This window comes from Lethenteron reissneri, chromosome 27 (assembly GCF_015708825.2).
Source record: "Lethenteron reissneri isolate LAM-NWPU_2019-01 chromosome 27, ASM1570882v1, whole genome shotgun sequence".
Lineage (NCBI taxonomy): Eukaryota > Metazoa > Chordata > Hyperoartia > Petromyzontiformes > Petromyzontidae > Lethenteron > Lethenteron reissneri.
The window spans coordinates 6,925,607-7,213,964 of record NC_083805.1 but is presented as its reverse complement, the minus strand read 5'-3'; the positions used below and the strand labels follow the sequence as shown (position 1 = coordinate 7,213,964).

At 41.1% G+C, this 288,358-nt stretch overlaps 1 protein-coding gene across 1 annotated transcript; it reads right to left on the bottom strand.

Annotated features, from left to right (window-relative positions):
• Positions 1–89,120: 89,120 nt before the first annotated feature.
• On the bottom strand, positions 89,121–238,655 carry LOC133348461 (transmembrane protein 132E-like). Its single transcript, XM_061561276.1, has 9 exons — positions 238,151–238,655; positions 207,690–208,575; positions 174,134–174,289; positions 136,017–136,209; positions 123,928–124,071; positions 121,343–121,548; positions 116,632–116,896; positions 114,253–114,444; positions 89,121–92,647 (listed from the first exon to the last, which is right to left on the bottom strand). Exons 1-9 carry the CDS (start codon positions 238,251–238,253, stop codon positions 91,568–91,570), a joined length of 3,225 nt encoding a protein of 1,074 aa, XP_061417260.1. The 5' UTR covers positions 238,254–238,655; the 3' UTR covers positions 89,121–91,567.
• Between the last annotated feature and the right edge of the window lie 49,703 nt (positions 238,656–288,358).

The following is a 288,358-nucleotide window of genomic DNA, read 5'->3' as shown; positions in this document are numbered from 1 at the left end:
CACATTGAAACGGGCGATGCGGCACCGGTCAGGCAAAATCCCTTCCGACTGAGTCCTGCTGAGAAGGAACATGTTCAGTCGGCAGTTAACGATATGCTAGAAGCCGACATTATTTCGCCTTCCTCCAGTCCTTGGGGAGCGCCTATTGTGCTCGTTAAAAAGCAGGACGGGTCCCTGCGATTTTGCGTCGATTTCCGTCGCCTGAATAAGATCTCTGTGGCCGACGCGTATCCGCTCCCCAGGATGGACAAGTCTCTCGACGCATTGTCTGGTGCGCGATACTTTTCGACTCTTGATTTATTATCCGGATTCTGGCAGTTGCCACTCGACGAAGAGTCTAAGCCTAAGACCGCATTTCGGACTCCAGGGGGCCTGTTTCAGTTTAACCGGTTACCCATGGGACTTCACTCCTCTCCGGCGACGTTTCAGCGTCTTATGGAATTGGTTTTGTCGGGCTTGCAGTGGGATACGTGCCTCATTTACCTTGACGATGTCATTGTTTTCGGTAAAACGTTTGAAGAACACCTCCAGCGATTGAGGGGGGTGTTCTTGCGAATGCGATCGGCTAAATTAAAGTTTAAACCGGCCAAATGCCACCTTTTTCGTAAATCCGTGAGGTACTTGGGTCACATTGTCGACTCTTCGGGGATTTCTACCGATCCTGCGAAGACGGACTGTGTCAGTTCGTGGCCAACGCCCACGTCAGTGTCAGACGTACGCAGTTTCATCGGTTTTGCTTCGTATTATCGCCGATTCGTTGAGCACTTTGCCACCATTGCAAAACCCTTGCACGCTCTAACGGCGAAAGGAGTGAAGTTCCGATGGGGACCGGAGGAGGAGGCTGCATTCTGCTCCCTCCGGGACGCCTTGGTTAGGGCCCCACCCTTGCGCTATCCGGACTTCGCGAGTCCCTTCTTGCTAGACACGGACGCTAGCAACACGGGCATTGGGGGAGTGCTGTCCCAAGTCGTTGGAGGGGTCGAACGGGTGGTCGCCTATGGTAGCAGGGTGTTGTCGCCGGCTGAGCAGCACTACTGCGTCACCCGTCGCGAACTGCTTGCCATTGTTTTTTTTGTACAACAATTCAGGCCATATCTCTATGGCCGTCATTTCACGGTCCGCATGGACCACGCGGCGCTCCAGTATTCATTGCGGGTCGCCCAGCCCTCGGGCCAATTGTCGCGGTGGTTGGAAGTCCTCCAGGACTATCAGTTCACGACTACGTACCGTAAAGGCTTGCGACACACAAATGCCGATGCCCTGTCGCGGTTGTTGCCTTGTCACAAATGTGCGTGCTTATCGGGATCGGCGCGCTGTAAACCGCCGGTTACGGAAGGTAGGGAGGCGTTGGTTGCGGCCGCGAGCACACCAATTGGGGATGGTCCCGCTACCCCTGGGGGTCAGGACTCGCTGCTCTCAATGTCATTGATTGAGTGGGGCCGTCTCCAAATGGCGGACAGCTCCCTGCTGGCATTGCGCCGCAAGACGGGGGGTTCCGAAGGTAACCACGACCGAACTGGCTCCTACGAGCTTAAGCAAGGCCTATTGATGAGATGGGACAGTTTGTCCCGGCGGCATGCGATTGTGGTGCCTGCTGCTGTGAGGGGGAAGGTTGTCTTGGCCGCACACGAACGCCTCTTGCATTTGGGAGTTAACAAAACGCTTGCCCTGCTTCAGCGTGACTATTATTGGCCGGGAATGGGGGGTGACGTGGTGAATATTCTGAAGGGTTGTGTTGAGTGCGCCAGACGGAAACCACCGCCTGTGCCAGCTAATCCACCGCTGCAATCCATCCAGGTCTCGCGCACTAACGAGCTCGTTGCACTCGATATTCTGGGGCCTTTTCCGGTCACGCCTAGGGGTAATAAGTACCTGTTGGTGGGGGTCGAATATTTTACCCGGTGGCCTATGGCGTGGCCACTCGCCAACCAGTCGGCGGCGGCTGTGACGGACGCCTTTGTCCAGGGCTACGTCCTGGACAAGGGGGCTCCCGAACGCTTGCTGACTGACCAAGGGAAACATTTTTCGAGTAAATTACTGCAAGAGGTGTGCGACCTGTTGGGTACCAAGAAGGTGCGTACCTCCCCGTACCACCCGCAGACGGACGGGATGGTGGAGAGGCTTAACAGGACATTGACTTCTATGTTGTGCCAGCAGGTGTGTGAGGCGCATGTTGATTGGGACCTGCAGGTCCCTGGGGTCCTCGCCGCGTATAGAATGGCCCCCCATGCAGCTACGGGATTTTCCCCGTTTTATCTGATGTACGGTCGGGAAGCCGACCCGCCCATGGAAACGCAGCTGGGTCTGTCCGCACCACGAGCAAATTCGAAATTGGCAGAGCATATTAAATTTAATATTCATAAGCTGACAGAGGCAAGGGAGGCCGCACGGCTTAATTCACGGGCTCGCCAAATTGCAAACGAGCGGTTGCGGGCACGGAAGGTGTCCGTGCACAATTGGGAACCAGGTGACAGGGCCTGGCTGCATTGCCCGCAGGCACCTTTGGCTACGTCGCCTAAATTGTTGAAGCCGTGGCGGGGACCCGTGGAGGTCGTGCGGGTTGCACGCCCCCAGTGCGTTCAGATAAGATGGGGAAAACGCCGTTGGTACGTCCACCCCTCCCGACTGAAACCGTTCTCGCCTCCGTATGGCCTCCCCTTGTGTCATGAGGGCCGAGCATGTGACGTGACCAGCGACCCTGAGGGGGAATTGTCTTTGCCTGCTCCTCACATGTCTCCGCCTGATCCGCTCCCAGGTGTCTCGGAACTGACAGCTGCCGACCACCGGCGGCCGGATCTTGAGCGGCCGGAGCCACCGGACGGTCGCCAACGTCCCGTCCCATACGACGGACCGGCCAGACGGACTCGCGCTAGGTCGCACTACTTTGTGTGACCTGCCACGTGAGGAGTCGAGGCAGCCGGAGCGCCTCGGCACTGCGTTTAGTCACAGAGACACTTGGCGCGTTCGGTTTCCGGTGTTCGCTTTTATTGTGTTGTTCGTCGGGCTGTATATTGCTTCATATTTAAGTGTTGTGTTGTGTTGTTGTTGTTGCGTTACGGGGCACACTGAGAGGTGGAGTTTCTTTGTTACTGCATTGACGTTAGGTTGTGTTGTTGGTTAACAGCCGGGCCGGCTGCAAGCTATGTGGGAGGGGGTGATGTAGAGGTGATACGCGCTGGGATTAGAGATCGTATGCCAGCGCGTAATGATTGGCTGTGTAGGTGGTGACGTGCGCTGACGGTGGAGGATCAGGGGTCAGCGCGGGGTCGTGGGTTACGGGGTACTGATTGGCTGTGGACCGGTGACGCGCTGAGAGGGAGTGATCGGGTGGCAGCGCGGTGTGATTGGTGGAGGAGTGTTAACACGCGCTGGGGAAAACGGATCGTAGAGAGAGTGCGTCGTGATTGGTTCATTAAGGAGCGATGCTCACATTGAAGTACGCATCAGCTCCGCCTCTCGTGAGCAGGGGCTATAAAAGGGGATGCACACAGGCGTGAGGGCAGTGTGTAACCAGCGAAGAATGAAGACGGGGATGAAGACCTAGGGCCCTGCGGTACCTAGTCCCGCTGTCCTAACGGGACCGGGACTCTGTGTAACCCAGAGGCGAGTGTAGTGTGTGTAGCCAGAGGCATAAGGTCTACACGAGCCGAATGCAGTGTGTGTAGCCAGGGACATAGGGTCTACACGAGTCGAGTGTATTGTGTAGCCAGAGGCGTAGGGTCTACACGAGTGAAGGGTATCGTGTGTAGCCAGAGGCCTAGAGTTTACACGAGAGTAGTGGAGTGTGAAGTCGGAAGAAAGGAGACTACACGTTGTATTTTGACACGTAAAGATTTAATAAAAAGTGTGTTCCCGTCAAGAAGTTCCTGCCGTCAATTCCCATACTTCACTATTAATAGCCTCCTACTTACACATTATGCCTTTTGTGTATGAATTGACACCTTTTAAGAGACAGACGATCCTATAGGCTGAGTGGAAATCCCAACTCTTATTCGTGATGCCTTCTTTTCTGAAGGAAAATAACCAGTCCCAAGAAGCTAAGGCTACAACCGAGGGGGCTTTGCTCAGATTGACCTCAAGTTGACACCCTTTTGCCAGAATGTAATAATTAATTAAATATATCTTTGATCTTAAGGATTTTGAAACTGTACCATGTCCCACTGGCAAGATTCCTGTGTGATATGGCCATTAAAACTATTTATGAATTTTACTGTCTGCCTTGAAGATGATTAGTTGGCAGTAGAGTATGTAAATCATTTTAAACATTGTTTAATGACCTGCTGTATGAACAATAGTCTGAGCGCAAATTGCATTTGGTCTCCATTTGTAAACCTTGCATTCCCCACAAACTACAACGCTTTGGTACTCTGATATAATACTAGATCCCCTCCTGCATCATTTGTCCCTATAAAAAAACATTTAATCAATATTATTGTGTTTACATTTGGAGTAGTTGCTATGGGTACCCTGCATTATCAATTTCAACAGCATTGACTTTGTACTCTGTTTGCTATTCTCGTACATTGAACATGTTTAGATTTTAGCTCATGTATAATATTACTATAATACATATATATGTCTAGATATTCATTGTGAACAGTTTGAACAGTTTTTTTTAAATAACGGCCATGTTTAAATACAAATAATATATAATAAAAACGAGATGTTCCTGTGGGCGTAGAGGTCACCTCCTACGACCTCTCGACAGTTGAAACGATGGTGGAAGTCTCTCAAATCTCCCGCTTACTGTCCACCCAGCGTTACGTGAACGGATTCACCACTCTACCCCGTCACAGGGCACGGTATCGGTGGCGTAAGTGTGCGAGTACTCTTACCATTCCCAAATTGTTTGGCCGGTGTGTGTAAGAGAGCAGGCCATTGTTAATTGTGTACCATTGTTAATTCTCTGTAAAACGCCTTGTTTATTATAACGCCTTGGTTAAAGCGCTATATTAACATTCCTTTAAGATGAGGCCAAAAATTACCCTGGAGAGGGCCCACTCTCGAGCTCCATCTAGTGGAGGCCCTTCTGCCAGCAGAAGTGCGAGCGAGCATTTTCAGTATCAGACAATCTTAACATTTTTTAAAATAACAAATTCCATTTTAATTCTGATCAATTCAGATTGTAGATTGTCCGATGGTTTGGGGCTTTGCAGTTTTTAATTATAATACGATGCGATCATTTGACCCCTTTCTCACGCATGCTTGTGATTATATAAGAATCAAGCCAAATGCCCAGGTAACAGAAGCAACAGCTTCAATGTTAAAAGCCCACAAGGGGCTCTAGGTAAATTGTGCATGGTTTAGGTACGCGTTAGAGTTCTAGATGTAAGAAAGTAAAACGTTTCGTTTGGTTCGGCATTAGGTTGTAATTTTACGAATATGTGTTCACGTTAGATTTTATACAGAATCAATTGTTATTTAACTTCTGCCACAATAATAATAAGAAAATGTGAGCCAATATTATAATCGTATATGCCTTCGTAAGAGCATCGTCAGTCTTATGCAGAGTCGAGGCATGTATGGATGTTGAAGAGCAGGATATTTTCAGTGTAGTAATTTAGATAAGCAGATGGAGCATATATATTTAACTGTGAAAACCTTGCTTTTTTATTACAAATGCAGAACAAACACCTGACAGTTGTAAGGTGCTCAACACAGACAGCATTGCCTGCCTGCCTGCCCGTGATTGAACTGTTTAATTTTTGTACAAAATCCCCTTGAAATATAACACACTTCATACATTGACGTTCTAATATATCAACCGCACATTATCCACAAACCACTTGTTTTACGTTTCACTGGAAAATTGCTTTCCTACAAATTATTATTGTATTACCATCCAAATCAACCGTGTTTCATCCGCTGCTCGGTGAATACCTCCCAACCGCGTCACCGTTCCACGATGCCAAGGTCCACGTTGCTGCTGCACGTCAGCTGATCTCATCGCTACGGTGGTTGTCTCGAGGTTTTCTACCCGATTTAACTGCAGCAGCAATGTAAGGAGTCACTGGCTGAGAGAGGTCCTGTAAGTATGGCAGGTGATCCACCAAGCCAAATAAGGCGGCCGTAGGAACTCAGGATTTGGAATATTGTCGCATTGAAACAATCGATCAGCAGTGCCCATGTGGTGGAGCCCAGTGTGGGTACCACCACCTCTTCCAAGACGTCTAGCTATAGAGGACCTCTAGAGCTTATTCTAGTGGATGCCCTTCCATCAGCAGTGGCGTGAGAATGAAATTAAATTTCAAGGCTGCATCTTTACTGTGAAACAGTGCACCACATCTCCGCACCTTCGGTTAGCAAGGTTGGCTATGTACAGTGCGAAAGAAGTTCAACACACATACATACTTCCCAACTGGCCTCCGTATTGGTTAATTGCACAGTAAAGTGTTGCAGCTGTGTCTGTTACTACTTCCAGTTGATTGTGTCTCTGTATTTCAAATAATCAATCGGGAAATTTCACCTGCAAAAATTGAGGGCTTCACTTTTGCAAACGGAGACTTGGTCTTTCATTTTACCACGTAGGATTTATCCATGGAGTTTACGCTCGGAAAACCTGTGCTTTAGTTGACAGACAATATTTTGATAACCCATGTGTGCTTAATTGCCATAACTTTGGCGATAAAAATGGTCTCCCATTGTTTTGGTGCTGGCTCAGAAGAGCATGACTACCAGACACTCGTTTATTTCTGGGACGCAGTCAACATTACTTTAGAAAATTTCACTCAAGGCCTGTGTGTTCAACATAACGAGCATCAGTCTCGGAAGATTTTCGTTACGATACCGATAATGCCTTTCAAAGGAAAGAGCATATTTTTACACGAGTTGTGGAAGTTGGAAGCTGCCCAAATCACACAAACGTCTTCTCAACACTTCGTACATATTGAAATTCCATACACAATTTTTTCAACATAGCATACAACTGGAGGAGTTTCTCCCAATGGATTCCCCATGCCAGCATGGATTTCATGCATGGACGTAGCAATTACTTAATTATACTGTATTTTAATATAACTCTCAGCTCAGATTTCTCCATTATTCAGTCAGCACACAATAGCCATACGAAATGATCTCAAACACTTCTATGGAATTAAAAAATCCGTATTCAAGTAAAGTATATATGCATACCCTAACATTTGCAATTTGTCATAGCACACGTTCTCTCTCCGGAAACCTTTCCCTTTAATCGCTTCTTGGAGTTTGCACGTCTTCGTCAATTTTAAAGCAGCGTATACATAATTTGTCAGCATTGTCATTCACGAATTCAGAATTTAATTTTCTTTTTATTGTAATAGTAAGATTTTACGTCAATAATGAAATGTCATTAGAAACGCAGACTGCAATTGGACGTATATCCGAATAAAAAGATACTCAGTGATGATCTCGCACAAATTACCAAGTAGATGACTACTCTAACAACTCAGATCACAGCTTAATGTTTCCATTATTCTATCCAATGAGCAAAATACACACATGCACTTCAATAAGGCCACGATTCAATAGGTTGGGTCAAAGGTTTACTTTAATTGGACTGCTGGATCATTGACTTAACCCCCATTTAATGAAGACAATTATGTTCATGTTCACTGTGATTTAGGAAAAACTACAAGTCCCTGATTCACTACACCTGAATGTATACGCATATTTTGAAAAATAAATTGCGTTTGCCATTCGCAAAACTCTTATTGCTCAGCTGTTTGGTGACACGTTGAAAAATTGCTTGATATATTTTGGCAGTGAGGCCTGTATGCTGATTTTTAGAATCTGACACTGCATCTTTCAAATATTCTCTTGCATAAATCAGACTGGGTCTTGACCTAATGGAGTTGAAAAAAAAACGTTGTCTCAGTGATGCACATACCTTCTAGAATCCATGATAAATTCTGATTCAGCCTTCAGGCACATGTCTACGCATCATTGATTTTTTTTAGCAAAGCACACCCTAAGCATGTTGTCACTGACACATATCTATATTTTGTGGACAGGTGAATGCAAAGTCAAATGTGAGAAAAAACATACACATTATAGTTGACCATTTTAAAAGCTTGCCCTGTACGAAGATACTTATCTTGGAACTTCCTCATTGATAAATGCTAGAAATATACTTGCTAATCGGTGGTTTATAAAGAAAAATAGCCAAAATGTAATCGTACTGAATTTTAGAAATCAAATGTACTAACTTAAAAAGAATAAAGTGAAGAGCAATGCTCAATCGTCTACTTTTCTAAACCTACAACACGGTATTACCCTGGACTTTATTATTATGCAGCTCCTTTCCCTGTACATATCATGGCCACGATTCTTTAATTTGGCAATGCTAAATATTGTGTTCAGAATAAAACCTGTTATTTTACAACTGTAAACGATATTAAACAAATATAACCCATTCTAGATTTGAAGTTTTCGTGACTGCAGGGATCCATACTCTTTGGTTCTTTCGGTAAAGTCACGTAGGTGAAAAATATTTTATACCTACGTGACTTTACCGAAAGAACAAAAGAGTAAATATAACCCATCTTTACATGGAAAAATAAATATGTGAACAAATGGTTGTGCTGTGGTATACCACTGCATTAAAAATTATGAATAACATCGAGAAAGTTGCATAATGAAATCATGTTTCTCTATATATTTTCTCCAGACACTGTATCGGCAACACCAAATGATGAGTGCAAATTCTCGAATAACTAAATATATTACGGTCAGCATAACTGACAGTTTTAATCATTGTCAATTGTTCTCAACTATGATATGTGACTAACTTCTTACACTTCCAAGTTAGTGGGTGTTGGGATTTATAGTATTTCCAAGGTTGTTGAAACCTCCCTTTTAAAATTTATATTACTTTGTCTTTTCACGTGAACCTGCCGTATATCCAGAATTCTAAGTAAGCATATCATTATGAATTCCAACAGCTGATTTAATGAATTTGAAAGCAAACACTGTCATATCGTGCCTTGCTGTATTAAAAGATTTGTGATCCGGAAAAAAACCCCACTTCTATCTTGTTGATAGGTTACCGAGGCTTTGTGTCTCAGGCTGTCCAACGTGACTTTAAAGTTTAAATAAAGTGATGAGTAAAAACATGCACGAGTGACACCCCAATAACATGACTGGAGTGTGATACTTTACGAAAGTGATTTGAATTTATTTTTCCTCATTACTGAGGCTTTAGCACATGTCAGACGGCTAGTAATGTACAACCATCTTTGGCGTGTTTTCCATTTGTATCGCACCAAAAAGATATCGTTGACTGTTTAACGAACTTGTGATACTGACTTATTGTTTCTGCTCGTATGCATTGTTTTTCTCGAGCCCCACTTTGCAAACGTTTACTCGGGCGGATTAAGCACGATGAAATAGAGGTGGACAAAAGCAATTTGTAATTCTTTTTTGAAACTGATCTTAATATTTAAAAGCAACGTAACCAATCTGCCAGAAGAAGAACGGCTTTAATCAGGGCACATTACCCACTGTGGCACGTGGATCGGAAATATGGACAGTGACAAAGAAAATTGAACAAAAGCTGAGAATTACAGAGAAGTGCGCACTTGGAATTGCACTGAGAGACAGGAAGATGAATGCACGGATCAGAAAACGTGAGAGACATCGCATTGACTGGCAATTAAAGTAAGTGCGGTTTAGGCAGGACATGTTATTCGAAAGGACTACGGCCAGTGGTCAAGACTAATGATGGAGTGGTAGCTGGATGTCCGCCGCAGAGATGGAGCAAAATCAGCTCGCGTGTACGAATTAGTGTTACATAGCAAAGACCTTGAGAGATGGTGGCAGCTTAGATATAACTTGATTCAGCAGTGGGTAGATCATGGCTGATGATGCTTCAAACTCGTGCCATACAGCACATTATGCACAGCTTAGGTATTTACATAGCAACATTAATTGGCTGCATATCTACACATTTCCAAGTTGGTGGGTATCAGGATTTACCGTCATTCCAAGGTTGTAAAACCCTTGCAGTTGGCCAGACATCTCTATACAGGGCTACAGAGCTTTCCTGTGCTTTCCCACGCTATTTATTCTAACGAAAACGGTGTGCTTTACAAACTACCGTATTGACATTAGTCATGTGTTTCCATGAAATACTGTAACTTTCATGTCGTAGATACATACCTATGCACGGCAGAGGTACATATCTGCAACGTGAGAGTTAGTTGCATTTTTTTGGTTGTGTCTTCCTTGGAGAAAATAGTAGTGGATTCGATGTACACTTTACAAGTTCCAGCAGGCTTGCGCCGGTTGACCCAGCGGTCACAACGTGGCGGTTTACGCTCTAACCTTTAATAGGCGGTCTGTGCCCAACATGCACGCCTTAACACTTACTGTTACGTTATAGAAAATAAAGTGCGCGTGCAATGTCAAGGTCTCTTCTGATGTTTTGGGCATGACGGGCACAGTTGTGGACATTCCAATATGGGTTCCCTTGCCGAGAACACACAATTCCTTCACCTTAACAATTTCACAGCCATGCTTCCACTCGCTTCTCTCTCTCTTGTCTCTCGCTCGCTCGCTGGCTTGCGGCAAGAACATTATCCATCTCGCCATTTTTGCCAGTAACATCCACTTGGTATGCAGCAGTATTCTGCTTTTTAAATCCTTTATATTAAGTTCGCTTGCTTGCTTGCGTGCTTGCTTGCGTGCTTGCTTGCTTGCTTACGACCGTGCAAACCTTTCGGTCGTTTTTTAACCCACTTCCCGTGATCCAATCGAGCTGACATTTTGCACACAGACTCGTTGTGCGAGACAATTAATGTTCGTGAAAAAAAAATCCAAAATTTTACACTGTTTAGGGAAAACAAATTAAATATTTAATTACCAATTGTTTAATACTGCAGACAATCATCTGACCCATAGGTGGCAGCCATCTCAAGCCAGAGGACGAGAGGACTCTAGCCGCCACGCATATAAAGGATTTAGAGTGAAAAACTTTGTTTTTACGGGTTATACTTATTTTGTGCTCGTTTTTGAGAAATGAAATGCCTCCAGTACTGCTTGGTATTTCTCCTGCTACATTCGTTGAGGGACTACAGCGCTATGCCGTCGCGATTGAAGAGCGTTGTGAAAACGGTCACTGATTGTGGGAAAGTGCCTCACTCGTAGTATTCCATTCATAGACGACAATGCCCATCGTACCCTCTGTTCCAATGTTATTTAAAAGTAAACATTTTCAGTGGATTGAATTATTTACCGTGGCTGCAGCAGGTTTTTGCGTAAGATAAGTCTCAATATTTGTGCCTTCAATATAGTCTGTCAAACCTTTTTGTTGTTGTTGCAAAACTACCCTTTCAATAGTGGACTTATTTTATACAGTGTTTATTTAAATGTTAACAACCACCAATATATATTGTACTTTTGGTCGTTTATTATACAATGTAAAGACTGGTCTCGAATAATTTGAAAAAATTGTCAAGTATTAAGGGTGGACAATTTCACACTGCATTATTATGAAGCCGTCTGTGAAATAAAAAAAAGTACAACTTGCAATGCGTCTGATCTCATGACATCTCGGAGGCTAAGCAGGCATTGAGCCTGGATATCGCTTGGAGCGGTGGACTACCATTAACTGTCATTGGCATCTGCAGGGCTATGCTACATAGTAGAGAGCAGTGCAGAAATATATTTTGTTGTACTGTTCGTCTATCCCCCACTCCTGCCAACGTATATGCGCTCCACCTTCAACAACCCACACGTATCAGTGTGGTGCAGTATGGACCAAAAAAACCTCCATGATTTGCATGGCGTGGGGAGGCCCTCATCCAGCAGTGGAATATCAAAGCGACGTACATGTTCATCTTATGAAGCTATGCATCTATACATCGGGACCGTATCGCAAATATATGTAAACAAATGTTACAAACTGCAGGACGTGTTGCTTGAAGCGATGATGGCAGAGGAGCTAATGCTGAAATCAGCTTGTGTACAAGTGCTCAGAGGATTATTAGAACCGTTACATCACAAGAGCACAAGAAACGGCAACGGCTTGGGAGGCCTTCATCCAGCAGTGGATTGACCCTTGATGATGATGGTGACAATGACTAAAACAGATATTGGCTATCCCCAGGTAGTAATGGCTAGGCCCTGTCAAATTGTCACAGCTGTTCATGGCTCCCCTTGTAATTGCTCCACAAATCAGTGAGCTCCCAGTTGGTCAAATTAAAGATATTAAAATTAATTATGGACGGGTAATACACTATTTTTATGCAACGAGACCATGGTAGAATGGCACTAGGGTATTGTGTACAATTAAGTTGAAATGAGGGGAGGAGGGGTATGGGAGCTTCATGAAGAATAATGAAAACTACGGTGCTTGAAGCATCCAATGTTTGTACGGCTGTAATCCTCTTCATCAGCCTTGGCCATTTTCTATTTACTGGTGGATGAAAGTAATCTTAGTTTGATACCGTCGTGAAATTTAAATGCGAAACCTATTTGCAAGAGTAAAACATTGCAATGCGAGAATATGGTAATAAAAAACAATAACATAGCTTTATAGTACGTAATTTTAAGTACTGTTTAATGAGCGAGCATTTATCATTGCTTTGATTGCTTGCTGGGGGAGAATTTGCATGGGTAGAAGTTGAACATGCCACTTATCATGTTGCAGGATGTTTATGTTGTGGGATGTTTATGTTGTAGTTTTGAAGGCACCTTAAAAATATACAATTTATGAGATATATTTAATGAAATGAAATAGAAATGTGCAGCACTTTGTCAATCTGCATTTGGATGAAGGCCTCATGCCCTTTCGGTTGGGTCGGTCAGAGGGGTTTTTTGAACATACTTCAACATGGTGCTCACTGCGTGATGAGCCAAGCCTTTCTGGTATCACTCACAACTGCTGAACTGTCATTTTAGGTAAAAAGAAAACAAGATAACTAATACATTGTGTACGTTAATTAGTATATAATGTATCGTAAAAAAAATACTAAATTTGTTTTATTTTACCAGTTAATACCCATTTAGCTATATAGCTCTTTGTCAGAAGCGACCTGGCCACAAATGATAGCTCAACGAAGTGGCGAGGACCCGGAGAAAAATCCACGTGGCCACGGGGAGAGAGACACGCAAACTCCAAATGTACAGGCGAAGGTTCGGGATCGAGCCCACGAACTCCTGAATACCAGGCAAGGTAGTTAACATCTCGCCACCGCGGCGAGAAGTGCACCACTTTTCTTTTTCACAATACATATGCAAAGTGTATGAATGATATGAATGTACACGTGTGATTATAAGAGAATTGAGCAAGGTGGTTAATGTACTGTACGTCTAATAATAATAATATTGCATCATTCACACAAATTCCAACTCAAACGCACTACACCACTCATGTCAACGTCAACATGGGATGAGAGCAGAAGTCGCAACCGGGTACCCGATACCCGTACCCTACCCGATACCCGGCTACCCGTACCCGGCCGGGTATGGGTACGGGTAGCCGTTTGCGACCCTGGTGTGGCCGGGTACGGGTACGGGTAGGTCGTGAGTCACTGGTGAGTAATGTCACTCATTTCGGGTAGGGTACAGGTAGGGAACGGGAACCCGTACCCGGCTGGGTACGGGTACCCATTTGCGACCCTGGTGCGGCCGGGTACGGGTACGGGTAAGGAATCAAAACCCGTTTGCGACCTCTGGATGAGAGACACCGCAGGGCTCAAGACACGAACGCAACCAGGCTCGATGACAGTCAGCACTTTGAACTCCCAACCGTCAGAAGACGTCCAGGGAGTGACCACCAGAGGCGTCCAATTGCACACCAACCCTGGATGATCGCCGCAGCTCCTGACACCAGCCAAGGGTAACCCTCGCAAGAAGGCTCCTCTCCCAGGAAGGTATTCTGGCAACGGCAGGTCTATGGCATTGCAAGCCTAGGACAGACTACAAAATACATTTTTTTGCACGTTTGGGAATATCTGACCAACATCTAAAAAAATAACGGACATGCAGGAGCTTAGCACCCCCAAAAAGAATATATATATAAATAATCGCAAAGTATTATTATCCTTACCATCTTGAACAGCAAGGAGGATACAAAAAAGGAATCATATCTTTAAAATTATACATTGCAGTAATGCAATGGTTTCTGCTGCTTTCCATTTACACCGGTTTCCCCGCAGATCTCGAACAATTTAAAATCCTTCCCTCCGCACTTGTCTTAAGCAAAGCGTTGACCTTGCCCAGGGCCCAGGTAAGAGACGCATATTGTGTATAGCCTGCTGCTGAGTAATTGCTCTTTGCCTCAACAGTGATAAATGATAAATGTGTGCAGTGCTGTCGAACGTCGAGGCCGTTTTGATCATACGTTTCTGAGACCCAAAAATGTCATGTTTGTACAAATATGCCAAAAAATTACAACGAATATGAAATATATGAATACATTTCAAGATATTGTTCGTTGAGATTGCATTTATCGAGTACGGATTAAAATTAATTGTGTATATTAAAAGCCGAGGATTCTATTCTTATTGGAGGATGCTTATGTTTCTGAACAATATTTTGATGCTTGTACAAAGATAAAAACTATCGCAAACACGTATGCATGTATTGCTCTAGCAATGCAGCGCGATTGTTTAAGTTGTAGGTATTAAAAGATGAGGTTGTTGGTTCAATAAAAACAATAAAAAATGAAGCTGAGGTTTTAATTGTTAGAGGATGCTTGTACAACTTAATGTTTCCACACAGCATGCAAACATTGAACTTCTAGGAAGCACAAAGCAATCAACAAATTTAGTGAAGTTTCCATTCACGTGCAGAATATTTGCTTTACGAAAATGCTTCAGTGTCTCTTTGGCTGTAGAATTTTCTCATATTGTTGAGAACTTTTAAGAAATGACATTGCTCTCTCGGGTACCATGTATGCAGTAGAAAGGACATCACACAAGGTGGGGCTGATGTTCTGAGCAGTGTAAATAACCCCTGACATGTATCTGTTGACCTTGCCGTTGTAATTGTGTTAATCTGCATTAGGACGGTATACATTGAATAGTAAACACTATACTTTACCCATTAGATCACACAACAATAACAAAGGGGCTGGGAGTAATACAAGTCTGCTGTGTGAATTAATTAACATATGACCTTCATGTTTTGTGACAATAGACTGATGCAGCTGTGGACTGTGTATTGAGCATAAACTGCAAGGCCCTGTAATGTATTATTGTACAGAACTCTATCTTGGATGATAATAATAATAAAAAATGAAAACTTCGAATGTATGAGTAAAACAGTTGTAAATTCACTCTCCACAATGAGGAAAATTAACAAAGTGGTGTCATGTAGTGTTACCATGTTTTGTTAATTTAAAGATTATCTGCTTACATAAATGTGGTCGTTCACGTAGCTGATAATATATTGGTGCACTTTAGAATTTACTCACAATTTATATAGCTCTAATGATTGCCCTAACCAGTTGTACTTGTTATTAAGGATAACAAATCGTGTGATTTTCATGCAGCACGAAATAAAAAAGCGCTCCAACTGCAATATATTTAAAGTAAATAAAACGAACTACTCTAACTGAATTTTTTTATGAGTGTAGACTTCGCACATTGTAGTGATCGAACATAATATATATATTTTAAATATCTATCGTGGGGCACACGTGGGCAAATGAGTCAATCATAAGCATAACTGTGCGATATTCACGAAGTTAATAAATAGTGTTGGAACATTGCAGCCGTTTGTACTTAAAACACGGTGGCAGCAGAAAGCATATTGGTTGATAAGCAAGCTGAAAAACTATAAAGAGGAATCTTGCACTTGCAGATGTGTGAAAACATGCATGGCCAGCTTCGCAGTCTGGCATCAGAGTCCATTGGCTCAGCCAGTGCAATTAAACGGGCTTGAATTGCTGTCAGCAGATGATGTCGTGCTAGTGACTTGCATATAAATTACCAGCATCTCCATTATACATTGGCCTTCCACACAGGGCCGCACTGCGAATGTAAACCTTTTCCTTATGCATTGCGGGATTATGTAGCAGCCTTTGGAATCAAACTATGCAACTTTTATGTCCACTAGATACATTTTTTAATGCATATACCTACGGTTAACACTATTGTTTATTTTATATAACAATGATAATATGCAACGAATGCATAATGTAGACAAAATCTGACTAGTGGTAATGTTTTAATGTCATGGTGTGTAATAATACATTCATTATAGCATTGTGACATCTATTGGATATTCATTTTTATATGTAATTTATTATATCAATAACAATGTGTAATCATTTTCAAGGCATGCATTATATATAGAAATTTAATTAGTGGTAATGCATGAATGTTGCGGTCTTAATTTCAGAATACTAAATATATTCTTGGTTCTTTCGGTAAAGTCACGTAGAAGGGAAACAATAAGATCATAAAAATATAAAACAATAAAATTCTCACAACGTTTCGACTGCAACACAAGCAATCGTCATCAGGTGTGAAATCCACAGCAAGAAGATTTGTAAAATACAATTTTTTGAATTTTTTTCTTATTTTCTTGAAATGTTTTCTTATTTTCTTGAAAAAATGTCTTACAAACAAGAAAAGCTGTCTCGGGTGTGGACCAATCAACTTCAAGGACAGTGCACATTATCAGAGTTATGTCTTTTGTTTGTATTATGACTGCAGGTATTGCGGTCTATGCAAACATGACTACTTGTAAAAAGGTTTCAGTTTTGTTGCCAGATAGAAGGGTAAAAAACGAATTATCATATTTTTACTGGTAAATGAGGTTCCCATAGTGTAGATGCTTGCCCCGAGCTCTCATACTCTGATGGTAAATTGTCTTTGAGTTGTGCGCCTTTTGGCGTCATCTGGTCCAACCCATGTGAGACTAGGCTCTAAGGAAAGCTGTCTCGGGTGTGGACCAATCAACTTCAAGGACAGTGCCCATTATCAGAGTTATGTCTTTTGTTTGTATTATGACTGCAGGTGTTGCGGTCTATGCAAACATGACTCCTTGTAAAAAGGTGTCAGTTTTGTTGCCAGATAGAAGGGTAAAAAACAATTATCATATTTTTACTGGCAAATGAGGTTCCCATAGTGTACACCAACTCTGTCCTCTCGTGGCTAGCAGACCCCCACATTGGCATTTAGCTCCTGAACATATTGCCATTCCCAAGAATAGAATAAAATTCCGGAATATTTTCAATTGCACTTTTAACGATATCAGTTTGTCATATTTTTGCCCGTAATGAAAGCTATTTCAATCTCTAACCTTTTTACGATGTGTTCTGTAGAACGATACCCCCCTCTTGCAAAGATCTACTTTTATTATTAATACACTAGCTGTACTACCCGGCTTCGCCCGGGACTTGTATCCACCACGGCCGGCCGCCTTTGTCTCCCCAGTGGCGATGTTAATACGCCACACCAGTTACTCGTTTGAGGCTGAGTCGACCTATGGGAGGTTCAAATAATCTTGACCGGTGGTGGCCATGAGCGGGAATCGAACTCGGTTCGCCGGGTTGGTAGTGCAGCGTAGCGTTAACCACTACACCCACCGCTCCTCACACACACAGACGCACAGACACACACACAGACACACACACAGACACACGCAGACACACACAGACAGACACAGACAGACACACAGACAGCACGCTAACCACTACACTACCGCTCCCCACACACCACACACGCACACACACAGACACACACACAGACACACACACACACAGGCAGCACGCTAAGCACTACACTACCGTTCCCCCTACACAACACACGCGCACACACACAGACACACACACAGACACACACACACAGACACACAGACAGACACACACACACAGACACACACACACAGACACACACACACAGACACAGGCAGCACGCTAAGCACTACACTACCGTTCCCCCTACACAACACACGCGCACACACACAGACACACACACAGACACACACACAGACACACAGACAGACACACACACACAGACACACACACACAGACACACAGACACAGGCAGCACGCTAAGCACTATACTACCATTCCCCCTACACAACACACGCGCACACACACAGACACACACACAGACACACACACACAGACACACAGACAGACACACACACACAGACACACACACACAGACACACAGACACAGGCAGCACGCTAAGCACTACACTACCGTTCCCCCTACACAACACACGCGCGCGCGTCCATAGGTACACATACACGCGCTTGCTGCAGACACACACATACACACACATACATACACGCACATACACACAAACACATACACACACATACACACACATGCATACACACAGACATACACATACATACAAACACACACATACATACACACAAACACATACACAATACACACACACATACATACAGACACATACATACACACATACATACAGACACACAGACATACACATAAACACATACACACATAGTCATGACCCGGCTTTGCCCGGGACTTGTATCCACCACGCCCGGCCGCCTTTGTCTCCCCAGTGGCGATGTTAATACGCCACACCAGTTACTCGTTTTGAGGCTGAGTCCCTCCCTCGCCACTCTCCCTCCCTCGCCACTCTGTAGAGGACGTGAAATTTGTATGAATTTACCTCAGAGTGGCGTGTTGGGTGTCGAGGCCTAGCACCGTGCAGAGCCTCCCGCCTTGCCTGATTTTCCCACCCGGCGAACGCTGGGTACGGGTGCCGGTCCCCCCCCCCCCCCCCGCGCTATTAAAAATGGCGTCCACCCCGCGGCGAAAAGTTGCTACTCGTTGCCAGGGGCAACCGCCGTCCAATGAAAGCGGCGAAGGCGTCGTTAGCTGTTGCCAGGGGCAACCGCCGTCCAATGAAAGTGCGTATGGTCCGAAATCCACACACACATACACAGACAGACAGACATGCACGATTTTATATATATAGATGTTAAGTACAGCTTTTCCACTGGCACATCCGAGCCACGCCACCTTGGTGCCATTTTGTAAGGGTGATTTGACGACTGGCTTCTTGCCGAGTCGTCGATTTTTTTGGCGTGACAGTTAAAAATGCTGTTTGTATATACATACTAGCGGGAAGTACCCGGCATTGCCCGGGTCTTAAAAATATTTCAAAACTACTCTAAAAATATAACAGCAGTGCTTACTGACTGTGGTGGTACCTGCTGTGATTACAGCAGTGCATACTGTGGTGGTACCTGCTATGATTACAGCAGTGCATACTGTGGTGGTACCTGCTATGATTACAGCAGTGCATACCGACTGTGGTGGTACCTGCTATCACTACAGTAGTACATGCTGACACTATAGCAGTATGGATGGACTTTATAACACAAAGTACTCACCTGACAGAGTGGCGTGGTGAGGCCTAGTCCCGTGCAGAGCCTCCGGCCTCGCCTAGATTGTCCAGCCGGCCGAGGTGGCACCTTGGCAGGCTGGGGCTGTGCTGCTACCCCTGACCCCTCCCCCCCCAGCCATGATCTCCCCGGCCGCTCTGCAATAATATCTACGGCCTATAGTGGTAGCATCTAATCGACTGTATAGTAGTAACTGCACGCATCGGGGTGGGGGGGACATCACACATTGAAGAATTAACCTGAGCGTTTAGTGTATTTCTATAGCGGTTTTAACGCGAAAGAAAATGTCCCCCTCACTCCCACTGAAGGCGTGCGACTTGGGATGGGCCATCCCCTGGTATGGTCGTGCACGTGTCATAAATAAATCAATAAAAGTGAAGCACACAAAATCGCTAATTAAACTAATTAAAAGTTGACAGATGTGAAAAAGGAATAGTGCTTGCTCACCGCGGGGCTTACAGCGTGGTACCTGGCTATTTTTTTTGCTTAAACCCTACCGTTGGAGAGCCAAGCGCGTGACCACATACAAACCCCGCCACAAACCCACACACAATTTTAGAATTTTATATATATAGATAGTTTTGTTATTATCTCAATCCGTGTTTGAATTAAATGTAAAATTCTATGGTCCTAAATGTTGATGTTTCGGTTGTAAAATGTATTGTAATGTTAGTTAATTGTGATTATTTGGGAGTTAATGGCATTGTTACATTCGTAACTTACTGCACATACACGCATGCTTTTAGTTTATTGATTTCAGACGAACTTTCAGACACATCAATACTCGTGATATAACTTTAATTTGTTTTGCTACCGAGGGTATCATTACAAGTAGAGTCGACTGTAAAACACTTATTTTTTTTTACTGTTCACGAGTAAATTCCTTCTGCAATAAAAATCATTGCACTATGAATCCCTAAATATGTTACAAATCACCCCCAACAGCCGATACGATGCAAGCACTATTTGTATGCAAAGAGCATCTAAATGAGTCCACATATTTAGAAGCTGTACACAGATGGGTACATGCAAAATTAGAACCTTTAACGAAGAGTTCTTTTTGGTTTTTAGGGTAGGAATGGGGATAGAACCCTATAGGACAGTGAGAGACCCACAATCTCCACCACAATCATCCTCTTCAAAATATTTATTATATATCATCATCAACTTTATCTTCCACTGTATTCGTCAATCAGCATAAACTATCACAGTCATCCTCGCAGCGACTTTTGGCTTGCCATCGAACAGACGGTTACTGCATCACGCACTTTCACATGTGCTTCTGTGGTCATCTGGAACGTTCTTACTTCCTTGATTAGAAAGCCACTGGAGCTACGCACTTTTAAATCTAGTTTGTGTTTATTTTGCTGTCCTTCCCCCGCACCTCCAATGAGCACGTTTGGCTACGTACAGTACGAAATAAGTTCAACATACAGTCCATAAATCCTTATGATCATCTTCAACAACTCTTGCACTATCAATCATCAGTTTACTACACTTTTTTTTTATTTGACCAGGTAAGACCCACTGAGCTATATATCTCTTTTTCAGAAACGACCTGGTCACAAATAATAGCCCAATAAAGTGGCTTATCAAGTGGAAATCTATACTCTAAACGCATATTTAAAAATGTGGAAGGAAAAATTGGAGGACCCAGAGAAAGATCCACACTGCAAACGTACATCGATGGGAGGGTTATACTCTCTACCATACATCGAAAAGAAGGGAGAGTAGCCGGTGGACGTGCGCGGGGTCATCCTGTAAGCGGAAAGAACCGCAGGGATATGCAAATCCCAATCGACCTGTGACTCGCTGACCAAGTGACTCAACATGGCGGTCAGATTTTGATTTAAAGCTTTCGTGGCTGCAGGGATTCATATTCTTGGTTCTTTCGGTAAAGTCACGTGACTTTATCGAAAGAACCAAGAATATGACGGTCAGAGCCCGGTGTAAGTGCTCGACCATGCCATCAGTTTGCGGGTGGTACGGGGACGTGTGTGCCTTCTTTGTACCCAGCAGGTCACAAATTTCACGCAGTAGCGTGGAAATTTTTTTTTTACCTTGGTCTGTCAATAGGCACTCCAGGACATAGCCATTCAGGAACGCGTCGGTGATAGCAACAGCCGACTGATTTGGGAGTGGCCAAGCCATAGGCCAGCGTGAGAAATACTCGACGCCCACGAGTAATTATTTGTTTCCACACGCTGAAACGGGAAACCGCCCGAGAATATCGAGGGCAACAATTTCATTCACCGTGACACCTGGATGGATTGCAGCGGAGGACAACAGGATCTCGCTGGCGGCTTGTGCTTGGCACATTGCACGCAGCCTTTAAGTAGATCCTCAACATTGGAGGCCATGGCCGGCCAATACAAAACCAATTTGAGTGTGGCCAGCGTCGTCTGCACTCCGAGGTGCAACAGCCGTTTATGCACAGCCCACACGACCTCGCCCCGCAGGGCGGTAGGGACAACAATAGCATAACGGCGCAATCCTCCATCTCAATACATGAGCAATCCTCCCCGCAGCACAAACGAGTTCACATCCCATGGTGTCTCACCATCGGCGGTCACCCTGACACGCCGGCACAGCTTAAGGAGGGACGAATCCTCTGCCTGTCGACGTCCCCATATCTCATAATCAAGACCCAAGGTAGCATCATGCGCGATGGGGACGTCACTCGTCCCCTCAACGGCGTTCATGGCAGATGCAACGAGAGGGGAGGGAGAGGTCGAGCTGCATGGCCGACAGCGACCCGAACCGGAAAAACATGCGCACTCCCCGGGTGCTGGCAATTACGAGAGGGCATCGGCATTCAAATGGCGAGTACCCTTACGACATGTGACATTGAACGAAAAATCCTGTAGAATTTCAAGCCAGCGCGACAATTGGCCCGAGGGCTGGTCCACACGCAACGCATACTGGAGCGCCGCATCATCGAGGGCGCCTTCAGCGCATCCGCCTCCGACCACCCCACCACGTCGGCATTCGTGAGGAATCTTTTCTTAAACGCCACCCAATCTCCGCTGGCGGCAACAAATTCTTTAAAGCTTGGCGGGCTCCGCGCTCCTCGCTGGCGGCAAAATGAAGCCCACGAGCGCATCTTGACGAGGATGGAGGACGCCGCTTGGAGGAGGTCAGCGAGACGGCCATGTGCATCCCTGACGAGCTCCTCAACAGAAGGCGAGGCGCCCCATGCTCCGGCTGCGCCCTGCTCCGCAGGCAGCGTCTCCGCTCTGTCCTCGGCGGCCGTGGGCGGAGTCAGCTCGTCGTCGTCTTTGTCGTCTGACGCTCGCACACGAACTCTGTGACGTGTAGACGTCTTCCGTCTACCGCTAGCTATAGCCTAGCAAGTTGGCCACTTCCGACACCAGTTGTAGTGAGTCCAACTGAGTCGCATATGCTATCTTGGGAGCAACACTATTTATTCACGTAACAATACGTAACATAACACAACCTACGCTCGGGTCTCGAATGCCCATCTAACCACGCTATGGCAGAACTTGACACGGTTCGCTATCCCGGTCCGGACCACAAGCTGAGTCCCGGACCACGTGGCTAGAAGCTTCTTCTCCCCAATGTGGATCTTCGAACACCAACACTTGAAGAATCCCGAGCTCCTCACGGATCTCTCATTATATGCCCCCGGGCTAAGGCTGGCTCCGCCTTTAGCCCCGCCTACCTTCCAGGCTTCTCGAGCTCCCTCTCAAATGTTCCCGAGAGTTCTTCGGGACCACGTGACCACCCCTCGACCCCCATCCACCGGTGGCCCCCCTCCAGTGACAACAGGTCAGCGAGAGTATCATGCCCCAGGGTAATCCTGGCTGGCTGACGCTCGCTCTCGCTCCCTCACTGGGAGCCGGCACCGTACACTGCTCGCGGTGCCTCCGCACTAACCAGCGCTCACCCAACCACCGCTAGTGTTTGTACTGCAGCCCGCAACCCGGGCTGCCTGCAATGACAACATTACCGGCCGTGACTTCGCAAGTCCCGGCACCACACAGTGACAAGCAGGGGCGGTTTCTTCATTAGGGCGATTGGGCGACGCACCACCAATGTCATTCAACCACAGAGTCACGCTAGCCGTCACTGTGCCTCTGGATATAGTCCAATCAGCGTCATGTCACGTTCTGTGGAGTACCGCCTCTTTTTGGGCGATTTCACTCCGGCTGAGAATCGTCCCGAGTGGCCCTATAGACTTACATTCAAAGATGTTTTTTTTCGAACGGCGGGCGCTCCAATGCATTCTCTATGGCTTCCGGGAGGGCTCGCACTAACGTGCTTACGTCATCATACGTAAGCACGTTTTATCCAACAATATAATTTGTCGCCACCAAGTGGAATCTTTAATAAAATAAACTTGAGTGGATTGTATTAATAGTGAGTATAGAAACAAACAAGATGTATTGTAAGAGTCACTTTATTTTTCATTAATATTAAAGAAGTGAAGTTGCCTTCACATGCTTAAGCTGTTAATTTATCCATTGCATGGGTGGACCTTATCCTTATCAATCATCCAGACATTTGCCCCCCCTGAGAGATTTTGCAGGAGCCGCCACTGGTGACAAGTACAGTCACTACATATTTATCACGATCTAACCCCAAAAAATCCCTGTATTAGGGAGAGGGAGTACTTACAACTCTACACACAATCTGATGAGGTTTGGTTAATTTATGATGATTGTAGTGACATCATGGTATTTAAAGGGCTGATAACAAATGATGGATGTGTCAATGAATTATGACAATGTTTGGAGGATTCATTCACACTGCTGCAAACCAGCAGCATTGCGGCGGCACAGGCTGTCGTGCTTGAAGCACCACCTGCTTGTCCAAATGCAATCTAAAAAAACATCTGGAAGTAAAAAACATTCACATATTCTACATATACAAACAATTAACGTGTGTGTTTATTTAAATGGCTACGGATTTAAAATGTTATTTTAAATATCAAGCTTGAGGAGTCCCCGCTTCCTAAGTGCTTCTAAAATAATGGCTCAAAGTGTCTCATTTTCATCGCTGGCAATGACATTTAGCAGAGATCTGGTATAATCAATGATATCCGTCCGTCAAACCTGACAATTAAATTTGCAGCTTTACATTTCTTACTGACAGACTTGACTCGGTTTCATTTACATTTCCTACAATGGCTGTAAAGGCTGATGCTAGAGAGATGGAACCTACAACAGTTGTGTCGTGAGCGGCTTCCGAGACACGTCGTGTAGAATTCTTCTTATTTATTATGAACACACTGGGCGATACATTTATGTAACGCAGCTACACATAGCCGACCCTATCACACAACGCCATCGTTGGCGTCCAACTTCGCAGCTGTCCGACAAGCCCAGTGACGGCGACGATGGGAGCCTTGCAGAGGTTCGGCCACGTGGTCGGACGTTGAAGAGAGATGACGGCGAGTGGCGACGCAGCCGGGACCCAGGACCCGCAACAGCACCGCACCTCTGGTTCAGTCCCCCCCTTATATACGCTCCAGCACGACCAAGCCCCGCCTCCGGCCACGCCCCCTTCAAGAACCTTCAAGCAGGTTCCTGTTGTTCATACTCTTAGTTTTTTTTTCCGGTAAAGTCACGTAGGTAAAAAAATTAATAATAAAAGATATATAATAAAAATAATAGAAGAAATGGAGCTTCAACTGACTCTGCCTTTCACCTTTACCTCAGATACGCCACCCTCATAATTATGCATTATGCAATATACGCATTGCCCCTTCAGGCCGATAGGTGGCACCCTGTCATTACAGTTGTATACACTTGTAGTCCACTCTTAGGAAGCCACTGGAGCTATACACTTTTACATATAAATAGTTTTTTTTGTGTTTAGTTTGTTGTCCTTTCCCCACACCTCCGATTGGCGTGGTTGGCTATGTACGGTGCGAAAGAAGTTCAATATACACACGTTACACACGTACGATCTGCAGACGAGTCATGGCCAGCTCCCTGCTTCGTGCGTTCGCGATTATTTCGGAGCCTCTGAAGCCGTTCAAGATCACAGTTCCATGAGCAAACTCGGAACCGGTCACTGCCAGTTTTCCCTTCTCTTGCCGTATTTTCTCACCTCTCAGTGTTGATGTCAAAGGTGCTTATGTCACGTTTGTAGACGTCTTGAAATGGAAGTTTTGGGTGACCTACGGTTCTCTTGGCATTGGCTTCCTCACCGCAGAGCATGTCTATAAGTATGTGTCCGTCTTGCATTATGTGCGCATATGCAAGCCAACGAAGCTTGCTGTGATTGCTTGTCACAAGTGTGAACATTTAAGGTGTATGCGAATGTCAAGGTTTTGCACACAATGTATCATTGCAATGTCAGAATTTACGATGTGCAAACTCGAGCTGGAGTATTTTCCTGAAAGTGGATTTGCTTCAATGAGAGTTATTCAAGTTTTGCATAATTTAACTGGGAGAAGTAAGATCTTATCCAAGTTGGGAGCACATGAAGGTCGAAGGTGAGAGTGGAGAGTGAGGTTGAGTTCATCGAGTCGATGGCGATGTAGAATGAGCTGCGTGGCTTTCGTGCTGATTTTACCCAAGGGGCAAAGCCTTTGGAGCACCAAAGCACGGGGAATTTCTGAGAGGAAGGACAGTCCTTGTTTTTCAATGTAGAAGGAGAGGTTTCAGAAGTAAGAGTGGAGCCAGGAAAAAAGTATCCGGCAAACGCCCACGTGGCTATCGATATGCTTAAGGCAGATAAATAATGGACAAAGGTGCCAAAAGCAGCAGGAAAGGTCTCCGAGAACTAGTTCTGAGGAGAGACGTTAATTTGTCACACGTAGAAGGGCAGCTTCTGAAGAATGCCCTTGGCAGAAACAATATTGTACTGCATTGTGAAGATCATGGAGGGAGCGGAATTTGGGAGAGTTAGGGGAGGATAACTCTTTTAAGAACTTTCAGATAAAAGTAGATTTGAGATAAGATGGAATTTGCACAGATGTTGGGACCAAAGATTCAAGGTCAGTTCTTGTACCATTGATATTTATCTAAGTGGACGTTTAGACTTTCTAGCTATTATCTTGGATATTTCCATGAGAAAGCAATTGTGAGGAGTCTTCTATTAAAGTCAGTGACACCAGAATATTGACACTATCCCTCCTTTGGGCGCTCTGAAAAATTGATTGGCTGCAATCACACCATGTAACGTGCTGAGCCTTCTTGAATGGGAGCCTCAAATCCCACAGGGAAACAAAATATTAAAGCAATGTTGGCAATATTAGTTGACCTATTTTACTGATTTGTGTCAGCTATTTCAAATACACAGGCTTATTACGTGAAAACTACTCCGGGGAGAATAAAAAGAAAAAAAAACGTTCAGAAGGAATATATTTAGGGAGCGCAAACAATATGGCAATCAGTTGTGGGGGAACTGCGTAACCTGAGAGGGCTTTCTGGGTCGACATTAGTAAAAAAAAATCATCATCATAATGTAGAGCCCTTTGTCAAAACCACTGCTGGATGATGGCATTGTCAGGCCGTGTCGGTGCTAGTGGTTGTGTGATCACATACTTCACGACTTTGGTCAGAGGGGGTTTGTTGAAAGAGGTGGGGGGAGAGGCGGGGGAGGGGTAGATATCCAGGACTATATTGGGCAGCACTCGCCATGAATTGTTAGTCGCGGTCCGTGAATCAAACCAATGCCGTTGGGTTTGTAGCGCATCGCGCGATCCTCCCTTCAATTAAAAAAATAAATTAAGCAGTCAGGTTTTTGTAAAAGTAAAAACATGCATCGAACCCTATGTTGTTATTAAATCCTGTTTGCCAAAATGTAATAACGAAGAAAGGAATGCTAAATATACGCAGAGATAATTCTGGCAGTGGAAAGGTCATGCGAAGCAAGATAAGAACATATAACAGTGAGATATTTAATTGAGCAATTAAATACATTCTTGTAAATGTAATGGTGAATTTTTTTCCTATAAAATCTATGAAAATGTGTTTTTGTTGTTGCAAACAATAATGATTATTGTGCATGCTAAAAGGGTTTTGAGGTAAAGAGTTGAGGTTTGGAAGTGCAGGTCAATTAATCAGTATCGCAAAACAAATTTTGTGCTCACAAATCTTCAAATATGTTAAGTATTTGTCAGACGAGCTTCACAGAAGCCAACTGTGCCTTACACATGCTTTAGTCTAAGTAAAAATATGTCTTCCATTTATTATTTTTAAAATGCCTTCAGAATGTATTAAATTATGGGTTAAAAAGCCAGTATTAGTGCTGCACGTCCAAGGCTGAGACTGCATTTAAATGACCAAGAAGGACATGACCCGGTTCAATATCTGGGAATGATCTACGGGAATGCATGTTCACCAATTGCCTTGCTTTCACCTTCTACTAGATTTTCCATGGCTAACTAAATAAATGATTGCACGAGAAAATAACTGTGAAAAAATCACGACTTGACAAATGTGTGACAATGCATAAACAATATTAAACGCAGTCCAAACCTGGCAAGTGGAAATAAAAATGCAATAATGAAAGAAGACTGAATTGTTGAATTTATATGCTACGAAATATGTTTTTTTTCTATTTTAACATGCTTCAGGCCTATCTGGCTTGAAGGGCACTTTAATCACTTGCCTTTCATTCCGTATACATTGGAAACTAAACTGAACTAACCCCCTCCCTCTCTCTGCTTCCGCCCCCCTCTGTCTATTTAAGGCCACCCCACAGAGACGATCACCCCTCTCTGTTACCTGTGTTGCTCTCTCTATGTATCTTGGTGATATCTGTCTACTAATATGTCTGTCTATAGTTTTCTGGTTAGATTTTATGTCGCTATTTCATTATACCTGATGATGATTGCTTGTTTTGCAATCGAAACGTCGTAATATGCTATTATTTATTATTTTATCTTTAGACGTGACTTAACCGAAAGAACCAAATAATAATTCCTGCAGTCACGAAAGTCCTAAAATTAAGAACTAAACCAGTGTTCATTTATGCCAGTTAAAATAACTGCATTTTATCTTCGAATAAAGTTGTCTCTACATTTTGGAAATATCTTGCCACAAGCAACTACTTTATTGTAATTCCCTTTACAGCAAATTGTCCCGTGTCGACTGTGCAAAGTTGTACAAAAGAACATGATGGATATTGATCGTAACTTCACAACGTTGTCAGCACGTTGCCGTCCCCACACTGATCTCTTTAAGACTTCGCCAAGCTTGTCAGTCCAGAGAAATTAACCCTATAGATAGTAGATAGCGTTGAATAGCGAATAAACACTTAAGATGTATATCGTAATCGTAGTTAAATGGAATGGTTTTCAAATGTGCTGTTGGGCATATTTTTTTCATGAAGATCGGTGTCGTTTTAGTGTTTAACCCTCCACGCCTGTATAATGTAGGTGCTAATAATAATGATAGACGTAGCATATAGAATGAGTGGTGGTGAATTTGAAAGGTGATGTTATTTTTCACTTAACATTCAATTTTTGTTTCAGTGTATATACAACGATTAATACAATTAATATAGTAAAGTGTTCAAATTGCTAATTCGTTCATATAACATTGATATTAATCCTTGTGCTAAAGACAATTCTGCATAAGAGGTCCAATGATTTATTCCCAAACCCCTCCTCCCCCTCCCAGTTATTCAATGCATTATCGTGATTCAGGGTCATGATAGATTCAAGTATCATTTATTTAGTTATTTGCCTTCTGTTAATTGTCTCTTATGTTTTTTCTTCCAGTTTTTCCTCTTTCGTTCAGGGTTGTTCATCCCATCGGCTTAATATTACATCAGCAAGTAATTCTCATAATTTGCTTACATTGAAAAAAACACATTCCTACATATGTGATTCAATGCATCTGTCGTGAGCTTCAACAATTAATATTAATTGGTGAAATCTTAACTTTGGAGCTTTCGCGACTGCAGGAATTATTCTTTGGTTCTTTCGGTAAAGTCACGTATAAAAAAAGGAATTAATTGGTGAATCAGTACAACGCCACAACCTCTACTTACACAGTGTCATTGTTCAAAGCAGAACCTTTGCCTGTCAGGTTCTAGTTGCCTGTCACTCTTGCAGAATTAATAAAAAAAATTAGTACCGCACGTAAATTTGCAATGCTGGAAGGTCAAATATTGCTGAATAAAGACATCTGAACGGTTAAAAATTAACGTAAACTTTATTTTAGATGCGGAAGCAGGAAGTTAAAAAAAGTATTGAACGCTCTGTTATTTTTTTTGTCCGCGCTGTATTTCAGCTTGATATAAAGGTAAGAGAATGCCCCCTTGTCCCTCTTGCAAAAACGTAGCTTGATTAACAAGTGATGCTAATTGTACCGCTAGATGCTTCGGACAAATTGATTTAACTACGCATTAAATATTAAAATTACGCCACGGACTTCGGGCTGTCGGATAATTCAAGTGTGGCTGTGCAGAATTGCATTTCAAATCCCACGCAGCGTCTTCACGCTCGAACAAGCATGGGGCTCAGTGCTCATCTCCATTGGTGATTCTGAGCCAGTGGCGGAAATTCCACAATCTTATATTCGGGTCCAATCTCTCCATATGAGAGCCACTCTTGATTATCCAGTGCGGTACTTTTTAATGGCCTTAACGAGATGATGGGCTACGTCAAAATTGGAGTCACGTTCAAATGATGAGATTTGTGTTTCAGTATGCCTATACCAAATACCCAACTCCGATGGACCGGCCACTGCATCCGCATACCTGAGAACTGCCTTCACTGCCAGATCCTTTTCTCCCAGATCTCCAATGGGCTGCGGGCGAGGGGAAGACACAGGAAGCAGTTCAAGGATACCCTCAAGTCCTCCCTGAAGCGTGGAAATATCAGCCTTCAATATCAGCAGGAGCAGCAGGCTGCCGACCGCCCAGGATGGCGCGGCTGCCATTCCCCAGGCCGCGACCCACTTCGAGACCGAACGTTTCGATGCCGAAGCGGATCGCCGCCAAAAAAGAAAGGCAAAAAGGAAGCCAACTTGGCACTGCGGACCCCACTTCCACCTGGGATCGCGTGCCCTCAATTCCAAAATATCTGCGAATCCAGAATTGGACTCCTCACCAGCCACCTCAAGAGCCACCACTAAACCTGATGGACGTCATCCTTGAAGCCCCGAGGGACTGCCGACGATACTGCCTGGGTGGATATAATCGACTTGTGAATTAGCAGTAACAGTACTGCCGCAATATAAACCCAGCAGAGTCAGATATGTCTAAAATTCGTCTAGATCTTCATTGTCCCCATACTTAGAGTATACAAGCCCTGCACTGGTGACACCCTCACGATTATTTAACTAACCATAACATGATAATTGGTTTTTTACCCTTCTATCTGGCAACAAAACTGACACCTTTTTACAAGGAGTCATGTTTGCATAGACCACAATACCTGCAGTCATAATGCAAACAAAAAACACAACTCTGATAATGTGCACTGTCCTTGAAGTTGATTGGTCCACACCCGAGACAGCTTTCCTTAGAGCCTAGTCTCACATGGGTTGGACCAGATGACGCCAAAAGGCGCACAACTCAAAGACAATGCACCATCAGAGTATGAGAGCTCGGGGTAACCATAACATGCTTTAGAGTTTCATGAATATTGTCCCACATAAAACGTGCACACAAAAACATTCGTAAACAGAAAAAAAAATTACAAAAATTTCCAATTTATTGCCATGTACAATATGATATGGAAATGATAACGCTAACGCAACAGGATTTTTGATCGACTTCAAATGGCACTGTGCTTAAATCAAAGTGGCAAGATTTAAATGTATTGTGCCCAGCTCAATTTTCAATTAACTGAAACAATATTTGCAACTACTGTACTGTATTGAGTAGTTTGCTTGGCTTGAAAAGAGTGTGTGCATGAGAGGCCAATAACATTGAGTGAGTTATGGATTCATATTATTCTAGCATACATAAATATATGATTGCAATTCAGTACTGGCATATCCATAGAAGTGGAAATTATGCAATATCTTTACGTGTGAGTAATTGTTAAAGCACACCAAAAGGTTAGTTTGATTCATTGCAGGTTATACTTTCTAGACAAAGATTTTTTATCAGAGGTTTTTTGGTTTATACCTGTGTGATGTATTTTTCATCACGTCCCTAATGCCATTAAGTAATGCTATCCTTGCATTGATTTGTTTTCATATTTTTTAAAATCAAAACACTATGAAACCGTTTGAAAAATGCGATAATCTCTATTTCTAATTAAATCAATCAAATGTCTTCACGGCACAGACTTGAATTGAAAAAAAGACCATAAATAGGCTTGCCTCCTCAGGGTTAATTACTTTAAACGTTTTTGTCATAGCATATATTGCACTTAATTGCACCGTATAAATGCACTAATTTGCTACGTGGGACGTAAACGCATGTGTGCTACAATTCCTTTAAAAATACAGGTATGCATTGAGCGGGTTGTAGAAGCTGCAGGAGGACTGGTGAGTATTGGCATACTGTGCGATTTATGTTATGGCATGTAGCGTTGTGGCAAATAGTTGAGTTTATTTTGTCTGTAGATAGAAATGTAGTCAATATTTTATTTATACGTAGGAATAAATACGACATTGCAATCAATATCATTTCCAAATTGCTCTTATACGTATATCTGGAACGTTTATTTTAACCCATGAAGCATCATTAGGTTTTAAATAGCGATAATAACAAATGCATATTATTACATTAAGGTTTTCATTGCATCACCATTATTGCATCTTTGTAAATTGTCAGTAATGTATTTATTCACGCAGCATTCCTGTGCATATCATTGGCAATATACGATCATTAAAATCTGCACCGCTTAGTTGACGAAACTCTTTGGAAGAGCATTGCAGCACTGGCTGTGTGTGAAACAAAAGGATTTCATCTCGACATCAGGGTCCTTACACCTGAGCCTTTGTGTCCTGTCCCGAGAGTGATGAACAAGCTGCTTGATCGAAACCCCTCGCGGAGAGAGGCAGCGAGCGAGGGAGAGAGCCCCAGCGGTGAGACTGAGTCCAGCAGCAGCGAGTCCCAGCTTGTCTTTATTTATGCCTGTGAAGACGACGACAGTTGTGATTGTGAATCTACAGTACTATATTATCGTGACTTCTACCATGTGTGTGTGTGTGTGCGTGTTCATACTTTAATACAGTGTTACGTTAAGTCAACCTTTTAAAACGAGAAAACGATTAATCATAAATGTTTGTTAAAGTATCTATCAATGCTGCCTTGCTTGAACTAAGAACCAATTAAAGCTCAGTTGTTCCACGAACTACGCATATTACTCTCACGACTCCTGTCACCACGGTGACTTAGCCCGGTTGAATGACAAAACATTTCTATACCCATAGCAGTGCAGCGCCGACAATTGTGACGATGTCTATTCACGACCGCATGTGGTGACCATTTCTAAATCAATAGACACCCCCTTGCTAACTGGAGCACATGCTGCCGAGATGACTAAAGAAGCCGTTAAGAGCCCTGAGTGAGGGAGTGACGAGGTTATATGAAGGTGCTAGGTGTGTAAAAGGCAGGTTGACAACGGGAATGAGTCACCATTAAGCCATTATACATTTAGCCTTTGTAGAAAACACTGAACGCTAGTTTAACACGTAGTGGGATTTCGTGACCAATATTATCCACAGTAGAGGTTTTTTTGGGTGTTATAAATGCGTTATTAAACATGGCAATTCGTTACTAGTCCAGCACACCGGGTTTAACCACACATTTATATTTACACGATCTAACCCAACAAACCTCTATTATGGACTGAATGCCATGTGTTACCTTGCGAAATCTTATAGTGGTCCAAGTGGTGACATTTCTCATCTCTGCCATGTTGTTGAGCTGTATGGACAGTAAAAATGAGCTTCACCTTTATTATCAATATAATATAATACATTTTAGTAAAATGGTAATGTAAATGGTTATGAAATTGTATATACGTGTAGATGCAGCAGATGCTATTTTCACGCGTAATAATTAGCACCACATTAAAAAAAAAGTTCTATTCGAGGTGATAAAGAATAGTTTTGTCACATTATCATCATTTGCTTTGGTAAACTACACATTTAAAAATAGAAATAAATACATTCATACTCAGTTACAATTTTCTAAACCATTTGGTGAACTGTGCATCTCAGCTTTGGTCGCACGTGGACATTGTGGGTGAAAACAATTACTGTGGTTAAATGTTTTTTTCTCTCTCTCTGTCATTTAAGAGATGGTAAAGAGTAAACACGCACATTTGAGTTGGTGATCTCTAAATGCATGCCGTCCATTTCCGTCCAAAGATCACCGATCGACTTACGTTGGCAAGTGCGATCGCTTACCACGTGACAATTGTTTTCTTTCTGGTATACAGCTTTGAGTGTCCACAGTGGCGATTACATGCATGAAGGAAACACAAGATATATTGGAAAAAATTGGCTGCTTTGTCAAAAAATGGCCAATGTCTGCAGCAGCAGCAGTAGCGAATATCGCGCAGTTTGACCTGAGCACACTTGCAGAGATGACGGCGAGATGGGGATCATAAAAGAAACAACGCCCGAGCCCAGATCATTACGTTTGCAGACCAGACTGCAGGCTGCGGCCTGCCAGTGGCCCCTTTTAAGATCCATGTAGATGGTACCCTTAGGAGCATGTGGCACCTTGGGGATTGGTACCAGTCACTGGTCACTCACTGGTCTGTGTGGTTTATATTGTTTCATGTTCGGCATTATCCCACTGTGAAGTGGGGAAGCCTGAAGCCATCTGTAATCATAAGCATTATTAATGACCTTGCATATTGAGAATGTGCATGCTTGATGGATTTGAACAAAGCTCTGCTCCACGCATACTCTGCAAATGCGGTTGTTGATCCTGGTGTATTTTTGCGCTACGATGACCACGTCGGTTTCGAAGCTGGCATCATGTGAAACACCACTTTGTGTATCCTGTCCCAGTTTACAGGGCGGTCCAGATGTCTCGTGACCTCTCCCCCACAATTTAATTGACCGCCCCCCCCCCCCCAATTTTATTTACCCCCTAACATTGTTTTCTTCTGCGTATTATATTCATTAACTGTTTATCTTAATGTAATAAAAGACTCCGTCAGTCACTGCTGGTCTCCGCTTGTCTTTTATTCAGGTTCTTCTCCGCACCCCACTGGCCTCTTCCACGGACCAGCGCCGTCACGCGCACGCCCCACGCACACGCTTCCTCCTCAGCTCCTCCACTTGTCCTCACACCCCGCTGGTCCTCTCGCGTGCCACGCACGCTCCTCTCGCGTGCCCCGCACGCTCCTCCGTCAGCTCCTTCTCGCGCGCGCCCCGCACGCGCTCTCCCGTTAGTCGCTCCGCTTCTCCCCGCTCCGCACACCGCTGGCCGACGGTGTGCCGAAGCCCCATCAGCCACGTGGCTGATGGCGCGGCGGCCACCCAACGTGGTCCCGCTTTTTCACTCCAACAACTGACCCCGATCTCTTCCGGGCTCCCCTCTATATCGTCTCTCCCACGTGACCCTGACTCCTCCCCTTCCGGATCGTTAGATCCGGCCTTCCCATACTGCCCTGCTGGCTCCACCTCCATTCACTTCGCTTCCCATTGGAGCCGAGGTGAACGGCGGCCCCTCCCACACGCTCTCCATACCGGGCCGTGTGATTGGGCCAGAGCCCAGCAGCAACCCCATTTACGCTCGCAGTACATTAAAACAACCTTATCTTAAAACATGTTAAGTATTAGAGAATTGAATTGGGGGGGGGGGGGGGGGGTCACAAGAAATCTGGACCATGCTGTATTCTGAGGTCAACGTCCTCCTTTCAGGCACCAATAAAGTGTTTAAAGCCCTGAGTCAGCGGTGGAAGTTACACATTTTCAGATCCATAAGATGATCACTTATTTTATGTTTGTTTATCCCGGAAGGGTTAAGGGCTCATTTGACATTCAGCTGGTACATGCACAGAAGGTGGTTGCACTGTATATAGCTCTCAGATGTGTTTTCGCGTTGTGCCGTGCGTTGTTGTGCGTGATGTTCGACGTTTTGCGCCACGTACTTGGAGCCGAATCAAATTCAGTTACTTAACAAGCTCCCAAGCATGTAAAACATTGGGCAGAAAAAAAGACACGTGGTACAACTAGAAAAAATATGGGATAGATTGAGGGACATTTAATTGGGCTCCATTGGCCGATGAGTCATGGTATTGTCAACTTGGCTACTTCATCGCACAGGTGTGATGATGTCACCGGGATGACAGCATCAACTACATTCCTAACCACAGCCCATCTGGGCACTGGCAGTGTTTGAGATAGTGTTCCGAAGTCACGTGCTCACTGAGACATGTCTCATTAAGACTCGTTGCGATTGTTTGAGTAGTGAGAGTGGAAGCCGCTATACTAATTGCTCTGCAATGCCAAGAGTCGCCACAAAAAATTACCACATTCTCTGTAGGCTGGTTTCTGCTGATTTCAAACGTTACTCGGTAACCCTGTCTCCATCCACGCTGTACTGTACTAATCATGGAATGATTTCAAAGCGAGTGAGGGTGTGTGACGATCTTCAAAAGTTGGTGTAAATTTTGTGACATTTCCTGCATGTTAATTCCGGTTGAATTGAATTGAGATCCGTCACAGCGTGCTAGATTTACGATCTCATAGATGCAAAAAAAACTATAGACAGAGGTTTGGGTTCATGTGAAAGCAGAGTTCAATATCAAATGGAGACGATACGTGAAAGGGACGGGACCTCCTTCACCATATAGCCAATAGGAAACAGAGTGATATCCATTGCTGGATAAAGGCCTAGCCATGCCCTCTCTGCCATGGGGGTTGTTTGACCACAATTCACCATGCTGGCCAGTGCAGGTTGGTACCTAAACTGTTTCACATATCACTTTCCATTGATGTTAGCCATGCCAACTTAGCTGGCCAGGTTCGCAATGTGACACTCCTAATTGAAGTGTTTAATGTATATAGGTGGGTAACAATAGCCTAGTTAATATAATGTGATGGTTAATTCACATTTAATTATGAAATATTCATCAATACATTGATAATGATGTATTGATGATAATAATGTAATCACATTAATACGTAAATCTTGACTTAAAGCTTTCGTGACTGCAGGAATTCATACTCTTTGGGTCTTTCGGTAAAGTCACGTAGATAGAAAAAAAAATCACGACGTTTCGATCGCAACACAAGCAATTGTCCTCAGGTGAAAAAATATAGCAAGAGAGCTGCTGAAGCAGCAGGGCGTTATATAGGCCTGAGATGAGTGCAGCCCAAGGGTAAGTGGGCGGGGTTAGAGAAGGAAGATGGAGGGCACCCCAAAGCTGTTGGGCTGGCCATTGTATTGTGAGAGATTAGCTTGTCAATGTAGCCACTGCCACATCGAGGAATGCAACTCAGAGAGTCGGAAATAACTGCTAACATCGGCAGGTAGGATGGAAACATCACAGCCAGTTATGACTTAAACTGGTTAATAACGTCCTTCCAATGATTGCTCAGTTTGTACCCATCTTCTCGGTTGAAATTTTGTCTGTGTTTATGTATCTGGATGACTTAATGAACGAATCTTTGTTGATAACCAGTAGATTTGCAAAGTACCTTCGTCTTGGAGAAATCGATTTCTTGTGTGCCCACAGTGGTAAAACAATGATCAGCCACGGCCGAGGTATTGGTCCTACTGTGTTTCAGATCTGCCTTATGTTCACGAACACAGTCCGAGACATGTCGCTTAGTTTCCCCAATGTAACTATTTCCACAGCCACAGATTAGTTTGTAGACACCGGGGTATTGCATTTCAGGGATCACATCCTTCACAGATGGGATAAGATCACGAATTTTATGTACTGTGTTGAATCGAACCTGGATCTTGTGTTTGCTCATGATTTTGGAAATATTTTTGGTAACCCCTGCTATGTATGGCAAGGTGATGGTTTTGATTGGGTCCTCAGATGGTTCTCTCCCAGCGGTTGCGGTGATAGCTTTACGGATTGTGTGGTCCGAATATCCATTCATCTTGAGGGCTGAGTGTACGTGCTCCAGTTCACTGGCTAGGTGGTGATGGTCGGAAATGCAAAAGAGTCCTATGGTGTAGAGTTTTCATGAGGGAATTCTTCTGGACTGGATGGTGGTGGGAGTCAGGTTTTAGATAGGCATCCATGTGGGTGGCTTTTCTGTAGACAGTGTCCCAATGAGCCATCTGGCATCCCAACAGCTTTGGGGCGCCATCGATCTTCCTTCTCTAACCCCGCCCACTTACCCTGGGCTGCACTCATCTCAGGCCTATATATAACACCTTGCTTCAGCAGCTCTCTTGCTATATCTTTTTTTACCTGAGGATGATTGCTTGTGTTGCGATCGAAACGTGATTTTTTTTTTATCTACGTGACTTTACCGAAAGACCCAAAGAGTATTAACATGTATTTCATTAAACTTTTAATAATGTAAGTGCGTAGAGCCATAAAGTCCATTCAAGCTTATTAAATGAAATGTTTTATCCTGAGTGATCCACTTATTGAAACCCCACTGACCTCGAATGACTCGCTTAAGTTCTAAAATAGAAAACTCCATATTCAAACAAACCTATGTAACAGGTGACGGATTGGGCAATGTGCCAGGAGCAAGGACCCTTGGCCGAAACGTTCTATGAACAAGGACCCGAAATATATATATATAAAAATATATACAAACTATATATATTTCACATGGTCATGTCCACTGAGCTATATAGCTCTTTTTCAGAAGTGACTGGCCACAAACGATCGCTGAACGAAGCGGTATTATTAATGTAGTGTGATTTATGAATGAATTGAGGTTTTTTTTTGTTGTGTGCACCACTACCAACGCAGCAGTATCATCACCAAATAGTTCTGTTTGGAATGACAGCTTAGGCCATCACTGAAAGGTTGTAGGCAAATCGTGCATGCTATGTTGGGATACGGTGTCTCAGAAAGAGTGCTACACGTTTTAATCAGTATATCGAGACTGGTGGGAGACACGTAGCGGCTTTTAAGTGAAATATCGTTTCTCTATAAATATACATATGAAATCAGTGTGTAACAATCTGTAATTGGATTACCCTGGGTTGATTTTACTCGAAAAATGTTGCCGTATTATGTGGTGTAATGTGTACATTGTTTAGCCCTCAAGTGGAACTGGAGAGGATGTGGGGGAGGTGTGTTGCTAAGGTTACAAGGTGTGCGGCTTTCACACAAAAAATAAACATGGAAATTCAAAGCCATCATTCGCCCTTTGTTCCAATGTTGTTTGATCATGTGAACATTCAATTTTGGATCTGGATTTCTTTAACATCAACCTTTAGAGTCACGTGGCTACAGGGATCCAATAAAAGAGAGATTTACTTTGAAAAACTGGATTTTCTCTTTCCTCCGTGTGAGCAACCACAATCGGTACTGGGAGCTGTACATATATATATAAAAGTGTAATTTCTCTTTGATCCGCGTATAAAGCTGAGCGGATCATAGCGCGCATGTGTTAAAGTTCACGGATTGACATTGGAGTGGAGCGATGGTGCAGTGGTTAAAGCGCCGCACTATGGACCTGAGTTCGATTTCCATCTTTAGCTGACATCAGTGGTGAGTTGACTATCCAACCTGCACATGACCAGCTTGGCGAAGTATGGTCAAACAAACCCCCATGACTGGCATGGCACGGAGAGGCTTTCGTCCACATACTGGACTTCTTAAAGGCTACCATTTTCTTTATACTTTGTTATAGATATTAAATAAGAGATATTTTATGATTGTTTCCATCAACACATTATTTATGCATGCTGTGTTGAATAACTGGTTGATTCCTCACAGAAATAGTGGATTCATACTTCTTGAGGCACATGCACAAACACATTAATTATTGCCATATACCGAATACCCTGAACAGATGCACAGATTTTTTTTTTACTTTTCAGAAAATTCCCAGGCTGATTTTAAACCGAAACTAAAGGAAACTTAGTTATTTAAACGATATTGTATTACATTTTTCAGCAATAACATTTTGCGTAAGCAGAATTTCTGCTATTGATGTCGTGGTGGCAGCGTTATTCCACATACTATATTGCCAGATGCTGCTTTAGGCTTGGTCTCACACTCTTGTCGCATCTGGAATATAGTGCTGGTGTGGCATTTGTAATAATCATGACGTGTACTTTATAGAGACACGATTTAATATTATTAAAGTGTTTAAATTAGCATGACCTTGACATAGAATTCCTTTTTTTTACTTGAGATACAATGTTTCTGCATCTTCTTGGTTCTTTCGGTAAAAAAATGTTTCTGCAATCAAACTTTTTCTTTATGACATAACATTAACATATCACTACGTGAAATGTACACATTAAATTATTTTGTGAAGTGACATACCGGTATCTCTTAGTCGTTACATAAAGTACACTTATCATACTAAACATGTCTCAGTTTATGTGTTGTGTGAAGTTTTCAGATTCGCGTGCAGATTCATGGGATTAGGGATCTATTTAAAGATTCACGTGTGTTAGTAAGCCAGACTTCTAATGAGGTAGAACAATCTACATGTCATAAATTATATGTATTTTTCTTTTAAGGCGGTCTTGTTGATGAGTGTGAGTTTGTTTTGTTAACTGTGCATGCGCACCACCGCCAACACCACATCATCAAATTATTTATTTGAGTTATTAGTCATGGTCTGCCTCCGTATCCTTTTGCCTTGTTGTTTTGGTGAACTGGTTATAGAGTGGACAATTTCTGAAATGTGTGTACACTGCACTGTCAAAGCATATGTGTTGTGTGGGCCATTGTAATAATTGCTATTGGTCAATGTGAATTAAATAACACGCCGAAGGGATCTGAGCGGTGATGAGTGCCTTGCACAATGAGCCTAGCAACGTCCGTGTGATTCTCGGCACGGGTGACTTCAGTGGCTAGCGATGTCTAAAAGCATTTTGGGCACCCCCCGCCTTCCCCAATATGCACTGACTGGGCATGGTGAAGTACAGTAAAGCAACCTCCATGCAATGACACAGTGTTAGGAGGTCTTCATTCAGTGGTAAATTGACACAGGACTATTAATGGGGCGCCTCGGTGGCGAGATGTTAACTACCTCGCCTGGTATACAGGAGGTTGTGGGTTCGATCCCGGTTGTATATTTGGAGTTTGTGGTTTATCTCTCCCCATGGTCGTGTATATTTTTCTCCGGGTCCTTCGATTTTCCTAGCACATTTAGAAACATGTGTTTAGAGTATTTGGCTGCAATACATTTCCACGTGATAGCAATTTGTTTGGGTTATTATTTGTGGCCAGGTCGCTTCTGAAAAAGAGCTATTTAGCTCAGTGGGGTTTTCCTGGTAAAATAAAAAAATAGTTCATACTTTGTTTGTATAAATAGTATTATTTTGGATAGCCCTTTAAGATGAGTTTTCTTCATTAAAGTATTTTCTACTACAGCCCACAGAGACTACAAACTGCGCTACATAGATACACTATATGCCAGGGGTCGGCAACCTACGGCTCCGGAGCCGCATGCGGCTCTTTACGGGCTGCTTCTTGACGATATGTACGTATGTACAGTATGTACTCAGATGCATTGCGGCTCTTGAAATACTGAATTTTGTACCGAATTGGAAAGAAATGGCTCTTCTTGTTATTTTGGTTGCCGACCCCTGCTATATGCAAATAACCACGTATTTCCGTGATAGAGTAAGGTGTTCAAAATATAAATTTCTTCAAAGAATAAGTCGTGCATTCAACTGTGTACATTTTTCCTTTTCCCAAGGTCCACAAAATAATGAATGGACGTTTTACATTTGCATCGAAAATAATCCATTGGACACAGTGCCTGCTCGGTGTGTTTGCGATTGAGCGATCGTACTTTGTTGCATAGGAATGCAACTAATGAGAGTGTTTCTACGTATTTCAAAAACATCAATTTCTATTGAGTGTTCGTAGGAATGTCATCGCTGCCAGAGCAGTGACGTATCAGGAGTGCATAAAGAACGTGAAGGACAATTTCTCATGTGGATGATAATTTCTGCCCTTCGTAGCTGTCGATTGTAACAAAATATGTTTAAGGAGCATAAATACTAAATAATTTACAGGCATTTTAAAAAAATTCAACTTGATCATTAACATTCTGATCAGATGATGATGGAAATATCCACATCCAAATGTGGCCAACTAGGAGGAAATTATACTCTGGTTCTTTCGGTAAAGTCACGTAGGTATAAAATAAATCACGACGTTTCTGGCGCAAGCATCCGTCATCAGGTGGGAAAGCATGGTCTGCTGCTTCAGCAGAACCAAAGAGTATGGATTCCTGCTGTCACGAAAGCTTCAAATCAAGATAGAAGGAAATTGCAAATTATATCTTACAGCTGATCTTCAAAGTGAGATAATACATGTTTTTAAGTGTTATCTTTCGCAAAATATATTTTCAAGTCTTCCTTTAAAGAAAGTAAATGATCACGTGATAAATAAGTTGGGGATATGTAACTTTTTGTTTATTTATTTATTAGAAGCGATGCTGGTCACGTTGAAAATGCGCTCATTGGTGTAGTTAAGTACATTAAAAAATGCAGCAATTCATATTTTGTACGTATGCTATAGTTTGGAGATGTGGTGACGCAGTGCGTATTACTCTGTGCTATGAACTTTGTGACCTATGTTTGATTTACAGCCGTGCCTAACTTCAGTGCAGAGTGATATATTAACCAATTCTGGGTCCCTATTCACCAACCACCGCTGACCAACAATGTGAAGTATGGTAAAACAACTCCTATAACTGATATTGTTTTCACACAATCCTATATAGACACGATGAGGGGATAATGACAATGGCATGAATACGATTATGGCAATGGTGAGGTGAGCAGGGTTTTCTGCTTGAGCAACGGTAGTTAATGGTAGAGCAACATGACTGATTCACATATCCATATTGTGCATATCTCTGAGCCTGCACTGCACTTCCACCCTGCAAAGCACAGCAAGAGTTGATATTTAATATGATCTCTTCCATTCATCAGCATCATCATCGTCGTCGTCATCATCATCAACTATGGTCAATCCACTGCTGAATGAACATCTTCCCAAGCTGCTGCCACCCCACACAATCTTACAAGGTAGTCATTAATCTAGCAGCTGTATATAAGCTGACATCATCGCTCCATCTCCTCTGTCAATGTCCTCTCAGACGCATTTTATTCCCTGGCCGCCACTCCGTCATTATCCTTGACCATCGACCGTCATCACGTACGCATGCCAAACGGCGCTCATACGTTGCGTATAATCCTCAGCGACAAAAAACCCCTGATCTGGCATTGTGGTAAATTCAAGTGAGGTCTGTTGATCACCAATGCAATACACTGTACTGTTGGACAGATGCAAACCTTTTCCATTCCTCGTGCCACGCAGTAGATGCATTTCCCAGTGTGGCGTTGGATACATATTCGCATAGCAGACTTTGAGGCTCACTATGTTGAGCTGGCAGCTTGTTTCATGGCTAGTGTATTTATATACCTTATATAAAATAGTAATTGGATTTTTTGCGAGGGAGCTTAATGAATGAATGCTAGCCTGCTGTCATCGTGACATTTATTATGCATTCGTTGTGAAGGGATAGTCCTCCCCATCATCCATTTCAATTTTTTGTATGGTCGCGATATATGATTGTACTTATATATTATTTGGCAAAACAACAGCATCACCCTTTGATGGATTTAAAGCACGTATCCACCTGTTTGCTATTTACATTGTTGATATATAGTGGTGGTTTATATCCATTGTGGACATCAGAGTGGCTAAATTGGAAGAATCAATGGATTTCATGCATGTGTAGTTGTAATGGATGGTGGTTACACTGTGGTTTAAATACAAAAAACAACAATGTATTTAATAACACGTCTTTGCAAAGTTGAAATATTAATAATATTGGTAAATATTGTGAATTTTTACCCCAATGTACTTTTTAAGTTGTAACTTAGCTCAGTGTAAGTACTAATTTATTTACAAAATGCAGCTTCTTAATTTGATAGTGAGGTGTGGAGGAGTTTTGTTTAATTCAATCATTAATCTAGAAGGCTACATGGGTTATCAATTTTGCCAACCTTGCTGGACTGGGAAAATAACATTCATGCAAATATGTTTTAAACAATTTGTACAGCTGTAATAAACAACTTCCACGACCAGTTGAGACTCGCGTCCTTTCTTTATTAGTTATGACTGCTTGCCTCCGCAACTCTCTTTAGATGGTCACCCTCTCTCTCTCTCTTTTGACGCATGCACGCGCTCTCTGCTCCTCCATTCCTGCGCGGCTTCCCTTGCTCTCGCTTCCCCGCGCACCACTGGTCGACGGGAGAGCTTCGGCCCTCGAGGCTGCCACGTGGTCGGTGGCGTGACAAGATGGCGGAGATGCAGTCCGGACCCAGGCTTCCACGCCGAACCCCGAGTCCTCCTCTTGCCTCTCCTTATATCCTCCTCGGCGGAGTGAATCCCCACCTCTAACCATGCCCCTTCTCAGAACCTTCTCGATGGTTCCCGCATATATCCATGAGCTCCGCCCATGAACTTTGTCCCAGATCGAACCCGTAGCCCTGATTGGCTATGCCCGATGTGGCAATGTCTATGAAGCAGAGGTCGCAAACGGGTTTTGATTCCTTACCCGTACCCGTACCCGGCCGCACCAGGGTCGCAAACGGGTACCCGGCTACCCGTACCCGGCTGGGTACGGGTAGCCGGGTATCGGGTAGGGTACGGGTATCGGGTACCCGAATGCGACCTCTGCTATGAAGCCCTCCGTCACCCGTCGGTGTGCTGCTCTCTCATTACACATCAAATGTACAGAGTGATTTATTTCATTGCAACTATTATTTGGACCTTTTGGCTAAATGTGAAATATATTCATTATAAATAAGAAAACATCAATGGTTTTCAACGGGATAATAATGCCATCATTAGGTGAACATCAGGGCCTTATTTACATTGGGCACAGGCACAATTAACAAAATATGTGTGTTCACACAAAATATACGATATAAATATGAAGGTAATACTTATGAAAACTTTTTTTTCAGAATTTGTAGTTTGCTTGATGTAATTTAAATTAAAAATAGTGTTGTCCATCCTGCCCTGTGTGATAAAGTGTGCTTTTGCAGCTGGGAGCAACAACATTAAAACATTATGAACATTTACTCTTCTGTAATTTAATTAAATTTAGCATTTTGTGGTAATAAAGATATTTCTAATTGCATTAATACAGTTAAGTCAGTGGTATATCGGTTTACACAAAAATTTGTAGATATCAATGTTTCAAAATCCATTAAAAAAATAATTGGTGACTGGGAATGTGGAAAATACCTTCTCTTAAATTGCATTGATCTGTATTTCTCATTATGCCAAATAAAGAAGTGTTCACAATAGATATCCTACTGATAAAGTATATACACTATGGGGACCTCATTTGCCAGTAAAAATATGATAATTGGTTCTTTACCCTTCTATCTGGCAACAAAACTGACACCTTTTTGCAAGGAGTCATGTTTGCATAGACCGCAATACCTGCAGTCATAAATACAAACAAAAGACATAACTCTGATAATGTGCACTGTCCCTGAAGTTGATTGGTCCACACCCGAGACAGCTTTCCTTCGAGCCTAGTCGCATATGGGTTGGACCAGATGACGCCAAAAGGCACACAACTCAAGGACAATGCACCATCAGAGTATGAGAGCTCGGGGCAAGCATCTACACTATGGGGACCTCATTTGCCAGTAAAAATATGATAATTGGTTCTTTACCCTTCTATCTGGCAACAAAACTGACACCTTTTTGCAAGGAGTCATGTTTGCATAGACCGCAATACCTGCAGTCATAAATACAAACAAAAGACATAACTCTGATAATGTGCACTGTCCCTGAAGTTGATTGGTCCACACCCGAGACAGCTTTCCTTCGAGCCTAGTCTCATATGGGTTGGACCAGATGACGCCAAAAGGCGCACAACTCAAGGACAATGCACCATCAGAGTATGAGAGCTCGGGGCAAGCATCTACACTATGGGGACCTCATTTGCCAGTAAAAATATGATAATTGGTTCTTTACCCTTCTATCTGGCAACAAAACTGACACCTTTTTGCAAGGAGTCATGTTTGCATAGACCGCAATACCTGCAGTCATAAATACAAACAAAAGACATAACTCTGATAATGTGCACTGTCCCTGAAGTTGATTGGTCCACACCCGAGACAGCTTTCCTTCGAGCCTAGTCTCATATGGGTTGGACCAGATGACGCCAAAAGGCGCACAACTCAAGGACAATGCACCATCAGAGTATGAGAGCTCGGGGCAAGCATCTACACTATGGGGACCTCATTTGCCAGTAAAAATATGATAATTGGTTCTTTACCCTTCTATCTGGCAACAAAACTGACACCTTTTTGCAAGGAGTCATGTTTGCATAGACCGCAATACCTGCAGTCATAAATACAAACAAAAGACATAACTCTGATAATGTGCACTGTCCCTGAAGTTGATTGGTCCACACCCGAGACAGTGCACATTATCAGAGTTATGTCTTTTGTTTGTATTTATGACTGCAGGTTTTGCGGTCTATGCAAACATGACTCCTTGCAAAAAGGTGTCAGTTTTGTTGCCAGATAGAAGGGTAAAGAACCAATTATCATATTTTTACTGGCAAATGAGGTCCCCATAGTGTAGATGCTTGCCCCGAGCTCTCATACTCTGATGGTGCATTGTCCTTGAGTTGTGCGCCTTTTGGCGTCATCTGGTCCAACCCATATGAGACTAGGCTCGAAGGAAAGCTGTCTCGGGTGTGGACCAATCAACTTCAGGGACAGTGCACATTATCAGAGTTATGTCTTTTGTTTGTATTTATGACTGCAGGTATTGCGGTCTATGCAAACATGACTCCTTGCAAAAAGGTGTCAGTTTTGTTGCCAGATAGAAGGGTAAAGAACCAATTATCATATTTTTACTGGCAAATGAGGTCCCCATAGTGTAGATGCTTGCCCCGAGCTCTCATACTCTGATGGTGCATTGTCCTTGAGTTGTGCGCCTTTTGGCGTCATCTGGTCCAACCCATATGAGACTAGGCTCGAAGGAAAGCTGTCTCGGGTGTGGACCAATCAACTTCAGGGACAGTGCACATTATCAGAGTTATGTCTTTTGTTTGTATTTATGACTGCAGGTATTGCGGTCTATGCAAACATGACTCCTTGCAAAAAGGTGTCAGTTTTGTTGCCAGATAGAAGGGTAAAGAACCAATTATCATATTTTTACTGGCAAATGAGGTCCCCATAGTGTAGATGCTTGCCCCGAGCTCTCATACTCTGATGGTGCATTGTCCTTGAGTTGTGCGCCTTTTGGCGTCATCTGGTCCAACCCATATGAGACTAGGCTCGAAGGAAAGCTGTCTCGGGTGTGGACCAATCAACTTCAGGGACAGTGCACATTATCAGAGTTATGTCTTTTGTTTGTATTTATGACTGCAGGTATTGCGGTCTATGCAAACATGACTCCTTGCAAAAAGGTGTCAGTTTTGTTGCCAGATAGAAGGGTAAAGAACCAATTATCATATTTTTACTGGCAAATGAGGTCCCCATAGTGTAGATGCTTGCCCCGAGCTCTCATACTCTGATGGTGCATTGTCCTTGAGTTGTGCGCCTTTTGGCGTCATCTGGTCCAACCCATATGAGACTAGGCTCGAAGGAAAGCTGTCTCGGGTGTGGACCAATCAACTTCAGGGACAGTGCACATTATCAGAGTTATGTCTTTTGTTTGTATTTATGACTGCAGGTATTGCGGTCTATGCAAACATGACTCCTTGCAAAAAGGTGTCAGTTTTGTTGCCAGATAGAAGGGTAAAGAACCAATTATCATATTTTTACTGGCAAATGAGGTCCCCATAGTGTAGATGCTTGCCCCGAGCTCTCATACTCTGATGGTGCATTGTCCTTGAGTTGTGCGCCTTTTGGCGTCATCTGGTCCAACCCATATGAGACTAGGCTCGAAGGAAAGCTGTCTCGGGTGTGGACCAATCAACTTCAGGGACAGTGCACATTATCAGAGTTATGTCTTTTGTTTGTATTTATGACTGCAGGTATTGCGGTCTATGCAAACATGACTCCTTGCAAAAAGGTGTCAGTTTTGTTGCCAGATAGAAGGGTAAAGAACCAATTATCATATTTTTACTGGCAAATGAGGTCCCCATAGTGTAGATGCTTGCCCCGAGCTCTCATACTCTGATGGTGCATTGTCCTTGAGTTGTGCGCCTTTTGGCGTCATCTGGTCCAACCCATATGAGACTAGGCTCGAAGGAAAGCTGTCTCGGGTGTGGACCAATCAACTTCAGGGACAGTGCACATTATCAGAGTTATGTCTTTTGTTTGTATTTATGACTGCAGGTATTGCGGTCTATGCAAACATGACTCCTTGCAAAAAGGTGTCAGTTTTGTTGCCAGATAGAAGGGTAAAGAACCAATTATCATATTTTTACTGGCAAATGAGGTCCCCCATAGTGTAGATGCTTGCCCCGAGCTCTCATACTCTGATGGTGCATTGTCCTTGAGTTGTGCGCCTTTTGGCGTCATCTGGTCCAACCCATATGAGACTAGGCTCGAAGGAAAGCTGTCTCGGGTGTGGACCAATCAACTTCAGGGACAGTGCACATTATCAGAGTTATGTCTTTTGTTTGTATTTATGACTGCAGGTATTGCGGTCTATGCAAACATGACTCCTTGCAAAAAGGTGTCAGTTTTGTTGCCAGATAGAAGGGTAAAGAACCAATTATCAAAGTATATACACCTTTGTTTTCTATTAAAATAAGATGATGAGTACATGAATACATAACCTCATCTTCGAATGTGATGAAGTCAAAATGTGCCCTTAAAAAATAGTGCTCACGAAATAGGCCCAAAAAGAACGATAAAAACTCGTTCTGCAATAAATTAATAACGGCTTCAAGTGCTGTGTTTTATATATAAATTGTCCTGGTCAATTATTTTATTTCGTCGTTTGTACAATAAAAATGCATCCTGCAAAAATCCTATTGCACAGCTGTCTGCATTTAGCATATAACTGAATCTCAGCCCAAACCTTTGTTGGAGAAACTAGAAAAATGGTAATAGGTTTTCCATTGCAATTTGTTTTCTGCTCAGGAATAGCTGTTATTATAGATGAAGGATTTAAATTGGAAAATTGGAGATGTTTAATTTTCATGCACTCAGTGATAAAATATAATTTGTAAAATTGAAAGTCAAAACATACAGTGTAGCCCTCGAGATTGGTGGTTGTACCACCATGCTGTTTTATAACGTTTTTATATTTTAAAGAGTAGCCAATGGCAATGTTTAAGATAAAACTACCAAGCGATAACGTAGAAATGCATTCTTTCAATAAATAAATCCATGTCGAGACCAATTTACATTCATATAACCTTGAGGCATTTAGTCGAGACGGTGAACTGTTGCGTGTAGACTTATGAAAGGTAACGACTTATTGTTGCCATTATAGATGAGGCATATATTCGTAGTTTGTGGATTCTTTCACCGCGGTAATCACTTGGCTGTTTCTCCGGGTACCACCGGTGTTGCCTCCACATTTATAAACATGCGTTTGTATAATTTGGCTGCGAATATAAATGCCCACGTGATGATATACGCCACTTCTATGATAAGCAATCGTGTGTGCAGGGTCACCTTTGAAAAAGAGCTAATAGCTCTATGGGGTTTACCTGGAAAATGGATTAGTTTAGTTTAGCTGTAAATGGTGCTGGGTTATGAATAGAGAGCACAGCAGCGAAGGCCCAATACTGAAATTTATAGTTTCGTAAGTTCTTATCACTGTCACAATGAGCCTTCGCTCACCAATCCCATTGGCGAACACATGGTATATTGGTATATGCCACGAGTGTGTGTGTGTATATGGCCTACGGTGCCAGTTACGGTCAGTGGTTCTGTCCGTACGGTAGCTGCGGCAGTAGAGCATGCAATATGCACCTGTATTCCCCTTAAATAATATTTAGTTGTATTTCATATACATTCAACATTTAACTTGAATGGGTAATGCAGTATATAACTCACTGGGATCAATTATTTTAATTAAAATCACTGTACAATATACGCTATTCCTAAATTGGGGCACTGCGTATTGCTTGACTTATTTTCCAATCAAATGAAAAGAAATAGTGCGGCTGTCATATAAATCGCGTACTTCAACGTTTTGATGTGACGTCACTGTTTCCCAAAGCTCTTGTGAATATTTACAACTGCTCTCCTGCATTGGTTGATTGTGATTTTTTTTTAACACACACACACATGACAAGACTATTCAACCATGGGCGATGCACAGTGCCTTGCAAAGATCACGTCTGGCCATGAGGCACAAATCATAATTCACGTGATCTCCATCCTCTCGTGAAACGGCGATGAACAAATGAAACATCTTTCGGTAAAGTCACGTAGAATGGAAATAATAAAATAATTAACATAAAACATAAATAATTCTCACGACGTTTCGGCCACAACGCAAGCAGCCGTTCTCAGGTGGAGAACAGGTCTGTCGAGAAGGCAGAGTCTGAATGACACACCCCAGGCTTGGAGCGACTATTTAAGCTGGGATGGAGGAGGGAAGAGCGCCTTGACAAAATAATTTGCATATCAAGAGGAATTTAGCATATTTATGGGAAATGCGGATATGCGATTAGTACTACTTGTGAAATGCGTAGGAGGTTTGACTTTACCGAAAGAACCAAGAAGATGAATCCCTGCAGTCACGAAAGCTTTAAATCGGGTGTACATCCCGGTGCGGTGTCGATGTTGCCGTTTACTCACGGGAGGCACGTTCTTAGGGAGGACGGGTTTCCGGTAAAGGTGTGTTCATTTGCTAATTTTATTCGGGCATTTCGAAGCTAAATAGCGCTGCATTTTTATAAAGCCAACAATACTCGGCGATGCTCAAAGTGATGCCATTTAGCTGCATGCCACACCATATGAAATAATGTACCACGTGACTGACCATAACTTTGACCATAACCTTACACATTTCCCCCCCCATCCTTTACTCGTTTTATTTATTTGTTTAAGCTTGTCTGCCAGCAACATAGCTTGCTGTTTAGAAAGGACACGCCATTTAAGAAAAAAAGACCTGTTCTTTGTGATAGATAATTACATTCAATATTATCTCAATGGGCTATACTTTCATTGACAGAGCACTCATTATACATGAAGTGTTATGTTAAGTAGAAACATTGCATTTATGCACATCTATAAACGTGAGCAAAATAAGTGGGAATTAGATGTGAAAGCTTCTCCAACTTACCATTTGCATGTAAAGTATTCATACTCGTGACTGTAACAATTCAACTGGCTCAACGTGAATAAAAAAATATAAGCGCCGCGCATATGCACAGGAAATAAACGTATACATAAATAAAAAAATTCTGCAATCAACGAAATGTGTCCATATATGCTATACTTGTACAATCACTACTGTAATGCGTATTGAAAAACAACAACTTGTAAACACCTCCCCAGAAATAAATGTAGCTGAACTCGTCGACGTAGGATACGAAGACAGCTGAACGTTGGTATGCACGCAGAGTATCGACTCTTGTAATAAAGAGTGAACATGTTTCTGTGGCCTTGAGGCACACAAAACCTGAGTACTGTGTGCTCATTGGCTTGGCCGGTGCACTTTGCAGTATCATAAAGCGGCGTTGGAACAAATCTGGTCCATTCCTTTCACTGGCAGAGTTATTGATTAATGTTTGGTATATATCTCACTTTGGGTGCTCAGTGTTATCCGATCAATAATACTTTGTAGCAGTTTTATTCCATTACTATTGATTGAAAACCTGGTCAAACTTCCTGAATGTGGCTTGTCATGCCCGTCAAATTAGTAACCTTTGACATTTATAATGCTCGGTCGAGAAACTTTAGAATGTTCCGTGAAAACATATTTGGGTTTCGGCAGTGTTCTACTTTTTGAAATAATCTCAAACGTAATGAAACGACATAACCGATCAGTGTGGACCTATGGCCGTTTAACTGCAGTGTATCTATTTCAGGGAGAAGTTGTCCACAAAATAATAATCGTGGTCGGTGTCATTTGCTCCATGAAATGTGTTATCAGGAAATTCTGCTGTCGTTGGTATTCAATTAATGTAAGAAGTAGTATCACGAGGAGTGGAATAACAATTAGAAGGCTATTTTCGCTATTTAGCTATGGCTGCACGCATCGACTGCTCACGAAATACATTAGAAATGTTTTAAAACGCGATGTTTATCGAATGTATTCATGAGCATAAAAGCACCGAGGTGAAAAGAAAATATAGAGAACAGTAAATACTGTATCCATAATGGTACATGTACAGTTATGTACCATTCCACTGCTGGATGAGTGCCTCCCCATGCTGTGCAGATCGAACGGGGCAAGGCACTCTCAGAGACAACGACAAGGCAATTGTCTGTGTACTCATCTTCTTGGTTCTTTCGGTAAAGTCACGTAGAAGGGAAATAATAAAATAATAAAAACGACGTTTCGGCCACAACGCAAGCAGCCGTCCTCAGGTGAAGAACAGGTCTGTCGGGAAGACAGCGTCTGAATGAAACACCCCAGGCTTGGAGCGTATATTTAAGCTGGGTTGGAGGGGGAGAGCGCCTTGACAAAATAATTTGCATATCAAGAGGAATTTAGCATATTTATGGGAAATTCAGATATGGGATTAGTACTACTTGTGAAATGCGTAGGAGGTGGGCGGGGGGTTTCAAAGTCATATTATGCCCGTGCATTATGCAGGATTAGCAGCATCAAAGGGAGGGGATAGGGGTAGCATTAATAATGTCTGTGTACTGTTCCCCTTTTGGCGTTCTTTGGTCTGGCACTGACGAGACTAGGCCACAAGGAAGGCTGTCTCTGGTGTAGGCCAATCAGTTTCAAAGACAATGCATATGTTATCAGAGCACCATTGGAACCTCATTTGCCAGTAAAAAATATGATAATTGTTTCTTTACCCTTCTATCTGGCAACAAAACTGACACCTTTTTACAAGGAGTCATGTTTGCATAGACCACAATACCTGCAGTCATAATGCAAACAAAAAACATAACTCTGGTAATGTATGCAATGTCCTTGAAGTTGATTGGTCCACACCCGAGACAGCTTTCCTTAGAGCCTAGTCTCACATGGGTTGGACCAGATGACGCCAACCCATGTGAGACTAGGCTCTAAGGAAAGCTGTCTCGGGTGTGGACCAATCAACTTCAAGGACAGTTTCCATTTGGTGATTGAACATCTTAACACCTGTTTTATTTCCAGAAAGGGTCAAACCTATTTATATTTTCATACATTGATATTGGCGAAAAAGGTCCCATGATAGGAGTCACTCTCTACATGAGGTCAGGGTGGGGGGGGGGGGCAGTCACTATGGTGTGTCTGGATAACCCCAAAATATGTATTTGTGGCTCTAGTCAAGTTTATTTGTTCAACCAGTTGAGAACTAAAGGAGACCAGGATAGTTTAATTTTTACGAAATACCTGGGTCATTAAAATGTCCAAATGCAAAGCAAATGAAAAAAGAAAAAGTACAGCAATGATATAAATAGAAATCAGAGAAAAAAACAACTGATGACTCAGAGGCACCCACACAATTTTGGACCTAACCCACCGGGAAGCATGTGCTAGTTAGGGGCTTCCCTTGACATCCAAGGTGTGGCTGTACCTCGGCCATAAGTTGTTCGCTGTTGACGTTTGTCAGGGATGATCATTTGTTTATTGACAACCCTAAATGTAAGAGAGGTTGAGTGGATCTCCTGACTGGAAATTGAACTTAAAACTTCCCAACGTTGATGAATAATGCAATTCAAGTAACCCAAGCTAGAGCTCCACTGAATTAGATACACCTTGGTGACCAGAAAAAAACAAAATTTCTGTTTTGTTCAAAGTTATATTAAACTGGATGTACTGCATATGGAGTTACAAAATATCACGATCGAGGAAAGGTTTCTTGTATACTGTAAGTTTCTGCCATGGTATAATGGGTAGCACACTTGACTTTCCGTCCAAAGGTCGCTCGTTCGATCTCCCAACGTTGCAGTTGAAACAAGTTTCTTTAATCCACCGTGCAGTATAAATACATGCATGTATGTTGAACTTATGCCGCACCGTATGTAGCCAACCATGCTAATCGGAGGTAGGATAGAGTTGTGGGTGCTCCCCACCTCCTCAAAGATGTCTATCGAGCATGCAAGAGTAGGCCAATATACTCTCGAGAGGGGCTTTCTAGAGCTCCCTCTAAGCGAGGCTCTTCCATGAACGTGTGCAAGTAATTGCACGGCTGCATCCGCGACCTGTAATTGTAATTGAGCAATTATATTCTTCTCTTCTCTAATTCAAGAGCTTTCGTCCATAGTGCAGAACATTTTTTGCAAATATACTACACATTCCCTACTTTTGTCTCACAAGATAGTTACATTAATTGCAAGTAAAGCATTCAAAATATACAGCTAGATATAAGGCAGTCATTATGCATATGTGATATGGCGCTGAGAGCTGAACTTCGGGACAGAGATAATTGCTATCCATCTAACCTTGTCAATCCATGTCTGAACCACTGCCATTCAATTCTCACCCTCGCGGGATGGGTAATGTTTAAATGACCACACTCATCAAAGCACTGATGTAAACTTGATTGTGAATTGCTGGTTGTTGAGGTGTGAATGTGTTGAGTAGAGTGATTGCATGTCAGTCACTCGGTTTAATTGGAAATCATGTAGCTTGAAAAAGGACCATTTTCCAACACTGTTGGTTGATTAAAAAAATCCCTGCTTGTTGCAGATGGTTTTAAAAATACTTGCACCATATGTAAAAAACTAACTTCACAAATACCACATTTTGTAAGTGTGGATCATTATTAATAGAAGGGAGACACGGTGGTGTAATGGTTAGTATTTGTGTTACACATTGTTACGAAGGTGAATCACATTCAACATTATGCACACAGTACATATGATATATTTGTGAAAAAAATCCCATCAGGAAAGATAGCTCAAGACAATGGTCGACAATTTATCTATTGCGAAGAGTCTTAACGCACACAGATAAATGTAGTTATCTGGAGACTGATACAAATTGGATAACAACCAAGATACAAGGTAACTTGTGATGTAAAACTCTTATGCAGTTATTAAAAAATATATATGACATACATTGACTATATTGTCGAGGTAACAGCCTTTCTGAGAATACAAGGTAAAGGTGCAGCCCAACAAGTGCCTGCTCACACCTACTGCTGGGGGAAGGGCCTCCACTAAAGCAGCCTCTAGATAATATTGGACTGAACACGCACTTTAAGTTGAATGTATTTGATTTGTTACACGGGTCATCCTTTATCTGTTGACAAACTAACTGTGGTGCACACATTTATACTGATTGGTAGACAGAGGTGGGCGGGTTTGAGAAACTTTCACCATTGCTCCGGTTACTGCACCGGGAGATCAAATTGAACTCGTGACCTCTGGTATTGCAAGTCCAGTGTGCTTACCATTGCACCACGGCAGCATGCCCTGTATGCCACGTGAGCTCAATAATGCGAGCCAAACTGACACCAGCGGTGGTCATCAAGGTGAACCAGGTGTTGAGCTCTGGTGGTCTTCTTTGGCACTGGAAAATAATGAATTGCTTCACACAGTTTACACAACCGCTTTACGCGGCCAACTACATTGACGTTTTGACTACAGAGAAGGCAGTTTTCAGCTAGCTTAAAAATTGCATTGCACTTTTTTTATGGGTAGATTTATACGGATATAAGGCAGTTAGAGTTGTGGCAGCACACGTCTCTTTTCACAATTTGTAAGGCCTCTGTGAGGCTCCTGCAATACTGAAGTTCCCAGTTGCTGAAAAGAGCATGAGGGCAGTGTATCTGTACCAAGACACCGCACAAGAGTATGAATGAACTGAGCTACGTAGAATTTACGTATGTTGAAAAAGTAAATGTGTATGGACCCCCAAGAGATCAAGATGATTCGGTGACTTAAATAAATCAGGGTGCAGCAAATATCAACTATAAATAAAAATATTTATTTTCACAAAAATACCGAATAAATCTCTCATATATTTTCTACAACTCTCTCAATTCACCACGTATCCATTTTGTCCACACTTCATCTCGCCCGCCAGTGTATATCTATTAAGTAATTTCACTGTTTTATAAATCAGAAGGGTGCACCTCCAAAAATAATATTTTCTTAGAGGTCCCAAAGGATAAGGAGCACCAATGCATGATCATATGATGGTGGTGAAAATAAATAATCAAAACAATGGACGTTAGTGATGATGGTCGCCTCACCGCTTTCATTGAATTTTTATTGGAACCTTTACTACCATTGATGATGGAGGTGGCCAGGGTAACGAAAGCCAATCACTCCTGCCGAGACTGGGAGAGGCCTTGGAGTGAAATCTGGGAGGTCAGTGATCGTGTGTACGATGTACAGTGTTCAAATAGAGGGATACCGTAAATGCATAATACGAAGTTGATTGACAGTGCAACAGTTGTTGAAGATGATCATGATGATGTATGTATCTTGAACTTATTTTGCACCGAACGTAGCCAACAGTGCTGATCGTAGGTGCGGGGGAAGGACAACAAACTAAACAAAAAAGCAGTTTTTAAGCACTCAGTTTTCAATCTAGATTTAAAAGGGCCTAGCTCCAGTGGCTTCTTAACATTGGAAAGAAGAGCGCTCCAGACGGCCGCAGAAGCGCATGTGAAAGCACGTGATGCAATGATCGTCTTTGTTCGATGGCTAGCCAAATGCTGCTGCGAGGATGACCGGAGTTCGCGTGATGGTTTACGCTCTTTGACAAGAGTACATAATCAGTGCGAATGCACTAACTATACACTAAATGCATTTGTAGTGAGTCACTAATAGTAAGAGGCAACACACGTTTATTCTACACCTTTGGACACTGTTCACGCAAGGAATAATTATAAACGGGTCAGAACTGCCGGCACACTAACCTACGACGCCAGAGACAAAGACGTAGGACCTTGGGTTCGACTCCACCGACAGACAGCCCCTATTCAGCCTCGGGACTTCCCTTTTATGCCCCCTGGCGTGGCCTGGCTCCGCCCTCGGCCACGCCCGCTTCTGGAACCTACCAGAAGGTTCTGGTCCACCTATCACGTGTCCCCTCCCTCGCTCCGCCCTTGGCTACGCCCCCTTCTGTAACCCACCAGAAGGTTCTGGGCTGTACCTCACGTGTCCCCTCGGTCACCTTTGCCCCACATCCTTTACCCCGGCCTATCAAGTGCTCCACCAGCTGGCCGGGGTGCCACGTCCTCATATGCCCCCTTCTGCCAGCAGCCAGCGCCACGCACCCTAGTGACCCACTCCGTGGCATTGCGTGCTCTGCTGGCAGAACGGCTGCCACACCTGGCTGTGCCGGCAGGTTGGCCGTTACGCCCACATTCCCTCTCTCTGTCAGTAACCCGCGCTACGCGCCGTCGTGACCCATTCTATGTCACTACACATTTATTGCAGATAACTTGTGTCTTCACAAACTACAAAGTTGGTGTGTAATGGAGCATGCAATATTGTTCTAATGATCCATGTTTTAAGCATATAAAGACAATTATGTTTTAGCTCATTGGCCTATTGGCTTTCCGGAGCATTATTATCCACAGCACCATTTGTTTAACGGAACAAACTCTCGACTGGTGTTGACCTGATCAGCAGAGACAAATGTATTGCATTAATAAGTGTTCAACTCGAATAATGTATAAGCTGAAATGTTTTACTGTATAGTGCTTCATTGAAGACGGTATAGTTTACTGAACTGAAAAATAACTTCAGAGGTAGACTCAATTTACTCAGAGGTAATTTAATTTGTCATCCCTCTGAGTTTGCTGTTCAGAATTTTCAATGTGTCAAGAAACTTATGAGAATAGAAGACCATGGGTCGTGCATTTACCAAACTCGCCTAAGACAATTGCATGCCACAATATCAAACTTGCTTTGGTGAAATGCTTTATATATAGAGGTGTTTATTTATTGGTATGTGTAGTGACATCACGGATGTCACTGTGTAATGCCGGTTCTAGCGATGCACGGCGTGCGATGCATTGTCATCGCGGACACCCCGTAGGTGGGTGTAGTACCAGCCCTAGAGGGGGCTCAGTGAGCGCTGGGATAACGCAGTGGCACCACGCGTGGCGTGTAGTGCCGACTCCTACCGGAGGGAGAGTGGGACAGAGGTGGGACAAAGTCATTGTTATGCAAGTCCAAGTCGAGTCTGAAGTCAGCAAATTCATGACTCGAGTCTGACTCGAGTCCAAGTCACATGACTCGAGTCCACATCTCAGAGGTGGGACAAAGTCATTGTTATGCAAGTCCAAGTCGAGTCTGAAGTCATCAAATTCATGACTCGAGTCTGACTCGAGTCCAAGTCACATGACTCGAGTCCACACCTCTGGAGTGGGAGTGTCAGCCATGGGATGAGGTTACCCTAGGCAATGGCCCTCTTGTTGACCCTGGAAGGCACGTGACTAGTAAGATCTACACAAGGGCCCCTGGGTGGGGGCTTGTGGGTGGTCACGTGTCAGGGTGAGATCCTACGGGAAGGGTCGAGAGACAACCCGAGGGTTCTCGAAGGTGGTCGTGGCCAAGGGCGGGGCCAGCCACGACCCAGCAGCATATAAACCGGGTCCGTACAGGGGACCGGGGTTCAGCGTTGCTGCCGTCATCTGAAAGTCTATGATCTACGTTCTATGTCCAAGAAGAAGTCACCAACACATGGACAAGGACTCCACCTCTGGTCCTGACCGTTATCGCTACTCCCAGTAGTTAGCCTGGTGGTCCACCACCATAGGTTATGTGTTTAAGGGGCAGTAACCCCTTTTGTGTTATGTATTGGTATTAATAGATATGTGTTGCTTCCAAGAAGTACGTCTGCGACTCAGTTGAATCCACTACATATGTAATTTTTCAAGTTCACAATTTGTTGTTTTTGTTTGTTTGTGAGTGGTGATGTTTACACACATCTCACCGGGTACTCATTTGAGGCTGAGTCTACCTAGAGGATGCCCAGGACTGGTTTATAAAATCGTCACTGGTGTTGAAGGTGAGCGGGAATCGAACTTGGTAGCGCAGTGCACTAACCACCACACTGCCGTCTCCCTACAATATCAACACACACGTACGTAAAGGGAGGCCTAGGACTGGTTAAGATAATTGTCACTGGGTTCGTAGTGCAGTGCTCTAACCACTACGCCACCGCTCCACCATAGCACTATTTTCACTCCACCATATTATTCAGTATCCAAGTTTTACACGTGTTGCAATGTATGGAGGATGTATTGCATTATGTGAGTGTTTTTTCTTCTTCTATTTGCAGTGCAGTGTATTTGCCCATCTGTGAACTGGGAGGGTGGTAGATTAGGTCTGTAATTCTGGTATTAATAAATAAAAGCTACTACATTCCATTTTCATTTTTCCACCTCCCCCACTTCCACCCTTCTGCATGCGAATTGTTGATGATGATGAAGCGTACAATGAGTTAGTGATGTATTTTATTTAGGCCTCTGTCTTTACCGTACACCTCTTCTTCGTAGATTTTCCACACATGGGGCTGAAGGCTATATTTTGGATGTGGTTCCTTGGATGAACCAAACAATTTTGGATTTTTCCTTTGCTTGGTTTTATTCCGGTTGAAAGCTAACATTCAGTGACAACCTCTTTTTTCCTTACACTAATGGCTCATTGAAAATTGTCCAAGACTGTCAAATACTCTGAATGTAAGAGATGCATTGGTAGTGGCTGTTTAAAGACATTCACTTTCGGCACAATTTAACGTGGGATTGTAGTTTCGCGAATGTAATATCACGGAGGTCTGTGGCTGATACAATTATTGTTAAGAAACATTTATCTTTGTACAGGTTTGCAATATTTGTTATTGGTTGCAAAAAACTTAAACTTGCACATAATGTACAATTTTCTTTCGGGGTATCATATTCTTTTTGTGTGTGTTGTATTTATTTAAGGAGGCTATTTGCTATTCAGAAGATCCGATTATGTAAATATATTTACACATTGTATGTGCTACATGGTATATGAAATAAACAGAATAAAAACGCCTTAATCATATTTCCAAGTGAATTCAAATCGTCAGTGACTTCTTTCATTACAGGTTTACCAGAATTCCATTATTCTGTGCAAGAGCAGTGATAATTAATCAAAATTCATGTATAACTTAAAAAACCCTACATAGTATTTATATAAAATATTTATGTAGAGAGTAATGTGATACAATTATATGCCAATCACATGGTCATCATAACCTTGTATTTTGATTTTATAATTGCTCATCTTTACAGTCATTCTAATTAAGATAATTATGGAATACACATCGAATTCAGGACCTATTTGTTGTCATAGAGAGCTTCACTTGTGTATGTAAAACAGCTATACCACCATATTATATAGTTCATTTTAAGGCAGTGTTGTTGACTAATGTGAAGGTTTCGTGACTGCAGGGATTCATGTTCTTGGTTCTTTCGGTAAAGTCACGTAGAAGGGAAATAATAAAAGAATAAAAATATAAAACAATACAAATTCTCACGACGTTTCATCAGGTGATGATTGCTTGTGTTGCAGTCGAAACGTCGTGATAGCAAATAGCCTCCGAAAGAACCAAGAATATAATGTGACGGTGTTTTATATGTTTAATTGTGCTTGTGCGCCACTACGAATGCAGCAGCTTTACAAAATGATTCGTTTAATTCTAAAGACAACAGTTGCAAAACCTTCCCTCTTGAAGGTGATCAGTTTTCAATGGACCCAAAGGCTCCTAAGGCTGATTATATATTTCATTTTAAGGCAGTGTTGTTGACAAATGTGTTTATTATGTTTTTTTATTTGTCGCATTGAGATGTACGTATTTGTGACCATTTCCCCCAGAAGTCCCACGCTACACCGCATATACCTCCACATTAAATTGTCACATGGGATCCTGTCTGCGTGCGTTGAATATCATGGCCCTGTACTCTTGTGGCAAGGAATTGAAGCAGAAGGGCTTTTCATTTCCATACAAAGTCACGCGATACTCTTTCACTGGAAATACTGCGGAGCGTGTAATTCATAGCCAAACTGACCTCTCACAATTACGCTCGTGGGAAGGAACATTTGTGCCGTAATTAGCACATGGTGATTTAATCCCGTTGATTTGAGTTCAATTCCCCGCCACGACTAATATCAGTAGCGAGTGATAAGTGAAGCAGTCTTTGGAGCACCTTCTGACACGAACCCAAATTGAAGAATGCGGAAAAGTATTGTCACTCAAACCCCGATATTTGATACAGTGTGGAGGGGGGGGGGGGACTTCATCCAGCGGTGGATTGATAAAGGACAGCAAAATGACATTATTATTCGAGTCACATTTAGTTGCATACACTGACCTATATTGCTAAGAGTGCACATGAATGTTCTTATCTTTAACATGAGGTATCAAAATAATAGATAAAAAACGACATTTCATAAGGTTGGAACGGTTATTGTTAGTGTACCATCATGTCATGTTAAGTCGTGTAGTTTTTTATACATTGAGCTGGAAGCATCTATTTTTCAACAACAATTTTTTTAATATACAGTGAGGGAAAAAAGTATTTGATCCCCTGCTGATTTTGTACGTTTGCCCACTGACAAAAAAATTATCAGTCTATAATTTTTATGGTAGGTTTATTTGAACAGTGAGAGACAGAATAACAACAACAAAATCCAGAAAAACGCATGTCAAAAATGTTATAAATTGATTTGCATTTTAATGGGGGAAATAGGTATTTGACCCCTCTGCTAAACATGACTTAGTACTTGGTGGCAAAACCCTTGTTGGCAATCACAGAGGTCAGACGTTTCTTGTAGTTGGCCACCAGGTTTGCACACTTCTTAGGAGGGATTTTGTCCCACTCCTCTTTGCAGATCTTCTCCAAGTCATTAAGGTTTCGAGGCTGACGTTTGGCTAATCGAATCTTCAGCTCCCTCCACATATTTTCTATGGGATTAAGGTCTAGAGACTGGCTAGGCCACTCCAGGACCTTAATTTTCTTCTTCTTGAGCCACTCCTTTGTTGCCTTGGCCGTGTGTTTTGAGTCATTGTCATGCTGGAATACCCATCCACGACCCATTTTCAATGCCCTGGCTGAGGGAAGGAGGTTCTCACCCAAGATTTGACGGTACATGGCCCTGTCCATCGTCCCTTTGATGCGGTGAAGTTGTCCTGTCCCCTTAGCAGAAAAACACCCCCAAAGCATAATGTTTCCATCTCCATGTTTGACGGTGGGGATGGTGTTCTTGGGGTCATAGGCAGCATTCCTCCTCCTCCAAACACGGCGAGTTGAGTCGATGCTAAATAGCTCCATTTTGGTCTCATCTGACCACAACACTTTCACCCAGTTGTCCTCTGAATCATTCAGATGTTCATTGGCAAACTTCAGACAGGCATGTATATGTGCTTTCTTGAGCAGGGGGACCTTGCGGGCGCTGCAGGATTTCAGTCCTTCACGGCGTAGTGTGTGACCAACTGTTTTATTGGTGACTATGGTCCCAGCTGCCTTGAGATCATTGACAAGATCCTCCCGTGTAGTTCTGGGCTGATTCCTGACCGTTTTCATGATCATTGCAACTCCACGAGGTGAGATCTTGCATGGAGCCCCGGGCTGAGGGAGATTGAAAGTTCTTTTGTGTTTCTTCCATTTGCGAATAATCGCACCAACTGTTGTCACCTTCTCACCAAGCTGCTTGGCGATGGTCTTGTAGCCCATTCCAGCCTTGTGTAGGTCTACAATCTTGTCCTTGACATCCTTGGAGAGCTTTTTGGTCTTGGCCATAGTGGAGAGTTTGGAATCTGATTGATTGATTGCTTCTGTGAACGGGTGTCTTTTATACAGGTAACAAGCCGAGATTAGGAGCACTCCCTTTAAGAATGTGCTCCTAATCTCAGCTCGTTACCTGTATAAAATACACCTGGGAGCCATAAATCTTTTCTGATTGAAAGGGGGTTAAATACTTATTTCCCTCATTAAAATGCAAATCAATTTATAACATTTTTGACATGCGTTTTTCTGGATTGTGTTGTTGTTATTCTGTCTCTCACTGTTCAAATAAACCTACCATAAAAATTATAGACTGATAATGTCTTTGTCAGTGGGCAAACGTACAAAATCAGCAGGGGATCAAATACTTTTTTCCCTCACTGTATATAAAATAGTAAATCCAAAAATATTACATTCGTAAATAACTTTCTCAGTATTAGTCGCTCTGCTTTTAAAACCACAGCTGCCTTCAAAGACTTGTGATTCTCATCAAATCACAAGTAAGCTGTGCTTGTACGGTTAGCATATGGTTCACCGAGACTATGCAAGGCGTACTATGACAGTTAATGAAGAAAACTAATTCTCACACATTTACTCGCATGCCCTGTCGCTGGCAAATTGTGCTTGAAACAATTTTCCAGATCTGAAAAACGATGCGCACCAGCTGGTGTACCATGTCAAACATTTGAATTTTATTTCATGTTTAATCTCACAAAATAAAAAAAACTATTTACATTTGTTTTATTTTCCAGGTAAGGACTACTGAGCTATATAGATAATTTTCAGAAGCGACCTGGCTACAAATAATAGCTCAACGAAGTGGCTTATCACGTGGAAATGTATTGCAGCCATATACTCTAAACGCGTGTTTCTAAATGTGGAGGAAAAAACCAGAGGACCCGTAGAAAAATTCACGTGACCATGGGAATAACATGCAAACTCCCAATATATAGCAGGCGTCAGGGTCGGTACCGAACCCACGATCTCCTGCATACCAGGCGAGGTAATTAATATCTCGCCACTGTGGCACCCCGTAAAAAATGGAAACGTTTATGCAAAATATATGGTAATATATATGTAATATACAGTAACAGTGCAGTATACAATCACTTGCAGTCTGCTTGCATGATCATCCTATTGCTGTGGAATAAATGACATTTATGGCCAGAAAGTGTTGCATCCAAGGCTGTTAAACTTGTTCGCCAAATAATAAATTGACGTCTTAGTTTGGCTGGCCTCAGGACTTAAATTGGCATAAAATAGCAATTTCCTTCCTGCATTAACATGCATTTAAAAATTGGGTTTAATTTGCTTAATGAAATTTGTTTCATTTGAAGAGTACACAAGCCTTTGGAAACTGGCCATGGCCACAATTGTTTTGCCCATTGTAAATTTCAGCAACTGAGATCCTCCAGAAAGTTAATTGCTAATCTTATTGAGAGTCTTCAGTTGGATTGTGTGTTTATGGTTTTTTTAATTGGGGAACTGTACTTGTTCATTCTGGAACACATTTTTAATAACAGTTAAGTCACACATACAAATGAATGAAGCTGCAACATTATTCACAAAATTTGATTGCTCATTTGTATGCCACGATTATTAAAATGTTTATAACCCTTTGTCAATCGACTGCTGTATGAGGGCCTCCTCGGATATTGGGGTTAATTTCCCAAATCTCACAGTGCTGGTCAGTGTAGACTGTGAAATGAGTGGGTGAGCTAGGATTAGTTCTGAGATCACTTGCCACTTATGCTCGCCGTGGCTGATATTTTAACTAAGGTCGCTGGGTTTATGGAATTGTGTGTGCGAACCATTTTGCCACGTCTCTCACCTTCTATACTAATAATGAGAGATATATATTATTGTTTTCATCATCATAAGTTGTAGCATTTATGTTTTGAACAAAGAGGTTTGATGAACATAAACAAGAGAATATGCTACATTGTTGGAGAATGGTTTGGTTTTTTAGTTTCATGCCTTTTTTGAGAATGGACATAATTGCATACTTAGGTCTACACCATCTTCTTTTAATTTACTCTTGATTGGATAGAACATTTTCAGTCATTTGTACGTCTTTGTAATTTGCATAATACCAATAGCTCCATCCATTATTTTTCATCCAGATACTTTCTTTTTATTTCATGCTTTTAGGCGAAATGTTAAATGATATTCACAGTGAAAAGTAAAAGAAAATAAATGGCCATTGAAAATGTGTATTTGAATTGCAATTATCGGATGCTTTGATGTTGAAACATTCAAATAAGCTCAAGCATTGCATCAGGTTTTTTCATGTTTATTGGTTAATTTAACTACACACAGTAGTGTGCATTACATGTGCAAACCCTGAGCCTTATCCAGACCACCAAGTCAAAAAAACTGAATGTGGTATTTTTTTTATTTTTCGACTGCCAACTCACAAGAGTTGAAAAAATGTGTCCATCCTAGCATACCGTTGTGTGTCGTTAAACCTATTTGTATCCAGCCTGCAATTACTCGTTCTGTTCTGGTGAGTTTTGTCATCATATACAAATATATTTACAGTGAGAATAATAAAAATAATAATAATGCATAGTCTGGAGTCAATCGACTGTTTGGTCATGAGGGTTGTTTGACCATACTTCACCACGCTGGTCAGTGTAGGTTGGTGAAAGGGAGGGGGGGGTCAGGACTAGTTCAGATATTTCTTGCCAATGATTTTCGTAATAATTTGGCAGCAATCCAAACTATAGCGTTCATATAATTAAAACGGTTGAATATTATTTGTATTAAAATAAATGTATGATTGTTATATTTGAATATCCTATATATGAGAGATATATAAAACAATTACAATTTCTATGAAAAAACAAGCTCAGAGATACTTGTTATGTTCTGTACAAAAAGGTATTTTAAATTTATGAAAAGTAACCATCGGCAGTCAGAATAATTTTCTAAGAATTTGTCATCATAAAAATACAGCGTAGTATTACTGAGCAATGAAAACACTGTAAGTCACCTTTATTCTGAGGGCCCAGGGTACGATATTAATTGATTCCATTACATTACATTTTCAGATGTAGTGCCAGATGTCACCAAGGTGCTTTAACAACTGGGTTCCAAGTGGTTCTTTGCCGGAGGCTTTGTACTAAATTAATGTTGTGATGTCAAGTCCTGCAGTGAACTGGCCACCTGCTCAGTCATGGGTAACTGCTCCAAATAATTGAGTTTAAGGCTTGAATCATTAAGAGTCTGGTTCCCCATGATCACGATGCAACTCCTGACTGTGTCGTGAATTTTGACTTTGGGAATCCAGATTGGAATTTGTACGGCCTGTGCACACCGCCGTGAATTATTTGTGCAAATTTTATGGCTTTAGCTCTGCAATCAGCACGAGAGAAGCAAAAAAAAATTGTTTATGTGGCTTGTAATACACTGACGTGGTCACAATACTGAATACATTCCACGTATAGATTGAGCTTGGTCTTATATGGAATGTTTGAAGCATCTTTTGGAGGCTGCAGTTTTAAAGATAATTTGTATTTAAATGCAGTGGATTCCACCATACAATGCTGGTTATATTTTGTATTCATCTGTTCCTTGAGGACGTCAGCTCAGGAGATATATATTTGTGTGAGCTATGTGTTGTATATATTCCTGTGTATACAAAATTATTTTACAGTAAAAGGTATCTGTGTCACATAGGGGGCTAATATACGATGAAATCGTTGTATCAATGCATACCGTACATACAGTGAGGGAAAAAAGTATTTGATCCCCTGCTGATTTTGTACGTTTACCCACTGACAAAGAAATGATCAGTCTATAATTTTAATGGTAGGTTTATTTGAACAGTGAGAGACAGAATAACAACAAAAACATACAGAAAAACGCATGTCAAAAATGTTATAAATTGATTTGCATTTTAATGAGGGAAATAAGTATTTGACCCCCTCTCAAATCAGAAAGATTTCTGGCTCCCAGGTGTCTTTAATACATGTAACGAGCTGAGATTGTGAGCACACTCTAAAAGGGAGTGCTCCTAATCTCAGCTTGTGACCTGTATAAAAGACACCTGTTCACAGAAACAATCAATCAATCAGATTCCAAACTCTCCACCATGGCCAAAACCAAATAGCTCTCCAAGGATGTCAGGGACAAGTTTGTAGACCTCCACAAGGCTGAAATGGGCTACAAGACCATCGCCAAGCAGCTTGGTGAGAAGGTGACAAGAGTTGGTGCGATTATTCGCAAATGGAAGAAACACAAAAGAACTGTCAATCTCCCTCGGCCTGGGGCTCCATGCAAAATCTCACCTCGTGGAGTTGCAATGATCATGAAAACGGTGAGGAATCAGCCCAGAACTACACGGGAGGATCTTGTCAATGATCTCAAGGCAGCTGGGACCATAGTCACCAAGAAAGCAGTTGGTAACACACTACGCCGTAAAGGACTGAAATCCTGCAGCGCCCGCAAGGTCCCCCTGCTCAAGAAAACACATATACATGCCCGTCTGAAGATTGCCAATGAACATCTGAATGATTCAGAGGACAACTGGGTGAAAGTGTTGTGGTCAGATGAGACCAAAATGGAGCTCTTTGGCATAAACTCAACTCGCCGTGTTTGGAGGAGGAGGAATGCTGCCTATGACCCCAAGAACACCATCCCCACCGTCAAACATGGAGGTGAAAACATTATGCTTTGGGGGTGTTTTTTCTGCTAAGGGGATAGGACAACTTCACCGCATCAAAGGGACGATGGACGGGGCCATGTACCGTCAAATCTTGGGTGAGAACCTCCTTCCCTCAGCCAGGGCATTGAAAATGGGTCGTGGATGGACATTCCAGCATGAGAATGACCCAAAACACACGGCCAAGGCAACAAAGGAGTGGCTCAAGAAGAAGCACATTAAGGTCCTGGAGTGGCCTAGCCAGTCTCCAGACCTTAATCCCATAGAAAATCTGTGGAGCTGAAGGTTCGAGTTGCCAAACGTCAGCCTCGAAATCTTAATGACTTGCAGAAGATCTGCAAAGAGGAGTGGGACAAAATCCCTCCTGAGATGTGTGCAAACCTGGTGACCAACTACAAGAAACGTCTGACCTCTGTGATTGCCAACAAGGGTTTTGCCACCAAGTACTAAGTCATGTTTTGCAGAGGGGTCAAATACTTATTTCCCTCGTTAAAATGCAAATCAATTTATAACATTTTTGACATGCGTTTTTCTTGATTTTGTTGTTGTTATTCTGTCTCTCACTGTTCAAATAAACCTACCATTAAAATTATACACTGATCATTTCTTTGTCAGTGGGCAAACGTACAAAATCAGCAGGGGATCAAATACTTTTTTCCCTCACTGTACATCATAATAATATACATTATGTATGTTTACTGTGAATAACCCAACCAAAAGATATCCATTGCAATTTTTTATGAATACATTACCCCCCCTCCCCCTCTGGTCCTCGCACCTGATTGGCTCACAGGTGATGACATCACATTCACCCCTCTATTTAAGAGCGAAACAGGAGGCTTTCTCGACACTCCTGGCTGTTGCCTGATGAGGCTGGTTGTAATTACTGGCGAAACATCGTGCTCGAATCGTAAATGTTCTGGGTTTACACTCCAACACACACCGGGTGTGCCGAAGTCGTCACTAATTGGCACGTATTGTTTACAAACCTTGCTAATCGGCAGTGTTGGGTGGTGGTGGGTTTCACGACACATTTATATTTCCGTGATATAACTCAAAGACATGAGTAATTTTTATCGTCTTAGCCTAGTTACTCATCCCCAATAATTGAACACAAAAATGCATCTCATGAAATAAATGTTTTGCTTACTTTTTTTGTTACTGAAATGAGCCAAACATTAGTATTTTATTCGTATATAAACAGCATGCCTCTCATATGGATAAAAAGGCCGTTTGAAATGACTGACGAACTCATTCTCTGACATTCCTTGGGTTGTTATTTTGACGTTTGCTAGCCTCAAGAGTTTCTGATGTAAATGTATTGATATGATTAGCACAATTGGAATGTAAATGGGAAAACAGACAAACAACAAATACGGGTGAACAATTTAATTTAACACGTAGGCTTTCGCGACCAATGTTATTCATAATCAACGCTTTTGGGTTTAGATCGCGTTTATGTATAAATGTGTCGTAACCCTCCACCACCCGACACGGCCAATCAGTAAAAATGTGTGGTGGAGGGTTACGACACATTATAAATAAACGCGATCTAAACCCAAAAACGTTGATTATGAAGAACAATTTAATGTTGAATGCAAATTATAATTAGGTTCATGTTGCATCATAACCTAACAACATTTCTTTCCAGAATTGAAAGAAATAACTTTTTCAATTAACCATAGTTACGTATGGATAGTTATGTATTGCTAAACATTTGAGATGAGGATTTGCTTTAATTTACCGCTTGAATGCTACAGAATCTCTTAGCGGCTGTACAAGATACATAACAAGTGTCAACTTTCACAGTGGGGGATGGAAGAGAACATCAACATCATCATGATCGATGGGTAGATAGACCGTTGGTGTCCACTGAACGTTTCGCCAGTTGTTTGCACTTTCCTCTGTCTTGTGCCAATATGATCAAGCAGTGTAGTATTCCGACTGCTTTGACATCACGAGAACAAGATTTTATGACCTGGGGTTGCGAATCGCCGTGAAATAAGTAATTATAGCAAATTTATTTATTTATTATACCGTCCACCTGAGTTCCGCCAACACATTAAAATGCAAGATCATTTCGATTTAAAGCTTTCGTGACTGCAGGGATTCTTCTTCTTGGTTCTTTCGGTAAAGTCACGTAGAATTGAAATAATAAAATAATAAAAATAAAACATCATAAAATAATTATCACGACGTTTCGGCCACAACGCAAGCAGCCGTCATCAGGTGAAGAACAGGTCTGTCGAGAAGACAGCGTCTGAAAATTTCAGACAGCGTCTGAAAATTTCAGACAGAGTCTGAAAATTTCAGACAGTCTGAAAATTTCAGACTCTGTCTTCTCTGTCTTCTCGACAGACCTGTTCTCCACCTGAGGACGGCTGCTTGCGTTGTGGCCGAAACGTCGTGAGAATGATTTTATGATGTTTTATTTGTATTATTTTATTATTTCCATTCTACGTGACTTTACCGAAAGAACCAAGAAGATGCAAGATCATCTCCACGAAAGTAGTGGGGACAATTTAATAAAGGGATGTGCTGCTCACACTGTGCCAACAAGGTGGCATAACATATGCAAATGAACATGTTTCTTAATATATCCATACTTGGTAAATGAACACTGCATATGCCCATGGATATACATAGGTGGCATTTTTATTTATATACGCTATGCCACTAACTTTAGAAAAGTACATACTGTATTCTTACAAAATGATTGTCCATATACATATACATATTCAGGTAACGATGATTATTGTGGTCTATTCTACTTATGGATACAGGTGCTTGTACATCCACAAGTACGCTCTGTAGATAGGAATTTTCAATCCTACTGATCTTTGTGCATGCAATAAAATTCTATAATTAACATGTCGGTGTTGCATATTCTGTACGGTTATTTGCACAGCCTCAGATTAAAATGCAGATTGTAGAATATGCTTACAATGGGATTTATTATGACTCAAGATGTGGTTTTCCATACTCATAATGCAAAATAATCCAAATTGATTTTCATTTCAGACAAGGAATGGGACAATCTTACATTTATACAATGCAAAATGTTTGAATTGTTGCACACAATTATTTGATCATTCAATTTCTGACTATATTTGTATTTTTTAGTGTTTATTTACAGTGTTACAGTTTTTCTTTATTATTCAAATTTCTACAAAAGTATTTATAATACACATTTCTAGGAACAGAAAAGCTATGTTATTTTCTCCCTTCTCTGTGTACACGTCTTCGCCTTCTTCCACGCGTTTGTCCCACTCATGTGGGGCCCAGTCCTTGCCAACCTTCTGCATGCTGCCCTGTCCTGCGCCACAATGTCCGATCGTAATGCATGTGCTGTATTCTAAATTATTTTAAAAGACAACTGTGCTTGCCGAGTGGAGATTTAAATAATGTGTTTACTTAAATAGTGCCATATTCAGGTATAACACCAATGCTTGTACTGCTGAGTCTAAGGTTTCAAGTTACAGATAGCGTTGGGTGCAGTATCTCCCTCGACTTGAAAAAATACTGTCATTGGTAAGCCTACGTTTAACTCTGTTGCATCCCTAAAATGTTCTTCAAAATCCTATGTTAAAACGACTTCGTTGTGCTTGTTCTGCAGCAAAATTTTTTTTATAATCGGATTTAAATGAGCCCATGTCTTTCATCATCATTACAGCACATGCTGAGAGGGCCTAAGATACGATCCTACACCCCTCCCCTCCTGCCCGGACGACCCCTCCCAGCGAGCTCGATTATACTCAGCACGGCAATCTAGCCCAAGGAAATGGATCTGCTCGGCCTACGAGTAAAACATTGCACTATAACTATTATAATTATTCGTGCACCCATTCTTCCGATTATCTGAAATTATTTGCACGTTTTCCCCCATCCTGCATTGCGGGACAGCTCTTAATCCACAATCGTTTTGCAGATAAAAGGAATCGTGGCCGTGAATTAATCTTATTTGCAGTAATTTTCACGGTTAAGTGGAATAGATTCACGGATAACATCTTGGATTAAAGCATGTTATGTTTGTTCCCCACATGACCGTCGATAAGACTAGTTGTATTGTATGTGCTATTGTCGATAAACAAGGTGACCTACGACAATTAGAGCAAATTACCAAAATATGTGTTATTTAAAGTAATAAATACAGATATCCAGTTATCCTATGCAATGTGTAAGGGTTAGGCCTTGCGGCCAACCCTGTGTCTATGTGTGGGGATAGCCTGCCAGAAGTCTTAACGATTCACAGGCAGGTCAAGTTAAAATGAGCAGAGCCACTGACAACCGACTTGGTCGGAGACGCCACCACACCAGTCTGATTGGAAGGCATCGGAGCATTCAAATCAAATTGGTGAAAAGGGAAGAGGCGGGAGGATTAAAATTATTAATGAGGGACAGTTGATAACCGTTGAAAATGGGGATTGGAATAAATAGGAGAACCTGCTAGAAAGGGGGGTACAAGATATAAAAGGGGCCCGAGAGAGAGAGCTCGGGGCACATTCTGGAGTGAAGCCTCTTTAAGTATGGTCTCTATGTGTTTTCACATTATCTGCGAATAAACCATACATTTGAGCTACACTTACCTCGTCCGAAGTTATTTTCAAATGTACCATTGCCATCCTGTGTAACAATCTTGATTTGAAGCTTATGGATCCTGTGTAACATTTAAAAAAAATGTTGCCTTCACGATTTGATATTGACCCATGTGCTCTGACTCAGCCAATCATAGTACTACTGCACGTGCAACCAAATAACATGTTTAGGACAAGGCCGCATGCTGCAGGGCTAACATGCAATTTTATTTTACCTATTTTGCAAGCTCTGATAAATGGAGAAAAGACAGAATTGTTATAGCAATACCTTTACCGGAAAGTTTCACTTGTTTAACTTCAGCTTAATAGCTTTCTATTGAAACATTTTGTCAGGTTTAATTAGGATAAACATTACATGTAAGACAAATTAACTTAGCTACAAAACATTTTGTGAGAACATTGGTTCATCCTAACATAGTTCCTTTATTTAATTAACTTCGCATAATGTCTGAGAGTTCTTAATTATGATAATTATCAGCAGCGGAAGTGTGGGTGGACTGTTTAGAGTACTGTGCCATGAACCTGGAGATCAACGTTCGATTACGAATGGCCTCATTGGTGAGTGATATCTCAACTGGTTCCGAGCCCGCTTTGCCAAATCCGCAATTGATCGGTGTGGTGAAATATGGTCAAAGAAACCCCATGACTGAAAGGCGTATAGAGGCTGGTGTGGAGAGGGATGGTCTTGTGTTTTCTGTTATATAAATACAATTTTCATTCAATGCATGGGTTCCATTTTTCTGACCGACAGAAATATTTTGCTGTTACAATGTCAATACACACAAACAAAATTCTGAGCTGCATGTAGATAACATGCTCCGATGGTCAACACTAATTATGACACTAAGATGAATTGACAAGCATGTCTACAGTTTTGAGTTGTGTGCTTGTTGACTCTAATCTGTCAGAATACAAATATATCCATAGCTTGCAAGCATAGTATGATGTAGATTTCAGTTGCCCATTTGTACAATGTTGTTCCAACATAATCAGGCCCATTTTTGTCAATCCACTGCTGGACGAGGACCTCCACAAACCATGTGAGACATGGGGTTACTTGAGTGTACCATTGGAACCTCATATTATCAGAGTTATGTTTTTTGTTGCATTATGGCTGCAGGTATTGTGGTCTATGTAAACATGACTCCTTGAAAAAAAGGTGTCAGTTTTGTTGCCAGATAGAAGGGTAATAAACCAATTATCATACTTGAGTGTACTTCATCACTGCTCGTCAGCACGAGTTGGTAAAGGCGGGGAACATAGATGTTGGGGCATAGTAGAGTGCAACCATGGATTTTGCTGCAATGTTGACAAAGTAGCTCCATAGCACCTGTCTTGTTCACAGATATCACATATTCAAGCACGATCCAGGAGTAACCCTGATTTGCTTCCAAGACCCGATGAAATGCAACAATATGCCAGGGGTTGTCAAATGGCAGCTAGGGAGCTGTGTGCGACGCCCAGGCAGTTCGAGTGCAGCTCAATGCAACTTTCACTCAAACAGGAAAAATGTGCAGAAGAAGCAGAAGCAGCCCCGTTACAATTGCTGCTGTAAGCAGAGCCAGACACGAGTACTCATGGGGCACTCCTACATATTTGGTTTAGCACGTAGGCTTTCGTGACCAATATCATCCATAATACAAGTTAGACCACTTCTATAGTGTATAATGTGACCTCAAGAAAAAAAATATGAAGAAAACACAATAAAGAAATATTTATATTAGTATGTGGAGTCTCACATTCATTGTGTAGTGAGAGGATCAGTGTTTGGATATGTAATATTATTAAGATGAATAAGAACTCTTGTACTCTGACTAATGCTTCTCATAGCTTCCAATTGGAGTTTAAGGGTGAGTTAATTGAACGGCTTTTTGCAAGAGAACGTAGGGAGAGCAGAATCTTAATACGGTTGATGCTCACAGTGTGAACTCAGGACCTTGTTTTGTTTAAAAGTTTTCAATTGTGTAATACGGTTGATGTTCAATAATTTGAAAAAGTTATGCATTCAAATTGGGAATTTCCATGCACTTTTTTTTAGCTGTGCAAAGAAACACTTTGTACTGCAGAATATTAAATGATTTGATCCCAACTGAAAAAAAAACATAATCTACATTTGGAATGGAAAGAAGCCAAAGCCATCGCCATTCTGAAGCCCAGGAAGGCATAAGACTTTCTCTCCAGCTACAGGCCAAGATCCATCTTGTCCTTCACTTCCAAGCTGACGGAACGTGCCATGCTTGCCCAGACTTTTCCCCCATTATCGACTCCCAACTGCCTCCCGAATGAGCTGGATTTCCAACTGGCCATAGCTGCTGCGAACAGATCGATGTACTTCACCACCCTCATAGGAGCTGGTTTTCAGCGTCAAGAGAAAACCGGCACGGCAACGATTGACCTCTCTGCTGCCGATGACACTGTTTGGTATCGTGGCCTGCTGCTGAAGTTATCCCAATATCATCAGATGTCGTTTTCCTGTAAAGATAATCGGTACGATACTCAGCAACACGCTTCACTGGTAAACACAGCCGCAAGATAATTATCAACAATTGTCTCCCTCAAGGCTCGGAACTAGCACTGTCACAATTGAACATATATAAGTAACCTGCCACAAGTGCTTTCCGTCTGAATAATCGTGCAGCAGATGCCACCCTTAATATGTCCTTCTGGAGTAGTGCAGCTTGGTATGATCCCACTCTAATATATCTACGGGTCATCATGGGTAGGAACCTGAACTTCAAGGCCCGCATTAAACAGAAACAACCGTGTGTGCATCAGCTGATGTGCTGCGAACTGCCACCCTATCTCTGATCTACGCAGTGGAAAAGTAGTCTGATCCAGTCTGGTGCAGTAACTATAAAAAAAACTGCTAGATACACAATTAAATAACCTAATGTTTCTTTAGAACTGTTTTTTTAGAACTGCTTTCTTTAGAACTTTTTTGTGTGTGTTTAGTTTGTTGTCCTCCCCCCCCCACACCTCCAATTAGCACGTTTGGTTACATACAGTGATAAAAGAAGTTCAACATATAGTACATACATAACCAGAACACCGATACCGACGCCATACCCCCGGCTTCCTGTTCTGGTGAACATTCTGCCACCAAATATCAAGAGACATGCAAACTGCAAGGGAGCTTACACATTTTATTGCCAACAACAACCTACCCATCAACCAAGACCTCGACAATGAAAACTCGTTGCTGACCCGATCACCCTTCTAGGATCGTGCTGTCACCATCCTAGAATCTCATCCAGATCCAAAAGAATGCTGGCGACACAGAGTGGAACAACTCAAACATCCAGAAAAAGCACCTCATTAGAGACCAAAACATCGCACCTCCTGACTTTGACATGTCTCAAAGACACCGATGTCACCATACAACCGCATAAGGAGCTCAACAAGCCGATGAGCACATTTCCTTCATAAATAGAAAATTCTATACAAGTCACGCAGGCGACTGTGGACATGGAACACAAACTATGGACCGTATAGTCAACCACTGTAGTCTGGTCTTATTCAATGAAGGAGGAATGGCAAACCTACTATCAAACTCTCTCCTGTCGACCCTCTTGGGCTCAGCAGACCTCAACATTGTTATTTAGCTCCTGAATCTATTGCTATACGCAAGACGAGAATAGAATTCTACACTTGAATTCGAATCCATTGTTTGAATTGGTGACCATGGCATGTGGTTCTCCCATAGTGAATATTCCGCCGTACTTTTTATGCTTCACTCCATATATTGTCGATCTTAAGGCAAATGTGAAATAATTAAATAGTTGTTAATCGGAATCTTTATTTATCCTGGAGGAATCCGATAAGCAACGAAGCTCTTTTATCACAAATGTTCAGTAGGGGTGGGTCAGGTTACAACAACAACGACGACCAATGAAAAAAAACCGATATGAGTGCAAAGTATAATACGAATAGGTTTTACCATTTCTGGCGATAAAACATGAGGTGTTAAGATGTTCAAACACCAAATAGAAACTTTTTGCAAGGAATCAAGTCTGCAGTCACCACACGTACTGGTGGGGAACATGTAAACAAACATCCTCTGATAATATATGCATTCTCTTTGCAACTGGTTGGCCTACAACAGAGACAGGCTTCGTTCTTAATTTGCATACTTTGATACTGGCGATAAGGTCCCATGATATATTTCACTATAAATTAATAAAGTATGTAAGTACAAATTGCAAAAGTGCATCGATTCCTGCGAATTTTTAAACACTAAACGCAAGCTTGGGTAAGGCAGCTAAATAACAAGAAAAACCCCAGACCACATCAACTGAAGTGCTGTAAGATCATGACAAAGAAAACAACAGATTTCAGTCAACTACAAGGGCGTAACAGGCTTTGCTCGTTGTCTATTTAAACGTCAAACTTGGTTATGCACCACACAATGTTTTTTTATATTAAGTTTTTTTCTAATGCAAAGGTGCATATTAGTTTTGCTACCTTTTTTTAAATGATCGATTCTGAGGAAACATTGATAAGTTAGACTAAATCGTTATATAATTAACGAAGAATCAAAATAAAACTGTTGGGTTACGTTACCCAGCAGCAGACATTCAATTTAAATACATGTATTTATGGTCGGGGGAAAGGAATGGCACAGTTTTTCACACATTGTACTCCAAACCTGTGGTCAATTCTCAGCCACGATGAACATCGGTGATGAGTCATGTCTGAACCATGTCCGTTTCCTTCCCTTCATCAACCCGCACTGACTAGTATGGTGACGTTTGGTCGAACCAACTCCATGACTGACTTGGCATGAGGAGGCCTCCGTCACACGGTGAATTTACAAACGGCTGTACATGATTACTTAATTACGAACGCATTCAATTATAATATATTGAGGGAATTGTATATTTATGACACCAATGTTCGCTGATTATCATTGCAATATGTTGTGAGCTTTCCATTGTTTTCTTACATTATGCTTTGCAATTTCTAATTACAAGCATATTATTATTTAAGAGTATATGCATACACTACATCATCAGGCATTGTGTCTGTATCCACTGCTGGATGAAAGTGACAACACTCAAGATTTTGCAATGCCACCATGTATCTCACATCTGTTCGTGAGCTGTTCTTATTGCTCCATCTCCAAAGTGGCTGTATTCTCAGGCACGTTCTCTCATTATGCTATGAGACATCTCTTTTACCAGTGGCAAAATATAGTAATAGGTTTTTACCCTTTCGACTGGTACAAAAACTGACACCTTTATACAAGGCATCATGTTTGCAATAACCACAACACAAGCAGTCAAAATGCAAACAAAAAGAAACAACTCTGATAATGATAATGATTGGACCTATCAACTTCAAGGACAGTGCATATCATTATCATTATCAGAGTTGTTTCTTTTTGTTTGCATTTTGACTGCTTGTGTTGTGGTTATTGCAAACATGATGCCTTGTATAAAGGTGTTAGTTTTTGGACCAGTCGAAAGGGTAAAAACCTACTACTACGTTCTCTCATTCCTTTTCTTCTAACGTACGGCTGATGTAGATGCAGAGAAACAACTACAATTTCGCATTCAGGTGGTCAAGCCAGATAACCGGGTCAGGAGCAGTTGAGTGTATCGCCGTGATGTCTCCTTTACAATTTGTGGATCGGGCGTTGCGTCGTTATATGTTGTACGGTCTGTTCTGGATGACCGCAGTCGCACACTGGAAGGTTTTTTATTTTCCCTTTTTGCGCATCAGGTATCCGCATCTGGTTTGTGTAGTGGACGCAATTTAGGATGGACCATGAGCTTCGTGGAAGAACAAACCCAGGGATATTCTGTGTTGCATCTTTCACGACAAAGTGTTCTCTCATTCAGGCTGCCATTGTGTCACTTGTCATCCATTGGCCGTCATCCCTTCAAAGGATGCATTCTACCCAAGGCCACTAAACTTTTATTCATAATCAATGTCTCAGATTTTTCTTCTAAAAAACACCTATTCTATGGTACAATATTTCATTTTATATATGGAGCATACAAACCAGTGTCAGGTACAGCAGAAGCTGCATTACAACTACACCCCTTGGAGCAAGGTCAGATGTACTCACACCCGAACTAGGGTGCCTGTGTCAGAAGTGTTCCTTTGCCTTCCCCTATACCACTGCAATGTAAGCATGTGTTGCTTATGACACATGTGCTTATATACAGTTTGCTCATATCCAGACTGTATGATAAATCCATCTTATTTTATTACAGAAATATTTACACAGATAGAGTATGTATAACGCCCACACTCTTGTTTGAAAATTCTTTAATGCAGAAATTGTAAAAGCTTTCAGATGCACAAACTAACAAAGCGATATATGTGAAAACAATAAGTGTTCCAAATCAGCAATGCAAAGCGGTTAAGATGGGCTGTGCATTTTTGATTTATGATAATTCATTTCAGTGTGGTTTTTATGTTTTGGCCTTATATTTATTGCTTGATTTAACGGACAATTAAAGGTCCAATTAAAAAGTTACACAAGACCACCTCTATTTAACTCATATTGAAACATGCACACAGGGGTAGATGCAGCCTGGAGGTTTGCAAACAGATTTGGGGCAATTGCAATATTTGCCTTTAAAAATACTACTTTGCTGAGAAAAAAGAAATCATCATTTCAAAGATATATTTTCTCATGGGTATCGTAGGGATGATACCATAGTGCATTTAAATTTAAATGTTTAGCCTTTCCAGTTTGACTGGGTTTATTTTACTTTGAATATGTCCTCTGGGTACCATTGCATACTAGAGTATTCTATAGGGCAAAATGTACGTTTACTACAATGAATATTACATTTTGGCTCATCTTAATTCCAGGTGAAGACTTACAATATGCACTATTAACACGAGGGAAAGTAAAGTTTAACATTGGCAATTTTAGTTTAACATTGGTCAAAGAAAGTTATACTGAATTGACATTGGCCAATCTCATTAATTCTTCTTTCAAAACGAAGCGATGTCACGATGTTTTTTCTTCCTTTTTTGCATAACATTAGCTATCTGGTCATCCTATATTTGTTGCAAACGTTATTTATTTTTAAGATGTTATATTTCTTTCATATCGGTAATTCCATAAGCCGCTGAGTAATATGGTAGAAGAGTAACAACGTATTGATGCATTGACAAATAGTAACCATTTTGCTCAGGTTACATGTGTAGAGGTATTATTATGCACTCCTCATGCTGTCAGCCGTTAGTATCCCACACGTGTCAATAGGGGGCGGTAGTGTGACTGAGCCTAGTGTCAGGGGACGATGGCCCAAGAGGCCGGCTGTAACCCCGATAGGAAAACGGATCCTGGAACGCAGACCCCTGGAGGGGGGCTGGGTGATGACGTCACCCTCCCAAAACCTGGTGGAAGGTTCTGGAAGGAAGGCGTGGCCAGGGGAGGAGCAAGCCACGGACTTGTATAAAAGCCGGACCTCTGAACGGTCCAGGCAGTCGTCGTCCACCCGAAGATCAAGAGCCTCCTGAAGAGAAGAGCCCGATGAGCAGAGCCGTACCCCTGGCAAGGGTTGGTTCTAAGCTATACCAATGAAGACTGAAGAAAAGAGCCCACGGGCAGAGCCGTACCCCTGGCAAGGGTCGGCTCTAAGCTATACCAGTGAAGACTGAAGAGAAGAGCCCACGGGCAGAGTCATACCCCTGGCTAGGGTCGGCTCTAGCTTATAGACCAGTGAAGACCCAAGCTTCACTCAAGAAGGATTAGAATAGCCAGTGAGAGGCATATCGGGTGTAAGGGGCCGTAACCCCTTTGTGTTAGGGATTATTTGTTAATAAAAATACGTGTTGCCTCAGAAGCGACTCTCCTCTAGTTATTGACCCACTCCACATGCATCAAACCTTGTGTGTAAGAATATATTATTTTGAAAAACACATTTTTAAATGATATTTTATCAAATGGCACCCTGCAGCTACTAGAGGTGCTACAATGCACGACAATGATAAAACAATTTCCAGTATTGGAATTAATATCTCAATTCCAATCACAACTCTCAGTCACGACAATGCATCAAATCAGGAGGGGAGTTAATAAATTTAGGCCTGGTAAATATGTTGTGGCTAGCCTGTCAAAAGCATGATTATAATTCCCCTCTGTCACACAATTAAATGTGTAGTGACATCGCAAACGTCACCGTGTGGTCCCTGCCCTAGAAGAGGGACACGGCGTGCCATGTACTTACATCGCGTACATCACGTATGTGGTGACATCGTGGATGTCACTGGGTAATGCCGGCTCTAGCGAGGCATGGCGTGCGATGTATTTACATCGCGGACACCCCGTACATGTGGGTGTAGTACCAGCCCTAGAGGGGCTCGGTGAGCGCTGATAGAGAGCGCCGAGTGGCACCACGCTCGGCGTGCAGTGCTGTCCCCTATAGGAGGGGGTGTGAGAGTGCCGGTCATGAATGGGGTTAATGTAGACCATGGCACTCTGGTTGACCCGAGAAGGCACATGACAGGTAAAGTCTACACAGGGGCCCCAAGTGGGGTTCAGGGGTGGTCACATGTCAGGGAAAGATCCTGCTCGAGGATTCCGAGAAGGTGGTCGTGGCCAAGGGCGGACCCAGCCACGACCAGTGAGGATATAAGCTGGGTCCCCAGAGGGACCGGGGTTCGGCGTTGCTGTTGTTATCCTGAAGATCTATGTTCTACATCCTGAAGAGCCACCAACACGTGGTCCAGTCCGTTGTAGCTACTCCCAGTGTAATTAGTGTAGTTAGCCTGGTGGTCCACCACCCTAGGTTGTTATCTGGTAAAGGGGCAGTTACCCCTTTGTTTTGGTTTTAATAAATGTGTTGCCTCCAAAGAGTACGTCTACGACTCAGTTGAATCCACTACAAATGCATTACGTAACATTTTAAACTGTATGTCTATGTGATTGAAAAGTAATCTGTCTGAGACCTTTCAGCCATTTACTGGTAAGACCACCTCATCTGTACTTAACTCAGCTCACCTGGTATCATCAATTAAAGACATCTCACTGTCCCCAGGTGATTTACTTGTCAATTTAGATGTAGTTTCTTTGTTCACTAAAGTTCCTGTGCTTGATATCATTGCAATCATTGAAGATTTGGTCCAACAAGGATTGAATGCTGATGTACCGGCCCTGGTGAGATACTGCCTCACCAATATACATTTCACCTAGAATGGAACATTCTACAAACAAACTGAAGGCACTGCAATGGGTTCTCCATTATATCCGGTTGTAGCCAATATTTTCATGGAAAAATTGAGACTCACGCCATTCAGGCATCCACTCTACACCCGTTCTTGTGCAATAGGTATGTGGATGACACGTTTGTCATCTGGCCACATGGCCGACCGGCTCTAAACCAATTCCTCAACCACATCAATTCCATAACCCAGCCATCAAATTTACCATGGAGGTAGAAAAGGATGACATGCTACCTTTCTTGGATGTCCGAATCAAAAAGAGACCAGATGGCTCAATGAGCCATTCTATCTACAGGAAAGTAACCCATACTGACACCTACCTACATCCTGATTCCCACCACCATCCATCCCAGAATAATTCCCTCATCAAAACGCTACACCATAGAGCTCGTTGCATCTCCGACCATGAACACCTAACCAGTGAACTCAAAAACGTATACCAAGCTCTCAAGGTGAATGGATATTCTGACTACACAATCCGCAAAGCCATCACCCCAACCATGAGGAAGGAGCCATCTGAAGATCCAATCAAAACCATCACCTTACCTTACATAGCAGGGGTAACCAAAAATATTACCAAAATCATGAACAAACACAAGATCCATGTCCGATTTAGCACAGTACATAAAATTCGTGATCTGATCCCATCTGTGAAGGACAAGATTCCTGACATGCAATACTACGGCGTCTACAAACTAAGCTGTATCTGCAGCAGCAGTTACATTGGGGAAACTAAGCGACATGTCGCGGACCGTGTTCGTGAACATAAGGCAGATTTGAAACACGGTAGGGCCAATACTTCTGCCGTGGCTGATCATTATTTTAATGCGGCTGGCTCACACGAAATAGATTTCGTTTGCAAGCCTACTGGCTATCAACAAAGATTCATTAATGAAGCCATCCATATATACAGACACAGTTTCAACCGAGAGGAAGGTTATAGACTCTGCCATCATTGGAAATATGTCTTGTCAATCAACCTCCACCGTCAGCAGTGTGGTGCGTGGAGCGGGGTGCAGTGATTTCTTGGCGGCATTTTGCTGCATTGGCATTGCTGCTGCATTGGCATTACTGCTGCATTGGCATTGCTGCCCCACCTATGCTGCTGGTGCTGCTGATACACTTGGGCTACGCCCATCTCCAAACCTTTATGAACAGTTTGCCTTCAGAAGCTAACCCCTTTTCCTGATGACGACCGTTTGTGTTGCGATCGAAACGTCGTACAATTTGTATTCACTTTATTTGTATTATTATTTCTTGTATCTACGTGACTTTACCGAAATAAGCAAATAATACGAATTCCTGCAGTCACGAAAGTTTTAAGTCAAAATTTAATCTACCTGTGTCTAAGATAATTATTTTCCATTCTAATTGTAGCATATAAAGAAGTGGTTCTTAACTTTTACTGCAGCCTGCATCCCTTTGGTTCGCAATAGTAATAAATACATTGGTTTGATGAAACAAAATAGTTGTACTGACGTGCCCGTGTTTAATTGGTGTTTTGATGATTTACCCTCTCAAAAAATCTGGCCATGTTTCGCACACCCAGAAAGGGCATCACGCACCCCCAGAGGGTGCGTGCACTCCAGGTTAAGAACCACTGCTCTTGAGTGTAATTATCTCCAGCAGCTCAGCAGACAGCTTTAAGAGTTTTTGAGAGAATTACAAAATCGCTGTCTCGTGACGCATCCCCATGCCATTTATGTACGTACGTTCACCTCGGGATTTATGGTTTTTCAATTATTCTTTTTTTATTACCAATTGTAAGATCAATGTCTGTTCAAAAGCCAAGCCGTGTGACATATATGTGAATCCACTACTGATAGAACACCCATACTCCTCAGCGTGTCACATCCCTGGAATCAGACACAGCTCAGCTTCCCGTGGGGGTCAATTCTTTGAGCTTCTCGTATGTCAAATGGAGAGCTTTAGTTGCTGCGCAGCAGTTTGGACATTTTTACTTTGGTGCAAACACTATAAAAAAGTTTTTTTTCCCATTTATAGTTTGTATGTGTGTGCAGTATTAGATGACAGTTAAATCATTAGTACAATTCGTTTCTTCCTGGGACATTCGAACCACATTTTTTGAGGAACTGCATCTCTTCCTTGTGATTACTCCTCCAAAACCACTCGGCCAACATAGATTTAGTTACTTTTAAGACTACCCTAACTGTTGATAGGTCGAACGGTATATATTTAGGCAGGTGTAATATTTGTGGGTTTTTTTTCTCTCATCATTGTTATGCCATGAATTAGCATGTAACATGCGCTATATAAGTAGCATTGTTGTTTAGGAGGTTAATGCTGATGGTGCTCATGGGGGGGGGGGGGGGTGAGTACTTGCCAGGCGTTTGAAGGCACAGTTGAGACACTACAAGACCACGAGGCACACTGTGTGGAAAATAACATGAAAGTCGCATGTATCTGTGCTCTTTTTATAGGTAGAGGTGGGAACTCTCAATAGCAGAGTACATCTGCTTTCTTCTTGGTTCTTTCGGTAAAGTCACGTAGAAGGGAAGTAATATAATAATAAAAATAAAACATAATAAAATAATTCTCACGACGTTTCGGCCACAACGCAAGCAGCCGTCCTCAGGTGAAGACCAGGTCTGTCATTCAGACGCTGTCTCCCCGACAGACCTGGTCTTCACCTGAGGACGGCTGCTTGCGTTGTGGCCGAAACGTCGTGAGAATTATTTTATTATGTTTTATTTTTATTATTTTATTACTTCCCTTCTACGTGACTTTACCGAAAGAACCAAGAAGATGAATCCCTGCAGTCACGAAAGCTTTAAATCGAAATTTACATCCGCTTTATCTTTAACCTAAGTGCTGTATATTTTGGAGTGTATGTGCGTGCCAGACGGGTATCATCAGCTCGGCGCAGTTGTGTCTATTAGGAGAAATTGAACATAGACAAAGGTGCAGCCCTGTATGGCTCAACAGCGCCACTGCTGCCGGAAGGGCCTCAACTAGAGAGGCGGTTCTCGGAGAGAGCTCTCTTTCTAACGGGTATTTTGTCTACTCTTCCATACTGGTCAGACGTCTTGGAAGAGGTGGTAGTATCCACACTTTACAACCACCACACTCGACCGTGATTTGCTCCATACTGCTGACTGCTGAGTGCACAGAGGCGCAAGACGTGCCCCATTATTTCGACTGTCGCACCAGGAGGAAGAACTAATCCGGTGACCGTCGGATCGCAAGTCAAATGTGCGAACCATTACACCACGGCAAGCATCCCTTTATTATTTAACGGATGTGGATCATTATCTTAAACCAGGGGTCGGCAACCTGCAGGCTCCGGAGCCGCATGCAGCTCTTTAATGACTGCTTTGTGACATTTATTTATTAAGGGTCGTCTCGTATTCACGTACATTGCGACACTTAGAATATTGAGTTTTTTTTTTAAACCGACTTCGAAACCAAAAATGGCTCTTCTTGTCATGTTGGTTGCCGGCCCCCCGTTTTATACCTAACTACGACACTGGCACACAATGTCATACCCTTATTTAATACTGTAATGCCAAGTGCCCTTTTTTGACCCAACAGTTGTAAGCATGCGGTGGAGGCGTATGACACTGTCTCTACATTGTTCGGCAACTGAATATGGCTCTTAAGCTAACATCCATTGACACTACAAGCACATGTGGTAAACTGACATAACACGTTCATTAACATCTACTGCACTGTATGGGTTATTTTTTGTCGGATACAAGCACAGGTTTTGTAACGGGCACAGATGAACGTAATGTTGGTGAATGATTATATGTAGACGAATGTAAATCACCCATAAATCGTACTTACAAACAGATCAAGTTTTTGGCGTGATTGGTTCTGCTCGGGTATCTTGTGTGTATCATGAGGGGTGTTTAATAAAGGCTGAATCAGCAGTATGGTAAACAGGAAGGATAACCAAGCAGCCGTTGTGTATTGGTCTATGGAAAGGAGTAAACATCTCACCCTGCGGTTGACTTTCAGGAATAAATAATTCATTTGGAAAGGGTACGTAGCAGGGACATTTGGAAAGGGTACTTAGCAGGGACATTTTATGGATACAAGGGGAATATGTTTGAGTGTTGTGGAAGGAGACTTGGAGATGCTGACCTAGCAAGCTCTGTGGTGAGGGAGACAACTGTGGAAAAGCACATGGAGAGGTGGCTGTTGTAAAGGTGTAATGCGGACTGGTTTCAGAGAGCTTCGAATGATGTGGAGAGAGAGAGAGAGAGAGCTGATATGAAGATGTCCTGTAGCGACGTGTGAAAACACTGGAGAGATATGGAGTTGGAAATGGTTGTGATGATGGGAGTCACGGCGAGAGTTTAATAGCACTATACAAGATTGCAAAACATTGTTAGCGTTAATAAGATAGTTATAGTTTCTCCACTGTGGTAGACATTGCTTAACGGGGTGTGCTGATGCTTGAAAGGCTACACAAGCTGTGGCCTGATCTGCTTTCCTTCAATGCCATAGTAAGCGCATCCCTCTGTTAGACGCCCCACAGTATATAATGCCAATAATTACGAATAAAGTCAACATGGTTATTTCACAATAGTTTATTGCATCTGATTTTTTAAATATATGTTCTATCTTGTGCTCACATCAAAAATAATTTTATTTACTTTGAGAATGGCAACACGTTTGCACTTTTTAAAATGACTAATTTTTTTTCTTTCCACTTCTTGTTTCTAATGGAGCACAATGAGTAACCAAATGGTGCAATATATAATCCCTGCCAAGTGTCGAAAACCATTATGTTCTCTATTAAGTTAAAAATAACCTTCCCAATTGTGAAATGCGACCACGTAATAGAATCACGGCATTAAGTACCTGCGACTGTTTATGTCATACACCGACCTTGTGATGAGCCCTGCTCTAACAAACCATCACACCGGGCAGATTGTGTCATTGCTCTGAACCAGCAGCACCAAGTCGCTTACCCTATAATCATGTTTGTAAGTTGGAAAAACTGTAATACGATCGTGCATTAACGTGTGAACATGTGCAGTGACATCGCTGGATGTCACCATGCTGTGGGTGCAGTACCGGCCCTAGAGGGGCATGGTGTGTGATGTAGTGACTTCACTGGATGTCACCATGTTGTGGGTGCAGTACCAGCCCTAGAGGGGCACGGTGTGCATGGAGTGACATCGCTGAATGGCACCATGCTGTAAATGCAGTGCCGGCCCTAGAGGGCACGGTGTGTGTGTGCCGACCTACGAGGAAGGTCGAGTAAGGCCATGACACTCTGGTTGACCCGGGAGGACACGTGACCGGTTTGAATGACAGGGGGCCCCCCAAGAGGGGGCTAGGATGGTCACGTGATTCGAAACCAGGTTCTTCCTGACGGTTCTGGAAGGGTGGCGTGGCCAAGGGCGGAGCCGGTTGTCCGTCCGGGGAAGACACCCTTCGTCTATGATCTCCGTTCTGCGAATCTTCCAGCACGTGGACCTGGGCAGTATGTTGTTGGTTCCAGGTCCGGAGTTAATAGTTACTCAGTAACCAGTTTAGTTAGCCAGGGTGATCACCACCCTAGGTCATTGTCTTGTTAAAGGAAGAAGTCACCCCATTGTGTTGGAACTAAATGCGCAGCCTCCAAGTCTGAGTGTGACTCGGTTGAATCTACTACAACTGGCATCAGAAGTAGCCATACGTTTTCTTTTTGAGTAAGATAGGCCAAGTTAGGTTTGATGTTTGCGCGACGCAGACAGCCTACCAGGACTTTATCGGATGACAAAGACGATGAGGGGATTATTCCCCAGACAGCCCCGGGGATGGCTACCCCAGAAAAAGGGAGTGAGGCGCCACTGGCGGAGCAGCAGGACGACCATCATAGCGATGGCTCGCCGCTGGCAAGGAGAGAGCGCCAATCGTTCCGCGCCCACCTCACTGAACTTCTCGAGGCCGTGGCCGCGATAATCGCCGAGCTCGAACGTGAGGAGCCGGTGGTGGAGGAGAGAGCATCGGAGCTGCGCGGAGCCAAGTCCTCCATCGTTGCTTCCCGCCAGCGGGAAAGCTCCAGTGCGCAGCTCACGCATGCGTCCGCCATTTTGTTTGTTGAGCGGGACGGAGAGCCCGCCAAATCTGAAAGCCCACCAAGTTTGCCTGTTGAGATCCCATCTTTACTGTTTGTAAAGGAGTTCATGGCTGCGGGAGGAGGCTGGGTGGCTTTCAAGTGTCGCTTCCAGATGAACTGTGATTTTGCGGGATGGACGGTGGCGGAGGCGATGAGACGACTCCTTAGCGGCATTTTGCACCATTCCGCCGACAGAGAGGGCCACGCTTCCCCAGGCCTTTGCCCAAATGGCGGCAATTTACGATCCACCGTCAATGTTCGCCACAAGTTCGCTGCGCAGAGGAGGGAAGGCAACCTTGGCAAAGGCTGCCTTCCCGAAGATGGACCATGCTTGAGTCGACTCGCTGGTCCACGAAAGGTTGCTGACGCTGGCGAAGGATCTCAACATCGTCCTGCCAGCCACGGAGGAGGATGATTTATCTTCCCTCAAAGTTGCAAGGTGCATCCAGGCGCACCTGCTTTTGAAACGGCATACGGGGTTGGTGGTGTGCACCGCGCCACTTGAGACGCGTGGTACACCCGAAGATGCGGAGCCCTTCCAAGCCTGTGCTTCGGTCCAAGGCGGAGGCTGGCGGGGAGACGGCATGGTGCGACGGGATGGACAACACCAATGACGGGAGACCTTTCTTCATCCAGGGAGCTGTCCCGTCGTGTGCTACAACTGCGGCATGCCGGGACACGTCTCGTCGGGTTGCCGCGCTCCGCGACGACGCCTCCCCGGACCGCTGCCGTCATCCACCCGACCATCCTCAACTCTGCTAGGTCCCAAGGTTCTGAGCGTTTAACACCCCCCAAACCGCAGCCTTTCTCCATCTCCAGGAGCTCAAGAGGCGGAACGCCCGTCTTTCCTGCTCATCAGGGCATTTTAGAATTCCCCCTGGGACCCCCAGGGAGCTTACACCCACCTTGCCTGGGGGCCCGGCTACAAGGACTCGTTCCAAGACTGTCCGGTTCTCGTGACCCCCACACACACACATTCCTACACCGTCGGTTGGATGTCATACTCGTCAGTCGTATTGGTCATTGGCTGAACCTGGACTTTATTGTGCTCATGGGTGTTGTTACATGTTGAGGGTGGGTGATGCTGGTGCTAGGGGGGGTTCCCGAGATTGTGTGTTACCACGTGTTTTTTTCTCTTTCTCTCTCTTCTATTGTGTTATTGCCCAATTGTTGTGTTCTGTCCCTCTGTTCCCTTCCCCCGTTCGTCACTGTATATAGTGTATATATTGTACATACCGGTTGATATTTATATGTTGAGGCACGCTAGGGGGCTTTATTCTGTTTTTATGGGGGAGTTGACAACCGGGACGGCTGGGTTTTACAAAGAGAGGGGGGGGGGGTGATGTAGTGACATCGCTGGATGTCACCATGCTGTGGGTGCAGTACCGGCCCTAAAGGGCACGGTGTGTGTGTGCCGACCTAAAGGGAAGGTCGGGTAAGGCCATGACACTCTGGTTGACCCAGGAAGACACGTGACCTTTTTGAATGACAGGGGGGCCCCCAAGAGGGGGTTAGGGGGGTCACGTGATTCGAACCCAGGTTTTTCCTGACGGTTCTGGAAGGGGGGCGTGGCCAAGGACGGAGCCGGCCACGCTGGAGAGAATATAAGCTGAGTCCCGAGAGGGATCGGGGTTGTCTGTCCCGGGGAAGAAACCCTTCGACTACGATCTCCGTTCTGCGAGTCTTCCACCACGTGGACCTGGGCAGTATGTTGTTGGTCTCGGGTCCGGAGTTAATAGTTACTCAGTAACCAGTGGAGTTAGCCAGGTGGTTACCACCCTAGGTCGTTGTCTTGTTGTGTTGGAACTAAATAAATGCGCTGCCTCCAAGTCTAAGAGTGCGAGTCAGTTGAACCCACTACACATGTGCAAATCCGTGCATAATACAATCTAATAAAACAATACTCCCCCCTGAAAAAAATCTAATTCTAAGAAAACAGACTGAAGTAAGTATGTTGTGAACACCCACAAAAATACAGCTTTTGTTTTAGCTCATAGGAGCTAGAATTATCTAGCCTCGGCATGCCCCAGTTGTTTTCTCGTCCTAATGGTATGTGACATGGAAATTTCTAAGTAAGAAGCACAATTCTTAGACTTTGAAAACTGCACCGAGAACATGTACGGAATTGAATCTTGTCTACCATGAAAAAAGATAGGTGCACTTAATACAAGCGTGCCCATGCAGTGTGCAAACTCAAGACAGTTCAATTATGTCAGCAGACCACCGTGTTCGGCTTAGCTGTGCAACCTCAAAGATTCCCTTTGTCGCATTTTGCACAGCGAGCGCTTGCCATCGCTATGGTCCCTTTGACTGCTTTCATTGTTGCGTAATTTACAAATGATGCACGTTTACTGGCATTGCCGTTAGTGCTGCAAAGTGTTTTTTTGTGTGTTCCTAATGTTAATGAACCATTGAAGCCAAGTCACAAGCCAGCAACAACAATGTAAATGTGAGCTTTAATTGCAAGTCGTATTTAGAGCATCCTTTATCACGTGAAAATGAGATCTGTAAAGCAAGGTAATTCAGAGGAAGGACAATAGGTTAACAACTTAACATTCAATTATCATACATTGAATGAATATACTGCATACTTCTATATATACACACATACATATAAAATGGATTTAACTGTCTCGTGAATCAAGATCCATATTTTCGTTTGGTTGTATGGAAAAGGGAAAAGTTGATTTTAAAACTATCCATTAGAAAACACAAAATCAGTACAGTAGTAAAGAGTTTTTATCATTTATATTGTTAAAAACGTTTTGGCACTCTTTAGATGGGAACAAATTGAGGTTGTAAATGTACAATGGATTGTTGAGCAATAAATAATTAGTTGAAAAGTTGAATGGAACTGCATTAAAATACTTTGTACTTTATAAAATTGTACTACAGGGACTACTTTGACCCTCTGTGTCGCATTGCCTGCTGCTGCTCAATCATAAATTGCAGAGACAATGGTGTATACTCTTAATTATTCTTTGTTTTTTTCGGTAAAGTCACGTAGATATGAAAATATGAAAAATAATAATAAAAGTAAAAAAGAAAGTGAATAAAAATAATATTTATTATTTTTCTTCTATCTATGTGACTTTACCGAAAGAACCAAATAATCTAAATTACTGCAGTCACGAAAGTTTTAAGTCAAAATTTATACTCTTACTTGGATGAGAACATTTCCCCATTTTACATGGTCAATGTTTGATGACTATTGAAATAGAATTATGTTATTGTACGTGCAATTATCAGAATTTAAATTGCAGTAACACCAGGGCCTAATTTTGGCCGGGTCCGCTCCGTTCTTCTGCCTTGAAAATGTGTTTGCACCCGGCACATCACATCCAGTATACCCCTCCTTCTGGTTGTGGATATTAGTCACATGTCTACGACTCTATCAGTGAGCCGGAAATTATGCAGTGTGAAATGAATGCCTAACACTTCATATCAATGGCCATGTTTCTCCCTTCAAGCCCGTAGGATGCACCGTTAAGTGATTGTAGCTCACATTGTTAGTATTTAAGTTTTATTTATTTATGTGTTGTCACACAACTACTGTGTAGTGTACAGAAAAATATATATTACGTCAGATATTATAAAAAGCATTTCCCCCCAAAATAACAACTTTCTGTAATCTTTAGTAATAGCATTTGCCAATGACTAATGGACATTTCTTGTTGGCATTTATTTCTGGCCCTTATGCATGCAAAGACGATAACCTCATATTGGTAGTTGCCAGGATAATGAGCAATTTAATGTTATACTTCTGGAATGGGGAAGCTATCCATGTATGAAATTATCTACGAGCAAACAGTAATAATTGGGTGTCACACGATGCTAAGGTTACACCTTAAATTAAAAGGAAACCTTCATGTTGATAAAATGCACTGTTATTCATTTAAAGTGTGCAGCGTATATGAACATTTTCTGTTAAATGTTGATGAAATTAGAACAGTTTCAGCAGTGGGCCACACGTTTATTTGGTTATTTTTGTACCAAATGTAAATGGGCCATTAAATTTCATTTCATATGATCGATAAAAAAAGACTTGATGATGTATTCCACGGCCGTTGAGAAACAGACATATCATTATTGTGCTTTATTATTCAACACTTGCAAAACAAACCCTTAAGGAGCATTTGAGCAAACACTATTTACATTTATACAGTATAAAGTAAGACCGGCTGGGAGATGCTGTGACTGAACCAAACACAGTACATTCCATTAATCTCTTTACCACCCACACCAGTGCTATTTGTAAACAAATGGCAAATTAGAATCATACAAATAACAAATAAATGTAAAAAAAAAACCCATATGCATTTCAAATTCTTACAGCAGCACTGACTACATAAATAGCAACGATATAAATAATCAAACCATCAACACTGGCAATGGTAATGTCATCTGAAAAAAACTGCAGTGTTATGATGATGACGTGACCGACTATGTACTCACCGTTGCGGTGATAGAAGAGTCTCTGCAGCAAATTTTACAAGCAATTCCTTCTACTGTGCTGGTGAAATGCCCCGAGCTTTAATAGACGAGGGATGTAATAAAACAACACGAAGAAATACGTATGGCTGTTGATACGTTCAGGTCTGCGAGTCACGTTGTCCATTGCAGTGTGGCCCCCACACGCACAGCACTGCTCACTTAGTACACCAGCTTCGTTTTCTTTTGGTTGACGGTATGGCAGCATGCCTAAAAAAAAAATCTACATTTCCAAAGCAATCATTTTCGATCCTTACTCGTACCAATGTGAAAGGTTTTCACGTTTTTGTATTTTTTTTTTTATAAAAAGCTCTTGCGCCTATCAAGCAGCCAAATATTTATAATCATATTTTGTTAAAATACATACTCTTATCCGATCCAAGTCCTTCAAAATACCAAACATTAAAATGTTTTTATCTATAGAGGAAAATTGTAGGTGATGCTATTGTCGTCGGCTTCGGCAACGGTGAATGTCGAAAAAGTCACCCTTTTCCGTTCGGTCGTCGGAGAGTTTAATGGGACATCGCCGTGGTATGGAATCATCTGGTCGTCTTTGTGTTTGCACGATCTGTACTCTCTGTTTTGGTAGCTAACGTCGCTGGCTTGTGAGCTGCTGCCCTCAATCTGGCTGTATCCTTGACCACTGTCCACCACACTTGCTTGCCGGTAGCCGAGCGAGAATAGCGTTTCCTTCTTGGTCGTCCTCTTGCAAGTTCCCAACGAAACCCATTCTTGGGACGTATTGACCTCTTCCTCTTGGCTCGGTTGTCTCTCTTGACACTTGCGCTTGCAAAATAATTTGGCACAGTTGATTAAGAAGAGCACAACAGCCAGGCTAAACACCCCCAACAAGGTGTACATCCCAATCTGCAAATCTGACATGCCTTTGTGCGCGGTATTGACGTGAATCCCACGCTCGTTGCTTTGATCTCCTGAATCGGGTCCGACCGTAGAAGAAAGCTTTGGTCTAGCCCCGTTCTTGTTCATTGCAGGAGTTACAGCCTCCAACTCTTCGTCTGCCGCATTTTGCCCTGTATCGAGGTCGTCTGTTGTTATTATTTGCAGCCCTCGGTGGCTTCTGTCGGTGTACCCTACGGTTGTGATTTCATCAGTGTCCGTTTCCACCTCGTAATCATTATCCAGCTCACTGGGCAGCATGTCTAAAGCGCTGTCGTTTTCATTTACATCTTCAGGGCTCTCTATATCCTGGATGTCCCCTCCAAACCTCACTCGCACAAAAGCCTGGGACAACATCAGGGTCATTTTCCTCTTGTTTTTCTGGCAAACACTTCGGATGTTTAACTTCACCTTCAGAAGTCGCCCATTTCCTTCACCCTCTGCGATGACCACAGGCCACGGAGACTGCTGATCCTGGTCAACTGAAGCGATTTGCACGTCCAGCGAGTTGACGGCGAGGGTGTAGTCGTTAGGATGGTAGACGTTGAGAGGGGCCATAGTTCCATCGCTGTACTCTACCCACAGTGACAGGGCTGCTTCCTGTACGGACGACATCCATAAACAACGTGAGATTAAAAAATGCGCCGTACAACATTTTTTTTACGATATCATTTTTAAGTAAGAAATACCGATCGAAGAGATTTGGTTGAAGTGTTTTAACTTAACTTTTTACGTGTAGGTTTATCACAACATGTTCTATTGGTTAACCTAGAAATGTGTATTTTATTTCGTGGGAGTGGTAAACAAACAACTGGTAAATCAACAGAACATGTTTGCCAAAGTATGTGTCGTATCTCATCAAATACCAAGCATCGTATGATACATAAGAGACATTTGGTAAGACAGGAAGACAGGCATGATGTACTAACCATTCATTACAAAAAAAATTCCTTGTAGTGTTACATAGTGAGCTGAGAAGAATAGGAACCAAAGACTAAATCTTAACAAAAAAAGAAAAAGTAATACGTAAAATTCCAACAACCCTGAAGACCTGCCGCACAGTTACAATCCTCAAATTAGTTTTAAGAACTTTAGCTGGTCTGTTGATCATGATTGTCAGCCAGTGATTGCAGGCCGCAACTTTATTTAATCGATTAGTTCTCCTTTTATATTCTGGAGTGTTGCTCATTAAATGTAAGCGGTGCTGGTGAAGTAAACATGCCACTGCAACTTGTGATACAAATACAATTCCATCCCGTGTGTGTGAAGTTTTTTCAGTTTGTATGACATTTAATCCATGGGAACGTGATTACGCGACGTTTTGTTTTAATGCTTTATATCACTGCTGGTGCTTTCTCATTAGGACTACTCAAGGGCCAGACAGATTTGCATGTGTTAGATGACTCTACGTTTATCTTCTTGGTTCTTTCGGTAAAGTCACGTACGTGACGTACGTACGTGACTTTACCGAAAGAACCAAGAAGATGAATCCCTGCAGTCACGAAAGCTTTAAATCGAGACTCTACGTTTATCAGCAAACTATTCTACAAATGGGATACTAAAAACAATATTCGTTGACCAAATATTCTACTTATTTTACCGCTGCATATTCATTATATAATTCCATATGAATACAATCAGCAGCCACGATTTGTACACTGCTGGTTCAAGGCCTCCTCAAGGCGCTGCCATCTCTTATCCATCCACCTTCTGGTTTCATCATTGCACGTCAACATGACTCATTTCTTTACAATTGCTGTTTGTGTTGAATGTGTTGCCCTTGTCACACACCTCCAATTAGCACGGCTGGCTACGTACGGTACAAAAGAAGTTCAACATACATACATACATAGAGTCGAGTACATGTCTTTCAGGCATACAATTACAATTTCTTATAAGGGAAACAAATACCAATGAATAACAATTGAATGATTACCAATCTATTATATAATTACAATACCCTCCCCGCCTCAAATCACTGCACCTTAATGAATTAAATGATGACGTCACCCTGCTGCTGCTGCTCTATTTAAGACCGGGAGCAAGAGGAGAGCCTCACCATTCTGGCAAATCGCCCGATGAAGCTGGATGTAATTACCAGCGAAACGTCGTACTCAAATTTAAATGATGTTGATTCATATTCTTGGTTCTTTCGGTAAAGTCACGTAGAAGGGAAATAATAAAATAATAAAATACAACATAATAACATAAAATTCCCACGACGTTTCGGCCACAACGCAAGCAGCCGTCCCTTCTACGTGACTTTACCGAAAGAACCAAGAATATGAATCCATGCAGTCACGAAAGCTTTAAATCGATAAAAGATGTTGATTCACTCTTCAACACACCGGTGGGCTAAGTAGTGAACTATTTGTCCTTTGTAAATGTGACACTTTTTTGCTGTTTGGCCGTGTTGGGTGGTGGAGGGTTACGACACATTTATAAATAACGCGATCTAACCCAAAAACCTTTATTATGAATACTATTGGTCGCGAAAGCCTACTACGTGTTAAACTGATGTTCCCTCTCGATTTAAAGTTTTCGTGACTGCAGGGATTCATCTTCTTGGTTCTTTCGGTAAAGTCATGTAGAAGGGAATAATAACAATATTTCCCTTCTACGTGACTTTACCGAAAGAACCAAGAATATGATTTTCTCCCTTTGGCTGCCACTCCGTCATAAATCTCAACCAATGGTGATCGTTCCTTTCAGTGACATGTCCTGTCTGAGCCCACGCACTCTTCTTCATCCGGTATGCTGTCATTAGCTCGTGGGAATTCCGATGTCTGTCTCTTAGTGTCGTTTCCAAGCAGGCACCTGTCCACGTTTAAGTTGATACTTATCACCTTCTGTTCCATTTTCCTCATCCACATTTATGATCATATGCGATGGCAGGATATATATATCACTGGTTATGAACCATCTTCTTTATGTCACATTCGTATGTTGTTTTTCATTATTAATTCATTATTAAGTTTAGTTTTCCAACCTGCTCCCATCTGCCTCCTTATTTCATAATTTGGATTTCAGTCTGCACTCAATAACTGCCAAATGTATACATAATCTAATCTGTTTTCCAGTTGTCTTTTCCCAAAATAATATAAATATATAACACCATCTGACATTAAATCATCTGCTAGCTTTATTAGAAAATGTGACAGATAAAAAAAATACGGCAATACGTGTGAGTGTACGGAGCATATGATTTTAATACACCATTATAACAGCCGTAACAGTTTAAACGGCATTTCACGAGTATGGAAGTATGTAAACCTACAAATGATTAAATTGCTCATATCAACACAGAAACTAAAGTTATTCTATCTGACTATGCCTCTTACATCTCAAATTACAGTTTGTTTCTCTTAGAGAATGTCATCTCACCAAATTGTTTCTGACTCAGCACTCAGTTGCTCGTGTGTAAACAAGGATACACAAATGAGGCCATATCCTCGACCGAGAACTCATGCATATTTTTAGCAGGATGTTTTTTTCTTCTTCTTCTTCAGGGGTGGTTGCATTATATCTTGACACACCACATTTCTATCCAAGTAACCCTGCGTTGATTGCAGCCATTGTATTGTGTGAGTGCCTCCCCCTAAGTTGACTGAACCTGAAAAAAAACCCCACTGCTCCAAGCAGGAGGAAATGAATAAAGGCAGCCAAGCGTGCCGACTGGCGCTGAGCCACACACCCCTAGTGAGCTGTATCGTAAAACACGCGCGTCCTCATAGCACTCTACTGTCTGGTCCGTAAGGACTTATGATTCGGGAGTTCTTTATCTCGCCTTAAATCTCGGGAGCTTGAGTCTTATAAATATCTGAGCATAAAAATAAAGAATTACATGGTGACCCCTGCATTATATAAACCATAATCTTAAAAATACAAAATGCTATCAATTCCAGTCTTAAACAAATTCAATCATATTTGAATGAAACACTATTATATATACCAACTAGCTTTACTACCCGGCTTCGCTCGAGACTTGGATTTTTGTCTTGGATTAATTCACGGCCGACGCGGAGGGTGGGGGGGCGGGGGATGCGTGACGTCAGCAGGCACACTGTGTGACGCTGCCGCATGCGGGTGACATCACAGATGTGACGTCACCGTACACTTGCTGTGCAAAATATATCCATTATTGCGCCCCCCCCCCCCCCCCCAAATACAAAAGTCTATGTTTATACTTTTTGCATTGTGTACAGTCTCGAAACTACCCACATGCCAAATTTCAAGTTTGTTGCATGTTGGGAAGTATGCTAAACATTTTGAACAGACACACATTCACATTTCGCTTTTAAACTATTGGCTTTTTTTATTCCAAGTATAATTCTATTCATACTTGCCACGAAACGACACACAATACCTTATTTTCTCACAACTGACAGTGACAACAGCTCAAATATGTACGTGGCAAACGCTAGTGACTTAAATCATCTCCAGAGAGAGAGTGTGTGTAATTACATTTATCATGCAATGCTTTAGAGTGAGATAAATGAGAAGTGCCAAGCAAACACACTGTCAAGATGAGTGAAGTAGAGTATAACAACTTAATTATTCACGTTAAATCAAGATTTAAAAGTGACATCTAGCGCTAATGGGAATTTAAAAGTGTAATATTGTTATTATGCTTAGAGGGTTGAAAACGGATAGAGTGAGCAGACTCCTCTCTCTCTCTCTCTATTTTTTTGCAACCTCGTCGGGGAAAATAGAAAGAGAACAATTTAAATAGAGAATTCCTTGAAGAGAGCTGTTTTTTTTTTTCAAATAACGATAGGGAATGGTTGGTTCAATAGACATTAGGTAAAATACAAGTGTGAATTATTCAACAGCTAATGTTCGTAATCATTTGCTGATATTACATGGGTTTATTTTATTATAACTTCCTAATGCTAACATATTTTTGACAATTCATTTATGTGCTGTGGGCAAGGGGCATTGCTCAAAATGTTGCCGATTATTATACATGTTAACTTTTTAAGGCAGTGTTATTGATGAATGTGTTGAGTTTTTTTCTGTTCAATTGCACTCGTGCATCACTGCCAACGCAGCATCATCAAATACACTGTTGTCTGGTAATGAATTATTTGGAAAACGTAAATTTTTCCTAAAAGAGATCTATATTAATAAGTGAGAGCGGCCTTCAATACAGAACATAGCAACTTTCTAAAGGTATATATTTTTTTGTTTAAAGGCACTAGGTGTTTTTTTTATTCGGGCTAGCATTGACTTGTTGGTTGAGAGGTTATTCCCAAAACCATAAATATGCCTCTGATAACATTTTTTCGTGCAAACCTTCTGCAGGGGACTAGCAAGCAATTTCTCCATTTTCCAATTCAAAGCACTCAATAAGTTTCAGTGTTATTTGAAAAGAAGAAATTATTAGTGCCGTTTTTTTCTGTGGAATAATATCCACAAATGGGGCCACTGATGTCAAACCTGATACGTAAAGGGACTCTGCAATAGGCATCAGAGAATACGTGTTATAATACAGCAGCTCCACTATTTGGAAGTGAGCATAGAGTATTGGTAACCACGTATTAAACATTTTAATCGGCCCATTTTTTTAAATGTTAATTTGGATTTATGTTTCAATGAGAAAGTAACTCAGATTTTAAAAATATATATTTGTGACAGCTGTTATTAAATTTGTAGTAATGCCACGGCCAATACATTTAACAATGCATTCCTAATGGAGTAACGTCTATTGCAACTATCCCTTCAGAAACAATAATTGCCACTGACAATGTTATAATCCTAATTAAATAAGTAGCTTGAGGTTAGACACATATGCTGCTTAATTCAAGAAAAACCTTACGTCCAAACTGTCAGATGGAAGAATGTTATTCTTAACGCCAAACATTTGAAATGGTAATTGTTCGTGGAATTGTAAGCAGGCTTCCACAATCGTTTAGGATCATAAATAATTGTATACGAGTTATTTACAATAATAAAAACAACAACAAAAGTGTCTTCAGCAATTGTAATATAATTCTTATTAAATGGCAAATAGTAACGATGTCAGAAAGGTAAAAAAACTCTACTTGACACGCAATTGTATACTCCAACCTCACACGCATCAATGCATTTCGTTTTTTTCCCCTGAAAAGTGCCGCTTTTGACTCAGCAGTTTTGCTAATGTTGTGTTTGTGAGCAGTCGACAAATTGTATTGCTTTTACTCCGAGCCTTCATTCCACAAAAGACCTTCAACCTCCAAGATTTTGGGAGTGAAATTGTTTATCGTATATCATTTCTACCACTCTACTAATGGTTGAGTGTTGCCCAGCGAAAGTTATTACTCTCTTCCAATTCCAATCTTGGGTCCCAAATTCCCCATTTTTGAGGTTTTTACAAGCACTTCTTGGGAATTATTTCATCTAGGTATTATTTAGACACGACAGCTCACTGGGGAATTTTTTTGCAGTTCCCATTTTATTCCTCCGATTTAGTACATTTTCCCCGTGGTAAACTCTGAAAAACTGTAAAAAATTGATTGTTTCATTAAATTGTAATTTGAACTTGGAGGGACATATGGGAAGTGTATGGTTAAAAGAGTATTGTACATGCATACATTTAAAAAGTGTTAATATACACAGCTAGCAAATTAGTATTCAAGAACCTCCGTCCAATTTTATTCCACATATGCATTATGCAATTATTATTTCCATCTTATAAACGTATGTCTAAAAAAATACAACTGTTTTATATATAAGAATAGAAGGCCAGAAAGATATCAGTTATATTATATGGCACATTTTCACTTGCATATTTTGTTTTTATGATATGCAGTTCATTTTATAACAGCCAGGTAAGGTTGCATTCCAATGGGATACATTAATGCGGGACAATCTAAGTTAAATCCAGAGGATAATACGTTTAGATAAATATCAGTTTGACAGGTCCTTCCCAAGCCTTCGACGATACATTTAGATATGATGCCTGTCATTATTTGAGTGTTAAATATTTTTTTATCACTATATGTATTGCTTCTGCATTTGTGCTTTCTATTATGCAGTCAATCATTTGGTCAGTGTGATCTACAGCTTCCAGTTTTGTATCTTCATTTTACGCCATGATCGTAACATTGCATGTACTCATAAGGAAAACACTGTAATAGCTTCGTTGAAAGAATTTAATAAGCCATTGAACCTTTTTCTTAACGATTGAATGCAACCTGTTGATTATGCGTGTACATTTTAATGATTAACTTTTGGGCAAGCTTCAACAAAATGAACACAAAATTGAACTCCTTGCAAGTTATACTCATAACACCCAAAGACAAACGAAGGGCATCAAATTGCCTTTTGCAAATTTGTGTAAAATGCACAGTAAAAAAAAGATAACGTAATGGTGAATTAAACCCATTTCATATGAACCACATTTGCAATGGATGCACAGAATACTATTCAATCTGGTTTCCTATCTTGTTTATTGGGCTTGGAAACTGGTGTAGTGGTAGATTTAATTTTGGTCACAATGTTTTAATTGCTTGGTCTCTTAAACAACAGGCAGAGTAATTGCCTTACTGGGTTTTAGGATTAGGATTGTATTCCAAATACATTTAAATAGTACTTCCTGTGCAAGGCTCATGTTTTATGAATGATGAAGCCAATCATTGCATATTAATGTCACGCGTCCTGAGCTTAAATGCATAAGCATAAATGATCACATGAAATGCTAATACAATTTTCTTTTTTTGCATTGGATTCAGGCAGCAAATATCCCCCAAAGGAACCTCTAGCATTTGCTACGTTTGACAATTGGGATATACTCTTTTGGTCTTTCGGTAAAGTCACATAGATAGAAAAACAATAGATCACGACGTTTCGATCGCAATACAGGCAATCGTCTTCAGGTGAGAGAGAGAAAGCTACTGAAACAAGGTATTATACTGGTAGAAACCTCCTGGTTACACCAGCCCACAGGGGATTATTGTGTCCGTCTGTCCGTCGTGCAGGGAGGGGCTGGGTGGGGAGGGAGGGGCTGGGGAGGGGCTGGGTGGGGAGGGTGGGGCTGGGTGAGGAGGGGAGGGTGGGGAGGGGCTGGGTGGGGAGGGTGGGGAGGGGCTGGGTGGGCAGGGTGGGGCTGGTCACCCCGTGGTGCCCTTATAAAACTCAACGTTTAACCTACTCACGCCAGGCTTGTGCCCGCCCTCACAGTCGGGCATATTTGCGGAATACACCATGCCACCGTTGACCCTGGCCATTGACCGAGCAACCCAACGTTCCTACCAGCTCCCTCCGCAGGAATGTGTTATAGGCCTGAGATGGGAGTCCCCTCAGGGTAAGAAGGCAGGGCTAGAGATGGTCTCCCTGAGGCTGTGGAAGTCGCCATTGGATTGTGAGAGATTCGATTTTTTTTCACCTGAAGACGATTGATTGTGTTGCGATGGAAACGTAGTGATTTTGATTTTTGTTATTTTTTCTATGTTCGTGGCTTTACCAAAAGACCCAAAGAATATAAATAGAGATTAGCATGTCAATGATGCATCGGTGACAGAGCGAGTAGGACATCCATCCAACATGTCAATACAAAGACATCCAACCTAGTAATGCAACTCAGAGAGTCAGCTAACATCGGCAGGAAGGATGTAAACATCACAGCAGGTTAAAACTTTACCTGGTTAATCACGTCCTTCCAATGATTGCTCAATTTGTACCCATCTTTTCGGTTGAAGTTGTGTCTGTGTTTATATATCTGGATGGCTTCATGAACAAATCTTTGATGGGTTTGCAATTTCATGTGAGCCCACAGCGTTAAAACAATGATCAGCCACAGCCGAGGTATTGGTCCTACCATGTTTCAGATCTGCCTTGTGCTCGCGAACACGGTCCGAGAGTTGTCGTTTAGTTTCCCCAATGTAACTACTGCCGCAGACACAGCTTAGTATGTAGACACCGGGGTATTGCATGTCAGGGATCACATCTTTCACATATGGGATCAGATCAAGAATTTGATGTACTGTGTTGACTCGAACCTGGATCTTGTGTTTGTTCATGATTTTGGAAATCATTTTGGTAACCCCTGCTATGTATGGCAAGGTGATGGTTTTGATTGGGTCCTCAGATGGTTCTCTCCCCAAGGTTGGGGTGACAGCTTTGCGGATTGTGTGGTCCGAATATCCATTCATCTTGAAGGCTTGGTGTACATGCTCCAGTTCACTGGCTAGGTGGTGCTGGTCGGAGATGCAACGGGCTCTATGGTGTAGGGTTTTGATGAGGGGATTCTTCTGGGCTGGATGGTGGTGGGAGTCAGGTTTTAGATAGGCATCTGTGTGGTTGGCTTTTCTGTAGACAGTGTCCCAATGAACCATCTGGTCTCTTTTCGATTATGCCAACCAAATAACAAAAGCACGGAAAAAAATCCTCAAATATGTATATGCATTATTTAATTATAATTAAGATATGGTTATGCATGTTTTTGTTCATGAATTCACATTTAATTGTGTATCACAGTATCAAATGTCTAACCTGAGTCAAATTGATGAAGTAGGCTGTTATCTGTCTAAAGTGCACCAACATATAATACGTCTATAGTTTTCACAGGAGAAAATGCTCATGCAATATGCTAAAATCAAATCAGGTATTCAAAGAGGCCCTTGCGACAAGGAGGCCTCTACTCCATTAATGACTATCCTTCTTCCAAATGTCACAATCTCTACACAATTGGTCACACTAGCTGAATAAGTAATAAGATTGGTATACTTGGTATTTTGCTTCCATACACATGACTTGTTGTTTCTAAGTTGTTAGCATTTGCAGTACATCATTTATGGAACTAAAGATCATGTAAAAAAAAAGATAAAATAAAAATAATGATGAAAATTACAGCCCTTTGTGAATCCACTGCTGAAGGAAGGCATCTCCATGCAATGTCGGGCATGCGGCTTGCATGTTTATCCTAATGTAATGCGGGCGTAAATGGGCGGGGCGGATATGACGATCCGAGAGGGAGGAGTCAGGGTCACGAGGGGGAGAAGTTATAGCGGGGAGACAGGAAGCCATCTGGGTCAGTCGGGGGAGTGAAGGGTGGTGAACACGTTGGGTGGTCGCCGTGCCTCAGCCTGGTGGCTGAGGGGCTCATGACGGCGCCAGCCAGCGGGGTGGAAGAGAGTTGGGGATAGAGCTGAGGTTGGAGATGGCGAGATAGCCACAGAGGCCACGCAGGGCTGAGATTGGAGATGGCGAGATAGCCACAGAGGCCACGGAGGGCTGAGGTTGGGGAGTGGCGAGATCGCCACACACGGTAAGACTCGGCACCGCCGGCCAGCGGTGACCGAGCACGGAGGAACAGGGAGCAGCGGTGGAGCTGCTGTGAGAGCAGCCAGAGGGCTGCACCAAGAGCCTGCAGCGGAGCTGCAGGAGCGCGGAAGGCTACGGGAGCGAAGGCAGCTGTGGAGCTGCCAGGCAGAGAGTCTCAGGAGGAGTGCCGTGAGGGAAGGAGAACGCGAACCCAAATAAAGGACACGGAGACAGAACCAGGGTCGAGTCCTTTATTACACTAAGGTTGGAATCAAAATGAGGTGAATGGGTTTATAGTGCAGCGTGCTAACCATTTTGCCACTGCTTTCATCCCAAAGAGTGTGGTAACTCAGCTGTAAGCCTACTTATGAGACCAGGACAGAAATAGTTTAAGCGGTCCAGACTTTTTCTTTTGGATATTGGGCCTGAAAAACAATTGATTCACAAGACGAAAACATTTTGTTCATGTGGAGAGCACAAATGGAGCTATGTATTTTATTACCTATAATATGCTACAATGCAAAATGCACATTTATATATATTTTTCATTGACTAGGAACCCATCTTGTAGATGGTGTGCTTTGCTAATAACATCTGTCAATCCAACAGTATTTAACAAGCGTGCTTTTTCTTATCAAAAAGGTTGAAACCACTCCAGAGTTTGCTTGTTTAAATTAATGCTGCTTGACAATATTGGTTTGGAAAGCCCCTAGGATATGGGACTAAAACATATGCATTTTTTTATGTTGGGGCATGAAAAGAGGAATCTTTATTTGAAAGAGCATTGGGGTATATATTTACCTGAATTAATAATTAAGCTTCTCATTGGAAAACATACCTTTCCCATTCCCTTTAAATATGTGGAAAAACTAATAATTTTCACCTACCATTTTTGCCATGAAAATATAACTTTGATATTAACAATACTCTGTCACCACGATACTTATGGAGATATTGAGATTATATATGAAGAAGAGGGATTTTTTTTCGTCAGAGGTGATGAAGTGAAAAAAAAATGCCAGAAGGTGGAGAGGGAACAGAATAAGCAAAATGTTAAGGTGTGAATGAAGACTTCACAGACAAAAGAAAACAATTGAGTCTGACCAGAAATATTAACTTTGTTTTACAATTTTTATTTTACGAGGTAAGGCCCGCTGAGCTATATAGATCTTTTTCAGAAGCGACCTGGACACAAATGATAGCTCAACGAAGTTGTGTATCACGTGGAAATGTATAGGAGCCAAATACTCTAAACGCACGTTTCTAAATGTAGAGGGAAAAACCGGAGAATAAATCCACGTGACCACAGGAAGAACATGCAAACTCCGAATATGCAGGCATCAGTGTCAGGATCGAAACCACGACTTCCTGTATACCAGGGGAGGTAGTTAGCATCTCACCACTGTTGTGCTCCTAAAGAGCAAGCGTAGGCCAGAAAGAGATAATTCCATACAATGGACGCAACAGCAGAGAATGAGCAGCCTCATATTAAGCAAAGGTTGAGTGGAACTTTCTGGAACTGAGAACATGTAAAGGGTAATAGGTCAGGATGAGAGGTAAGTGGTGGGTGGAGGGGACGCTATAGTTGAGCCTGGACTGTAATTGGAGCTAGTGAAGGAATCTGAAGGTCTCCTTCACAGGTCCAGGTGAGACATCTGGTGACGGCCATCTTAATAATTAATAGTTTGGTGGTGAGGGATTTGGAGCGGCTATAGAGAAGAGTTACAATAGTTGAGTGTAGGTTTTGGCAGTGCATGGGGTTTAAATACGTGGATAAAGAAGGATAATTCGCTATCGATTTTCACCACAATGCTTAGGAAGCACTTTGTCAGACGAATATTTGAATTTGAGATACACATAACTTGGGTAACTTTTCGCTGATGGGAGACTTGAGTTTTTGGCCAATACTGAACTGGAGAAAGTTCAAACCAATTAATTGCAAGCAGGGCCTCTCAGAAGTTCCCAGAGGCCCAGGCCTGGAGGCAGAATGCCGTGTGCCCCCCCCCCCCCCCTTATTCATTCGCGAGTAAAACACTGTGGGGTCCTCTATTGTTGTGTGGTCTGGGGAGAATTGCCCCTCATGCCCTCTAGGCAATCCTGATGACGAGACGGCATCCAGGCAGTGATGTGTCATTCTTGACGCTGGAGATGATTTTGGTCATCGTGACGAGACTGGCTAAAGCAAACACCACAGGCGAGGGGTTTGTGTTTCCTTTGCAAGGATAAAGAGGGTGCGATTGCAAAGAAATGTTTGGTTGATGAATATATACAGCACAAAGGCTCTTAATATTGTCGTTACAGTCATCGTCTGTGTTTTGTTGAGACAAGTAGCATTCTCATGTAATGTTAACTCTTATATTACAAATCAATCTATAAAGCACGTTATTTTATCATTTGCAAATTATGGCAATACTTAATACATAGTAATTGGTTTTATAATTGCGCAATGGTGATCAAAACTTGCAATCATGCATATTTGGCGATGTTTAAAGTGTGCTGCTAAACTTCTTAAATGTGAAATGTGATTAATGGACAATTGGGTTTGAATGTCTCTCAGTGTGTGTGAATGTCTCTCAGTGTGCCTAATATTGCATGACACTGGAGCTACAACACTGCCACAGAGGTATGGCTGCAATACAAATTCTCAACACCAGAAAAGTGATGTATTCTGAGAAATCGGTCCCACACATTCAACTCACTTATTTGAAAACATGAATCATATCTTTTGTATTTTAACCAGCATAGGAATGCATGTAGAATTATATATATATATATATACATACCACAATCAATGGCATTGCCAGTGAAATTTATGTCGTAGTCTTGTGGGCTGCTGGACAGGAACATGGTACCCTTGACAAGAACGCTATTACCTCTGCAGGTATTCACAAGGGCTTCAGATCCCTGTAATGTTTAAATAGAAGCTTCCACTATACATCTTGAATGATGTAATGAGTAATGCATTCAATTTGGGCCCACACGAGTTTAATTATATGCACTGTCCATAACAAATCGTAATACAATTAATCGAGGTTGTTTTTGTTTCCCGAAAAATAAGTTGCATTTCCCTTTAATGCATTCTGACAATTTATAGATTAATTATCAAAATTATAGATGTTTGTTGATAACATCACGATTGTATGTAGAAGTCGAATGTGTAAGCATATCTAATTAGGGCAGTGAATGTCGTGTAGCAATTAATATCATTATTAAAACTAGGCTTGGCCATTTTTAGAGAAGACGACCTTGTGTGTCACAAGAAATGTAAAGCTGTGCATTTCTTCCAGAGTATATACAGTAGAACCCCTCTTAACAATCACCCCTGTTAACGACTAATCGCTTAACGATGGGCCTCCATAGAACCCAATGTGTAGTGTATAGTGTAGTGTATAGTAGTGTATAGTGTAGTGTATAGTGTAGTATATAGTAGTGTATAGTGTAGTGTATAGTAGTGTAGTGTATAGTGTAGTGTATAGTGTAGTGTAGTGTGTAGTAGTGTAGTGTATAGTAGTGTAGTGTATAGTGTATAGTAATGTAGTGTATAGTAATGTAGTGTATAGTGTAGTGTATAGTGTATAGTAGTGTAGTGTGTAGTAGTGTAGTGTATAGTAGTGTAGTGTATAGTGTAGTTTATAGTAGTTTTAGTGTATAGTAGTGTAGTGTATAGTGTAGTGTATAGTAGTGTATAGTGTAGTGTATAGTAGTGTAGTGTATAGTAGTGTATAGTGTAGTGTATAGTGTAGTGTATAGTAGTGTATAGTGTAGTGTATAGTAGTGTAGTGTATAGTGTAGTGTAGTGTGTAGTAGTGTAGTGTATAGTAGTGTAGTGTATAGTGTATAGTAATGTAGTGTATAGTGTAGTGTATAGTGTATAGTAGTGTAGTGTGTAGTAGTGTAGTGTATAGTAGTGTAGTGTATAGTGTAGTTTATAGTAGTTTTAGTGTATAGTAGTGTAGTGTATAGTGTAGTGTATAGTGTAGTGTATAGTGTAGTGTATAGTGTAGTGTGTAGTAGTGTATAGTAGTGTAGTGTATAGTGTAGTGTATAGTGTAGTGTATAGTGTAGTGTATAGTAGTGTATAGTAGTGTAGTAGTGTAGTGTATAGTGTAGTGTATAGTGTAGTGTATAGTGTAGTGTGTAGTAGTGTATAGTAGTGTAGTGTATAGTGTAGTGTATAGTGTAGTGTATAGTGTAGTGTATAGTAGTGTATAGTAGTGTAGTAGTGTAGTGTATAGTGTAGTGTATAGTAGTGTAGTGTATAGTAGTGTAGTGTATAGTAGTGTATAGTAGTGTAGTGTATAGTAGTGTAGTGTATAGTGTAGTGTATAGTAGTGTAGTGTATAGTATAGTATATAGTGTATAGTAGTGTAGTGTATAGTAGTAGTGTATAGTGTAGTGTATAGTGTAGTTTATAGTAGTTTTAGTGTATAGTAGTGTAGTGTATAGTAGTGTATCGTGTAGTGTATAGTAGTCTATAGTGTAGTGTATAGTAGAGTAGTATATAGTAGTGTATAGTGTAGTGTATAGTAGTGTAGTGCCTCCATAGAGCCAAATGTTTTAGCTTAGCGACCATTCCCCTGTTAACGACGGGCTGTTGTAAGTATAGTAAACATGAATGAATGCATTGATTAACCATATTTCTTTTAATATTATGTGTTTATAATGTTGTTAGTATCTTCATGTATTAATATCCATAGTTTGAATATTATAAAGTACTTTTTTGGAGTAAAAAATGGTAACAGTCGATGCTATTGGAACGAATTTAGGCCTTAACATGTATTTCCTATACTCGCTTAACGACCAAATCACTTAACGACTGGTTTTGTGGAACCAATTACCGTCATTAAGAGGGGTTCCACTGTATACCAAAAGGCTTTTCCAGAGCCCATTATGCTGAATAACATGTACGTAGCACCACTCATGGTCACATGGAGTTGTTCCGTGGTATCATTATTGCGGGATTATCAGACACTTCGAAAAGTAAGATATACCGTACCCCCAAACTGGTGCCTGGTGTCAAGAATGTTTTACAAATCCGGTCACACACACACGCAGCTGACGCACCTACAACTTTTACTACGGTGGGGAGGGGGGGAGTAGTGTGTCTTATAGTTAGGCGAAAATTGGGAGTTCTAAACAAGGATTGCCACAATATGGCAAAACTCCGGTATATCCTGAAATCCAGTGATGTGAGATCTACGGTAATTGGACCGTCAGTTTTTCAAAACATTATTATATCGTGATTATTGTTGGCGTTTTTTTAAATATCCGAAAAAAATATCAAGTGAAAGACAAGCTAAGTAATTTAAGTTGTAAATATATAGTGATTTTTTAAATTGAATTACTGCTTTGCAAAGTATTTTTCTGAGCAATTACGATGTCAACATTTGCATAGTTCATTTAATCAATGATTTTATTCTGTGTGAATGACAGCGAACGCGTTCTAAGCCTTACAGATCATACATTGACTGAACTGTAGTGGAATAACAGCACAAATAATACAATGCAGCACGTCGCACAATTGCTAAGTTACAGGAAACTGATATCACAATAATTATCTTAACGCTAAATTTGATATTGAATCGAATTGTATCGCATCGCATCGTAAAACAAAACATATTCCTGAAACCAACGTGTGATCAAGATGGCAAAAGTGGACGTGCAGTTCAAGTAGAAAGCTGCGATAGTTTAGAGTGAATGAACTAAGGTGTTGAACCTGTGAGATTGATGGCAGATTGCATTGTCCGCCAGAACATCTGCCCATGTGAAAGCAATGTTGGGAAGCCGGCCAAGCAATTCAAGGGCCGCAAATCAGACTATGCCGATAAGCCTTAGCAGTGACAGAACAAGAAGAGTAGACCCCCCCCCACCCGAAAATGCACAGACAGTGGAGGAAACGATGCAGGCATACCAGCAAGTGTTGCGGGAGGAACATGGTGATACATTTGTAATTGGTAACTATGCTCTGGAGGAGATGACCGAGTTGGAATACCATGAGGTGTGTGCACAATGGTTTCCCGAGATGATGTGATGATAATGAGGTTTACCTCCACGAGTGGAGGTGGTTGCCATGTGGGAAACATGTGTCTCCTGTCAACGTTTTGTGAACAAGGATATTTTTTTACGTACTTTTTGTTCGTCCCTCATATTTACGTAAATATATTATACATGAAGACACTTGTTCCACAGACCACTCATGTAATTTAGTGCAACAGGATATGCAGTTTTTCTTTTCGATTTAAAGCTTTCGTGACTGCAGGGATTCATCTTCTTGGTTTTTTCGGTAAAGTCACGTTTAAGGGAAGTAATAAAATAATAAAAATAAAACATAATAAAATAATAGTATAACAAAATAATATTATGTTTTATTTTTATTATTTTATTACTTCCCTTCTACGTGACTTTACCGAAAAAACCAAGAAGATGAAGAGGATATGCAGTGGTAAAAACCTGTCACAATGTATTCTTGTCATGGTGCCCTTTTAAGCAAACAACATTAAACAAGTGTTTAATTATTATTTGTGTTTTTGTGATGTTGATTAGTTAAGGCTGCAGCTCAGTAGTTATTTTTTTACACCAGGTCGGACCCACGAAGCTATATAGTTATTTTTCAGAAGTGACCTGGCCACAAATGCATGTTTTTAAATGTGGAGGGAAAAGCCGAAGGACTGGGAAAATAAATCCACGCGACCACCGGGAGAACATGCAAACTCTGAATATACAGCAGCAGGCGTCAGGGTCAGGATCGAACCCACGACCTCCTGTATACCAGGCGAGGTAGTTAACATCTCATCACTCTTTTGCTCCTAAAGAGGGCAATGGCAAGTGTAGAAGGCCAGAAAGAGGGAATTCCATGCAATGGGGACAACAGCAGGGAAAGGTTGAGTGAGACTTGCTGGAACTGAGAACATGTAAAGGGGACTAGGTCAGGATGAGAGGGAGGGACCCGGAGACAAATCCACGCGACCATGGGGAGAGAGACATGCAAACTCCAAATATACAGGTGTCAGGGTTGGGATCGAACCCAGGACCTCCTGCATACTAGGCAAGGTAGTTAACATCTCGCCACCGTGGCACTCCACTGCTGGTCGAAGGACCTCGACTAGAAGGAGCTCTAAATAGCCCCCTCCAGAGGGTATTTAGCCTATTCTTCCACACTAGCCAGGCATCGTGGAAGAGGAGGGAGTACCCACACTTTAGCCCACCACACTCACCATGCTGCCGTTTACCCATTAGTACTGTTGAGTGAACATGTCAGTATACCTCCGCCCTGAATAATGGACTTGCCCAGGAATCTGTGCTCACTCCGACACTATTCAACCGGCAATAAAGCGATAACACCATGGACAACGTCCCGCAAGTTTGTGCACGCGGACCACGTGGCCGTGGCTACACAAGGCCTCGGGCCTCGGTGAGGTGGAGGCCACTCTCAACTCTGACCCCAACATTGTGGAGGAGTACTGTCAAAGCGACGATGGAGACCAAACAAATCGATTGCCTCGGCACTTCGTCTCGACAGCCACACTCGACGTGACTTTGTCGTGACAAAAAGGCGCGACATTTCCCGAGGCCAATCGACCTCGACGTGACGCTTGAGCATACACTGACTTTCAATGAGCATCTGAAAGAGGTTACCGGCATAATCAAGACAAGGGTGAATATTACTCAAAATTTCGTTGTGAGGGTTGTCTCAGTGCTTTGGATGCCGTGGGGGGAAGGGGGGTGGTGGCACGTGCCTCCCCAATGATCCAATCGAAATTAGGGATTTCGATCGGATCATTGGTGTTTATTAGTAATAAATCTGCATTTTGCGACCCCCACTGCCACTGTGTAGCATATTATTACGTACCAAGGAATTTATGAGATGATAGGACAATAGTCCGAGTCCATAATTGGCAATAAGTAACGGCAAAACAGTTATAAGTGACTCACAGAATTGTGCACAGTTGCGTATACAGGACTCAACTTCCCTGAAGGCAAACACCTTCAGCGAGCGTGATGCCGATCACACAACACGGTTTGAATTCGACCCTCGATCGATGGCTGTGCCATCGCCGCACGCGCGTCGAATAAAAAGCAAGGGACAAGTCCTTATTTACTAACAACTCCTATCATTTTTCATTGCTGGAGGGTTTGCCCCCCCTACCTGAAAATCCTGGCTCCGCCATTGACTGTGGCCATTGCCTGGACGTACTGAACTGCTAATGACTGCACACCAGCGATGGCAAAAAAGCACCCACTGTCGACTCATTAATACCGAACCGAACATCGTGATACGAACAATTACGGAAACTTTAAAATCCACACCATTTCCTTGGCTTCCTGTATTTTCAACTGTTGCACCACCAGATGTGCAGCATTCCGTGAACTGCGCCGATTAGATGCCGACCCAAAACCTGCCAATCAATGACGATCTGAATGACAACCCGTTTCCGACAGCCAAGATCCAGAAATCTATTTAGGAAACACGCACAGACTCTGCGGGATGTGAATTCCATCATTGAAATGGCATGCACCAATGCATAGGCTGCAAGCAACGTGTCCAACAAACTCCTGATTGGCAAGGCCCAACACCACACTGCCCGACTGGCATCTTGTATGGAGACAATGGCTATTGCTAAACTGGATCCGCACAAACCACGGAAAATGCAGACAGCCGATAACACAGGTGGGAATGTTTTTGCTTTTCTGTGTGCGACTTCCTCAAATATACATTTGAAGGTGGTGGGTGTATCTGAAATTCACCAACTGTCAAACAAAGTAATTGAATGGCTAAATCACTTGCAACTAAATCTCTAGCAGTTGATCTTCATTGGCCATATGAAAGAGAGACACTGAAACTTACTCATTATTTCAACTTCCATGCCAGGTGATAGCCATCGAGCCGGAGACCTTGGGATCTATACTACGGCATCATTCAGTGATCTTATACAATACACATAATTTGAAGTAAAACAATCAAAACAATTACAGTTTGTATCAAAGATATAAGAGATGATCCTTGGCATTATTATCAATGGTTTTTCTTCAACATGGGACTGAAGGCTAAAAAAAACTGTACATGGTTTACTAAGCTCTTGCAATGTAGTGATACCGATATTTTTTCTAAAACAATACATATTGCTTATGTACTGTCCACTTTTTTTTAACGTTTTTGGTCTATTTTGCCAAATCATGTTAGCAAATAAAACATATTAAAGTAAAATGGTAAAGTGCATCTCTATTGCAAATTATTTCAGGCCCTGTACCTCACCCACATATACTGTGTTATTGAAGAGCATCGCCAATAATGGAGCAGATGGTGCTTGGGTAAATCCCTTAATTAGGATGGCCTGAGGCCAGTGTGAGGCATTCCATATGCCCCCTGACCTAAGGTTTCATAGGGCGGTCATGTATATGGTATGGTATACAGTTTACGTTGGTTGAAAACAACACGAAAAAATAAAGTGAAGCACTATATTAGTGTTACACAAAAAATATAGTATGATTCAAACTTTCCAATTTATTTGGTTGCATATATCATATATATATACTCCAAGGTATATAATCAAAATAAGTGCGTGTTATTTTATGCTAATTAAATTACACTCTAACTATAATGGCAGCAACATTGTAAACAAACCATCAGTAAGATGGCCCTACCTTGTTTAGTCCATAATAATGGCGATGATTCACAGTGCACTGAAAAGTACGTGGATAAATGTATTTGTTTGCTTATGCTGGGTCTGCATTGGTATGCATTACTACCATCCATGTGTTAGCGCAAAGCCAACTTCTTAAGCAGCTGGTCCAAGATCCATACTGCTCCAGATGGTCTCCACGCTGCCTTTAAATTATAAGCAATTCAGCTGCCACTGCAATAATTTAGCACTCCTTCCAGCCAGCACCAGGGCCTTGGCACTATTCTTGTGCCGGAGAATAATAATTAATTAGGCAGAGAAAAAACACCCACAATGGCAAGACTTTCCAAGCTTGTCTCCTCAAAGCACTAACAAAGCCTTTACTGAATATATACTTTATAAATTAAGTATTTTCCCTATCATGATTAATACAAAATTATGAATAGGAAACAATGTTGGTTGACCCATACAGTATCTTCATAAAAACAATATACACTTTTGGCTGCAAGCAATGAAATTGGCCAAATAAATAAATTGCTAATTGTTCCTACATAGTTTTAGCATAATGGATGTAAATATGTATTTTCTCATTGTCAGTGTAGTTATTCAAAGGATGAAACATATTTAAATGTCTTGATATCCAATAATGTAAATATATTGCAGTGGTGAATACAGAAGTGGCATTATGAGCTGGTAACAACAGTATTTTTACTTTAATCGGTGATGAAACACTGTTTTTAACAATAATCATACCACATTTTGCCAGAGGTAGTTATTAGATCCGCATTTATCACTAACATAAAAACTCATAAAATGAAGCATCGTGTCTCCAAAGTGAATCGTTGACTTAAAATAAAGTAAGTTCGCGGTTAAAGAACCTGACAAACACGGGGGACCACTGTTTCATTAGTGTTTGTGTGAAAGAAATATCCTGCCACGGCACTAACTCTAGTTTTTTTGCTCAATCTAGTGAGGCACCTGGGATTATAGCCGGCAATAAAGTGGAGAGATACATGCCCTCCACAGGCCTCTGCTTCAAACACGCATGCTCCTGGCCATAAGCATACATTCAGGAAACATCCTTTTTATTGACACTTATTAAGGATTGTTATGCTTAGAGCCGAATTTTTTTCATGCATGACCAACACAAGTTTTATATGCCTCATGAAATCTTAATGTTCAATTGTGTTCTTCCCAGATTGACCTTTTTCAATCTATTGAGGCACAATTATGCTTTCAGAACATGGTTAATTGCTCGCTTAACAGTAAAACAGTTGCTTAGTCCCATGCATGTTTGATGTCTACAAATGTGTGTAGAAAACGTAACACTTGAATAAACAATGCCACGCAGCTAGCCGTGGTATGAATAACGAGCGTTTACCATTTTAAACAAAGGTGTTATGCTTGTATTTAATTCCGATTGCCTTAGCTTCAATATTATTAACATTGGTGTCGTCTCATCAACACAATGTATTTTAAATACTTTACTAAGATAGATATTGTAAATTGATTTCAAGAGCCACTCGTTAGGCAGATTTATGAGGGTAATTGTTTGACCTTAACTAACTTTCCTTTAATTTGCAAGCTTGTGTTTGGGTATTCATTGCACTTGATAGCAGAGGTACTTTCATCTTCTTGGTTCTTTCAGTAAAGTCACGTAGAATTGAAATAATAAAATAATAAAAATAAAACATAATAAAATAATTCTCACGACGTTTCGGCCACAACGCAAGTAGCTGTCCTCAGGTGGAGAACAGGTCTGTCGAGGAGACAGAGTCTGAAGACAGAGTCTGATTCAAAACGTCGTGAGGATTATTTTATTATGTTTTAATTTTATTATTTTATTATTTCAATTCTACGTGACTTTACCGAAAGAACCAAGAAGATGAATCCCTGCAGTCACGAAAGCTTTAAATCGAGAGGTACTTTCGTCAGCAATGCTGTGAGCAAGCAATCACAGGGCAGCAGCTGTGGTAACTACTGTGCTGTAGTGACTAATCCCATGTCTGCATTTCCCATAAATATGCTAAATTCCTCTTGATATGCAAATTCCTTTGTCAAGGCGCTCTTCCCCCTCCAACCCAGCTTAAATATACGCTGCCAAGCCTGGTGGTGTTCATTCAGATGCTGTCTTTCCGACAGACCTTTCTTCACCTGAGGACGGCTGCTTGCGTTGTGGCCGAAACGTCGTGAGAATAATTTTATTATGTTTTATTTTTATTATTTTATAATTTCCCTTCTACGTGACTTTACCGAAAGAACCAAGAAGATGAATCCCTGCAGTCACGAAAGCTTTAAATCGAGAGGTACTTCCTTTGAGCCCGGACACCCGAAGCCTCTCACCTGCTTGAGCGAGTGCAGGCCGTGCTGTGCGGTGGTGCTGGCGACGACGACGCCCGGCTCGCTGCTGCTGGGCCGCAGAGACAGGGAGAGGCCCGAGAGCAGCGTCACGTGCAGCCCGCTCACGGAGACCTTCTCCTCGCTCACCGTCACCGCGCGCTCCCCAAGCACGCCGCCAGACACAGGTGAGATTACCTGTGAAGCAAGTAGGCGAGAGTGATTGTGGGAAGTTTGTGGGGTTTTTTCTTCATCTTTTATTATTGTTGTTGTTGTTGCATGTGTCGTATCAAATCGAATTATCAGTACATTTGATGTTTGCACTATCTGTATAGCACAAGGCTATCACGAAGGTGCAATGTTTCACAGGTGGGTATAGTCTGCAGTAGTTTGACAGTATGGGACGATGTTCCTGTGTGGCATTACCCAATTAGGTATTTTTCAAGTGATTTTCAAATATGGAAAATTTGGACCCTCGTGCTGGCTGGACATGTTTTATTTTTAATGTCACGTGATCTTTAGCGTCTATTGTGAAGTAGATCGCACATTTGCTTGGTTTGTATGCCAGGGCTCGAATTACAAATCTCTGAAGCTAAAGGTAAATAATACACTACCCCTTGGCCATGTCTATACAATAATTTATATGTCAACCATCACGACTGACCGAGCGACTGATTTACATTTCATTAAACTGAAAAAAATTAGCAAACGGATTATAATTGGGTTTACCTATAGCACAGGAACAGCCTAAAGGTTTAAATTGCTTTAAATTTCATTATCAACACTTTAAAAATAAAAAATAAATTTAAATGTCACTGATTTGCCCAGAGCCCTTCCATTGACAGCTGATGAACTTTTAATGGAAAGCTATTGCCTGTAACACAAGGTACAGTAACTCAACAGAATTTATTCAATAACAAAAACTCTGCTTATGGGACTTAGAAAGTTCAAAGTGAACCAGTGTGTATCCACTCAAACAAATATTCCTCGAAGGCCGATGGACCAATATGAATAAATGTAAATGTCTTCTGTTTTTGATGGTGAAATAGACTTTTACCTGTTTTATGTAAAGGTCAGTCAGTTAGATCTTAACAATTTAAGAATGAAAAATTGGTGTTTGACCTTTGAACAGATGCAAGGATTTTCATGAAAGATACGATATGCAACTTAGAAGTAAAAAATATAACAAGAAAGCGCTGTAGATGAAGCCGAGAGGAGGCATGTGTGTGAGATGATGACACATACAGTAACTAAAGCAGGCAATGGAGTTGGTTCCAAAAGATCAGGAACCAAGGGGAAGACTTAAAATCAGATAGTGGGGCACTGCAATTTCTTGGTTGTGCTTATTGTGCAACATCTGAGGGATCAAGAAAAAGGCAGAAAGTGATGGCAGGGTCTGGTGGCATCAGCCAAATTGGCCTTAACGACCTCGCAATCTTGACCCTAACCTTGCCCGTGACCCAAGTCCCGCATACATGAAAATGCCAGAGGTGGGACAAAGTCATTGTTATGCAAGTCCAAGTCGAGTCTGAAGTCATCAAATTCATGACTCGAGTCTGACTCGAGTCCAAGTCACATGACTCGAGTCCACACCTGTGGAAAATGCATTGTAAATTATTAAGACTAATACGGGTTGGTGTTCTTCCTGTGTGGATATTCTCATCCTCTGATTTGTAAAACAATGAATCGAAACGATATCTCACCGAGGTCTAAACTAATTGATTGGTTCTGGACTCCTCTTGAAACACAATATGCGTAATCACCACCATATCTAATGTTCTTAAGACAAGGGTTGTGACTGGAATATGAGTCAGATAAAAAAAAGGGGGGACATATTGTGCTAAGATTTTAAACATATGTAAATCAAAGCTAAATTTACGTGACTTACACTGACAGGTATCCTGTATGGTAACATACGAATATATTTGTACAATACTACTCATGCTGTTTTCCTTAATGTTAGTTGTTGTTCTGCATCTACATTAGCCATACGAAAGAATAATATAATAATATCATTTATGTGAAAGATTTCACCCTAACTAGAATTTATGTAAACTTAATTAAAGGTACGTAACATTTAATATATATTTCTCCTTAACGCCTAATATTTTATATATATATATTTGTGTAGTGGGCTACAATGCAGTGTGTGTAAATGAATGACACCTACATGTCTTATTTGAGGTGTTATACGTTTCAAGGAACATTTTCTCCATACAAGAATTGTCAATAAAACGGTTGTTTCCACAACAGTAACATCTTCATCTTCCATAATATGGTATTTTTAAAAAAATCTTCATCTTCTACAATAGCATTCCTGACATTGGCATGTGTACAGGCACACGGTTGATAATGTGGCTTCACTTTTGAAAATGCAGCGCTAACCTTAAGGTTGGTGGTTCCAGTTTCTTGCCCAATCACGACTGTTCCACCGCGGAGGTGAACGACTTTCGTATCTTCAGCCTCTATTTGCCTCTTTACCAGTTCGGTCACATCCATGAACCACTCTGGTCCGAGTAGCGTTGTGATCTGATCCGTTCCATTGTGGCCGCTGGCGCATAGCTGTGTCCAGACGTGTAGCAAAGCATGCTGGACCTGCAGGGTGCAGCCTTTTATTTTCAATTCACTGTCTTCGTTCCCTTTACCTTCCCTAAGGAGAGAGAGAGAGAGAGTTTTTTGAGAAATAGATAAAGTACAATACACGAGTGTGTTTTCACAAGATATATATTTTACATCTCACGCAACCTTGTTAAATGCTGCCTTACATGTCGACTATCAATTTATTCCGTTTTCGTTACAGAATCGTTGATCACATGTTCATGAAAGTGATAATTCATTACAAATGTGTTATGATACAATTGGGTAGTAAAATTTGGTCTTATAATCTTAAAAATAACTTTCGCACGTTTTCTGTGTTCTTTGGTTATATTACTAAAACCGTAATATGTTATATTAGATATAGTCTTGCCATCTGTGGAATAAAACCATGTTATGAATTGTAAAAAATTATTTCAGTAACATAATGTCCGTTGAAGTAAAATATACAGACTTGAAGCATGGTAAGAATCGTCACACTACTGTTGTTCATTAAAACTGTCTTGTTAATACCGCAACTTTGAATTGAAACATACCTTAACAAAAATAATAAATACTTATTCTTACATAAATGAGACTGGCTGATTAAAACCTTTCATGTAATTTGTTTTATACTCTCCAAAACTCATTAAGCATGGAGACACTTTAACTTTTAGATTTATTTGCTAATCAAATGTATGATGCCCTGATGTTTTTAAACATCGTAACTCCCTTAAAGTTATTACGGGTGGTTTCATGTCAGCATAAATTTTTGTTAATTTAATATGTCATTAAATGGCAATTATTTTTTTCATATAAATACCACAATTTTCAATTTAGATATCAAAGTATATTTACTGGGAAAAAATGCCCATCAAAAACCCACTTTCAAACATGACAGGTGCCATGGAGAGTGACACATCTGGTTTCAGCATTTGAACGAAATCCTTTAAAGGACATTATGTATTGTCAGTTTAACACGAATATTATCCAGTTTAACACGAATATTATCCATAATGGAGGTTTTTTGGGTTAGATCACGTAAATATAAATGTCGTCAAACCCTTGTAATGTATTACTACATTAACCCTCCACCCCCCCCCCCATGATCCCCGCACCTAATTGGCTCACAGTGATGACATCACATTTACATCCTCTATTTAAGACTGAAACAGAAGGATTCTACTACAATTCTGGCTGCCGCCTGATGAGGCTGGATGTAATTACCGGCGAAACGTCATACTCGTATTGTAAATGTTTTGGGTTTCATCTCCAACACATCGGTGTGCTGAACTAGTAACTAAATGGCATGTTTTCTTTACGTGAAAAACCTTACGAATTGGCTGTGTCGGGTGGTGGCGAGTTTAACGACACATTTATGCAATTGTCGGAGGACAAGCTCTGCAAATTGAATTCAAACAGTCCCGTGAATGCTTTGCAAAGACTACTATGTTCAGTACAAATGTTAATAAATGTAATGCACATCAGAATCATCATTGTAACGTATGCAGCACGCAAGTGAGCAAGTTTAAAAGGCCTATTCTTTTCACAAGTTAGCATTACTACTTATTTGTGAGACATGCTTTATGATTTGTTGAACATTTCTCATCAGTGTCTTCATTCATCGAATCTGAGCTGTGTGAATTTACACATTATTCAGGGGATAAACTGTTGTTTGCTATGTGCTATACACAACACTTCTAATTACAAGATTTAACACGAAATATATACTATATTTATGTGCATTTATACCATATAATTAGCGATTATAGGAGCATTGTGTGTTCAGATTAACTGCCGATGCAAAGTTTAGAGGAAATTATGACTATGGCTAGTTATAATGCAGATATCCTTCACGGTTATGCACAATAAATGGTATTAATTTGTCCGTGAACTATTTTGATATTTGGTACAAAGAACATTCAGTGTTGCTCTGGAAGTGTTCATTTAAATTATTAATCATCTGAAGCCTTTTGGCGCACCACTTCTGGGTGCAAACCCTCCCATACTGTGTTGGTCATGGATGTTGTTTTATACCATTCGTCACCACACTGTTCAGTGCGACAGATTGGTGAAGGGGGACAGGTGGGAGAGATGGGAGTCCTGGTGGGTGACAGGGACTGGTTCAGACATAATTTCGATTCTCATCTGTCACTGCCCTTAGGAAACGAAATCACTGCACCTCTACTGCCTACCTATGTCGTTTTTATGACTATCTTATTTACCGTCTTTACTAAATTGTGCAAAAGTGAAAACGTTATGCACATACTATCATGCACGAGCATGGGGTGTAAGGGTTGTAAAGGGATTGCAGCTTGCATTGCCTTCCCTGTGCGTTTACTTGCGCGAGGTACGCCACTATACACCTCGATGTAAAATTGGGTGCAGAGTGTCCAGAGCTGTGAATAGCAAAACGTTTCGGTGCATTCGAAAGACAACCATTCCACATGCCAAACACTGCACTTACCGCACTTACAATCAACCAACCAACGCACTGTGTCCTACAATACGTGATTGAAATCCCCTGCGCTCTGAGATACAAAACAATGACTCACGCTGATTAAATGGCGGTACAGTTCTACTTAGTTCCTCTCAAGCCCAATGCACTCAGTTCCACTGGTGTTCTGAAGCCCAAAGGGACTCTTTGTGTAGCTCTACGCCACGTAATCACAGCGCACGTGATTTAATTGCCTGGACTATTTATTTCCCTCAAGTTATTGTTCCACTGTGAAAACTTGTGGTGGAAGTCACTGGCAAGTAATCTTTGGTGAATTTGGGGTCTTTGATAAAAACAGACTTCCATGGATTTCCATTTCGTAATTTTTTCTCCAGATTTCTCTGAGATTTTTAATAAAATATATATTTCTCAATTGCTCATTTAACACTAGTGGGGGTTTCAGATACTTTATCTGTAAAATCGAGAGAGTTTTCCCGTTGCTGTGAAATGTGTTAATTCTTCTTAGATATAAAGTAAATATAACTGAATGTTTACTTTTTGTAACATTCAGGTCATAGACCTTTGTCAATCACCGTTTGCTTCTTCACTCCCTGCTGACCTCACTCACCCACCTGGAACATCTTTCTCTTGACTCAAAATGTTTCCATCACCATAATCTTCTTCCCTGTCAATAACGATGCCAAACATTCTTTTTCTCGGAGTGGCATGATGCATCAATTCCAATTCATCTATGAATGTCCTATTATTAAGCTCACAATACACACATTAAATAATGTGTGGACGAATGTTCGTTTTTCAATTCATAGTTTGTGTTTGTAATCCCAGTGACTAATTGAGATTCTGCCATGTATTACAGACATGTTAGGAAAACATGTTCTCGAATCAGGTCTCAGCAATGTATTGAGTTGTTATGATTCGTGAGGAGTGGCGGGGGGGGGGTGAGCAGGGTAATTAATTACTATAATAGCCCAGAAATGTGTGTAACGCGCGTGACGTCACTCCCCGTCATTAATAATAAAATAATCATGAGCGGGTGGATTTTTACACTCATGCGGAAGGTCGAGCGGAAATCTTTATTTAACGCAAATTCGCTTTAAATTTGACGTTTCTTTATTGAAATGTAATCAAATCAATATTTCTACGCAGCAACAAAGTGTATTTGGTGTCTTTATGCATTTCTTCAGCACTTGAAACAAAAGGTAAGTCTAATATTTGCTTCTAAATTATGATAAAAAGTAGCCTATAGCCGTTAATCTGAAATATTCAATCGAAAATAATGACCCGCTCATGATTATGAATGAGGAGGTGGGGCCGGGGTCCACGTGAGTGACGTCATCCGCTCATGATTATTAATGAGGGAGTTTGTATCCCGCGTGTGACGTCACTACACATGCCGCACCCCTCCCCCCCACCTCATTAAAAAGGTCGACGGAAATATATTTTTCGCAAATTCGCTTTATATTTAACGTTTCTTTATTGAAAGTGAATCTAATAAATCATTCTACGCAGCAACAAAGTGGATTTGGGGTCTTTACTTTTTTCTTCAGCACTTGAGACAAAATATAAGTCTAATTTATGCTTCTACATTTCGGTTAAGTTGATATTTCTCGGTGATTTTCCAGATATTGTATTGCAATCCAATTTATTTGAACCCCAGCGACCGAAAGCAGAAGAGAATAAATTATCAGAGCAGTGAATTAGAACAAATTGAAGGTCAGTTATATACAATGCTACAGTGAAATGCAGTGAAGTGTTGTTTTATGACATACTTTCGTGAAAGATTCACTGCCATTCAATTTACACAAGATACAATTATACTCTGCTCATTTTTTCCGTAAATATTACAGCTTCAGTCCTAGGACGGGCAAAGAAGCTAGTTATTCCATATTTACACAATTCCATTTACAAAACATTATCACCGTCCATCCTTCCATGCTGATTTTACTGTCTCTCTCTCTCTGTTGTTAGTCTCTCTGCTCTACTGCTTAACACATGTAATGACACACAACACGATTTCCTTGTTTGGGGGGGGGGGGGGTGCCTGGCAATTCTTAATTAGTTTACCTTTTATCGTAAAGAATAGGCACCCGCCAATTCTTGATGGGGCTCAGCTGGCCGTCGGAGAGCTCTATGTGAAGAGGCAGCTTGGGCAGCCAGACGGTCAGGTCCAGGGAGGTGCGCAGGTGTTCATAGCTCACTTGGAGACGAGCCCTCACAGAGCCCCTGCTCTCGTTTCCTTGCACGTACGCAGACTGGCAGGCCGAGGAAACCTACAATGCAATACGAATTATTGTACGTTTCTAGAAGAAGGCTGATGGGGAAAAAACTAATTTCCCCGGATGAGTTTTTTTTTTAAGTCGTAGCATAAAGGGGAGCCCACCGCTGCACGATTTCAGTGCGCATTGTGTGTTGAAAAAAAAAGTCAATAAGCATTGTACATTTGTACTTCTGTTCTTTTGCTAGATGCTGATTGACACTGACAAAGTGCAAATAATTGCATTTTTTTCTACGGGGACCTGAATAGGATAGCGAGGTAATTTAGTTTATTTGATTGGATATGGAGGTAAAATAAAAAATAACATAAAAAGCACGACGTTTCGGAGGCAACAACACAAGCTTCCGTCTTCAGGTGGAACCGTCACAGCACGACTGCTTGATGCAGCTTGATGCAGCAGTCGTGCTGTGACGGTTCCACCTGAATACGGAAGCTTGTGTTGCCTCCAAAACGTCGTGATTTTTATTTTATTTTTATTTTATTTTATTAATTTAAATTTTTTACCTACGTGACTTTACCGAAAAAACCTAAGAATATGAATCCTTGCAGTCACGAAAGCTTCAAATCTAGAATGGATATGGAGGCTTTTATATTTGTGTCAATAATAACAGATGAAAGGTGCAGCCCTGCAATTACTTACACCACTGTCGGTGGAAGGGCCACGACTAGAGGGAGCTCTCGATCACCCCTCTTGAGGGTATTTTTGGCCTACTCTTTCATTCTGGTCACTTCTTGGAAGACGTGGTAGTATCCACTCTCTAACCCACCAAAATGGACCTGCTGATCAAATAATTGCATCATATCCGAATTAATACATCAATGAGAAATAGCACCTGCGGTGTTGATATACTTACTTCGAAATAAAATGCACCATAAATGTATAGTGCGACCCTTATAACAAAAATAAAAACACTATCTTGCATACATTTACATTAACAATACGTTGTCAACCACATTGTGCTTTTCGTGAGGATGTGCACAAGTTGTTTTCAACCTAGAATTAGCATGTACTTGGCCTTTTGGATGTAGCAAATTAATTCCAATATTTCCTTTCTTGCAGTCTATCAACAAAACGTGAAGCGCTTTGAAGAGTCTCGTCATCTGACATGCCATGTGAGATGTACTTTGAGTAATAATTGGGTAGGGCATATAGAATGGAGAGACCTTGTGAAGTACTATTATTTGCCTTAGACATGCCAATCGCAGCACGTTAAACTTGTTTTTTAAATATATACTTGTTATAAAACACAATATCAAAGGAAGCATGTAGAGTTATGGAAATTTTATTTATTTTTTCGTAAAAAAGCCTTTTCAAGTCTCGCATAAGACTTTGTGACACAATAGCTCCAATTAAAATGTACTGCCTATGATAAGGGAATGTGCCCTTAGTGACATGTTTGATCCAGAAAAAGTGCAGCAAGATCTGGAAGAATCTGTCCACCACAGGAGGGCCACGTGCGAGCTTAATTAATAGTTGATGGGACTCCACGCTTCAGGCCTTACTGTCTTTATTTATACAAGCTGGCACGTAATTAGCAAGTAGTCCCCTGCAATGTTAATTAAACCACACAAAGACAGCGGTCAATGGGTCACTCTGACTATGGGTGCAATAAATGAAAAGCCTAGGGGTCTTTCAAGTGCTATATTTTCTTGAAGATCTAAACGGGGGAATAACACACAGAAAATGCATCGCAGAAGACATTAAAATAAAATGTGGCTTTGATCTTCGAGGAACAGCTTAAAAATATAATCTGATACGAATAAAAAAATATGGTGCCTATGGATATATAATTATTCGAATGGTTCGGAACATAGTGTTAATGTATATAGTTAAACACGTAAACATTTAATAAAAAGTAAACATAAAAACGTAGATAAAAAAAAACTTAACTTACTTTTTTTGGCAAGTAAAGCCCACTGAGCTAATAGCTCTTTTTTCAGAGGCGACCTTTTCACAAATAACAGCTCATCGAAGTAGCTTATCACATGCAGCAATGTATAGTAACCAAATACTCTACACGAATTAATCAAAAAATGGAAGACAAAACCGGATGACCCAGAGAAAAATCCCAGCGACCACAGGGAGAGAGAACCAAATATACAGGATCGAACCCAGTAACCTCCTTCGTACCAGGTGAGGGAGATAACATCCCACCATTTTACCGTTTATTTACGAATTATAAATTGTGATGGGTTCATTTTGAATACGTTGATCGTTTGTCTGACAGTACAACCAATACTAAGGTGAGTTTGCACCGCTGACGGATTTATTTCTATTAACAGGTTTTTTTTTAGCAACTACCAGTTACTGAGGCTCTTCAAAAGCATAGGAGTGCGACTATGATTTCACGTGAAAGAGTAAATTATACTGTACCTTGATGACATGTTCGTCCTCCGACTGGCAGTGAGAGCGCTGCGTCACGTCTGACAAGGTGCCATTTGCTTCCAGCATGATGACTCTGAGAGGTATGTTCACTGGCCTGCCGGTCAGCACGGCCGTGTTCACCAACTCGTGGGACTGTCAAGGGAAGGCACCGTGAACAGAGAATAGGTTATACCGCACACAATGCGTATGGGAGGAACAATACGCAGTGCTCTTTACGTAAATAGTAATAACAATAATTATGTTAATACATATGCCGTGTGGTGTATGTTGCTCAAAGCATAACGTGTTATGATTTAGAGCCGTTTGTCAATCTACTGATGGCTGAAGACCTCCACTGGGCTCAGCACTTGATCATAATTCACCAGGGATGTTGTGGCTGGCAATCAAAACTCGGGTCACCAGGTTCACAGAGCAGTGTGCTAACCAATCCACTGCCAACGTGCCCACACATGCTTCATGGGTACGTTTGTTATGAGTATTCCTCTATATTCGTATGTAACATGGTAGCGATGCCTGACTTTAAATGTAACGTCTAACTGCTCTTCATTTTGGCACTAAAAGCCAATATGTTGACGGACCCTTAAGACAGCCGATCACCATAAACACTTGGTGGGAAAAAGCAGCAATGTTCACTACATATATACCCTTGATAAATTACAATTATTGTTTGATCTGGTCATTATCATGAGCACCTTTCAAGAAATTAGTCGGCATATATAAGAATAAATCTTCCCCTGTGATTGAAATGGAAATTATATAATCCATGTATATGAACGGCAATGTGAAATTGGTCCTTGACAAAGAGGACAGATTGGAAACTAGCCACTACACAAAAATGTGTCATGAACGAAAAATCAAATAGTGTAACTGCACTGCGAATGAAACACAATTCAAGGACATCTTGCTGAACATTAAGTGGCTAAATTGGAACTGGGCCTAGCACATGGCCTGAAGGGTAAACTACAGATGGACAATGAGAGATACCAACTGGTAACCAATTGAAGGGTATTGTTAAATCACAATGTTAAAGTAATGGGTTCAAGACATTTGCAGGAGTTAGTGGTCAAGAGTAGCAAAAAGTTTGAGGGTTAGAGGGAAGGAGAGTTGGAAGAAACATTTTCCCTGCAGTAGATTGAGAATTGCTAATGGATGTGATAAACACAGATGCCTTGTTATAATTTGATAAACAGGAATATAGGCAGTGTATTTAAGGGAAAACTGAAGTTCCATTATTCTGGGAAAACTGACATCCATTGACATTGAAAATGGGGAGAGTAATACAGTACTTGATTTTCACATTTTAATCATCATGTAATCATCCAATAATAAACACTTCAACATTTCAGAGTTGTATGACATACAGGCATAGGCTTCATTCAGTAAAGTTGAATGAACAACTTAACCAAGGCTCTCTGTGATTGCAATTTTAATCCAAAACTTAATTGTCTCTCATCAACTTTGCACCGACCATAAGCTATGTAAACTGTGACTGGATACAATTATTCAGGAGCCCTGACAATTACAAACGCCTTAGATAATTCTACGTAATGATAATGTGCAATTATAGTTAGTGTAATTATATATCTGGCCAGCTGGCACAGTGGGTAGATCATGCAGGTCATTTAAAATTATTGTGAGTTCAAATTCCAGTCAGAAATTAACTTAGCCCATCATCCCCGCAGGGTAATAAAACAAGTATCTTTGTGGGAAGTCAACAGTGGTATTCTATAGAAATACTTGCCCCTGCCATAGGAACGTCTAATTTTATCCATTAGTTCAAGGCTGTAAATGGAAGATGAGGGTCACTCAGCACCCATTTAATCAGGAAACCAATTTCACTTCTTAAGAGTCATTCTCACTTGAATATCTCTTGGAATATGCTATACGTGTGATCTTTACATTTAATGAGTTTTATACTGGTCCGAGAGCACGTCTACCGAAGATATGGAGCAATGAAATCAGGTCGCGTGCGGGCGCTCAGTGGATTAATAATCAGAGTATAGTGAGATATTCCGTTGGATTGCGGAGGCCTTCTTCCAACAGTGGATAGCTGATGATTGTGAGTCGTATACAAAACTCATTGAGGTAAATATTGATTAGATTTCTTGAAGGCATTTCCATTTTTTGCTCGTTTCCTTGGGTGTGAGGGTTATAAACAGTGCAGACACATGTCCACGGTTTTTATTAACAACTTCGTTTAACTGACGGTCGAGAAGTACGTCAATGATGCGGCGCCTGCTCGCACATCAACGCTTACTTGAATTAATTGATTACTTTATAAATTAATCTTCAATGTACAATTTTTTGTTTGTGTGGAGTGAGGGTGCCCGTAAACTCGTTCACAAGGAGCAGGCGCGCCTGAAGCACGTGGCGCCTGAAACACGTGGAGCCTGCTTCCTGGGCGAGGCGATTCGAGAGTTTTGGGGACCACGGCTTTTTGACCTACACACAAATATATATATAAATAACTAGCTTTAACTAGCCGGCTTCGCCCGGGACTTGGATTCACCACGCCCGGCCGCCTTTGTCTCCCCAGTGGCGATGTTCACACACCACACCAGTTAATTGTTTGAGGCTGAGTCGACCTAGGGGAGGCCTAGGACCGGTTCAAATAATCGTCACTGGTGGTGGCCGTGAGCGGGGATCGAACTATTGTCGCCGGGTTCGAAGCGCAGCGCGCTAACCACGACACGACAATGCGTTATGCTTCCACATGCGCGGGTCACGTGACAGATTTGACGTCACAGCTCACTTGCCGTGCAAAAAACAGATATGGATTATTGAGCTCCCCCATCCAAAAAAATGTATAATAAAAGTGTCTTTTTTATAATTTTTGCATGGTGTACAGTCTGGAAAGTACCCACATGGCAAATTTCCAGATTATTGCATGTCGGGAAGTACGCTAAAAAATTTGAACAGACACACATAATCACAACTTTGCCTTTTATATACTGTATATGGAGATAAGGCGTCCATAAAAAATGTGAATTGCTTTAAAGTAGCGGATTAATTGATTGATGTCGATTTTGATACAGGCATGCATTGTCACCGGATCTGAGTACGTGTGAAAATTTTGGAATTGATTGGTCAACAGGAAGTAAACTAAATTTTGATTACAAGATTTGACCACGACACGAGAATCGCGTTAAGTAAAACCGTTGAAGAAAAACGAATTTGCACTTGTTATTCAACTGCACAAACACTCACGAGTACGCACACAGAAGTTCACACACTCGTGGTCTGACACGAGCAAGGCGGTAAGTGGAAGTTATATTAAAATAAATAATACCAACAAAGTTTCGTGTTATTTTTTTGTAACAGCTGAACGAAGAAATTGATAATCAGCTTCCTTCAACTCATGCACATGTTTAATATCACCGAGTAATGTGGTGGCACTCATATTCACTGGTGGCTCTCAGCAAGAACAGTGGCTCTCAGCAAGGACAGTCACCAATGAATATTCACACAGTGCCCCTCATTTCATTGAGCCAAGAAAGATGATGGGCTGCGTCAACTCTAAAACAGTATTTAAATTCACACCCTTCGAAACATAACATTTAATAACGTAGTACATTTGCTATTTGCGCCATTTTTATACCACAAGCTTTTACAGATGGATGTCGTCTGCCGGTAGAGGGTGAAGTTGTGATGTGGATTTACAAAATCAAGCGATTTGTCGGTAACATTTCAAATTTGGCATACTTTTAAGTTTTTATTTCATTAATTAGGTATAGCCCTATGAGCCATGCGGCTCTTGAATCAACAAACAAACATGAATAAAGAACATCTTAAAGTGACGACGCGCAACAGAAACATCTAGGAAAAAAACAGAAAAATCTACTTGAACCACGACACCGGCAGACATGGCCTATTTTTAAATCCTTTATATTAAGTTCGCTTGCTTGCTTGCTTGCGTGCTTGCTTGCTTGCTTACGACCGTGCAAACCTTTTGGTCGTTTTGTAACCCACTTCCCGTGATACAATCGAGCTGACATTTTGCACACAGACTCGTTGTGCGAGACAATTAATGTTCGTGAAAAAAAATTCAAAATTTTACACTGTTTAGGGAAAACAAATTAAATATTTAATTACCAATTGTTTAATACTGCAGACAATCATCTGACCCATAGGTGGCAGCCATCTCAAGCCAGAGAACGAGAGGACTCTAGCCGCCACGCATATAAAGGATTTAGAGTGAAAAACTTTGTTTTTACGGGTTATACTTATTAAATTCTTTATATTAAGTTCACTTGCGCGCTTGCTTGCTTGCTTACGACCGTGCAAATCTTTCGGTCGTTTTTTAACCCACTTCCCGTGATCCAATCGAGCTGACATTTTCCACACAGACTCGTTGTGCGTGACAATGAATGTTCGTGAACAATTTTTTCCAAAATTTTACACTTTTTAGGACAAAAATATTATATTAAATTACCAATTGCTTAATGGTGCCATGCAATCATCTGACCCATAGGTGGCAGCCATCTCAAGCCAGAGGACGAGAGGACTCTAGCCACCACGCATATAAAGGATTGATAGTGAAAAACTTTGTTTTTACGGGTTATACTTGTTTTTCAAATGATGTCATGGCATCTTTATCATCCACTTGGTAAATGCACCCACAGAAAACCACGAACATCTGCAACAAGTAGCGCGAACGCGGTTACTGATCGTCCACGTGACCACCTTGACAAATGCACGCCAGTCCTGATTGTGGAATACAGATGGAAAAAAAACTTGACAGCACTGCGCATTATCGATGCGTTCTTGGAACTTGACTCGTGAGTGAATGTATGTCTAAATAGTGTCCACTCAAACATCACCGCATGCAGTCATTAACGTGTCAGCCTATGATCGTGTCTCCATTTACCGCAGTTCTACAGCCTCCGACACCACTTCTGCCCCTCCCCCACTCCTAAACCATAACAGTAAATCCGATCTCATCTCCATATTTCCCCTGAACCTTCTCTGGCTGCCACTTACCCTCCCTCCTTGCCCACACCCCATCTCTCTTCTTTCTTTTTCTTGAAACGAGTGACCTTTAAACGCGGTGACTGATGATAAAAGGGTATTAAATTAAATTCTGTTTGCACTACCGTTGGTGTTATAATTCTGCATTTTACGCTTCCGTTGCCTTTATTTAATTCTGAGGATCTATTACTTTAACAAAAATATATTTGCTTTAGGCTGAGATTCCCTTGCTAAGGAATCCAGGCCATCCAAAGGGACTGTTATACAGTATTTTGCACCCATGACATTTACCACGTCCGTACTTTTCTGAAACTAAATTAGGTTAATCGTGATTCAACAAATATTTGAGGATGGAGAATAACCACAGGCTATAATGCACTTGTAACTAAATTGTACTGAAGTTTGTTGAGATTATGATGGGTTTTCTTCTTCAAATGAATGTCCGCATCTTTGTTGAACACTTGAAAACATTTGACTTTGGGATCACTTACTGATAATATTTAAATCACATTTCATTCCTGAGAGTGACTTTAAACAAAAAGTGACGCTTGGACTAACTTTATTTTTGCAATTCATAACTTGTGACAGTGCAATATTCTCTGGTAACATTATTACAATATTGATGAGATCTTGTATGAAAATTCTACCAACTACATAAATTCCAATGCATGATAATACACACTCTGTAGTCAATTCAACCACGGATATTTTACATTAATTACGAAAGTCGAGGAAATATACTTCTCAATGTAACCCTGATGTGTCCCACTAGTAGTGCATTTAAAATGTAAACGTTATCAAATGTGTTCCCTTTCAGAGTAAATATGTTTATCTCGGCTGAATTAACTTTTGATTTAAAACAAATGATGAAAGATGCTGTACGCCAGAGGAACCGATTAAAAGCAAAATACAATTGCACAGTAATGTTCAGGAATGGCCCTTAGCAATACCTATATCAATATTTGGATATAAACACCAGCTAGCGTATACAACAATACCCCGATGTATGTCTCCCCCTCGTACGCCGTTTGCAAATACGTCATCAAATCATTAATACCTCTACCCGATTTGCATCACCTCAACTCACACTCATGTAGCGGACAGCATCCATCTGTCCTTTCTCGTATCCGTCGCCTCTCAGCCTTCGCCTCCACCTACCCACGAATGCACCCCCGATGTAAACCCGGGGGTATTACTGTTTAACATTTGTCACACTTGGACCTTGGATGGCTAAACAACAGGGATATATTTTCTTGGTTCTTTCGGTAAAGGCACGTAGAAGGGAAACAATAAAGTAATAAAAATATAAAACAATTAAATAATACAAATATAAAACAATTACATTTAATTGTTTTATATTTTTATTATTTTACTATTTCCCTTCTACGTGCCTTTACCGAAAGAACCAAGAATATGAATCCCTGCAGTCACGAAAGCTTATATCAAAATTTTACAGGGATATGTTTAAAAATATTTATTATTTGTCATATAGTCTGAAATACAAAAACAACTTCAATCCGCGAGTATTACATATTCATATTGAGACTTACGTGGGATGAGGGACACAAATTAGAGAAACAATGAGGGCCATAAAATGTCAATTAGTGAATCTGGCATACAGTTCTACGCATGAATGCGCGCACACTCAGACATGCACAAACACATGTGGTGCTCACAAGTGAGGACACATCACGTCAATGTTAGGATGGATGATGAAACGTGCATGTCTTTGTCTTCGTAAGTCCCAAGGAAAACGTAATGGCACCGTCATGATTTGTAAAATGCATAGCATGGTGTAAGCGCATACATAACCTCTATCTTTAGTGTCATCTTTGAACGAAGACTGTAAAAGTTCGTGAAAAGTAATCAAACGTGCTCCTGCATTCCTCTCTGCCTCTATCTGTTATTTTGATCTATTTTTAATTCATGTGCTGCTTCCTTTATCACATGGATTGTCGCTCTTTGTTTTGCTCACAATCCGAGCGAAAGTTGCAGAGTCATCATTTTCCTGTGGTTGCTTGTACGTGCAAATAAAAGTAATTTTCGCAAAGTGTTTTAGTCGCTACAAAAGTATTTTCAGTTTTATGAATATCCACATGAATTGCACTACATCCATTGAAACATAATAACTCGACTTTAAATGTATTCAATCAAAACACATTTCTGCCAGCACCTAGTTGCCCACGTAAAATTATGTAAGTCTAAATTTTCTGAATTTTTTTCATATGCAGTGTGACAATTTAAATGTGGGCATCGGCCATCACGGTGAAGACATTTATGTTCTGCCGGTTCTCTGTTGTACTGTGAAAAAAGTGGTTTGGATATGCCCCTCTAATTACCATTATATTTACAAGACAAATGCTGTGGAAGCCAGACGCCAGGGAAAAAAATATGTACATTACAGCATGCATGCCTGAATACTAATGCTATCATCTTATTGGTTCTTTCGGTAAAGTCACGTAGATAGAAAATTAAATAAAAATGACATAATAAAATTAAGTAAGATAAAAAATAATAATAATTTGAAAATAAAAGCAAAAAACCCACGACGTTTCGATCGCAACACAAGCGATCTTCATCAGGCGGAGACAAAAGAGGGGGCAAGCCTCTAAATCAGGGGTCGGGAACCTTTTTGACTGGGAGAGCCATAAAAGCCAAATATTTCTAAATATATTTCATTGAGAGCCATATAGTATTTTTAACGTATAATAAATTAAATATGTCTTACTTTTAATGCGACTTCTGGTGCTGCATGGTTTTGCTGATGGCCTTGTAGTCTGGTTCATACGTGGTCTGGTTGAGCTTCATGCAGGCGTGACCCGTGAAATTTATCTTCAATACTAATTTCTGTTTACTTTAAAATGACACAGTATTATTAAGCAATATCACAAGTATTTTAAAATCAGTTCCAAACTGATTTTTTCTTTTTTCTTTTTGTATTCTTTTTTTTTCAACTCAAAATTGGCTGGGAGCCATATGCAGTCACTGGAAGAGCCATATATGGCTCGCGAGCCATAGGTTCCCGACCGCTGCTCTAAATGCAACTGCTTATAAGGGCTTTCAAAGTGGGCGGGGCAGCCAGCGCAAATGTAGGAGACAATGGGGGGAGGGAGGGGGCAGAGACAGGGGGAGAGAGAAGGGGGGGGGGGGATCAGAGACAGGGGGAGAGAGGGGGGGGGGGCTGAAAGGCGAGGGCGCAGTCCAAGTGTGTTAGATAATGGGGGGAGGAAGAGGGTAGAGATCGGGGAGAGAGAGGGGGGTAGAGATGGGGGGGGGGGGGGCATTGCACCTCGCTACACCCATCCACACTGCTGATGGTAGAGGTTGACAAGAAAACACAAATAAAGTCATGACCCGAAGTGGTTGATGACATATTTCCAATGATTGCTGAGTTTAAAACCGTCATCTCGGTTGAAATTGTGTCTGTGTCTGTATATATGGATGGCTTCGTGAACAAATCTTTGTTGATAGCCAGTCAGCTTGTCAAGTACCATCGTCTTAGAGAAATCAATTTCGTGTGAGCCAGCCACATTAAAACAATGATCAGCCACGGCAGAAGTATTGGTCCTGCCGTGTTTCAGATCTGCCTTATGTTCACGAACACGGTCCGAGACATGGCGTTTAGTTTCCCCAATGTAACTGCTGCCGCAGATACAGCTTAGTGTGTAGACGCCGGGATATTGCAAGTCAGGAATCGTGTCCTTCACAGATGGGATCAGATCACGAATTTTATGCACTGTGTTAAATCGGACCTGAATCTTGTGTTTGTTCAAGATTTTGGAAATCCTTTTGGTTATCCCTGATATGTAAGGCAAGGTGATGGTTTTGATTGGATCTTCAGATGGCTTCTTCCTCACGGCTGGGGTGATGGCTTTGCGGATTGTGTAGTCAGAATATCCATTCGCCTTGAGAGCCTGGTGTACGTGTTTGAGTTCATTGGTCAGGTGTTCATGGTCGGAGATACATTGAGCTCTATGGTGTAACGTTTTGATGAGGGAATTCTTCTGGGATGGATGGTGGTGGGAATCAGGTTTTAGGTAGGCGTGAATATGGGTAGAGTGGCTCAATGAGCCATCTGGTCTCTTTTTGATTAAGACTTCCAAGAAAGTTAGCATGCCATCCTTTTCTACCTCCATGGTGAATTTGATTGTTGGGTGTTTGGAATTGATGTGGTTGAGGAATTGTTTCAGAGCCGGTCGGCCATGTGGCCAGATGCCAAACGTGTCATCCACGTATCTCTTCCACGAGGACGAGCGTAGAGTGGAAGCCTGGATGGCGTCCATCTCAAAATTTTCTAGGAAAATGTTGGCCACAACCGGAGATAAGCGAGAACCCATTGGGGTGCCTTCAGCTTCTTTGTAGAATGTTCCATTGTAGAATGTTTATTTTATGTTATTTAATTTTATTATCTGTTATTTTAATTTTATTTTCTATCTATGTGACTTTACCGAAAGAACCAAGAATATTAATTCTTGCAGTCACAAAAGTTTTAAGTCAAAATTAATGCTATAATTTGCTGCAGTGACTCGGCTTACCATCAGTGTTATAATAAAGTTGAATAATTGAACAATACCTTTTTTGTTATTGATAGGGAAATTTCCATTTTCAGAGCAATGAATAAGAAATGTATTTGATTAAAATACCAATCAAAACATTCCTTTAATGGGCAATTAAAACGAGTGTCATATGCTTGTCATTGCCCCCTTGTCAAGTTGTGGACATCTTTTTTGGAGTTCGTGACGTTTAGTTTGCAACAAGGTGGTTTCAGTTTGCCAATCACTATATTGTATGAAGACATTTTCGAAGAGATATAATTATAATTGACCATTATTCCTTCTCACTGTGATTCATGGCAATCGTCTCTTCGTGTGGTTTGATAATAAATTTATTTACAAGGAATTCTGATTTTACAATATGTAATGATTCTGAAGGAGATTAAAAATACATTTATTTTGTGGTTCAATTGCATTTTGTATTGGAGTGGAACTCTCAATATTGGAAAAGAGGAATTACTCCATACACTTTGTAATAAGAGTTTCTGATTTGCAGGTACTTTCATTTCACAATATTTTTTTTCTGCACACAATTCTCTACGATTAATTAATCATACGAATCAAAATGAAAAAAAAAACTCAATGCAATCACTTATGCAGAATATGTTTTATGACGCAAATATAGTAGCTAACTCTTTGGTTCTTTCGGTAAAGTCACGTAGAAAGAAAATACATTAAATAATAGAATACGACGTTTCGATTGCAACACAAGCAGTCGTCATCAGGTAGAACTACATTTGAGAAACAGACAAAACACAGACACACAGAGAGAGACACACAACATAGACACACAGAGACCCAATGCCTCTGTGTCATGGTCTTAAATAGAGAGAGAGGGGGGGGGGGGGGGGCAGAGAGAGAGGTGTGGGTCTGCTGGAGCAGAGATATTAGCATGTCAATGAGAGAGCTGTGTGGAAATCCACCCCGAAGCGGCCGGGGGAGAGAAAGAGCGAATGGACCTATGAGAGCCTGGTAAATTTTGGAGAGAGAAATAGGCAGTTTGAGAAAACAAACTTAGTATTTTTTGGAAAATGTAATGCAATGCAACGCAGAGAGTCGGCTAACACACAGTTAACGCATAGTCTGGTTGATTACGTTCTCCAAAGATTGCTAAATTAGAGCTGTGTGGAAATCCACCCCACGGCAGCAGGGGAAGAGAAAGACCCAGCAAGCCTGGTAAATTTAGAGAGAGTTGTGTGGAAATTCACCCCGAAGCGGCTGGGGGAGAGAAAGAGCGAGGACCTATGAGAGCCTGGTAAGTTTTAAGAGATAGAAATAGGTAGTTTGAGAAAACAAACTTAGCAAAAAAAAATTGGAAATGTAATGCTAATTTCTCTGCTCCAGCAGACCCACCTCTCACTCTGCCCTATTCCCCCTCTCTCTCTATTTAAGGCCATGACACAGAGGCATTGGGTCTCTGTGTGTCTATGTTGTGTGTCTCTCTCTGTGTGTCTCTGTGTTATCTCTCTCTGCTTGTGTGTCTGTCTGTGTATTTCCGTGTTTGTGTTTTGTCTCTTTCTCAAATTTAGTTCTACCTGATGACGACTGCTTGTGTTGCAATCGAAACGTCGTTTTATATTATTTAATTTATTTTCTTTCTACGTGACTTTACTGAAAGAACCAAAGAGTAATTCCTGCAGTCACGAAAGCTTCAAATCATAGTAGCTAACTGTAGGAAATTCGGTGGGGATTTTTTTGTGACTGCATTAGTAGCACCAAGGCCCTTAGGCCATGATAAAGTAAACAAACATGCCTACATAATTATTTTCTACACAATGTAAAAAAGTACATTTCAATTACTTCCAGAAAATGGCTCGAGCCTTGACTTTTTAAAAGCCTTTCAGCTACAATGCCCATGCCTCACGTTTTCATGTAATGTTTAACAGATACAATATATGAACAGCAACAAAAATCACTAAGAAATTAACTGTGTACCATTTAATAATAAGAAATTAATTGTAAGAAAAGTTTACCCAATAGTCGTATTTTTGAAAATTTCAATTTACAAACGTGTGTGTTTTATTGAATTTGAATGTGCTAAAACTTAACTCGTAATTAAACTAAATTTGCAAAAAAAAAAGAGAAATCCATAATCGGTGAGGGCCACATAATGCTCGATTTCACAAGCTTACACAATTGCAACACTTTTTCCTGTGATATGCACCGGCCCCCTTTCAAATTAGCTTGAGCGTCGAAATGCATTATATGCACACGAGCGCGCAGCCTCGAGTGTTTAGTATTTTGATGCAGACTCCTCAGGATGTCTTTTTTCAAAGATCAATGCTGGCTGGCTATTTGCGGTGTTGGTGATCAATGCATGGCTAAACAATCAAGGGAACCGAGTAGAGCCACTGCAACCACTTAGATAATAACACTAAAAACAACAGGCACGCACACAAGCACAATGGGTCATCTGGGGTCATTCGGTTAACAGTGCGAATGCTGTGTGAATTTTATAGCTGCATGATTTCCTGCGAGACAAAAAAACACACCCCCCCAAAAAACACACACAGTCAGGCTGGTTTCAAGCAATTTTCGTTTCAAACGTTTTCACACCTTTGGGATTATCTTTATCGCAGTGATGTCCCTCTGAGTGACGGTCAGCTCCGTGATGATGCGGTCTTGATCCAGAATGGGACCCCTGTTGTCGTAATCGACTTGCCAGAGGATGCGTCGCGTCACCGATAGACTCGTCACGTTGTCCATCTCGAACAAAAATCGGGCAATCTCGAGAGCAGACTCTCCACCGCTGTGCAGAAAAACAAAAAGCGAGAGAGATGGGGGTGGGTGGGGGAGAGGTTAAATACGTGTCCTTATGATGCATGGTTTAGAGACTATGATTGTAAATTCGTATTGTCAAAGTATTTAAAAATGCATTCTACACGACATGTTATGCTCCTTGGTGAACGTGCAGCCTTTGTGCTTATAATTATATGTTGAAATTGTAATTTCTACATAATTTTTTAATAAAGCATTTCTGATAATATCGGCTGTGAATGCAACTGCATCTCAAGATGCTGTACAAACACAACAACAAAAACCACCATTCGACACCAAGTGGCGGTGACATCACCGCAGCGCGTGTGTCAGGCTATGTGCACTTTAAGGCCACGTGAAGTGCCATGTGTTGGCTGACTGAGATGACTGACCGATGCACCACCTGTGCCCCCTACTGTACCAACTTGCTGTGTTATAGCCGCCTGGTGCTCTGCTCGTTGTTGTGAGAGTCGCTTCTCTGCCCTCCGTTGCTGGAGGGCGACTGCCTCCAACTGCCCAGCAGCGTCCTTCACGAACCTCCTCCACAGAGGCCGATCTTGACACCGCTGGTACCAGTCATTGGCAAGTCCACTCAGCTCCACATCCTCTCGTGCCACATCACTCCATCTCTTCTCTAGCCCGTGACGAGCTCGTTGAGACCCCTCTATCTGACCGAACAAAAGCTATTTGGGCTTGCGGTGGCTGGGCAGAAGAAAATGAAGGCATCAGGACTGGATTTTGAACGAAATTACTGTAGAGGCGACAAAAATATATAAATGAGACAGTCAACACAAATGAGACATACAGCATACACAGGCATGGGAGGACAAGCAAGACACTCATGTCCATGGGATGGGCAGTACAGAGAGTACCGACGGTCAAGACTGAGCACAAATAATATCACGTGGGAAGAGGAGTACAAACAGGATAGAGAGTACACATGGGACCGGCAGAAAAAATGAGACCGAAAGTACAGCTGCTAATTGAAAATCATACTGAAAAAACTGGACAAACCGTGCAGACAGGAGACGGGGTTGTCCATGATTGTATTTACAGTTGGTTCTGAGAGTGGGAATTAAAAACAATGAAAAGCTATCTGTAAAATCCCTTCCAAATATTAATCTACAGCATATCCATTCCAGTTGGCCATTGGTGCAGTAGTTAGTTCACTGCACTATGCACTTCGTATCCTGAGTTTGATTCCCAGCCATGATCATCGGTGCAGACTGACCAGCATGAAGTATGGTCAAACAACTCCCACGACTGACATGAAATGAAGAGGTCTTCAAAGTGATGTTAATTATTATGATCTCATATTGATTGGCTAAAATGCATTGGATTATTTTAATGTATTGGTTTTACATATGTATGGTTTATTGTATGTTGAACTTCTTTCACACCAGCCAAATGTGCTAATCAAAGGTGCTGTTTATTCATAATGTTATGGTTTTTAAATAGTTTCTGCTTCGCTTTTGATGTGTTTCGTTGAAGGCAATAAATTAGCTCTTTTAAAAAATCACATCTGGATCTCGGTAAAAGGTAAAACTATTCATGCTATTTTAATGAAACACAGATATTATTCATCATTACAACATGTACAATACAAATTATGTCAACATATTAACATTTGTAGTTAATGCCTTCCTGAATTTCTGGAAACAAGCAGTTAATTGTATTCTCAATTATAAATACTTGGGCTTGTATCTCGTTATTAAAATGACAAATTTGTAGTCTATTAAATTAAAACTGCACTTTGACTGTTGTGCATTTTTTCGTGTAAATTATCTTCACGATATTTTTTTATGGACTTATATAGTAAACCCAGGGTTGATCACATCTCTCTCTCCAAAGTGTGTCCTGGAATCTAAATTTAACCTTGCTTATAATGTACAATAGCAGAATACATTCTTGATCATCATGTGGACAGTGATTATACATAAGAAAACAAATGATAAGCGAAGAATATTGTGTTAGGCAGTGTAGCATGGTCTATGGTTGATCGTTGCGCTGAGCCGAAAAGGCACTGTACCTTTAGTGTGTCATGCACGTCGCTTTAAGCACATGACATAATGGAGAGCATGTGAGTAACGTATAACCCTTTTTCAATCCACTGGAATATGAAGGCTTCCCCACACCTTGCCAGTCATGAGTGTTGTTTGACCTTGGTATTGGTCAGTGTGGGTTGATGGAGAGGGGAGACCCAGGACAAATTTAAATATCACTCGCAACTGATTTCCTGTGGCCGGGAATCGAACTCAACTTTGCCGGGTTCATAGCGAAATGTGCTAATAACCACTCCACCACAATAGGCGACAATATAAAATACAATCCCGCCATTCTCAATCCACCAAATGATGAAGGACTTCCACGCCATGTCGGTCCTTTTTTAAATCCTTTATATTAAGTTCGCTTGCTTGCTTGCTTGCGTGCTTGCGTGCTTGCTTGCTTGCTTACGATCGTGCAAATCTTTCGGTCGTTTTTTACCCACTTCCCGTGATCCAATCGAGCTGACATTTTCCACACACACTCGTTGTGCGTGACAATTAATTTTCATGAAAATTTTTCCAAAATTTTACACTGTTTAGGGAAATTTTTTAAAATATTTAATTACCAATTTCTTAATGCTGGCAGACAATCATCTGACCCATAGGTGGCAGCCATCTCAAGCCAGAGGACGAGAGGACTCTAGCCGCCACGCATATAAAGGATTTAGAGTGAAAAACTTAGTTTTTACGGGTTAATTTTTTTACCATACCATCGGCATGCTGGTCTGCGGGTGCGTTCACCTTACCTCAATCACATTGACATCAAACAGTGAGGTTGCGACAAAAAAGGAGATTGCTAAGAATATATATATATAGATGACAAGAAATCCACCAATTTTCTCGGATAGGTGTGACCATGTGATATATAGTAGATAATAAAAAAAATCATATCCTGCAGACTATCCAGCTGGAAGTGTGTAAGTTGCTTTCTGAAGTACTTATGTCGATACATGGCTGTGCATGTTTGGGCAATTTCTCTCATTATTGCTGTGGAGAGCATCTTGACAATTTTGTAAACATTGCAGGAATTGGAAAGCAAGCTGATGTGCATCTGTGTAATATCTCAGTTAAAGTGGCTATTTTTGTATATTGTTATTTTTCATGCATTTAAATTACACATTGTAATATTCTTTATTTCACGTGGTATACAGCACTGTTTTGTTTTATTAAATTGTAATGGATACAAACTTATTAATATATAGAGCATGAATAAATTAAGGTCATATTTTCTATTCAGGGTCTTTATTGATGACTGGTGCAGGAATCCATTAAACATGCATCAAAAGGGAAGCAATTGCTCACTTAAATTCATAAAAAGACACGGTAATGTATATTTATACTGTTAGAGTTATTCTGCCATAGATGTAGATAATCTTGGTAAAGCGTGTAAAAAACTTTTGTGTAAATATGAAACAACAACATCAATTATGAATGCTGGGAGTAATGTAAAAGTCAAAGTGTGCTCTGCTATGAATCTCAAACGTTTATGTTGGGACGTGTACATTATCTAAACAGCTGATCAAGTGAGCATGTGTCCACGTAAAAAAACACAACTTTGCTTTGAATTACAGTTGTGAAAAGCACCATCCTGTCTCATGTTTATATATATAGTTCACAAAAAACATCACTCTTGTTCTACTATACACATATTTGTATACTTGTAGCAAAGGGAATTTTTTGAAAAAGTTAACATTATAATTCCATCTCAACTATATATCTTTTGAACTAGATTCGAAGCTTTCGTGACGGCAGGAATTACTCTTTGGTTCTTTCGGTAAAGTCACGTAGAAAGAAATTTAAATTATTTAATTTATTTTCTTTCTACGTGACTATATATATATTTTCTTTGTTTGTGACGTGATGTATAATTTTTTTTTATGTTAGATGCCAATATTTCATGTAAAATATATAAGCTCGGAATGCCCAGGTATGTCCTGTACAACCATAAACTTAACGATTTCTGTATTAATTAATTTACATTGGTACATTGCAACAATGAATACTTTGTGTATAAGGAGTTAACGTATATGTTTTGCACTTGTTACAAATGTGAATTTCCTTCAAACAAGTTTTGTTTGCAAAATATTATTCAAAGTGACTTTACCGGTACATGATTAACTTTCTTCGCTTGGATGCAATACCAAATTAACTTTACTATCTTCTTAATGAAGTATGAAATTGATTTAAGCAAAATAACAACATAGCCATATTGAGAAAACATCAACAGTATAACAATTAGTCAAAATAGAAATGTGGTTGCACGCGGTTGTTGTGAACGTGCAACATTTCATTGTACCGTATAATTAATTATATCTTTATTCTAATCCACTGCTAGATGGGGTCCACTGTACATATTGTGTGAGTTGTAGGAGAAGTTTGACCATCTTCTACCATGATTGCCAGTGTCGGTTGGTAAAGGGGAAGCTCAAGATCAGTTCAGATATCACTAGCCAGGAATTGGAACTGAGATCACCAGTTCAGAGTGTAGCGCACTAACCACAGCGCCACCAATCTTACACTCATCATCAGCTATGGTCAGTCCACTGTTGGATGAAAGCATTTTCCCCAAGCCGCCAAGGTTGAAATCATTATCATCTTATTGTTGTTGCTAAGTTTATATATATATGTTAAAAAAACGTTTCTGCCAATTTCCCGTTAATTTACAATTCAGTTAAATAGGGAAAGAGGCACTTAAAAAGCAAAACATCTTTGGCACATGCATTAACAAACAACTCTGCATTAGCATGATTTTTGAGCTTATTAAAGTGACATGTGCATTCTTTGCTGTATGTACATTCTCTTCATTAGCTGATTTGCAATGAAATAATTGGGACGAATTGTGTTCACTGAACTAAACAATGAACTCTTCAATGCATTTAATTAAAAACTGTATTTCTGCAAAAATAAACAAATATCATCATATTCCATTATGACCAATACATATTTGATAAATGTTTTTCTGACACGTGCATCTACATGAAACTAGACATCTTTTATATGATACTGCATTTTCAGTGGCTGACAAAATACAAATAAATAAATAAACTCAACACATATGTCAATAACACTGCCCTAATAGGGAAAAGGTTAAATATATAACACGTGACATATTTGGGAAATAGAAGACAGATTTTCCCTCTATGTATAGTTTTGTTTTTGGGCAGTCTCATTCAGGAAAGTGTTGAATGTCTCAAAATGCTATATTTTTTGGTTAAAACAAGACCCTGTAATGTTCATGCTTGAGTGGAGAAAGCCTTTTCTGTGTGCTGCTGTTCTTCCATTACTGTAGCAATTTAGAAAATGCTTTCATGAGCTCATTTTCCACGCTTTTTCACTACAGCTCTACTATATCAAGCATTAATTCAAAAGGATGGTGTCAGAGGAGTTAGAGTGAAGTACCTACTTTAAAAGATTAGCAGTACAGTAAAGTCAAGAATGCGTCAACGTCACATCATTCGAAGCAAGAAGCGTGACCTTTAAACTGTTTATTGAAACGTTATTGAATTTATTGTCTTTAATAACTGTTCGCTTTATCTAAAAGAATACACTGTGTATTGCCATATAATATTTAAGTAATATTTGTTGATCAAATATTCAGTAGAATATTATGTAGATCACTCTAGAAAACGAAACAAATTATATACCTTGGAAAAGCATACTCCTCATGTGAAACGGAGGTCGTTCCTGATGTCACACTTGAAGAAATAACCACTGCCATTCAGCATATAAAAGGGAGAATGTTCCAGGAATAGATGGAATAAATGTGGACATCATCAGGAGCTCGACTGACTTTTGAGAGAAAGGTTTACACAGAAATGAATTGCCTCAATTGTGGAATGATGCCTCTATCATTCCTCGATTCAAAAAGAAAGACAATATTGATTTCAAGCATTACAGACCCATTAGCTCCCTGTCATGTATACTATTTGTTCATAAAGATCATAGGGAACCAAATGATGGGAATATTAGTGGCCAGCCTACCAAATAAAGTGCATTTAAACAATAATAATTATACCATTGGCCACATACATACTATGAAAAAAACGAGATCCTATAAAAGAGAAATGATAAGCAAATACCATTTTATTTGTATTTGTAGCTTTTGAAATTACATTTCATTCAGTCATCCAAGGTGTCAGAAATGTACCTCACTAAAACATACACATAGACGATGCACACTGGTCATGAAGATAGTTACAGCTACACTGTGAGATTGCATAACGTTACAGAATACGAATTAGAAGAGGCATGAGACAAGGTGATACGCTCTCACCAAAGCTATTCACAGCAAAATGTAGACGACACTTTATTGCATTTTCTGAAAATTGGATTGGAGATAAGATTTTATTAGAGGAAATATTCAACATCTCAGATTTTCTGATGATCTTGTCATTGTAGCAAAAGAGCAATCCATGCAAACGAACTACATGCATTATTATATATATAACTAACTTCAAAAAGAGAGCTGCAAAGTCGGGCTTAACATAAAGTTTATAAAGTATGAGCAACACAAGTCACGCACAACAAGGTTTGCTAAACATGTGACAATAACTATTGCCAATTGTTTAGCATACTGCACATAGTCCTCTAAATAATATCTTAACATTTGAAAAATATATATAAAGAAATAAAATAGATTGTATTATCTTATTTCTTATTTAAATGCATTGTCCACATATCTATATAAATGCGTGCCCATTCAATATTCTACCAAATCACAAAAGTACAACTCTCCCAATTTATGTATACAGAATTTTTTTTATGGATCATTAAGTTACATTTTCCTAAAGTCAATGTCGACACCCATGGCATTAATGCAGTACGATATTACATTGTATCTTACATTTTCAAAAAAATATATCATGATAATGGGATTTAGGCATTAGAAAACAATTTTTTTTATCAATAATGCAGTGTAATATATATACAAATATAGATGTTTTTTGGTTACAATTAAAAACAACTCGTTTGAATAAAAGTGTGACCATGATATGAACAGCGCACACACAAGTATTCACGTTTATTTTAAATATATATAAAATTTAAAGGCAATATTTCCTTGTAAGGACCAATATGCTTGAGATATAAATTATGTGAGAAGGTCATCTGTAGGAACGCAAACTGAAAAATTAGACGTAGTATTTCAAAGAGAATATAGACTGCTGTTTTAATCATATACCAATATGTTCGTTAACAAAGTAAAGATGGATGGTGCTCATTTCTAATTAGTTTAATAGAGTGGGCAACCTCGGAAAGAATTATTCAATTCTTCAAAAATCAACATGTTAATTTAATCTCCACACCAAGCCTTTCGTTCTGTCTTCAATCACTAATTGGATAAAGGAAAGGCACAGTTCTGAAAATGTTTGCTCACACCACTGCGAGTGGTGGAAGGGCTTTCACTAGAGGAGCTCTAGAAAGCCTTCTAGAGGGTATTTTGCCTACTCTTATACACTGGCCAGATTACTTTGAACTGGTGGGTATACTCACACTTTATCCCACCATAACTGTATTATACTGAAAAAAACTGCTTAAAATGTAGGCATCTCTTGCCATTTATGCGGCTTCATTGTCCTGCGGAGGACAGAAGTATACATTTTGTTATTTTAATCTTAAATAAGGCAAGTTGTTTTATTGCCTGAACTAAGTAAACAAAACCCAATCCAAAAAAAGAATGAATTTAAAGTTGTGGAGACTATGCAGAGCTTTAGGGGAGAGTCATTTTAGTTGAATGCTTTTAAGAATATTCGGTAATACCTTTATGCTACCGGCAAATACAAAGCACCTCAGGAATATAATGTTTAGAATAAGTTGGATATTTTGAGAAAGTGGTTTTGTAAAGTTCAAGTTTCAGAGACGTGAAATAATAGTTCACATGTAGTGATATCAGTGAATATACTGTATTTTGTTCACACACACACACACAAACTCGTCAAGGTAACAAAACGTAACAATTAAAGCTCGAGATAGAAATTTAAGTGAGCCATCTACACAGTACCACATTCATCCAACATCGTCTTCGGCAAAATGGTTGTTTCGAGTTGGCCAATGTTGCTCAGATGTCAGAGCACTGCGAGCTAGCACTGCTGAGACCCCGAGTGCAACATCTGGACAGTCACCCACCCACGATTAATCAGGGTTATCAAACGCAGTGAGCCGAAGGCATCAGTGCAGTCGCCATTGTACACAAAAGAAAAATAATCGATAGCATTGATTATTATGCCTCTATATCTAGCCCTAAAGCTACTAATTTTATTTTTTGATCTAAAGCTTTCGTGACTGCAGGGATTCATATTCTTGGTTCTTTCGGTAAAGTCACGTAGAAAGGAAAGAATAAAATAATAAAAATATAAAACAATACAAATTCTCACGACGTTTCGACTGCAACACCTTATTCCTCTGTAAGCGAGGTATGTTGGTGAGCGCAACACCCTCGGTTGTGGATAAGAGAGGTCACTTGAAGAGATCTCAGAAAGTAGCTTTTGATTCCTTCTTCAGAAAATGCCCGTCTCTAATTCACACGGTAATGCACTGCTCTTTGGAAGTTCCCAATGAATGCTTTGATGATGAGACACCAATAGCTCAACAAAATACTTTTAATCCGTTTTTTTACTTCTATTTTTCAAAGTAATAGGCAAAACACAGTTGCATGATTAATACAATTAATAGATGGAAACCTCCTAACAATTCATTGTCACATCAGCCATAATCAATCCACTGCTGGATGAAGACCCCTCAAAGCCATCTCCATAGAATCAAAATATGTATTCACACTGGAGGAATCCGATGAGCTATGAAGCTTTTTTTTCACAGACGTCCAATCGTAATATTATCGCTCCACCTCCACGGTGACCATCCCCTCAGACGCGTTCCCCTCCATTGGCTGGCACTTTGTCATTGTTCCCGCCGTCTCGCTGTTCGCCATGTGTCCTGCCGAAGCCCACTTTTCTTAGCAGTAAAAATTACTAATTTTAACTATGCAAAGGCTACTTTATTGTGTGTGTATATATATTAAAATAACTCAATCTAAATAACTATTATGATCTAAATTTCGATTTAAAGCTTTCGTGACTGCAGGGATTCATCTTCTTGGTTCTTTCGGTAAAGTCACGTAGAAGGGAAGTAATAAAATAATAAAAATAAAACATAATAAAATAATTCTCACGACGTTTCGGCTACAACGCAAGCAGCCGTCCTTCTTCACCTGAGGACGGCTGCTTGCATTGTAGCCGAAACGTCGTGAGAATTATTTTATTACGTTTTATTTTTATTATTTTATTATTTCCCTTCTACGTGACTTTACCGAAAGAACCAAGAAGATATTATGATCTAATATATCTACAGCCTTTTGTAATTCCACTGCTGGATAAAGGCCTCCCCACACTGTGCCAGTCACAGGGGTTAATTGATTTTACGTCACCATGCCGACCAGTGTCGCGTGGTAAAAGCGGACACCAGGAGCAGTTCAGACACTTATTGTCACTGATGTTAGCCGTGGTCACGAATCAAACAAAGGTCACCGGATCCATGGTGTAATACCAGTGTGACTCAGCTCCACCCTAACTGCTGCAATCATCATCATCAGCCATGATCAATACAGCGGCTGGATGAAGGCCTCCCCTAGGTCGCCACCACCTCTCATGATCCTGCGATGCAACAATCCATCCCAGCACCTGGACATGAACTGATTTAATTGCTCCATATCCTCAAGTGGATGGACGTCCTCTCGGATGCATACCATCCCTTACCTGCCACACCGATATTGGTCTTGACCAATGCCTTCCATCCCTGTTGAATATGTGTCGGGCCCAACCCCACTTATTTTTCTCGATAGTTTGGTTGACGCCATTAACTTGCATACGTTCTCTAACCCATGCCGACCTCTTTGTGTGTCTCGATGTAAACCAAAACACGCATCTTTCCATGCTTTTTGTGCAATTTTTAGTTATATTTCTACATACTGTTTATATATATATACTTACAAGTGGCTGTGTTTTGTTCTAAAATGGAATAGTGGGAAATACACAGGGATTTAAAACGTTCTCCTTTAGGCAGATTGGTATGTTACATTTCATGATGAAGTTCAGCTTTCTAAAAGCACTCCATTTAGTAACGTCTTGGATTTTTTCTGCCTTAAATAGCTGTCGCAGATACACATAGTGGGGCAGATTGGTCAAGGGAACACATTTTGGCATACAACTACCATGTGGCCGAATCAAAAAACAATTATGGATCATTGTACTGGCTATAAAGATCTACGTTTTAGGGAACATATTTTGACTCAACTCTTGCTCAGTACCTGATTGGTATGGGTGGCCCTGTCCAGTAGATCTACTCAAATTTGAAAGGTACTCGAGTCTTCAACCAAAAAAGTCAGTGCTCCATCAAAGAAGACAAACTATAATATTAACTGCAAATAATAACATTAACAATATAATCAGGGCAATTGCATTACACCACTTGTCGCCGGGCAGCAGTAGCATTGGATTAGGCAGGAAACATATTACAGAGTCAATGCAATGATGACCTGAAAGAACCGTTTCACACAATCAGGCTTCAGGGGAGGAAATATGCTCTGGACAATCCCATAAAACATGCTCAAACAGTCATTGTGGTACTAATACAAACAGTTCGTCAGCCACATCATGAGTACAATTAGCTTCATGGTTTGTTTGCTCAATACACTTAATTCAGATGTTCCTTCACACGCAAGAGGGCAAGACACAGTGGTGGTAGTTTAATGGACGCTTGTGTTAATGGACACGCTATTCCCCCCAGACATTTTCAAGTACACGTTGCACATTCTGTTGTGTTGTGTGATGGTAAGGGGTCCCTGCTTGGGTGGGGAGATGTTATCTCCCTTGCCTGGTATGTAGAAAGCCGTGGGTTGGATCCAGACCCTGACGCCTGTATATTTGGATTTTGCATGTTCTCCCCGTGGTCGCGTGGATTTTTCTCCGGGTCCTCCGGTTTTTACTTTCCTCGTTTTAGAAACACGCCTTTAGAATATTTCGCTGTCAATTGTGGCCAGGTCGCTTCTGAAAAAGAACTACATAGCTCAGTGGGCCTTACCTGGTAAATAAAAAATGGTTTAGTTTAATTGTAGAGAGAGGGGATTGTGAGTTCACTTTACTCCCTGTCGTGAGGTAACACATTGGAGGGAACTGTGCACGGTGATTGGCAGTAAAGTCTTGTAATATACCTCTCTGAAAGGTGGCCTTAACTAAATGGTAATATTTTATGCACTGTCATGCATTTATTATTTAATTTGTCCCAAACATCTACACCCAAGGTGCAGATTCTACACTTGTATATAAGCATTGAGATTTGTATTGCAATTCGCTTGCATTGCTCGTAGAATACATTATTTTTGCGAATGACATAGTATCTATAATATATGAAGACATAACGAAATACAAAGGATACATTTTTTTTATTACTCCATCAATATTGGATCCACAAGAGGTGCATGCACAGGAAAGCAGCTGTCATGCATTTGCAACAATATAGGAATACTTCTCAGTTGGCAAATGGCTGCGAGACCAGAGGGTTTTTTTAATTGTATTTAAATAGAATAATATACACAAAGGTGTAAAATAATTACAACATAATCATTATGGAATTTTTTTTGTCCTTATTCCGCATAAGACCAACACAGACTGTGTAGTTTTGGTGCGATCGATCGGATGTGATCGGATTGCACTGGATTGCACCTCATCGATTGCAAGCAATCGACCAAGGTGAAGCACCATGCAGGAGTGCAGTCTCGTCGAGTGCAAACCTGCCATGGAAGATGGTGGGAGTCAGGAAAATGAGAAACATACACATGCACACACATCCGTATACAGATAATCACACGTACATACATAGTTACAAAACAAACATACGCACACACACACACACTCATAAGACACACGCAAAGATTGCCATATATCATTTAAGAGACTATTGAAGGGAAGTGATGTTATTGATCTCCTCATGCGGCGTTCTGGCCTTAATAGGTGCTCAAACATTTATACTTAGGCATGCACACTCACACATACTAAAGATCCCCTGAAATGCCCTGGATAGGTTGTTGGGGAAATTGCTGTTAACGAGCACCTATGAAGGCCGGCACGGCACACGAGGGGGTGGGTGGCCAGCACACCGCGCATAGCCCCTTTGTTTCCCGAGTGGCGATGTTTACACACCGTTGCACCGGGTACTCATTTGAGTCTGAGTCGACCTAGGGAAGACCCACGACCGGTTCAGATAATCGTCACTGGTGTTGGCCATGAGCGGGATTTGAACTCGGGTTGCTGAGTTCGGAGTGCCACGGCCTAACCGTTACGCTACCGCTCCCCACAGACCCATACACGCATACTCACATACGGCATTGGATACATATTGGATTGCGAAGGTGCCTGGTTATGAAAATTGTAACCCTGTTCATTCGGGTGTGGTGACAACGCGAAACCGCATGATCGCCGGTGGCATGGTGTGATAATTATGCGATCGGGTGTCGATAGAGATATAATCGGTACTCCTCGATAGAATCTCATGCCCGAAACCGTGCAGTGTATCTAGGCCTTCAATGAGTTTTGTGTGGCACATTAGGAATGGACCACTCTTTTAATAAGTCCTTATGTGCTGTGCAGTATATCAATGCACGTGTGTACACCAGCATGTGATGACTGAGTTGGGCCTGTGGGTGGCTGGCAGGGTTATTGATTAACCGGACTTGTACACCAGTCACGTGGTTAATGGCGACTCGGTTAAGGATTGCTGTGTGTGACACACGTGCTGTTGCATTTTACAGATTTACCACAACAAATGTGTTTGCCCTCGATTTGGAGCACCTGACCACGTCCTTCATTTCGAGTGTGCAACATTTGCCATCAGTTGCCGCGTGATTCCCAGGTGCCTGTGCATGTACAACCACCCCACCTGGCCAGTTGCTTTAGAAGACCAATAAAGTGTGGGGTCCAATTAAATGGTATTCCAATTATTCAACATGTTGCAGAGGGCAGCGCTCCCATGTCTATGCTCGCTGTCCTCGTCAACCCACTCTGATTAACGTGGTGAAGTATGGAGGATGAGGGAGGTGCTTATCCGACAGCGATTGACAAAAAGGGCTGTACGCAATCAATGTACACAACTAGATTGGTATCACTGCCACCGTTATTGTTGTTATCATTGATAACACTGTGTAACATTTTTTTTTCCCTGGGTAGTAAGTGTTATTTTCTAATTGCTTATGCATCAAAAGTACAGAAAATGGCTATTATTCCCCATAAACTTTGCTTTTGTGACCAGGACAGTGATATTTTGAAATTTACCTATTTTTTATGAGAAAACGGGCGAATTTGTGTCTTTTCATTCACATAAAGTCAGAAAAAAACAACATATGAATAAAAAATAATATATATTTATTCTAAAGTTATACATAAAATTACTCCAAAATATTTAGACAACAAGGCACGCGACCACTGGCGGGACTGGCCACAGTGGACCGAGTTTGAAGTGGGAGCCACTGGTGGACCCCCGGAAGGTGCTGATGCCACCACTGCATATAAAATTGGGCCTTATGAAACAATTTGTTAGAACTGTGGATAAGAAGTCGACAGCCTTCAAGTACCTTCAAGACTTCTTCCCTAAGCTGTCTGAGGCAAAGGTCAAAGCCCGATGTCTTCGTCGGACCACAGATAAAGAAGATCCTGGAGTGCAATGAATTCCCCAAGAAGCTCACTAGTAAGGAGAAAGTGGCTTGGAACAGCTTTGTCGCAGTGGTTCGTGGCTTCCTGGGCAATCACAAGGTCGAAAACTACGTGGAGCTGGTTGAGACTGGTGAAGAACTATGGCACAATGGGCTGTAAGATGTCCCTCAAAGTCTATATCCTTGATGCTGATCTTGATAAATTCAAGGAGAACATGGGAGCGTACTCGGAGGAGCAAGGCGAGCGCTTACACCAGGATATACTAGGACTTTGAACGCCGCTACCCAGGGACAGTATAACGAGAACATGATGGGAGACTACATTTGGGGGCTGATACCTGAAAGTGATTTACAGTATAATCATAAATCTCAAAAAACGACTCACTTCTAAATCTTTTGTAATCATTTTTGTATTACTTTAATATAAATACATGTTAATATTGATTCATATGTTTTTTCTGACTTTAGGAGAACGAAAAGACACAAATTCGCCCGTTTTCTCATTGAAAATAGGCAAATTTCAAAATATCACTGGCCTGGTCACAAAAGCAAAGTTTGTGGGGAATAATAGCCATTTTCTATACTTTTTAGGCATAAGCAATTACAAAATAACACTTACTACCCAGGAACAAAAATTGTGTTACATAGTGTAATTAATATAATATGTCCGGTTTGCAGGTCATCAAGGGACAGTGGAAATCAGTGAAAATGGACTGCAAACGCAGATAGACGAGTGAAACAACACGGTAAATGAGTGTGGCACAAGGATACACATAAACAGAATTAGAATATGTATTTATTCTGGAGGAATCCGATGGGCTACAATGCTCTTTTTCATAGATGTCCGAGATGAAAGTGATGGACATATCAAAGATTTGGATGTTGGAGGAATATAATGAAGGGTCATTTGTGGAAACGACGAGAAGGGCAGAAAACAGATGGTGAATGTGGCAAACAAGGACCTTCCATTAAGTCAGAGCACCAATGAGAAGAAAACGAGATAGTATGAATCATATAGCATACTTTCATCATTGAGCCAAGCACCATTACAGACAACAGCTGTCAGGCTGTTCCTTGGACTCTGATTCTGGGTTTCTCCATGGCTGTGTGTTACCCCAGTGTGTGGGTAGTGTAGTAGTTAACATACTGCGCTACGAACATGCGGTACCAAGTTCGATTACCAACCAAGGCTATTATCAGTAGGTGATTATTTGAACTTTTTCTGGGCCTCAGCCTTAAATTATTACCCGGTTCAGTGTATAAACATCAGCACTGGAAATAAAAAGGTGGTTGGGTGTGGTTCTGGCCTCGCAACCCCCTTGTGTGCCGTGCCGACCTTCATAGGTCCTCACTAACAGCACTTGCCCCGACGCCTATAAAAGTTTACATGATGGATCTGTGTCTTGGTACATGTGGGTTGTTGTTTATCACTGGGTGTGAATTGTCCTTCGCTCACTCTTCTTTATTTTCATCTATCCTTTCCCTTTTTTCCCCCATCGCGATTTCCCTTGCGTAGTGTGAGGCTCTTCGAGATGCCGTCGCATGTGAGCACTCAAAACATGCAAATCTTTATCCAGAACAGCACTACAAGTATCGATTTAAAGCTTTCGTGACTGCAGGGATTCATCTTCTTGGTTCTTTCGGTAAAGTCACGTAGAAGGGAAGTAATAAAATAATAAAAATAAAACATAATAAAATAATTCTCACGACGTTTCGGCCACAACGCAAGCAGCCGTCCTCAGGTGCAGAACATGTCTGTCGATAAGACAAAGTCTAAATGACACGTCTTAGGCTTGGAGTGTCTATTTAAGCTGTGAGGGAGGAGGAAGAGAGCCTTGACAAAATAATTTGCAAATATGCTAAATTCCTCTTCAAATGCACAAATGTGCGTTCTTTCGACACTAGCTATTTTGTAGACCTTAAACGTCACGTTCACGTTGAAACATATGTGCCAGATACAAGCAGAATATTGTACTGATGCAGATAGAACAGACGGAAGCGGAGGCAAAAAAGCATTGGCCATAATGACGACGCCATTTAAGATTTTATTTAATGGGTATGTGCAACAGTTTTTTTTGTCATACGTTGCCTTCTCGTGTGCTTCAGCGTCCGTAGATAACAGGTAACTAAGTGAAGCGGGTGAACAAAATCGACACACTGCTTCAGGGGACTGTGTGTGCTGGAGAGCATTAACAGTGGTAGCAATGGAGACGGCGCTGATGTAGATGGAGGCTCTTGTCAAAAAACATAATATATGCGTGCGTGCGTGTGTGTCACAGACACGGTGTAAATTATACATGTGTGCTGTGTATCGTTCGTATGACCGATGTATGTGTCTATATATTGGGCGTAACATTTTTTTGGATTAGCATGTAGCAGGATTGTATAGTCAAAATAACAGTTGGCTCTCAATGATGCCCTATCGACATGCAGAGATGGAGAAAAATAACATGATTTGTTATTGCACGTGGTGACCCCAGCAGCGCCTCAGGGAGTCTCAAGGCCCTCTTTCAGGGGGGTCATGCTCAGTTTGCTGAGTCGAAGGCGATGGCTGCTATGCATTCCCCAAATGAAGTAATTTGAGAACAGTTGCTCAAATTTGGCATATCTTGGCACATATAAGTAAATAGATGTTATTTTCTTTTTAAAAGGGCCTCCTGTCATTGTGACGTTCACAATGAGGTGAAATGTATTGCAATAAGAATGATATAAATATGATATAAATGAACAACAAACCTCTGCCACATTGTCCTAGAGGTAGACAGGGAAGATAAGATGCTGCTTTGATGACTCGAATAGAGTACGGGGAAAAAAGGACGAAATTCCAAGGTCGGTCGCGATAGAGGTGAGTTTGATCCAAAGGACACTGAAGAAACATTTTATGACGAAGGACAAATTGCCCTTACCCTCACCTTTCCCCCCTCTGACTTTTGCTCCTAATGCCTTCCTCCCTTCTTCTCATTTCTTTATCAAAAAAAAGTCCACCCGTGCTCCCGCTCGCAGTCCTTACACACGTAGGCGGCAGTGAGGCCCATTTCATTCCCTTTCCCCCACGGCCCGTGAGCGCTGTGTTTGGGGCTTCTGCTCCGCGGAATTCCTGTATCCCCCCCCCCCCCCCCTTACTTTTTATTGCTCGCACTTAATACCAGGCTCTTGTAAAAAAATTGTATACACATTTTTAAAAAGGAGACCCAAATGGCTGAAGTGAACAAGATATTTCTTTCACTCTCCACGACAGATAAAGAAACACAAGGCTGTTGTTATTTTTGATTAACCTGTTATCTTATTAAACAAGTTGACCGAAGCAGAAAATTCACACGAAGAATTCAGTGTAGTTTCAAGGTCCAGTGGCCACGTGCATAAAGCATCTCAAGTGGCATTTCTTTAAGTGTTAAATAACATTATTATACGGCTTATGTAGCAGCAACATTATTATTTATGCAACCAGTTAAGAGGGTCTTGCTGTAATTCGTGTGACCTGGCCTCAATTCTCAATTGAATGTCAAATAAACGTACGTGCTTGAAGTAATACTTGGTTGGGATTACCACAACGATCCATGGGTTAAGATAGGTCAGGGGTCATACCTTTATGTAAATGAACAATAGGCTTAGGCTTACACTACTTATACTTTTAAACTGTGTATATATTCTCTTTTAAAGCATTGCCATTTTCTTACTACGTACAAGACATGCATATCTTTATGAAGAGACAAAAACATAGGTGTAATGACTTCATCTTTGGGTTTATTTGAAGACAATATTAATTTGCATACCGAATTTTATCATCATGTCTAGAATCATGTAAATTAGTGTCTGTATAGAGTACTGTCGATGTAAGTAAACATTGTATGCAATATTTTAGAGTCGGTATATTGCACATTTATATTCCTTATGAATATATTTAGAAAGCTTTGTGTATGTAACAGGTACATATACTCTCTTATTGTGCTTGCCATTACTCCAATACACCTAGGATGGAATTTACCATCCATTGGTGACCTGTCCTCGATGTATAATGTATACACATTTATTTTGCATATTTCGCTACTTTATATGCTAAAGAGTAACTTTTGAATGATTATGTATATCAGACAGAACAGCTTGACAAGACCCTCTGGGTTGCTCCCTTTTGTCGAACAAAATTCATCATACCCTGCAGGGCCAGACATCTAAATTCAGCTGTGAAGGGCAATAAATCTTGTTTATTAAAGCTGGTAGCTAACAGCCTTATTTTATTTTAGAAGTGGCAGTCAGCCAGTAGATAAACATCATAAAGGACATTGCCCAGTGCCTATAGCACTTTTCAAGTTGCATATAAACCCTACCAATGATGCAGTCGTGTCTGTGTAATATTTATGGGGTTTAATGTCATTTTCTGTTTTGTGTTTTACATATCTTGCTTAGTGCATCCGGTATATGGGTACTGGTGTACAGCGATGGCTTTTAAGCATACTTAGTGGCTGAGCTTACTTCAATACATGTTTTAACTTTGTTTCGAAGGGAAGTGCTTTTCTCCCTTGGGTTAGGTTCGGTCAGAGGTTATTAAATATGTATACCTGTGTCTTCTACGTCCACACATTATCCACAATGCATCACATGGAAGCTTGTGATCTCACATCGCGACATGCAGAAATTGTCGCTTAAAAAATCACAGTAAAATATTCCCATTCTATACATTATCACAAAGACAAGCATCTACTGGTTATATCACATCCCATCATCGACCTGATGCCTAACAGCCAACAATCCTCACAGACCATTACAGTAAAAAACCCGTAGCTGCATTGAAGCATGCAATGATTCATCCCACCAGTGATTCGATTAAAGGTCATGATTCAGGATCCTGATAACTTTTTTCGTCCCATTTTTTACAATTTGTATTTGGTTCTATGTCATTTGCACAGTTTGTTCATTTTATTATCTTACCACAATTAGTTGTAGAAATTATTATTTCTGTATTATGGAAGAAATTATTAAATAGACTATTTACAAAAAGGAAGAAAAATATTTTCACAACCAGCGTATTTAAGAACTGTCGGTCGCTGCTAGTTGCCTAAGTTCATATGTTGGTCAGGATCATTAACATTGAGTGTTTATGTCAGATGTTCCAACAGTAAAACCACCTCAAATTTGTCATAGATCCTAGGAGTAATATCCCAAGGCATTCTGCATGCCACCTTTACTCCAGCCTTACAACTCGAGTGTAAGGGTTCCGTGCCATGGCATTGCATAAGCACCTTTATACAATTACCATTTAATGAGATCATCTCCAGCAGTGGGGTGATGGACTGCCACACCTGTGCAATGATGCTTTACACCTCCCCTTGGTTCCTTGTTTACTTTAACATGACGTGCTATGAAACTGACTGTCGCCCTCTTTGAGGGCAGTGGCAGCGGTCGAGGTAAAGATGGAGCCCTGCAATTTCTTATTCACGTCATTGCAGGCGTATTAAAAAAAAAAAACTTCCACTAGAGAAATTTTTAAATTAATAAAAGTAAAATAAAAATAAAATTAAAATCACGACGTTTCGGAGGCAACACAAGCTTCCGTCTTCAGGTGGAACCGTCACATCACGATAGCTGTATCAAGTGAGAGGATACAGCTATCGTGCTGTGACGGTTCCACCTGAAGACGGAAGCTTGTGTTGCCTCCAAAACGTCGTGATTTTAATTTTATTTTAATTTTACTTTTATTAATTTTAATTTTTTACCTACGTGACTTAACCGGAAAAAAACCTAAGAATAGGAATCCTTGCAGTCACGAAAGCTTCAAATCTAGAATTCCACTAGAGAGCCCTTGTAGGACACTCGAGGGTATTTGGCCTAATTTTCCACATCGGCCAGACATCTTGGAGGAGTTGGGAGTAGACACACTTTACCCCACTACATGCGAGCTGGCGATCTATTAACTGTGTATGGTTGCACACATTTATACTGCTGGGTGGACACACATGGAGGGAATTTAAGAAACGTGTCCATTGTTTCGACTGCCGTGCAGTGAGACCGAACTAGCGACCTCTGGATCACATGTTCAGTGTGCTAACCATTGCACCGCGGCAGCATCCCAAAGGGAGAAAGGGTTATCACATATTCTTCTCTGGTGCTCATTATGTTTGGAATAACTTTGCTCTAATCGGTGTCATGTTTAATGCCTAATCTTTACACGAAAGATCTACCCCCTTATTTATTGCATACTACTAATTCCGCTAAACCCTTGTTTACTTATATTAAATCTTAATGACCTACTTTAATCTACATCATGGAACCTCCTTTGCCAGTACCAAAATATGATAATAGGGTTTCCCCTTTTTTCTGGCAACAAAACAGGTGTTAAGATGTTAAAACACCAAACTGAAACCTTTTACAAGGAATCATGTCTGCATTAACCACAATGCTTGTGGTCAGAATGCAAACAAAAAACATACTCTGATAATATTTGCATTGTCTTTGAAACTGATTGGTCCACACCAGAGACAGCTTTCTTTTGAGCCTAGTCTCAAGCGGTGTTAGACCAGAGGACGCCAAAAGGCGTACAGCGATTCCTTGTAAAAGGTTTCAGTTTGGTGTTTTAACATCTTAACACCTGTTTTGTTGCCAGAAAAAGGGGAAAACCCTATTATCAGACCTACTTTGAGTTTACCTAGCGTCTACCGAGCGCATATTTTTTACCGTTAACATAGATTCTAGGTGGAGTGGTGGCGCAGTGGTGAGTGCTGCACTGCGGTCATGAACCTCGTGAATTATGCAATAGTTATTATATTCCAAAATGAGCCCAGGACGAAGCGAAAACTGCGTCGTGGGCAAGGGGCCACAGACAATCCACGGACCAAAGCCTAGACTCTATGCCCCTAAATGTAAAGGAGGGGAGAAATTGGGCTCAGTGCCTCACCTACTGTAGGTGGGAGACCAAGAGTGGAAACCAGGGGAGGGGGAGAGAAGGGAATTAGAACCAACATAGGGGGATGGAGGGGACGGGGGGAGGGGGAGGGGACTGGTGACTTAAATTTAGCACCTCTGATTAGCATGGTTCGCTACGTACGGCGTACATACCACGCATATTTAATTAATTTTGTTTGGCTACATCACAACCTTCAATTTTACTTGTAAAATAGCTGGCCAACTGGCTAAACGGCATGATCTGTGTTAAAAATAAAATCAAACAATATAACCCCTCTAAACTCCCAGCCACAGTTAACATCAGTGACAAGTCATTTCTGAACTGGTGTGGCTACACTGCCTCGCAAACTCTCTCATCCCTTCGTCAACCTGCATTGACCGGTAATCGAGAAGCATGGTCAACCAACTCCCATGACCGACTTGGTGTGTCAGGGCCTTAATGTTGCAGTGTAAATTACATTGTTATTTGATTATATGGTGGATTACTTGGTATATTATCGAAATACATTTGTTTTAAAATGATTCCTCGTCTTCTCAAATCATCAATTATGAATTGACTTTGGTTACTGTCACAGTTCTGTGCTACAAAAGTGTTGTCTTTGATATGCGTATAAAACCAAAATCCATTGCGATCGATGACATTGTTAAACTTCAATTATAGCACTCCACTCGGATAGCTGACGAGTGCAAACCACGTGTGTGTGTTCAGACCACCTACAACTGGCCCACGAAATGATGCTGCCTTTTTCAGCGCTGGGTATCCTCGTGTGCAACAATGTCATGTGTGCGTTCTAAAAGGGAAAGGAAAAAAAACATTGCTATCATAAATCCATAAAAGGGATTCATGACTGTCGTGGATTATGAGCATGCTTTAATACGTGCAATGTTTCTATAGTGTGTACAAATGGACATTAATGAGAAATGTGTAGTGTTTTCTAACTGGTTTAATGCATATGTGCACTAGCATGATTTAAATTCAGGAGAAAAAAGCCCAACAGATCGGGGGGGCGGGGGGAATTTGAAATCGTATACGCAATGTAGATAGTGTTCAATGTAGAGCGTGTTCAACACCATGAGTACAATACACTGTTAAAAATATCATTTTGCGCACAAGTTGGACGTTTTTTAATACCTCTTAAATTTTATTTAAAGAGGGTGTTTATATTAAATATGTTGACTACATGTACACTTTTCAACGGCAAATGTACATTATCATGATGATGATAATGGTGATATTTTTATCATCAGCATCAATAGCATTTTGGATTAGAAAAATAATCATGAAACAAGCTATTAAATTGCTATGCTTCAGAGGAGAAAAAACACTAACGTGACACACACACATACCTTCAGGCTGTGTACAGGTTTACATATTCAGCATTCTGCCAGGCAGCTTTAAAGCTGTGATAAACATTGAATGCATAGGGCTAAGTTACAATGTCTTGCTAGAATGAGAATTGATTTTTTTCAGCATTTTCAACATTATGGGTGTGCTAAAAATTTGATAAGATGCAATAAATGTCATGCCCAACTCTGTCTAGAGTACAATGATATCACATTATTTCCCCTTAAGGGGCATGATGTGCTTTTATGTACTCCCGTAGAAATGAAATGTCAAAAGCTGTTTTGGGAAAAAATAGGTGGCTTTTAAACGAACATATAAAATTAAAGCAAACTGACCACAAATAAGTGCAGTCAATTTTGTTTTATTGTTTAACTCTGTGCACTTCTAGCTGTGGAACCTTATACAGTATACATTCATTTTAGTAGGAGGAATTTCGTTGTATGCAATAGCACTGCATATGCATCCTCTTTGTATATTAAATGCTCGTCACTTAAGCTTAGCAGTGATAATAAACGACTGTGATAGAGTACACGCATTTCAATTGGTTTTCACAAACGTTATTGAAAATGCCCTGTGCAGGAAAACTCGTGAAACATATGGAGTGTAATAATGATTAAAGGCAAGGATCACGTCACATTCTCTAGACGCACGGTTTTCACAACTATGTGGGATGCGTTTTGAAGAAACTATTTTTTTATAACAAATTAAGCAAAAAATAATGCTTGAGCACTGGCGAAGTCCGATTAATATAAATCCGCAACAGTGTGTAAAGTCTGAAAGATGCCTCGAAAGGGACGGACATTTTTTTTTTACAAAAAGCGCTGTTGTTACTGGGTCTCCGTATGGACCTCAGTGAGCTGTGGGAGCGCTCAGACACTCGGTCTTCATGTTTCCTTTTAACATTGCCATTCACTGTGCTTCTTTATCGCGATGTCCAACCTAGGATACTAAATTAATGGTTTATTTCACATCCTTCAATTATGGTATTGCACGATAATAAGCGTATCATTAGTATGCTGTGTTTGATGATTGATATGTACTTACAGCCAGGAGTGGCCTAAATTGCTTTTAGAGTGTCCTAATGGACGTTTCGCTATTTTATTTCAAGCTGATAATCGTTTTTGTCCAGCTGTTTTATTTCCGTCTATAAATATTTCATACCCATATATCAGAATATTTTGATTGTAATCTTAGCATTATATAGTAAATGGCATTTTTACTGATGCAGTAATCATACATAGTCCAATTGCTTAGAAAAATTGCAATATTCAAGCCTTGAAAAAATACAGCAAGGAAAATATGCCAGTAAATATATTCCTCTCAGCAAAAATATGTATTTTAAATGTTCACGTAATCTTAGCACTGTATATAAAATGAGCAATGAAATATAGAAAAATCCTTTATAAATAATTTAATGTTGTAGGTATTGCCCATGGATTTATTAATTATATCTAAACACAGTAGATACTTAGAACATTTTAAGCTCAAATTACCTTGGAAAATAGTTGGTGCATCAAATATTGCCCCTATTGAAGTCTGTAGTGATGCATGTTAACTGCATAATGTGCAAACTTCCATGTTGTATTTAAAACTATAATAATTTAAATTAAACTTGAATGGTATCTTGAATCGAAAAAACGTTTAATTCAAGTCATGATTACAGAAAACAATAATTTCACGAATATTAATCTTAACAATTTGTACAAAAAAAATCATCATTATCGACATCTTTGCAAACAATTCCAAAGCCAATATGGTGCAACAAACGTTGCAAATTGTGGATGACATACAGTACTCGATCATATTTATCAAGCAAAGCTTCCAGAGCTGGCGTGTCAGTTTGATGTTAACAGGCTTGTATTGTGTGGTACATGTGTCAGGCAGAGATGGCACTGTCATTATTTCAATATGCCGTTTCATTCTGTCATGTCTACCCCACTGTGAAAAATGTTAAATTGTATTATCAAGTCACGTAATTTGCACCTATGGCATTTATTGTCAATGTTCTTTGCATAATGCGTGTACTTGTATTTCAAGCACGGCAATATATATTTATAAAATTCCATTGCAATGTCTGAAATGATGTTCTACTGCTCCTCCATCTTATGGCATCAACGTACAGCACAGAAAGTACGGATTGCTGCCTCGATCAAACAGACAGTTAATTGCCCATGGCTAACCCTTAATAATGTGACAGGCAGTTGTTTAGGATTTATGTTGGTTGACAAAGTATGACTGTGGCCAGCTGTGTTCATATGAAGATCTATATTTGTCACCCTTCGTTCTTTATTTACTTAAACGTACCTTACATTTACAAATGACAACAATTATTTAGCAAATGCTTTTACACGTGACATTCACACAGAGCACTGGATAGACACGAATAATATATAATTACATAATTAATGCAATAAGTAGTGAAATAAGTAGATACACATTTAAATAATATGTCTATGTTATTAAAAAATAATAACACAAATTCGAAATTTGGAAACGAACTCATTTTGGAAGAAAATCTCGCGAATATATGTATGTTTTGTTGATGATAAACATAAGCAAACAATAACACCTTCGGCAACAGGTTTTAATTCGTTGTATTTACAAATGTGGCATTACAGAGCGCTCAAACGATAATGCACATTCTCTCGCACATTTTCTACCAAATTAACTTTAGAGCGTGACGTTAACATTCTTAAATATCTCACAGGACACGGCACTCCATTTTATATTTATATATAATACCCATGAAACCACCTTTTTCATGTCAGAAGAAGCATTGAAAGGCATCGAAATCATGACTGTCAGGATAAACACAACTGTGACAAGGAAACTGCCTTTGTGAACAGTCGTTACAATAAAAACAGATAAGTGAGATACAAAGTCACGTGCACAGTTAATGGTTACATTTTAAGGTCCATTATAAAATTGATATATCTGGAGAAATTTCGATTTAAAGCTTTCGTGACTACAGGGATTCATCTTCTTGGTTCTTTCTGTAAAGTCACGTAGAAGGGAAGTAATAAAATAATAAAAATAAAACATAATAAAATAATTCTCACGACGTTTCGGCCACAACACAAGCAGCCGTCCTCAGGTGAACGGCTGCTTGCGTTGTGGCCGAAACGTCGTGAGAATTATTTTATTATGTTTTATTTTTATTATTTTATTACTTCCCTTCTACGTGACTTTACCGAAAGAACCAAGAAGATATCTGGAGAAGTTATAGTCTGGTTTTGTTTGGAGGTGGCTGAGTGTATATGTGACAGTGTAAATTTGACTTTGCTTAAAGTTAATTCATAATCTATATATATAATTCATGACTACTTTTCTGGTCTTAATACATAAACCAGGTGATGTTCCAAAAGATTAAATTTACTATTTACTATGTAGTTCTTTTTCAGAAGCGACCTGGCCACAAATGATATCTCAACGAAGTGGCTTATCATGTGGAAATTTATGGCAGCCAACTACTCTAAAATCTTGTTTCTAAATATGGAGGGAAAAACAACACGATCACGGGGAGAACATGCAGTCATGTCCCAGTGACTGTACGGACACGGAACCTTGACTTGAATAGAATCATAATATTTATTTATACTGGATGAATCCGATGAGCTATAAAGGTATTTTTTCACAGCTGTCCAGTCAACTAAAATAGAAGCTCCTGGTATATGAATACAAGTGCACATGGAGTGTGTTTGGAATTTCATGACAGGATAAGGTAAGCAACTTGGACGTTGGGAAGAGAACATTGCAAAAACGTTCTGTAGATTATTAAATTAGTTTTTTTCACACGCAAGGGAGATCAAGCAGCCGGCACGCTGCGGGTGCGTACATCAACTCAACAATACAATATGAAAACATATATATATAGGGGGAAAGGGGTGAGGTTAGCAATACAGTTTTTTTGAGGCGGGAAGGGAATGGGATAGTTAAGATACACGTTTATATCCAATAAAGTGCGAATATTATTGGGTGTGGCCCCGTCTGAGCAAATGAGATTAATGGTTAGATCAAACAAAGCGTATGGACAATGAGGTGCTGGTCTCCTCGTTGAGAGGTTTTACGAGGGCAAAGCGCGGTCGTGAGGCCGCGATCGTACGTAATGTAGCAAGAGAAAAAAATTAACCCGTAAAAACAAAGTTTTTCACTATAAATCCTTTATATGCGTGGCGGCTAGAGTCCTCTCGTCCTCTGGCTTGACATGGCTGCCACCTATGGGTCAGACGATTGCCTGCCACCATTAAGGAATTGGTAATTAAATATAATTATTTTTTTCCTAAAAGTGTTAAATTTTGGAAACATTTTTTCACGAAAATAAACTATCACGCACAACGAGTCTGTGTGCAAATGTTAGCTCGATTGGATCAGGGAAAGTGGGTTAAAAAACGACCGAAAAATTTGCACGGTCGTAACCGTGCAAGCAAGCAAGCAAGTGAACTTAATATAAAGGATTTAAAAAAAATTAACCCGTAAAAACAAAGTTTTTCACTCTAAATCCTTTATATGCGTAGCGGCTAGAGTCCTCTCGTCCTCTGGCTTGAGATGGCTGCCACCTAGGGGTCAGATGATTGTCTACTAGCATTAAGCAATTGGTAATTAAATATTTAAAAAAAATTCCCTAAACAGTGTAAAATTTTGCAAAAAAACTTTTCACGAAAATTTATTGTCACGCACAACGAGTCTGTGTGGAAAATGTCAGCTCGATTGGATCACGGGAAGTGGGTTAAAAAACGACCGAAAGATTTTCACGGTCGTAAGCACGCAAGCACGCAAGCACGCAAGCAAGCAAACAAGCGAACTTAATATAAAGGATTTAAAAAGGAGTCTATGATGAATGGGACACATGTGCAGGGTGGAGGAGGGCAAATTACTGAACACACACATTGGAGTGGGACACCAGGGGTCGATAACCAAAGGGAAGACTTGAAACCAAACGACGGGGAAACCACGAGTGTGGACCTTGGAGGTCGGGTTTAAACTTTGCAACTATTATAGGATCTAGCAGAAGGCAGGAAGCAATTGTGAGGTGTGGTGGAATCAGTGGTGGCATCAATGACCTCTTGACCTTGACCACGGAGCATATATTTTAAAATGCAGTGCATAATGCATTGCCCTTGTCTTCGTGTGGACATTATATTGAAAAGTTTCCCTCCCTTGCATATTCACGCAACCAGTTGACATTCTTCAGTGACAATTATAACTACGATGTTATTTGCACACTGCGTTGTCAATGATGGCCACGATAGCTCTTTAAGATGGAAAAATGTTCGCCAACAACGACGCACGGCACACTATAAAACCATCCAGCCCACTCGAACATTAATAGCGATACGCTCTCCCGCTAATTATTTCTTAATGTTAGCATTCAAACGCAGTGTACTGTCTCAATTACAGGTGAATTATATTTTAATCTTGTAACAAGATGTGCTCTGGAGCATGGAGGCTGACAATACTTTGCATATATTGCACAACGTGCTCACGAGCATTGTTCATTATAGAATGAGAGCCTTTCGTAGCAGAGCAATGCCACATTTGTGCAATACTCTCTATTTGACCCAATGCATTCAAATGAGGGACACGGAGATGATCAACAACGATATGAAATGTTCCACCATGAAACCATCCACCCTACTCAAAACATGTAATATTTATTGATGTTCGAATTTAAATGCAGCGTGACACTGCTAACAAAAAATAGGTCGTCAGTTAAATTAGCCATTCGTACAGCAGTGTGGCTGTTACCATTTTGATTACAATTGCTGCAGTTGGTTCTGCTTTTTGTTTATTTCATGTTTCTTTGCATAAGAAGTGGAGTGATATACTTCATGGGTGGTTGAATTAATGGTTGCAATTCAGGGGTCACGATTCAATCCGATGAATCGATATATATATATTTTACATTGCAGTCATAAATACCGGCTTTAGAGGCTAATGTAAACCCATTACATGCAATACATACGAAGCATAATAATAGATTCGTACATGCGCGATCCGATGCATGTATCATGAGTGTAAGAACCATATTGATGAATGAAGCCATGCATTGGTACTTGTTGAGTTTGTGTATAATTGGAATATGGAATGTAGGACTTAAAACTATCATGGTTGCAGGAATTCATATTCTTGGTTCTTTCGGTAAAGAGGGGGCACACCTCCTGTATTTGGAGGCTTGCCCCTTCTTTTCTCTCCGCCTGATGAAGACCGCTTGTGTTGCGAACAAAACGTCGTGGGTTTTTTTGCTTTTATTATTTTCTATTTTAAAATTTCATTTAATTATTTTTATTTTCTATCTACGTTACTTTACCGAAAGAACCAAGAATAAGGAATGTCTGCTGAATTATACAATACGAATAAGAATAGATAGTCTCGAACAAAAGACTACCCTTCCCCCTCAATACCAATGTAGCACATTGTACAAGGTTAGAGCTGAGTCAACATGGTTTCTGAAAAGGCATTACACAAAAGCCAAACTAATGTCCAACATTTAGAAAGTTGAAAAATTCTGTTCAGTATATGTATTAATCACTGTCAGTGTGCAGGAGTGATCCCTAAATTAAAATTCCAACCAAAATAAAATGGATGCAATTAAAAAATATAAAATGTAATTATCATCATTGCCAATGGTTCATCCACTGCTTGATGAAAGCCTCACAAATCTCGCGATCCTGCAAAATGATAATAATAATCCACCTAGCACCTGCACACAAGCTACATTTCATTGCTCCATCTCTTTGATAGACGTGCACTCTTTTAGATTAGATCGCGTTAATATAAATGTGTCGTTAAAATGTAAATGTATGCGATGTAACCCAACAAACCTCTATTATGAATAATATTGGTCGTGAAAGCCTACGTTTTAAACTTCCACTTGAGTGATTTCATTCCTACCTGTACTCGCATTATATTTTTATTTTACTTAATTTTGTAAACGTGATGTTAAAAAAACATACCACAGCACACCGCAATTACTAAAAACAACATTTAAAAATGATTTTTGCAGCATAAATTAAGGTATATAAATTGTATATTTTTCTTATAGGAGAATTAACTCTCGCTGGCTTGGTTATATAACTAATGATGTACAGGGGAATCAACATACTGTATGGTATGATAAAGATTCCCTGACAACTGTGTACAGTCCAGTCAGCCCCATTAAAATCCCCATACAATAATGATAGCCATTAAATGGAAATGTATACAACAGTTGTATGGCTGAGCGACATAGGGATACAAAGAAGAGCAGGCTTGGTTCGGGTGAATAATACGTTTAGTTAGCGGTGTGAAGGTCCCGTTTGATAACACTGGTCTACATACTATTTTTTGGTTCTTTCGGTAAAGTCACGTAGGTATAAAATAAAAATGTTTTAGATGCCGTCTGCTTCAAACATAACAATTAAAACAACTTATTGGCTTCTGTTCCCAAGATATTTAAGTTTTTACATTTTACGTGTATGTATATTGTGTAGATATTAGAGTTATACTCGTAAATTGTAAACCTACGTAGGTCTTTTCATGTCTTTATGGTTGCTTTACATGGTAACATTTCACCTGTCCTGTTCATGTAAGACTTAAAAAATCAGCAAAGGGGTTATATAAATAAATGTATTATGAAACAAAAGGCAACAAACAATTATGTGTATATAAGTAAAGTCACGTAGAAGGGAAGTAATAAAATAATAAAAATAAAACATAATAAAATTATTCTCACGACGTTTCGGCCACAACGCAAGCAGCCGTCCTCAGGTGAAAAGTCAGACTCTGTCGCCTCGACGGACCTGGTTTTCACCTGAGGACGGCTGCTTGCGTTGTGGCCGAAACGTCGTGAGAATAATTTTATTATGTTTTATTTTTATTATTTTATTACTTCCCTTCTACGTGACTTTACCGAAAGAATCAAGAAGATGAATCCCTGCAGTCACGAAAGCTTTAAATCGAAATGTATATAAGTACATAGTTTATGTCTTATTCAGTGTCCACTCGGCGCTTCTTGGTATGTCTCTTGTATTCATTAAATGGAGCATCTCTTGTCACTGTCCAGCAATAGTCTGAAAGCATTGATGAGCTACATTTGCCCTGATAGCGTTTCTCCATTGTCGCAATGTCCTGGTGAAATCGCTCGCCATGTTCATCGCTCACTGCTCCGCAGTTTGGTGGGAAAAAATCTAGATGAGTGCAAAAAATGTATCTTTAGTGACATGTTGCAACCAAGGCTTTTGTATGCCTTGAGGAGGTTTTCCACCAACTCCCTGTAGTTGTGTGCCTTGCTGTTTCCGAGAAAATTTGTTGCCACTAACTGGAAGGCGTTCCATGCCGTGCTTTCATTGCTACGCAGTGCACTGTCAAATGCATAATCTCGAAGAAGTTCACGAATCTGAGGACCAACAAAGACACCTTCCTTTATCTTAGCTTCACTTAACCTTGGAAATTTTCCACGAAGGTACTTGAAAGCTGCTTGTGTTTTGTCCATGGCTTTGATAAAGTTCTTCATCAGATCCAGCTGATGTGTAAAGGTGGTAACAAAATCTTCCTTGATTGAACAAGTGGTGGATGCTGAACACGTTTCCTCCCACGCTCCAATGACTGTCGGAGTGGCCAATCTATCTTAATATAGTGGGAATCTCTCACGCGACTATCTCATTCGCAGAGAAAACAACAGCACTTTGTGTATCCAGTCTGCAGACGAAGCAAGAGAGAAACAACCTTCATATCGCCACAGAGCTGCCACTGATGTTGGTCATAGTTTATGCACCTCAAAAGTTATTTCATGTTGTCATAGGTTTCCTTCATATGGACTGCATGACCAAATGGAATTGATGGCAAAACATTTCCATTATGCAGCAAAACAGCTTTAAGACTCATCTTCGATGAATCAATGAACAGTCTCCACTTATCTGGATTATGAACAATGTTGAGGGTTGCAATCACACCATCGATGTTGTTGCAGGCTACAAGATCACCTTCCATGAAGAAGAATGGGACAAGATCCTTTTGACGGTCACGGAATACAGTAGCAAGATGTAAATCAGAAGCAAACAAATAAAAATGTGAGACACCATACTGACGTAAGATAATTAAGTGGGCATAGAGATCGGAGAGAGATGCACCGAGAGAGAGAGAAAGACACACATAGAGTCAGAAATAACAGCTGACATAGGCGGGTAGGATGGAAACATCACAGTCAGTTAATACTTTACCTGGTTAATAACGTCATTCCAATGATTGCTGAGTTTGTACCCATCTTCTCGGTTGAAGTTGTGTCTGTGTTTTACTCCAGTGACCTGGGTGCTACTGCAGGGTCTACTTTCTGCCTCGCCTACTCCCCCCCTTCTCTCTCCCCCCCTACTGCCGAGGCCTACTATATAACCTCGTGCCACGGCAGATCTCTCGCCTACTTCAGCAGTTTTTTCTTGCTGTGGTTGTTCCACCTGATGACGATTGCTTGTGTTGCGATCGAAACGTCATGATCTATTATTTTTCTACCTACGTGACTTTACCGAAAGAACCAAAGAGTATGGATTCCTGCAGTCACGAAAGTTTCAAATCAAGATTTAACCGCCTCTGTGGGGAGGGTTTCCACACAACTATTCGATCTTTTAACCGACTGTGAGATAAGAAGGCTCACCTGATTGAGTCTCTCACCTTTAAATTTCGATTTGAAGCTTTTGTGACTGCAGGGATTCATCTTCTTGGTTCTTTCGGTAAAGTCACGTAGAAGGAAAATAATAAAAATAAAACATAATAAAATAATTCTCACAACGTTTTGGCTACAACGCAAGCAGCCATCCTCAGGTGAAGAATGAAACACCACCAAGCTTGGAGCGTATATTTAAGCTGGGTTGGAGGTGGAAGAAGAGCGCCTTGAAGAGATGCCGTGACAATATGGTAATATATATCGCCTTTACACTCACATCTGCTGCTGTCACTTCTCCTAACTCTAATCGGATTTTGTTTAGGGCCAGCCAAGCTCCAATCTCAGGGAGAATGAGATTGCTCAGATTTGAACTTTATCATTTAGACAATATTCTCTTACTATCACACTTAGAATTAACAGGTATAATGTTCACATCTGATTGGGACCACGTAGATAACATTACAGTTTATTCAGCTACTTCCATGTCAACCAAATGTAAAGTTAATTTGATTACTAAATTAAACCTCCTGTCAAAAAAGAAGCCAGAGCCACACGCTAAAAAGTTATATGTTAACAAGATTGTCATCAATCATAGTAGCATCCCAATTTCCGATAGCCTAAAATCGGTACTAGCTAAAGGGTTGAATTTCGCAGTCACCCCTAAACATATCCCAGTGGATTATAGATCTGAAATCGCTGCTATCATCAAAAACGCTAAGAAAACCAATAGCAACATCAGCAAGGACGAGGGTGTTGAACTCTCTGAATAAAAAAACAGAGATGACATAGTCATCCTCTCAGCCGACAAGGGCAATGCCACTGTCATCGTGGATAAAACCACTTACAACATCAAAATTTAGAACCTTCTTAATGATGGCAGCTATACCAAAATCAACATAGATCCCACCAACCGCGTAGTTACAAAAAAAAAACAATATCATCACTAATTCGACTTCTCTTATCGATTCAAACAAGCAGCGCTCTCTAAAACCTTCGGCTGCTAGACCACCCAGATTTTATGGCTATCCAAAGATCCACAAAGAAGATACCCTGCTCCGTCCTATCGTCTCCACCATTAACTCACCCACCTACAAGCTGGCCCCATTTCTGTCTGAGACCCTGCTTCCTTTCACGGGCAAGACTACCTCAGCTGTATTTAACTCAGCTCACTTGATTTCTCGAATTAAGGACATCTCACTGTCTCCAGTTGATTTGCTCGTCAGCTTTAATGTAGTTTCTCTGTTCACCAAGGTTCCTGTACCTGATACCATTGCAATCATTGAAGACTTGGTCCAACAGGGACTGAATACAGGTGTACCAACTTTAGTAAGGCACTGCTTTACCAACACTTACTTCACCTGGAAAGGTATATTTTACAAACAAAATGAAGGTACCCCAAGGGGTTCTCCCTTATCGCCAGCGGTAACGAATGTTTTCATGGAGAAATTTGAGACAGATGCCATCCAGACATCCACCCTACGTCCTTCCTTGTGGAAGAGATACGTAGATGACACGTTCGTCATCTGGCCACATGGCCTGCCAGCATTTAACCAATTTCTCAACCACATCAATTCCATACACCCATCTATAAAATCCACATGGAAGTGGAAAAGGATGGCAAGCTACCATTCCTGGACGTTTTGATCGAGAAGAGACCTGATGGCTAATTGGGACACTGTCTACAGGAAAGCCACCCGCACGGATGCCTATCTAAAGCCTGATTCCCACCACCATCCGGCCCAGAATAATTCCCTCATCAAAACACTACACCATAAGGTATGTTGCATCTACGATCAGCATCACCTAGCCAGTGAGCTGGGGCACATACACCAAGCCCTCAGGATGAACGGATATTCTGACCGTACAATCCACAAAGCTGTCTCCCCAGCCATGGGGAGACAACCATCTGAGGATCCAATCAATACCATCACTTTGCCATACATAGCAGGGGTTACCAAAAAGATTTTCAAAATCTTAAACAATCACAAGATCCAGGTTCGTTTGAACACAGTACACAAAATCCGTGATTTGATCCCATCTGTAAAGGATGTGATTCCTGATATGCAATACCCGGGTGTCTACAAACTAAGTTGTGGCTGCGGCAGCAGTTACATTGGGGAAACGAAACGACATGTCTCGGACCGCGTTCGTGAACACAAGGCAGATCTGAAACACAGTAGGACCAATACCTCTGCCATTGCTTATCAATGTTTTAACGCAGTGGGCTCACACGAAATTTACTTTTCCAAGACGAAGGTACTCTGCAAACCCATCGGCTATTATCAGAGATTTGTTCATGAAGCCATCCAGATATATAAACACAGACACAACTTCAACTGAGAAGATGGGTACAAACATCATTGGAAGGACGTTATTAACCAGGTAAAGTCTTAACTGACTGTGATGTTTCCATCCTACCTGCCTATGTCAGCTGTTATTTCTGACTCTCGGTGTGTCTTTCTCTCTCTCTCTGTGCATCTCTCTCCGATCTCTACTCCAGTGACCCGGGTGCTGCTACGGGGTCCACTTTCTGCCCCGCCTCCTCCCCCCCTTCTCTTTCCCCCCCTGCAACCGACCTCTCCAGTGCTGCCGCGGTGGCCCATTTTAGCAGTGTTTCCATATTGCAACACAATCTTTGAAATTCTTCATTATGTTAATGCATATGCATTTACGTATACTATTTATGACTATAGTATTTCATTTTAAGTACAATATATATATTGCATAACTTACGCTCATTTACAGACTTATCAAATTAGAAAACAGATCAGTAGGGTTGTAGTTAGAAGTCGAAAGGTCAGGTACTTTCTATTTAAATGCAGGATTTGTCTATTATTACACTTGCATGCAACACCTTAAAAAATATTTATATATTTACTTAATTTCAATAACGTTACATAAGAAGCGATAGCTTTATTTAAAAAAACTCTATAAGCATATGAATGTGAACTGGTGACATTGGTATGTCAAGTATGCACTTGTCAAAAGTCAAGCTGAATATAGAGAACAATACAATTTTACAGAGTAACAGGAGTACTTTATATTCAGTCATCCTTTGATCGTGTTCACAGTATCTACCTGCATCGTATATTGTCTGGAGAAAAAAAACTTCAACCTGCGGTCATTAAACCCCACGAACTGCTATTGTCAGTAATAATTACCTCGCTAGAAGGAAGCACAGTATTGGCCTTTGAGATGTTTTTCCATTTACCCAGTTTTTAGAGTGAGGATGCCAATTTGCATTAACGCAAACAAGCAAACCACACGATGTTTCATGTTGGAATGTCTCTTGGCATAGATTTTTTTGAAAAGCTAAAATGACCATTGTCTCAAAGATGGCACACGCACCATTCACCTAAATCCACCAAAAGGCAGCGTTCAAACTTTGGACCCTATGCACATCATGAAATGTTCTCAGAATAAAAGAAGAAAGGAAACATGAGACCCAGTTGTGTTTGTGCATAAATAATCATAATTAATAACACAGTGGGAATATGTTTCTCTTTAATCCATGATTCATTGCAGCCTTCAGCCAATTTCTCCCTCAAAGCAGTTTAACCAAATCGCATAACACGTGCATTTTGCATTCTGGCTGCAATTATTTTTCAATTAGAATAAAAGTGCAAAAGCTGTGGCGTTCTACAAGAAAGGTCCACCGCACACCCCACAACATTGCAGATGACATGGAATTTCACTGCCAGACTTCCTGACTCATACGTACAAACAAGATCACATCTCACAAAAAGTCTTCAGTATTTACTCTCAATTTAATCGGGCGTCAATTTACAAGATTACCCCAACTCTCTGAAAAGATGGTAAATGTGAATATTTTTTTGCAAGCCTAACTCTCCCATGTCGTCTCTCTCCTCGCCCGACTCGTCTGCTTTGCTCTCGGGACACAAGCCTCTTGGTGTAACCCACAGCCTAACAAATTGTGGGAGATTTCGATTTAAAGCTTTCGTGACTGCAGGGATTCATCTTCTTGGTTCTTTCGGTAAAGTCACGTAGAAGGGAAGTAATAAAATAATAAAAAATAAAACATAATAAAATAATTCTCACGACGTTTCGGCCACAACGCAAGCAGCCGTCCTCAGGTGAAGACCAGGTCTGTCGGGGAGACAGCGTCTGACGCGTTGTGGCCGAAACGTCGTGAAAATTATTTTTATTATGTTTTATTTTTTATTATTTTATTACTTCCCTTCTACGTGACTTTACCGAAAGAACCAAGAAGATGAAATTGTGAGAGGTCACTGCTCCGCTTGAAATTCCCTCTCCATAGTAAGTCAGCACTACTGGCTTCCTCCCTCTCTTCTCAATCCAGACTTGAGACTTATTTTTATTCTCCAATAACACCCTACTGTTTTTTTGTAAATCCACAACCCCCATACACAGAATTCACCCTTTCCTCCTACGACTTTTCCAGTCTACAGAAAATGTGTCATTTTATAGATTCTCTATGAGTACAAATTGCATTTTATTAGTTAATTAATCGTAATTGTATTGTGGTATTGTATTACACTTGCTTAAGAACTGTTACATACTCCCACAAAATGAGTGTAAGGGATAGATCAAGATTAATTTCACATTTCGTATAAATGAGTGTCAATATCCAATGAGCAGATAGCAAGACGATAAAAATAAAGAAGACACGTTCACTTTGCTTTTAACTGAGCATAAAAGTAAAACAAATCCTCACGTAATGGACAATTTGTCAGTACCATTTCCAGTCCATTCAACGTAGTCATATTCATCCCAAACATCAATTGACTTATAACGTTGTAATCCCAAACGTTCATACATTATTTACTAATTTCGTTTTAAAGCTTTCGTGACTGCAGGGATTCATCTTCTTGGTTCTTTCGGTAAAGTCACGTAGAAGGGAAGTAATAAAATAATAAAAATAAAACATAATAAATAAAATAATTCTCACGACGTTTCGGCTACAACACAAGCAGCCGTCTTCAGGTGAAGAATGAGACACTACCAAGCTTGGCAGTGTCTCATTCTTCACCTGAAGACTGCCAAGCTTGGCAGTGTCTCATTCTTCACCTGAAGACGGCTGCTTGCGTTGTAGCCGAAACGTCGTGAGAATTATTTTATTTTATTATGTTTTATTTTTATTATTTTATTACTTCCCTTCTACGTGACTTTACCGAAAGAACCAAGAAGATTATTTACTAAATTAATTCTCTTACATTTTCGGCAAATGGTGTGTTTAGGCGCTTCGAATTCAAACATTAGGTTAATGCTGCCATCATTTAAAATATAATTTCTTCAAAGCCTTTCGGATACTGTATGTGCACAGTACATGGATACATAAAGAGGGCCCGGCAAAACAGCCCGGATACACGCCACTTGGGTAAGTTTGTATTGATGAGAACTTTTAAGGCTATTACAGCAAATGAGAGGCTGGTGGGGACCCGCTCCCAATGGCTGGACTCATTTCTCTCTCCACCCCACAGCCCGTGCCCGATGTTGACACACCACGCCAGGTAATCATTTCAGACACAGGTGACCTAAGGGAGGCACAGGTCAGGTTTATATGCCACAAATACAGATATCCTCCATTTGTCCTTTACAGGCTGTCAGGGCAAGTGCATGCACAGTAAACAAGCTGGCTGGTTTGGCTTAGCACCGTGCCCCAGCCATATTTGTGTCTATAGTTCCACGTTGAATTACACCGTACCAAGTACGAATTTAATGCAATTACATTGTAAGTGATATCCTACATGAAGGAGGTAGAAGTTACTAATCCAGTTATGCACAGGATATCATAATAATATATTTCTTTCTCGTGTCTGTTATATGTGTCCGGCGATGTATACTTTAATTGTGACACGGTGTTGCAGTTAAAAAATACTAATTGCAAAGCGCTTCCTCAAACTAAATTTCACCCATGTCTGAAAAGTGATTTTAATAAGCTGTCGTGGTGTAATGGTTACCACACTGAACCCACAATCCAGATTCCACCGGTTTTATCTCCCGGTGCGTGGTTGAAATAATGAACAAGTTTCATGAAATCCCCCAGCTCTATCCACCCAGCTGTACAAATGGATAAACTTGTCTTAATGCGCTCCTTGCCTGTGGCGAGATAAAGCGTGAGTACCCCCACCTCTTCCGAGATCTCTGGCGAGTGTGGAAGAGTAGGCCAAGTCACTTTTTTTTTTATGAGCCGCGCTTCTGCCAGCAGTTGCGTGCGCAAGTCCGGGCCCGGGGGGGTCTTCACCTTTGCTACTTTATTTATTTGCATGCGACTGCAGTTTTTGTGTCTGTCGACTGTATACTCGAGTGGTCTCTTACCTTCCCGAGGAGGAGGAGGAGGCACCGCGTATCTTGCGGAGGGTAACGGTGGCAACGGCGTGCTTTGTTCCTGCTACGATGTCACTGCTCACTCCCCACTGGTTCGGGCTTGCGGACACCACGGACAGAAGTGTCACTCCTTTCTTCACCTTCATTCTACAAAACAAAAAATGTTTCCAACGCAAGTGTGTTATTTCTCGTGAGGTCACCTTGAATCACCGTCACCGGTGAGTGTAGTTCTCCAAAAGCGCCGACTCATTGCGCTACCTATTTAAAAACGCGTCTGCTGATGTGTGTTCTTCAAATCGTTGATTTAACAACAACAAAAATGCATTACGTTTAATTACACGTTAAACCACTGTGAATATTTACAGCAAAATAATATGCAACAAAATTAATAAAATAGAGAATATGAAACATATACTCACTCGTGTGATACAGATAGTAAGAGTTTGATCAGATATTTTAGTGTCTGTAATTGATACGACTGTACATGATGGTAACTGTCAAAGTTCTAACGGAGTACCCAATTCCGTGTAAATTCCGTCGGTGGAAAACTTCCTTCAAACCACTACCAAATTTATTTGGCTGCCAATTTTCGATGAGGAATGCACGTGGCACCATTCGGCTCCCGGTTTGACAGCTAATTACCAGGTAGGGGAGGATCAAGGGTATTCCGCTGCAAGCTTCATGATCTCATGACAAAAAACTTTCCCATCGACAGAGCTGACCAATCAGCATCTGAGCCATCGGACACACACGCATACATTCATAAATGAGCCACAATACCTTGCTGATCTCGTCTAGGAGCATAAACCATCACACGAATTCCGGTCATCCTGAGAGCTTTTTTTGGTGGCCATCGAACAAAAACGGCCACTGCATCGCGCGCTTTCAAATGGGCTTCTGCGGCCGTCTGGAACACACTTCCTTCCGGTATTAGGAAGCCGCTGGAGCTATGTACTTTTAAATCTAGGTTGGAAACTCATTTCTTTAGAACTGTGTTTAGTTTGTTGTCCTTACCCCGCAACTCCGATTAGTGCGGTCGGCTACGAATGGTGCAAAAGAAGTTCAACATTCATACAATGTTCCTCTACTTATCGAGGCCCCACTGCTTGTAGTGCTGTTCAAGGATTTACATGTTTTTACGCCACGACATCTCAAACAGCCTAACAAAATGCAAACAAGGAAAAAGGAAATCAATAGATGGTAATAAAGAAGAGTGCGCGAAGGACAATTCACACCCAGTGGTGAACAACAACCAACACATACAAAGACAAATATCCACGTAGCCTTTATAGGCACAATTGGCTACGTACGGTGCGAAAGAAGTTCAACATACGTACATATAAGTGTGGGTGTCAGTGGCTCTCACCCCTTCAAAGCCACTATTTGAGTCTGCAAAGGTATAACCTGCTTCGCAAAGGACAGACACAGTTGACTATGATGCTAATGATGAGAATGGTAACATTCACAGCTATAATATATGAATCCACCAATTTCAATCTATTTCTGAATCACCAACCCTAACATCTACACAGACAACAAACCGCGAATCTCCTCATCCACCAACTCTTGCCAACTGTGCACCCGTTCTTAATGTGTACTCCATACAACTATCGGGCACCCATGTAAGGCTGAGTTGATCTATGGGAGGCTCAAGACAATTTCTGCATTGCAGTGTACTAACCACTCCATCACTCTTGACATAATTTGGCCCAATAATATATAAAGCTACATGAAGGAAGATCTTTACCTTGTGTGAGTGTATGTATGCTTCATCATCATAAAATGCTTCATAATAATCATCATTGAAATAATTATCATCTTCATCATTGCCATCATTACCATCACCATCATCATTGTCCTTTTGTAGATACCCAACACATTGTTCCCGACTTTCCACCGCCCATTCGTAAAATTTGGCTAACAAAAATGTGCCACACGAAGAGGGCAGAATTTGATTTTACGCCGACTCAGCGCTGACTTCAGTGAGAGCCATCCCCGGATTGAGATCGTCGCAATTCCACTGCTGTAATTGAGAGACACCGTGTGCGGGAACGTTCTGTACTTGCGTCGCCCCGCTCGAGCTCCCGTGCCCAGCCAGCTCTGGCAAATTTGACTCATTGCAGTGTTGGACTCATCTGCGCAACGCATTGAACATTGCAGAACGGGACCGACTGTCTGGAAAATAATAGCTTTTGCAAAAAAAACACGGCAGAATGGCGGGCCAAAAAACACGACATCAATGAGGTTCGCAGTTCATACCTGCTAATTTCTAACCACGGCGTTCAATTTCTGCATGTGGTGTATTGTCATTGCGCCAGAATTGTAATCAGGGATTGGACATCATTGTGCAAGTTATCTCAACATTAATGATTCGGCAAAAAATGTATCCCTTTCCACCCAGGTTGAGGGCACTTTAGCCTCGTATAGAACTGGCATTGTCGTAAATGTCAGATTGTAATCTTGAGCTTTCAACTATTCAATTGCAGCCAACCACGTCTTTCTTATCATGAGCAGTAGTTTAGAAAATTGCAAGCATATAATGGGAATTTTAAACTGATTACCACTCAATTTTGTAATTGCTTCTATTGATTTTGCGTGAAATGACAGAAATGAAAATCCTAAGAAGATAGCTTTCGACAACTTATAAATAAGCATGCCTTTTAATTCCATGGAATGGATTAGGTAAAATTTGTATCACATGGCATCCTCATTTCATGCGTACCGTCTTCCGATCAGTACCTTTATGTGGTTAACACTTGTGAAGTTTCTAATTTCCTTCTATGTGGTGTTTTGTTCCATACCGTGCATATATACAAAACACATTTTAGTAGCAGGGTGTATGTAAAAAAGGAGGCACATTTTCTATAATCACATTTTCTACAATAATGTTATATATTCAACGCTGTAGATATATGTACTCATTGAGTGTTTATTAGTGTAACAATTTGAGCATACATAACAAAAAAGTATCATGTCATGACTAAAAAATAAATTCACATCCATCAAACACACTGCCTTAAAAGCACTATATATAATAGGCACATCATCTGCTCTGAAGGAGGGCCATTGTCCAAAACGTCACCTGTTATAGATTTTTAAGGAAGTGTTGTTGGCGACTGTGTTGGGCGTTTTGTTGTTATTTTCTGCTTGTGCACCACTGCCAATGCAGTCTCGCCAAAACACATTCCTGCGGAGGGAGCTGGTAGGAACGTTGGGTTGTTCGGTCAATGGCCAGGGTCAACGGCGGCGTGGTGTATTCCGCAAATATGCCCGACTGTGAGGGCGGGCACAAGCCGGCGTGAGTAGGTTAAACGTTGAGTTTTAAAAGGGCACCACGGGGTGACCAGCCCCTCCCCACCCAGCCCCACCACTCCCAGCCCCACCCTCCCTCCCCACCCCACCCTCCCCACCCTCCCCACCCAGCCCCTCCCCAGCCTCCTCTCCCCTCCCCAGCCAGCCCCACCCTCCCCACCCTCCCCACCCAGCCCCTCCCTCCCCACCCAGCCCCTCCCTGCACGACGGACGGACACAATAATCCCCTGTGGGCTGGTGGAACCAGTGGATTCCTACCAGTATATGTTACTCCAATGTAACACCAAGCTGAATGCTATTGCCTGAAAGTAAAACAGAGAATACAAAAGAAACTATTGGCTTGCAGCCTTCAATTGCAGCATCTTCTGTTGGTTACCAGGCAACGCACTGGGCTGTCATCTTCCCTCCATTCTTCTTTATTGAGTATGGATGACTTCGAGTTTAAGTCAAGGTTTTGCTTTTGCAGTCCTGCAGAGGTTGTACGACAGGAGCCCAATCGTAGTATTGTAATTATTGGGACATTTCTGAAATCGGGGTATATGGCTTGACATTATTTATTCATGGGGGGTAGGGGGTGGTACGGTACCAGGGCTATGAATCTGGTCGCCTGAGTTTGATTCCTGGGTGCGGATAACATCAGCGGCGAGTAATATCTGAACCGGTTCGAGCACCGTCTCCTTCCCACTCATCAACCCCACCATTCACCAACCCACACGAACCACCTTGGGGTCGCACGGTCAAACAACCCCCATTAGTCTTATATGTTCAAACAAAATAAATGTGAAGCAGTAATGTTAATGTTTGGTGTTATTTCCATTTAGCTGATTTTATTGCTCCATCTCCTTTGTGGCCATCCTCTGGAGCACGTTCCCTCTCTTTGGTACCACTGTTGTCATTATTCTTGAATGCTAGCCATCATCCCTAGTAGCGACATACCCTATCCTGCCCAAGCACACTTACTGTACGTTACTTGAATATGTAATTGGAGGTGCGGGGGAAGGACAACAAACTAAACACAAAAAGCAGTTTCAAAGAAATGAGTTTTCAATCTAGATTTAAAAGTGCATAGCTTCAGTGGCTTAAGAGTCAACATGACATATTTCACTTCCGCATGTTCCCAATCTATGTGTATAAGCTTTGGGTTTTGTTCCATTTTCTCTGTCAATATCCATGTTGCTGATCCATGCGGAAGTAGTATGCATTTATAAATGTGTACACATATATTCCTCACACTTCTATGGACATATGCATGTTGGAATATATTACAGACTCCATGCATAAGCATTATTTTTCTTCATTGTTTATAAAATATATGAAATGTTATTTTGCCTGCATTTGTTTAAAAATGCAAAACGGGAGAAGTGAACGCTATTCAATGATAAATTACCAGCGGGCTCATTTTTTTTTCAGCTACTGTGTTTTTTGACACGCGCAGTAATCATTGTGATAACAACAAAAAAAACAATACAAATTATTAATGCTAGTAGCACCTTATGCACATTTGAAAAAAAAAATCATGTCCTCTAAAATGTACGAGTTTGTCTCGGCCATTTACTTTACAATAACGAATTACCTCCGAGGATAATCATTTTCACTAATGTGCTTGTCAGCCATGCCCCCCCAAAAAATGCTTTGCATGAACACGGTGGACAGTCAATCAATTCACAATGATCTGTATGCACGACGATGCAAAGCATCTACGCGTTCTGATACCGGCCAGCTTATGTGTGCAATATGCGCTTCAGGCCCAACGTGAGACGTTGGGAGGGTGCAAAGAAGATATTCTTAGGTTTTTTCGGTAAAGTCACGTAGGTAAAACATCTAAATTAATAAAAATAAAATAAAGATCACGACGTTTCGGAGGCAACACAAGTCTCCGTCATCAGGTGGGACCGTCACAGCCAGATTAGCTGCACCTGGTGCACCTGGTGCAGCACCTGGTGCACCTGGTGCAGCTAATCTGGCTGTGACGGTCCCACCTGATGACGGAGACTTGTGTTGCCTCCGAAACGTCGTGATCTTTATTTTATTTTTATTAATTTTGATGTTTTACCTACGTGACTTTACCGAAAAAACCTAAGAATATGAATCCTTGCAGTCACGAAAGATTCAAATCTGCAAAGAAGATGTGGGATGCGGCGTCGGAAAAGGGTTTGCAGACAGAATCGGGGCATTGTAGTTGGGAACTCTGCTGTTAAGCCATGTGATGATGAAGTGGTGCATTAGAAGTTGGAATACACGTTTCACTCGCAACTAACAGGGTCGTTGCTTGGGTCGTTCTTTTCACTTTTCAACATTCTAAAAATGATTAGAAATTATATTTAAATGCACACTGAAGCTGCTTTTTTTACGAGGCATCACCAAAAGTTTTTTTTTAATATATAAGAATCCAAATTGCCAAACAAATATTTGCGAAGCATAACTGCTGTTGGGCAACATGGGTTCATCGATTGGCCGTCACACATCAGCACAACACAGACAAGCAAATGTGTTGTGATCAGGTATCCTCGTGAACAAAAAAGGTATTAAGAATGCTGAGATGTACAGCAGGTTGTGTGTTACGGATATAGATGCAATTTTCAATTCAGATACAATTGCCTACACAGCATGGTGGTCAATTTGCAATCTGCCTACGATGTCCCTAGCTCTGAACATCTATTCATCCTGAATCATATCCTCCACTGTCTGTTCAGATTTCTTGATCTGACACTTCTTGGCTGTCAGCAATGTCAATTTTTCCATCATTGAATTACTTGACCCACTTTTCTGACATTGCTTTCGCAGGTACAACAACTCACACGGCAACAAAAAAACACAATCTTCCATATATCTCAGCAACCACAACACCTTATTTCGCTATAAATGTAATCACTACGTTCTGCATAAACAATTTTTCCACTTAAGCGATCTTGCGTATAACTACTCTAGTACTGCCATGCATCTATGTGTGGCACTGAATTGCACTGCGGAATGCCAAAATATGGAAATTTTACTTTATGTAGAGCACTTACCCACTCGTGGACGCATTTCTGCCAACATGGGCCTGGTAATTGCAGGGCTTCAACTTTACTTTAATACGGCACGTGTCTGTCAGCATAATGGACTTCGCTCAGTATTTTTTGTGGGTTACTCCGTTTTACATAGCATCAATAGTCAACATTGTCTGTCTGAGTCTGCGTGTTGCAATGACAAAAAATAAATTATATTGAATGTATTCCGTTCCCTTATTTAGCATCGCAGCGCGTAACAAACGAACCCGCGGGTGAATTGTGCACGTTGAAACCTCCGTATGCTCTTACTAGGCGCTCATATTACACCACAATGCATGCGAGCACACTCATGCGGTACCGAATGAAAAGTTATATGTGAAGTGGTTGAAGTTGACAGCAATAGTTTTAAACAGCCAATTCATTGTCACTAAAGATGGATTTCAATAAAAAAAACCCCATAAAAACTGCAATCATTACAAGGAAAATGTTGACCTTCACCAGAACCATGCCATGAATGTACTGTAGCATTATCATCAGCAGCAGCCATGGTCAATTTACTGCTGGATTAAGACCTTTCCAAGCCACTGCAATCTTTCATGATCGTGCAATGCAATAATTCATCAAGCATCTACACACGAGCTGATTTCATCGCTCCATCTTTCCGGTGGACGTAGTCTCATACGTGTCTTGTCCAAGCCAACTTACGTTTCTTAACATATATAAATAAGTATTTAACTGTTATTTGTTCTCTCATCTACGTGTGTCTCTTTCTGTCTCTTTACGTAATTCCAAACATGCATCTCTCCATGCTTTGTGCACTTTTCAGTTTTTTTGTCAATTTGTTAATAGCAATGTTTCTGTACCATATGTCACACCAGGTAATACGCACTGTGGATCATGGTGAATTTCAACGGTGAAGTAGCTGTATTGTTTTGGATTTGTAATAAAACATTCAAGCATTACCTTCATATATAATTTGTGTTTGTGCACCTTATTGCATTTTGGCTGCACGTGACTGATTCAATAATGAAAATGTAATTGCAAATAAATTAAAACTAATCAACCATTTTATTAATATTATTAATAAAGCCACATAATATCAGCTATATAAACATGTATTCACGTAATATATGCATATATAAGCACGATTGCAAAGAAAATATTATAATCACTCCAGTGTAAAATTTGTGCGGTCGTATAATTGAGTAATAAACGCTTTGTTTTTAAGTATGTCTGCGAGACAGATATGAAGGAGACAATGTCTGATGATCTGTTCTTATGTTCTTCACGATGATGCTCGTACTAAATTTGTCTTGTGCATTGCACAGATTTCCATCCAACTAGAACCCATTTTAAAGAGAGGGACCTTGCCTCTGAACATATGGCAGTTCACCCGCATTGATTCCAGCAAGCCTGACTGTAAATTAGACCCTGCATGTACGAAGCCGGTCCAGAGGTTGCTCATATTGTGTCAATGTTGCTGAAATGATGTACTCCCAGAAGGCTGTAAGGCTGTTGTATAAAAAATATATCAGTTGTTATTGTTGCATTTTATATTTCAATAATTATTTAAAATATATTTTTACCTTGTGAACTGTATTGCTGATGGAAATTAAAAATAAATATATAATGATATACATGCTATCCAATTAATAATTTCAAGAGATGCATTTTGGATAATAAAAAAATGGATTTAGCGTTTTCGTATTTTTTGGAAAATTTAAGATTTTCAGATCATTTGCATTTATGTTAAACATTTATATGTCTTTAGGCTAACAAAAGTGATGTTACTCGATGCCACGTGGAATAAAAACAATGCATAAGATAGGTTATAGTATTGACGTCAGTTTCCTTGTTTTGAATCCGAAATATTTTTTGGATCGCTGAAATATTGTCTCTTGGCCTTATTTTCGAATTCTTTTGATTAATTCGAAAATCCGGAGCACATCCAAACTTTGCACTGCACTGCTAATGTCTTTATATGTTTAAAAAAAAATTGGAATATCATGACACGCATGGGGATAAAACAAGCAAGAAATGAGGATGTAGAACGTGTTCACAAGGACAATACCGTATTTTCCCGCATATAACCCGCGGGGTAGACCACTTTTTACAAACAAAACAAGACCCTGCGAGGTATATGGAGGTGCGGGCTATCCCAAAAATATTTTACACGTGTGGCATGTCATAACTCGTTTAATGTTTTCATGGTAGGACTATCCACTATGCAACACTTACCTTTGACTAAAGCACTGCTGAATAATCTACTCACACTAAAATTGTACATGTTATCACGTTTTAAATTATTTTAATTGTTTGTACAATGAAACGACAATGTTTGAAGTGGGCGCACTTTGTTTAGCCGTAGTACTTTCAGTGGCTGTAGGGGGGTGCGAAAGTTTCAGCTTGAGGCTATGGATTGCACAATGGCAAGGGCCTTTACAAGCGTCTACCAGACGCGGAATCATAATTGCTGAGTCCCTTAGGCTGCTGCTAGTAGCTGAGCGCTATACAGTCGCGACCATGAGCTTTGTTTCAAACTTCCAATGGCTTTGTTGCCAGGAGGCAATGGCGTTACCGTAGTGCCGCTATTAGTCTGCGCAGTGCGCAATCTACCAGTGCTAAAACTGTACAGGGGTAACTACCGGTCCAGTAGCTGTAATATGATGAGGTTGAATGCTGGTAAGCCTAACAGTACGCTTACTTACTTATCTACCAGTTATGTGTTACTTACGTATTGGATATTTACTTTTGTTACTTATTTACTGTCTTAAGTTTCCTCGTTTCCGGTTAGTTTGTTTTCTTTGTGCACGTTATGATTTTAATGTTAACAATTGATAGTGGAATGTATTACAAATGTAAACTTTGTATTAAAGCGATAGACGTTAAGCTGCGGTAACGACTGTTAAAGATATGAATGCATGCGGGGTATATGGAGGTGCTGGCTATCCGAAATTTGTTTTACACAAAACGCTATTTTTGCGGGGTATATGCATCTGCGGGGTTATATGCGTATGCGGGCTACATGCGAGAAAATACAGTAATAGTAGTTATATATGAGAAGTCATTATAACACATTTTCTGCCATTATGATATAACAAACGTGAATTTGACACTTATTAATGTTAGGATCAGCACTTTTAAGAAAATGACAAAAAAACATAAGAAAATTTCAGTGCCAAGGATGCGCTGATCTGCTTACTTTGTTAATCTTCATTGTTAAGCTTTTTAATTTCAAGTCAAATCGGCATATTCCATTTTCATATATTTATTTTCACAGCTTGAGAAAACGATACTTCTCTTTGACCTATGTTTGTCTGGTTTCAGTGCAATCTCTGTGCTGGTCAATCTCAGCGATAGGGGTCATGGAAAGGTGAGGCTCTTGGGTGCATCCTTCATGGACCTGGATGTCACTGTCGAGGAGGTTGAATGAGGTTGAACATTTTAACAGAAACCATCTGGTATTATATTCAGTAAAACAAAATGACACATTTTTTCAACAGCCAAATATACATTTTAAAGCGCCTCGTCTGTTATATAAACATTTGCGTAATTTTGCTTCAACTTATTTGAATGAATATAAACACATGGCATTGAACAATAATTCATTGGCCTGTTTATAAAGGTCTACAATACTCGGGTCCAAGCATGATTGCACCTGAAGTCCCAATGGTGCTTTTTCACAGTCACTGGCACAATAATGGAAATGTGTTTCAGGCCAAGTTGCACTCTTTTTTTCCCCCTCACATACTGTGCCCAGGGAAAGTCCACAGGGACAGACCTAAGATAGGCTTTGTATGAAGGCTTCCATGGCCCAGTGAGTTGCCAAATCCTCACATCACTCAATCATGTCATTGGTTTTCTGCTGAAAGGTTAGATTCTTTGGATTAGGAAGGATTCTGTAAATCTAAAGCGATGAGCCTGAATATTATATCGTCCACATGGGATATACTGCAGTTGAAGTTTATAAATGATGTTTTTTTATGTATCGAAATGCTGAGGTTTATGGTTTATTTAATGTGCAAATTGATATTCAAGCTTTATATTTGGTTGAACTTATTGGTACTGCCAGCTATTTCCATGCTATATTATTACATATTAACTTTATAGAGCAGCATTGCCATATATACTACGGATTACAGCATTTAATAAAAAAGATCCAGAAAAGTGCTTTAAGATTGCATCCAGTATCTTGGCTTTCAAACAAATCAATTGTACGATTGCTTTGATTACTGCCGCATGCTCCTTACATATATATACAATAAACCCAAAAAAATAGCAGGGACATTTTAAATGAGACATTTGGCCAGACATTCCACACATTAACTATGTATTTTGTTGGCAAATGCAGGTAATCTGTCCAAGAGACAGATTTGTGCTTTGATGCCAGATAAAATTATGATAATTTGAATGGTGTTAAAGGAGTAGAATCACTTTTGCTAGATCTTTATCATTATTATCAACATAAGGCTGTATTCTAGACATTGCTGGGTTAAGGTCTTCCCAAGTCATTGCCCTCCTTCACCATCTTGCGTTGTTACAATCCATCTTGATCCTGTGCACGAGCTGATCTCATCACTCCACCTCAGCGGTGGTCATCCTCTTTGGTTGTGGCCCCTTCTTTAGCTGCCACTCATCACCAGTCTAGTCCATTAATCATCACCCCTTATAGCGATGTGTCTTCCTCATGCCCACTTGACTTTTCTTAGACAATATGAAATCTCTCATTTGTGTTTGTTTCCTTATTCACGTGTTCGTCTATGCGTCTCTCAGTGTATTTCCCAGAAGGTATCTCTCCACTTTTTTGTGCACTTTGCAGCTTTTGCTCCATTTTATTTGTCACTCTCCAATTCCTGATCCGTATGTCAAAGCAAGTTAATATAGCTTGTTGAACACAATATATATTTAGACATATTACTCATTACAAATTGCAAATATTTGAGAGGCACTTCTCAGCTAAGACTCTTTGCAAAACTATACTCGCGTCATTTGGCTCTGCCCAGTCATTCAAGAACTATTAGCAACAATTCTCCAATACTTCAATAAAGTGCGTGGCACTGCGTTATCTCCCCCCACCCCCCCCCCCCCCCCGAGACATTTGTCTCTTAGGAATTATGTGACAACTAGCTTTCAGTGAACCACAACAAGGATCAACGATCAACACGAGACGAATGTAAAGATCACATTTGACTCGCTCTTAAAATTGAATTTGCTTTCAAGTTCTCCACTGCAAGCCTATAACACCTAGGCCACAATATCGCTAAATCAGGAGCTCTTTGAAGAAACGTGGTCTCTTTCCGTTGTCAGCATCCCCTCCTGACCTCTCATCACCTCTGTGACATCCCTAAATTAAATGAATGTTCATTCCCACTTCCCTTCCTCATTGCACACACACACATACGCTCCTATAATAGGTACAAGTGTTAAAAGTCTCAGTATATTGTTCATCAGAGTAATTCCCAGAATGTAATTTACAGGACTTTATTTAAAGCGAACTCTAGCATGTTTACTTTTGCACCGTTATTGTTTTTTTAAAAGGAATTCTCTAAATTAGATTTATAAAATAGTTATCCTGGGCTTAATCGGAGACATCCAATTTTTCTTAAATATAACACTGACAAGGCGCATGTCAAATCGTGCACTAGTTCTAACAACACAGACATTGACATCTGTTTGTAATTAGACTTTGTTATTGATATTTTCCGATTGTGAAGGATTAGATACGCAAGACAAATTATTGGATTTTTTTTTACTAAAACCTAAAATTAAAGCCAACTAAGAAGCTCGCAGAATAAGCTGCTGTTTAATTACCAGTCTTTTGGGAAAACAGAAACAGACGCAGAGATGCCGAACGACCGAGACGAGGTGGAGACTGCGTAGCAGTGCCGAAGGAATGCGTGTACCACGGTATCCGCGAGCAGAGGCTACAATGTCGATTGTTCACCCCGGGCAAGAGTATCCACGAACATGGTGAAGTCAGGGCATTGTATTCCACACAAATAGAGGACATATTTAATTAATAACATGAATAACCATGTACACTGTCATATGCTTGCGTTTCTTTCAGTCGTTCGAGCTCTCTCTGTCTGTCTATGTGTGTATTTGACTTCCTCCTTCTCTGCCTGTCTCTCATCGTGTCTGTGTCTTTCCTTGTGTCTGTGTTCATCTCATGCCATGTCTGCGTGTGAGTCTATGTACCTGTCTGCGTCTCTCTCACTCCATGTCTCTGTCTATCCGTGTTTTTCACAATTTATCTCGGTCTCTCTGTGATTCTCGATTTAAGATGCCCAGACTTGGAAAATGTGCTCTTTTTTCACGGTTGATGGGCACAGGCTGGAAGGCCCAAAACACCAAGTGGCCAGCAATAAACAGCAGAGAGAGTTGGTGGGTGAGCATGATGTGCATGAGTGAACTCGAGGAGGTTTGAAAAGAAAAGGGTTAACATTGACTATAGGTGTGCTTTAGATAGGTACGGACAACAAGGCATGAGGCTTCTGGGAGATAACGAAGCAAAAATTCGGGAAAGGGGAGAAATAATGAAAACGTGTGCCACTTGGGATGTAAAGCAGGAACCAGGGAGTTCATTGCACAATGAACATTGGGTGGGAAAGGCCCAGGGAACGGTGCACTGGGAGGTTGGGAGTTGGACAGTGCAGTGCAGGCCAGGGATTATGCAAACAGTGGTTGGTAACCAGCAGATGAAGTGCGATAATGGGTACAATGGGGATGAGTAAAACATGGGGATATGAGCCCTGGGGTAAGGGCTTAGAGTATGATTGACAATTAACCCATGGAGGCACTGATCATCGTTCAGAGGCTGCATTTCTAGGAGTGATAGACGTTGTTTATTATTAACAATAATTCCCAACTTTGTGTCGATATAATGCTGGATGAAGGTCTCCCGATGCCATATCGGTTTTTTTTTTGGGGGGGGGGGATTGTTTGACCATACTTCATCACATTAGCTCGTAAGGGTTGGTGCAGAGGGGCCCAGCATTGGTTCATCAAGATATCAGTCGCCACTTATGTAAGTCATGGCAAGGAATTGAATGCAGGTCACCAGGTTCATCGTGCCGAGCGCCACGTGAGACTCTGGAGACTAGGGCATACTCATTCCATGTGCATGTGTTCGCTGCAGTCTGATCAATTAGGTTTTCTTGATACAATGTCAAAACAATGTAAAACATTGATGGAGTTTAAGTTAAAAGTTAAAAGCACAAGCTCTCGCCTTCCACGGTGTAAGTATCTTTGCATATAAATGTTGCTCTATAATAATAATACTACAGCAGAGTAATAACAATAAAAGTAGGCAGTCACATGCATAGCGGCACTTCATTAGTATTCATGACAACTTTGAAATAATTTCCATAGTACGGATGCTTAAGTGCAAACTTAAAATTGCTTTTACAGTGGTGTATTGGCAAGTGGTAAAAAAAAAAATCACGTGTAGTCATGTAATTCAATACTCTGCTGGAGCTATGGGCAAAAGCAAATGTTGAAAGGTGCAGTTAGGAACAAATTCAAATTTCCAATGAATTAGAGGTTTCCTTTTTTTTCATTTCTCCACTGTTTTCAAAGTCACCAATGTGCTGTGCTTTATAGAAATGTTTATTTGACTGAGAGATTTTGTTTTACGTGACTTGCAGAGAAGCACCTTCCGCTTGCTGCTCCATATCTCCCTGAGCGCAATATCACCAAGGCTACCACGGAAGTGGAAAAACTGCAAACGGCCACTAAAAAGATCTTAAACTGTGCGTTTGCTTTTCAAGTTTGGAGTGTAGTAACTCTGAAAGAGGCGAGGTGTGCAGCTTTTGTGCACCACGTTCTGAAGTTGTTTTGCTTCCAGCAAGATCATTTTACAACCAGCTTTGTTGTTTGCGAACTAATTCATCGCCTGCTGTGTGGCTTGTGTTGATTTTCCATGTAACATTTCAACGATGTGCAATCTGTGCATGAGAACAGTTTAAATGCTTCAGGGCGTCCACATATGCACGTAGGAAATGTTTAGAAGGGCATCACAATTACTTAAACTTTGGGCATTGCTGTTTATTATTGTACAACAATCAAAGTTAGTTCTTGACTTAAAGCTTTCGTGACTGCAGGAAATCATACTCTTTGGGTCTTTCGGTAAAGTCACTTAGATAGAAAAGTAATAAATTAATACAAACTCACGACGTTTCGATCGCAACACAAGCAATCGTCATCAGGTGAAAAATACAGCAGGCGGACTGCTGAGGCAGGAAGAAATATGGCGAGAGAGCTCCTGCAGCCAAAGGTTATAAAGGATTGAGATGGGTACAACCTAAGGGTAAGTGGGCAGGGCTAGAGATGGAATTTGCAAGTAAATGTAAGATCGCAGAGCTAGGTATACCTCGGCCATTGTATTGCTCTAGATTTGAGATTAGCATGTCAATGTGAGACGGCTCTCGCAGCAGCGGTTGTGTTAATGAGAGACATTCAGCCTATGAAACAACGAGTGCCACTGCCGCATCGAAGAACAGCAGCTATGGTAGTGAGACATTTAGCTTGTTAATGTAAAGACATCTAACAAGGTAATGTAACTCAGAGAGTCTGAAATAACTGCTAACATAGGTAGATAGGATTGAAGCATCACAGCCAGTTTTAACTTTACCTGATTAATAACGTCCTTCCAATGATTGCTGAGTTTGTACCCATCTTCTCGGTTGAAATTGTGTCTGTGTTTATATATCTGGATGGCTTCATGAACAAATCTTGGTTGATAGCCAGTGGGTTTGCATAGTACCTTCGTCTTGTAGAAATCAATTTCGTGTGTGCCCACACCATTAAAACAATGATCAGCCACGGCAGAGGTGTTGGTCCGACCGTATTTCAGATCCGCGTTTTGTTTGCGAACACGGTCTGAGACGTGTCGCTTAGTTTCCCCAATGTAACTACTGCCGCAGACACAGCTTAGTTTGTAGACGCCGGGGTATTGCATGTCAGGGATCACATCCTTCACAGATGGGATCAGATCACGAATTTTATGTACTATGTTGAATCGGACCTGGATCTTGTGTTTGCTCATGATTTTGGAAATATTTTTGGTGACCCCTGCTATGTATGGCAAGGTGATGGTTTTGATTGTGTCCTCAGGTGGTTCTCTCCCAACGGCAGGGGTGACAGCTTTACGGATTGTGCAAACCGAATATCAATTCATCTTGACAGTGTCCCAATGAGCCATCTGGTCTCTTTTCGATTAAAACATACAAGAATGATAACTTGCCATCCTTTTCCACCTCCATGGTGAATTTGATGGCTGGGTGTATGGAATTCATGTGGTTGAGAAATTGGTTCAGAGCTGGCAGGCCATGTGTTGTGATCGAAACGGCGTGATTTTTTATTATTTTATTTTTTTTCTATCTACGTAACTTTACCCAAAGACCCAAAGAGTATGATTTCCTGCAGTCACGAAAGCTTTAAGTCAAGATTTAACCACCTCTACGGGGAGGGTTTCCACACAACCATTAGATCTTTTAACAGACTCCGAGACAAGAAGGCTCATCTGATTGAGTCACTCACTTTTATGAAGATCGCCTTTACACTCCTAATGCTAAACGGATCTTATTCAGGGCCGGCCTAGCCCTGATCTCAGAGAGAATAAGATTGCTCCGTTTTGAACTAGATAATTTAGACAAAACTCTCTTACAATCACACATAACATTGACAGATACAATGACTGGGTGTATGGAACCAATTCTTCAACCATATCAATTCCATACACCCAGTCAGCAAATTCACCATGGAGGTAGAAAAGGATGGCAAGTTACCATTCTTGGATGTTTTAATCGAAAGGAGACCAGATGGCTCATTGGGACACTTTGTCTACAGGAAAGCCACCCACACGGATGCCTATCTAAAACTTGACTCCCATCACCATCCAGCCCAGAAAAATCCCCTCATCAAAACTCTACACCATAGGGCTCATTGCATTTCCGACCATCACCACCTAGCCAGTGAACTGGAGCACGTACACTCAGCCCTCAAGATGAATGGATATTCGGACCACACAATCTGTAAAGCTGTCATCCCAACCGTTGGGAGAGAACCACCTGAGGTCCCAATCAAAACCATCACCTTGCCATACATAGCAGGGGTCACCAAAAAGATTTCCAAAATCATGAGCAAACACAAGATCCAGGTCCGATTCAACACAGTACGTAAAATTCGTGATCTGATCCCATCTGTGAAGGATGTGATCCCTGACATGCAATACCCCGGTGTCTACAAACTAAGTTGTGCCTGTGGCAGTAGTTACATTGGGGAAACCAAACGACATGTCTAGGACCGTGTTCGTGAACATAAGGCAGATCTGAAACACGGTAGGACCAACACCTCTGCGTGGCTGATTATTGTTTTTATGCTGTGGGCACACATGGGATAGATTTCTCCAAGACGAAGGTACTGTGCAAACCTACTGACTTTCAACAAATATTTGTTCATGAAGCCATCCAGATATATAAACAAACGCAATTTCAACCAAGAAGATGGGTACAAACTGAGCAATCATTGGAAGGACGTTATTAACCAGGTAAAGTCATAACTGGCTGTGATGCTTCAATCCTATCTGCCTATGTTAGCAGTTATTTCCGAGCTTCTGAGTTACATTACCTTACTCTTTGGTTCTTTCAGTAAAGTCACGTAGATATAAAAAAATGTATAAAAGAAGACACGACGTTTCGGTCGCAACACAAGCATCCGTCTTCAGGTGAGAAAATAATCCGCTGTTGTGGCTTTATATAGGCACAGGAGAGGGAAGGGAAGGAGTTTTGTCGCGTCGTAGCTATAGGAGTTCACAGGGGAGAGGGGGGGTTGTGGCGTGCAGGGACGGGTGGGGCTGGAGAAATTAGCAAGTAAAGGAGCTCGAATTCGTTTTCGGATGATGACAACCGGGTGGGTGAGTGAAAATCATAGCAGATAAAACTTGGCGCGGTTTATCACATCCTTCCAATGATTGTTCAATCTGAATCCATCTTCTTGAGTAAAGTTTTGTCTGTGTTTGTATATCTGGATGGCTTCATGAACGCATCTCTGATGGTGGCCCGAGGGTTTGCAGAGCACCTTGGTCTCGGAGAAAACAATGTCACGTGTGCCCACAGCGTTGAAACAATGATCCGCCACCACCGAGGTGTTGGTTCTGCCGTGTTTCAAATCCGCTTTATGTTCGCGAACCCGGTCTGAGACAGGTCGCTTCGTTTCACCAATGTAACTGCTGCCACAGACACAACTCAGCTTATTGTTTAATAGGCTGAATGTCTCTCATTAGCACAGCCGCTACTGCGGGAGCCGTCTCACATTGACATGCTAATCTCTAATCTCGAGCAATACAATGGCTTCTTCGGCACCGTAGCCGTGGGGTTACATTGACAGATTGACATGCTAATCTCTAGCAACACAATGGCCGAGGTATACCTAGCTCTGCGATCTTACATCTACTTGCAATTTCCATCTCTAGCCCCGCCCACTTACTCTTGGGTTGTACCCATCTCAAACGTATATAACCTATGGCTGCAGTAGCTCTCTCGCTACATTGCTTTCCTGCCTCAGCAGTCTTCCTGCTGTAGTTTTTCACCTGAAGTCGATTGCTTGTGTTGCGATCGAAACGTCGTGATTTTTTATTATTTTATTACTTTTCTATCTACGTGACTTTTCCGAAAGACCCAAAGAGTATCAAAGTTAGTGTCACAGGGAGTGGTTGAGAGGGTAAAATAGCTCAGCTATCCCCAACAAAATCCCTGCCGGTGACAATGGGGTTGGTGGATAGGAGGTGGGAACTAACTGAGTTAAGTTTATCAGCAAAAGGTATGCACATTAAAAAAAATATGTACATTATTCTTTCCTGTAAAAAAAGTTTTGTAAATGATTATTTGGAATCCTCTTTCAGTGCACTACTGGATGAAGGCCTCTCCATGCCATATCAATTTTTGAGGTTGTTTGACTATACTTCACCACACTGGCCATTGTGAGTTGTGGAATGGGGGAGGGTGGTCCAGGACCAGTTCACGTATCAGTCACCACTGATGTTAGCCATGGCCAGGAATTTAACTCAAATAGTCAGTTTCATAGTGCTAATCACTGTCCCACAAAACTGTACATGACAAATTTGTGTAGTTTATTTTACATGGTTCGGATAACAATCTACATTGCTTCACAGTTAATACAACTTACAAATTCGATATTAAACGCTGTCTTAACTACATAAATATCTCATGTTGACCATGGAACTCGTAATCTTGGTATGCAAAGCAAGCTGCTAATTTACCTTGCCAAATGTGTTTTTTTTCATCAATTAAAGCTACAAAACTTCCCGGTTTAACCAGGATAGTCTCAGTTTTAGAATGGTTGTAATGGTGTCCTGAACCATTTGTGAAAACCAGGCTTATTTCCTGCTCACAATAGTTTTAACCTCATGCTCAATTAAGATTTTTGGGAGGCACAACTGGGACAAATGGTGAGCTGGAAGCGTACTACCAGTCCTGCTCACACACTGAATGACCTCTCTATTTTTCACTTTGATCATTCTGCCTTTCTGCTTATAAGCCTTCCTCGCTTGTATTATGAGCGTTGCATGAGGCTGAACACATTGTTAATGTAGAAACAAAAATCCCAGTTTTCACAGAATCTTCAGGAAACTGAGACTGTCCTGACCAAATCGGAATGTGTGATTGCTTTACAGTGTGTACAGTAATACAATCAGTTCACACCAGAGGTGCCAAGAAAATTGGGGGAAGTTAAATACGGTAGACCTTCTTTCAATGTATGCTTCGATTGTAAACGAATTATGAGACACATTCCACAGTTGAATATATTTGTTCATAAATGCCACTGCATGTGTGGTTTATTCCTGACTAAAAAAAAATTGCATTGTACTTCTGGAAACAGCTGCATTGTGGGTATTATAAGGTGATTTGAAATTATGAGCAGCTATAAATAACAACACGTTGTTATCAAACAAAGTAAACACTGCAATGCATAATATACTGCTCACAATATATAAAAAAAATGTTGCGGATAACATGAGACAGAAACTTAGCACTTTTCATACTACTCTTAAGCTCATTACAAAATAAAAAACTGGGAAATGTTTGATTATACGTTGGCAAAACATAACTTGTTGCGTAACAAGTCATGGTTGAAATTCTCTAAAAGCGCTGATGAGTATGCTGTAATTCTATCCGCTAATTATGCCGTGTTATTGCGTGCATTTGTACAGCAATTTAAAACATCTGCAGACTTATGGCACTATATTTTTTTTTATCAAGAAACCCATGCTATTACAGTGCATGAAAAACTCAATAAAAATACTTATGAGCATGGCCTCTCATGGTGAGCAGTGTGATGGGTTTCCGTTCTGTAGATTGGTGCCACGTTCTCGCGTAGCACTAACACTGCACAAGAGCGATGAGTTGCAGATTAAAACAATGCGGGTTGTGGATTTTTAAGCACAAGTCCAAATGTATTTTCAGACTTTCAGACAATTACCGTTATATAATGATTTAACAATATATTCGTGCCAACAAAAGTGACATCATCCTATGCAAACCTGTCAACCCCTTATCAGTGCCTACCTTATTAGAGACCAATTCAGACCTTATTGGTCACCCCGTGCCCTTATAAATCTCAACGTTCATCCTACAAAGTCCCATCACAAGGGATAAACACAAACAAATAGACATTTGTTTTGCCCGTATTGAAACGGCTGTACACCGTATGGACCTGAAAACTCAATTTCCCTGTACAAGAATGCAGGGTAAACCGTATGAGTTGACAGGTATGCCTATGTCACGTAACAACACTCTTGGCAGGAAAAAGAAAAAAAATTGGGATAATGTGAAATGTTATTTCTAAGCCATATATTTTTTTATATAATGAAAATTATGAGCACATCCATACTGTATACCTGTGTCAGCAAGTAACATGCATTTTTAAAACAGCGAATGTGTAAATCATGGAAACTACTGCATTGTTGGCAGTCAGGTCAATGGCCAAGCACATATTTATAGAATTCGGATGGATGGGTTAGTATTTAGACATTCTCAGTCGTTGGATGCTCACCCATTGGTCAACTGTTATGGATGAGTGAGCATTCCTGTTTCTGCTGCATGCTTAGGCAAGCTCGAATATGTTGGTGAACACGTGCATGAAACAGCATTTTGAGTGAACAAATGAAGTGTTGCCCAGAAGCATCTGCAATGGTGAGTAATGCATTTTTGTACAAAATTGGTTTTACACGGCTTTGTCATGTAAAGGAAATAGTCAAAGTCAAGGTAATTTCCTGCTCAAATGAACATTGAGGCAGTGCTCATTGCCAGTTCACATCAATGATCCACGGGTATAAAGTCCTTATTCCTATGACAGGGGAGAGCTTCTCCATAGGACAGCCACTGTTGACTTCCCCACAAAGTGGTACCTGTTTATCGAACCTGTTAAGATGATGGACTTAGTCAACTCCCATTTAGGATTCGGAATTGCAACCTTCTGATTGTGAGCTAATCGCTCTACCACTGAACTACAGAGGGAATGTTCATACCCATAATATTTGGCAGAGCAGAAGTACTATATTTGATTTAGCAAGTCTTACTCTGTTTAACACGTATGCTTTCGTGACCAATATCATCCATAATAGAGGTTTTTTTTAGGTTAGATTTCGTAAATATATAAATGTGTCGTCAAAACCTGCCACCACCCGACACAGCCAACTAGTAAGGGTTGTCACGTAAACAGAACATGCCAATTCGTCACTAGTACAGCACTAGTGTGTAGTGTATAGTGTAGTGTATAGTGTAGTATACTAGTACAGCACTATCCGGTGTGTTGGAGAGCCAAGCCACAACATTTACAATCTGAGTATGACGCTTCACCAGTAATTACAACTAGCTTCATCAGGCGACAGCGAGATTTGTGGAGAAGTCCGCCTGTTTCCCCCCATTTTGTGCAAGAGCGCAGAAGTGTGGTCACCACATCTACGCCTCTGTATAAGGAACGAAACAGGCTCTCCAACACACCGGTGTGCTGTACTAGTGACGAATTGGCATGTTGTGTTTACGTGACAACCCTTACTATTTGGCTGTGTCGGGTGGTGGCGGATTTTAACGACACATTTATATATTTACGCGATCTAACCCATAAAAAAACATTTATTATGGAAGTCTTACTCTGCTGATGGTGAAACTTAAGTGTTGAAGGCTGATTGGCCAACGAATTAAAATACATTTAGTTTTTATACAGAGTTACGGAACAGGGGAAACTTTCATCTTCTTGGTTCTTTCGGTAAAGTCACGTAGAAGGGAAATATTAAAATAATAAAAATAAAACATAATAAAATAATTCTCACGACGTTTCGGCCACAACGCAAGCAGCCGTCCTCAGGTGAAGAAGAACAGGTCTGTCGGAAAGACAGCGCAACAGAAATCCCTCTGTCTTTCCGACAGACCTGTTCTTCTTCACCTGAGGACGGCTGCTTGCGTTGTGGCCGAAACGTCGTGAGAATTATTTTATTATGCTTTATTTTTATTATTTTAATATTTCCCTTCTACGTGACTTTACCGAAAGAACCAAGAAGATGAATCCCTGCAGTCACGAAAGCTTTAAGGGGGTAACTTTGTTTATTTAAACATATGAACACTGAATGCTCTGCAACAGCGCATAATTAGTTTTTTTAACACGTAATATTAAGTGCTGGTGAGTTGACAAATGATCTAGAGAAATGTGTTAATTTGTGAAGTGGGTGTGCGATAATAATAATTACTGTGTTATTGTGATCATAAATATTACCTTTTTTTCCGACCATGCAGCCAGTTATGATTCAATTAACACAGGCTTTTTAAGTAATCGGAGGGTTTGCAGTCTCCCGGGTGAAATATTAATAAATGACACATGCACAGAGATGGGTTTCCGTTGCGATTTTTACAGGGTACTTACAAATATTGGTAAATTATGGGTGCACTGAAAAGATCTCCGTTTATTACAGCGTATATATGTCCTCTGCAATTCTAGTCATGAATTGCCTATTTTTGGAAAAGCGTAATCCAAAACAAAATCAGGAAATTAGGACTGGATACAACATTTCAGATGATACGAAAATATATAGTTGTGGATTGATCCAAAAGGAGACTTCAGGTGAAATTATATCATTTATAGTCATGTCAATTCGATTATTGTCACCCAAAAGGTGGTGTCACGTTGCTTCTTAGACTGACATTATCATTTATTAACACTCATCCAAGTTAATTTATTATAAAATAAAAATTATCCCAAAAAATGTGAAACATCAAAATAGGAAATCGGAAATGTTATCATCCGAAGCTCACCCTTTGAAGTAGATATGCAAACAGCCATACTTTTTTGTAACGTTGTAATCCATAAACATACACAACACTGATTAGTTACGGCATTAAAATGAGTTAAACCTCTGGTTATAGTCCACGATGTTGTATTCTTATGCAACCTTTGTTGACAAGGGCTGACGTGATTAAATACGTTCAGAGTCACGTGATTCGTGTAAGTACGTTACAGAGAGTTTCTTCACAATTGTGTCCAAGCAGAAACATTTAGTAATTGGCCAAAACCCCGACATTCAGATGCAATGCAGGTTTCGTACAAACTTGGCATTCGTAAACGCTTGTCTAATTGGAGTTCAATCAAACGTAGGCGCTTTATATTGCGTCTCTTTGTAAAATTGCTTATACTGAAAGAAATCCAAACGTGTGTGTGTAGGGAGTGGATAGTGTAGCGTTTAGCGCGCTGCGCTATGAACCTCGGCGACGCCGGTTCGATTCCCGCTCACGGCCAACACCAGTGACGATTATCTGAACCGGTCATGGGCCTCCCCTAGGTCGACTCAGCCTCAAATGAGTACCTGGTGCGGTGTGTAAACATCGCCACTAGGGAGACAAAGGCGGCCGGGCGTGGTGCTGACCACCCACCCCCTCGTGTGCCGTTCCGGCCTTCATTGGTGCTCGCTAACAGCACTTGCCCCGACAGTCTGTTAAGGCTACACGGGGGATCTTTGTCTGTTACAATGTATGTGCTAAAAATCTGGTAACCTTAGTTCAATTCCTGTTCTAGGCAACCCCTGGTTATTTAGTTTGTCCATGAATACCTGGTGCTCCTGGGGACGTTATAAATATTAAAATAATCTCTCGAAAAGCAAAGGCGTGGTGATAGAGCCACACCAATATTTAATGTGCCATACTGGCCCCGATAGATACTCGCTAACGAAACTCGAATCGAGAGCCTGTATGACGATATAATGGATTTTTGCTTTTTTTGTGTGTGTGAGTTTTTGCATACCTGCAGAGATTGATGCTCTAATGGTGGCAGTTTGATTGTCAACATTATGGTATTCCAAAAATGCACACAAAAAGTCATTGATAATTGAGCTACACCTATATAGAATTATATAAAATACTTAACGCCATTTGAAATCTAGGGCCAGCTTCATCCATTGGCAGTGAACGTTTCTTTTTGTCCAATTTTGGATGAAACCGTGCCGATATCTCCATCACCGACACAGCGGCAAATTGCCATGGTGACGTGTTTCAACCATTTTGTCAATATGTGAATCTGGCCGCAGTGTCCATCTGGGTTTTTAGTGACTAGTGCAGGATCCAATAATGATGGAGTGGCAGCCACGGAATTCAGATGGAGCGACGAAATTAACTCGTGTGCAGGTGCTAAGTGAATTATTACATCGGAGAACTGTGGGTGATTGCGGTGGCTTGTGGAGGCCTTTAATCATGCCTGATGATGATGATGATGACAGGATCCAGTCGCAAATACAGTATGTGGATCTCAGGTATGCAGACCATGTAGATTTTTAGCTGTATAAAATGTTTCTCTTCGTCAATGTATGTACATTATCTGTTTTTGTTCACCTGTTAATACACCTTCACTGAATCCTGAAATAACTGGAATGATTTGTCCACAGACATTTTTTCTTAAAGATACAATGCAGTTGCATTTACTGTATAAGCATACAATAATGATAAAATCATCTTTGCCAGGAACATGTATATTTTTAACATCCATAAATCTGATGTATATATTTTAAAACAACTGTAAATTTATTGATTTGTTTGCATAACTCCTACATCTACACTCTTTGGTTCTTTCGGTTAAGTCACGTAGGCAGAAAAATTATAATAGATCAGGACGTTTTGATCGCCACACAAGCAACTGTCTTCTTCTCTCTCACCTGAAATTTCGAATGAATCTTTATTGTATATTGTAAACATATCTAACAAATACACGATACAATATAAATGCACATTACATTATTATTTGGATTCACTTTGGACTACACAATTCTGTTTTTAAATTACAAAACCTTTAATATTATTAAATCAAGGGTAAATATCGTTCAATTGTGGCCACCAATAGATTTAGAAAAAATAATGTAAGACAATATGCAATGCCTCCACGTGTGTTCTTACATGTTAATGAGCATCGCTTTATCATGAAAAACATTGGAAAGGTCACTTGGCTTGACTGACAAGAGAGCAAATCCGAGGGGTTCCTCAAGGGTTAATTTGGATTATTGACTTTGGAATGCTTGCATTGGAAGCTCCATGTACTAAACATGTGTAAAAATAAAAATAATAATAACAATAACAAGCGGGAAAGATATGGACCTGAGCTTCGTGCAGCCAGATATGAATGCTTTCTTGCCACTGCTACAGAGCATTAGAGAAAAATTAGATCGGCTGAAAAAGGAGAGGAGGGACTTGCTTACAAGGCTCCCCGGGGTCCTTGTGACAGAAAACACACAAATCTGTGTCTTCCCCAGAGGGGCCATATAGGATTGAAGTCTTTTTTTTCACTGTGTGCCTTTAAAATTGATGTAGTCGCCCATAGATACTATGTAATATTGATTTTGTAGGCATTTCACTATTGGGTTTTTTAATTCACGGGTTTAGGAATATCATACTCTACTTGGATCATGGATTGGAAAGGTATTATGTATAAAAAAAATAAGTAGCTGGGGCACGCAGTTTCGGTCCTAATTTACCAGATGACGTGGTTTAAATTGGGATCATAATTAAATTCTAAACCTATCTGAGCCAATCCATGTTTCCAAAGATCTGATCAGGATCGACATTTCAATCTTCTGAGTTCTGAAGAGCCCCTCCAGAGTTCCAGACGTATCGGTAGAGATGGGAGTACCCACACTTGACCTCATGACACGCAACCTGCTGATCAAACTCAATGCGGGGTACCCATTTAAGCTGCTAAGTGGACAGAGGAGGGAGGATTTAAAAGAAACTTGCACATTGTTTCAACCACCACACCAGGAGACTGAACCGGTGACCTCCAACTTGCAAGCGCAGTGTGCTAACGATTAGACCGCGGCAGCATCCCTCAACGCACATAAATGCCCGTTAAGTGTGTTATATTAATTGGGAAGTACATTTCAAGGACACAAAAATGCCGTTAGCTAAATGTAAGTTACGCTTCACAAAACACTATCTTCTTCTGCTTATTCAAAACGTGTCAGGTATGAAAGAAGGAAAGCTATTGTGAGTTCACAACGGACATGAGTAACCAAAACATTCGCCTTAATTAGAACGTTCAATAATTAACATGTTTGTCATACTCAAATTATCTGTATAAAAAAGTGTACTGAGGAAGCACACATTACAAATGTAAATAATTAGCCCTCAAGCATTTGGCATGGCTGCAATCGGGAAAATTATTTTCTCACGTTCCCTGAGAAAGCCCTTTTAATATTGTATTCAACCAACTGTTCCTGACGTTTGGTTATTCAGCAGCAGTCATGTAACACATAACTGTCCTTATATTTCCTTTTAAGTAATTGTTATAATGTTCTCCGTTATAATTACACTCAAATAGTATTCGTGCTATACTCCATTGCACTCGTGGTTTCAGAGTCGCTTATTGTTTCATAGTACAACATAAGATTAACACTTTATTGGCAAAAACTTGTCTCTACAATGATGTCAAAGTCAAAGTGATATATACTCTTAGGTTTTTTCGGCAAAGTCACGTAGGTAAAAATAAATAATAAAAATAATAGAAATAAAATAATAAATCACGACGTTTCGGGCGCAACACAAGCAAGTGTTTCTTGCTGTGGTTGTCCCACCTGATGACGGACGCTTGTGTTGCGCCCGAAACGTCGTGATTTATTATTTTATTTCTATTATTATTTCTATTATTTTTATTATTTATTTTTATCTACGTGACTTTACCGAAAAAAACCTAAGAGTATGAATCCTTGCAGTCACGAAAGCTTCAAATCTAGAATCAAAGTGATATATTTGCTCAAATGACCATGAAGGTGGTTCTCATCTCCTGTATACTGCCCTGAGCCACTGGTGGACATTCCACATTCCGTAGTGAAACCGATGTTGACTGACTTCCCCACAAAGTGGTACTCATTTTAACGACACCACGTGGATGATCGGATGAGTCAACCCCAAACCAAGATTTGCACCAGAAATCTTCTGATTGTAAGCAGTTCGCTCTGCCACTGAATCATCTTGAAGTTGGAATCAAAGGACAACAGTATGATGTCAAGGCGATATCGGAAACTGGAACAACAATTATTCTTGCTGTAGCATTCCTACCTTGAGGCCAATATTTTAAAATTACTGTTTGACCAAGTATGTACTTATTTTGTGCCGATTAGATCATAAAGCCTCCGTTTGATTCCCGGACTAACTAACTAACATAAGCGGTGGGTGACATCCGAATCGGCCCTGGGCATTTCACTTCACAAACCCACAAGGATCAACACGGTGTAGTATGGTAAAAAAAAAAAACCACGGCCAACGAATTCTGGGGTGACCTTCATCTACCGGTGGTTTTACAGGGGGCTGTAAATTATTGCTGTAGGTCACAATTTATTGTTTAAAACTTTACATAACATCGGATATAAATGACTGTTTTTGTGTCAATGTGCATTGGCACATTGTAACGTGGTTGGAACTAATTGGGTAAAATTGTCAACATTTAAAAAGCCTATGATGCCAAATACTTTGTTGCATAAAAGTTAAAGGTGCAATCTTGCAATAACTTGCACGCATCACTGCTGGTTGAAAGGATTCCACTAGAGGGAGTAGCCACATGTTGCCCCATCACACGCTACTTGCCGATCGACTAATTGTGGTGTACACGTTTATATGTACTGCGAAGTGGACAGGCGAGGGAGATTGCAGTATTAAAAACATGCCCAATATTTCAAGAAACCGAATCGAACGATTGACCTCTGGATTGCAATTCAAATGTGTTACCCATTGCACCACAGCAGTATCCTCTACTTAAGATCACTAAACGTCTTGATTATGTATAAATGTGTGATGCATTGGCATGTTGAAACTTGTTTGGAACCCACTCGGTGGAATTGTCAACATTTCAAAGGCCTATGACGCCTAATATTTTGCTGAATATCACTTAGCTCATATTCATAATATTAGATCACATTCTGTTAAAATGGCTTGGAGGTGATGTCCATCACTCCAAGAGCTGTGTGTTTGAGGCTTCCAATATCCTAAAGTATTTTTTTAATATTAATCAATAATGTCAGTGGTATCTGTGTTCTCATAAGCACCAGAAATTAGAATATTATATGGATGATTATCAACTCGTAAGAAAAAAAACGCACATTTTGAAATGTTTCTAATGTACCAAAAAGAAAATGTGAAATGTATTTATTTAAGTACAGTGAAAGTCATAATGCTAGTCATGTGCTGATACTTAAGTAACTCATTGCTAAGACAGTTGAATCAGGCAAGACGTATGCAGACTGTGGGATAATGCAAATGTAGATTTTGTTCTATGGACATATATATAAAACAATGCATTGTAGTTTACTATTTAGTGCCTACTAATTTTATGATATATTACAACATCTGTTAATAAATTATTAGCATGGTGTTTATTATCATTAATGTTTGAAGTGTGTGTTTGTCTAGAAGTTTAATAGCTACGTGTAAATAAATGGCATAATTCTATAAACAAAACTATTTTTTATTTTACCAGGTAAGTCCCACTAAGCTTTATAGCTCTTGTTCAAAAGCGATCTGGCTACAAATGACAGCTCAACGAAGTGGCTTATTACGTGGCAATCTATATCAGCCAAATACTCTCAATGCATGTTTATAAATGTGGAGGGAAAAAAACCAGAGGACTTTGAGAAAAATCCACGCGACCACGGGGAGAACATACAAACACCAAATATTAGAGCAGGCCTCAGGGTCGGGATCGAAACCAGAACCTTCTGCCAAAGTGCACGACTGTGTTTTGATAATAATTAGAAAACATCGCTCATTAGTAGCGTGCTACCCTCCCACCACATGCATCTCCAACTCACTTTACTTCTATGTAAACATGTGCTCATACGTCTCTTCTTTTAATATTCCCTTCATATCTCCATCTCTGTACCCCTCCTGCAACATCCTACTCGTAAATCATAATCCTTTACGTTGACTCTCAGGGACCTGCAAAATGTTGTAGCAGCAGGGGCAGCTGCCTTCTGGAATCAGTCTTGGCCTCCCCATGATGCTTCTCACTGGATATTTTATACACCATGAAGGATTTATCATCTACCCTTGGGATAAAATGTGCCCCTCTTAAATGTCGGTGTAGACTATAGCCGCCTCTCCCCAAAATGCCTTCTTTCTCCTCCCATTCTAAATCTTCTATCTCTCTTTGTCCTAAAAAAATATGTTCAATTCTACAAGTATTATTATTGCACTTGTTTAACAACGTCGCTCCGTACAGACGGACTATGTTCACCTGTGAAGCATAGCGCCTTCGTGACATCCCTGCAAACATAAGAATGGTGTGAAATGCACATAAATTATTAATATCATCATCATTATTATAATTCTCGACTCATTTAATTTAAATATACTTGCACAGGCCAAGGGCCCAAATTGTCAAGGGGCCAGCAATAAACAGCACGATCAAAGTTGTAATAAATGAGTTAACACGTTTATTGAATGGAGCAATGTTATAAAGGCTTGGGAAAAGAGGCGATGGAAGTTAATTTCAAAGTCGGCCAGTGCGAGGGAAAACGCGGAAAGAGAGGTGTTGTTCTCTGCAGTCAAGACTAAAACTAAACTATGTATTTCTTTATTTTACCAGATAAGGCCTACTTAGCCATATAGCTCTTTTTTAGGAACCACCTGGCCACAAATGATAGCTCAATGAGGTGGCTTAACATGTGGAAATGTATAGCAGCTAAATACTCAAAACGCGTGTTGATTCTAAATGTGGAGGGAACAACCGGAAGATCCGGGGAAAAAATGTACAACGACCACGAGAACATGCAAACTCCAAATATACAGGTGTCAGGGTCTGGATCGAACTCACGATCTCCTGCATACCAGGCGAGGGAGTAAACAGCTCACCACCACCGCATCGTCTGCAGCCTCGCAGTTAATGCCGCTCTGAAAACGGTCTTTTTATTAAATCCTTTATATTAAGTTCACTTGCTTGCTTGCGTGCTTACGACCGTGCAAATCTTTCGGTCGTTTTTTAACCCACTTCCCGTGATCCAATCGAGCTGACATTTTGCATACAGACTCGTTGTGCGTGACAATTTATTTTCATGAAAACATTTTTCCAAAATTTTACACTTTTTAGGAAAAAATTTATTATATTTAATTACCAATTGCTTAATGGTGGCAGGCAATCATCTGACCCATAGGTGGCAGCCATCTCAAGCCAGAGGACGAGAGGACTCTAGCCGCCACGCATATAAAGGATTTATAGTGAAAAACTTTGTTTTTACGGGTTAAATTTTTTTAAACTTCATGCGCTCCGGCAGTCGACTCGTTTATACGTTTCATATCGTTTTGGCATGAACGAGTCCGTTCAAAGCGATAGCGAACGCAGTCGGGGGAAAAGTGCTTGTGGCCAATGCTCCCCAGAGTGCTGCATCGATAACAACTGTGCATTGTCATCAAACACCTGCACGAGGAGTCATCCTTCGACATTCATCATCATCATCAGCACCACCACCAACCCCCATTGCGTTAAACCATCATTATCAAAGTGAATAAAAACAACACATTGTTCTTAATTGTATATTATTTATTTCTCGTTGCCATTACTATTTAACATTTACCACCCCCCCACCCTCTTTGTTCACTCGTACCAGAAACGTAACCCCATTCCCCCCATCCCCCATTGGAACAAGGGTTTCTGCATTCGCGAATTCTGCATTCGTGAGTGTTTTCAAGAACGTAACCCTCGCGGATAGAGAGGGGGTTACTGAACCCTCCCTCCCAGTAGTGGCAGTGACACAATGACAGGTAATAGGGTGCCTGGTTAAGCACAGCATCGCGCAGGGAAGACGAGTGTTCCGGTAATGGGAGTGACACCACAACAGAGTCAGAGGAAGCTGGGTAATAATAGCATCACCAAAGGCAGATGGGTCTCCTGTAACCACAGGCACTTGGAACACCGAGAGAGGGATGGCTACTGCTCTACCAGATATCATCTGCCACACCATGGAATGAGGTATGATAACATTTCCCATGTAAGCTCAGATATCTACCACATTGGATACCTCAGAAGTATGTATGCTGAATTTATTTAGCACCGTACGGAGCCAACCGTGCTAATCGGAGGTGTGGAAAAGTAGAGAGTGGATTAGTGGATCTTGTCTTCCCAGCTGAGAAATCAGGGTTAGGTGAAAGGAAGAATACTGAAATGAAGAAAAAAGATATGAAAGGAAGTCTCATGCATAATAAAAATTTACAAAGGGGAAAAAAAGACTTGGACCACATGCAATGTAATTTTTAAAGCGTTTGATCCACTATTTTACAAAAAGGTATATTGGTTAGAGGATATGGCACAAAGGCTAGCATTGAAGCTACATTGCTGACACTCGTGTTTATTTCTTCTTAATTATTTACTGTGAATAAAGTTTCATGGTGTTGTGCTGAACAAGCACTTCTGAACTTACACTATGCAACATTTTGTGTGTGTGTTTTATCCCCATAGTTCATGAATATTCTCTTAAGCTGCACAGACAAAACACGATATTTAATGTTTCTTCTTGCACAGATAATCTGTAATGTTCAACAAGTATAGAGCAAAATGGGGTGTTTGAGTCACATGATATGCAATAACAAATACTTAGTAATACCATGATTTTGACCTCATAAAATATTAACGTTTTAAAATAAGAAAATATATGCTAGTACTTTATAGAATTAAAACTCACTTTCTCAGAGTATGTTACCCAGAGTTTTAATATTATATACCGACGATTGCTCATGAAAAAGATAACATAAAATTCAATGCATATTTTTAAAAATATCTTTTATGAAAATTGGAATAAAACATGACAATTAAACTGTATTACATTACCATTCATATATCTATCATTTACCTCCACTGTTCACATTCTGTGTGCGTGTTACTCCTTAGCATTAAGAATGGCATGCATACTTCATAATGTTTGCCATCAAAGTTAATCCACACGACATTTAGAACTTTAAAACTACGAAAGATAGAAATGGGAGTAATGTCGTAACTGCCATCCTCAAAATGTTTAAACTGATCTGCCCCTAAATTGCAATCTATAAGCTTATGCCTCATAATAAGCTTATGCTTGTATGTTGTAAACAAAATTGTGCACTTTTGATCGTTCTAGTTTGCTGAAAATCTAATCAAAGAGCATATTTCTTGACTTAAAGCTTTCATGACTGCAGGAATTCATATTCTTTGGGTCTTTTTGTAAAGTCACGTGACTTTACCGACAGACCCAAAGAATATAGAAAAGGGGCATCTTTGCCCACGTGACAACCTGATTTTATTGGCTCTGTAGGATGGTGGAGGGTGTTCGTGAAAATAATGGCATGCCTACACGCTCTATCCCGAAATAAACTAATTATGAATCAATTTCGTAACATTAAGTCGTGTGATCTATTGCAGTTTTATAATTTAATATGCAAAATACGTTCCTACATTGGAAAATCTCAACTGGAGGTCGTTACATTGACACAATGGTTAAGCATCACTATCTGGATCAGTCCTGGGCTACTTCCTCACACTGACCAGCTTGGTTAAGCATGGTAAGCAGTGGTTACACAAAGAGCTTTTGATTACAAATTATTATTACAAAATTCGAAATGTCATATTTTACTCGCACAAGTCTCATTAATTAGACAAAAAATATCGATATAAGCCAAGGTGCTAGCATTAGAATTTTATTCCAGCATTTTTACAAGAAACTTTTACAAAAAATTGCTGTATTCATTACAAATAATGTCTAACTCTGGTTGAACATTGTGAGCGAATTTGATTTCGCCAAATTACTATGAAACTTCAGTGGCACGCTTAATTCAAATCAATACCAACTCAATATAGCACCATATGTGCATGGAAATGGCAGGAGCCATGCTTCTAGCTAATGGACCTCAACAGCTAATGGTTGGAATTTATAGCCTATGCAATTAAATAACAATGTTTTGCGACATCTGTGCTCCCTTGGTGTCTCAACTGGAGATCACCAAATAGCTGTGTTTGTAGATCATGCGAGAGCTGCCCTGGCACTCTTAAGCGTCTACACACAAGACCTTTGTCTTGCTGTCTGACAACTGAAACCTGAAATGTCATTAGAGATGAGCAAATATTGTTTTATGCTTCTCAGCACATTTGTGGATATGAAACTGGTATTTTAAAAATACAAAGTCAAATTATCATGGAATGACATTTTTAGAAGCTTAAGCAACAGTAATGCACATAGGTTTTGGTGGTTGTGCTGTATGGCATGATGGCATGACGGACTACACATTGTACAACCCGAAAACGCATCAGAGAACGGTCGTGAGAAATATAAGAATAGGTTTTAGCCTTTCTGGCAATAAAGCAGGTGATAAGATGTTAAAACACCAAACTGAAACCATTTTCCAAGGAATCATGTTTGCATTAACTACATATACTTGTGGTGAACATGCAAACAAAAAAAAACATGCTCTGGTAGTATATGCATTGTCTTTGAAACTGATTGGTCCACACCAGAGAAAGCTTTCTTTAGAGCCTTGTCTCAAACAGTGTTAGACCAGAGGACGCCAAAAGGCGAACAGCAGTCTCATGATATAGTAGAAGGTTACCAAATTAACAAATTAGAAAACGTTATCTTAAATGGTTTTCTCTCAGAGATTTACAACTTGGCAACAAGAATAACAACGCATTACGGAATATTATAAGCACAAGAGTTTGGAAGCCTTGCTCTGTGTGTCTCATACCTCAGCGTGAAGTGGTTCACTGTTGAATTTTTAAGAAGTTTCACTGGGACGTGGATGATCTCCTGCGGGCGAAGGGGTTTAATGGGGAGAGAAATTGAAATATCTCCGTCCAGTAATACCTCTCGGGTATTCATACGAGCTAAAGCTTTCTTCAAAGTCACATTGGAAACCCAGTTTAATCCTTGCTTTATATTACTCATGCCATCCTTAATGGGCCGGGCTACTGTTGCCTTATCATGGGAGCCTTGAGTGCAATTGAGAGCATCGTTGGATGACTGTAGACTATAGTACAACTCCACGGTTTTGCCAGCCGACATGTGGTTGGAATGTGGATGTTTGTCGTTTCCAGAAAGTTCATTCCAAAAATATGGCAAGCTCATCTCTGCCAAACACATTCCCAGATTATTTCCAAGCGAACACACAGTCCTTGCTTCATGCACATCAAGAAACGCATGAAGAACAATGCACGGGAGTTTTTTAACGTCCTCTCCGTCATCCCAGTCCCGTTCGGATATGTAGAAGAGAACCTGTATCTTGGCTTTGTCAGAGAAAATTGTATCTTCCGTCACAAATGCGTGGATCTTCCAGTTGGTCCTCACGATAAAAGACACATCGCTTTGCATGTCCAGAAGGTCACTGGATATTGTTTGCCCTGCAGAAAATGGGCCGTAGCTCACATTCACACCGTAGTGTGCTTTGGTCGTGCCAAGAAAGAGCACGGGCTGTGATAGGGTCTGCAGACTGGCGTCTTCTATTGCATCTTGCCTGCTCTTCTTGAGGAAGAAGGCGGTCTCAGCATTGAAAAATGTGTAGCGAGGATAAATGTAATCGTTGCCTTGCGACACAGGTTTTTGCTCAGGACCAGTGCTGCTGATATTGACCACACCTAAAAAACACACACACACACCAGGACAACATTGAAATAACACGATTGGCTAGAATCGCTCAACTCAAGCAAATGCACAGTTATTTTGAATGCAACCTCGCAGCTTACATGACAATCAACGATGAATGCTCTCAATGTGGTTATAAGTACCCATCCGTAACCATTATAAGTAACCAACCGCACCTCCGATTAGCATGGTTGGCAACATACGGTGCAAAAGAAGTTCAACATACAGGCATTCATAACACAAGGCAAATGGAGTAATAACCTTGTCATGATTTGTTATTGCTGATCACACCAGGGAGAAAATACAGGTTGACTCCTCTTAGCAATGCCATTTATTTTGTTTTATTAAAAAAAAATTCCACAGTTCTTCCTGTACTCTGTCGCATGATTTTCTCTGTTGTCCAGAATATTGTACTCCACTCCTGTGGTTCTCACAACCCAGCTCTCAAGTTGCAGACAGTTTGGCAATAATGCAAGGCCCTGCAGAGCTTTACGAGACAGCATTACACACTTCAGCATCGCTTTGCGTGTGTGTATGCGCGTGTTAGCGCACTTGGCTCAGAACCCAGCAAATTGGTAAGTACTGTAAATGTCAATTTATTTCTACACCAATATATTACCAACTGTTGATAAACTGGTGATGCTGCTGTGATAACAATTGGCCAAAATGTCACTTTTAATAGATTCTGACTTTTAAGGCTTTGTCATTGACGTATATGTTGAGAGTTTATTTATTTACTATGTATTACATTTTCATATCTGTAATATAATACTGTTGACCACAGAGGCAGTCATGAACATAAGCCATGCGTTTTGGTGCGATGCAAAGTGGTGTATCCAATGTCACTGGAATAAAACATCACATTCCGGCAAATGTAGGTGATGTATGACCGTGGACATTGTATGCTACAGGTTACATGACGTAAAATAAATTGTGGTATTTCTATTACGTTGTATTTTATTCGGATTGAAGAAATTCAATGATAGGTTTATCCCATTATCAACTGTAACCTTTAGTGTGATCGAAACATGCTCTGGAAGTTGTTGTTATCCAATATATCACTGATACCAGGGAACACAAATCTCATGCAGAACTGTTGTTCTCATCCCTTAAAAGTGTTTTTGTTTTCACATGTCACAACCATCTCAAATGTCAACGTGGAACCGGCTCAACAATATACAGAGTTGGCAATACCTGCTTACCAAACACATTTCTACAAAATGAAGATAACGTTGTTGTTTACAAACAGCTGTGCCTGTCAATGCAACATCATCATATTACTTGTAATGAGAGTAAACAACGTTTCTTATGTTTCTCTTAATGTATCAACAGCGTTTAAGAGCTTATATACAGGTAATGCACATGGGGGGAATGCAGCACCGTAGCAATATCTATAACTCACATGACGAGCTGCTTTAAAGTATTAGACAGCAGATGGCTATCCATTTTAACACCTCATTTAAGAATGAGACGTAACTATTGTAATCATTGTTCCACACATTTCGGTACGTCTCATATTTAACAAGGTGTTCCGCGCGAGGACGGGAATTTGTTTTAAATATGCGGTGTATATGTACCAAATGACATGCCACAATTCCGTAACATTCCAAGACATATTATTGTGTTAGGACTCATTAACTTAATGGAACTGAAGGTAAGTGATATAGATTTAAGTTTCAACATGTTGGCATTTCGGAAAAAAAACTTAAACATCTGAGGGCAAAGTGTAAATTATGTTAATATAATAAGTACAGTGTTGGCTTCTTGAAACCATTTAAATTATTCACATCACATTTATTGCCATTTTCCTTGATCACTCTTTCTGGTACGACTTGAGCGTATACAAATTAAAAGTAAAGAGTCAAAACTGCAATCGTTTTAATGTTCAGCAGTGTAGAAATGTTAAATATGTAAAAAAAAAACACGTTAATTCACAGGTAGCTCTCTGCAACAGCTAAAACTGAACGCTAACAATCTTTTCTAGGCCACAGAATGAAACATGCATTCATTATAATTAACGCAGGGCAGCAAGGCAGAATTTCTGAAACGGCCAGCAGACCAATATAGAAATAGGCAAGAGAGGCATGCCAGTAATATTCAACCGAAGGCCCCCATGGGTGCTGGGCTTCTAACATTTTCAATTATCTTGGCCCGTACTGGATGGCTCCTAACTGACACTATCACCGCATCGATTATTCCCCCGACTTACTGCCTATGCCAAGGTCTCAACTCCCAATGCCATAACCAACACAGCGTCCTCTTTCGGCCTTCATCACAAGGTGATGTGTCTGTTGAGACCAATAATCTGTGTCATGATCATTTAAGGCAACACTGTGCCACAAGCAACTTGGCTTTGTTTAAGTGACCAGAGCCCACTAAAGACTTCTTTGCTCCCATATTTTCAAGCCTCCCTCCCGAGTGAATTCAATGCAACACATACCATCATTACCGCTTGCCCTGACCCGGCCACAACAAAATACACGTGCGTGCTGACCAGAGAATCGCGAGTGTAATACCGTGCAATAAATTACGCTCCCGACTACAGGCACTATTGCCAGTGCGTATATAAACGTGTAAAAGATGCATCAAAAGCTTAGATTTCACAAAAGATGTGCAAGGTAAGAGTCCTAAGCATTTTTCTGGCAGCAAATTGAGATTTTTCCATTCCATCTTGGGTTGTCTTTGAAAATAAAAATGGTTAAACAATCAAAGTATCCACTGCCACCCGGCATGGAAAAGCACCCCAGGGGCTCCTCTTACCGTTGGTGAAAGACTAATCCTAACTTGCAGCAGCATAGTAGTGCAATAAATCTTTTGTGTTTTCTCTCTTGGTCAAACAACAGGCAACACTGAGATTGTATTCCTCAAATGGACTCTTGTTGTTAGCAGTCACTACCTTCCTATGTTATTTACTGAGCTTATATTTGACATTTAGAGCTGTTAAGGATTATGTTTTGAAAAAGTTTTAACAGCGCACTTGAATTGGTCGGCAATGAATGTTTTGGGATCCTTTGGGACAAATCGTGTTTTGAATCATATGTGAAGAACACACGTGCAGAATGATTCGGTAAGTGCGCTGATACAATGGCAATTCAGTGTGCAAACATCACTGACAACGTGATTACCTGCTTAAATGGGCATTGAGGCTGTGCTCATTCCTGTTCACAGACCTGAGCCAGGAGGAGAAATTCAATTCCTATGGCGAGGACAAGTCTATCCAAAGGACAACCCTTCAGAAAATAAAAACAACCCTCCCAGCCAGGGTTTGAACTCACAACCTTATGATTTTTTTTTTCGATTTAAAGCTTTCGTGACTGCAGGGATTCATCTTCTTGGTTCTTTCGGTAAAGTCACGTACAAGTGAAATAATAAAATAATAAAAATTAAACATAATAAAATACAATTCTCACGACGTTTCGGCCACAACGCAAGCAGCCGTCCTAAGGTGAAGAACAGGTCTGTCGGAAAGACAGCGTCTGCTTGCGTTGTGGCCGAAACGTCGTGAGAATTGTATTTTATTATGTTTTATTTTTATTATTTTATTATTTCCCTTCTACGCGACTTTACCGAAAGAACCAAGAAGATTAACCTTATGATCGTTAGGCATCCCTCTACCACTGAGCATCCTGGAGGATGTGAAACAATCACCAATTCCTGTACGTTGGACCTTGTAAAGTGATTATATATGGTACATAACTCTTTTAGGAAATGAATAATGTTATTAACACATCGCCTCTCATTCTTGCCAAAATCAATCAATTAACCATTTTTAAATGTTTTTTTATGAAGATAAATTATTGTTGGAAGTTGGATGAAAGCCCACATTGACAACAGCTGGGTGCATCCATTCACAGTGCAGTGTAAGGCTTGTAGGATCTAGGATGTTTATTTTCTCATCTAATGCCTTGTTTTGAAATTATCACTTGACAAGACCCTCGTTTATAGGTTGATAGCGATGAAGATTTATTTTTTAACTAACAGCAATTTTCGATATTTTTTCCCCTTCAATAGATCTTGCCCTTTGCAAGAATGGCACGGCCACATCTTAAGGCAACCAATCATAATTCCATTCGCAATATTTATTAAGACAAAGTAAGAAACCGTGACAATAAAGGATGTATTATATTCCGTAATACCAATGTTTTTTGCTACTCAATTTTAAAGCACAAGCTGTGATTGATAACATATCGATCTTCACCTTTGTTGCTATGTAAGCCATAGTGGGTTGAGAATACTAAATAAATGTCACAATGTCAGTGCTGATCCATATGTGAAGGAGATCATGTCTTCAAACAGAGCACACATGACATTTTACAACAACTTCTGGTCAGCGTTAAACCTAGGCCTTGGAAGTCATCGGACATTAAATCTGAGTTGAGTGACTCTGTCAATTAAAGTTGGCATTGAAATGCGTTAATAATGAAGAAATCATTTTTGTTTCCGTTACGTATTTAAATCAAGAATTTGCGTTCATCATACTTTTAATTCCTTGATATTATAGAATATCCTGAAAACTTTATTTTCTCACGCGCGAATTGAGTGTGTGAAATAGAAACGTATGAACACAGCTAAATTTCTCACGAGTGAGTGTCAAAATTTAGAGATGTACAGAGAGGGCGTGTTTTATAAACATGGCCAAGCGGTAGCGCATCCGCCACTTGTTGCAGAGGTTTGCGGGCCAAATCCGGCAGGCCGCCCTGGCTAATACTGCAGGTATATTGACCATAAAATATGCGCCATATGCTTCATCGTGCTCATTAGAGATCCTGTGGCATAATTGAAAGAAGAGTAGGTGATTGTGTGCTGTGCTCATGGTCCAAATTTGCCAACTTGAAAAATTGCCCATGTTTGTTGACAGTGTCCTTTATAGATTATAAATACAGCTATCATACTTTATTACGAAGCAAATTTTCACTTCGTATTCATATGTCATCATCGTCAGACATGGTCAATCCACTTCTGAATGAAGGCCTCCCCAAGCCACCATCACCGCTCGCCATTCTGCACTGTTATAATCCACAGAGCACCTGCACATGAATGGTGATGTATAGGCAGTATATACTGTATATTAAATCAAAAGTTGCACTTAATAAAGACAATTATAAAGCGTATAGAGTTACATTTTAACGGCACTTTATTGGCTGTAGACTAAATTTCCCTCCAGTTGTTATGCATCTGTATTTTGAATCAGGCCATGCAATACTAAATCAGGTATAGATCGGTGGCGCAGTGGTTATTGCATTGCATTATGAACCCAGCAACCTTAATCCGATTTGCGGCCACAGCGAACATCATTCGTATTATCTGAACTGCTCATGAGCACGCAAACGTTCGCCAACTTGCACGAGTCAGCATAGAGAAGGATGATCAAACAACCCCCAAGCCTGACACAATGGCATGGAGAGAGGCTTTCATCCAAGAGTATGTTGAGAAAGGGGCTGTAAACGATTAATATTTTACGTTTTCAACAACATTCCACTTCGACATGAATTTCAAATTCCATCCACAGAATTGCAATACAGTAATGTGGTTGCACTAGAGCTCTGATTACATTTTCTATTTAACATTATGAGCCATTGTTCTGCCCCACGCCTTCTATGGGGGTGTGTTTACATAGGAACTTCCTGATATGATGGTGTTGACTTTGGTCACGTGACCAGAAAGTTACGAGTTAAGGGTCTCGAAGCCACGAGGCAAGGCAGGGGTGTCAGCCATTACAAAGAGTACAAAATGGAGGCACAATTAGCGTCTCAGTGAAGACAGATGTATCTGTTCATTGTGGGACTTTAAGAAACATTGTCTGTAAGTTTGTTTTATGTTCTTATAATGCTTGGAATGCTGTTATAATGTTAGGATTGCAGTTATAATGCTGTAAATGCCTTTATAATGCTGTTAAGTTGTTACGATAAATATGAGGCCTAGTTAACAATGAAGCCTACCACTTGCATTATTGTGAATGCTATTTGTAGTTGGATAAGTCAAGCCAGACTTATGCCCATGTAACTTTACTGTGTTCTTGAGAGCAAGGATGAAGAAGTATCTCATCCCCAGTTCAGTGTTATTTGCAGCGCTGTACATTTGGGCTGTAGTATGGTGATTACACAAAGTGACCTTATTTAACACAGTAGCTTATTCTCTTCTTGTATTCAGTGCTAATGTAGGTGCCTGGTCCATCCAGGATCTATTATTGAGATTCATGTTATCTAACACAATGTTATGATGTATTATTTCGGTCTTTCGGTAAAGTCACGTAGATAGGTTCAAAGAAAATAGCAAAAAATAACAAAAAACTATGACGTTTCCATTGCAACACAAGCGTTCGTCATCAGGAGGAGGGGGTTAGCTTTTAAAGGTAAACTGTTTATAAAGATTTGAAATGGGCGTAGCTCAAATGTCAGCAGCCAATGTTAATGTAAGTGGTGGGCATCGAACGCATCGGTGGTGGGTTTCCCCACCAATCAAAGGGCTGCCCAGTAAAAAATTTGCATGATAATGTAAGATCGTTGAGAGGCTTCTACGGCGGTGCCCTGAGGTGGTTATGTTGATGTGAGAGATTACCTTGTTAATGGAAGATCGCAAAGCAAAAACCTCGAGCTCGGTGAGCGAGGTGGCTGTGTTAGGGTGAGAAATTTATCCTGTGAATGTAAAATCAGAGAGATCAAAATAATAACTAACATCGGAAGGTGGTAGGATGGGAACATCACAGCTAGTTATGACTTAAACTGGTTGATAACGTCCTTCCAATGATTGCTCAGTTCATATCCATCTTCTCGATTAAAATTGTGTCTGTGTCTATATATATGGATGGCTTCATGAACGAATCTTTGTTGAAAGCCAGTGGGTTTGCAAAGTAAGTCGTCTTAGAGAAATCAATTTCAGGTGAGCCCACCGTATTAAAACAATGATCAGCCACGGCCGAGGTATTGGTCTTACCGTGTTTCAGATCTGCCTTATGTTCACGAACATGGTCTGAGACATGTCGCTTAGTTTCCCCAATGAAGCTACTGCGGCAAACACAGCTTAGTTTGTCGTTGCCAGGGTATTGCATGTCTGGGATCACATCCTTCACAGATGGTATCAGATCACACATTTTATGTACTGTGTTAAATCGAACCTGGATTTTTTGTTTGCTCATGATTTTGGAAATATTTTTGGTGACCCCTGCTATGTATGGCAAGGTGATGGTTTTGATTGGGTCCTCAGATGGTTCTTTCCCAACGGTCGGGGTGATAGCTTTACGCATTGTGTAGTCTGAACATTAATTAATCTTGAGAGCTTGGTGTACATGTTCCAGTTCACTGGCTAGGTGATGATGGTCGGAAATACATCGAGCTCTATGGTGTAGAGTTTTGATGAGGGAATTATTCTGGGAAGGATGGTGGTGGGAGTCAGGTTTTAGATATGCATCCATATGGGTGGCTTTCCTGGAGACAGCGTCCCATTGAGCCATCTGGTCTCCTTTCGATTATACATCCAAGAATGGTAGCTTGCCATCCTTTTTCACCTCCATGGTGAATTTGATGGCTGGGTGTTGATTTGGTTGAGGAATTTGTTCAGAGCTGGTCGGCCATGTGTCCAGATGACAAACTTGTCAGAGATGTAGAGTGGATGCCTGGATGGCATCTGTCTCAAAATTTTCCATGAAAACATTGGCTACAACTGGAGATAAGGGAAAAACCATTGGGGTACCTTCACCTTGTTTGTAGAATGTTCAATTCCAGGTGAAGTAAGTATTGGTGAGGCAGTGTCTCACCAGGGCCAGTACATCAGCATTCAGTCCTTGTTGGACAAAATCTTCAATGATTGCAATGGTGTCAGGCACAGGAACTTTGGTAAACAGAGTCTACATCGAAACTAACGAGCAAATCACCTGGGGGTAGTGAGATGTCCTTAAGTAATGATACCGAGTGAGCTGAGTTAAGTACAGTTGAGGTGGTCTTACCAGTGAATGATTGTAAGGTCTCAGATAGAAATCGGGCCAGTTTATAGGTGAGTAAGTCAATGGTGGAGATGAAAGGATGAAGGGGTGTACCATCTTTTTGCATTTTTGGTAAGCCATACAATCTGGGTGGTCTAGCAGCAGAGGGTTTTAAGAAAAACCGCTTGGATGGTTTGATTAAAGATGTCGAATCGGTGATGATCTTTTTGGTTTTCGTAATGAGGTTGTTGGTGGGATCTTCTTTCATTTTTGTATAGCTACCATCATTAAGTAGGTGCTAAATTTTGTTATTGTATGTGGTTTTGTCCATGATGACGGTGGCATTGCTCTTGTCGGCTGAGAGGATAACGATGTCATATTTATTTTTTAATTGAAAAAGCTCAAAGCGCTCGTCCTTACTGATGTTGCTACTAGGTGTCTTAGCGTTTTTGAGGATTGCAGCGATTTCTGATCTTGCCGCGTCTGCAGTAATGTGTCCTAAACCCTTAAGGGCTACGTCGATCTGGGCAATGATATCATCCACTGGGATGTGTTTAGGGGTGACTGCGAAATTCAACCCTTTAGCTTGAACTAATTTTAGGCTGTCGGAAATTTGACTGTTACTCTGATTAATAACAATCTTGTCAACGTATAACTTTTTAACGTGTGGATCTGGCTTCTTCTTGGAAAGGAGATTGAACTTGGAAATCAGGGCAGCCCTTTGATTGGTGGGGCAACCCACTACCATCGTGGTCGCTGCCCACCACTTACATTAACATTGGCTGCTGACATTTGGGCTACGCCCATTTCAATCCATTATAAACAGTTTACCTTTAGAAGCTAACCCCCTCTTCCTGATGACGAATGCTTGTGTTGCGATCGAAACGTCGTACTTTTTTGTTATTTTCTTTGAACCTATTTACGTGACTTTACCGAAAGACCCAAAGCATATTAATTCCTGCAGTCACGAAAGCTTTAAGTCAAAATTGAATGTTATGATGCTGCAGTGTTCATTCATTGTATTGATATTGCAAGTATTAACAGATGCTGTATTTTGTGCTGTGTTTTTCCATCAGTTTTACCTTGTTCTATTCATTAAATACATTGGAGTCGAATGTTCACCCTGGCTCTGAATGTGTATTGAATGCGAGGTTAACTACTTGGATAGTAGTGCAACGCAGGGCACAGCGAGGCCAAAACAGCCATGATCTATCCACTGTTGGATGAAGATCTCCCCAAACCATCACAATCCCTAATGGTCACTGTCGAGCTTGCACACACGAGGTAATCTCACTGCTCAGGGGTATTGCTCCTAAACCAAACGCTGCCCAAGCAGTTATCGTCTATGTTGGTGTTGCGGTGCAACAATTCGTTAGCTCTAATAAATAATCTGATTTCATTGCTCCTTCTCCATGGTGGATGTCCTCTTGGGCATGTAACCTCCTTTCACTGAAACTCTGTTGTTGGTCTCCACCACCAGTTATCATCCCTTGTCCTCTGCAAGCCGACTTACTTTCTTAACTGTGCAATAAATTGCAAACGTTCCATAATCCATGTGTTATTCTTCCTTCTGATCTACATCTTTTGATCTACATTCAATAATCGCCCTAGGTATACACAATTTCAAGTGTTTTCCACATGTGTTCCTACAGTTGACATCATCAACTGACTAGCAAACTGGCACATCATTTCTGTGTTGCTCGTGTTTATGTTGAGACCACTTTTTGCAGCCTCCTTGATTAAGTTCCTCAGTCGTTTCCTGCAGTTAATTTCCATTGAACCTATAATATATGTCATCATAAAATCCGAGATAGCTAACATTTTCCTCATGTAATGTGTAATGCGTCGCTTTAATGTCACTGACATTAAGCGTCAAGTATTGTTTTTCAATGCACAGTGGGCAGAAGAAGAAAAAAACGTCTCCCTGTGTGAATAAAATCCTTTCAACTGTCAATCTCATGACAAAAATGCCATATTGCGTGCCACAGAGCCTTGGTGTTTCTCTTCGCAAGCAAAATAAAATCCGATTGTCATGGGAAAATGTTAATCGTAATTCAGAATTCTTTTTAATGAACCTGCCATGCATTATACATAGATACGTTGCCACTATCTTGGTTGTGTACTTAAAATATGGGTTACGAGATCAAACGATATCAAAACACCAGCAGTGTCAATTAACAACGTGACTTAATGGAAGTATTTATCAAAGTCTCGTTAGTATTCATGGCATGTTGACTTTGGACTTGTGTATAAGCGACGTTAGCCCATGGTTTTGTTACTTCACCAAGGGTTCGAGGATTGATCTGCCAATCGCGAGAACCAACTTTAAAATAAAATCATTACCCGGCACATGCGAATGATCCCACACCTGGAACATCATATCCACTGTAAAACCCTGGCAGCCTTAACACCTTGTTCTGGGAATTCAATCATAGCTCTCTGCTTGGACATGTCCACTCCGACCATCTTGTTAACGACTACTGTGGAGCCCTTGTGCAGCGAGGAGTGACACTGTCTGTCGATGCGTCTTGACAACCAATTGAGCAACATGCCGCGCTAAGGCATTTGTAATCAATGCACATATGTGTTGCTGTAATGAGCACTGCAAAAGGCTAGAGAAAGCTGAACTTGGTAATGGAAAACAAACCCAACGTGCAGTACTGATGCGTTTTGAGAATTATCATAAACGTGGACATGCTGATGAAGAGGGAACAAAAGCTCAAACGTGTGCAAGGAATCAAGGAGGGATGCATGATTGATATTACTGAGAGACTAACCGCTCAACACATTTAACTTTTTTTTTCTGTGATACAGTGTTGGCAGTGATTCACAAGCACAAATGACAAAAAAACCCACTCAACGCATTTGTCAATAACACTACCGTAAAAGGAAAAATATATATCAGGCAAATGTTCCTTTTCACAGCACATTTTTTTTTTATCTCGGCACACGCTTCATTTGACGTCTCTGCGCTAGAGCAACGTTTGATCGCATTATATCAGAGACTAGCAACTCGCCCGTGCGCTTGCGAGGGAGATACCTTCACTGCCCTCGAGGGTGGCGTCGCCGCGGTGAAGCCATTGGCGGTTTGTAAGGGAAGACGACGTCATGCGGATGGGTTTTAACGATAAATGAACGAAGAACCCAACCTGTAGTAAACTGAGCCTCACTCATTCCAGAAGTTTTTTGACTCCCATTGGTTTGTGTTGGACGTTATTTAAATAAATAACAACCATTGGCGAGCAAAATGGAAATGTGACAATTTTGCGAAAATTTCCTCGCCAAAAGAATCATTTTTCCATTTGCGAGATACAGAGCGTGATCGACGAACACGTGCACGTTATATAGTGTGTGTCCTCGCTTAACGCGTGTTCACATAACGCCTTCTCGCTAAACTGGACACGCGCCCCTTATAACGCGGAACGCGGTTTTTGAGCGCATCGACGACGAACTACGCTCTTGAGCTTCGCGGCTGAGCGGTATGATACAGTACGCAGAATGATAAAGAAGCGTGGCGGCGTACCCTCAGTTATTTGTCCCGCAATCTTACTGCGTATGTGCACGTCCTAACTCTCCAAACTTTATCGTTCAATCATTTATGGGGAAATTGTTTTCACTTCGCGCGTTTGTCGCTAAAGCCGACATTTTTCAGGATTGCATCTACTGTGCTAAACTAGGACTTGCTGTAAATATATTTACTTATTTACATTTTCTACAAAGCCTCACTATATACAAATACATGATAAGGGATGGTTCTTATTCAGAATATCTGGCCAAATCCTTTTTGAGTATTTAATGTGTGGAGAGAATGAAGAGTACCAAAAAACTCCTTGCACATAACAGAATACTAATGAAACGTATGCATGTATGTAAAGGTCATTAAACCCTTTGCTACACTCTCATCTGCTGGCCAAATTTGTAGCCCTGCAGGTGGAAGCTTCGTGCCAAAGATGATATTTGCACGATCTACCAATACTGCTTTAGTGTGGCAGATATATGCCATGTGACACCACGCTCGGTAACTATGTTGCAACGTGAGGAGAGATGTGAATGTCTTGAATGAGCACGGGACATTCCTCCATGACAGGTGTTTTAGTGGCAGGCATCGGTGGGGAAAATTATAGCTAGTGCTTATTGTAACAAGTCAAGCATGGTATTAGTGAGCTATTCCTTTTCAAGATAACGCCTCAAGAGTGCACACAGTATTTCATTTCTATCTAGCATGATGAGCCCGAGCCTGCCATGAAATTATCAGGCAGGGTCTGGTCATGTGTGTGTTTTACTGGGCAATAAAAAAAACAGGCATCTGCGGCAGATGTCCACGCGTTGTATGACGATGTATGCTCAATCGTGTTTATCCAGTTTAGGAATCTTGGTACATAATGGTCATTTATAGTATCAGGACTGAAAGGGAAGTTATCGGATTAATATCATATACATCGTGCTTAAAATGTTCTACGTATTTTTCTCTAAGTGACCACGTATGACATAATTTACAAGCTCCAGCCTGCCCACAAAACTATCGGGCAGGGTTTGCACATGCATCCGTGGCAGAAGTCCACAATAATGTTGGTGATTTTCTCATCCCTTGTAGGCAGATTTTATGTAATGGTCACTTCTAGCAACCAACAACACTGCGAAGGGCATATCAGTGCTGGCGCAATGGTTCTTTCACCGCCCAATGAGCCCAGTGACCGAAGTTCCATTCCCAGGCATCGGTAGTGAGTGATATATGAATATACCCTGCCCACCCCCTCGACCCCACCACCCCCATCTTCTTTCACCAACCCACACTGATTAGCACGGCAAAGTACCGTCAACAACCCCCATGACTAACGTGCATGGGGAAGCTTTCATACAGCAGTGGATTGACAATTGGCTGCAAATTGATCTTTTCTTACTTGGAAATAAATCATGATTAAAACATCGTGTACTGACTTGTACTGTAAATAACAACGCCACAGGAACTGATAAGCTCTAGCCAGTCGTGAAACTCTCATGCAGGTCTGTTCACGTGTGTTGCCTTGCTGGGGAATAAAAACAGACCGTATGCTTCACATGCATCCATTGCAGAAATCCACAAATTACGTGATTTCTGCTGCGTTTCGCTTTATCCTTCGGATTTTTGCGTGTGTCGCACCATTGTCCCTTGCGTGAAAGAATGTCCCTCTCAACAGACATCTTGAAAATACGGAATTGTAAGTTTAAAAGGATGAACATAGGGATGAAAACAACAATGAGCTGGTGATGCTCTCCGACAAAGCGTATACTCATGAGAAAAACGTGTAGCTGTTGCTAGGAATTATTGTATATTTAAGGTTGCACATGAATAAGCAATGCAAGCTGGAAATTGTAGCCATGTTTCACACATGTCTGTCATGTGGACACATTATAAGCGTGGAGCCGTGGCGCAGTGGTTAACGTACGACACTCTGAACCCGTTGGCCTGAGTTTAATTCCCGGTCACGTCTCACGAGTTCAAGATTTTGACAATCGTGTTATTTGCCACGGAGCTACCTTGAAAGCAGTACGTTATTCAACTGGGGGTCATACCGCAGTGCCATGTCGTGTCCCTGTTTCTATACAAAGGGACTGAAATAAATGTAAACAAGATGTCAGAAGTCAGCATGCCTGAGCATTGCGCGGCGATAACATAATTCGTGAAAGGATGCGTTACAGTTGCCAGGAAATGTGGCAGAATACACACGGTGAATGAATTCTAGATTTGAAGCTTTCGTGACTGCAAGGATTCATATTCTTAGGTTTTTTCGGTAAAGTCACGTAGGTAAAACATTTTTTAATTAAAATAAAATAAAAATCACGACGTTTCGGAAGCAACACAAGCCTCCGTCTTCAGGTGGAACCGTCACAGCACGATAGCTGTATCTTACTTGATAGCTGTATCTTACTTGATACTTACTTGATACAGCTATCGTGCTGTGACGGTTCCACCTGAAGACGGAGGCTTGTGTTGCCTCCGAAACGTCGTGATTTTTATTTTTTATTTTTTAAATTGTATTTTTTTTACCTACGTGACTTTACCGAAAAACCCTAAGAACGGTGAATGAAAGCAACGTGAGGAAGTGGGTCCAGCGATTTAAGGATGGAGTAATAAAAATGGATACGCTGAGGAGTGGCAGGACAATAATGGCAGCAAACTCGAGAAATTCACACTTAGGCGACATAGTGGCGAGATGTTACCTCCCTCGCCAGGTATGCATGAGGTCATGGGTTCAATCCCGACCCTGTCTTGATATTTGTAGCTTGCATGCTGTCGTGGTGGTCATGTGGATGTGTTTCTGGGTCTCGGGTTTTGCCCTCCACATTTAGAAACATCAGTTTCTATTATTTGGCGACTAATTCCCACGTGAAGATAAGCCCCTTCGACGAGCCAGGTCGCCTGTGAAAAAGAGGTCATAACTCAGTGGACTTTACCTGATAAATAAAATAGTTTAGTTTAGTGGAGGGAAGATTCAGGGTGACCTGCAAGTCAGAGTTATGGACATTGAAGTTGCATTGTGAATTGGATACTGTGTTCTGTAGTAAATGTTGTCTGATGTGAAATACAGTGTCGTGAGGTGTGTGCTTGATGGGTCAGCACCCGATAGCACATAGCCACGTCCTCGCTCCCTTCTGGCATATTCATCGCTAGCTCCACTATCCATTTCTCCAAGGACATAAAGTTCCTCGGCATCACTCTTGACACCACCTTGTATGGATATATAAGGTCGCACTCATTACACACAAAGTGCTTGTCACAAATGAACCACAGTGCCTTGCTGATGTCCATCAAGAAGCATAATCCTTCAGGCGAGCTCCGTTCATCCTCTCAGCGGCTTTTGGCTGGCCATCGAACAAAGACGGCAGAACCGGCCCTAGACCTTTGGGGGCCCTAAGCAAAATTTGGTTGGAGGCCCCTTTGATGTATGATTTTTTTTCACCCACTAGCTAGCAGTGACTCTAGGGGGCCCTCTGCTGGCCACGGGGCCCTTTGCAATTGCAAGGGTTGCTTAGTGGCTGGGCCGGCTCTGAAAGACGGTCACCGCATCGCGCGCTTTCAGATGCGCTTCTGCGGTCGTCTGGAATGCTCTTCCTTCCAATATTAGGAAGCCTTTGGGGCTATGCACTTTTAAATACTACTTTTTGTGTTCCGTTTGTTGTCCATACATATCATCACTCTGAGGCTCTGTGCCTCAGAGTTATGGTAATTTATTAACTTCATTCGCACATTACATAGACAACCGTGTTAATCGTGACTGCCACACAACCACATCGTTAGATTTTGCAAATTCAGGGCCCTCCGTCATTTAAGTCCATGCATCACCACAACCCTCACCAACATCATGGTCAGGTTTCGCCCTGACTATTGCACCTATCACTCTCAGCTGGATGTCCTAACCTTCCACTCTCTCCACTGGCTTCCCATCGCAAGCAGGGTCAGCTTCAAGATCTCTGCCACCACGCCTCTACGTTCTTGGTATCCACTGTATCTTTCTTCACACCTGTCACCCTGAACTACAGCTCATGGCAGTACTCTTCGCAGCACGACTCACAACATCATCTCTCTACCAAGAACCAGGATCGTCACTGCCAGGCATAATTTATCCGTGGTCAGCTCCCACCATCTGGAACGTCATCTCATTGCACATTTGCAGTACACCTCCTTTTTAAGAGACACTTAAAGTCCAAACATCTTTTGCCTGGCTTTTGAGTGACACTGAGCAAGGCTCCGTGCCTCAGCGTGATGGTCATTTCGTGTTTGAGGAATATTTGTTGCCTGTTATAAATGGCATTATTATTTTAAAAGCTTTAAACAAATATTGACCCTATGGGGCTGGTGCCCAAAGAAATGTGCCATAAGCTGACCCACCTGCCCTCGTCTAAGCAGTTGCTCCAAACAAATGCCAGACTGCAGTACCGTGAAGACGGCATTTTAAATACGGTGTCACTGGCAGAAGACAATTTATTGGGGGTGGGAGATTACATAGAGTAGTTGCTCTTTTGATGCCTTGTAAATAACGTGTCTTCAGTCAAAATGTTGGGAAAAAAGAGGCTCTTATATATGATTATTGTACATCACTCGTATCCCATTTGAAGTAATGAAAGCCTATATTATTAAACGGACATTAGTAAATGCCTTTTTGAATTGACCACCACCATCTGTGCACTTTATGAATTTAAAGGAAGTAATCAACCAGTTAGTACAATGCTAACTGCTCTATGAATGTATTTTACTCTTATTTCTATAAGACACTGTATCATCATCATCATCAGCCATGGTCAAACCACTGCCGGATGAAAGCCTGCCAAGCCACCTCTATCTCTCGCTGTGCTACGATGTGACAATTCTTCATCGCTCCATCTCCCCGGTACACGTCCTCCTGCACACGTTTCATTCCTTAGCTTACCACTCTGCCAAATTATTGACCATTGGCCAACGTTCCCTATATGTGACGTGTTCTGGCCAAGCCCACGTACTTTTATTAGCAGATGGAATGTTGTCTTTAACCTGTGTATGTTATCTAATCCACGGAGTCGTCTCTCTTGTCTCTCAATGTAATTCCAAGCATCAATGTCTCCATGCTTATTTGTGCCCTTTTCAGGTTTTTGTTCCATTCTTCTTTTGTTAATGACCATGTTTTCTGAGGCATATGTCACGTGCAATACTTGAAACTAATTGTAATGTGCAGGTACTAAATGGATTATGACATCACAGGATAATGAGAGGCAGTTATTACTTGCTGAGGCCTTCATCCAACAGTGGATTGACCATGACTTACGATGAAGTTTTCCAACTCAAACTGGGTGATGTGCATCTCAATTGGCAGCTGAATCAGCAGTGGATAATGTCCATAGGACAGGGGAATTGATTTCCTGCAAAGTGGCACTTAACAGAGATTGATACACCAAAATAATTATTTTGCGAAATGCTCATATGCACGCAAGTTGATCATTTGATGTGAACGGCAGTTGAGTGGCAGACCTTTCTCCACTGTGTTGTTGAGTTGTTCTTAATTGTTTTGCCAATATTTAATAGCTGGAAAAATTACGGTAATTGACACAAACAAAATGACGGCTTGCAGTGCAATACATGGGAGGTTATACCGTGACAAGTCAGATTGACAACATTTTCGTACGTTTAGATCCATAGATCAAATACTTACGATTCTGTTGCCCACAGATCATGAAGAAATGTTTTATTAATCATATTTAAACAAAAATCTGCAATTACTTTGAATTATTTCAACAGAATATGAATAGGCTGGTGTTCTCATGGATTATTGTATTCATGATTTCTTTATTAATCAAGATACACTTTACATTGCAATGATCAACTGAGGTGGATACTTCTAATTTACATTCCTGTCAAGCCACCATGAGGGTCGGCGGGTGGGAGGGGTAGTTTGGTTTCAGAGACTTGGGCATCTACGGGGAATTTTGCCATGACAGAGACTTAATTTTCCTCCGTTAGAATTGGCACAACGTTGAACAACGGCGTCCGTTTGTGATGCAGGTTATGTAAACCGTCACGGAGAAGTGCCATGCAGGACGCCGCTGAGGCTGCAGTTGTTGATGATGATGGTAGCATGGAGTGAGCGTTGCACACTGTATGTATGCCCCCCCCCCCCATACCCATCCCTGCACTGCAGTGTTCCTCTTTAATCCTCTGTACAATCCCTTCAAGAGACATACTTCTCTGTTTGCACCCCCCCCCCCCCGATTTGCTTCGATGCTCATTTAACGCTCGCAACGGGTTACCTTTGCCCCGTGTTGTGGTGTGCGGAGATTTTGGAACTGTTTACACAGCTGCCTTGTGATTATACTAACCGTATCGAATTTATGGATTGAATAGGTGCACAAACGTGTGAAATTTGGGGCCCTGTTAAAACATGTGAAAAAAAGGATTGTTCGCAATATAATATGTATTAGGCTCTGGTGAGCTAAAGTGTTGAATTATGCAATGATTGAAACGCATGTTTTCTCCGTAAAATTAAATTAAAACTATCTTAGCATCACTACAATGGTACATTACTGTGTGTGTCTTGGTGTTTTTTTTTTATCATTCCGTTAAGGTATTAGAAAAAGCACTTACATCTTTAACTGACTTGCTGTGTAAAATAAATAATGAAAAAACGCCTTTAAAATTCATGTCTGCCCTATGTGCTTGGTGTATTAGTTCAAATAGCACATTTATTCATGCTACTGCACTGCAGCGAGGCAGGAATTGTACACAGCGAATCCACGGGGACTGAGATAAATGCCCTGGTTGAGGTGGCATTGATGCTTCTATTCACCCAGTGATTGCATGGATATAGCAGGCCAAACGATGGTTCGTTGGTCGAAAAAGGGAAAAATTAAAAGGCTGATTACCCCATTGTCTTCAAACCTATATAAGATGTCAGAATGGAAGAGTGGCCTAAATGCTCCTTTGACAGTGGAAGACCCATCTGGCTCTAAATGATCACTGTGGACACGGCATGCTATTATCCCATTCAAGCCATTGATATTCCAGTGTTATAAGCATTTAATGGTTTTCCATCCGTATGAATAAAATACATAGAAATGGTGGCGTACAATCACTGTCACAATTTACTGGACTAATCAATGTAGGCATTTAAAAATATACATTATATATGTTTTAATTGGGTAATCCTTCGAGATGGAACATCTTTGCTTGCAGGCGTGTCACTAATGCTTGTTCTTTTTAGACATGAACACTTTTTAGCTTACATGTTTTTTTCACCACTATATTTGTACTCAATTGGAGCAGACCGTAGAGATAATCGGGTGCTGACTTTGCATCTCAGAGTAGGAAGTGACGGAATGGTACGATGCCATCTATGCCACTGACTCTTTCAATTAAAACACACAATTGGCATTTCAATGTCCACTTGCTTAACTGTAAAACACACGAGTAGGTATGCATATTCACGATATTACAAATTAATGTTGATTCGAGATGCAAATTGAATATTTAAAAAAAATTCCATTGATAGTTTTCGTAAATGATCAGCACATACAAACGCAAACCAACTAAAGCAAGCTCAAGAGACAGTGTACTTTATATAAATATTTCCAATGCAATGAGTCACACGCTTCCATGGAAGCTGAGCATTTGATTGTGTCTGCACACTGCACGCCGCAGTCAGCATGCAGGGAAGAGTGCTCCAGGTGGGTTGGGCAAAGAGGCGTGTTGAGCCGTGTGTTAATGCGAGAGTATCCAGGATAGGTCAGTGTATAACGGTGGATAGTGAAGGGGCCATGTTGGTGAGTGAGCGGTCATATCTGCGCGTAAAAGTATGATTGTATAGGGATTATAAACTTTGTATTGCAGAGAAAAAAAAACTTTGAGATGAGAACACTTGTACACATTGCACAGGGTAGTCCAGGTATCTTGTGACCCCCCCCATGTAATCCTCTAAGCAAGGTTTGTTTAAAACAGAAATGAATATTTCGATTTAAAGCTTTCGTGACTGCAGGGATTCATCTTCTTGGTTCTTTCGGTAAAGTCACGTAGAAGGGAAGTAATATTTTTATTATTTTATTACTTCCCTTCTACGTGACTTTACCGAAAGAACCAAGAAGAGAAATGAATATGCTACGGAAAACATTTGTAGGGGTTAATTAACTGGGGGGTCACAAAACATCTGGCCCACCTCGTACACTATAATGTCCCATATCCGACTGGCACGTATCCACCCTGAAAATGTTCAGGGCGGAACACCATGCACAAATACCCCATGTAGTATGTGTGCATACTGTTGCTGTCTTGCACAATAGATGTGCACAGATCGGATCTTTTCACATCCAGTGTTTTTAATCTTGCACACATTCACATTATATTACTTTTACAGCAGTCAAACATTTCCTCAATTTTAATGCAGGTGCTTATTTTTTGTTTTCCATTGTCTCTGTGCACGGCGGTGTAACTGACATTGTCTATTGACCTTGATTTATCCACATTTTTTCACACATCCGCCTATATCCCATTCAGCCCCTAGCGAGCTGGATATACGTTATACTTTTTGCACTGCGTATATATTAAAACTGTATGTCAGGAATGTAGCAATTCACTTCCCACCTCACCAGCCCAGCAATTTGATGACTATCCACGATTCCGAGTTAAGATTCAATTTTAAAATCCAGTCTTTTTTTTTTCAACGTGGTGGCGAGATGTTAACTTCTTCGCCTGGTTATACAGGGGGTCGGGGTTCGATCCTGACCCTGTATATTTGGAGTTTGCATGTTCTCCCCGTGGTCGCGGGGATTCTTCTCCGGCCCCTCCCGTTTGTCCATCCACATTTAGAAATATGCGTTCAGAGTTTTTGACTGCGATGCATGTCCACGTGATGATACGCCACTTCGTTGAGCTATCATTTGTGGCAAAGTCGCTTCTGAAAAAGAGCTATATATATCTCAGTTTGCCTTACCTGGTAAAATAAAAGTAGCAGAGTAGAGTAACTCTACAATGAATGGTAGCGCCTCCAATGGCTGCAGAGGTCACATGACATCCTTTCAATATGCAGTGATATTATCAATGCGTTGCTGATAAATACATCTTGAAAATGGTGAAATAAGTTAAATATACTATTTTTACATTATACTTTGAACAACAGAAGAGCATTTATACGTTATGGAAGATAACATTCCTTTTTATTCTAACACGTTTACAGGAGATTATTACTCCCCGACCGCCCCACCACTAGCACTGACCAGCGTGGTGAAGTATGGTAAAATAATCCCCATGACCTACACGGCATGGGGAGGCCTTTATCCAGCAGTGGATCGATCATGGCGGATGATGTTCATTATGATATGTTCTTAAGAATGCAGTGTAATGCAATAAGACGATACTTTTAATTTTAAAAAAGCAATCACGTGCATAATGACACGAAACTGCATTAACATTTACATAATAGCATAAAAATGTTATATTTATTCAAAAGTTTCAATTAATTGCTTATGGCGTTAATCGCTTTGTACTCCTGACAGTTATCTTCCCTGGAGTTTAAGTTGTCTTCTCGCCAAAATCAAGTTTGTTCCTTCATAAAGCAGCCTTTGAAAATTGTACCTCAATCAATTTGGGAAGTATTAAGTATTCTAACTATGAATTCCCACTGTGCGAATTGACAGACAGCTTTAAGAAAATGGCATCTTAAGGCTCAGATTTTGAACCCTCACATTTTTTCACACTAGGGATTGTAGACATTATCGTGCCTACTTTAGAATGTCCCAGAGCAATGTTTAAAGGTTAAATGGAGGAGCATCTTAATTATATATTAAAATATATATTCATGATATCACACGAAAATAAACAATGTTTACGACTCCCAGCCCCATTCGTAGTAACATTTAGTTATTCACTGTTCTTTACTCAGAATGTGACTAGTAATAATACAAGGTTTCAGTGATTTGAAGCTTTCGTGACTGCAAGGATTCATATTCTTAGGTTTTTTCGGTAAAGTCACGTAGGTAAAACATTAAAATTAATAAAAGTAAAATAAAATAAAAAATCACGACAGCTGTCGTGGCTGTGACGGTTCCACCTGAAGACGGAAGCTTGTGTTGCCTCCGAAACGTCGTGATTTTTATTTTATTTTACTTTTATTAATTTTAATGTTTTACCTACGTGACTTTACCGAAAAAACCTAAGAATAAGGTTTCAGTGCTTCATGTAGGTTTGTGCGAATTCACAGAAAAAATACGGCGAACCTCGTTCTCCCCAAAATTCGCGATATTATGCAGTTCTAATTCACTCCTATGTGGTCGGACGTTGTGACAGTATTGTGCTATTCGGCAGGCAACTGTCTCATGCGGTTTTGCTTTGTGTGCCCCTTTTTTTCGAATGCATTTACCACCAAGCAAGGAAAACCTGGAGCAATTTCAATTCATAAAGCAGGCACCCTTAAACAATGGATCTCAGAACACCATGCATGTAAAGGAGGTTAATACGTGAGCGAAAAAAAAGAAACGATGAACGAAACGAGAGAGAGATAGCGAGAGAGGAGGTCGTTTTAAACAGGTGCTGGTGGGTGGGGGGGGGGAGGTCTTCACCCGGGACGTAAAGGTCTCCATTGACTGTGAGTAACCTTTGACCTCCACGGGCAGGGAATTTCAGAGCCTGGGTGCCGTACAAACGAAATCCCTGTCACCCCAGGTTCAAAGGCTGGAGCATGGTATGCCGAGTAGGGCACGATTTCGTGTTGTTAACCGATAGGCATGATTCTCAAGAGAACACATTGAGTTGTGACATGTCCCTGCCGTCATAGGTGGAGTTTGACTTCTATATTTGGGGGGGCGGGGGTCAGAGGTTCGCTTTGTCCCTCACATTAGGAATCGCGGGTGCATATAATAAATGTTTGTTTTTTCTTAATTGTAAACTACTGAAAATGTATTTATATAGGTGTCCAGTTTGGGGGGGCATTTCCTCCCCTTACGCCCCCCCCAAACTCCACCCATGCCATCTGTGCCACTTCAGGTAGTCTTCGGGTTACAGCCTCCTTCAAAAAGTATCTACTGGGCAGACCTTTTATGAATATAACTTGCATTACAAAGCAACACCGTTAGGAGTTCACAAAATGAGGCGAGACTGATCCCTGTTCTCAGGGTAGTGTCCTCTACCCTAACCATCGCTTAAGGCCAATCATACCCATCCTGTCATCGCCAGTGAGCTGGGCTCCCAGACAACCCTGAGCGTTTTCCCCTGTTGCTCACCCTTTTATAGCCCCACTCCTCCCACCACGATCCTTCAACTTTGCCTCGTTTGGCTGAGCGGAGTCTGAATCTTCAGCCACTCGTCGTCGTCCCCCCCCCCCCGCCACCTGGATTGGATCGCCTGCCACGGGGGGGGCCCAGTTAAGGGAAAATCGTGGCCCACCATTCCAGTTGCACACAAAGCTTCAACGATGCCCGCCAATGCAACCCGCGGCCCTCCTGAATGAACAAAACATCATGGAGTTGCGTACTAATTACAAACAATTAATGGGCACCAACGATGATGAAACAACTATTCCAATTGTTTATCCAGGAGAGCATTGGGATGGTTGGTCAATGACATTAATGAGACTTAGGCTTCATATCGGGAAGGGCACTGGAGCCCCAGGCAAAACCCAGTGTTCACACCAGGGGGTGAACACTCAACACTGGCATTTACTGGCTACTTTGCAGCCCTGGTGGTCACCCATCCAAGTCCAAATCAAGCTAAATTTTGCTTAGCTTCTGAGTACGGATGAGAGTGATGTATAAATGTTTAAAAGTACATTCCGATCATTGCAAGTCAACACGGGAGCTTTATGTTGTGATACACAGTATGCCTTTAATGTCAAACCCTTGTATTGAGTATGATGTTAATCTGCATTAAGTAAAGTCACCTGAATATACTGCGAGGAAGGCAAGAGGAAATCATCTCAAACTATCTTACCCTAGTTATGTGGCTCAAGTACCCCTGGGAGTTGTTGCAAAGTGAGATAGGGAGAGGAGTTTGTGCCACGGTATATTGGAGCACATAAACGAGGAAAGTGCTATTTAAAAAAGCAAAACACTGTGAATTAGTAATCCTCTGGAGTAGTATGATTGGCGTATGAATCATTCAGGGAATCAAATGGAGGGAACGCACCTGAGAGTAAGTCCATCGTGGAGGTGGAGGGATAAGATTGGTGATGTGTAGGAGTTATAGGGATTGTCGCATTGCGACCAATTGTGGAGACTTTCAGCAGTGGATGGTGCATGGCTGCTGCTGCTACTAATGATGATGATACAATTAAAACCGCATTTGCCTTAGCTGCTGCATTGTCCCCAATGAATTATTTAAACTATATAAATACATTTTGGAAATGTGTAATTTAATATTTACTGCACATTTAATGGCTACAAAAGCTACACATATAAAATATAATTGCAACATTGCTTTGTTATTCACAAGCCAAATACTCTGACACGATTTCATTATAACAGTTGGTCACAAAATTGCAACAGCAGCCTACCATGCTCTATACATTCTCTGCACATACAAAAAAATGTGGCATGCATTTTTTACGTGAAATTACAACCACACAAAAATGTATATCCTGGTGTTTTTAATAATGATATTGCTCATCGCCATCAGCATGGTAGTTTAAGGCTGAAATGTTCTGGTAAGCAACCTCCATTTATCTCCATCTGTCTTGGATGATGTCAATCAATGAATCCGTCAATGGCTTTTATTTAGAGCCTGCTGAGAGCCCCTTTAGATAAATGCATCTTTTGCAAAGGACACTTGGAGTAAAATATACATAGGTAAAAATTTCCACAGCTAAGAGAATTTGGTGCAGAGAAAAATAAGTTAAACAAACAGCTTGCGTGTTCTTTGTGATGTGATTTCACTCATTGATCTTCCACCCCATTGCATTACATTGTGTTCAGCTCATGTAAATTTGCCTATTTCCCATGTATTAACATTGTATTCAATTATTTAAAACTTTCCCTAATCTGGCTTATATAGGTGTCTCATTTATTAACTTATTATTTGCACTACTGTCATCTAAATAATTTAGCTTGATTTAATTCATGTATATATTATTCATTTACTGCTATTGTAGTCAGTTGGATGTTATGATTTATGTTTTTGGCATGTAATTTACACCCACAATGCGCATATTTGCAAAGATCTGAATTATATTCCATTGCAATTTTCAATTTTCTGTACCGTATTTTGCATACAGATTACATTTAGTTTGTGGAATCGAATGTAATGGCTAAGCCTTTTTTTTGTGAACAGTTTTGGGGCTTCAAAAGTATATATTATTGTGGCCTGCACTTACTTCACTTAGTATTTGGATGCCTCCATATACTGAATAGATTTTCTATATCTATACACCACTGTATAAGCCCATGTCCTGTAGAATTGTGTTAAAATTGCATGATATGTTGTTACTTTATAGAATTGACGAGTATTATGTAACCCTGGGTTGTTATCATTTCTAAACCGCCTTCTCCACTGTTCATGTGTCTTGGTTGTTGTCACAGTATATCTCAAGCTCTGGGGTTGAATCCCATCTCCTGATCTTGTTTAAAACATTTCTCCATATATAACTCGTATTCGTTGTTGGATGCACTCTGCCAAACACATATCAGATATCTAAACAAAGTACTTTCGTGGGGAACAAGGGGGCATAAGTAAAATGTAAACAATACATTTTGGTGACCTGTGAAAATAACTTATAATACCTTTCACATGTATGTTTGGTCTAAATCCATGGATCCAATGCAACCTTTTATTGCTGATAACATGTCAATCAATGCACATCTATTTATTTATATAACACACAACGCATCAATAGAGGCGTATTAGAGTCCTTTACATAAAGTAAAATTGACCGATAGTCAATACTTTAAAATAACATACAGTTTGTTTAAAATAACAAAGCAATGTGCCCTTGACAATATAATATTTAAAACTAATGTGTATGTATATCATATAACGATAATACCATCTTATATGACGGTATTTCCAGTGGTGGTCTACGTATTTAGGTATGTATGTATGCCACACGACTCTGTTGTGTAACTTTAACCATCATTTTCCATTTAGAAAACATAATTAAATACCTTTACATATTTTTCAGATATATAACAATGTAATTTATTGAGTAAAAATCCAGGAAAAGACTCAATGATGCTGATTGTTCAGCAATTCCTTTTGAAAGAGTGTTTTTGTATGTGGGAAGAAACTGGAGAATTCAGAGACAACCATGCGCATTCAAGGGAATGGCAGTCCTGCACATTAACCCACTTGCTGTACTGCCATCTCCTGGTAGCCTATCAGGTTGAGGAGTTTTACAAATATGTGATTCAGAACCCTTGCCTCCAAAGCATTGGAGTATAGCTGTAATCCGAAAGACATGGCTCAAGAATTACAAGTTAAACATTTAAATTATATATGTAAAAAAAATATCCAGCCATTCTAAATCTACTACTGGTGGTCATATTTTATTTGACCATACTTCACCACCCTGGTTCGTGTGGTTTGGCGGAGTGGGGGAGGAGAAGACTTACTCACTTCTGATGTTAGCCTTGGCTGGGATTCAAACTTGGGTGGCTGGGTTCACATATCCCAGCTCCACCCTCAATTTTATTTTACCATATGTCTGACATATTTTAAGTATTGCCCATTTTATGAAGGTTCCAAAATGGCTACACTTTATGAATCTTGCCATTTCGGCCTATAAATAAGCTTGTAATGATTGGCATTAACAATGTAGATAAGGCAGTGGTTGTCTGATAAAACAGTGAATTCAAACTCAACAGTGTTGCCCTGAATATAAATAGATTTCTGCTGCTCTTCAAAGGCTACACAATCACATTCTAAAAGCATTGACATGTTTAATGAGGTTCCCTTGTATTTCAGAAACAATATTTTTTATAAACATAACTGGATACTATGTTCTTTAAAAAGAAATAAGGATTCAGTAATGTTGATAAATATAATTAGTTGCTTACATAAACTCTTCTTGAGGAATGAGGTGTCATTTGTAATCTACATGTAAGCGGCATCGCTATGCAATACGTGGAATGATTTTCTTGTAATCTATATTTCAGTATTCTTACAGCATGTATATCCAATGTTGTGCCCCTTATTCCAAGAAAAAGCTCAGGTACATCTGAAGACTTTTTAAAGAGGTTCCTACTTTTTGACGCCTGACCAATTCCTCAGTGAGCACTCCGATGTGGCAGGAATAGGAGTACACACAGGAAACCCACACAGGCAAAGAAGCTAGCACTCATTAATCGTCTGTATGCTGTAGGTTAGCAACATGCTTGCTGTAATGTTATCCACCGACCATCTCATGTCACTTACATATATTGGCAAAACCTAAAAACTCTGGCTCCAAAGCACAACCAAACCCAAAACAGATACAAATAATGGTCACCCGATATCATATTTTGACTCATAAATGTGCTTAAAAACATGTATGAGCAGTAAAAAAAGATGTTATGGACTATTGAGAGCATGCTAACTGTGCTGTCTTATGACGGCTGTATGAAGGCACAAGAGCAGTGACAGAAGGCTAAATAGAGTAAATTATCGGTTTTACAGCTGGGCTTTGTGACCCTCACTATTTTCCCAACCAACTGTCTGCGGGGTTTGGCTCACAGCTGTCTTGGGTGAGTGGTGTATTGAACGCAGCCGAAATGCACTTCACTTGTGCGAGGCAGCTTGTCATGCTTAAAATTGCCATAGCAGCAAAATAACAATGCTTCATGACCCTACCTCAATCCCACTGCACCCCTACCCTGCACAACATGTGTACAATGTCATTGCCTTTTTAATCACTTGCAACATAATGTAATACAGGAGTTGTTATTTAATTTCTTCAGCACTAAATATTCCTCTGTGGTTTGCAAAGTAGATCGTATATGCGTGACTGCCAACCAAAAAATAAAATACACTCAAAATAGTTTAAAGTGTTGTATTTTACAGGAATGCAGTAAGATGCATGTACCATAATCATACCACCAACATGTTGCAAACAACTGCTTGCATTCATTGTTAATTTATAATAAGTTTTTTCAACTATTAATTCCAAACGTATAACACCATGATTTCTCTGCAGATGCATATGGTTGGAGGCCAGTATTTTAAGAGCGTTGCATATTTTTTCCCCAATACCGTTGATGTCACATGAAAGGCCATTCTGAAGGAACCGTTTCTATGTTCCATCACTGAACAGAGAATAAAAAATCATTGCTGTGTAACGATAGTTGAGGCTGACGAAGCAGTTTGTGTGTGCATATGCGGGGAGTGGTCGTGTAGCGGTTAGCACGCTGCACTATGAACCCAGCGACCCGAGTTCGAATCCCACTCACGGCCAACATCAGTTGACCAACAACAATATGGCCTTGAACCGTGTGCTGACCATGCCAGTGTAGTATTCTAGCCCACTGGGGGCTGGGTTAGCGGATTACAAAAGATTATGATATGTACAGACAAATGCCTGCCTGCACAGTACAAGGTAGCCTCGACAAAGGAGTGAAGCAAATAGGTTAATGCCTGTGTGTGTTGGGGGGATGGGGCAGTGGCGCAGTGATTAGTGCGCTGCTCTGTGAACCCGATGACTCGAATTCGATTCCTGCTCACAGGCAAGACCAGGGACGATTATTTCAACCAGTCTTGGGCCTCCCTTAAGTCGACTTTACCTCAAATTAGTACCTGGTGTCATGTGTAAACATTGCTACTGGGAAGACAAGAGCGGCCGGGTGTGGTGCTGACCATCCCACCCCCTCGTGTGCCGTACCAGCCTTCATAAATGCTCGCTAACAGCACATGCCCCAGCAGTCTGTTAAGCCTCTATGGGAGATCTTTGCCTTATATCTAGAATGCCTACCTCTCAAGTTCCTCAACCAGCTTCTCCTTCAACTGTAATATTGCTGTCATCTTCAAAACCCTCCTTGACATTGCCACAGCTGTACTTTCCTCTTTTATCTCCTCGCCAGTATTCTTTCTCTAACTTCCTCTCCTATGAATCTTTACACAATGGGAGGCTGCTTCCCTTTCTTCCGCTGCTCCCATTGTAACCTGCTGTACAATTGCTCTTTGTATATTTATAATCCCCCATCTTATAAAAATGTGCCTATGTGTATGTCACGTCTGTAAAACATTCTTAATTTCGTGGCCCTTTGTACTTCGTGGCCATACGTGCACAGTGTTTACAAAACGCCTCTTCTGGCATTACGGTAAAACCAAATTGCAATGAATACACCCATGCGTACACGCGTGTATGTGTGGGCCCATATGTACCAACGAAAGCCATTAGGCAAGCTTCATGAAACACTGGCATTCATGTAAGGATTCTCCAAGAGACTATGTTGCGATATGCAATTCTCCTGTGCCATTGAATAAAGAGTACGATTCAATAGCAATACTTTAGATGGCGATAATTATATGAACTAACACAAACAGATGTATTCGCAAACAGTTATTAAATCACCCTGTCAAAGAATTACACAAATCCAAATAAGTCTCACGAGTTGTCTCTCCATTGCGTGTTTGCTTTTTCATAATTAACGTGATAGTATACGAGGTAAAAAAATAGGTTTGCGTTTACCACATGTCTCGTAATCTATCAGTGGATATTATAATGGCAGCATGCTAGACAGTAACTGTTCTGGTTCAATCCATTTCGATGTATGGCTTGAAGGCATATTTTAAACTATTATTCTTAATGCATAGCTCACTCTTAATTTAAATACTTGTTAAAAAACCAGCCGTGTGATCGTTTTTCAAATTGTAAAGCTGCTATTTTTACAATCCTACCCTTGACAAGCAGAATATCCCACGCTAACAGTCCTTAAATGGTCGGGACGCCTGGGCAGGGTCAACCCAAAACCGCCCTGTGATTAAGCTGCTGCTTGCGAGGTGGCTGCATGGTGAGTTTATATGGCTGTTAAATGTGTTTTTGTTTAACATGTGTTCACATAGTTGTAATCTTCTGGATCACTACATTGCAATGGTACGATTGCAATGCATGATTGCATGACACATGACGCTACATAATCATACACTCGAAAAATGTGAAAATAGTCATCTCAAGTCATTACTCGTCAGGGTGTTATAACCAAGTGATCTGCTTATGTTGTTGTGGGCATGTCAATGTATGGGTAGGTCTGCTTACCATCTCCCAGCGTGAAGGAAATCATCAAAATGAGTCCAGCGGTTCTTCTGCGGAGGTGCTCATTATCAAAGCGGTAGTTTTCGCATTTCATCTCGTTTGCCATTTTCGTACGGGTGTTTTTTTTTTTAAAATAGCGGGGCGGTCCTCGTCCCTCTTATAACATTTATTTTTAATACCCCGTCACCCCCAAGTCGGCAGGCAGGACGCAACAACTGCACGGCCAAAAAAAAAGTTACGCCGCGCTCTGCTCCATTCCTTCGCGGTTCGCTCGCAATCTCCACGAACGCAAGCGACAAATAAACGTCTCCGAAGCCCAATAACGAACCGCGCGCCCTCGCGCCCGCCCTCCCCTTGCCTTGCACACACAAGCCGCGCGCGCGCCCGTTGCTATGCGCACGTGCGCGGTGCTGAAGTGGACAGCTCCGCTCGCTGCTGTTGCGGGTGCCGTGTGTGCGTGGGCGAGCGAGCCAGGGAACGGAGGAAGGCGGGCAGCGTTGCGTGCGCTCTTTGCTTAGCTGACTACGCAAGGGGTTGGGCTTCTTCGCCGCTCGGGGTGCGGGGGGACCGGGGGGGGTGGGGTGGGTTGGCTGGGGAGGTGGGGGGTGCCAGAGAAAATAGGGCTAGGGCGGGGGGGGTTCGGGGTAGGGCCAGCAGGGTGAGCGGTTTTTACACGCGCAACGCCTGTCTCATTGGAATGACGGAGCGCGTATGCGCTGGCGCGTTCGTTTAAAGATTCAGCGTGCGCTTTTCGCGAAATGACGCGTTCTGCCATTCGCACAATTTATTTTTTGTCTTCTATAAGCATTACGAGTAAAATCTGCGTTCGTAAGTGTCGAATCATTTCGGGAGCTGGTATAACGGTGAACTAAGCAACGGGAAATGAGAGGATGATGCTTAGAGGAAAGGACAATTTTTTTAAATGCTATTCATGGAAATTACTTTCATTAGATGATTTACAATTCAACCTTCGCCAGGATGGTATTCAGTTGATTTTTACCCCGAACACGCTTTCGAAATTTCTTAAACTGAACATGTGGGAGGTTTAATAATGCTGTAATTGAGAACTCTCGTAGAGGATATGATTGCGACTTAACAGCTATAAATAGTGAGTTTAACACAAGATTTGAGGGGATGATTGTTTTATTATTTCAAATAAACTATTATAAATGTACAGGACCGACAATTTGGGAAAGTTTATATCAAATACAGCAATTTAATTTATCCAAAAGGTAGTCTTTGTATTTTAACAGTGACTTCATTCACGCATCCTAAGCATCACACGGGCTTGCTGCAGATAACGTATTCAAACAAAGGATGTAGTTGTATTGTTTGCTTATTCCAACAAGCATGTATATGTGTTGAACTTCTTTCACAGCGTACGTAGCAAACCTTCTAATCGGAGGTGTGACGTTCATCCGAACAGCAGTCTCCTTACCACGTGTTGTATCATCAACCGGACTGATTTTGGGTACCGTGCACGTTTTCCCGTTTTCACATACAAACTCTGGACAAGGGCTAGGAGCTAGAGGAGTCGATATAAAAGGTGTGGAGGGGGGGGGGAAATCTATACACATCTAGCAGTGCGCTCTTTGCTGCCAATACTCTTGAGCATAGTCTTAGACTTACACAGTGCAACCAGGCAAGTACAAATATCAGCATTAAGCCGCCAAGCTACAGCTCTTGCCCATCGATTGTCCGCAGCAATTTCGTTAACGTATGCCTACGTCAAGGTATTAAGTACAAGCAACGACGCTCGTGAGATTTAGTTCCAGATTATGTAGCATAGCGCACAAAGCAGAAAAGGTAAATAATTCATGCGAACCCTGCGTCATCACATAACTTCTAAACGCCATAATGCACCCAGAAATATTTTCGTGCCTGTTGCTACGAAAAAAGTAATGGAGACAATTACGTGACGTGCTTTAAGCAATCTGTTTCAAGATTCACTTCGTGAACATAGATGCATGTTCGAGGGCCTTTCTGCGTTACTTTGTATGCCAAAAACGCCCCCACACCTCTTAAACAATTATGACATTTGCCATTTACTATTATGTAAGTGTGGTGCGGAAATGTCTGTTGCTGTTGCTAAAATATTTCACTGCTTGTGTTCGTGCAAATGCTCATACCCGCTGGGGTAAACAGCTTGGACGTGGTGAATAAACGTGTAAAGAAGCATTGTCTTGTTAGAGCACTCCTATGCTGGATACACAACCCCGACAAAGTGCTCTTTGCATTTAGCAGCAGTGGTTTCGTGGGGATGTAGTTCAACAAAATATCGCACGCACGGGCCGTTATTTAATGTACATACATGCATTAAGTGATATATTTTCGTCCGCTGATTGTTAGCGAAACAGACAGTTGAAATGGCCTACAATATTCACACTTAACTTGTAATTAATTTGACGTAAAAGTACAGTGATATTTAGGAAACGAAACCCACAGCATGCTCGTGAGTTACCAGGTATGCTTCGAAAATGTTCAATTTGCTATTTTAATTGTTATTAGTGAAGCAGCAGAGGGAATTGATAGTTTAGCAGACGTATGTTATTTAGTTTATGAATCCTGTTAGAAAGCAAATATCTGATGCCTTGTTTTAGTAAGTAAGGTGTGTGTAAATGTCCTTAAAGGCCACATTTAACTATGTTTATTTTTTGGCTGAATGCCGCCATAATGTGTGCCCATAAAGGTGTCAGCCATTATTAAAGAATTATAATTACAAGGGACTTTGGTTAAAGTGTTGGAAAAATAGTCCATGTATTCGTAAGATGAGTGTATACCAAAAAACCCCAGCAGCACATGCCAGAATCAATCAATAAAATCACACCTGCGATGTTGGCGAATGCCTGCAACTCTCTCACATATTGATACAATGTGACTTGCCAGCACCATGGCAAACATGAGGTTTTATCATCACCATCCGTGTTCTATCCACTTTTGGATGACTTTCTCCTCATGTCGCCACCGAGCCTTGCAGTTTTGGGATGCAACCAAAGATCGCACACCTGCATATGAGCTTATTTTGTCACTTCATCTCCATGATTGATTGCATTCTCGAGAATATTCTTCCGTTGGCTGCCATCCTCATCAGCAACCTCTTCCATCAGCCACCACCCCATTAGCAATGTGTCTTGCCTCAGCTGACTTTACTTCCTTAAAAGTCTATATTTTTTTTTTCTGTAAATGTGCGCTTGTTCCCTCATCCACGTAACCCTCTCTGTCTCTAACTGTAATTCTAGCGTCCGTCTCTCAATGATATTTTTCATACTTTTCAGCCTTTCCCTCTGTATACCTTGTCATTTTCCATTTCACGTCTATGGCATAGCAAGTAATATGTGCAGATTGCCGAATTCCTTTTATAGTAAAAAAAATACCTAGTATGAAGTGTTTCCCTTTTGTATCCTTCCAACATTTTATTATTTTATTTAACACGTAGGCTTTCGCGACCAATATCATCGAAACAGGAAGATTTCTCCATAAATCTGGCTGTCGCCTGATGAAGCAAGTTGTAATTACTGGCGAAACGTCGTACTCAGATTGGAAATGTTGCGGATTTGCTCTCCAACACACTAGTGTGCTGTACTAGTAACGAATTGGCATGCTCTGTTAACGTGACAAACCTTATTAATTGGCTGTGTCGGATGGTGGTGGATTTAACGACACATTTATGTTTACGCGATCTAACCCAAAAAACACTATGTTATGGGTATTTTTTATTTTGTTAATCGAACCTGAAACACTTGAATTTTGTTTTGGGTCTATCTTAGCTGAACTTAACATCACTCTTTGTTAGCTTTTTTGAAAAATTGTGTCATCAGCAAATACAAGATGGTTAATATATTCTCTATTTATATTTATATAAGCCAGCCATACTGGTATTTAATAATGGTGTTTAGTATTAATTTACCTCTTCTATAGCCTGGTTGATGTTAAGTGGTCAATGGTAGAAACACCTTTTCTTAATCCAGCTTTTTAAAATGATTAGTTAGCCTCTAACTTGTCAATTACTCGGTAATCTTTCACCTCATGAGTAAAAAAAAATCAAATCAGTTTTCTCCCCCGCTTTATATCAAATCATTATTCAGGCATTGTTTCACAATTGTCGGCATGATGAAAGAAGTGGGAACCCATATTAGATCAAGATTAGTGGACATATTGATTATATGATATTGTATTCTTGTGCATGGCAATATGTTAAGGAGCTAAATGCCAATGTTGAGGTCTGATAGCCACGAGAGGGCTTGGGGAGATAGTTTGGAAAAGCATGCTATTCCTCCTCCCTAACACATTCCTGCGGAGGGAGCTGGTAGGAACGTTGGGTTGCTCGGTCAATGGCCAGGGTCAACGGCGGCGTGGTGTATTCCGCAAATATGCCCGACTGTGAGGGCGGGCACAAGCCGGCGTGAGTAGGTTAAACGTTGAGTTTTATAAGGGCACCACGGGGTGACCAGCCCCTCGCCACCCAGCCTCACCCCTCCCACCCCCCACCCAGCCCCACCCCACCCTCCCCACCCAGCCCCTCCCCAACCTCCCCACCCAGCCCCACCCTCCGCACCCAGCCCCTCCCCACCCTCCGTTCCCCACCCAGCCCCTCCCTCCCCACCCAGCCCCTCCCTGCACGACGGACACAATAATCCCCTGTGGGCTGGTGTAACCAGGAGGTTCCTACCAGTATAAGGTGCACAGACTACAGTGGTTCATTATATGGGTTGCATGGACACAGTTGCACTGTGACTTATCTTTCAGTTTCCATTCATGAAGGAGATGTATGCATGGGCCTGTTGATGTTCTGATGTGATTGATGGCTCCACTTGTATCTTCGAGGAATATCAAAGCTAGGTGTGGTGTTTTGGTTCTTCATTTAATGTTTACACAGAAACGAAATACCTTAATCGTGTGGAGGTTGTGAAAGACAAAACCAGATTACATTTGCATATTTGTGTAGTTATATCAACATAGCTGCAACTCCTTTTTAATTAGCATTATTTAAATATAGATGCTACCTTCATGGACACGTTGTATTTTGGCACTGCCTATTGCATAACTATGTCTAGTAATATGCATTATGCATACAAACACTAAGCTGCTGTTTTTATAGTCTGTCAGCATAGTATGTTCACTGCTCATTGAAGCATGAATGCACAGCCTTGAACTATGTGCTGCCTATGCCCAGTGTAGTATTCTATTCCAGCACGAGACTGGAGGCTGGGTTCGTGGATTACGAGAGATTATGATATGTACAGACACCTGTCTGCCTGTACGGTACAAGGTGGCCTCTACAAAGGAGTGAAGCAAGTAGGTTATAATGCCCGTGTGGTGGATGTGAGTGTTAGCTCTGTGTATATTGGTGGAGGGGAGCAGTGGCGCAGTGATTAGTGCGCTGCCCTATGAACCCAGCGACACGGGTTCGATTCCCGCTGACAGTCAATACCTGTGACGATTATTTAAACCAGTCCTGGGCCTCCCCTAGGCCAACTCAGCCTGAAATTAGTAATTGGTGCAATGTGTAAATATTGCCACGAGGGAGACAAAGGCAGCCGAGAGTGGTGCTGGCCACCCACCACCGCGTGTGTCGTGCTGGTCTTCATAGGTGATACTCGTTAACAGTACTTGTTCCAAAAGTATGTTAAGGCTATACAGGGGATCTTTGTTTTTGCGTGGAGGGACACATATATATTCAAAAATACACTTGATGGAATTGATCAAACGAGATCGAGATCAAGATGTCTTCATGGCCAAAGCGATTGATGCCACCGCATCTCGCCAATGCCTTCTGTCAGATTCTGCAGCTGCTGCTAACACAGTAGGCACAAACCTTCAGGTTAAAACAAGTCTTGAAACTTGGTGACGGAGGAAGGTTAATTTTGTAACTGTAATTTGACTTTTGTTATACGGTGATTTTTTTCCCCTAATTTAAAAGCGAACCTTAACGAAACGTGCATTATATTAACTGCGTTGAACTGTGAAATAATGAACATGTCTCGACACTTGAACTACTCGAGATACACCAGTAAGAACTACTATGCGGCATTAAAGTAAAATTTAATATTAGGTGTAATAAAAAGGTGAAAGTAATATTGCCATGGTGTCATGCTTCGCACACTGTGCTTACAATCCACAGATTTGTCAGTTCAATCTTCAGGCATGATAGTTGAATGTGCAATTCTACATAAGTGATTTTAAGTAATTTAACCAGTCAAATGATGAACACGTTAAGTGATTAACATCTACCAACTTGGAAATGTACAGATAAAAACTCTGTGTGGAATTAAAGCGTAATTGAATATTAGGTGTAATTATGATATACGCATCTAAATATTAAAATAAAAAGTATACATTTAACTGATTTTTTATTCCCACTGTATCTGACGTTTTAAATTCAAATTTTCAAGTATAAAATGTTGTATTCGTCTACGAAAGTAAAACATTTTGCAATGTCACGCCTGTCCTTTGCGATGGATGTGAATTGGTTTTTAAGTGGGACTAAATGGGCTTAGACCCAGGCATTTGAGCTTCATGCCAAACTGGCCCCTGCTTCTGCAGATTCTAATTCTGCCAAGCAGACTCTATTAGCTAGTTCGTGTCGTCTGTGTGTCGCGGTTAGCGCTACGCTGTGCTACGAATCTGGCGACCCGGATTCGATTCCCGCTCACGGCCAACACCAGTGACGATTATCTGAACCGGTCCTGGGCCTCTCCTAGGTCGACTCAACCTCAAATGAGTACCTGGTGCGATGCGTAAACATCGCCACTGGGGAGACAAAGGCGGCTTGGCGTGGGGTTGGCCACTCACCCCCTCGTGTGCCGTGCCGACCTTCATAGGTGCTCACTAACAGCACTTGCCCAAACAGTGTGTTAAAGACTATATGGGGAATCTTTGTCTTTGTAATACCTAATTTTCAGTTGTACCTTGAAACAAGGATTCCCCAAACAAAAAAAGGACACGTTCCTCTCTTGATTAATATTTTCACTATTTAATGACTACCTTCCAGAATGCTACCCGCGTGGTTCATGGTAAATGCATCGTTACGTTATGTACCTCGTTTCAAAGAGCATTTCTAGAAACAGAACATTCCCAAGAAGAAGCCAATTTGCATAAAATACTTAGCAATTGCGCAAAGCATTGCTGCACAGTAACACACTAAAGTAAAGCCATTAAAAATGTTTAGCATTTTTTTTTATATCTGCAGATTTCATGTTTTTAGGGAAAATGTGTGCTCCACTGCATTTAGAAGTTAAAAGTAAGAGAAAAAGAGAAATCAGCATAACAAGTAATTTTGCATGCACGAAGGCCCTTGCAATAGGAATGAGACATAAAAGCACAGTGGGTTGATTGAGTTCATGCTACTCTTAGGGGAATGAAATTTGCTAGCTCTGAAGAGCTGTGACCATGGAAATAGTGGAAATACAGGATAGCAATGAAATACACTGTCATTGGTGCACAGGCTGTGGTGAGGCAGTTGGTATCTCATGACCGTGTAGTCATTTGGCTTTAAACTGAAACTAAGCAAAGCAGTCCTGATTTGAAGTTTTCGTGACTGCAGGGATCCATACGCTTTGGTTCTTTCGGTAAAGTCACATAGGTATAAAATATGCAGTCACGAAAACTTCTAATCTAGATTGAACCGCCTCTACGGGGAGGGTTTTCACACATCTGTTAGAGCTTTTAACAGACTACGAGACAAGAAGGCTCAACTGATCGAGTCGCTAACCTTCCTCAAGAGATGCCGCGATAACAAGGTCATACCGATCACATTTTCACTCACATCTGCTGCTGTCACTTCTCCTAACGCTAAACGGATCTTGTTTAAAGCCAGCCTATCACTAATCTCAGAGAGAATAAGATTGCTTCGATTTGAACTTGCTAATTTAGACAAGACTCTCTTACAATCACACTTAAAATTAACAGATAAAATGTCCACTTTTGATTGGGACCATGTAGATAACATGACAGACTCATCTGCTAATGCAATGTCAACCAAATGTAAAGTTAACTTTATTGCTAAATTCAACCTCCTGTCAAAAAAGAAGCCAGATCCACACGTTAAAAAGTTAGATGTTAACAAGATTGTCATCAATCAGAGTAACATCCCAATTTCCGACAGCCTAAAATCGGTACTAGCTAAAGGGTTGAATTTCGCAGTCACCCCTAAACATATCCCAGTGGATGATATCATCTCCCAGGTCGACGTAGCCCTCAAAGACTTGGGACACGTCCCGACAGACGTGGCAAGATCTGAAATTGTCACCATCCTTAAAAATGCTAAGAAACACATTAGTAATATCAGCAAAGACGAGCGCTCTGAACTCGCAAAATTGAAAAAAAAAAGACGACATACTCATTGTCTCGGCCGACAAGGGCAATGACACTGTCATCATGGATAAAACCACATACAACAACAAAATCCAGGACTTAAATTTCGATTTAAAGCTTTCGTGACTGCAGGGATTCATCTTCTTGGTTCTTTCGGTAAAGTCAACAAAGATCCTACTAACAGCCTGACTACAAAAACCAACAATATCATTACCAGTTCGACTTCTCTAATCGAACCAGTCAAATGGCTCTCCCTTAAACCTTCTGCTATTAGACCACCCAGATTCTATGGTCTTCCCAAGATCCATAAAGAAGGGACTCCACTTCGGCCCATTGTTTCCACTATCAACTCACCTACCTACAAACTGGCCCGTTTTCTGTCTGATACCTTGCTTCCATTCACTGGCAAGACTACCTCAGCAGTACATACTGTACCTCAGCTCACTTGGTTTCTCTAATCAAGGGCATTTCACTGTCCCCAGATGATTTTCTCATCAGCTTTGATGTAGTTTCTCTGTTCACCAAGGTTCCTGTGCCTGGCACCTTAGCAATAATTGAAGATTTAGTCCAACATGGACTGAATCCTGATTTTTATACTCTGGTTAGGCACTGCCTTACCAACACTTACTTCACCTGGAATGATACTTTCTACAAACAAAATGAAGGTACCCCCATGGGTTCCCTCTTATCATCATAGATAGCGAATGTTTTCATGGAGAAATTTGAAACATGCCATCCAGACATCCACTCTATGTCCTTCCTTGTGGAAGTGATATGTAGGTGACACTTTCGTCATTTGGCCACATGGCCTGCCAGCATTGAACCAATTTCTCAACCACATTAATTCCATATACCCATCTATCAAATTCACCATGGAAGTAGAGAAGGATGGTAAGATACCATTCCTGGATGTTTTGTTTGAGAAGAGACCTGATGGCTCGTTGGGACAATGTCTACAGGAAAGCCACCCACACAGATTCCTATCTGAAACCTGATTCACCACCATCCGGCACAGAAGAATTCCTTCATCAAAACACTACACCATAGGACCCACTGCATTTCTGACCAACACCACCTAGCCAGTGAACTGTAACACGTACACCAGGCCCTCAAGATGAATGGGTACTCGGACCGCATTATCCCTCTAGCAGCGCTCCACTCCCTCGACCCCACACCCTCCTCTCTATCTCACCTCCCTTGCTCCTCCCCCCCTCTCTTACCTATATAACCTCTTGTCACGGTAGCCCTTTTGACCACTTCAGCAATTGTTTCTTGCTGTGGTTGTCCCACCTGATGACGGATGCTTGTGTTGCGCCCGAAACGTCGTGATTTAATTTATTTTATTTTATACCTACGTGACTTTACCGAAAGAACGAAACAGTAAACAAAGCAATATAAGTCTCGTGCTGGAATATTGTTTCCAGGCCCGGTATTACATCAATTTCCGGGCAAGGAAACAATATTCTATCCTGAAAACACACTTGAACTTTATTCAATATTAATAGCTGTTGGGGAGAAGCACTTTTGGCACACAGCAAAACATTATACATTGTTGGCAGATTCTTTCACTGCGGCCTTTTGCGATGCAACTGTTAATTAAAACAAGTTGTAGGGTATATATTTTCAGAAACACCTGTCAGCAATAATTGGGAAGAGCATATCATGCAATGCTGCCACCATCTCGACCACTCATCCGCATTTTTTTATCGTTGACTTGCATCTCCTGGCGTAAAGGTGTGACGACGCTGGGTACTTTGCCTGAGTGTTTGAAAAAAATATTCATCCAGGCTGTACAGATCAAAAAATGGATTAGCATTTTTATCCATCATCACAAAACATGTCTGTATTAAATTAACGATTGTCTATAATCTAATCACACACCTCTCTTCTCTGACTGGGAAATGACTAAACATCCAGTGAGGATATATTTTTTCCATATTGTCAATAACTGCCAACTGGGTTATGAATACGCCGAAATAAGCACGTATAGCATCCATTGAAGCATATACGAAAAAAATAACTAATATGTAATTGCATAATGGTGCATATTAGCCAGTGCACATTGCCAACATGTTTATTAAATGCTGCATGGATGTCAATTATTGGTAGTTAAAAACATAGCATTGTATACGAATACAATAATATTTATAAAATAACTCTTAAACTGCACATGTGGAACATTTAAGTCACATACCGCTGGGGCAAACATTGATAAATTATGTTACAGTTTCCCGCACATGGCTTCATCTGCATTTGTCATAGCTGTTGGCGATAATCCTTCATCTGCAAAAACACACACGTGCACAGCTGCTTAAAAATACGAATCAGGAATTGACCACCGCTTGATGTGGTTAAACCTGGAAGGGGGAATTCTGCTGAGACCTCTTCCCTCTTCTTATTTGAATGTTATCGATTGGTTATATGTCTATCTTTTTGAAGAATTACTTGGGTGCGTGTTACCACGAATAGTGTTTTTATACAGTACAAACACACAGATGCCACCGATCACATGTACGTAGGTTTGATAAATCCACTGCTGAATTAGAGCCCCCCCCCCCCATGCTTTGTGAGTCATTGGGGTTGTTTGGGTATACGTCACGATGTAGGTCGGTGTGGGTTGGTGAAGGTAGGAAGCGAAGGCATGGGAGCATAGAAGTACACTGTAAAAATAAATGTAGCTGCACCGCTCGCTGCTGCTCACACCCGTTATGCACGGTAGATGTCTTGACAAATCGGCTTCACAGACGAACGTTGTGGAAAGGGCGTGGAAATAAAAATGACACCGTGAAGTGACGACGGTACAATCCCCTTCCCACGTTGGGCGACGGCGGCACGTGTTCCATGACCCCATGACCTTTACGCGGTTGACCTAGACGAGGGGGGGGGGACCTCCTCGAAACTCAGGTGCCGTGGAATAGGAGAGACACTATTTGGTCGAAGGTGGGGACTTGCACAAACTCATCATCATTCAATATTTATACCGCATCTCCCTTGAGCACATCTCAGATTGCCAAGGTAAAGCTGCCCGTTGGGTGTCAACTCGGACAGCACACTGGTCCAGTGGTTGAAGGCCAATTTCCTCTGTGGGCGAGGTGGGCTCTTTCTGCAAAAACAGAGCTCGGAGTTGATGTGGGAAAGTCTGAGACATTTTGAGCACCACAAGGGGACGGGCTAGATATCAGATAAGTCCACAACATGGGGCATACAGTGAGGGAAAAAAGTATTTGATCCCCTGCTGATTTTGTACGTTTGCCCACTGACAAAGAAATTATCAGTCTATAATTGTAACGGTAGGTTTATTTGAACAGTGAGAGACAGAATAACAACAAAATCCAGAAAAACGCATGTCAAAAATGTTAGAAATTGATTTGCATTTTAATGAGGGAAATAAGTATTTTGCCCCTCTGCAAAACATGACTTAGTACTTGGTGGCAAAACCCTTATTGGCAATCACAGAGGTCAGACGTTTCTTGTAGTTGGCCACCAGGTTTGCACACATCTCAGGAGGGATTTTGTCCCACTCCTCTTTGCAGATCTTCTCCAAGTCATTAAGGTTTCGAGGCTGACGTTTGGCTAACTCGAACCTTCAGCTCCCTCCACAGATTTTCTATGGGATTAAGGTCTGGAGACTGGCTAGGCCACTCCAGGACCTTAATTTGCTTCTTCTTGAGCCACTCCTTTGTTGCCTTGGCCGTGTGTTTTGGGTCATTGTCATGCTGGAATACCCATCCACGACCCATTTTCAATGCCCTGGCTGAGGGAAGGAGGTTCTCACCCAAGATTTGACGGTACATGGCCCCGTCCATCGTCCCTTTGACGCGGTGAAGTTGTCCTGTCCCTTTAGCAGAAAAACACCCCCAAAGCATAATGTTTCCACCTCCATGTTTGACGGTGGGGATGGTGTTCTTGGGGTCATAGGCAGCATTCCTTCTCCTCCTCCAAACACGGCGAGTTGAGTTGATGCCAAAGAGCTCCATTTTGGTCTCATTTGACCACAACACTTTCACCCAGTTGTCCTCTGAATCATTCAGATGTTCATTGGCAAACTTCAGACGGGCATGTATATGTGCTTTCTTGAGCAGAGGGACCTTGCGGGTGCTGCAGAATTTCAGTCCTTCACGGCGTATTGTGTTACCAACTGTTTTCTTGGTGACTATGGTCCCAGTTGCCTTGAGATCATTGACACGATCCTCCCGTGTAGTTCTGGGCTGATTCCTCACCGTTCTCATGATCATTGCAACTCCACGAGGTGAGATCTTGCATGGAGCCCCAGGCCAAGGGAGATTGACAGTTCTTTTGCGTTTCTTCCATTTACGAATAATCGCACCAACTGTTGTCACCTTCTCACCAAACTGCTTGGCGATGGTCTTGTAGCCCATTCCAGCCTTGTGTCTATCTACAATCTTGTCCCTGACATCCTTGGAGAGCTCTTTGGTCTTGGCCATGGTGGAGAGTTTGGAATCTGATTGATTGCTTCTGTGAACAGGTGTCTTTTATACAGGTAACAAAGCTGAGATTAGGAGCACTCCCTTTAAGAGTGTGCTTCTAATCTCAGCTCGTTACCTGTATAAAAGACACCTGGGAGCCAGAAATCGTTCTGATTGAGAGAGGGTCAAATACTTATTTCCCTCATTAAAATGCAAATTAATTTCTAACATTTTTGACATGCGTTTTTCTGGATTTTTTTGTTTTTATTCTGTCTCTCGCTGTTCAAATAAACCTACCATTAAAATTATAGACTGATCATTTCTTTGTCAGTGGGTAAACGTACAAAATCAGCAGGGGATCAAATACTTTTTTCCCTCACTGTTTTACTGTCACATTTTCAAATGCAATTGCATACGAAGCGAACACCAAATGTAAAACCTGATTGATTTGCTGCTTATGGATTTCTTTTTTACAGTCTTAAAGTACTTTAGGTAAGCATCAATTACTTTATACATTTTTTTGATAACGTAAAAAAGATTTGAAAGCATGCATACGGTTTCCTATTTACCATACGAGTGCATGCTTTTTGTACTTCTCATATTTTTGTTGCATTTTCTTTATCAATATTCGTCCAGATTTCAAAGCTGGTAATAGTCATTGATTAAAATGTCATTGTGTAAGTAAATTGGTATGATGCTTTTCATTAAGTTCCGTTTTCCAAATGCACTCCAACCTTTTGTCTTGTCCATTTTTCCCCCACCATATTGATCTCCTGTGCGCCTTGAATGGCCCGAGCCATACGTAAGAAGATGTGGTTTCTCGCAGTGTTCCTCCTTCAGTTGTTTAGCAAATCTTATGTACTTGACTTAATAAATGCCCCAAATTTTCCAGTTGCATAGTTATCATAACAACCAATGGAAATGAACAACAATATATGAATAAAGAACGTAATAAAGAAGTTTGCCAAAGTTGGGGTATATATTCTTAATATATTATTTATATAAGATAAATGAGTAAACATTGCATCCAGATATTAAACATATTTCATAATTTTTTTTAAATCTATATATTTTTTTAGTTTGACATTTTCTTATTACCATATAGTACAATGTTTATAAAAAAAATACATTATTGACGCTGAAGTATACGTCACTATCTGTACAGACTTTAAAGCCACTCTTTTGCATAGAGGTCAAGGTGCAGCCCTGAAATTGCTTGCTCACGCCACTGCTAGTATAAAGGCCTTCCACTAGAGGGAGCTCTACAGCGTCTCTCTAGAGGGTATTCGTTCTACTCTGCCATGCTGACCAGACACGCCTGGCCGCCTTTTGTCTCCCTATAGTGGCGATGTTTACACACTGCACACACATTAACCCTGACCGCCGTGTCCTCCCCATTAATACTGTTGGGTGAACAGAGATGGGGGGTCAACTTCCATGCAGGGAGATTGATGCCACGACTTCCAGATGATCGCAAGCGCAGTGCGCTAACCGCAGCACCACAGCAGCATCCGTCTCATGGATTAATACCAACATCTTGATAGTCTCCTGTGCAGCTACATACACATTCACAAACCATCGATGTATTTCGTTTCATGTGAAGACGTAAAAAGGTGTTCTCGTAATAGTGTGTCTACGAGCCAATGTCATCTATGTACTCACGTAATGTTTGTTTGCAGACATTTGACAGCGATTTGAAGAAATTGGCAAACGTGTTATTTAGTTCTAGAATTGAAGCTTTCGTGACTGCAAGGATTCATACTCTTAGGGTTTTTCGGTGAAGTCAAGTAGGTAAAAAATAATAAAATAATAAATGAAAATAAATCAATTAAATGACGACGTTTCGGAGGCAACACAAGTCGCCGTTTTCAGGTGGTACCGTCACAGCTAAATTTGCTGTCACAGCTAAATTTACTGTCAATTAAATTGACAGTAAATTTAGCTGTGACGGTCCCACCTGAAGACAGAGACTTGTGTTGCCTCCGAAACGTCGTGATTTAATTTATTTATTTTCATTTATTATTATTTTATTATTTTTTATCTACGTGACTTTACCGAAAAAACCTAAGAGTGTGTTATTTAGTTGCCACATTGATAGCATGTAAACAGATACGGCGACTTCAGACAAGAGGGCCACAGCACACCTCTTCAGTAAATGCCGGTGGTTGTTGCATGTGTACCTTTCACACATGTCTGCGCGTTGTTTGAAATGTACGGTAACAATTGACGCTATATCTGTGAAATTATAATTAAAAGCAGACGAAAGTATGTTTGACAAGCGCACTTCGACGATTAGGAGAAAGAGACGATGTGCCCATGCAGTCCGTGATGAATGATACTTAATTAGATGACATTGATTTATATGCAGACATGCACTTTGTAGGAACAACAATACATCATACTAATGTGCACATAGTAAAGATAATTTCAGACCACACGGAGTGACTGTTCTTTGAAATGCATACAAATACAATGTCAAGGGTCAAAGAATGTACAATCATCAATAACCGATCAATTGTTCAATATTAACATCACTTACGTGAATCATTAGTGATCATAATAGGGTTTTTCCCCTTTTTTTTGGCGACAAAACTGAAACCTTTCGCAAGGAATCATGTTTACATTAACCACAATACTTGCAGTCAGAATGCAAACAAAAAACAACACTGATAATTTATGCATTGTCCTTGAAACTCATTGGCCCACACCAGAGACAGCTTTCCTTAGAGCCTAGTCTCACACGGTGTTCGGCCAGATGACGCCAAAAAACACACAGTTCAAAGACAACGCACTATCAATTGTAGTTCCACCAGTTGTAGATCATTAGTGATGTTAATATATAATAATATTGTGATTATATGATTCTTTAACATTGTGATTGCGTGACGTTCCATTTTTCAGTCTTCAGCACTTATACTGCTTCAGTGTGCAATTGCTACACTAGCCAAACGATAGCATACATGGACCCGCATACTCGCAAACACATACAAACTTCCATTCGTACAAACACATACATCAACACAACCGCCATTTGCCACTAAGTGACGGTGACATCACCACGGCACCTGTGCCAGGCCAGGTGCACTGATAGGCCACGTGAAGTATCGAAGGCTTGCTGGTAGGAGGTCAAGGCACAGACCCAGGTGTCATGAATAACCGAGATGACTGGTAGTTGCACCAGCTGTACCCCTTGTGCTTTATTTTAGCGACCCAGCGCTCTGCTGATTGTTATAATCGTCGCTCCGCTATCGTGCATTGTTGTTCGTGGGTGGCTACTTCCAACTAGGCAGTAGCGTCCTTCACAAGCTTCCTCCACAGAGGCCGATCTTGACACAGCTGGTAACCAGTCTTTGACAAGTCCACTCAGCTTCACATCCTCCCATACTATGCCTGTTTAGCCCCTTCTATCTGGCCAATCAGAAGCTGCTTGGGCATGCAGTAGCTGGGCATGCAGGCTACATGACCCAGCCAAACGCAGCCTTGCCAGCCGCAGGAGCTCATTGATGGGCATGTGTCCAGATTTTTCAAAGATTTGTGAGCTCACACAATCCAGCCTAGTTAAACCCATGATGGAACATAGGCCGGCATGACTGTGGCTGAGAAGACCTGAAGCTTCGTGTGGAGTGACCAGGTAGCTTCCACACAGCATTACGCAGCCGATGAAATGATGAGACCTCTGCTGTCAAACTGGAGCTGGTCATAACCACACTGCTCAGGTGTGGGAAACTCTCCACTCTCTCCACAACTGCTCCATCACAAATGGGGAGTTGAGGGGGGTGGAATGTTTTATGGCAAAAGAAACCTGGGTAGGTGCTTGGTTGTGGTGGGGCTGATGGTAAGACCCACCTCGTAGTGGCACAGTCCAGGTTCAGCAGCAGTGCCTCCAATTCCTCCTCTGAGTGAGCAGCAATTACCAGATCATCAGCACACAAAACATGGTTTGACAAATAGGGAGCCATCCCTCGACCACACCCATGTATCAATAAGCCTCTCACGGTGGCGAGATGTTAAATACCTCGCTTGGTATACATGAGTCATGGGTTCGATCCCGACTCTGACACTTGTATATTTGAAATTTGCATTCGCTTTCCTGGTGGTGGCATGGGTTTTTCTCCGTGTCCTCCGGTTTTCCCCCCAATTTTTAGAAACATGCGTTAAGATTATTTGCCTGTTATGATTTCCACGTTCTATTCTAATCTATTTCAGATTCATATAGCGCCATTTCCAGGGTGCTTTAAAATGCAAGCCACATGATAAGCCACTTCGTTGAGCTATCATTTGTGGCCGGGTCCCTTCTGAAAAAGAGCTATATAGCTCTTTGGGAATTAGTTGGTAATATAAAATTTGTTTAGTTCATAGTTTAGTCGAGTATCTGTACCAGATGGAGATTTTTCTGGTACAGCCATGAATTACTTGAATGCATTCATTGTGGAAATGTCGTGATGAAATCAGCTTGTGTGCAGGGGCTAGATGGCTTGTTGGCAATCCGTGTGAGAACGCCGATGGTTTGGGAAAAAACCTTCATGCTTGATGATAATGATGATGAGTGCATTGCAAGGACAGCTTTCTAAGACTGATTATATATGTTTTCCTCACGGAGGGTTGTGCTTGTGTACTCTGGTAATGCGATAGAAACTATACGAGTTACAAGTCATTCAGTGGTGAGATCATTTACAGCACTAAAGTAGACTTTTGGAGTCTACGAGGCAGGGATGCGTAGAGTGAATGAAACGAGACCGATGTCTTGGGGCGCAGATGAGAATTGGGGCCTGGAAGCAGGTGGCCTAAGAGGGTAAAGATGTTTATGAGCTGGTGATCACTGAAAATGAGAGATTAACATGCAAGAACATACAAAGGCAAACACATGCACACACATATTCAACGATCCCAGGTGGTAGAAAAACAATTAAACCCCTCCGAAATGTGTATCTGGCTGTGCCACTGGTGAGTGCAATTGACTTGTTGTTGAGAGTGTGGCGATGGGAGTTCGTCCATGAGCCTAGACCAGATAGTTGTCGGTTCCACCAGAGCTGGCATAACTTTACTCATTCCGAATTATTTATGTGGCCAATAACAGTGAATTATGAAATAACAATTTGCAATGAACTTCTATTTGGCATATACATACATCTGTATGACTAAAATGTTGCTGCCTTAGATGGTACCATTTTTTGCTTGGCCCATGGACTTAGTGAGTGGGACCTTGAGAATGACTTGAGCGTTTTTTGGGGATTAAATGAAATGGCTCAACGTGGATGTTTAAATTACCAGTCATTGTAAGCGGAGAGTAAGACTGACCTGAGGTCAAGGTGAGGTAAAGAAAGTCAGACCTGATGTTCGAGGTGGTGGGGAGTGGTGGGGAAATATGTTAGGGAAGAAGTGAAGGAAAAAAATGCATGACGTCTTCTGTACGAAATGTCCGTGGAGCTCTGTAAAACGTCATGTCGTCTTCTGTACGAAATATCCGTGGAGCTCTGGAAAGCCTCATGACGTCATCTGTGCGAAATGTTCGTCGTTAGACAATTTTCCCATTTTCACATTAGCATAAACTGACCTTCTAGAAACGTATGAATGAGGCCAATAGAGTTGAGTATTTTGTACTAAAAGTATAAATGCACTTGTATAATTGTCAAAATCATAATTTTCATCTCCAGCCATGATTAATCTTGGGCACTTTGCAAGGTTGGGCCTTCGGGCAGCAACAGTAATGAGGGGCCACCACATCGCATAGTCCTGTGATGCGATAATCCACTTTGCACCTACCCACGAGATTATTTCATTGCTCCATTTTTCCCGATGGACATATGTTTTTTTGGCACGTGCCCTCACTTGGCTGCCACTTCATTACTATTCTTTTATCACTATTCATGCGCACTTTACAACCCAGGGTTGGCGGAGACACTTCTGTCCGAAAAAAATAAACTAAGGAAGTGATCACAGACTGGTGCGATACAAATGTAACTTCGATACAGATAAAGGGAGGAGATAATTGGAGTAAACATTGCAACATTTAGAGCAGCAGGTAGCTGATTGAAATGCCTGGAGGTGCAAATTGATTCCATCTTGATATGGGCATTCATCTTGTTTCCATAGGAGTGCGTTTTACCTCTGTGAGCTTTGCAGTTCGATAACAAAAAATATATATGTATAATACCAACTACAAGGCTATGCATTTGTCCATGTTTGTGCGTACAATATCCTGTATGTGAACTCACATGAACGTGGATTTAATTTACTATCTCCATATATATCTGGATAAAATGAAACCACTTACACGTCTTTGGATTTTATGCATGATACTAGCCAAATGACCGGGCGTAATATTTTTTTGCATGGCGATATAATTTCCCTTCGGATTTCAATTTATCTCATTCCAAAGCACACCTTTTGTGTGCCCTCCGAAAGACCCATAATTACACTTCAGTATTTTACTTTTGAAGTGTAAAAACCTAGTGCTTAACAAATCGTATTTAGAAAAAAAGAAATCGTCAATATAGTTAATGTTTTTTTAGATTCAGCTACAATATGTAGCTAGCCTCCCATTATACAAGTTACAAATAATAGTTGTATATGTTTGTATGTACGCATGTGAGGAAATACTTTCAAAAGAAGCATTGACTGTTTGCGAAATACGTTCATTTGTAAGAGGTTGAAATTAAGCGACAACCTCAGGAACTGATTACTGCATTCACAAGCTGTATTAATATGTACCTATTCAAAGTCGCCTGTACAGCATGGAAGAGTATGTTAAATACCTTCCAGAGTCTAACAGTCCCGCTTGCGCTCCCTATAATGGAGGCCATTCACCCAGCAGGGGCTTGACCAAGCAATTGCAGGTCTGCACCTTTGCTTCTTCATTATGCTGCAATGTGCGTTTGACTATTTTGCATGTGTTCACAAAAGTTCCGTGTTGTGCCGAAACATAAATGTATGTTTCATTTGAGCGATGCTGATGTGCTAAAAAAAACCTCATATGATGTCCCATGGCTGTTTTGACAATGGCAATTCCAAAGGCCAAGCTCTCACTTGGTATGCATGCATGCATCCATGCCTGCACTCGTGCATTTTACATCTATTAGCATAATTAATAGCTGTTTGCGTTTCCAGTTGCTGCCTCAGCATTTATTATCGGTTGACAAGATGAAGAGCAGTCAGTATGTACACCTTCATAAGAGTCTTGAGGTCCTTAAACTGAAACACAAGCTAAATGTTGTTGAAACAGTCATGGTATATATTCGTGATATGGATTATATGGTTATAAATGCAGATACACTCGACACGGTAATTGATTTGTATATAGAGTGATAGAATAGTGAAGTTAATGTATGTTTGGTTAACATCTGGTGCCTTTCTAGCACAAATCTGCCACCATCATGACACATGTAAACTTAAAACTAACCAAATCCACTCAATGAACAGAGCTACTACTCCATACAGAATAACAATGTTACATTTTATTTGACGTTGTACTTACTCACAGATTCCTCAGCCAAACAGAGCTTTGCACGAAGTGCTTAGTTGGACCTAAGCAAGGCTTTACTTATACATTTACAGTGCGCTCATTGTGCTATTCAATATATTTTCACGTATGAAGGGACTTGCTCTCAGAAGTACACTGGTGGATACTTACATTTAGAAATTTTCCGAGAATATTTTGTAGAGAATAAAAGGGGCATTCAAAGGAATTGATTTTGTCTGTGTGTGAATGTGTTTTCGTGTGTCACAATATCGGTGACGAATATCTGAACCGGTCCTGGGTCTCCCCTAGGTCTACACAGCCTCAAATGAGTACCTGATATGGCGTGTGTAAACGTCAACATTGCGGAGGCGAAGGCAGCCGGGACGTGGTGCTGACCGTCTGCTCCCTCATGCGCCATGTTGACCTTAATAAGTGGTCGCTGACAGAATTTGTCCCAACAGTCTGCTAAAGGCTATACAGGGGGATCTTTGTCTTTGTTCCAAAGCCATCAAAGTTATGAAAACCGAAATCCAAAAGTGTTGGTCATGGCCTGCTCCCCCCTGGAGCTTGCACAATATAAGTCTTCAATAATAATAATATATCCACACATTTTCAAGTTATGAACAGGTCTTATATGTTTAAATGTTAGTCCTAACATGGGAATAAAGTATGACAACATGACATACATATATCATGGTTGTGGCACCAGCTGGTATGTGGACTGCCTTTGGTAGCATTCCAGTTGCTGTGGATTTGATAAAGCATGCATCTACTTTTCTGAATTGTTGTTTCAAATTATATCCCTGAATATAAATATATTTGATCAGAATGCCAAATATTGGGTATATCTATCAGAATACCAAACGCTGGAATTAACTTATCTTACATAATCTATATATATATAAAAGGAAAATTTGTGAATATGTGTGTCTGTTCGAAATGTTTAGCATACTTCCCGACATGCAACAAACTTGAAATTTGGCATGTGGGTACTTTCCAGATTGTACACCATGCAATTTTTTTTTAAAAATAGACTTTTGCTTCTATTTTTTTTGGGGGGGGGAGCGCAATAATGGATATATTTTGCACGGCAAGTGAGCTGTGATGCCACATCTCTGTCATGTCACCCGCATGCGGAAGCGTAACGGAGTGTGCCTGCTGACGTCACGCATCCCTCCCCAACCCTCCGCGAGTAAAGTGCCATACAAATGTGTTGCAGGTCTAAGGCGTTCTTCGCGCAGCATTGGTTTCTTTTTTGAGCCGTTCACTGCCGTACGCACCCTGAAAGTCGTGTGTGTCTGCAGCAAGCGCGTGTATGTGTACCTATGGACGCGCGCGCGTTTGTGCGTGGGGGTAGCGGTGGTGTAGTGGTTAGCGCGCTGCGCTACGAACCTGACGACCCGAGTTCGATTCCCGCTCACGGCCACCACCAGTGACGATTATTTGAACCGGTCCTGGGCCTCCCCTAGGTCGACTTAACCTCAAACAAGTAACTGGTGTGGTGTGTGAACATCGCCACTGGGGAGACAAAGGCGGGCCGGGCGTGGTGAATCCTAGTCCCGGGCGAAGCCGGGTAGTAAAGCTAGTGATAATTATAAAATATTCCAGGTGATTTATTTTATTTGGAGATGCTGAACTGGTGGCTAGTCTTCTGGGCTCAATTCAGATTAATCTATTTAAGCAAACGGACAGATGGTCCCTGTAATGTACGGGCATTGCAGTGTATATGGCTTACAGATAGGACCAGAACCTGGGTATCTAATCAGTGAGGAAAGACCGAGGAAAGCATTGGGTGAATATAAGCATATAAGCCCTCTTTTTAATGACTTTTTTTCTTCCAACTGTGTTAGTAGATATTCACTCTTAGAGTCCAGCTGAGACATTAAATCATTTTTTAAAAGTCCCTTATTACATTTCCCCAGTAGAAGATTAATACATTAGCATTTTGCAATGCTGCACTTGATAGCAACTGCTACAAATCTAATGGATTTAACAACATTTATTGATACAACTCTTATCACATTTAAATGCAAAAATTATAATTGTTCCTATTTTCGTTTCATTTTCACAGCTAAGACGAGTATTAGAGGCACGATCTCAAAGCGTCGTAAAACAGTGCTGCCCTTGGAAAACATATAATCTACATGAAAATTCAACACATTCGCCATTAACAGTGCCTTTAAAACATTTAAAAAGTACATAACAGGTGACGTTTTAGGCGATGGCCTTTCTTCGCGGCACAGGTAGACAGGCCAGAGAGGTCAAGTGTTTACATGGATCACCTGGTCATTCATTCCTAAACGGTAAAAATACATCAGCCCGGTCTAAACTTTAGTTTATGATTATTGATTAGCATATGGAAGTCACCTGTTTGCACTGATTCTGATTCGTTGTTCATTTATTGAACAACTATTGACACAAAACGCACGCAACATATATGTGCAATGTGTAAAGTTATAGGTTTAAATAGGCAGAGGTCGTGTGGCTTAATGCGAGGAGTCTCGTAAATTTGAGCCTCGAGATGGGGGCAAAGTGACATTGCCTTTTGTTCACCGCAGCATTAAACAGCTCTTACAATGTAGCTTGCCGAGCGTGGGTATTTGGAGAACGTCTGCAAGCAAGCTGAACACGGTGTCAGCGGAGCTAATATCAAGGAGTGATAGCTGAACACAGTCTTCGTATGAGCCAGCTGGGCCAGAATGAGGGATGGCAGAAGGGACCCCTGGGGTGCTATCGACATGTGACATAACATCCTGCTAGAATGCCCTCTCCGGCCACACACTCAGGCTCGCCATGCTGCATGCAATAAAGAGGATATTGCACGTGTAACCACATGCTCTCTACCGCAATGTTTAAAGCAATGCTTTTTTATATTATTGAATTCCTCACTTTTTTTAAAGACATTCATTACATTGCATTTCATACACATCTAAAGAAGAAACGCAGTGGGCCACACCCTTTATTAGTGATGCGGTTGGGTACATAATTTAAGTCAAATACATTTTTTTATGTTAGCCTAAATTGTGGCAAAAACACATTTATGCGTATTCAGTAAATAATATGGATGTTTTACATCACACAATGGGGCAACAATTATATTTGGCAAAATGGTTTTGTTTTTGGATTTTAAGATGGAAGACTGACATTTTTAAACATAACCTTCCAAAAGGTATTTAAGTTATGTTATTTTTTTTTTATATACATATAATGCTGAAGCAGCCACAAATTGAGTAGCTGTCATTAAACCATGGCTCATAAAGATTGGCTTGCACCTGTTTCTCAAATCCCAAATGTTCGTAAAAATTGTGCTCATGTGGCCATTTTATAATTTCATTACTTAGGCGGATTCTGTGATCGCTATCACTTGCAGATAATTAGCATTCTGAATTTCACTGCAGAATTTTTGACAATCCCAAAATGTGTTAAATGAAAAGAAGGGAATGACAATACGTAGTTAATTATGAATTACATTATTAAAAATAAAACACACAAATACAGGCGATAACAACAGTAGGTTTAGGATCACTGGAAATCTGGACAGAAAAATTAAGACATGCAGAGGCATCTGTACATGGTGTTCGTGATGAAATAATATAAACATATATAATTGGATTGATCGTGAAAATAACTTTGAAAGAAAAAAAATTCATCATCAGTGTATATCGCCTGCTATGACATATGGATCAGAAACACTGACATTGACAAAGAAAATGGAACTAAATCTGAAAAGGGCGAAAAGGAACGTGGAGTGGTGCATGTTTGTAATTACACGGAGAGATTAACAGAAGAACACGTGTATTAGGGAATATACACAACGTATAGACATCACCATGAATGTTAAAAGAAAGCATGTGGGCATGGCCATGACACGTCGCTAGAATGGATGATCACCCGTGGTCGAGCCAAAGGAGGAAACATCCTTAAGCAATGGAATCAGCTATTGTGCCAGAGCTAGATAAATTGTTGCTTTGCGAGACATTGGCGACAGCGTGGGGAAACCTTAAAGGTTAAAAAAATAATGTTTTCAAGGTTTATTTGAAGTGTAATTTCACTCCCACTCAAGTGGGGTATGAAAACATTGTACAAACAATTTGAAACATAGAATCATGTAAAGTTATTTCATAGATACAGGAAACCATCGATTATCCAGCACCTTCAGGGGGGAAGGTAACATTCTTGCATAACATTATGTTATAGGTGTTGTGCGTGTGTTTGATTTCGTGTTTACCATATTAAATTGGCATCAATAAAATTCACATTAATTACATACACCCAGCCATCAAATTCACCATGGAGGTGGAAAAGGATGGCAAGCTACCATTATTTGGATGTTCTAATCGAAAAGAGACCAGATGGCTCAGTGGGACACTGTCTACAGGAAAGCAACTCATACAGATCCCTACCTAAAACCTGACTCCCACCACCATCCATCCCAGAAGATTTCCCTAATCAAAACTGTACACCATAGAGCTAGATGTATCTCCGACCATCATCATCTAGCCAGTGAACTGAAACACGTGCACCAAGCCCTGAAGATGAATGGATATTCGGACCACACAATTCGTAGAACTATCACCCCAACCGTTAGGGATAAAAAACATCTGAGGACCCAATCAAAACCATTACTTTGCCATACATAGCAGGGTTCACCAAAAATATTTCCAAAATCTTAAACAAACATATGATCCAGGCTCGATTTAACACAGTACATACAATTCGTGATCTGATCCCATCTGTGAAAGATAGGATCCCTGATATGCAATACCCTGGCGTCTACAAACTAAGCTGTGTCTGTGACAGTAGTTTCATTGGGGAAACTAGGCGACATGTCTCGGACCGTGTTTGTGAGCATAAGGCAGATTTTAAACATGGTAGGACCAACACGTCAGCCATGGCTTATCATAGTTTTAACGCGGTTTGCTCACATGAAAGAGATTTCTCTAAGACGAAGGTACTTTGTAAGCCCACTGGCTATCAACAAAGATTCGTTCATGAAGCCATCCACATATACAGACACAGACACAATTTCAACCGAGAGGATGGGTACAAACTCAGCAATCATTGGAAGGATGTCATCAACCAGTTTAAGTCATAACTGGCTTTGATGTTCCCATCCTGCCACCTTCCGATGTTAGTTTTTATTTTCCCCATGGCTTCGGCTCTACAATTTTACATAAACAGGTAAAAAAAAAAATCGGCTACGCGATCTTACATTAACATGCTAATTTATCACATTAACATAACTAGCCCCGCCCACTTCGCTTATGACCCTTGGGCTACACCCATTTTAAACCTTTAAAACAATTTTCCTCAGCAGCTTTTCCCCTCTTTTTCCTCCTGATGATGATCGCTTGTGTTATGATCGAAACGTCTTGCTTTTTGTTAATTTTATTTTTATTAATTTGAACCTATCTTAGTGACTTTACCGAAAGACCCAAAGAATAAAAATTCAAATCGACAAAAAATAAACATCCCAATTTACTGTACCATATACTTATCACTCCAATCTCGAAGCCTCTGCACATGGGGTGATGTCACGGTACGTACGATCGCCGGACTCGTTACATACAGCCTTTGGAGCGGGTTTGCCGGTTTCGCCGGATCGGTCCGGGACCGCCGGATAATGTTGGAAGCAGCTGGATAATCATGCGCCGCATAATCGATGATCAACTTGAGATAGTTGATCAAGGGATTCCAGATTGCTCTTACAGCAGTGTATAGATCGTCATGTATTGCTGATGATAGCGATCCTATTCTGTTCTTGCATATGGCGATGTGTTACGGGAGTTGAATGCCAATGTCGAGGACTGCTAGCCACGACGAGAGGGCTACAGGAGGTAGTTCATGAAATGTTGTTAATCCTCCGTCGTTCAAGGAGCCCTGAATACCGTTGTTTACTACATGGTCCATAGTTTATGGGTTGAATGGGCACAGTCACACTTACTGTAGCTTGGGCAATTCATTTTACATTCATGAAGGAGATGTGCATATCGGCCTGTTGGTGTTCAGAGGTGGTTGATGGTTACACCAGGATGTTTGAAGAATGTCAAAGCCAGGAGGTGTGATGATAGGCTCTCGATTGAGGTGTTTTTTTTTTCCTGGACACCCGTGTTGTTCAACTCTGTTCGTGAGCAGTGTTACTTACAGATTTGGGGTTGGTGAGATTTTAGGATGGTGATGGCACAATCTCAAAAGGGAGATTGGGACTTGGTTTGGCAGGGGAACACTGGTCAGGTTTTTCTTGATGGGTAGGTAGTTGTTGGCAAGAAAATGCATAAACCCCCTTGCAGTTTGCGCGATGTCTCTGTGGATTTTTCGATTTCAAGCTTTCGTGACTGCAGGGATTCATAGTCAAGGCGCTCTCCTCCTCCCACCCAACTTAAAATATGCTGCCAAGCTTAGCAGTGTTCATGAGGACGCTGTCTTTCCGACAGCTCTGTTTCTTCACCTGAGGACGGCTGCTTGCGTTGTGGCCGAAACGTCGTGAGAATTTTATCTTATTACGTTTTATTTTCATTATTTTATTATTTCCCTTCTACGTGACTTTACCGAAAGAACCAAGAATATGAGTCTCTGTGCATATTTGGTGGCTGAATGTTCACCAGAACAGGGAGCCAGAGAACTTGTGTCAGTTTCAGTGTTTCGCTCATTGCATTATTTAATTCATAGGGATTATTAGCGTGATTATACGGTACATGATTTGTAAAATTAATCATTAGCAATGGAGAAAGTAATGGCCTTAGTTTTCCCATGAAGAATGAGGTGACACAGCAGTATGGACAGCCACACTGAAGAGAGAGCGTGACCTGTTATTGACGGCACATGCTGGCAGTTATAGGTACAAGAGTTGTGACTTTCCTGGATCTTGCAAGTGAGGAATATGGGAAGGCTGTAAAATGACCCTGTAGCATGACCTAGTTTTTATGGGCACACAAGCAAAACATTAAGGGTAAACGGCTTCGTCAATGTTAAACATCATCTTAAAAATGATCTGCTTTCGTCTGTCATGTATTTTGCTTTTGCTGTTACCATTTGTGTATTATGTATATTGACCTTCTTTTACGTTGTATGTAGCCAACCGTGATAATCAGAGGTGCAGGAGAAGGACAACAAACTAAACACAAAAGCAGTTCTAGCTAATGAGTTTTAAATCTACATTTAAAGGTGCATAGCTCCAGTGGCTTCCTATTATCAGAAGCAAGAGTGTTCCAGACGGCCGCAGAAGCGCATCTGAAAGCATGCGGCAGTGACCGTCTGTATTCAGTGGCGAGCTGCGAGGATGACCGGAGTTCGCGTGGTGGTTTATGCTCCTTGACGAGATCAGCATGGTATTGTGGTTAATTTGTGGCAAGTACTTTTTGTTTAATGAGTGCGACCTCATATGTGTATATGAGCAAAGGCTGTGATGCCCATCGCTTTATTTGACCAATTTTTGTACCAACATTTATTGACTTGACGACAAGAATTTTGCAAGAGGGCTAGGACTTCAACCCTCTCCACCCCCCCCCCCCCCGCTCCTGTCACTAGACACTATGGGCCAACTAGACAGTATAATATTTAGACAGTCGATGTGAGAGGTAAGAATGCAGACGGGTTTGAATGCATATCATGCAAATATAATTCATTGGTCAAAAAAACCAAAATGAATTCATTAATATTGTTACAGCGTATGAAATTGATGGTGGGGAAAGATGAAAAATGAGTGCAATGGGAAATACATGTCAATAGAAATGGAAAGGGAGAAATAGAGTAGGTTGATGGATACCAAGAAGGAGTGATACTTCAGTCCAAGAAAGACATTAAATAAACACATTTAGATGGAGGTACAGTATGTTCTCCTATAACACGGTAGTTGCGTTCCTGAAGAACACCACGTTATGGAAAAATTGCGTTATAATCGATAAAATATTAAACCGGGTGGAGCACAGTCTGTGATAACACGTGAGATGTGTATGCAGGCTGAACAAAGGCTGATGAACGTGGGTCGCATCTAGAAGCATCCAGCAGCATCCCGCCTTGTGACGCTACGCCGAGACAGCCGTACAACCGCTGATCACTATTCGTGCTGCGATGTAGTTCTGTTCACTAAATCGCGTTAAATCCAATTCGCATCTGCGTTATAAAAAATGCGTTTCCTACTACATTCGTCACATTTTATCCAATTTGCATTATGAAAACAGGAGGTATAGGAGAACGGACTGTATTACAGAAATTTTCCCTCATTTGACTGCAATTCTGCAACCTAGTCTTGTCCATTGGCCATCATAATTTCTGGTGATGTTTCCCACCTAAGTGCCACAGTGGCAAGATGTTAACGACCTCACCTGGTATACAAGCGGTCGTGGGTTCGATCCCGACCCTGACACCTGTATATTTGGAGTTTTGCATGTTCTCCCAGTGGTCACGTGGGATGTTTTGTCCGGGTTTCCCTCCAAATTTAGAAACATGCAATTAGAGTATTTGGCTGCTATTATAAATTTCTACGTGATAATACACTGCGTTGAGCTATCATTTGTGGTCAGGTCGCTTCTATATAAAAAACGATATAGCTCAGTAGGCCTTACCTGGTCAAATGTGTTTTTTGTATTGAACACCCAATATTATGTCACTGATTTGTTATTTTTTCCTCAGATCCATGTACTCCTGTTTTTGTTTGTCAGTGTATTTCTTACTACTATGCATCTCCCCATGCTTCTTCACACGTGTTATTTACCTTTCGTTACATTTTTATCCAATACCCATGATTCCATAATTATGATGCTTATGTCTTCGTGGACAATATGCACTGATTGAAAGCTGCATTCTTTCGGCACATCGGCATGTATATACAGGGCCCTCATCTCACCAACATTTGTCAAAAAGGAAAAAACCAGGGTGAGCCTAACCCAGAAACTCGCTGGAACATCATTGGGGAGCACGGCGAGAACACTCCGCAGCGCAACAGTGGCCACCGCACCTCCGATTAGCACGGTTAGCTATGTACGGTGCGAAAGAATTTCAACATGCACACATACATCGTCTACTCAGCTGCAGAACACTGCTCTGCCTCGTGGTCGTCCTCATGGAATGTGAGGGACACTCAAGTCCACTCCAGCTCAGAGGCTCCTGAGGCTGTCCCGCCATTATCCCCGCCCGCCATCCGCCACGACGCCACCACCGTGCTACGCAAGATGGGAAAAAATTCAAATCAACTCTGACCTCCCGACCCACCAACACCTGAACAACCCCACCGCGGAAGTGCTTAAAATCACGCCGGCCCAGTTTGGGAATCAGCAACCAATACCCGTGCAGCTGCCACCAAAGCATAATCCAGACGGACGGAATCGTGGGACGCATGCAACATCTCGAGGACCAAAACCACATCACTGACCCAACAGCAGAGGTCCCTGGCTTTAACCTCTCTCGAAGACAGTGGAAGGCACTCAACCGAATCCTCACAACAGGCCAGGGGTGGGGGGGGGGGCGGTGATGTGGCCGCCTGCTTCACGAGTGGAAGATGAGGGAATGTGACCCCAAGTGCGGCTGTGGCCACGAGTCCCGTGCACCAAGCCCTGAAGATGAATGGATATTCGGACCACACAATTCGTAGAACTATCACCCCAACCGTTAGGGATAAAAAACATCTGAGGACCCAATCAAAACCATTACTTTGCCATACATAGCAGGGTTCACCAAAAATATTTCCAAAATCTTAAACAAACATATGATCCAGGCTCGATTTAACACAGTACATACAATTCGTGATCTGATCCCATCTGTGAAAGATAGGATCCCTGATATGCAATACCCTGGCGTCTACAAACTAAGCTGTGTCTGTGACAGTAGTTTCATTGGGGAAACTAGGCGACATGTCTCGGACCGTGTTTGTGAGCATAAGGCAGATTTTAAACATGGTAGGACCAACACGTCAGCCATGGCTTATCATAGTTTTAACGCGGTTTGCTCACATGAAAGAGATTTCTCTAAGACGAAGGTACTTTGTAAGCCCACTGGCTATCAACAAAGATTCGTTCATGAAGCCATCCACATATACAGACACAGACACAATTTCAACCGAGAGGATGGGTACAAACTCAGCAATCATTGGAAGGATGTCATCAACCAGTTTAAGTCATAACTGGCTTTGATGTTCCCATCCTGCCACCTTCCGATGTTAGTTTTTATTTTCCCCATGGCTTCGGCTCTACAATTTTACATAAACAGGTAAAAAAAAAAATCGGCTACGCGATCTTACATTAACATGCTAATTTATCACATTAACATAACTAGCCCCGCCCACTTCGCTTATGACCCTTGGGCTACACCCATTTTAAACCTTTAAAACAATTTTCCTCAGCAGCTTTTCCCCTCTTTTTCCTCCTGATGATGATCGCTTGTGTTATGATCGAAACGTCTTGCTTTTTGTTAATTTTATTTTTATTAATTTGAACCTATCTTAGTGACTTTACCGAAAGACCCAAAGAATAAAAATTCAAATCGACAAAAAATAAACATCCCAATTTACTGTACCATATACTTATCACTCCAATCTCGAAGCCTCTGCACATGGGGTGATGTCACGGTACGTACGATCGCCGGACTCGTTACATACAGCCTTTGGAGCGGGTTTGCCGGTTTCGCCGGATCGGTCCGGGACCGCCGGATAATGTTGGAAGCAGCTGGATAATCATGCGCCGCATAATCGATGATCAACTTGAGATAGTTGATCAAGGGATTCCAGATTGCTCTTACAGCAGTGTATAGATCGTCATGTATTGCTGATGATAGCGATCCTATTCTGTTCTTGCATATGGCGATGTGTTACGGGAGTTGAATGCCAATGTCGAGGACTGCTAGCCACGACGAGAGGGCTACAGGAGGTAGTTCATGAAATGTTGTTAATCCTCCGTCGTTCAAGGAGCCCTGAATACCGTTGTTTACTACATGGTCCATAGTTTATGGGTTGAATGGGCACAGTCACACTTACTGTAGCTTGGGCAATTCATTTTACATTCATGAAGGAGATGTGCATATCGGCCTGTTGGTGTTCAGAGGTGGTTGATGGTTACACCAGGATGTTTGAAGAATGTCAAAGCCAGGAGGTGTGATGATAGGCTCTCGATTGAGGTGTTTTTTTTTTCCTGGACACCCGTGTTGTTCAACTCTGTTCGTGAGCAGTGTTACTTACAGATTTGGGGTTGGTGAGATTTTAGGATGGTGATGGCACAATCTCAAAAGGGAGATTGGGACTTGGTTTGGCAGGGGAACACTGGTCAGGTTTTTCTTGATGGGTAGGTAGTTGTTGGCAAGAAAATGCATAAACCCCCTTGCAGTTTGCGCGATGTCTCTGTGGATTTTTCGATTTCAAGCTTTCGTGACTGCAGGGATTCATAGTCAAGGCGCTCTCCTCCTCCCACCCAACTTAAAATATGCTGCCAAGCTTAGCAGTGTTCATGAGGACGCTGTCTTTCCGACAGCTCTGTTTCTTCACCTGAGGACGGCTGCTTGCGTTGTGGCCGAAACGTCGTGAGAATTTTATCTTATTACGTTTTATTTTCATTATTTTATTATTTCCCTTCTACGTGACTTTACCGAAAGAACCAAGAATATGAGTCTCTGTGCATATTTGGTGGCTGAATGTTCACCAGAACAGGGAGCCAGAGAACTTGTGTCAGTTTCAGTGTTTCGCTCATTGCATTATTTAATTCATAGGGATTATTAGCGTGATTATACGGTACATGATTTGTAAAATTAATCATTAGCAATGGAGAAAGTAATGGCCTTAGTTTTCCCATGAAGAATGAGGTGACACAGCAGTATGGACAGCCACACTGAAGAGAGAGCGTGACCTGTTATTGACGGCACATGCTGGCAGTTATAGGTACAAGAGTTGTGACTTTCCTGGATCTTGCAAGTGAGGAATATGGGAAGGCTGTAAAATGACCCTGTAGCATGACCTAGTTTTTATGGGCACACAAGCAAAACATTAAGGGTAAACGGCTTCGTCAATGTTAAACATCATCTTAAAAATGATCTGCTTTCGTCTGTCATGTATTTTGCTTTTGCTGTTACCATTTGTGTATTATGTATATTGACCTTCTTTTACGTTGTATGTAGCCAACCGTGATAATCAGAGGTGCAGGAGAAGGACAACAAACTAAACACAAAAGCAGTTCTAGCTAATGAGTTTTAAATCTACATTTAAAGGTGCATAGCTCCAGTGGCTTCCTATTATCAGAAGCAAGAGTGTTCCAGACGGCCGCAGAAGCGCATCTGAAAGCATGCGGCAGTGACCGTCTGTATTCAGTGGCGAGCTGCGAGGATGACCGGAGTTCGCGTGGTGGTTTATGCTCCTTGACGAGATCAGCATGGTATTGTGGTTAATTTGTGGCAAGTACTTTTTGTTTAATGAGTGCGACCTCATATGTGTATATGAGCAAAGGCTGTGATGCCCATCGCTTTATTTGACCAATTTTTGTACCAACATTTATTGACTTGACGACAAGAATTTTGCAAGAGGGCTAGGACTTCAACCCTCTCCACCCCCCCCCCCCCCCCCCCGCTCCTGTCACTAGACACTATGGGCCAACTAGACAGTATAATATTTAGACAGTCGATGTGAGAGGTAAGAATGCAGACGGGTTTGAATGCATATCATGCAAATATAATTCATTGGTCAAAAAAACCAAAATGAATTCATTAATATTGTTACAGCGTATGAAATTGATGGTGGGGAAAGATGAAAAATGAGTGCAATGGGAAATACATGTCAATAGAAATGGAAAGGGAGAAATAGAGTAGGTTGATGGATACCAAGAAGGAGTGATACTTCAGTCCAAGAAAGACATTAAATAAACACATTTAGATGGAGGTACAGTATGTTCTCCTATAACACGGTAGTTGCGTTCCTGAAGAACACCACGTTATGGAAAAATTGCGTTATAATCGATAAAATATTAAACCGGGTGGAGCACAGTCTGTGATAACACGTGAGATGTGTATGCAGGCTGAACAAAGGCTGATGAACGTGGGTCGCATCTAGAAGCATCCAGCAGCATCCCGCCTTGTGACGCTACGCCGAGACAGCCGTACAACCGCTGATCACTATTCGTGCTGCGATGTAGTTCTGTTCACTAAATCGCGTTAAATCCAATTCGCATCTGCGTTATAAAAAATGCGTTTCCTACTACATTCGTCACATTTTATCCAATTTGCATTATGAAAACAGGAGGTATAGGAGAACGGACTGTATTACAGAAATTTTCCCTCATTTGACTGCAATTCTGCAACCTAGTCTTGTCCATTGGCCATCATAATTTCTGGTGATGTTTCCCACCTAAGTGCCACAGTGGCAAGATGTTAACGACCTCACCTGGTATACAAGCGGTCGTGGGTTCGATCCCGACCCTGACACCTGTATATTTGGAGTTTTGCATGTTCTCCCAGTGGTCACGTGGGATTTTTTGTCCGGGTTTCCCTCCAAATTTAGAAACATGCAATTAGAGTATTTGGCTGCTATTATAAATTTCTACGTGATAATACACTGCGTTGAGCTATCATTTGTGGTCAGGTCGCTTCTATATAAAAAACGATATAGCTCAGTAGGCCTTACCTGGTCAAATGTGTTTTTTGTATTGAACACCCAATATTATGTCACTGATTTGTTATTTTTTCCTCAGATCCATGTACTCCTGTTTTTGTTTGTCAGTGTATTTCTTACTACTATGCATCTCCCCATGCTTCTTCACACGTGTTATTTACCTTTCGTTACATTTTTATCCAATACCCATGATTCCATAATTATGATGCTTATGTCTTCGTGGACAATATGCACTGATTGAAAGCTGCATTCTTTCGGCACATCGGCATGTATATACAGGGCCCTCATCTCACCAACATTTGTCAAAAAGGAAAAAACCAGGGTGAGCCTAACCCAGAAACTCGCTGGAACATCATTGGGGAGCACGGCGAGAACACTCCGCAGCGCAACAGTGGCCACCGCACCTCCGATTAGCACGGTTAGCTATGTACGGTGCGAAAGAATTTCAACATGCACACATACATCGTCTACTCAGCTGCAGAACACTGCTCTGCCTCGTGGTCGTCCTCATGGAATGTGAGGGACACTCAAGTCCACTCCAGCTCAGAGGCTCCTGAGGCTGTCCCGCCATTATCCCCGCCCGCCATCCGCCACGACGCCACCACCGTGCTACGCAAGATGGGAAAAAATTCAAATCAACTCTGACCTCCCGACCCACCAACACCTGAACAACCCCACCGCGGAAGTGCTTAAAATCACGCCGGCCCAGTTTGGGAATCAGCAACCAATACCCGTGCAGCTGCCACCAAAGCATAATCCAGACGGACGGAATCGTGGGACGCATGCAACATCTCGAGGACCAAAACCACATCACTGACCCAACAGCAGAGGTCCCTGGCTTTAACCTCTCTCGAAGACAGTGGAAGGCACTCAACCGAATCCTCACAACAGGCCAGGGGTGGGGGGGGGGCGGTGATGTGGCCGCCTGCTTCACGAGTGGAAGATGAGGGAATGTGACCCCAAGTGCGGCTGTGGCCACGAGTCCCAGACCATTAAATATTTTACATCAGCCTGCTCCCTGACATTTGTTACAGGAGGCACTTCATTTCTCCACTTAGCATCTCAGGAGGCCAATGAGTGGATTGCCAAACCAGACGTCCCATTGTGAGCTTCTCCCATCGTACAAATGAATATTGGTATGCTGCATTTTTTTTACCAATTTCATCTTTTTAAAAACACTCTTTCTTGCTCTTTCTTGCCTCTTTATTTAATAATTTTATTCTTATATACCTTCAGTAATCACCGTAGGTATACATATGCTCCGTGTTTTAAAATTTTATTCCTTAATAATAATGTTAATTTGGTTTGCTGTATTGTTGTACGACTGTAGTTTTTCTTATATTTATCTTGAGTCTAAATTTGCATCCTTGGGAAGCTTCTTCAATACTCTCCAGCAACTAATTTCCATTGTTTTTTATTATAAGTTATCAACACATTTAACATGGTTAAAGTTGCTCCATTCATGGTTATGCGTTTATTTTTTTATCCAAGTTTTTGAAACTATCTTCGAATGTTGCTGTTAGGATCCTATCGATAGTGTGGATGAGCTGAGGACAGAGGCAGCTTTCACAATTTGGGGTTTGTCCATGACAATCAAGTCAAGCTTCCTCATTTGGATTCATCACTATACATTTTATAGGCCCCTTTGGGTATTTAAAATTAACAAATATATTTTAACTTTCATGATGGTTGCGAACTTGAATAGGCATGCTGTCTCAATCCTCACTCCGATACCAAATTAACCAATAATCCTCTCATCTCTTAAAATTTTAGTCACCCATCATAATGTGTTTGCTCTTATTTGAATATTGTTTAATTTCTCCACACATTTGGTCTACATCTACATCTTGTCACCTTGTTGTTTATCATATATTGAACTATCTTTAATTTATGGTGGTTTGAGAGATATAATGTTTACTGGGCAACTCTATCTAAAGTGCTCTGTGAAGGCTAACAATCTATTTTTGATTCCTGGAGAGACTAAGAATTAATATTCTCCACATGGGTTTGTGAAAGAGGGAAGCAGTGTAGGGTTGGACGGGTTCAGATATCACCCAACATTGATGTAAGTTGTGGCTAGAAATCAAACTTAGGTTGCCAGGTTCATAGAGTTCATGGAGCAGTGTGCTAACTAATATTCCATCAATTTGTCCCATTTAGATAGCAAGTAGGAATACAAAAAAAATCTACTGAATATCTTTTATTTTGATGCATTGTAAAATAAAGGGTAAGTCAATATTCGAAAAGCATACGCTTCACAAAATATATTTCACTTATGGCCATCACCTTCTTAGAGTAATCTCATTAATGTTTGCATTATCTGGTGTAGTCACCCATAAAGGAGCACTAATGACAAACAAGATAATATGCCATCAAGTAAAATATAAATCACATATGACCTTTGAATGTCTTTGTACACGTTTGGTAATTTATGTGGCACTTAAGTTGCTAGTATGTTGATTTTTTTTTGTAAGAAACAAGTTCTGGTTTGACTCCAGTATAATTTGCCCAAGTACAGTACTGTTGTCACCTATGAAAAATAGGTAATTTAAAACAATTATTTAGGGCAGAAACAAACTCACTGATACAAGTTAAGATTTTTAGTAGTACATAATGTAATTTTAAACTTGCAAGAAAAATGTCAACATACCAAAAGATTAGAGACATTTGTGTTACCTGATGGTGTTTTATAAATAAATTCCCCAACATTTTAATGGCAGTTTTCATCTAGGCTTTGCCAAACTTGAAAATGACTGATACATTATATGCCCACTAAAATTATTATTCTTTATTCATAATATCAATGCTGCAACGAATATGTATTTAAAACCGCAAGGGAATGTTGCAATAGTTAATCATGAACATGTGCAGCGGAAATAACATACAAATTAACACATCACACTCAGCTTCAGGTTAAGTAGCATCAACGTTAATGGTGACGGCTGAATGAATCCATTCAAAGCGTCTGTTCATCAGACATCTGACCTTATATGCATCAACTTGTATACCCAAAATGTGGTGATATGATATCTGACACATAACAATCTGATGTCTGCCGAACTGTCTGATGCACGTCACAGATTTCTGACATTAATTTTAAAGCGTTGTATTTTTATTTTATTTTATGCAATGTGGTCATTACTATGTTAAAGAATGCATATTATTATTCCCATGATCATTGCGGTGCAGAGTGTATTTTTACTGTCGTGGAAAATACATGCCATTGCACATTACACAATGAATCACAGTTTACTGGATAGAAATTGAGCTTTTAAAATAAATATATGGTCTGGGTCATTCAAATTTGTATTATAATTTAGAAGGCTTTCTTATCGAAACAGTTCAGCATTTTACGCTAAGTATATATAGCACGTACATCAGTGATCTATTGGTTTTTCATGCATTAGCAATTTATCTTTTCTCCACACTTTACCCATTCCTCCGCACACCTTCATTGGTATATATGAGAAATATAATGTAAGCCTTGCACATTCTGCCTCAATAGTACTTGTGGAAAAATTTTACATTCAAATACTGCGCATAATAGATTAAATCTAGGCAACGGATGAATCTAGACATTTTTTATTAGAGTATGTTCGCTCTTGAACATAATCTATCTTTAAACAAAAGGAATTACAATCCATGGATTTGAAGAAACCTCGTCACCTTTGTCATAATAGTCATTTGTTAATCAACTTGATGGAAATATGTAAAAAAAAGGAGCTATGTCACTCATATATCATATAACATATTATATTTGGATTCCATTCATTGTGCATGTGTAATGTGTATAAATACCTGAAAATGAAATAGGCACTGTTGTACGAATTGGTGAGCCAGTGGGTACTGTATAGTTATTTTTATATTTTCTGAATATATATTTTGAAACCTATAAATGTGTAACGCCACATCCTGAAATGCCTTGCTCATGCCACTGCTGGTGGACGGTCAGCCACTCGTAGAATCTCTTTGCGAGTGGCGGTCCTAGAGGGCATTCAGCCTCCTCTGCCACGCTGGACAAACATCTTGGAATCAGTGGAAGTACCCCCACTTTACCCCACCGCACAGTTACCCTGCCAATTGGAAAACTGTGGTGGACCTATTTATACTGTTGGGTGAACATAGGTTTTAGTGGAGTGGGGGGGGGATTTCGGAAAGTTTCCCTATTGTTTCAACTTCCGTGCTGAGAGATCGAGCCATTGACCTCCAGATTACCAGTCCAGCGTGCTAACCTTTTAACACCGTGGCCGCATTCCTTTAGATACGTGTAATATGGTTTTATCTTGAGAAGCCCAGAGTCTGCGGGCAGATTAGTGAGACAATGTGAGGTTGAGGACGATTATTGTTAGCAAGACTGTAGCCCCTACGTCTGTTACCATCCTAATGCTTTCCCATTGGGTTTGGCTTGTTAACATACAGCTTAAACTACACGACGTTTTCGGGCGCAACACAAGCGTCCGTCATCAGGTGGGAAAGGTGGGAAAGGTTTTCCCACCTGATGACGCTTGTGTTGCGCCCGAAACGTCGTGATTTATTTTAATTTTATTTTTCTACCTACGTGACTTTACCGAAAGAACCAACGAGTATGGATTCCTGCAGTCACGAAAGCTTCAAATTAAGACTACAAAGAAATTGTTTTGTTCAAATGCAGCTGGATTATGTCAAGTGTCTATATTACTCATGGTATCGCAATGGCTTTTTGAAATTCCAGATTGACTATATCAATTCCCTTGCAGCAAAAATAAATTGCGGTAAAATTACAATGCGTTTTTTATGTATTCGATAAAGCCGTGGCGCAGTGGTTAGCACACTGCGATATGAACTTGGCATAATTGAGTTCGATTTCTGGCCACGGTTAACATCGCTGGTGAGGTGATATCTGAGCTTGTCCCCCCCCCCTGCACCCATTCACCAATTCGCATAAAAGCAACGTGGTGAAGGAATGGTGAAGAATTCCCTATGGCTGACACAGCATCGTTCAATCCATTTAACACCATATTAGGGGATTTGGTTCCAACACTTAGCTTCATCATTATCAGTCGAATCAGCTTAATGGTGAAATAGTTCAACTTATAAGATGCTTCACTTGAATACCCCTGTATAATGATTAATGGGCAGGACACGATGCACTGCAGTAATGATTTTGGCCACACACTGGCTTCCCTTTGTTTTGTTTTAAATTGATTTAACCTACAATTGAACGTGCACATTTCCCCACCATCTTTTGTTTATTTTTGTTTTATCTGCACTGCTGCTTCCTTTGCAAAAGTAAATAGAATTACCCAGCTTAGGTGTGACACGATTTCACGTGGTGACTAACCTTTGCATAGCTTGTACCATGTGAGTCGCAAGACGGAGACATTTCTGGAAGAGATTAAGTGGGGGGGGGGGGGGGGTCCACAGCATCGATGTCATATATTCCAAGCCTTTAAGCAGGTGATGCACCCCCCTTCAACCACCAAATGAGATTGTTGGCCAAGGCATGCAAGCGCCTGCTGGAAGATCACACACCAGGAGGGAACGTAATGCGGACGTTTATTTGCTGGCTGCCATCCTTTCAAAATCAATGTTGTTGTCCATCTGAAAACCTAATAAGATATGGGCACAATTTCAGTTAGTTTCATGAAAAAGAAAAAGAATGTTGAGGAGTATATGACCATTTCAATTTTGAAATGGAGGAAATTAAAATTTAGTTGAAAAATACGATCAGGTCAGATGGCGACACTTACCATGCACGAATCAGAATGTGAACAATCAAGATTGTTGTGATGTCCTGCTCATCTGATCAGATTGTTTCTGATAGGTTGAATGGCTATACATTTAAAAAATAGCTTTTCACAGTAAAAATGGCTATATTTTACAATGGCATTGTGCAAACTTTCTTATCAGCGATGGGGTCCTCCCACTTTATCATGGATACGATTAGTTTATCGGTAATACATCTTACATCAACTGAGAAACATCGATCCGATATGATTGGATTGCAACAGACACAATTCACGCAGCCCTACATAATGTTTTTTTATTTGCATTATCTGTAACAAGGCTCATTCGTAGCAAATATTATTTTGTATAACCTGCTCTTCGTATGATTTCCCTCAAATGGATCATTGCCGTTTATTTTTTTACCGCTCCATTGTCCGTGTTAATTTTTTTCGTATTCCTTAGGTGAGTGAAGAGAGATTGAGACAATTTCTCATCAATTCAGGCTTACCAATCAATAGCCATGAAAGGCAATAAAGCCGTGGAACACTTTTCCCAGCAAGGGCAGCAGGCATGATTTTACTTTCGGTACCTTAATTTGCACTATTATAAACAGTCTTTACAAATACGCAGTATTTACAAAGACTGTGTTTAAAATGTACATTTATCTTAAAATAATGCACATCATGTGTTTGTTGGAATTCCCCCCGGGAGAGGGATCAGTTCGTGTACAGCTGCCGGGTCGAATATTACATCTCAGAATCGTGCGAGGCGTTGGCAGTTTGGGGAGGCATTCGTGTAGTAGTAGGTTGACCATGGACGATGATGATGCTTGTGATTATGCTTGTTATTCAATGCCACTAGCATTTGCAATTCTCATTACAAAGCATTTTTACTAAGTTCTTTGTTGTTTTGTAAAAAAAAAATGCTGTAAACTTGACTCTGAGATCTGTTGACATTTTGTTACAAATTTATTGAGCAACCTCAGTACCCTATTTGATTATCTCTAACTTAAAACCACTGTTTCAGTTATTATTTTAGATGGATATGATACTGCCACTGAACAGACAATAATATATAAATGGATGACAGCTGTACAAATCATTGTATACTTTCAGATTGTAATAAATGCATATGGATACAAATGTAAGTACGGGACTTATAAACAGGGAAAATACACAACCAATGTTAATGAGCAACATCAATATAAAGAATGTATTTGATGCATTAAGCAATTCAGCCAATAAAGAGCAAATCTGCCGTGTAATGATTCTACAGCATGTGTTGTATTCTATTTACATATTTAAGCTCTTGGTATTATATCTGTTCAGTGGCTTATTTAGTCAAATTAACGTTTATGAAAGGGTATTGCGATACTTTCCAAATACTCTTACCATTGTGCTACAGACTTGGGAAACGTTTAAAGTAAACCCAAATTTGCTTTTGCAATTAATGCTCGTATTTTAGCTCAACTCTTGTTATATGTACACGATTTACTATTAAACATACACAAAACGTGTTTATTAGAGTTGTTTCCTAACCTATATCTAGAAAATCTATTTGTTACACAACAGAAAATTGTGTTTTTTGGGGAAATGCCAATTAGTGGTGTTTTATTGTCACAAATGCACTCCTATAAATACATTTACAGTTTACGTTAAATATATTGTTTTAACCAGGGTTGTTTTGGAGAGCACAAAAACACCTTGCAATGATAATTACTTGTAAAATCAATTTTCAATAACAGACGTTACATTTTGCATTTGATTCACGATGCAATGGCCATGTTGTTGTATGTACCTTTCTTTGGACAAATGATGCCTTTTTCAAAGCATGGCATATATACGTGTTTATCGTTTAGAGCCTCGGCGAAAAAAACTCGAGACGGAACATCTGTTCACTGCACACAAAGCACACATTAATTTATGTCAGGAATAGCCTCGGGATTGCTTATGCCCTTCCAGTCCACAAAAGCTCAAACTATCCTCGTCATTGAAGTCCCAAAGTAATTAAAATCCACCTGGTAAAAAAATACTTACAGAACAACAAAGTTGAACGTTGCTCTTTAGGCACGTGCGTCACGGTTGTTTTACAGGGACATAATGATCCACGTGGAAATACCTAAACCCCATCACACTGTTGGATCTACATGAATGATAAATCACTGTGTAACAAAAAATATATATATTTTTTTGTTCCTGGGTAGTAAGCGTTATTTTCTAACTGCGTATGCCTCAAAAGTATACAAAATGTCTGTTATTCCCCACAAACTTTGCTTTTGTGACCAGGACAATGATATTTTGAAATGTACCTATTTTCAATGAGAAAACGTGTGCATTTGTGTCATTCCTTCACATAAAGTCCTGGTCACAAAAGCAAAGTTTGTGGGGAATAATAGCCATTTTCTCTACTTTTTAGGCATAAGCAATTAGAAAATAACACTTACTATCCAGGAAAAAAAATCGTGTTACATAGTGTACAATGCATGTATTGATGAATAGTGGGCATTCGTATGCGGAAATATCTCAATGAAAACTTCCTTTAATTCGTTTTCATGTAGCTCTTTTGGCAATCGTTACACTACCTTTTTGGCGACAGGACAGCAGCCGTTATTTACATAAAACCTGCGTCATTCCACCAATGTGGAATTCACGGATGGCTGATTGCATACGAAAAACACACATGCACACATTCTGCCACTGATCATGCTCATGCACAATTTGCGGAATGCCGAAAGTGAGACGGTCTCCAAACTGTCTCCATATTACCACTATGGCCCAACCACTACACCACAGGGTCCATTTAATGATACACAATTTGTGCGTGTGGCCTTCATCCAGCAGTAGATTGACCATGGCTGCTGATGATGCGAAGTGTACATACAATTTTATCATGTTTAACATTTCTTGCTGAATTAGATTTTTTTGCTTTTGTATCAAGTACATGGATGTATGTGTTAATTTACAGTGGAATACATCGTTCAACACCAGATATCATGTTTTTTTTATATAGCTGTCATACAATGTGGGGAAAGCATTCGAGACGTAGAATTGCTTTCATTGTTTGTGTGTATATATGAAAACAAGTCTCGCATTAATCTGCGGCCATCTAGAAGTGGCATAGAATATTTCCGCCGGCTCACACTTGTCGACCAAAGTGATATTACTTTTTTCATCAATTTAATTATTCCCCCATAATACCGTGTTACTATCAGGGTATTCACACAATAGTATATTCTATGATGGACTGTCAATGATAGACTTAAGCTGCAGGCGAACTTCTAATGTGACACGGTTGTTTTTTAATTTCATTTCTAATTTCCCCAATGCTGTACTTTATTCGATTTATTTTAGTTGTTTTTGTCATTCTCGTGACCCAGGTCGCTCTTGCAAATGAGACTCTATCCCGATATTCTCGCCCGGTTAAACAAAATAAAGTCCTAAGTGAATGAAAGCATCAACGGCGCTTTGAAAGGGCCTCTTTACATATAATCATCAATTTGGGTTAAGGTATTTTCTTTAATGCATTTCGGCAAGTGGTCTTGAACCCACTATTAGCGTCGTCTTTAATTAGTATGTGCCTGCAAGAGTGTTACTACAGGTATTAGCATAGAAAAACAATTAACAGATATAATGTGTAAAGTCTTGTTCACATCATCAGCACCTCCAATGAGACATGTTCCTAATGTACGATGTCTCAGCAAGGGATGCCAAATTCACTTTGGGTGGGAAAATGCAATCTGTATTCTATCACTAGATTGAAAGGGAATTTTTAGGTACATGGGCATCCACTAGTCGGCAGGCTTTGTCAAACACAAGAAAGCATCGATTTGCATTGTTCTTGACTTCTTATGCGTTTGTGCCCTCAGGGAATTTATTATGCTGCCCGACCGCAGAGATGCACACGAAATGCTCACACGCAATGTGAATATTTAAGCATGGCATTGTCCATCGTGTTATTTTTTTTATATTTCATATGCGATGTGGGGCTTAGATTGTCAACTAAAATCCTAGCATCCACATGAAACGTACATAAATAAGCTGGATATAAGCACACCTGATATACATACGAACATTTCTGATAGAAGCAACACACCCTTGCGTAGCACTGGTGCAAGGAAGGCGATGGGCACCTTCTGATACAAGCACCCTACTGATGTACGCACACATGGTCTTGACTCATGGAGTGTGTTTATATCAAGCGTCTTGTGTTTCCTGTGCTATCTGCATTTAACCTTTTATAATGTAGACTGTAGCCTGGTTCTTAACCTCGGTGAGTGTACTGGCAGTCTATAATGTAGACTGTAGCCTGGTTTTTAAGCTGGTGAGCGTATTGGCAGTCTGTAATGTAGACTGTAGCAATGATTATTAAACTGAGTGAGTGTATTGGTAGTCTATAATGTAGACTTATTGGTTATTTCAATACTAAGTCTACATTATAGGCTACCAGTACACTCACCAAACTTAATAACCAGGCTACAGTCTACATTATAGATTGGTAGTCCACTCACTCCGATTGTGGCAGGGATGGTGGTGACTGGAAATCACTCGACTCCTGTGCTGCAGCCCATGAACAGTGCACATGGCGACTGTCCCCAGCAGTGGCCTGCTTGCTAGCTCTAAATCATACACGTTTGTGCACATGTTTTATTTAGGAGCCAGGATGTGTGTGTGTAGGGGGAGCAGAAGCACAGTCGATCATGTACTGCATGCGCTACAAATCCGGCAATCCGCGCTCAACACTTGGCCACAGCTTACATTATTGAAGTGGCATCTGAATCTCCATCCTGGTCCGCTCTTAGATTGACTCGGCCTGAAATGAGTGCCTGGTGTCGAATATAAACCTCAGGACGAGGGGTACAACGGCAGCCGGGCATGGCCTTAAGCTCGCGAACAGCACTCACGAACAGTCTTCGAGATTTGTTTGTGTGCATGTGGTGTCTACGGTGATATGGTTTCTGGTGCTGGGATTGTTTCACCGCATTGCTGGTGGTTTTGGTGGAAGTGGTTGGGCACATTTTTGGCAGAGCTGAACATTGGGTGTGGTATCAACCAGATGAAACGGGCTCTACCGAATATCCCTTGAAAACGGATCCTGATGGGGCTGAAAGACGGGTTCACAAGCCGTACAGAGGCTACACCGGTGGAATCAGTTCCTGCTTACTCGGGTTCACCACTTCCATGTGATGCATATGTAGTGAGTTCAACTGAGTCGCAGACGCACTTCTTGGAGGCAACACATTTATTTAAGCCAACACACGGGGTACTGCCCCTTAACAAGATCACAACCTATGGTGTTGGACCACCAGGCTAACTACACTAATTACACTGGGACTAGCTACGGCGGACCGGACCACAGCTTGGGTCCAGGTCCACGTGTTGGTGACTCTTGTATGACATAGAACGTAGATTCTTCAGGATGAACAACAGCAGCTGGTCCCTCTGGGGGGACCCGGCTTCTATCCTCTGTGGCCTGGCTAGCTCCGCCCTTGGCCACGCCCACCTTCCAGAACCCTCGAGCAGGATCTCGGCCCTGACACGTGATCACCCCTAGCCTCCCACCTGGGGCCCCTGTGTAGACTTTACCAGTCACGTGTCCTCTAGGGTCAACCAGAGTGCCATGGCCTATAGTAACCCCATTCCCGTGGCCGGCACCTTGACATCCCATCCTGTAGGGGTCGGCACTGCACGCAGAGCGTGGTGCCATCTAGCACTGTTAATCAGCGCTACTGCACCCACCTATACGCCCGCACAGTGACATCCGCGATGTCACTACACATACGTTGTGCGTGAGGAAAGAGAGCTCATATTCTTGGGTGTTTCGATAAAGTCACGTAGATAGGTTCAAAGAAAATAATCAAAAATAACAGAAAACTACGACGTTTCGATCGCAACGCAAGCGGTCGTCTTTTTTTTCCTGAAGACGACCACTTGTGTTCGATCAAAACGTCGTAGTTTTCTGTTACTTTTTGATTATTTTCTTTTAACTTATCTACGTGACTTTACCGAAAGACCCAAGAACATGAATTCCTGCAGTCACAAAAGCTTTAAGAAAGAGAGCTCGTGAAGCCCCGTGTAGGCAGAGCATTAACACAATAGGTCAGTATTCTTCACTAATTTGCAGAGGGTGGCCGCTTTCGCCGACAAGCTAGTGCGGGGCCTGTAGCATATGTAACTACTTTTAAAACTAGGATAATCCGGCACTGCAGTGACAATGAGATCAGAACCAGTCCTGCGCCTCCTCTAGGTCTACCCACCCTCAAATGATGACCTAGTGCGATGTTTAAACATCGTCCTTTGGGATACAAAGGCAGCTGGGCGTGGTGCTGGCCACCCCATCCCACGTGTGCCGTGCCTGTTTTCCATAGGTGCTCGCAAACAGCACTTTCCCAAGCAGTCTTTAAAGGCTACACGGGGGGGGGGGGATCTTTGCTTCCATATGAAAGATGAGATGGTAAAGATGATGATCTTGAAGTAAGGCTTTGGGATGGGGGTTGGCTGGAATATTTCATGCTGAATTATCATCTGAGCCAGGGAGAGAGTTCCAGTGGTATGTTTTGTTTCACACCGTGTGGCGGTGACATTTTTTGACATATAGTTTGGTTAGCGTGTTGCTGATATACGTGCCGAGATATCTGATGTGTGTCTGTTTCCAGGCAAAGGTGCCAATACCGGAGTCAATGCGTACTTTGCGAGAAGCGCATGATTTCTGATTTGTTAGCTGCGGCTTGTAGCTCGTCGCCTGCGTATTTTATGAGAGCGTTTTTTTCTCATGTGTTCTCCAGACTTTGATGGCTGTTTGTGCCCTGTTTTGTTGTTTTATCGTTGTTTTCTTTTCCCTAATGTTGGTTTAAATTTGTTGCCCTCCTTTGCCTATCCCTCTACAAATTCTTCCTGTTTTTTTCCCGTTCGATGCTTTATAGTTATCGTTTGCATTGTTGAACGGTTTGAAATGCTGTTGCAGCATTTAAGTGCTCAATAAATGCAAAAGTTTATCCTTACGTGAGGTTAGGGATAAAGTGGTGGAGTTTGGCTATCGAGACTAAGTTATGGTCTAAATATAGACAAGAGGTTTTGCGCTGATGAGTTAAAGCAGAGCAAGTTGTCGACAATTCTTTCCGGATGACTAAGACGAGGGAGCTCTATTGAGTCTGAAAAGAAATGTGACGATGGGAGGAAAGTCTTTCTCACGTCCCTCGTGTCTTTAGAGGTCAACCAGTGCTGCTCGTGGTTATGGAGGCCGTAGGAAGTCGTCGTTCTTGTCTGTGTGCAACAAGGTGAATGCAATGGGTCATTCAACCCCATTGAAGGCGTTTTAGCCATCTGGGGCAATTGGAAAGGATTCAGTATTTATCTTTCGTGCTATCGATACCACGGTAATGAGGGTCCTAGTGTTGCTGGTGGACTGTCTGTCCTTAATGAACCAGGTCTGGTCATTATGGATTATTGTGGGCGGTTTTTTTTTTCCAGCTTGACGGTGAAGGCATTAGAAAATATTTTATAGTCTGCATTGAAGAGATAGATGGAAAGTTAGTTGGTGCATTGATCCAGAGACGTTTTGGATTTGTGTAAAAGCAAAATCTTAGCTTCTTGCATCGAGGGGAGGAGGGGGCCCATGAGGCATGTAGAAATTTTATCCCTGCAGCAATTTGATTAATTGGCACAATTCGAGGCCATGATTCAATTCAGAAATATTTGTTTTGTTTACGTTTCATGCTTAACATTTAATTCGTGATGTTTTCTCATTTTTATTCTTGTTCGCACACAACATGAAAAAAATTGCGCACACAATTTGATTCATTCACTTATTGTGAACGTAATCATCGTTTTTAATAGCTGAATCGATGCATTGTTACATGCCCGGTGCACATCGTAATGGAGTGCTTGAGGGGCTTAAGGAGATAATTTTACTACTCTGTAGGTTATCGCAGTTTGTGCGGTATAGCGTTCCGATGCATTGTTGGGTTGTACCGCATGTTGTTCAGCACAATGTCTGATATTTCACACTACACGTGCTGGGGGGCTTCCTAATTTGAATAATTTCGTTCCTGGAAAAGCTCCCAGTGCGTGGAGCGAAATGTCAGACATCATGCCAAACAACACTCGGTACAACCTGAAAACCTCAGAAAGCTAATGCCAATAACACAGTAGGGTTCAATGGAGGCGCAGCCTAGAACCCAGCATCTTCACTGTGGGGGGCGCTTGAGCTCCCGTGGTCAGTTCGAGAGGTGTGAGTGAAGCACTGCGATCAAAATCCATTTGAAGATTGGAGCATAGGTACAAGCACATAGTGTATTGCACTATGAGCCCGATAACCCAAGTTTGATTCCCAGCGATGGCTAAAATGAGTGGTGAGTGATATCAGAACCGGTCTAACCCCCACCCCACCTCATCATCAACCCACACTGACCAGCGTGGTGAAGTATTGTAAAAAAAAACATGGTTGACATGGTATGGTGGAGGCCTTCATCTCTTGGTGAACACAGAAATGGGCGTTATTATGTATTTAAATTATTATATTTTAAGGTAAGGGTTCAATTTAGAAAGCAAACATTTGTTTAAATACAACTTTTTATATTGTATTAGTCAATTATAACACTGTAACATGTTTTTGTTTTGTTCCTGAGTAGTAAATGTTATTTCCCAATTGCGTATGCCTCACAAGTACAGAAAATGGCTATTATTCCCCACACATTTTGCTTTTGTGATCAGGACAGTGATATTTAGAAATTTACCTATGTTCCAGAACATTCCAGATAGATTCAGTGCTGAGTAAACTTGGAATAACTTCTGGAACATTCTAGAACTTTTTAGTAATATAAATAGTAGTATAAATACAGGAACCTTAAGCCCACCAGTTCAGTTTACTTTCAGCTGCCTAAGTGGATACATATCTGCATTTTTCTTAGACAGCATCAAGAGGCTGCAAGCATCCGGCAGACACATTTTGCTATGTCTGCGGCCAATTTATCAAGATAAGAACGAAAAAGTACTCTGTGGAAGCATCTGCTAAGATGTATGAGGCCGACAAGGCATATTTCGGCATGCCTGTCGGGGATCAAGACAAACCCTCGGCACCTCATTTCACCTGCGAGCAATGCAAAACAAACTCTGGTAGGTAAGATGGACAATTGTTGCTCAAAATTTTATGTGATAAAATTTGTTAAAATATTTTAAATTGTAAAGAGTTTTTAATTTTAAAATGTTTAACAATTTTCAATGTTATTGAAAAAAGATCATTTAAAAAAAAATGTTGCGAGAATCTCTTACACATTAGTCATGGGTAAAATACATTTATTTTTGTAGGATGGTACAGAGGGGAAAAGAGAGCCATGAAGTTCGCTATCCCAAGAATTGGCAGGAACCCACTGACCACTCAAGCAACTGCTACGTCTGCATGGTAGACCCTTCCAAACGCCGGACTGGCAAGAATGCACTTGCTGTCACGTATCCGACCTTCCTTCATCCATCGCCCCGGTGCCACACTGCCATGAGCTCCCCATACCCACTCCTCCGGAGTGAGAGCAGCCGTCTTTAGAAGAAAGCAGCAAGTCAGAGAGCGAAGAAGACGTTGTAGATCCAGATGACAATTTTAGAGATGGAGCTGAGGAGAGAAACCCATACTACCCCAACCAAAAAGACCTCAATGACGTGATCAGAGATCTTGGTCTCACCAAGTCCAATGCCAAGCTTTTGACGTCTAGACTCAAGCAGTGGAACTTGTTGGATGAAAGTGTGCAAGTCGCAAATCAGAGGAAGCGTCACCAACTTTTTTGCAGCTTCTTCACCCGTGAAGATGGGCTCTGCTTCTGCCACAATGTGACCAGTCTGTTCGAGGCAATCGGAATCACCTGTAACCAGAATGAGTGGTGCCTCTTCATTGACAACTCATCTAGGAGCCTCAAAGCCGTGCTGCTCCATAATGGTAACAAGTACCGGTCTCTTCCCCTGGCTCACTTGGTGCACCTCAAAGAGGATTACAACAGCATCAATACCTTGCTGGACGCCTTGAAGTATGATGAGTACAGCTGGGAGGTGATCGGAGACTTGAAAATGGTGGCATTCCTGATGGGTCTCCAAGGCAGTTTTACCAAGTTTCCCTGCTATCTTTGCCTTTGGGACAGCAGGGACACCAAGGCGCACTACCACAGATGGGACTGGCCACAGCGGACCAAGTTCCCTGTGGGGAGGAACAACGTCAAGTGGGAGCCACTGGTGGACCCCCAGAAGATGCTGATGCCACCACTGCACATCAAATTGGGCCTTATGAAACAATTTGTCAGAGCTATAGATAAGGAGTCGGCAGCCTTCAAGTACCTTCAAGACTTCTTCCCTAAACTGTCTGAGGCAAAGGTCAAAGCCGGTAAAGAAGGTCCTGGAGTGCAATGAATTCCCCAAGAAGCTCGCTAGTAAGGAGAAAGCAGCTTGGAACAGCTTTGTCGCAGTGGTTCGTGGCTTTCTGGGCAATCACAAGGTCGAAACTACGTGGAGCTGGTTTAGACTGGTTAAGAACTACGGCACAATGGGCTGTAGGATGTCCCTCAAAGTCCATTTCCTTGATGCTCATCTTGATAAATTCAAGGAGAACATGGGAGCGTACTCGGAGGAGCAGGGCCAGCGCTTCCACCAGGATATACTGGACTTATAACGAGAACATGATGGGATACTACATTTGGTGGCTGATTCGTGAAAGTGATTTACAGTATAATCGTAAATATCGAAAAACTACTA

Coding starts and splice junctions, on each gene's coding strand:
- LOC133348461 (XM_061561276.1), bottom strand. CDS start 238,253: ATGGCAAACGAGATGAAATGCGAAAACTACCGCTTTGATAATGAGCAC. Junction 174,290..207,689: donor GTGAACCACTTCACGCTGAG/GTATGAGACACA, acceptor TTTGTTTTGTAG/AATGAAGGTGAAGAAAGGAG. Junction 121,549..123,927: donor AGGACGAACATGTCATCAAG/GTACAGTATAAT, acceptor ATTGCATTGTAG/GTTTCCTCGGCCTGCCAGTC.